General features: G+C 55.8%; 78 protein-coding genes and 1 non-coding gene across 79 annotated transcripts; 40 read left to right on the top strand and 39 right to left on the bottom strand.

The window, feature by feature from the left end:
* Positions 1-9,531: 9,531 nt before the first annotated feature.
* HRG_10960 (G1/S-specific cyclin CCN1) lies at positions 9,532-10,792 on the top strand (the record flags this gene model as incomplete). Its single annotated transcript, XM_044869430.1, has 2 exons — positions 9,532-9,717; positions 9,779-10,792. 2 exons carry the CDS (start codon positions 9,532-9,534, stop codon positions 10,790-10,792), a joined length of 1,200 nt encoding a protein of 399 aa, XP_044715381.1.
* Positions 10,793-13,500: 2,708 nt separating this feature from the next.
* On the top strand, positions 13,501-15,341 carry HRG_10961 (uncharacterized protein; the record flags this gene model as incomplete). The annotated part of the gene is made up of 3 exons (XM_044869431.1): positions 13,501-13,552; positions 13,608-14,597; positions 14,686-15,341. 3 exons carry the CDS (start codon positions 13,501-13,503, stop codon positions 15,339-15,341), a joined length of 1,698 nt encoding a protein of 565 aa, XP_044715382.1.
* Positions 15,342-16,016: 675 nt separating this feature from the next.
* HRG_10962 (40S ribosomal protein S2) lies at positions 16,017-17,138 on the bottom strand (the record flags this gene model as incomplete). The annotated part of the gene is made up of 3 exons (XM_044869432.1): positions 16,017-16,274; positions 16,418-16,675; positions 16,875-17,138. The coding sequence occupies 3 exons, from the start codon at positions 17,136-17,138 to the stop codon at positions 16,017-16,019; spliced, it is 780 nt and encodes a 259-aa protein (XP_044715383.1).
* Positions 17,139-17,858: 720 nt separating this feature from the next.
* HRG_10963 (rhodanese-like domain-containing protein) lies at positions 17,859-18,856 on the bottom strand (the record flags this gene model as incomplete). Its single annotated transcript, XM_044869433.1, has 2 exons — positions 17,859-17,913; positions 17,976-18,856. 2 exons carry the CDS (start codon positions 18,854-18,856, stop codon positions 17,859-17,861), a joined length of 936 nt encoding a protein of 311 aa, XP_044715384.1.
* Positions 18,857-19,565: 709 nt separating this feature from the next.
* On the top strand, positions 19,566-20,097 carry HRG_10964 (anaphase-promoting complex subunit 11 RING-H2 finger domain-containing protein; the record flags this gene model as incomplete). Its single annotated transcript, XM_044869434.1, has 4 exons — positions 19,566-19,707; positions 19,821-19,852; positions 19,919-19,982; positions 20,045-20,097. The coding sequence occupies 4 exons, from the start codon at positions 19,566-19,568 to the stop codon at positions 20,095-20,097; spliced, it is 291 nt and encodes a 96-aa protein (XP_044715385.1).
* A 596-nt stretch (positions 20,098-20,693) lies between these two features.
* Positions 20,694-22,416, bottom strand: HRG_10965 (kinase; the record flags this gene model as incomplete). The annotated part of the gene is made up of 2 exons (XM_044869435.1): positions 20,694-22,200; positions 22,259-22,416. The coding sequence occupies 2 exons, from the start codon at positions 22,414-22,416 to the stop codon at positions 20,694-20,696; spliced, it is 1,665 nt and encodes a 554-aa protein (XP_044715386.1).
* A 1,311-nt stretch (positions 22,417-23,727) lies between these two features.
* On the top strand, positions 23,728-24,369 carry HRG_10966 (ubiquitin-conjugating enzyme domain-containing protein; the record flags this gene model as incomplete). The annotated part of the gene is made up of 3 exons (XM_044869436.1): positions 23,728-23,822; positions 23,884-24,216; positions 24,267-24,369. 3 exons carry the CDS (start codon positions 23,728-23,730, stop codon positions 24,367-24,369), a joined length of 531 nt encoding a protein of 176 aa, XP_044715387.1.
* Positions 24,370-24,851: 482 nt separating this feature from the next.
* HRG_10967 (ribosomal protein l31e domain-containing protein) lies at positions 24,852-25,429 on the bottom strand (the record flags this gene model as incomplete). Its single annotated transcript, XM_044869437.1, has 3 exons — positions 24,852-25,055; positions 25,173-25,247; positions 25,331-25,429. The coding sequence occupies 3 exons, from the start codon at positions 25,427-25,429 to the stop codon at positions 24,852-24,854; spliced, it is 378 nt and encodes a 125-aa protein (XP_044715388.1).
* A 780-nt stretch (positions 25,430-26,209) lies between these two features.
* HRG_10968 (regulator of G protein signaling domain-containing protein) lies at positions 26,210-27,415 on the top strand (the record flags this gene model as incomplete). The annotated part of the gene is made up of 4 exons (XM_044869438.1): positions 26,210-26,382; positions 26,439-26,495; positions 26,544-27,117; positions 27,179-27,415. The coding sequence occupies 4 exons, from the start codon at positions 26,210-26,212 to the stop codon at positions 27,413-27,415; spliced, it is 1,041 nt and encodes a 346-aa protein (XP_044715389.1).
* Positions 27,416-27,948: 533 nt separating this feature from the next.
* On the bottom strand, positions 27,949-28,870 carry HRG_10969 (PCI domain-containing protein; the record flags this gene model as incomplete). The annotated part of the gene is made up of 2 exons (XM_044869439.1): positions 27,949-28,749; positions 28,838-28,870. The coding sequence occupies 2 exons, from the start codon at positions 28,868-28,870 to the stop codon at positions 27,949-27,951; spliced, it is 834 nt and encodes a 277-aa protein (XP_044715390.1).
* A 2,214-nt stretch (positions 28,871-31,084) lies between these two features.
* HRG_10970 (e1-E2 ATPase domain-containing protein) lies at positions 31,085-34,703 on the top strand (the record flags this gene model as incomplete). The annotated part of the gene is made up of 2 exons (XM_044869440.1): positions 31,085-31,188; positions 31,253-34,703. 2 exons carry the CDS (start codon positions 31,085-31,087, stop codon positions 34,701-34,703), a joined length of 3,555 nt encoding a protein of 1,184 aa, XP_044715391.1.
* Positions 34,704-36,014: 1,311 nt separating this feature from the next.
* On the bottom strand, positions 36,015-37,163 carry HRG_10971 (uncharacterized protein; the record flags this gene model as incomplete). Its single annotated transcript, XM_044869441.1, has 1 exon — positions 36,015-37,163. One exon carries the CDS (start codon positions 37,161-37,163, stop codon positions 36,015-36,017), a length of 1,149 nt encoding a protein of 382 aa, XP_044715392.1.
* A 4,673-nt stretch (positions 37,164-41,836) lies between these two features.
* Positions 41,837-43,048, top strand: HRG_10972 (triose-phosphate transporter family domain-containing protein; the record flags this gene model as incomplete). Its single annotated transcript, XM_044869442.1, has 3 exons — positions 41,837-42,070; positions 42,136-42,534; positions 42,587-43,048. 3 exons carry the CDS (start codon positions 41,837-41,839, stop codon positions 43,046-43,048), a joined length of 1,095 nt encoding a protein of 364 aa, XP_044715393.1.
* A 2,001-nt stretch (positions 43,049-45,049) lies between these two features.
* Positions 45,050-47,122, bottom strand: HRG_10973 (ACR, yagE family protein; the record flags this gene model as incomplete). Its single annotated transcript, XM_044869443.1, has 4 exons — positions 45,050-45,591; positions 45,686-46,778; positions 46,851-47,036; positions 47,090-47,122. The coding sequence occupies 4 exons, from the start codon at positions 47,120-47,122 to the stop codon at positions 45,050-45,052; spliced, it is 1,854 nt and encodes a 617-aa protein (XP_044715394.1).
* Positions 47,123-48,943: 1,821 nt separating this feature from the next.
* Positions 48,944-54,034, top strand: HRG_10974 (GTPase-activator protein for ras-like GTPase domain-containing protein; the record flags this gene model as incomplete). Its single annotated transcript, XM_044869444.1, has 4 exons — positions 48,944-49,446; positions 49,498-49,903; positions 49,958-53,571; positions 53,641-54,034. The coding sequence occupies 4 exons, from the start codon at positions 48,944-48,946 to the stop codon at positions 54,032-54,034; spliced, it is 4,917 nt and encodes a 1,638-aa protein (XP_044715395.1).
* A 1,687-nt stretch (positions 54,035-55,721) lies between these two features.
* On the top strand, positions 55,722-57,565 carry HRG_10975 (sulfatase domain-containing protein; the record flags this gene model as incomplete). The annotated part of the gene is made up of 3 exons (XM_044869445.1): positions 55,722-56,354; positions 56,464-57,371; positions 57,454-57,565. The coding sequence occupies 3 exons, from the start codon at positions 55,722-55,724 to the stop codon at positions 57,563-57,565; spliced, it is 1,653 nt and encodes a 550-aa protein (XP_044715396.1).
* A 739-nt stretch (positions 57,566-58,304) lies between these two features.
* Positions 58,305-59,195, top strand: HRG_10976 (mediator of RNA polymerase II transcription complex subunit 8 domain-containing protein; the record flags this gene model as incomplete). Its single annotated transcript, XM_044869446.1, has 2 exons — positions 58,305-58,435; positions 58,526-59,195. 2 exons carry the CDS (start codon positions 58,305-58,307, stop codon positions 59,193-59,195), a joined length of 801 nt encoding a protein of 266 aa, XP_044715397.1.
* Positions 59,196-60,763: 1,568 nt separating this feature from the next.
* HRG_10977 (3-oxo-5-alpha-steroid 4-dehydrogenase) lies at positions 60,764-61,926 on the bottom strand (the record flags this gene model as incomplete). Its single annotated transcript, XM_044869447.1, has 3 exons — positions 60,764-61,161; positions 61,252-61,734; positions 61,809-61,926. 3 exons carry the CDS (start codon positions 61,924-61,926, stop codon positions 60,764-60,766), a joined length of 999 nt encoding a protein of 332 aa, XP_044715398.1.
* Positions 61,927-63,511: 1,585 nt separating this feature from the next.
* Positions 63,512-64,846, top strand: HRG_10978 (uncharacterized protein; the record flags this gene model as incomplete). The annotated part of the gene is made up of 5 exons (XM_044869448.1): positions 63,512-63,559; positions 63,623-63,635; positions 63,795-64,141; positions 64,197-64,286; positions 64,346-64,846. The coding sequence occupies 5 exons, from the start codon at positions 63,512-63,514 to the stop codon at positions 64,844-64,846; spliced, it is 999 nt and encodes a 332-aa protein (XP_044715399.1).
* Positions 64,847-65,171: 325 nt separating this feature from the next.
* HRG_10979 (RNase P subunit p30 domain-containing protein) lies at positions 65,172-66,110 on the bottom strand (the record flags this gene model as incomplete). The annotated part of the gene is made up of 1 exon (XM_044869449.1): positions 65,172-66,110. The coding sequence occupies one exon, from the start codon at positions 66,108-66,110 to the stop codon at positions 65,172-65,174; it is 939 nt and encodes a 312-aa protein (XP_044715400.1).
* A 796-nt stretch (positions 66,111-66,906) lies between these two features.
* HRG_10980 (uncharacterized protein) lies at positions 66,907-67,343 on the top strand (the record flags this gene model as incomplete). The annotated part of the gene is made up of 2 exons (XM_044869450.1): positions 66,907-67,050; positions 67,173-67,343. The coding sequence occupies 2 exons, from the start codon at positions 66,907-66,909 to the stop codon at positions 67,341-67,343; spliced, it is 315 nt and encodes a 104-aa protein (XP_044715401.1).
* A 1,084-nt stretch (positions 67,344-68,427) lies between these two features.
* Positions 68,428-69,328, top strand: HRG_10981 (uncharacterized protein; the record flags this gene model as incomplete). The annotated part of the gene is made up of 2 exons (XM_044869451.1): positions 68,428-68,958; positions 69,083-69,328. 2 exons carry the CDS (start codon positions 68,428-68,430, stop codon positions 69,326-69,328), a joined length of 777 nt encoding a protein of 258 aa, XP_044715402.1.
* A 233-nt stretch (positions 69,329-69,561) lies between these two features.
* Positions 69,562-73,747, bottom strand: HRG_10982 (sterol 3-beta-glucosyltransferase UGT80A2; the record flags this gene model as incomplete). The annotated part of the gene is made up of 10 exons (XM_044869452.1): positions 69,562-70,784; positions 70,840-71,190; positions 71,275-71,354; positions 71,427-71,663; positions 71,717-71,822; positions 71,880-72,600; positions 72,652-72,721; positions 72,782-72,890; positions 72,966-73,448; positions 73,504-73,747. 10 exons carry the CDS (start codon positions 73,745-73,747, stop codon positions 69,562-69,564), a joined length of 3,624 nt encoding a protein of 1,207 aa, XP_044715403.1.
* Positions 73,748-76,909: 3,162 nt separating this feature from the next.
* On the bottom strand, positions 76,910-77,351 carry HRG_10983 (sec61beta family domain-containing protein; the record flags this gene model as incomplete). Its single annotated transcript, XM_044869453.1, has 3 exons — positions 76,910-76,944; positions 77,000-77,095; positions 77,183-77,351. The coding sequence occupies 3 exons, from the start codon at positions 77,349-77,351 to the stop codon at positions 76,910-76,912; spliced, it is 300 nt and encodes a 99-aa protein (XP_044715404.1).
* Positions 77,352-78,614: 1,263 nt separating this feature from the next.
* HRG_10984 (NLI interacting factor-like phosphatase domain-containing protein) lies at positions 78,615-80,264 on the bottom strand (the record flags this gene model as incomplete). The annotated part of the gene is made up of 4 exons (XM_044869454.1): positions 78,615-78,926; positions 79,000-79,149; positions 79,200-79,267; positions 79,316-80,264. The coding sequence occupies 4 exons, from the start codon at positions 80,262-80,264 to the stop codon at positions 78,615-78,617; spliced, it is 1,479 nt and encodes a 492-aa protein (XP_044715405.1).
* A 3,278-nt stretch (positions 80,265-83,542) lies between these two features.
* On the top strand, positions 83,543-86,224 carry HRG_10985 (ABC transporter transmembrane domain-containing protein; the record flags this gene model as incomplete). The annotated part of the gene is made up of 4 exons (XM_044869455.1): positions 83,543-84,172; positions 84,243-85,298; positions 85,367-85,820; positions 85,878-86,224. 4 exons carry the CDS (start codon positions 83,543-83,545, stop codon positions 86,222-86,224), a joined length of 2,487 nt encoding a protein of 828 aa, XP_044715406.1.
* A 1,574-nt stretch (positions 86,225-87,798) lies between these two features.
* HRG_10986 (tat pathway signal sequence) lies at positions 87,799-88,914 on the top strand (the record flags this gene model as incomplete). The annotated part of the gene is made up of 2 exons (XM_044869456.1): positions 87,799-88,244; positions 88,320-88,914. The coding sequence occupies 2 exons, from the start codon at positions 87,799-87,801 to the stop codon at positions 88,912-88,914; spliced, it is 1,041 nt and encodes a 346-aa protein (XP_044715407.1).
* Positions 88,915-89,990: 1,076 nt separating this feature from the next.
* Positions 89,991-91,249, bottom strand: HRG_10987 (leucine rich repeats (2 copies) domain-containing protein; the record flags this gene model as incomplete). The annotated part of the gene is made up of 3 exons (XM_044869457.1): positions 89,991-90,007; positions 90,069-90,947; positions 91,009-91,249. The coding sequence occupies 3 exons, from the start codon at positions 91,247-91,249 to the stop codon at positions 89,991-89,993; spliced, it is 1,137 nt and encodes a 378-aa protein (XP_044715408.1).
* A 747-nt stretch (positions 91,250-91,996) lies between these two features.
* On the top strand, positions 91,997-93,077 carry HRG_10988 (alpha/beta superfamily hydrolase; the record flags this gene model as incomplete). The annotated part of the gene is made up of 2 exons (XM_044869458.1): positions 91,997-92,291; positions 92,353-93,077. The coding sequence occupies 2 exons, from the start codon at positions 91,997-91,999 to the stop codon at positions 93,075-93,077; spliced, it is 1,020 nt and encodes a 339-aa protein (XP_044715409.1).
* Positions 93,078-94,164: 1,087 nt separating this feature from the next.
* On the top strand, positions 94,165-95,265 carry HRG_10989 (BTB/POZ domain-containing protein; the record flags this gene model as incomplete). The annotated part of the gene is made up of 4 exons (XM_044869459.1): positions 94,165-94,346; positions 94,438-94,868; positions 94,922-95,153; positions 95,232-95,265. 4 exons carry the CDS (start codon positions 94,165-94,167, stop codon positions 95,263-95,265), a joined length of 879 nt encoding a protein of 292 aa, XP_044715410.1.
* A 1,087-nt stretch (positions 95,266-96,352) lies between these two features.
* HRG_10990 (PCI domain-containing protein) lies at positions 96,353-98,003 on the bottom strand (the record flags this gene model as incomplete). The annotated part of the gene is made up of 6 exons (XM_044869460.1): positions 96,353-96,436; positions 96,501-96,915; positions 96,967-97,028; positions 97,081-97,312; positions 97,368-97,660; positions 97,719-98,003. 6 exons carry the CDS (start codon positions 98,001-98,003, stop codon positions 96,353-96,355), a joined length of 1,371 nt encoding a protein of 456 aa, XP_044715411.1.
* A 612-nt stretch (positions 98,004-98,615) lies between these two features.
* Positions 98,616-99,608, top strand: HRG_10991 (ribosomal proteins 50S-L18Ae/60S-L20/60S-L18A domain-containing protein; the record flags this gene model as incomplete). Its single annotated transcript, XM_044869461.1, has 4 exons — positions 98,616-98,619; positions 98,969-99,153; positions 99,217-99,393; positions 99,450-99,608. The coding sequence occupies 4 exons, from the start codon at positions 98,616-98,618 to the stop codon at positions 99,606-99,608; spliced, it is 525 nt and encodes a 174-aa protein (XP_044715412.1).
* Positions 99,609-100,387: 779 nt separating this feature from the next.
* On the top strand, positions 100,388-101,080 carry HRG_10992 (acetyltransferase (GNAT) domain-containing protein; the record flags this gene model as incomplete). Its single annotated transcript, XM_044869462.1, has 1 exon — positions 100,388-101,080. One exon carries the CDS (start codon positions 100,388-100,390, stop codon positions 101,078-101,080), a length of 693 nt encoding a protein of 230 aa, XP_044715413.1.
* A 513-nt stretch (positions 101,081-101,593) lies between these two features.
* Positions 101,594-102,157, bottom strand: HRG_10993 (uncharacterized protein; the record flags this gene model as incomplete). Its single annotated transcript, XM_044869463.1, has 1 exon — positions 101,594-102,157. The coding sequence occupies one exon, from the start codon at positions 102,155-102,157 to the stop codon at positions 101,594-101,596; it is 564 nt and encodes a 187-aa protein (XP_044715414.1).
* Positions 102,158-103,811: 1,654 nt separating this feature from the next.
* Positions 103,812-104,400, top strand: HRG_10994 (uncharacterized protein; the record flags this gene model as incomplete). Its single annotated transcript, XM_044869464.1, has 2 exons — positions 103,812-103,878; positions 103,988-104,400. The coding sequence occupies 2 exons, from the start codon at positions 103,812-103,814 to the stop codon at positions 104,398-104,400; spliced, it is 480 nt and encodes a 159-aa protein (XP_044715415.1).
* A 407-nt stretch (positions 104,401-104,807) lies between these two features.
* On the bottom strand, positions 104,808-105,516 carry HRG_10995 (chromo (CHRromatin organization MOdifier) domain-containing protein; the record flags this gene model as incomplete). The annotated part of the gene is made up of 2 exons (XM_044869465.1): positions 104,808-105,369; positions 105,440-105,516. 2 exons carry the CDS (start codon positions 105,514-105,516, stop codon positions 104,808-104,810), a joined length of 639 nt encoding a protein of 212 aa, XP_044715416.1.
* Positions 105,517-106,264: 748 nt separating this feature from the next.
* Positions 106,265-107,902, bottom strand: HRG_10996 (guanine nucleotide exchange factor synembryn domain-containing protein; the record flags this gene model as incomplete). Its single annotated transcript, XM_044869466.1, has 5 exons — positions 106,265-106,370; positions 106,430-107,550; positions 107,602-107,678; positions 107,739-107,813; positions 107,866-107,902. The coding sequence occupies 5 exons, from the start codon at positions 107,900-107,902 to the stop codon at positions 106,265-106,267; spliced, it is 1,416 nt and encodes a 471-aa protein (XP_044715417.1).
* Positions 107,903-114,551: 6,649 nt separating this feature from the next.
* HRG_10997 (cryptococcal mannosyltransferase 1 domain-containing protein) lies at positions 114,552-115,238 on the top strand (the record flags this gene model as incomplete). Its single annotated transcript, XM_044869467.1, has 1 exon — positions 114,552-115,238. The coding sequence occupies one exon, from the start codon at positions 114,552-114,554 to the stop codon at positions 115,236-115,238; it is 687 nt and encodes a 228-aa protein (XP_044715418.1).
* An 876-nt stretch (positions 115,239-116,114) lies between these two features.
* Positions 116,115-119,614, top strand: HRG_10998 (telomere length regulator protein (Rif1); the record flags this gene model as incomplete). Its single annotated transcript, XM_044869468.1, has 3 exons — positions 116,115-119,177; positions 119,229-119,425; positions 119,512-119,614. 3 exons carry the CDS (start codon positions 116,115-116,117, stop codon positions 119,612-119,614), a joined length of 3,363 nt encoding a protein of 1,120 aa, XP_044715419.1.
* A 3,514-nt stretch (positions 119,615-123,128) lies between these two features.
* HRG_12145 lies at positions 123,129-123,224 on the bottom strand. The gene has a single exon. It is a non-coding gene; the product is annotated as a tRNA-Cys (tRNA).
* An 888-nt stretch (positions 123,225-124,112) lies between these two features.
* On the top strand, positions 124,113-125,879 carry HRG_10999 (sugar transporter domain-containing protein; the record flags this gene model as incomplete). Its single annotated transcript, XM_044869469.1, has 3 exons — positions 124,113-124,200; positions 124,262-125,445; positions 125,517-125,879. The coding sequence occupies 3 exons, from the start codon at positions 124,113-124,115 to the stop codon at positions 125,877-125,879; spliced, it is 1,635 nt and encodes a 544-aa protein (XP_044715420.1).
* Positions 125,880-126,881: 1,002 nt separating this feature from the next.
* On the top strand, positions 126,882-127,984 carry HRG_11000 (aldose 1-epimerase domain-containing protein; the record flags this gene model as incomplete). The annotated part of the gene is made up of 3 exons (XM_044869470.1): positions 126,882-127,139; positions 127,208-127,519; positions 127,604-127,984. 3 exons carry the CDS (start codon positions 126,882-126,884, stop codon positions 127,982-127,984), a joined length of 951 nt encoding a protein of 316 aa, XP_044715421.1.
* A 535-nt stretch (positions 127,985-128,519) lies between these two features.
* Positions 128,520-130,124, bottom strand: HRG_11001 (class-II DAHP synthetase family domain-containing protein; the record flags this gene model as incomplete). Its single annotated transcript, XM_044869471.1, has 3 exons — positions 128,520-129,147; positions 129,238-129,534; positions 129,601-130,124. 3 exons carry the CDS (start codon positions 130,122-130,124, stop codon positions 128,520-128,522), a joined length of 1,449 nt encoding a protein of 482 aa, XP_044715422.1.
* Positions 130,125-130,815: 691 nt separating this feature from the next.
* On the top strand, positions 130,816-131,223 carry HRG_11002 (uncharacterized protein; the record flags this gene model as incomplete). The annotated part of the gene is made up of 1 exon (XM_044869472.1): positions 130,816-131,223. The coding sequence occupies one exon, from the start codon at positions 130,816-130,818 to the stop codon at positions 131,221-131,223; it is 408 nt and encodes a 135-aa protein (XP_044715423.1).
* A 623-nt stretch (positions 131,224-131,846) lies between these two features.
* Positions 131,847-135,531, bottom strand: HRG_11003 (Breast cancer suppressor protein BRCT; the record flags this gene model as incomplete). Its single annotated transcript, XM_044869473.1, has 4 exons — positions 131,847-132,426; positions 132,488-133,409; positions 133,464-135,243; positions 135,304-135,531. The coding sequence occupies 4 exons, from the start codon at positions 135,529-135,531 to the stop codon at positions 131,847-131,849; spliced, it is 3,510 nt and encodes a 1,169-aa protein (XP_044715424.1).
* A 726-nt stretch (positions 135,532-136,257) lies between these two features.
* Positions 136,258-138,177, bottom strand: HRG_11004 (uncharacterized protein; the record flags this gene model as incomplete). The annotated part of the gene is made up of 3 exons (XM_044869474.1): positions 136,258-136,849; positions 136,924-137,576; positions 137,662-138,177. 3 exons carry the CDS (start codon positions 138,175-138,177, stop codon positions 136,258-136,260), a joined length of 1,761 nt encoding a protein of 586 aa, XP_044715425.1.
* Positions 138,178-140,290: 2,113 nt separating this feature from the next.
* On the bottom strand, positions 140,291-140,827 carry HRG_11005 (glycosyl transferase family 90 domain-containing protein; the record flags this gene model as incomplete). The annotated part of the gene is made up of 2 exons (XM_044869475.1): positions 140,291-140,521; positions 140,585-140,827. The coding sequence occupies 2 exons, from the start codon at positions 140,825-140,827 to the stop codon at positions 140,291-140,293; spliced, it is 474 nt and encodes a 157-aa protein (XP_044715426.1).
* A 355-nt stretch (positions 140,828-141,182) lies between these two features.
* HRG_11006 (capsular associated protein) lies at positions 141,183-143,393 on the bottom strand (the record flags this gene model as incomplete). The annotated part of the gene is made up of 7 exons (XM_044869476.1): positions 141,183-141,234; positions 141,295-141,367; positions 141,436-141,484; positions 141,539-142,822; positions 142,882-143,186; positions 143,248-143,303; positions 143,359-143,393. 7 exons carry the CDS (start codon positions 143,391-143,393, stop codon positions 141,183-141,185), a joined length of 1,854 nt encoding a protein of 617 aa, XP_044715427.1.
* A 378-nt stretch (positions 143,394-143,771) lies between these two features.
* HRG_11007 (DHHC palmitoyltransferase domain-containing protein) lies at positions 143,772-145,076 on the top strand (the record flags this gene model as incomplete). The annotated part of the gene is made up of 1 exon (XM_044869477.1): positions 143,772-145,076. The coding sequence occupies one exon, from the start codon at positions 143,772-143,774 to the stop codon at positions 145,074-145,076; it is 1,305 nt and encodes a 434-aa protein (XP_044715428.1).
* Positions 145,077-145,448: 372 nt separating this feature from the next.
* HRG_11008 (myosin head (motor domain) domain-containing protein) lies at positions 145,449-149,235 on the bottom strand (the record flags this gene model as incomplete). Its single annotated transcript, XM_044869478.1, has 5 exons — positions 145,449-145,783; positions 145,846-145,968; positions 146,014-146,139; positions 146,197-149,167; positions 149,233-149,235. The coding sequence occupies 5 exons, from the start codon at positions 149,233-149,235 to the stop codon at positions 145,449-145,451; spliced, it is 3,558 nt and encodes a 1,185-aa protein (XP_044715429.1).
* Positions 149,236-150,840: 1,605 nt separating this feature from the next.
* HRG_11009 (RPEL repeat domain-containing protein) lies at positions 150,841-151,537 on the top strand (the record flags this gene model as incomplete). The annotated part of the gene is made up of 3 exons (XM_044869479.1): positions 150,841-150,976; positions 151,202-151,257; positions 151,370-151,537. The coding sequence occupies 3 exons, from the start codon at positions 150,841-150,843 to the stop codon at positions 151,535-151,537; spliced, it is 360 nt and encodes a 119-aa protein (XP_044715430.1).
* An 839-nt stretch (positions 151,538-152,376) lies between these two features.
* Positions 152,377-152,727, bottom strand: HRG_11010 (uncharacterized protein; the record flags this gene model as incomplete). The annotated part of the gene is made up of 2 exons (XM_044869480.1): positions 152,377-152,498; positions 152,562-152,727. 2 exons carry the CDS (start codon positions 152,725-152,727, stop codon positions 152,377-152,379), a joined length of 288 nt encoding a protein of 95 aa, XP_044715431.1.
* A 3,394-nt stretch (positions 152,728-156,121) lies between these two features.
* Positions 156,122-156,929, top strand: HRG_11011 (FKBP-type peptidyl-prolyl cis-trans isomerase domain-containing protein; the record flags this gene model as incomplete). Its single annotated transcript, XM_044869481.1, has 5 exons — positions 156,122-156,308; positions 156,377-156,434; positions 156,494-156,544; positions 156,622-156,695; positions 156,754-156,929. The coding sequence occupies 5 exons, from the start codon at positions 156,122-156,124 to the stop codon at positions 156,927-156,929; spliced, it is 546 nt and encodes a 181-aa protein (XP_044715432.1).
* Positions 156,930-158,209: 1,280 nt separating this feature from the next.
* On the bottom strand, positions 158,210-160,150 carry HRG_11012 (impB/mucB/samB family domain-containing protein; the record flags this gene model as incomplete). The annotated part of the gene is made up of 3 exons (XM_044869482.1): positions 158,210-158,445; positions 158,503-159,949; positions 160,013-160,150. 3 exons carry the CDS (start codon positions 160,148-160,150, stop codon positions 158,210-158,212), a joined length of 1,821 nt encoding a protein of 606 aa, XP_044715433.1.
* Positions 160,151-161,150: 1,000 nt separating this feature from the next.
* Positions 161,151-162,568, top strand: HRG_11013 (uncharacterized protein; the record flags this gene model as incomplete). Its single annotated transcript, XM_044869483.1, has 3 exons — positions 161,151-161,188; positions 161,264-161,430; positions 161,514-162,568. The coding sequence occupies 3 exons, from the start codon at positions 161,151-161,153 to the stop codon at positions 162,566-162,568; spliced, it is 1,260 nt and encodes a 419-aa protein (XP_044715434.1).
* A 1,483-nt stretch (positions 162,569-164,051) lies between these two features.
* On the top strand, positions 164,052-165,693 carry HRG_11014 (uncharacterized protein; the record flags this gene model as incomplete). The annotated part of the gene is made up of 3 exons (XM_044869484.1): positions 164,052-164,162; positions 164,317-165,249; positions 165,331-165,693. 3 exons carry the CDS (start codon positions 164,052-164,054, stop codon positions 165,691-165,693), a joined length of 1,407 nt encoding a protein of 468 aa, XP_044715435.1.
* Positions 165,694-167,304: 1,611 nt separating this feature from the next.
* HRG_11015 (NADPH-dependent FMN reductase domain-containing protein) lies at positions 167,305-168,308 on the top strand (the record flags this gene model as incomplete). The annotated part of the gene is made up of 3 exons (XM_044869485.1): positions 167,305-167,331; positions 167,599-167,844; positions 167,967-168,308. 3 exons carry the CDS (start codon positions 167,305-167,307, stop codon positions 168,306-168,308), a joined length of 615 nt encoding a protein of 204 aa, XP_044715436.1.
* A 350-nt stretch (positions 168,309-168,658) lies between these two features.
* Positions 168,659-169,580, bottom strand: HRG_11016 (methyltransferase domain-containing protein; the record flags this gene model as incomplete). Its single annotated transcript, XM_044869486.1, has 2 exons — positions 168,659-169,156; positions 169,209-169,580. The coding sequence occupies 2 exons, from the start codon at positions 169,578-169,580 to the stop codon at positions 168,659-168,661; spliced, it is 870 nt and encodes a 289-aa protein (XP_044715437.1).
* Positions 169,581-170,082: 502 nt separating this feature from the next.
* HRG_11017 (uncharacterized protein) lies at positions 170,083-171,191 on the bottom strand (the record flags this gene model as incomplete). Its single annotated transcript, XM_044869487.1, has 3 exons — positions 170,083-170,834; positions 170,897-171,050; positions 171,114-171,191. 3 exons carry the CDS (start codon positions 171,189-171,191, stop codon positions 170,083-170,085), a joined length of 984 nt encoding a protein of 327 aa, XP_044715438.1.
* A 4,182-nt stretch (positions 171,192-175,373) lies between these two features.
* Positions 175,374-176,102, top strand: HRG_11018 (uncharacterized protein; the record flags this gene model as incomplete). The annotated part of the gene is made up of 1 exon (XM_044869488.1): positions 175,374-176,102. One exon carries the CDS (start codon positions 175,374-175,376, stop codon positions 176,100-176,102), a length of 729 nt encoding a protein of 242 aa, XP_044715439.1.
* A 2,158-nt stretch (positions 176,103-178,260) lies between these two features.
* On the top strand, positions 178,261-178,758 carry HRG_11019 (uncharacterized protein; the record flags this gene model as incomplete). Its single annotated transcript, XM_044869489.1, has 2 exons — positions 178,261-178,400; positions 178,473-178,758. 2 exons carry the CDS (start codon positions 178,261-178,263, stop codon positions 178,756-178,758), a joined length of 426 nt encoding a protein of 141 aa, XP_044715440.1.
* Positions 178,759-179,077: 319 nt separating this feature from the next.
* Positions 179,078-181,118, bottom strand: HRG_11020 (arginase family protein; the record flags this gene model as incomplete). The annotated part of the gene is made up of 3 exons (XM_044869490.1): positions 179,078-180,182; positions 180,380-180,475; positions 180,553-181,118. 3 exons carry the CDS (start codon positions 181,116-181,118, stop codon positions 179,078-179,080), a joined length of 1,767 nt encoding a protein of 588 aa, XP_044715441.1.
* A 1,196-nt stretch (positions 181,119-182,314) lies between these two features.
* HRG_11021 (WD domain, g-beta repeat domain-containing protein) lies at positions 182,315-183,904 on the bottom strand (the record flags this gene model as incomplete). Its single annotated transcript, XM_044869491.1, has 3 exons — positions 182,315-183,369; positions 183,415-183,578; positions 183,633-183,904. The coding sequence occupies 3 exons, from the start codon at positions 183,902-183,904 to the stop codon at positions 182,315-182,317; spliced, it is 1,491 nt and encodes a 496-aa protein (XP_044715442.1).
* Positions 183,905-184,604: 700 nt separating this feature from the next.
* On the bottom strand, positions 184,605-185,231 carry HRG_11022 (cornichon protein; the record flags this gene model as incomplete). The annotated part of the gene is made up of 4 exons (XM_044869492.1): positions 184,605-184,697; positions 184,751-184,817; positions 184,880-185,035; positions 185,131-185,231. The coding sequence occupies 4 exons, from the start codon at positions 185,229-185,231 to the stop codon at positions 184,605-184,607; spliced, it is 417 nt and encodes a 138-aa protein (XP_044715443.1).
* A 1,088-nt stretch (positions 185,232-186,319) lies between these two features.
* HRG_11023 (metallopeptidase family m24 domain-containing protein) lies at positions 186,320-187,842 on the bottom strand (the record flags this gene model as incomplete). The annotated part of the gene is made up of 5 exons (XM_044869493.1): positions 186,320-186,444; positions 186,512-187,058; positions 187,228-187,550; positions 187,596-187,626; positions 187,699-187,842. 5 exons carry the CDS (start codon positions 187,840-187,842, stop codon positions 186,320-186,322), a joined length of 1,170 nt encoding a protein of 389 aa, XP_044715444.1.
* Positions 187,843-188,534: 692 nt separating this feature from the next.
* On the top strand, positions 188,535-190,292 carry HRG_11024 (FAD binding domain-containing protein; the record flags this gene model as incomplete). The annotated part of the gene is made up of 5 exons (XM_044869494.1): positions 188,535-188,646; positions 188,767-188,984; positions 189,035-189,457; positions 189,522-189,847; positions 189,905-190,292. The coding sequence occupies 5 exons, from the start codon at positions 188,535-188,537 to the stop codon at positions 190,290-190,292; spliced, it is 1,467 nt and encodes a 488-aa protein (XP_044715445.1).
* An 813-nt stretch (positions 190,293-191,105) lies between these two features.
* On the top strand, positions 191,106-191,606 carry HRG_11025 (ribosomal protein s8 domain-containing protein; the record flags this gene model as incomplete). The annotated part of the gene is made up of 1 exon (XM_044869495.1): positions 191,106-191,606. One exon carries the CDS (start codon positions 191,106-191,108, stop codon positions 191,604-191,606), a length of 501 nt encoding a protein of 166 aa, XP_044715446.1.
* Positions 191,607-195,454: 3,848 nt separating this feature from the next.
* Positions 195,455-197,872, bottom strand: HRG_11026 (elongation factor tu GTP binding domain-containing protein; the record flags this gene model as incomplete). Its single annotated transcript, XM_044869496.1, has 4 exons — positions 195,455-195,509; positions 195,570-197,596; positions 197,667-197,778; positions 197,844-197,872. The coding sequence occupies 4 exons, from the start codon at positions 197,870-197,872 to the stop codon at positions 195,455-195,457; spliced, it is 2,223 nt and encodes a 740-aa protein (XP_044715447.1).
* A 456-nt stretch (positions 197,873-198,328) lies between these two features.
* Positions 198,329-200,731, top strand: HRG_11027 (centromere DNA-binding protein complex CBF3 subunit; the record flags this gene model as incomplete). The annotated part of the gene is made up of 4 exons (XM_044869497.1): positions 198,329-198,500; positions 198,570-198,693; positions 198,873-199,309; positions 199,404-200,731. The coding sequence occupies 4 exons, from the start codon at positions 198,329-198,331 to the stop codon at positions 200,729-200,731; spliced, it is 2,061 nt and encodes a 686-aa protein (XP_044715448.1).
* Positions 200,732-201,799: 1,068 nt separating this feature from the next.
* On the top strand, positions 201,800-205,286 carry HRG_11028 (ABC-2 type transporter domain-containing protein; the record flags this gene model as incomplete). Its single annotated transcript, XM_044869498.1, has 5 exons — positions 201,800-201,957; positions 202,028-202,140; positions 202,233-202,523; positions 202,591-204,170; positions 204,225-205,286. The coding sequence occupies 5 exons, from the start codon at positions 201,800-201,802 to the stop codon at positions 205,284-205,286; spliced, it is 3,204 nt and encodes a 1,067-aa protein (XP_044715449.1).
* Positions 205,287-205,566: 280 nt separating this feature from the next.
* Positions 205,567-206,487, bottom strand: HRG_11029 (uncharacterized protein; the record flags this gene model as incomplete). The annotated part of the gene is made up of 2 exons (XM_044869499.1): positions 205,567-206,247; positions 206,305-206,487. 2 exons carry the CDS (start codon positions 206,485-206,487, stop codon positions 205,567-205,569), a joined length of 864 nt encoding a protein of 287 aa, XP_044715450.1.
* Positions 206,488-206,800: 313 nt separating this feature from the next.
* Positions 206,801-208,827, top strand: HRG_11030 (50S ribosome-binding GTPase; the record flags this gene model as incomplete). The annotated part of the gene is made up of 3 exons (XM_044869500.1): positions 206,801-206,898; positions 206,963-207,686; positions 208,033-208,827. The coding sequence occupies 3 exons, from the start codon at positions 206,801-206,803 to the stop codon at positions 208,825-208,827; spliced, it is 1,617 nt and encodes a 538-aa protein (XP_044715451.1).
* A 1,909-nt stretch (positions 208,828-210,736) lies between these two features.
* Positions 210,737-211,780, top strand: HRG_11031 (GPI anchored cell wall protein; the record flags this gene model as incomplete). Its single annotated transcript, XM_044869501.1, has 2 exons — positions 210,737-210,962; positions 211,038-211,780. 2 exons carry the CDS (start codon positions 210,737-210,739, stop codon positions 211,778-211,780), a joined length of 969 nt encoding a protein of 322 aa, XP_044715452.1.
* A 749-nt stretch (positions 211,781-212,529) lies between these two features.
* HRG_11032 (uncharacterized protein) lies at positions 212,530-212,955 on the top strand (the record flags this gene model as incomplete). Its single annotated transcript, XM_044869502.1, has 1 exon — positions 212,530-212,955. One exon carries the CDS (start codon positions 212,530-212,532, stop codon positions 212,953-212,955), a length of 426 nt encoding a protein of 141 aa, XP_044715453.1.
* A 286-nt stretch (positions 212,956-213,241) lies between these two features.
* Positions 213,242-214,429, bottom strand: HRG_11033 (enoyl-(Acyl carrier protein) reductase domain-containing protein; the record flags this gene model as incomplete). Its single annotated transcript, XM_044869503.1, has 3 exons — positions 213,242-213,539; positions 213,601-213,994; positions 214,129-214,429. 3 exons carry the CDS (start codon positions 214,427-214,429, stop codon positions 213,242-213,244), a joined length of 993 nt encoding a protein of 330 aa, XP_044715454.1.
* Positions 214,430-217,859: 3,430 nt separating this feature from the next.
* HRG_11034 (transmembrane amino acid transporter protein) lies at positions 217,860-219,671 on the bottom strand (the record flags this gene model as incomplete). The annotated part of the gene is made up of 2 exons (XM_044869504.1): positions 217,860-219,524; positions 219,573-219,671. 2 exons carry the CDS (start codon positions 219,669-219,671, stop codon positions 217,860-217,862), a joined length of 1,764 nt encoding a protein of 587 aa, XP_044715455.1.
* Positions 219,672-220,270: 599 nt separating this feature from the next.
* Positions 220,271-221,427, bottom strand: HRG_11035 (isocitrate/isopropylmalate dehydrogenase domain-containing protein; the record flags this gene model as incomplete). Its single annotated transcript, XM_044869505.1, has 2 exons — positions 220,271-221,316; positions 221,403-221,427. 2 exons carry the CDS (start codon positions 221,425-221,427, stop codon positions 220,271-220,273), a joined length of 1,071 nt encoding a protein of 356 aa, XP_044715456.1.
* Positions 221,428-222,227: 800 nt separating this feature from the next.
* HRG_11036 (fungal hydrophobin domain-containing protein) lies at positions 222,228-222,893 on the bottom strand (the record flags this gene model as incomplete). Its single annotated transcript, XM_044869506.1, has 3 exons — positions 222,228-222,260; positions 222,319-222,404; positions 222,461-222,893. The coding sequence occupies 3 exons, from the start codon at positions 222,891-222,893 to the stop codon at positions 222,228-222,230; spliced, it is 552 nt and encodes a 183-aa protein (XP_044715457.1).
* A 1,630-nt stretch (positions 222,894-224,523) lies between these two features.
* HRG_11037 (phosphoribosylglycinamide synthetase, ATP-grasp (A) domain-containing protein) lies at positions 224,524-226,878 on the bottom strand (the record flags this gene model as incomplete). The annotated part of the gene is made up of 1 exon (XM_044869507.1): positions 224,524-226,878. One exon carries the CDS (start codon positions 226,876-226,878, stop codon positions 224,524-224,526), a length of 2,355 nt encoding a protein of 784 aa, XP_044715458.1.
* Positions 226,879-265,573: the final 38,695 nt, after the last annotated feature.

The raw sequence follows: 265,573 nt of genomic DNA on the forward strand, positions 1-265,573 counted from the left end.
AGGCTCTCTCCTGTACAGAGAGAGGAGCTTTCGAGCCCTCCTCCCCAGGGGACCCATTTGAGACAGAAGCATGTCTTGCCCTGTTGTGCGAAATGCGAGTCTGCAGCAGGCTAAAAGGAGAGAGCAGCTAAAAAAAAAAAAAAACGTCCCTCTGCCTTTGCTTTTCCCGTGGCCAGAGTAGACTCTCTAGACAGCTTCTGCGGGCTTTTGCACCGCGTCCCAACGCAGCGGATACCTGACTGGGGCAGAAAGGGGGCGGCATCCCGTTTGGACCGCGGGCCGGATGAAAAAGTAGCAGCAAAAAAAAAAAAAAAGAGCTGACCCCGTTCCCCTGCATCCATCCGCGGATCCCTCATTAGCAATCCCATGTCCGCCAGGTGACGAGAAGGTCCATTGGTCTCTTTCCCACCAAGGGCCCCCCGCCGCCCCCCAACAGGAGGACAGTTGCCGTGCCCACCGCCGCCCCGGGACCGACCCCGGGGTACCGACACGGATGCCATGCGCTCTTTTCTCTCGCCCCGGCCTTCGGGGTGAGCAGCCACCGGGCGGGCGGGCGGACGGGCGGGTCTTGTCCCCACCGGCGTGCGAGTGGACGGACGCTGCTACCGTGCAGGATGCCTTGACTACGTGCATGCAGCCCCTTGTATGTAGCAGGGGAACATGGACGAGCGAAAAAAAAATTGGTGTTCGATTCGCTTTTCCTCTGCCTCGATCCATTAGACTTTATCGTCTGTTATCCGCACCCCGGCAAGAGGGCCCGCGTTGGCTGGCCTCTTGCCCACGAGGTCTGTCTCTTTCGGCGACGACGATTCGCCACCAACCATCCAGCCAGTCGGTCAGAGGCGCCGTCTCATGACCCGTGCCTCGGAGGGCGTGGAGTTGGGCCAAGACGAGAGAAGAAGACGAGACTCGTTGGCGTCAGCAAGCAAACGTACGTCACTTGGCAGAGTTCAATAAAGCGATGGATGCCCCATGGCAGGCAGATGGATGGACGGCTTATACCTTGTATACATATAACATGCACATGGCTTGCTTACGGTGACAGTCGAATAGTGGCACACCAACCTTAAGCACCCTTCTCCCAGGGGCTTCCCGGCTCGCTCTCCACCCGGCCGCCTGTCGCGTGTTGGCGCTCCACGGCCTCTCGACAGGGGACCTCTCGACAGGGGAGCCAGAGGAGGAGTGGCGAATTAAGCTCTGGATACGGAGTAGAAATAGCACTATCCGTAGGTATAGCATATACGGGGTCCAAGAGATTTATGTATGTGCCTGGCAGCCGAGGTTTGGTGCATTTGCAGCACGAGCTTGCACAAACGAGCCCCATCTCCCCGAGGACCAAGGACAGGGACATGGAGAGACGATTGGCTGCTGTTTGCCGCGGTCCAACCTGAGTGAGGCCTTGGCGCCGGCGAGCGACGAACCAAGCAGAGGCCACAGATTCGCTTTTTTCGCAACGACGAGCGCCTCCCGTGGCTGGAGGCGCTTGCGCGCCTAACAAGGGGGCACGAGGACATGAGACGGGGCTCCCATACCGTATGACCAACGGCGGGAGAGCCGCAAACATGCGGTGGGCAAGTGGGCAAGTCGTCGTCGTCGTTGTGTTGGGCCTCGTTTCGCTGCGCGGCGCACCAACGCCGCAGACGCTTCCGACCGACTTGGCTTGGTGCCTAACGAAACGACGGGCGGTGGAGGAGAAGGCTGTTTCTTTTCCACGCCCGGAAAGCGGCGGTCGAGAGCCAACGGCTCATCAGTCATCGGGCTGGCGGTAGACGAGGCCCGCCGCCTCCGGGTGGTGGGTGTCTGTCCATGTACGACGATGTACTGTGTGAGAGCCTGCGTAACGGAGAGACCAGCTGCTGGCCGCCCGGCGCCTATGCAAGTTACACAGTGTCGCGAATGGGAGAGGTCGGTCGGTCGGTGGTGGTGGCCCGGCCGCCGACAACGGGACCGACAGACCAGGCCGGCCGGCCGGCGCACGCGACGAGAGTCTTCAGGCTGCGTGCGTCCCCGTCGTTGGACCGTCCCCTTTCCCCCCTCCTCGTTTCAGGCTAGCCCGCGTCGACAAACCAGCGAGGAGCATTCGTGCTGGTTGGCCTCGCCACGACTAATAAAAGAACCTACAGCGCTGGACGTGCAGACTGCGGGCGGGCCCCCAGGCCGGGCGACACGAAACGGATGCACGCTTGGCCGTCCGTCCCTCATTCGGACTCTGCCTGGCATGGGCAATCCGGACGGGCCAACGCCGAGTCCCCGGTTGGCTCCTGGCGCCTCCCGGCTCGCCCTTGGCCTGATTGGCAAGACGTCACGAGCACGTCTCGGTCTGTCGATCGGCCGGGACCGACAGACGATTGGATGCGACGATTTGGATGCGGCAACGAGCGGCAAGAGGCCAAACCTGCAAGCTCCGCGCATTGTTGGCCCGCCTGGGGATCCCCGTCGGTCCATTTTCGCGAAGCCCGCCCAGAAGCGGTGCTGCACGCACGCCAAAGTTTTTGATCCCCAGGCCGCCCGACGCGTGGGCCGTCGGACGGCCGGCCATTGAATGTCGACAAAACACGCGTGGTGTGGATGCGGTGCCATCGACGACAGCCGGATGGGGACGCCGAAAAGGCCCGCGGATGCGTCACCGAGGCTTCCTCTGGCCCTACAGTACTCAGTACTACGCATCATTAGTGCCGGCCGGACGGCTGGCTCACGGGGGGGGTGAGCCCCGGGGCGCGCACGCGTCGCGGTTTGAGACATGTGAGGATTCCTTGGTCACCAGCTCCGAATACTAGTAGTGGTAAATAAATGGTTTGTTTTCTTTTACCTGTTTGAAGCCCGTTCTTTGTTCAGGACTCATCATCTGCTGCTCCACCGATGCGCGTCCGACCAGGGTGTCTGTCTGTCTGTTTGGAAACGACACAAGTGGGAAGCGAGACGTCGAGCGTCTTGTTTGGCATTTTCTCACCCCCGCGGCATCTTCTTTTTCTCTCCAGCACAGCCAGCATGTTGATTAATGAATATGTGTACGGAGTATCTACAGTTACTGTACGTACGTCCTGGGCCAGCCGCGGCTGACGACGAGCCGCTGCTCTGCTCCGGCCGGTGCGAAATGTGTGTCGTCTACGGCGTACGGCTTACACAAAAGTGCACTCACTGCATGGCGTGGACCGTCAGCAACCGCGGGCGGCGCCTGCAAGGCAAAGTTGACTGACGTCGGCCTAATAGTAGGTGAGCATGGATGGTGGGTGATTGTATATAAGTCCAACAAGTCGCCGCCAATGCGCGCGATGCTTGCAGCGGGCTGAGGGGCAGTCTGGTGGCCAATTCGACGCAGCCAGGGCCCGTCACGGGAATGCCTCTTTTTCCATTCTCAGCACACCTACATAGACATGTATGTACACACTGTACCGTGAGCATCTTGCGGTGCGTTTCAAAGTACTGCAAGGGCTGTCGTGTACATACAGCATGTACGATACGCATGCTTGTCGTGTGTGTGTGTGTGCGCGTGTGCGCGTGTGCGTGTGTTGTGAGGACGAACGAGGTAGGGCCCTGATTCACGACGCACTGGTTAGGCGAAAGCCGTTGCATCCGTGCAGCCGCGAGGCGAGAGGCGTTTGTTTGCATGTCTGAGGCATTGACGGCGCAATTATTACCTGTCGACGTGCTCCACGGGCTGAGAAACAAAATACGGAGACCATCATCATGGCATGCACGCAGCAAATGCACCGCCGAGCCGGAGCAAAGGCTGAGGAGGGAGCGGGCCCGGAACGGCACGAGGCCTTTCTTTGGACGGTGATGATGATGATGGCCTTTTGCCGAGTTGCTGAGCCGCAGACGCGTCACCTGCCGCCTCGTCGACTGCCTCCCCGCATGGACAGGAGGACATGATGGGCTCGGTCGCGAGTCTTGCTTGGCCTGTTGAACTGCATCCGGGGCCACCCTCTCAAACAAAGACCAACAACGAGCGAGGCCGGGCAGAGATTGTCCTATTCAGTTAGTTGGTCATGTCACAAACGGCAGGCCAGGCAGGCACCTGGAATCAGTTCTTGCACTGGCACCGGCGTAACGGGGAGGCATATTACTGTACTTACATACATAGGTAGGCAAGTTACATGCGGCACGCGCCTTGCGTGTAAAAACGCACCTGCTTGGGGTGTCGGCTGCTGAGGTCAGGGGGAGATGAGGCCGACTTGCCACTGTGTGACTACTAAGTAGGTACCTCTAATTAGTACCTAACCCAAATTACACCTACTCCAGACGTACAGAACCGGACTCGGTACCTACCTAGGTACTAAGGTATGCGGTAATAAATAGCTCCGAGGTGCCATCACGTACTGTACCATACATACATAGGTAGGTACATACATACATACATACATACATACAGTACTTACATATGCCACGCAATGGCCAATCGCCTGCGGCCTGCCTTTGGAGCTTCTCCCCGACAGGACAAGCAAGCTGCGCCGTCCGCTCAGGCTCAGCCCTCGAGACACATGGGAGCTTGGCTGGTGGCGACCAAGAGGGCTCGATTCGACACGCATGATAAATTGCCTCTTGGTCGATGCGTGCCGAAGCGCGTCCCGGCCATGTGATTGGCTCAGCCCGCGCGGGCCGGCGCCCATGGTCCTGGGCGGTCGACTGCAACCCACCCAAAGAGCACCAGGGGGGAGGGGAGGGGAGGGGAGGGGGACTTGCTCTCTCGTAGTCTGATACCTGGCCATGGAGCTGTTTGCACGGCACATCCGCTCGTACCCTGTTATCTTCGTCATGGCCCCCAAGGGTTCCCCGCCGTGGCGGGATGCCGGGGGTTGTCGCAGCGGCCTTGGATGCTGTCATAGGCCGGCGCAACGGCCCTGGTCCTTGGTCCTCTCTCTCTTCTCTTTCCCTCTCTCTCATGAACGAGCGCGCGAGAGAGAGAGACAGAGAGACAAGCGTTATGCAAGCCTTTGGGTACAGTGTGCGCGCACACGCCCCAAGTCTGGGGCGACTCGCGACGCGAGGCCCTTGAGCTCTGCGCTGAGCTCTGCACTGCACTGCACTGCACTGCACTACACTGCACTACACTGCAGCTCTGCTCCTCCCTCGCGTGCTCTTTGTTTGGCCCTGCGAGCAAGCAAGGAGCAGCGCCCGACGGGAGCGACCTTGCTTCGACGGCTGCTCCTACATGGCGCTACGGTACGCCTTGACAACCCGTCGAGCACTCCGTGCGGTAGTATGGGTAGGTACTCTGTACGGTAGGTAGGTAATATACAGGCCATTGCTGTGCAGGCACCAGCTCCTGTCGCAGGCACGGATGGGGGATTCATCACTGCCGCTGGGCACGGCCGGGACGTCTTACCAACAACAGGTGCATCGCGCCGCTGCCTGTCTCCTCCTCTCGGTACAGATGCCCTCGGTACTGTATCTGGCAGCTGCTGCTGCACACATGGCTCGTCGTGCAAACCAATGACCGATCCGGCCGTGGGCAAGCCAACGTCACACCCGCTGTGCTCAGGCCAGTGCTGCTCCGTCCGTGATGGGCGCAACGCCATGATTCCCACGTCGCCCAAACTGCCTCGGCGAAACGCATCCGTACTGCTCTGCCATGACGGCTGCTCTGCTTGGCACGGCTCGTCTCCTGGGACCAACACTCGCCCGACAGCGGCCCGCCGACAAGAGGCCCTTCCTCCAGCCCCTTGCTGCTGCTCCGGCTGCACAGAGGAAGACGGTCGTGGCGTTTAGCCGACATGAACGAACGTGCAGTGCAGGCCCGTACCACGTCAGGCCAATGTCCCAGCCACAAATACCACCTACGGAGCAAGACGGAACCGGACATGCGGTGTTGGAGCGATGGGGGGATATATATATATACATACATATATATATATATATGTACAGTAGTATATACAGTAGTAGGCTTTGAACGACCTGCCTGCCTGCCTGCCTGCCTGCCTGGCCTACCAACGTCGCTTGGCGCTGAATCTCGGTGGCAGCTTTCACGGCACGGCACGGTACTGTACGGGGACGTACGGATCGGATACACTCGCTCGTGCTGACTGGAAGCAAGCCTTGGTTCGACGGCATCCAATCGAATTGACAAAAGAGGACGAATGTGAGACGGACCCTGCGCTGGCTCCCCGACTGTGGTGGCCGAGAGGTAACTTGTTACATAGAGTACCTCTACAGTATAACAGATGCGTATAACAGATGCCATGACATGTCATTGCGCCCGGCCATGTGCCGCATCACGGCCTTTCAGTTCGTACCAGCGCTTGCGGCAGCAGCAGCACCACCAGCGGCAAGGCAGATAGATAATTTACTTACTACCTGTAGTAGATACTACTTCGTACTAGAAAAAGGCGGATTCACCCATCTTGGCCTGGCCGGACAACATGGGACGAGCACATAAACATGCATAGTGCACGCATTTCCACTGTATGTGCAAGGCCCACGCACCCTGCCTCATCGGTCGCGGCGAATCGGTACCGACACTGTAGTGGATGAGGTACAGTACCACAGTGCCGCCTCTCCCCTTGCGGAGCACACGCGGCGAAGCCTCAGCGGCGCGGTACAGTGGGGGCTCCAAGAGGATACCTCGCGCGTGACGATGCTCCGGCCAGCGCGCGTGTATCGCAGCCAAGGTACCTACCTAATGAACAATTTAAAGTACCTGCCGGCACAAAACGCGGGCACAGGCACCACCACCAAACACGCGCTCGCGCATCTGGCATGTACTGTATGTATGCTCTATGTACACACACATGCACACTCACTCGCACTCACACACTCACACACACACCAAGCACGCGCAAGAGAACCACAACCTTGGGGCAGGAAATAAAAAGTAGCCTGGCCGGCAAGACAGAGGCCGCATCTCTGCCAATAATAAAAACAAATAACATTTCGAGGGCGACGATGGCCTCGCGATGCAGCCAGAGAGACTGGATGGAGACCAACGACGGCGAGGATAACACCCACGGGCTTTGCATGCACAGCCGTACGGTAGTACTGTAGAGGCCCTACCTACCTAGTTACCTACCTTACCTACCTACCTGCCTTACTCCGTACATGCAAAATTGTACACGCCTGGTCCCCGAGCAACGTCATGACCGCAAACTTTGTCTCCCGTCCCTCCTTGTCCTGAACCCCGAGAGAAAGAAAAAAAAATTAACAGCCTGAGACAGGCACAGAAAGGGAAAAGGCATCGCGAAGACAGCAATCGTGCAAAGGCACATCTCGACATCCGGTTTTCCTTCGTCGCGCGCGCCACCCCCCCCCATCTGCAGTTACCCATCTTCCTCCGCCCCAAGTCGTACCACGGTATGGGCCCCTGCTGCCTCGAAAATTGCAGCCGAGAGGAACAAAGCAAAAAAGCTAACCTCTGCAGGTCACCATCATCATCCCCAGGTCCAATTCACCGGCCTCGATCCACGCCGCCTCCGCTTCGTCTCTCGAGCATCCAAGGGCCTCGCTCGACGAGCCAAACCGCTACGCCAGTTCGTGGCCCCGTCGTCAAGAGTCGTCGCCGACCAACGACTGCCAAAGCTTCGACGCTGGCCATTTGCATACTGGTGGGTTCCCTGGCTAGCCCTGGTACCTGTCATGCGTGCATCACCACGACGAACCCCCGTCCTTGCACAACAGCGTAGACACCGCTCTCCACCACCTTCATTCTCACGCCCCCCCACTGTGGGCACGCACGCGGCGGCCGTCGTCGTGGCTCGCTCGTCTGGGGGCCACCAACCACTGTCCTCGCACCCCTCCCCCGGTCTACCTCTCTCTCTGGTTCGACCTTTACCCCCCCCCCCCTCCTCCCCAGCACGAGTAGCGCAGCCCACAGTAAGGCGACGCGGTACGGATGCACAAGTCACTGGCTGGTGCTGGTGCAAAGCAAGGCAAATGGCCGCCGCCCAGGCCAAAGCAAGGCTCCTCCCGACCAGCAGCAGCAGCAGCCAGCCAGCGTCCCGACCAGGGACGGGTACCTCTCACACACATGCTCAATGCATGGTCGTCGGCTGGTTAAAACTACCATGCATCTCCTCGCCTCTCTCAGCTCGCCTTTTTATCCCACCGCCCTCCTCCTCCTTCTCATCCGCTCTCCCTTTCTCTCTCTCTTTCTCCCCCTTCCTCTCCTTCCATCCACTCATTCCCTCAGTCATTCCGTCTCGTCCTGACCCACGTTGGCTGTAGGTCGGATTGGCAATTAGACTGGGGAGAATCCCGTCCGTCACTCGACGGCTCCCGGACCGAAGCCACGCCTCCCTTACCGCTCCCGAGGACCATAGGCCACCAAGAAGCCCCGAGACCGAGGACTGAGAAAAGGTGCGAATCAAAAGTAAAATCGGGAGGTGCTCGGTGCTATTTCACCTTTTCCACTCCCGTCTCGTCGTGTCTTGTCGATTCCCCCCCTTGCCGAGTTGGAGCTCCAAATTCCTCGGCGCCGAACCGAGGAATTCCAATTCAATCCTCCACGAGCCCACCCGCTCCCCCCTCGTCAACGCGGCGAGACCACCACGCGGCTCCCCGCTTCCCAAGGCCGGCGGCTCAATCGGTGTCGAGGTGGCGCTAACCATCCCGCTGGATAGACTCAGGCACCGACTGCAGAATCTCGACGGATCCTGCACCAGCCCGCCCAGTAAAATCCGACTTTTCGACTCCCGTCCACCAATCCGCCTTGTCTGCCGCAATAGACGAGGCAGTCGATGCCATCTTGATTGGCCAGCGTCTCCAGCGTCGCGTCTCGACGGCACTTTGCATTCTCCATCGCGCCAAGTTGCGGCATACGGCAATTCGCAACGCTCAGTAGATAGGTATGTTTCGTGCACCTCATCCCGAGATTAGGCTTCGGCGGCATCTAATCTTTCTCGCTGCTCCCTCTTCAGCTGCATGCCGAGCTACTCGCTGCATATCTCAGCCTTCTCCACAGTCGCGTTCGACTTCGATCCTCTTACTCTGCCGGAGACGTTAACTCGTTGATCCGGCCAATCAGAGGGCCCCTCTCGTCCCTTTTCCGCCCCGTGTCGAGGTAAGCCTTTTTCTCCCCTTGCCCTCGCCAATCCACCGCATTCCTCGTGCCAAAGCCAATCCCCTACTCTCCAAGGGCGCCGCCGCACTACTCGCAACGTCCCCCGGCCGGCTGCTGACGGTGGTGTGAGACTCGATCTGCAACGGGTCCCCCATGCTAACGGGTCGCTTTTTATTGCATTTAGATATCCAATAGTGGTCGACGACGTCTTTAAACAGGCCCCTTTCCGATCCCTTTCTCTGCCAACTTCGAGTCCATGGTTCTGGCTCCGTTCCCAGCCACATTCACTCTTTTCCATTAGTTCTTCGTCGCGCTCTTTAATTTCCTAATACCCTTAATTCCTTTTTGGGTACGGCACACTCCTTGCACCGCGCCCGAGTCCATTCACTATCGAAACCGTCTCCGACTACAAGATTCCTGGGGAACTTAGCATTCACTCCTTGACCTCGACGACGCCACTCACCCGAGTCTATAAACTCGACGCCTTTCCGCCGAACCTTGACTCAGCCCCCGTCGTCATCCGTCCGGCTCACTTAACCATGGAGTTTTCCCACGCCGACGAGACCTTCCTCGAGTCCGACGACCCTTATCAGCCCGGCCTCGACGTTCGCACCGCCGCCAAGATGGTGGCTCGCCAGAGACAAGACGTCATTGCCGGCGAGCTCTCGCGCTTGGCTGCCGAAGAATATCTTGAAGACGTATTGAAGCACATGCAGACCATGGAGGTATGTTTCGAGGCTCTGCTCCTCATTGGGGACTCCGCTGACCGAGCTCCTTTGGCTACAGGACGAGACTCTTGCCGACGCCGCCCTCATCGACATGCAGCGCGAGATTCAGTGGTACATGAGGCCCTATCTCATCGACTTCCTCGTCGAGGCACACGCCGCCTTTGTCCTCCTTCCCGAAACGCTCTTCCTCACCGTCAACCTGCTGGACCGGTACTGCTCTAGAAGAGTGGTTTACAAGCACCACTACCAACTGGTCGGCTGCGCCGCCCTGTTAATAGCAGCCAAGTACGGCGACAAGAAGGACCGGGTTCCTCAAATCTCCGAGCTCAGTAACATGTGCTGCGGCCTGTACGACGCCGGCATGTTCACGCAGATGGAGATGCACGTCCTCAACACGCTCGAGTGGACCATCGGCCACCCAACCGTCGACTTCTTCTCGCAACTGCTGGTGGCGTACGAGCGTGACGACAAAGAGGTGGACTGCATGTCGTCGTACCTGTGCGAGATGGCCCTCTACCACCGGGATTTCGTCTCGACCAAGCCTTCGACCCTCGCACGCGCCTCCCTGGCCGTGGCTCGAGCCGTCCTGGGCCGACCCGACGTCGCCGACCGAGAGCTTGATCAGGAGGAGAGCGCCGTGGCCGAGGCCCTGTCGCATCACCTTGACCAACCGTCGCCGACGCTGGCCCGGAAGTACTCGTCGCCAGGCACATACCGAGTCTCACACCGGCTCGCCGAGTTTGCCGCAGCACGGGCCGCCGCCATGGCCCAGGCTCAGCAGCGCTGCGCCATTCCGCCTTCGCCGCCCGCCGAGATGACGACGAAGCACGGTGACATCTACAGCACGCCTCAAAAGGGACACATGGCCCCAGGCAACTTTGACGGCTACCTCACCCCTCCCATCACTCCCGACGGCGCCTGCTTTGCCGGCAACATGCCCAGAGACTCGTATCCTCTACCACCTCGGTGCCCCGTCACACCCACGCCGCAACAGCAGCAGCACGCCTCGAGCTATACACAGCACGGCCGCACCGTCGGTGTGCCGAACCAGCAGGGGGTCTACCAGCAATAGGGTAGCTGGTGGCAGCCTCAGCAGTCTTCGGCCCCGGGCTGGCGGCCGGCTCAGATGGTTCCTGACGCCAGCCTCATCACCGTCTGGGGGTGGGCACAGCGCCATTCGTGGCAGCCGATCAACGACGAGGTATCAGGCGTGCGATTGCTGGACGCCGCCCGCCAACGCAGGGCCCAGGCACTCGAGGTTGATCGCGCCATTGGCGCCATGCAAAACGCTTGCATTTCTCTACGTTTCAGCATTTAGCGAATTGCTCTTGTTTCTTTTGCCAGTTGCGAATCCGAAACCCATTCCCAGCAAGTCTTGCGGCACCAAAAAAAAGGGCACCCCGATGATCATACCCGACTCGATTCTTCTCTTCTAGTTTTCAAATTTTTTCTTTACATGTTTTTTTGCATTCACCGCTTGGGGATACCACCGGGCCTTGGCCCGATGCGCCGTTGGCGTCGACAGGACGAGGCTAGGGATGACGCACCTCGATAGTGTGCTGTCAACTCGACAAAGGGATGTCAGCCCGATGGAAGGGAAGCTTGGTTTGTCACAAAAAAAATCAGGGAAGCTCGAGAATGCACAGTGGTCATTATCCGACAGGAAATGGATCCAAGAAGGGGGGCGGTAGAGTGCAAGGTAGCCTCGGGCGCCCGTGCGTGTCCGACAGGGCGGCGTGGTGTCGAGGGTCCGGCATAGACGGGTGGACTCTACAGAGGCATGTGTCGATGGAAAGAGGCACAAATCGTCGAGAGCCGTGACGGGCAACATCTGGGCCTCGCATAGCACAAAGATAGCACAGCGCAGCTGTAGCATGAATCAAGGAAACACAAGAAACCTCGCATCCGTGTCCCTATTGAGTGATTGATGAACGAACACGGGACTATTGTCGATTATTGTCCTGACTGCCGAGGAAAAGGAGAGGGACCAAGTCCCCGCAAGAGGCCGGGGGGGGTGGACAATTGCCCAAGTGGGCATTTGCGCCTACGTCTATAATGTTTGATTGGCCTTGAGAGTGCGAAACAATAAATTACACTCCTACCTACAATACGTATGTATGTACAGAGAAGTGCATTGCGCATGGTATGTGCATTCGTCTTGGACGCATGACGTAGGGCGCAGTGTACCAAACTAATTACGGTACCTCCTCACCTGAGTAGCAAGGCCCCCGCCCGGCCTGTATCCGTTCCTCGGGTCGGCATGTAAGGTTATCGGCGGTTAAAGTCACATGAGTCGAGCAGGCGGTGGTGGATATGTGACGGGGCATGGAGAGTAGTTTAAATTGATTGCTTGATGAGATGCTATTGAGTCAATGCATATTATTAATTAACGTAGTTGCAGCTTCGGGCAGGTTGCGCGCAAGGGGCCATCATTGGCCGGTCTTCCTAGGGGCTCATTGGCGGGCAAGGGGAAAAGGGGCCCCTTGCCGGTGGACGCACGACTGGTATGCCGACGTAGTGTGCAGCAAGGGGATGGTTTCTTCTTTGTATCCGTATTTGTCTGTCGATTGTGTGGGCAGAGAATGGCAGATGCTAGTACGGAGTATTACGTACTGTAATTACGGAGCAGCTAATTAATTAATTAGAGCAGGACCGATTGGTGTGTCGTGCCGAGCTGCTGACGCAAGTACCGAGTACGGGGCGCCGGGCCGGTCTCGGGGGAACTCCACACGTGACTAGTGCATTCCTTCCCCCTCTTTCTCGCTTTGTCTTCGTCTTCTTGTCACCACATCCATATCCACCTCCACATCCCACTCGATCCACGAGCGCCGAGGAAGACGGGATGAAAGAAAAAGGGGAGGCGGTGGAGAAAAGGCAAAGCGAACTCTGCGTGGCATGATGGGCCTGGCGTGGCAGGTATGTGCGTGTGAGTCTCTTTGGCCGACACGAGATGCTTTGGCTTGGCTTGCATCTATCGCATCGTCAGGTATGCTCAGGCGACGAGCGACACTGTCAGGAGGAGGACTATGCTTCGCCCTTGGACACAGGTAACCAACCCCTCGGACGATTGGCGACAATGGCCTGCCAAACCACCATCGCACTCAAGCGAGGGAGGGACCTTCTCTATGTCGAGGGAGAAGGAAGGGTCTCCTAGACACGATGACCTACCCTGTACCAGCGCTATTGAAAGATGGCCAACGTCATCCGTCGTCGTCGCTGCCCAACAAACGTGCGGTCCCGAGACACGTCTCCTCTTTTGATCTGTCTCTTCGCCCTGTCGAGATCGCCGGCTTTGTTTCTCTATGCCTCTCCCCCCTGCACGCCCCTGTACGGCTGCCGAGAGCTGGAATGCCGGGGCCCGGAACAAGGCCTTCGTATGCATAATGGGTGAATGACGCCTTCACCGGTTTTGCTCGCTCGCTTGCTGGCACGGGCTTCGTCTTCTTCGGCAACGCATACAAAGGTCTCGTCTTTGTGCAACCGCGCCGTTCCCGTCCCGCTATTGAATCAGCTCGCGAGCCCCTGTCCCACGTGCGTCACAGCTGTGTCTGCTGCACCAGGAACAAACGACAATTTCCTTGACATTCGAGCTCTAAATCGACATCTTCTGCCCTACCACGACGGCGATGATCCCTTTCCCTCTCTCCATATTTCCCTCGTCCCATGGCAAACGACGTCGCCGAGCGCAAACACCCAAACGACTCGTCCCCGGACATGCCAACCCAGCACATGGCCACGCATCCCTCGAGTCCGGCGTCATCCTCGTCCCGCAGCGCCACGATGCTCTGCCCGCCGCCAAAGGGCTTGATCGCCAGCGCAGGGCTATGGCTCTGTGAGTGCTCTCGAACCCAGCCAAGGCGCACCTCTAACCTCTCCTCCCTGAAAAGCCAACGTACGGGACCACTTTGAGGTGCACTGCGCAGACTTGCCACCCGAGGCGCGCCGCACCCGCTTCCTCGGCGGCGGCTGGCCTCTGTTCCGCACCCTCGAGGCTCATGTGCGTGACCGCGTCCTCGACGACTACTTGCGCAAGCACTGCAAGTGCCGCCGATGGCTCTACCTCGTCTTTGCTTCCCGCCACCCATACCTCGCAGACATGGGACGCCTTGTCCGTCAACTGTCCAGACCTAGATCTGCATCGCGACCCCTGGGTCATGTGCCAGGCCCGTCCACGAAACCCCAGGCTTTACACCCCAGCGGAACCTTGAGCACCTCGAACATTCAGAATCCTTCCCGGGCACACGACCTGGACGACAAGACTAGCGTCAACCCATCATCCCCTGCCCAGGTACGAGCCCGGATGGCACGAATCAGCATGGAGTCGATCCGCAGGTACTTGCTCGCCCCGGACGTCCGCGAGCGCCCCCGCTCCGACCCAATGGGCCCGCTGAGCGGGCAAGACCTCTCGACGTTGGAGGATCTGCTGAAGATTGCGGACGCGTTGGCCATGTCCGACCGCAGCAACAGGGATGCCGTTACCGCCTCCTTGGCGGGGCGGGACTGGATCGAGCTCGAGCTGGAGATGGACGACGTGTGGTCTGTGGACGACGGAACGGGAGGGGGGCGAGCAGGGGAGGAGTCGACGGTGAGGCCGGTTTTGCAGGAGCTGTACCCGGGGCCGAGCATGCGCCGGGACATGCCCGAGGACCAGCAGCAGCCAAGCGCCGGCTCATGCGAAAAGGACCACCCCAAGTCTCTGCACGAGTGTGACCCGCAAGTTTGGCGAGCTGAAGCCGAGAACCGCGCTTTGCATGCACATCATCAACTTGCCGCACCGCACCGGCACAGCGCACCGCCAAGCACCACCCGGACCCCCGAGTCCCGGCTCATGGACAGGCCGCAGGCCAAGACCACGGGCAAGCGGCGCCGTGGAAGTGGTAGGTGCCCTCCTCCTCCCCATTGTCTCTCGGGCAGCGCAAAAGCTCCCAGCCAAGTCCCCCTCCCATCGCTGACCATACGCGGCAGATCAGACATCGGACCGGCCCGGCAAACGGCGCCGAACGACAGAACGCCACTCCTGGATAAAATGGCTGTCGTCGGCCATCTTTGGCGGCAAGCAAGAAGAGCAGGTCGAGGCAGCCGATGAGCTGCGTTCCTCGGATGCCGAGACGGAGAACGCGCTGGGCAGCCCGCGACGGCCGCTCTGGGCCGGTACGCCGGTGGGCGATGTGCTGCGCCTGCGGGACCTGCGGGACCGTGATGATGATGGCTTTTATGATGACTCCCTGGTGTCGCGCTGTGCCACGACACCGGCCGAGCTGGCTCGGGAGAGGGCGAGCGGGGAGCGTCCTCGCGCCGATCTCCCTTTGCCCAGCGCACGTGTCCAAGCCGCCGAGGGCGAAAGCCAAACCTCGACGCCGCAAGCCCTCGACTCAAAGGCACAGGAACCGGCAGGCTCCCTGCCACCAAGCAGCGGCAGTGACGATAAATCCAGCTCCTACGATCCAGTCGCCTCATTCATAGCCCGTAAAGTCCGAAGCCCCGCGCCGTCGCTCGAGCGCTCATCTCCATCCGATCTTTCGAGAATCGATGCCCCCGCCCTCATCTCCAAGCCTGAGCGCGAGCCTGTCGTCGATCTCAACACCATCGCCATCGTCATCGCCCTTCCTACCCGCCCCTGAGTTGCCCCGCGACCTTGCGCACGTGGTAGGCGAGGAGGCTGCGGAGGAGATGGACTCGTCACCGTGCGAAGGGCGGAGGACCGTGTAGGCGGTGCCGACGAGACTGTCGTCGATGCGGAGGCGAGCCTGGCTCTTGCGTCGCGCGGCGAGCCTGGGTCCCGAATCTCAGGATCTGAGAGTACGGACTCCGACGAAGAAATTTGACGGGAATGGGAGAGGAGTGAGGATAGAGGAGAGAGACGGTAGAGAGGAAGAGAGGAAGAGAGCTTGGCCGTGCTGAGTTGTTGACCCTTGAACTGGATTGTCCCAGGTGGCGTCTTCGCGCTTCTCCTTCTCCGCTCGAAGCACCAAAGCAGAGAGGAAAGAAGGGGAACAAGGAAGAAGCCGGGTTGGATGGACCCTTAACACAGGTCAAGTTCCATAACCGCCAAAGGATAACCAAGACGGCCCCCCCTTGGTATTCAAGTCAAGAGAACATCACAGCCAAGAACCAGTGTAGAAGAAATTGTGGCAAATATCATTTAGACCATGGCCATGACATCTGATGGCACTGCAAACCCGCGGGTCGGATGCCCTGAACCGGCCAACCATGCAATCAAACACCATGGATCGTGACTCCGCGCACCGCGTTCCCAGGCCCTCGTCCATGCTCTTTCCCCATCATCCCGCGATTCTCTAGTACCGCTTGCCCTCCCGCAGGGTATCGGCAAACTCCTCGAGCGGACTCCGGAGCAGCTTGGTCTCCTTCCACAGGTTGGGCGTCAGGAAGCCGTACGTGTTGGAGACGGCGACAAAGGTGGCCTTGAGCGTGTTCTCGAGCGTCTTGGTCGAGCCGGCCGACGACGTGTACGAGTCCTCGACACCGGCCAGCTGGAGGAAGCGCTTGACGGCGGGCGAGGCAACGAGGCCCGTACCGCGGGGGGCAGGGATGAGCTGTGGCAGAGGAGGCCCGCGCGTTAGCGTTTCCGTCGACGACAGCTTGTCCCGTTGACGAAAGATTGGAGCGCGCTGGCACAGACAGAGACACAGGGCCGGCCGGACCAGCGCGCGAGGGGAGGAAATGGGAATGGACATACTCGGACGGTGACGGAACCGCACTTGCCGCTCTGCTTGCAGGGCAGAGAGTGAGGCTGGCCGAGGTTGGTGCCCCAGTAGCCTCGTCGGACGGGGATGACGCTGAGCTTGGCGATGATGATGGCGGCGCGGATGGCCGTCGCAACCTCCTTGGACGTCTTGATGCCGAGGCCGACGTGGCCCTCCGAGTCGCCAATGATGACGACGGCCTTGAACCGCGTCCGCTGACCGGCACGCGTCTGCTTCTGGACGGGCTTGATCTGTTGGTCCGAGACATGTCAGCGACCGCGCAACAGAGACGATTCGACCGAGAGCTTTCCGCCTCCTCAGCGTTCCGTCCAGCGTCTCGCCGCCGCCGCCCCTCCAGCCTCCAACGAGTTCCCTCTCCGAGGCCCTCTGCTTCGTTGAAGCGACACGAAAGCGTGGCAGCAAGAAAATCAGGGGCAGAGTCGTTCGCACCTTCATGACCTCGTCCTTGAGCTTGGGCAGAAAGGTGTCGACAATCTGAAACTCCTTGATGGGCAGGGAGTGCAGGTAAATCTCCTCCATGCTGTTGATCTTGCCGGCCTTGACCAGACGGCCCAGCTTGGTGACGGGCTGCCACTCCTTCTCCTCGCTCTTGCCGCCGCGTCGGCCACGGCCACGACCACGGCCACGGCCACGACCGCGGTCGCCGCCTCGGGCACCGAAACCACCGCCTCCGCGTCCGCCACGGTCAGCCATTGTGAATCAAAAGTCGGGAGTCGTCGAGTCCTGTCCTCGTGGGGAGTCGGTCGCGGCGTTGGGCGGGCGTGGGATGTTGAGGGCGGGCGTGAAGCGGCTTGCTCGAATGGCCTATTTTCTTGAGGTACGCTGGTGGGGTGCTCGCGATCCAACCCTGAGCCGGTGGATTTTTTTCTCGAGAGGCGGTGCGATTGGGTTAGGCGAGCCCTAATGGCTTATCCTGTGGCTGGTGACTTGCTTAGGCATCCAGTACGAGGACCGTGTGGGGCCCATCTCGGTGAGCCTGGTCGGTGAGGCGTGTACATTGTAACGGCACCTCAGCATCATCCACTGCGCCGCCCATGACAAGCGGTATCGCTCGCCACTTTGACGACGGACTTGAGCTCAAGACATTGTAACAAGTAAGAGTAGGGGAGCAGCCTAAAACTTGCACTGACGCGCGCACCTTATGAATGGCCTGACGGATCAGGCGGTCCGGCGAGTTCTCCGGTATCGTCCCGAGTCTTCGCGAGTCGTGAGCCTTGGGTGTCAGTCCCGCCGGCCGGCCGTCTTCCGTCACGCGGGACATTCGTATGTACATGAAATCGACAGCAAAAAGACAATGCCAGGCCAGCGATGATGAACAAGGGTATTGTAACTCCGAATTCCAACTGCAATGTCCGCCTTGCAAACGCGAGCCGACAAGTCCAGACGACGCCGCCACTCGCTTTCCGCCAGCCATTACTCCGCCTTCAGAATCAAGTTGTCAGAGGGCCGCACTCGCTGGGCCCATTCCCTGTTGTCGATTGTCAGTGACTGCATTAAGTTGGTCCGGCCCGACAGTAGGGGCTCACTCACGTCCAGCTTCCGTCGTAGACTTTGCGCGCCTCGGCGGAGCCGTATCCTGCCACGTCGAGAGCCGTCTCGATTACGCAGGCGGTCACGCCGGTACCGCAAGTCGAAATGATGGGCTTCGTCGCATCGACGCCCTTTTCTTCAAAGATGGCCCTCAGCTTGTCGGGTGAGGGATAGGCCCTGGTCTCAGGATCCAAGACCGCGCTAACGGGAATGCTCAGCGACCCGGGCATGTGTCCCGACGACAGGCCCTCCCGGGGCTCAGGGTCCTTGCCGCTGAATCGGCCGTTGGGCCGGGCATCCAGAATCTGCACGCCCTCTGCGCCCTCCTTGTTGTGGTCCTGGGCAGCCTCCCTGACCTTGTCGAAGCTGGCCACTTTGCTCGCGTCCAGTTCTGGAATGGGATATGGGCAGCATTCGACGTTGTAGAACTCGCCCGATTCGGTGGGCAGGTCTTGCTCAACCCATAGCTTGAAGTTGTTGAGGATGTGCACGTTGCGGTGGCCAAAGATCTTCAAGGTCCAGGCGACGCGGGGAGCGCTGAAGATGCCGAGTTCCTTGGTGTCGTAGACGACGACCGTGTCGTCCTTTCTGATGCCCAGCTCACTCATGGCGCCGGCGAAGCGCTTTGCGTCGGGCAGCATATGGGGGTACGGGCTGCGCTTGTCAATGACCTTGTCCAGGTCGAAGAAGCGCGCTTTGGGGATGCGCTGATCCCGGAACACTTGGATTCCCGTCCGTCCATCATTGGGAAGGAACCAGGCGGCGCAGAGAGGGACCACGCGAGGATCAGGGCTGATGGGCGATGGCGGGGCCGCGCCGAGAGCTTCGTGTAGCTCCTTGGGGGAGACGAGATAGGACGAGAGGGTGCGGCGCGAGGCCATGACTGCCCGTGGCGTCTGCCTCGACCTCCAGCGAGGGAGGCCAAGAGCTCGCGTCGTCCGGCACAGCCCAAGCGACGCCATGGAGAAGACGTGTGGCTCGGACAAAAGGGGTCCGAGACCGATGTGAGTGTCGACTATTCCAGCTCCAACCCGGATCCGAAGGAGGGACGAGGCCGGCAAGCGATCGATTCACGAGAGGGGAGTTGTCGAGGCCCTGAGGGCGGTGGGCGGGGCTACGCTCAACAGCGCGACGTGCGAGAGGACGTCGATTTGAGCTGGCACTAGTGAATGGTCGCAGTTGATGGCGGTTGCTTGCTGCTGCAGCTGGGTCATGAAAGTGTCGGCGTCGTCTGCAGAAAAGCAAGCACAAAGGTTGGTTGAAGTTGGACTAGTACGAAGTACTGTGAGGTAGGGAAGTTGTTACTATCCGTACTCTGTAGTTGGTGTGGAGAAGCTCGCCAGGGCCAATCCTGAGGGCGGCTGGGGACACCAGCAGCGCCTGCCGAGGTCTGCAGTGCGGGGGGTCGGGGTTCGGGTGCTACAGGCTGCCAGAGGTACAAAGTCCAAAGTATCCGTACCCTGCCAAAACACCAACACAAACATCCAGACGCACAGCCTGTTTGCCTCCCTCGCCCTTCCCGCCCGCCAAAGAGACCGAGGAGAGAAAGAAAGCGAGGGATAGACACAGTAGAGTCCAGGTCCATGCGCCATGAAGGTCACCATCAAGGAATGGAACTCGGTCGCTACCTGGCGATGGGATATCCCCGAGGACGACGTCTGCGGCATCTGCCAGGTCCACTTTGACGGGACGTGTCCAACTTGCAAATACCCGGGCGACGACTGCAGTCTGCGTGAGTGTCCCGAGCCTCTCCCGTCTTCTTCACATGTCTCCAGGTCCGGTGGGAGGGGGCGGCGGACGGCGAGCATCGCGTCGCTGACGACAAGAGGGGCCTCCTCTCCTTAGTTTCGGGCAAATGCGGCCACAACTTTCACATGGTGCGTGACCTTCTCTCCCCGCCGCCCCTGGACCGGGTTCCGTTGACAAGGTCCCCTGCGCCACAGCATTGCATCATGGAATGGATCAAGCAAGACTCGGCTCGCGGTCAATGTCCCATGTGTCGCCAGCGTACGGATGCCCTCCCCCTATCAGCGGCGCAAAAGTTACCTGGCTAATCCGCCTTGACACAGCTTTTGAATGGGTTGATCAGGCCAACGAAGCTTCTGCATCTGCTGTGGAGTGAGAGCATGATGGCAGATGGCTGATCGATATGAACGTCACTCTTCGGCGTCCCATCATCTATTGCCTAGGTGCCGGACTAGCTGTCGTCGTGGGCATAGGGGAGCGCCTTTCGTACTGATTGCACGAGTCGCCATCCCAGCAACACAGCCACGCAGGGTGCGGTCAAGACCTGCATTGCATCTCTTGGCGAAGTTTGCGGGGAAATCTGCCTGCACCGCAGCCGTCTCGCCGTGGTGCGGTGTATCACATCACATCACAACCCGGGACGGGGCTCCTCCTCGCGCCACGGATCTCTACAATTGCCCTATCAGCCGAGCCGTGGCTCCCCGTCCGTCACAGGAGCATCGCGCCTCCGGGCATTACATGTGTGGTGGTTGGCGACGGGAGAGCAATGAACAAGGCGGGGTGAGGCCCAATCATCTCGGGGTGATGCAGTAGCACGGGTGATGAAGCAGGCGCAGATTGTCAAAGCACTTTTCATTACGCCATTTTGCTATGCTAAGCTACCCAGATTACATGCACCTAATCTTGCTGTATGCTCATGACCAATGCCACGTCGCTCGTCTTGTGCGTCAGACCGGCCGGTGCCGCGCTCCTCTAGGCGTCCGGGACGTAGACGCCGTCCTTGCATAAGACGACGACGTTCTTGAAGAAACGCCGCCACTCGAGTGGGTCGCCCTTGATCTTGATGAAACGCACGTCGAGGACCTCGCTGCCGTCGGGCAGCGGCTGCCTATCAACCTTGATCTCGCCGTGAAGGTTCTGCTGCCTCCCATCGAGGGCCTTGACCTTGATGTTGGCCACGGGGTTGCCGCCTGACAGACTGGGCGAGACGGGGACCAGGGGCACGTTGAGCTGATGCAGCGCGTCGCTGAGCATCTGCACAAGATGGGCGGCGGGCACGTGGGAGAAGAAGCGGGTGAGGGACTCGGGCGGGCAAATGTCGCGGAAGCGGCGGGCCTGCTGCGTCAGGGTCATGGACGGGCCCGGGGTGTGGGAGAACTGCGACATGGAGGGCTCGTCGGCCAGGGTGCCGCCGAGCACGGCGCGCGGGGGGAGCGAGGCGGCGGGCGCCACCATGGAGCGCAGCACGGGCTGCTCCCAGTCCCACGCCTTGTCGCTGATGGGCGTCTCGGGCTGCGTCGACGAGAAGTTGCCGGGGCCCGGGTCCATGTCCATGTGGTCGGGCGCGGTGGCCTGCCGCTGCGAGGCCGAGGGCGGCTGGCTCAGGTCGATGCGGAGATTCTCGAGCATCCGGGTGGCGAGGTTGATGGGGTCCGAGACCTTGCCATCGGCGGTGAGGAGCGGATTGCGGCGCGTATACCACGGGTGTTGGCGGATCTGGGGGAACCCGAAGCGGCGGGCAGGATCGACGGACATGATGCCGCGCAAGAGGGAGAGGGCCTCGGGCGGGACCCTCTCCCAGAGGGCGTCGGTGCTGTGGCCCGAGGTGCGGATGTACTCGCCAAACTCCCAGCTGCCGGGCGACGGTTCGTCCCAGGGGGTGTTGCCGACGAGGAGGACGAAGAGGATGACGCCACAGGACCACAGGTCGGCCAGGTCGGACGAGTACTTTGCGGCAGCGGACGTCTTCTTGTCGGCGCGGCCGCAGACGAGGATCTCGGGGGCAATGTAGGGGGGGCTGCCGCACAGGGTGGAGCTCGTCTTGCGCTGGCCCTTGTACTCGAACATGGTGGCCATGCCAAAGTCGGCGAGCTTGAGGGCGCCGTCGTGGGAGAGGAGGATGTTTTCAGGCTTGAGGTCGCGGTGGGCGACGCCCTTTGAGTGCATGAAGCTGACGCCCGAGACGAGCTGGAGGAAGTAGAGCTGGGCAATGTCCTGGCGGACGCCGACGTCGGCCTCGATCTTGTCAAAGAGGTCGCCGCCCTCCGCAAACTCCATGGCGATCCAGCGCCAGACGGGGTCCTCGCCCGAGGCAAACCACTCGATGATGTTGGGGTGCTGGCCGACGTGCGAGTGCAGCGACACCTCCATGGCCAGCTGCTTGGTGGAGATGCGGCCATGCTTGGTGGCGTAGCCCTTGTGGATGAGCTTGACGGCGAAGACGGGCGTCGGGGAGTCGAGGGGGATGGCTTTCTTGATGCTGGGCGTAGAGAGGGCGGTCAGGAGAGGCTTGTTCTGTTGGCGCGAGGCATACGTACGAGGCGTAGGCGCCGCGGCCGACCGTCTTGGAGACGATGCGAAAGGGCAGGTCCCGCGGGAGGGGGTCTAGTTGGGACTGCCGCATCTTAGTGTCAGTCGGAGCGCGATGACGGGGGGAGTCCATGACCGTCGGACGAGCTGGCGTCATCAATGGCATGGTGTTGCGCCCTCGGTTCGAGAATGTCACCACAGACGCTGAACTTTAGGGTGCCGTGGGAGACGCACGTGCGCAAGAAGAATCTTGGGTAGAGAGAAAGAGAAGGAAGTATTGGTTGGACTCACCATGTTCGATCAAGCGAGTTGGAGCGCAAGCCTCTGGCCCTACCGAGCTTGAGGTTCCTTGCCAGCACATCAGCCGTCTGTCAGCTTCGTCAAGTCGGGCAACGAACAGGAGCGGACAGCCCCCGCCAGCCCGCCCGGGCGTAAACAACAGGCCAGATACTCCGTAGAGGCGGAAAGGAGGAGCGTGTGGCTTGGCGCGTCCCGGCGCGTCTGACCGCGTAAAGAGAAAGCATCATCAGCATCATCACACAGAGCCCGGCGGTTTGGAATGCGCTTGGTTGGTTGGTTGGCCGGCGTCTCTGCCATGCTCCCGGACCCACTCCCACCGCGCCACGGAGGACTGTGTTTTCTACCCGTCAACGCACTGTATAGCACCCCTCCCCCCCGTGCATGTCTAGACGGCTACGGAGTAGTTGCAGCGGCTTCATTGGTCGTGCTCGCTTCACCTCTCTTAGTCCAAGGACGCGCAACGAACGGGCCCTGCCTCGGGCCTCCAAATGGCTGGATCGTGACTGTTACGCCCACGAGGCTCAAGGCCTCGCCCGCGACCATGCGTGCTTGTTTGTTGTTTACTTTGGCCGGGCCCGAGGGGCACCAACACGGGCCCCGTACACACAGTGCGCATACAGCCGCGTGGGACGCCGTTGCTGCGGCAAAAATAGGACAAAACATGGCCCAAAACGAGCTGGCCGGTGCAAGCTGGCATCGCTTGTCTTTGGCGACAGCCTCCTCCCGTTGCTACTCCACAGTAAAACACTGCCTGCCAGTTCAGAGAGAATTGCCAGCACATATACAAGCCCGGCTGTTGTCACCTGCCGCGAGCCAATCGTTCCCACGTTATCCTATTCCTTTCTGGCCTTGCCTCTGTTTCTCCTCATCAACAACCCACCGCCTCTCCCTCCTTCATTCTTTCTCTCTCGCTTGCACACATATCCCCCCCCCCTCCTTCGCCAAACCATCCTCGCGCCCTCAAACCTCGAGTCGGGCCGCGTCTTCCCTCTGGTCACATCTCCCTTGTTGTCCGTGTCTCGCCGCTTTCAGTCCTGCTCTGCTTATCTGGACCAACTGCTCGCGACCGTACGCACGCGACCTCACGCCAACAGACACGCACACCAGCGAAACCACACCCGGTCTCGCGACACCGAAGAAGGGAGAGAGATCGCAGGGTCCGACGATGAACTACGCCATGGAGGACAACCAAAACTCTGCTCCCGGCAGCGTCCAAGCCGCCAAGCTCAACGGCGCCCGCAAGGGCCCAGACTCGCACAGCGTCACCAAGAGGTCAGTCACCCGTCTCTCCTTTGGTCCTGCCGTCCCGGCCAGCGGCGCTGACCTGATCCAGGCTGCAAACCGAGCTGATGCAGCTCATGACCTCGCCCACGCCCGGCATCTCGGCGTTCCCTTCGGCCGACGGCAACCTGCTCTCCTGGACCGCCACCATCGACGGTCCCCAAGACACCCCCTACGCCGGCCTATCCTTTAAGCTGAGCTTCGCCTTTCCCTCAAACTACCCCTACGCCGCCCCGACCGTCCTCTTCAAGACGCCCATCTACCACCCAAACGTCGACTTCTCGGGCCGCATCTGCCTCGACATTCTCAAGGACAAGTGGACCGCCGCCTACAACATCCAGACGGTGCTGTTGAGCTTGCAAAGCTTGCTCGGCGAGCCCAACAAGTGCGACCCCCCTTTTCTGGCTTCGTGAGTTCTAACTGACTGTGGCGCAGCGCCTCTCCTCTAAACGGCGAGGCCGCCGAGCTCTGGGACAAGGATGCCGCCGAGTTCAAGAACAAGGTCGTGGCACGACATCGGGATGTCGAGGACGAGTGACGACAGCCTCTCGCTAGTCTGGGGGGCATTTGTTTCGCTCGGGAGGCATGGCATGTTTGGCCACTAGGAGAACCGGAGTCTTTGGCTGTTAACCGCGGTAACTTGCCACGGGAGTTTGGATTGCATTTTTGGCGCGCCGCGTCCTGGACCTTGGACTTGCATAGGTACTGTCCGCTAGGACATACGAGAGCAATGTTATCGATGCTGGCATAGCCTCACGACGCGTTCGAGAGACATGGGCCATGAACACCTTGTCCTTTTGTTCCTCTTCTCTTCTCCTCTCTCATCGAAAGCGCAGCTATTTCTTCGTCCGCAGGCCCGCAGAGTCGCTTCTTGATTGCCGCGCCAATACACGTGAAGCGGCATTGAGCGTGATTCACATTTTCCTCTGTATTTTCCGCGTGAAAAGCTAGAACAGCCGATTGCAACTCCGAAATGCCATGCCACCCTAAGAACCAGTCCCGACAGAAAGACGTCCTCATTTACTCCTCGACGATGACCGTGGGGAGGCCCTTGGGGTTCTTGACGTTCACCGCCTGCACGTAGCTGTACAGCTTTTCCTTGGCGTCCTCCTCGTCGTTTCGTCGTCGGGAAATTCGGACGCGAAGTCTGTAGGGAACGCCCTTGATGCCGCACTCCCAGACTTTCTTATTGAGCTGGGGGTCCAGACGGACGTCGGAGGTGCCCTAGGGAACATGATCAGTCGGGGCGTCACGTCTTGAAATCACGGTCAGCAGCACCCAGCCTATTCGAGCCGGGTGCAGATTAGGTGGCTGGATGAGCTTGCGAGAGGGTAGTCGTACCATGGCCTGGGTGGCGAAAGCCTTGATCTCCTTGATGGCGCGAGGGGCCCTCTTCTTGAAGGAAACACCGTGTAACTTTTCAACGTCCGTTAGTCGTGCCGAGTCCTGGCGCCCGTGTACCGGAATTCTCCCCATCGCGTCGGGCGGAGAAGACGTACTCTCTTGTGCATGTGAATGGTGTACTCGCGGGCGACAACGTCCGCAATGGCGGAGCGCTGAGGCTTGCCGGCAGGATTCTTTCCCTTCGTCGTCGACATTTCTGGTTCGGTCTCGTCAGCTTTGCGGCCTGCAGGGCGACGGAGGGGAGCGCGTGAGGCGAGGAAAAGTGACAGGCTGCAACGACGTGCGTATGGAAGAGGCGGAGGGGAATCCTGGTGGGCGCGGCTCGTACCTGCGGATCGGCTTTCACGGTCTGGCGAGGAGGAGTTGTGATGTCGAAGAGCCAAAATCCGCAAATTCTTTGTGCGTAGGGCAGGCTCCAAGTGCGAGTGAATGGGGGGGTAGCGAGCCAATCAGAGGCACGGCACCTGAGCGACTTGGCGGCTCACGTGATGGAAAATAAGATACTTAGCATTCCACGGCCACGGACCAGTCCACGCGAGTACGTACAGTACGTACCCTGCGGACATTACCGCAGCAGGTGCCGGGTGTTGACCGACGAACCACTTTCGCCCTTCCCCAACTCTGTTTGTTGCTCTCAAAGTCCCCCCCCAACCAACAAACCTCTGCCACCGACAACGAGGTGCCACCCCCCCCGTGCTCTTGCGCAGCAGCGCTGCTCTCCTTTCCCTCTCGCCCACCGACGGCTGCTTCGAATCGAGCAAGGGGATCTCTGACTGCAGACAGCGGGAAATGGGAAGGCTGCTTGCGACATAGCCGTCATTAAGGAGGCCTGTGAAACCTCGTGTCGCGAGTCTGCCAGCCAGCCACTGCAATTTTCTCAACCGCCGACCGATCAATCGAAACTTCACTTCCTTTTTTTCGCACAACTCACGCCAGCAGTTGTCGCCAGCGGGCAGCAGCCCAGCGAAATCATCATGGAGAGCACTCCCGCAAGGGCGACTCCGTCGCCGCAGCCCGATTTGTCGAGGAACCGGCTTCCCACCCTCTTCGAGGTGCTGAGCCGCCGTACCCTTCCGCCCGTTGACCTCTTCTCCTTCTACATCTACATGCGAGACCAGCAGCGCTCGGTAGATTATCTGGATTTTTGGTTTGTCGCCTGCAATCGCTCGAGGAAACCCACATTGTTGCTGACACGCTTTTCAGGCTCGACGTGGCCCAACACATGTCGCTATGCCGTCATTATGTGCGCGAGCTTCGGCGGTCTGTACTTGTGGCCACGCCCGATGTCGACAAGGCTGGCTCTAAGAGGTCGTCTGGGATATTGGAGAGCATGGGCGACCTAGATCACCGTGCTGCGGGCCCATCGATGTACGCAACGGAAAAGGAGAGGGACCAAGACGCTCAAATGTCGGCCTTTTTGCGTGAGGACCAAACGCACGAATCGCCCCAGAGCGGCTCCGGCGCCGTTCGACCGAGCCCGCAGTTCAGCGCGTCGCGCGATGTGACCGACTCCAACTCCCCGTCGCACACCGTCGCCCGTCAAGACATCCGAGCTTCTGCAGAGAAAATCCTGTACACGTTCCTGCTCCCGGGAGCTGAACGAGAGATCACTCTGCCCGGATCCATCACGCAGGACGTCACTGCCGCGATCGAGGACTACGGCCGCGACGACCCCGAGGTCTTTGATGTAGCTAAAGACTACGTATTTCAGGCCATGGAGAGGGACGCGTTCCCGGGTTTCCTGCGGATGAAGGCGCTGGGGAACCTGATTCCTCCCACGCTCGTGATGCGGCTCATTGTTGGCCTCATCTCCATGTTTGGCGCCTTCTGGGCCGGCTTCATTCTCATCTTCCTCGACAGGTCGCGAGCCACGAAATGCTGGGTGAGTCGGCGAATCCCCTGCTTCACGCACACGCGGTGCGGTTGCTAACACGTGTCCCCAGCTCATTCTGCCCTTCACCGTCGGCGTCTACTTCCTGGCCTCGTACCAATACTCGCTCGACCCCATCATGGCCATGATTGGCTTCAGCGAATATACGCCTTTCAACTTTTCGCGGATACGAGAGCCCTATGTCCGACAACTCCTGGCCAAGCGAGCCGCCATGGTCCTGGCAGTCACGTTCCTCATCGACGCCGCTCTCTGCGTCCTCTTCATCCTCGTGCCCGGCAAAAGGCTATGAAAGCGGCTATGGCACTCGCCGGCACCTGCTCGGCCGCGGGACGTAGAGTATCGCGCCGGCTGTCCTCCCGCATTGCCGCCTCTGGCAGATGCCGAGGGACTGAGCTCTCACGACTGTCACGACATTTGATAAGGACTACTCTTGTGTACATATACCAATTAGCGCTGGATTTTCGCATTGGGGACCAGTACCAGCCCAACATTGGGTGTTTCATTCTTCTTTTCATTTGTGTCTCCTCTGTTTTACTATTCTACTCATGTCTGCTTGCCCCGCTTAATATCGTTTGCGGGCTCCGATCATCTCTGTCTGTTTCGGAGTCCAGGGTCAACCTCGCCCATGGAAGAGCGACGACCGAGGTCTGGAAAGAGGTATAATTTTCATCTCCTTTTAGAGAAGTCTAAAACACCAAGCATTGGGCATATCCGTCGTCCACCGTGTCGTCTGCGTCGTGACCGGGCATGGCGATGATATGCCGAGAAAAGCAAGAAAAGAGTTGGCCAAGAAGAGCAGGGCTTGTGACGGTCGCTCGGGCACTACATCTTCCGTTTACTGGCCCGCTTGGTCTGCTCCTCTGGCAGGTACGGCTCGTCGAGCTCCATGGTCTCGTCGACGGCAGAGCTTCCCGTTTCCAGCATTGCCCGCTTGTTGATCCCTCTCCGTGGCAGGCCGTCGCGGCTTGGCAAGTCCTGGGAATTGTCCGTGTCTCGCAGCTCACCCATCAGGCGGCGGAGCTTCTCGTCTGCCGTCTTGGTCTCCATGGCACGAACGGCGGCGGCGTAGCGTATGTCTCTGATCTGTGCCTCGAGGTCGGCAAGGGTGGTGGTACATCGATCGGACCAGGCATTGAGGGCGGCGGTCATATTGGGAATGGAGCCAGGCTGGAGATCGCGAAGAGGGGCCACGCTCGTGACCTGGACGGCCTGGCGGGCGGGGTCGAGGGTGGCATGGAGGAGGCCCTGATACACAGCCTTGATGACGAGGTCTTCGAGCTGGCGGGCCGACGAGAGGTCCAGAGCTCCCTGGAGTGAGTCGTAGGAAAGATTGGCGCGGTCGCGCGCGAGGGTCAAGAGGGACAGCTGGCGGAGCTTCAGGGCCTGGGCTTCGACGAGGGCGGGCAGGTCGGACGCGGCGCGGTAGGTCTGGTAGGTGCCGTAGGAAAAGACGTGGAGGAGGTCGAGGTGGGGGGCGAATTCGGGGCTCTGGGCGAGGGCCTGTATCTGAGGCGTCTGGAGGAGCTCGGCGAAGACGAAGGTGTTTGGGGCCGAGGTTGCGCGGGTGATGAGGTCGGCGGCGGCGCGGGGAGAGGTGGCCGACTTGGAGAGGGCGAGGAAAGGCTGTTTAGAAAGAGGATGTCAGCCAAGCTGGCGACACACAGAGGGGGGGTTGTCAATGTGAGTCGGGTCAGAGGGTAGTTAGCTGTACCGCGAGGGCATCCAGAGCCTTGGTCTGTTCCATGGTCGTGGGGAAGAGGCGGCCGGGTGTGTGGGCTCTCGCTCGGAAGAGGAGGGGGGGGTGAGCAGAACGGCTGCAGCCTCACCGGCTCGCGGTCTGTCGGCCGGTGATGCTTCGCCGCTCGATGGATCTCTGGTGGAGGGTCGGAAGGCAAACGCGGGGCCGGGGGCGGCGGCTACGGGGACACGAGGCTGCGGGTAGAAGATGTATTGGGGGTTGAGAGGCCGAAACGGGACTGGTTTTGGGAGGAAAGGCTGGCAGGGGACGGTCTGAGCGGCTGGGCAAATGCGTTGTTGTGTCAGGTACGTCGGAGGTTGGTGATGATGAGGCTGCTGCCCGCCGGAGAAGGGAAGGCAAGTACCTTTGCTGGTGGCATTCATAGGTACGATAGTAAGTACTGTATTAGCATGTAATCGATACTTTGGTGCCCGTCTCAGCTAAGGCTGGTGGCGGTGGTGGTGGTGGAGGCGAGGACAAGGACAAGGACAAGGAATCGGTTAGAGGAGGTACTCAGGACCTAGGCAGGCAGGCAAAGCACCCATAAGCTGGGCCGGGTGCTTGGCTGCCAGAGGTTCCGGGTACATGGTGTTGAGCCGGGAGGCGGGGTGGGTTCCGGGCGGCTCTGCCGGGCTGCTGATGCACATCGCAGACGGTGCAGTAGGCACACACAGGTACGGATACATCAGTCAGTAGGCGACAAAGGGGGCTGCAGGGGGGGTGAAGGCCAGCAAAGGCAGCCAGTGCATGATAGCGCGCAACTCTCTCTAGCTCGCCCTTCTTGAGCTGCCACCCAGTCGTTTCATACGCGCGGAGCGCCGACGGCTGGACAGGAGAAACATGATGGACGGGCCCAGCATCTGTCGAACAGCACGTGTCCGGGCAACCGCCGGCGCAAAAGACGACTTGACTCCCACTCGCGCACCATCCGCCAATACGAGCTGAGGCTGTTGGCTGGCTGCACGAGGCGGGCCGCTGACGGCCGATGCTTACGGCGTCGGACGGCCGAGGAACGCCGCGAGACAAGCATTTTACGACGCAGTGGAAAAAAAGGAGCCTCCGAAGACACGTGGAAGCTCAGGTCCGCTAATAAACTCTACCTTGGTCTGTTCGGGTCAGAAAAGCACGCTTTGGGCGTGCCGGCGCGTGTGGTGGCGCGAGAGAGCCGAAACGGACGGGGGAGGGGCGTGCGACCAAGATGGCCGTTTTTCTGCCGTCCTGGTGCCGCATCCTGGTGCCGCATCCTCGTGCCGCATCCTCGTGCCATTCTCAAGCGTTGCCGCCGGCGAGAGGGCTGCTCCGATGGTTGATGATGGGACGGGGCCATGATGGCGGCATGGCCTCAAGCGGCGTGAGCGTCCTCGCACATGCGTGCGAAGGGCAGGGAGGAGACGAGCCGCCCGTGTCAGAAAGACAAGCGCGTTGGTCAGCACGCAGACGAGAGAGAGCGAGGTATGCACAAAAGGTCCTGTCTCGACATGGGTCTAAGCCATTGGCCTGTCTGCCCATACCTTCGGGTACATGGTGCACAGCCGACGTTGCCGATGGAATTCCGCCCCGGAGGAGGGAGGCCACGGTGCTCGGGCCCGCCATCACACACACAGCGCACATGCAGCGGCAACCCCTGTACGTAGCAGACCCGAAAGAGGCAGCTTCAACGCCCGCGCAGGGTCCCCCACTAACTTACTCACCTCCTGTCCAGGTGCGTGTACTGTATGTACAGTACCTTCCTTACCTTGGTTGGCCTGCCTCTCTCTTACTCTTCTCCGTCTCACCCTCATCCACCCGTCCTCGCTCTCTTTCTTACTCTCCTCTGTTTCTTACTCTGCTCTCTCTCTTACTCCCTCCCCCTCCTCCCTTTCCCCGTCCCCTCTCTCTCCCCCCTCGGCAGCCCTTATACAAACGAGACCCGTTGCTTTGCCATCCTCGCCTTTCTTCTGCTTCTGCCTCGCCTTTGCGCGCCCTTTCTTTGTGTCTGTCCTAAGCAAGCAACTCTTTTTTCCTCATTTGTACCTCGACCCCCTTGGAAGCTGGGCTTCCGATTGATAATCCTCACCACCGCTTCCGAGATGCCCGCGCGACGCCGGTGACGAATCCTCCTCTCCTTTTCTGCTGCTCCCAGTGAACCTCGTCCGCCGACGAGCGCCACCAGCCACCAGCGCCTCCAAAGAGTGCGACAAAGCACAGGCACCGCCCAATACCGCGCAACATCGAATCGCCATGGCTCCGTCGCCCATCGCCATTCCTCCGCGAGGCCCTGCCGCCTTGCTCTCCGCAAGGGGGACGCACATGGCCACCACCGCCCTCCGCGTCGGCGGCATGACGTGAGCCTCTCCTGATCCTTTCCAGCTCCGCCACCCCCCGTCTCTGGCTGACCAGGTCCAACAGCTGCGGCGCGTGCACGTCGGCCGTTGAAGCAGGCTTCAAGGGCGTCAACGGCGTCGGCAACGTCTCGGTCAGCCTCGTCATGGAGCGCGCCGTCGTCATGCACAACCCCGACATCATCTCCGCCGAGCAGGTCTGCGAGATCATCGAAGACCGTGGCTTTGAGGCTCAGGTCCTCGCCACCGACCTCCTGAGCCCCGCCGTCATCCGATTCCAGCCCGCCGAAGACGAGGGCCCGGCTCTCGCGACCACCACCGTCGCCATCGAAGGTATGACCTGCGGCGCCTGCACCTCGGCCGTCGAAGGTGGCTTCAAAGATGTGCCGGGCCTCAAGCACTTCAGCATCTCGCTACTCTCCGAGCGCGCCGTCATCGAGCACGATCCGGCCCTTCTGACGCCAGAGCGAATTGCCGAAATCATAGAGGACAGGGGCTTCGGCGCCGAGATTGTCGACACGGCCAGATCATTAGCCATTGCACGCGATGTCAAGAGCCCGGCGCCTCCCAGCAATGTCGCCACGACTACGGTGGCCATTGAGGGCATGACATGTGGAGCGTGCACGTCGGCCGTTGAAGGTGGCTTCAAGGGCGTCGACGGCGTGCTTAAATTCAACATAAGCTTGCTGGCGGAGCGCGCCGTCATCACCCACGACGTCACCAAACTCTCGGCCGACCAAATCGCCCAGACAATCGAGGACCGAGGCTTCGACGCCTCCGTCCTGTCGACTATCATTGACGCCGGCGACCACAACGCATCCTCGTCGACGGCGCAGCTCAAGATCTACGGCAGCCCGGACGCCGCTAGCGCCAAGGCCCTCGAGGAGACGCTCAGGGCTCTGCCTGGTGTCACGTCTGTCTCCCTGAGCCTGGCGACGGACCGCCTCACCGTCTCCCACCAGCCCTCCGTCATCGGCCTACGCGCCATCGTTGAGGCCGTCGAGGCCCGGGGCCTCGATGCCCTCGTCGCCGACAGCCAGGATAACAACGCGCAGCTCGAGTCGCTGGCCAAGACCCGCGAGATCACCGAGTGGCGCACCGCCTTTAAGACGTCGCTCTCGTTTGCCCTGCCCGTCTTCATCATCGGCATGATCTTGCCCATGGCCATTCCGGCGCTCGACTTTGGCAATGTCGCCCTGATTCCTGGCCTGTACCTCGGCGACGTCATATGCCTGATGCTCACCGTGCCCGTCCAGTTTGGCATCGGCCGCCGCTTCTACGTTTCGGCATACAAGTCGGTCAAGCACGGCTCTCCGACCATGGACGTCCTCGTCATCCTCGGTACCTCGTGCGCCTTCTTCTTCAGCGTCTTCGCCATGCTCGTCTCGCTGCTCGTGCCCCCCCACACCAGGCCCAGCACCATATTCGACACGAGCACGATGCTCATCACCTTTATCACGCTTGGTCGGTACATGGAAAATCGGGCCAAGGGCCAGACCTCCAAGGCGCTGTCTCGTCTCATGTCGCTCGCCCCGTCCATGGCAACCATCTACACGGACCCTATCGCCGTCGAAAAGGCCGCCGAGGACTGGGTCAGGTCTCCACAGATCCCCAAGACGCCGCTGACGCCGTTGCGGGCACCCGAGTCCGCGGGAGCGGCCTACGAAGAAAGGCTCGTCCCCACCGAGCTGCTGCAGGTCGGCGACATCGTCATCATCCGGCCTGGCGATAAGATTCCCGCCGACGGCAACCTAGTCCGGGGCGAGACGTACGTGGATGAGAGCATGGTCACTGGAGAGGCCATGCCGGCGCAGAAGCGTGTCGGCGACAGCATGATTGGCGGCACCGTCAACGGAACCGGCCGCGTCGACTTTCGCGTCACTCGCGCCGGCAGGGACACGCAGCTCAGCCAGATTGTCAAGCTGGTCCAGGACGCCCAGACCACCCGGGCGCCGATCCAGCAGCTCGCCGATACCCTGGCCGGCTACTTTGTCCCCACCATCATCGTCCTCGGTCTCATCACCTTTGTTGCATGGATCGTCCTTAGCCACGTGCTGCCGAACCCGCCCAAGATCTTCCTTCAGGACGCTAGCGGCGGCAAGATCATGGTGTGCGTCAAGCTCTGCGTCTCCGTTATCGTCTTCGCCTGTCCCTGCGCCCTCGGCCTCGCCACGCCCACTGCCGTCATGGTGGGGACGGGCATCGGAGCCGAAAACGGCATCCTGATCAAGGGAGGCGGCGCTCTCGAGAGGACGACCAAGGTCACCAAGGTGGTCCTGGACAAGACGGGCACCATCACGCACGGCAAGATGAGCGTGGCCAAGATGACAGTCGTGCCTCTGTGGAAAGACAACGAGTGGCGACGACGTCTGTGGTGGTCCATTGTGGGCCTGGCCGAGATGGGCAGCGAGCATCCCGTGGGCAAGGCCATCCTGGCGGCGGCCAAGGAAGAGCTGGGCGTCGAGTCGGAGGGCGCCATCGCGGGGAGCGTGGGTGAGTTCAAGGCGACGGTCGGCAAGGGCGTCAAGGTGCTCGTGGAGCCGCACTCGGCAGCGGAGATTGTGCGTTACAGGGTGCTGGCCGGCAACGTGCGCCACTTGCAGGAGAACGGAGTCGAGATACCCGACGACGCCATCGAGGCGTCGGAGGAGCTCAACGCGGCGACGCGCAAGGACCTGTCCAAGACATCGACGATGGCTGGGACGACAAACATCTTTGTCGCCATCGACGGCAAGTACACGGGGCACCTGTGTCTCGCCGATACCATCAAGGACGGCGCGGCGGGCGCCATCTCGGTGCTGCACCACATGGGCGTCAAGACGGCCATGGTGACGGGCGACCAACGCTCGACAGCGCTCGCGGTGGCGGCGGCGGTGGGCATAGCGGCCGACGACGTGTTTGCCGGCGTCAGCCCCGACCAGAAGCAGAGCATCATCAAGAAGGTGCAGTCGCAAGGCGAGGTGGTGGCCATGGTGGGCGACGGCATCAACGACTCGCCCGCGCTGGCGACGGCCGACGTGGGCATCGCCATGTCGAGCGGCACCGACGTGGCCATGGAGGCGGCCGACGTGGTGCTGATGCGGCCGACGGACCTCATGAGCATCCCCGCGACGCTGCACCTGACGCGCACCATCTTCCGGCGCATCAAGATGAACCTGGCGTGGGCGTGCATGTACAACGTGGTGGGGCTGCCCGTGGCCATGGGCTTCTTCTTGCCGCTCGGCTTCCACATGCACCCGATGATGGCCGGCTTCGCCATGGCCTGCAGCAGCGTCAGCGTCGTGGTGAGCAGCCTGCTGCTCAAGTTCTGGAAGCGGCCACGCTGGATGGATGAGGCCGCGGCGGCCGACGGCGTGTTCCGGGACGGCCGCCCGGCGTGGGCGAGCGGCGGCGGCGGCGGCGGCGGCGGCATCGTCGGCAACGTGGTGGCGTGGGCGAGGACCGTGGTGCCGCGCCAGGCGAGGCACAAGACGGACGAGGGATACGTGCCGCTGCAGAACCTAGATGCCGAGCCGTAACGGCGACGCCTCAAGTTCGTAGATGCCGCGTCCCCCCCTTCTCGGCCCCTGTTTCGACGGTGTTTTCCCCCATGTCCCCCCCATGTCCCCCCATCCGTATATACCCTCCGTCGACCTCCTCTCTCAAGAGAGCCGAGTAAAGGCCAACGTCACCCAGCGACCTTTTTTTCTAGACATCTTGCGAGCGGGATTCATCGACGCGTCTCTTGCGAGATGTGCCCGGCCTGTAGGGGAGTTCTTCATGAAGTAGTTTTAGCATGAGCGAGGAAGAGGCGTGTCCTCGCCGGGCGGTGCCTTTTACACGATTAAATTTCCGCTCACGTCTTTTAAACCTCGTCTTTTGTCTTCGCGTGCATCTCTCGTCTGATCTACCGGACTTCACAGGACCCTCGGACACGGAGCGAAACGGCCAGCCAGTCCTGCGTCGCCACCGTCGTCAGCGGAGATTGAGAGAAGTCGTCATCACGGCCCGCGAGCCGTGTCATCATGCCCACATGCTCGGCCGTGCCTACGTAAACAGCAGACGGCGCAAGAGTCGCCTATTTGATTGCACTTCTTTCATTGTGCCTTCGCGATGCTAACCTTGCAGTCCAGCAAACTCTTCCGCACTCGGGCTGGGCACGTCACGGCCCCAGTCTCCTCATGCCCGCCATCCGTCCGCGGCTTCCGGGCCCCGTGCAAAGATGCCCCGAGGCGCGTTCTAGGTCGGGCCGGCGCCCAGGTGACTTGAGCACATGGGCGGAATCGGTCAACCTCGCGGCCAATATGGGGATGGATGGTGTCTCGTCTTGGTTCCCCTTCTCATTCGTCCTCACCCGGCGTTCCTCCTTGGCGGGATCGAGGCAAGGTCCCAGCATATCTCTGCCTCTTCGTCTTGTTCTACTTGCAGCCCCCGTTCATCATCATCCCTATGCCTCCTCTTCCCCTGCTTTTCCCACGCTCCTCCTCTTCGTCTCGCGTCGCTTCGATGCTCGTCTATTCGCAATATTAAAAGGAAGGAAAAGGGCGTGCAAACAGCCAAGGAAACATCAGACACATGGGCGCAGCATCGCTCGCGCAATGGTGGTACAACAAAATCAGACCAACAGTCTCGTCGTCTCCGAAAAGAAAAAGAAAAAAAGAAAAACGCCGTGCCGATGCTGGTGAGCAATGTCTTGCTCGCTCAGAGACGCCTTGTGGCATGGACTGCCCTGCCCCAGGCTAGAGCTCCTCTTTGGGGCCCATGCACACGCATGGTTAGCGATACCTTGGGCACATACGCCCACCGGTAGCAAGAGAGGCTAGGCTGTCTCCAGCAGCCGGGCCCCGACTTTACCATTGCCGTCTCGTTTCGACCCGCCTACTCAGCGGCGCCGGGGACGCGGCGCTGCTCCGCTCGCCTTGGAAGAGAGCCTCTTCGTGCGGGCCGCAGAGCTCGGCCCAGGGTATGAAGCTACCGCCGTGGGCGTCGGACCAGGCCCCTCCGTAGGTGTTGCCCGCGAGCTTCTTGCTGCTGGGGAAGACGGCCTTGGCCGCCCACCTGCGCCCGTCGATGAGACGCGACGAGATGAGATCCCCCGCCTGCGACGACTGGACGGCGGCCTTGAGCAGAGACTCGGCAAAGGGGTACCACCAATACACCCGGTACTCGGCATCGAACCCGTCCTTAGGCCCCGTGCAGTGCCACAGGGCATATATGTGCTTCGTCACCAAGTTGACGCCAAGACTGACGGTGCGAATCCAGTCGCTGGCCGCCGTGCCCCGGTGGGCATGGGGAATGGCGTCGTACAACCTCGTGAGCGCCGCGCGCACATTGAAGGGCATTTCAATGGGATACGGCTGAAACTTGTCGCCCGCCTCGAGCACGTCGGCCTTGACGGTGGCCGTCAAATTACTTTGGTCAAAGGGCAGGCGGGTCAGAAAGGATTCGTATCCAGCCTTGGTCTGGAAGAGGGCCGACTCGTATTCGATGGCAACGTGCAGCTCCGTTTGCTGGCCCCCGGTTCTCTTGTCGGGGATGATGCGGTCGGCAGGTCCGCCGTGGACCTCGCCGCCGTGGGCGGCTTCTTTGGACCTCCAATACTCCTGGCGGGCCCATACGTTGGAGACGTAGTACTGGTCCGAATCGCGGAACTCAAAGGACTCATCGTACGTGGCCTTGATCTCGTCCATGGTGGCATCGATAAGCCTCCTCACGTCACCGACGGGGCCCATGACGGTTCCCGAATTCAGCCAACGCGGCTCGTTGAAGACAATGTCCCCGTTGCCCGAGTGAGGACCAAAGGCATTCGGTCCCATGCTCGACGGGGGCACCGCCCAGCAGCGCGGGGCCCTGGGGTCGAAGGGCCAGCAGACCTTGTCGGGGCCCCAGAAGATGGTCTGTCGGAGGTTGCGCATGCGGGCGCCGGCGACCGAGGTATTGAAGCGCTCGGCAAGGTGGGCGTCGGCTCGGTCGGCGACGTCAAAGTAGCGCTCGATCATGACTTCGGCCGGCAGCTGATGGATGATGTCGTAGGCGTCGACGATGAGGACCAGGTCGTCGTCCTCTCGAGATTTGAGCGAGTCAAGATAGCGCTTCACGGCGCGTAGCTTGGCTAGATGGGTAACGGCGGCATTGAATTCGCCCGTCGCGTTCCAGCCGAGGATGGTGGGGACGGGGTAGCGGTTGACGGCCGACGAGACCAAGTTCTGGCACAGCTGAAGGTTCGTGTGGCTGGCAGGGATCAGGTAGTGTAGACGCGAGGTCTTGACGCCATGGCCACCGTAGAGGGAGCTTGGTTTCCGCCATACCGAGGTCCAGCTGAGCTCGGACTGGGTGGCGGACTGGGAGAAGGACTGAGGAGCCGATTAGCTTGGTCTTCTGCAAGGACATTGACAAAGTTGAAAAGAGAGGAGACGGTTTTTGCCGAAAGGGGCGACCATACAGAATATGACGGATGGGCGCCGAGGAGCATAAAGACGACCAAGATGGCGCAAGCAGTAGGAAGCAGGACACGCCGCAATAGGGGAACGGACGCCATGGTGGTGACTTGATGTGGTGGACGTCTTCACATGAGGGCAGAGAAGGCACAAGGAAGAAGGAAGCCGGAGCGGCAGAGGATGGGAGGGGAGAGGGGAGAGCAAAAGAGAAAAACTGCTACGAGGGCCAGCGAGAGAATGCCAGAGAGAGAGAGAGAAAGAGAGAGAGGCGTGCGCCGAGTATAGTGGACAGTCAGGGGGGTTGATTATGTATGTATTATGGGAAGGAGGACGGCGAGCCTGAGGACCAACATAAGAGCACGGCAGGAGCGATGATGCACGGTAGTTGGGGCAAGGGCAAGTACGTAGTCGGTTCTTGCGTAACGGAGTATGTACATACATGCAAGACTTGGCCAACGTCGGGTCCCGAAAGAGACGGAGACGCATGCGCGTGCGTGTGCGTACATGCTGTACGCACCGCATGGGCAAATACGACGAGGAAGACGCGCGGATAGGTGGACAGGGGAAAGGGGGGGACGATTGAGTGCGAAGCGGGAGCGATGCACAGGTGACAACTCTATTTCTGGCTCCGCGGATTGCCTCTAAAAGCCGGTTTTTCCTTCTTATTCTGCTTCAGTCCACCAGTAGCAAACAATTCCCCCCCCCTCTCCCTCTCTCCCTCTGTCCCTCTCTCGTGGAGAGGTGGAGAGGAAACCCTAGTGTGTGCGGAAGAGTCGGCTGCTCGGCATGGCCACAGCATGTGTAGGAAAAAGAAAGGAAGGTCGGTGGGATGCGAGCTGCAGCCGCAGTGGCGTCGGGCGCGCAGCACCAAACATGTCTCCCATGTCGTGCGCCGGCGTCCGGGGTAAACAATGCCTGACCGTGGGAGGCGGGTGATGACCATGGTGATAGGCCCGTCGAACCCCTGCCTCTCGCTGCGCTAGCCTCTCACCATCTCACACTTGGGCCGCCATCCAACTGATCCCTATAATAGAATCAAGATAAAGTAACAGTACCACTACCGGGGTCGGTTTCCACGAGCCCGCTAGTGCTCTTGGCCGAGCGTACAGAGAAAAGGGTAGAATAGGGCCTTCGATTGGTAAAATGACACTGCCAAGGCGCATCCCGTAACGACGACGGCCCGGACATGGCAGCCATCACGCGGTGTACCAAGATCGAGTGCAAGATGGCCGGGAGACGAATAGGGGCCTGTCTTACTGTACGCAGACTTGCTTCTGGCTCACCTTACTATTAATTAGCCTGACACATACAGTATACGGCAGTACTGCACAGGCCTGATTGTTGGTAGGAGAGGAGCCAAGGACGTAGTGAGCCGCGGTTCTCCTCGTATCGTGCTTCAATGGATCCACGGGCGGCATATCGCACTGCGTCGTCCAGAAGTAGGAGAGGCCATCCTTTTGGCTGCCCGGTTTGGACAAGGACGCGAGGCGGTGGCTTGGTACTCTTCCGAGGGAAGAAGAAGCTCGCGTGTCTCAAGCACAGGTTTGCCGATTCTTCAACAAGAGTCGAGGGCCGTCTCGGCCCTCGTTGACGGCCCTCGTCGACGGCTGACAACAGCACAGTCCAGGGGGGATTGGACGACGTGAAACACGGTGAAGTCAGACAGCCAGGAGCTTGGCGCTGCTCTTGGCGAGAGGCTCAGCCGGGGACCCGGTCTCAGGTCTCGTCTCGTCGACGCATGGAATGCATGGAACGTGTGCCCTCGACCGAGTTTGGCTCGCGAGTTTGTCTGCTCGAGTTGACCATGGACATGGAATGGGAGGATAAGGAAGAAGTGGACAGAGTGTACATGGAATACGTAACTTGATCCCAGTCGATGAGGTAATCGGTGCGAGGACGGATCGTGCTGTGGGTACAGAGTACTCCGTACAGTACAGTGGTATTGGTAGGTATTGAGCAGCCAAGTTGGGGCAGTAGGGTAATTACCTCCCTCCGGAGGGCTGGAAATGACGACTTAAATAGCATCATTTGGCTCCAACAGTCAATTAAACCCAACAACGACAACACACGATCCCTTCGGCATCTACAGTAGGTATCCGATTCCGTATTGTTACGCCTTGCTCCAGGCATAGATAGCAACCTACAAATGTTCTTTTGCGGTACCTGATGGGGTAAGCAAGCACTCGAGCAGGATCCGCAGCCTGCAGGCACCATCCGCCATGACCGGCATGACAGCTGGATGTGACGTCCCGGATAAGCAAGTACTGTAGAGCGCGGAAATGTCACGGATGTATGGATAACGTGCTTTTTTTTCTATATAAAAACCCCATCTTCTTTATTCGACCGTCGTCGAGCTGCTCGTACGACCGACAGACTAACGAGACACGCTACTCGCTTGGTGTCTTGGCGTGGCGGCTCGTGCTCGGCAATTATTCGTGGTGCTGTGGTATGTACTGTAATAAGGTACCTACTGTATGTGTATCTTGGAATACCTACCTACCTAGGTAGGTAAGTAGGTACTGTACAGTAAATCATATTGTTGCCTTGGGCGCCGTAGGGCGGAGCAGCCCGGACCAAGGAGCTCGTGGGGGACAGCCGGGGCTCACGTCTCCACCTGGGCCCGAGCCGGGCTGCGTAGATCGAGCCTGCCAAGTGCCAAGGGCCCCGTTGGCCGACCGCGAATCACATTGACGACGGCTCGAGGTCCCAGGCGTTATTCCCCCGAGGCTGATTAGTTCTGTTGTTCGGCCCTTCATCTCGGTTTTCTCATCCCCACGGCATCCGATCGAGGCAGCCAACGACGGGACTTTTCCAGCAACCCGTGCTGATCTTCACCTTCATGCGCCCCTTGTGTGCTTAGATGATGGTGCGAACAGGGCATGTTGAAGATCAGGTAATCAATCGTGCGTGGCCTTTGTTCTTGCGTGCAGACAGGCATGAATAAATTTTTGGTAGATGCTTTAGGTAGGTAGGTCGGTACGGATACTGTACTGTACTATACTGTACTGTACTGTACCGTGCCGTAGGTATGTTATGTAGGCAGGTAGGTAGGCAGGTAGCTAAGGTAGGCGGCAGCAATAATAGTAAGAGAGCCGATTGCCATCTTGGACAGAATTATGCACACGCAGACGGCGGCTTCTGCATCCTCCGAAGAGCTTGTGCACGCCAAGCCCGCGCTGAGTAACGGCCCAATGGTTGGCCTTGGATTTAGAGCCCGGCAAGACAAACACCCCTTTTTTATGCCTCTGGCCAACCTTGCTGCTGCTCTTTCCCTCTGGGGTTAGCACCTCTAGGGCGCATGGGAGGGCCCTGGGCGATTCAAATTACACCCTTGCTGGCGCCAGAGCCGGCCGGCTTCCTTCAGCCGTCGTGACCAGCAGCAGAGGAGCTTTGACGAGGACACGACGGCGGGAAACTCTGCATCGGGTGAATGAATGAATGCTCTCTCTCTCTCTCCGGCACTTCTTCCGATGGATGGATGCTGCCTATAACTCAAAAAGCACCAGTACCACGCAAGACTGACGCGTAGCTCCCCCAGAGCCAAGCGCCTCACGGGGCCCCCGTCCAAGCATCATCGTACCGGTACTTTGTCCCACGCAGCTCCCCACCCTCGCTGCCAAGCCTAAGCCGCTACACGTCAGCCACAGCCAATATGCCAAGACTCGGGTCGGTACACCCCACGTATCCCACCACGTATCCCACCCCCGTCCACCCCACTCCTGGATACTCCCGCGCTACTCCTCCAGAGTCCGGTCGCGCGAACTCGTCCCCCGTAATTCTGACCCCCTGCCCACCTCAAGTACCTCTACCATCCGTCGTCCTCGCACACACGGTCCTACTTGAGCTCGCGCGCCCAATCCCTTCTTCTCCTCTTCGCTCGTCCTCTTCGCTCGTCCTCTGCCCTCCATCCTCGCGGCCTCGCCTTATTCAGCCGCCTCCCCTCCATCTCCATTCTCTCCCTCTCCCTCTTCCGCTCTTTTGCCTCGCCCGACTCTTTATTCTTGGCCCGCCCCTCCACCGAGCAGCACCGAGCAGCACCGTTACTCCGCATCCATCCGTCCATCTACTGCCGATTCCTTGCCTCGTCGGCCACGTCAATCGCCATCGCTCGTCTGCCGTCTCGCTGGAGCATGCCGCCGTCCCTGTCGATTTAATATCCAACGATTCCGTCCTCTTCATATCGGAACGCAGCGCTCTGCCACCCTCCAAAATCCTTCGCCGTGCTCCGAAGCGCAATGGCTCGCCGTAGTGGCGAGGAGCCCGTGGCCCTGCTGACGCCCGAGGAGCAAGAGCGTGAATACAAGCCCGATCACGACATCGAGAGCGATGCCGGCTCCCCAGAGCCTCTTCCCACGCAAAACCTCGACCACGAGTACTCGATCCCCAGCACCGTCAAGTTCACCTGGCTTGGCACATATTTTTTTTTCTCCTTGCTCCTGACCCTCTACAACAAGCTCGTCTTGGGCATGGTGAGTCCATCTCGTCTGTCTCGCCTCCATGCCGTTTGCTGACGTTTGCTCTCCTCCCGTGCCAGTTCTCCTTTCCCTGGCTGCTCACCTTTCTGCATGCCGCTTTCGCCAGCCTCGGCACCTGCTCCATGATGCACATGGGCTATTTCAAAATGTCGCGCTTGGGGCGCCGGGAGAACCTGGCCCTCGTCGCCTTTAGCGCCCTCTTCACCGCAAACATTGCCCTGTCCAACCTGTCTCTGGCCATGGTTTCCGTGCCTTTTTACCAGACCATGCGCATGCTGTGCCCCATCTTCACCATCCTCATCTACCGCGTCTGGTACGGTCGCTCCTACAGCACCATGACCTATCTGTCCCTGGTCCCCCTCATCATCGGCGCCGCCATGACAACTGCCGGCGAGATGACCTTTACCGACGCCGGCTTCCTCCTTACTATCCTCGGCGTCATTCTCGCCGCAGTCAAGGTATGTCGAATCCCCCAGCACAAGACGCACGGCCTCATCTGACCACTTCCAGACCGTCGTAACCAACCGGTTCATGACGGGATCGCTGGCGCTGCCACCCCTTGAATTCGTCATGCGCATGTCTCCCATGGCCGCCCTGCAAGCCTTGGCATGTGCCACCGTTACTGGCGAGGTCGCCGGCTTCCGAAATCTCATATCCTCGGGCAACATCTCGCTCAGTCCCGCGATCGCCTCGCTCGCTGGCAACGGGTTCCTCGCCTTTCTCCTGAACGTTGCCTCGTTTCAGACGAACAAGCTGGCCGGTGCTTTGACGATGACGGTGTGTGGCAACCTAAAGCAGTGCCTGACCGTCCTGATTGGAATCTTCTTGTTCAAAATCTCGGTCGACGCGCTCAATGGGGCAGGAATGGCCGTCACCATGCTGGGCGCCGGTGTCTACAGCAAAGCCGAACTGGATAACAAGAAGAGGAGACGGCAATCCGCCTACCAGGCTGTGGAACAGAAACCCCGGTAGCAGCGACGGCTCCGTTCGATACCCCCTCTTCTTTTTAATTTTCTTGTCGATAGATCAACGACGACGATAGATGCGATCCGGGACAGCTTGGGCCCAGTTGCCGGGCTGCGGCGCTATTGGTGACCCTGCGATGCATTTGACTCCCCCTGGTGCGGGAGATTCTCGACAAGAGCATGGCGCTTTGATTTTATACACTCTTGGCTGCAATTTTTCGACCGCACGCCGGGTTCGGGGCCAGGGAGCATTCGCATTGGGGCATGGGTTTTACACGGCGTTTGGACATTGCTGTCGGCTCAAGATGCGGCTCGACGAGGAAGCCAGCAAATAGTGATATACCTCTAGGATAAGGTGGTGGTGTCCTTGTACGCTACGAGCCCGCCTCTTTCGGGGAGGGAGGGGGAGGAAGGCATGGGGTGTAGGTGCTTGTTACTCGGCGTGCCCAACCGAGCAGTTTCTGGCACTGGGATATCATAGCCGTCAAGACACTGCGTCGCTACAATAGATGTAATGCATTACGTCTATTACTGCCTGATATTGATGCGCTGCCAATGTTGAATGTCGCTGGATGGAGGCGCTGTCTGCGGCGGACTTTTGGTGCGGACTTTTGGATACGGCCTCCGGGGTCGGTCGGCGCCTCCTGCCCACGGCGGTCCGGCAATACGGCACGGCCAACCTCGGCGCCGTCCGAGGCCCCCGGAAAGGCAAAAGAGGGGCGGCGGGAGGGTGGAGAACGGGGCGCGTGGGAAAAGGCAATGTCATCAGCCCGGTGGCTTTGGGGCGCCATGCGAGATGTGGCGCACCGGCAAGCAGGGAACTGGGGAAAGGTACATGCGAGGTACGAGGTAGGCAAAAGAAGAAATGACGAAGGAACGGAAATAAACGCCAAGCAAGCGCACGTATGTGGAAAGCTTACGGAGCAAGAAGAGATCAGAAGGGGAAAGTCGAGGAAAAAGACCGTGTGTTGTGGCCTCTTGCCCACCGGGCATCTTCATCACCAGGCCTGGCCTGGCTCCCGTGCGCAGTGGACGCCGCGTCACCGTTGCCCTCAAGTCTTGCCGCGAGACACAAAAGCCCGGCCCGGCAGAGGACGCCAGATGACGCCACAAACCAGTACGTAGATACTTTTTTTCCGTACACACGCTTGCCAAGACTTCCGGGTGCCGGCTTTGCCGCACCGGGTCCTCCCCTTCCCCGCCCCGCCCCCCCTTTTTTTTGCGTCTGCGGGGGCTGCTGCGGGCTCACCGGGGGAGGTCACCAGCTGGTTGCTGGGCGGGGGATCCTTTCGCCTTGCCCGGGGAATTTCTTATGGCATGGGGCCAAGGGGAAGGGGTGGGGGGATGCTGAAGCTGAGGCTGAACGTGGGGAGCGAGGCATACGCTGAAGCGCACGGAGCAATGTTGACCTGATGCCGCATACAGCTAGCTACCCATGCCCATCTACCTATTAACGGCCTTATGATATTTTTAGCAGCACCCTGAATTTGAACCCATGTCTCGCAAAAGCTGGCTGGCTAGGTATAACAGGCGGGATATAACCAAGGATGGACCCCTTTCGAGATTAAGATACGATGACGCAAGGAAGCACATGAGACGAGAAGGTGAGGTTGTTAGGGGTTTGGGGGGTGGTTTGCCAATTCCGACGGCTTGTGCTCATCGCCAAAAAGCCTACCAATAGAACTCGGTAGGATGAATGAGAGATGAATAAATACAAATGATTGGTGATGAGTGCTGGCAAGGGGCGCGAGAGCGAACCCGGAGGAGAGAGATGGGGATGGAATGGCGGGGATAACCGGCAAAGTCGGCTAGCTCGGACGCGCAAGCACGGGCTGACGGTTCGGTAGACGGACGGGGCTCGACGACGTCGTCAGTCGAGCGTCGTCAGCAGCCATGGCGTTTTTCGCGAGCACACCCGCTGGTGAAAGGAGGGAGGGTAATCATGTGCGCTCGTGGCCCTTTTCGGTCGAGTAAGGCCATGACACCGTCCCAGAGCTCCGGGGGCCACCTACGAGGCCTCCCGCCTCAAGTTGACGATGCCCTGTCTGATGTCCTCGACGCTCGAGTTGGGCTGTAGCCCGAGCGCCAGTGCCAGCACCTCGACATCGCCGGGCTCCGCCGCCGCCGGCCCATACCGGCCGACCGAGACCTGGCCCAGGGGCGGGGCCGGCGGCGGCAGGACGACGAGTTGGGGCGCCGCCGCGGGACTGACCCCGCCGGCCCACGTCATGGCCGCCACGCCGCCCTTGCCCTTGCCCTTGCCCTTGTCCGAGTTCTTGCTGAGCATGCCGAACCGCAGGCCCACCTCGGTGGCGGTGACGAGGATGCTGAGGACGATGAGGAGGATAATGATCCAGGTGATGGCGCTCATCTTGGCGTCGGCCACCGAGTCTGAGAGAATCTCGGCAAGGTCGAGGAAGACGCGGCACCGCTCGTTGAGCACCTTGATGCGCGGGTCGATCTCGAGGTACTCGCGAACGGCCTCGTAGAGCGGGTGGAGTGTCGGCTCCGAATCCCAGAAGAAGTTGGGCACGTCGAGGATGTTGGAAGCTAAGCAGGCCCAGTGTCAGTGTCTCTTGGGCCTCGACCGCAAAGTAGCTCCAGGCCTGTCGAATGGGCTGGAGGGGGTGAAGGGGGTGCTTACAGAGGTTGATGTCGACGCGGCTTTTGAAGAGCCTGCCCAGAATCTTGACAATCTCCGTCCTCGTCATGTTGAGCTCTCCCGTCAGGGCCAGCGTCTTGGGCACGTGCTGCGCGTCCAGCATCGTCTCGCTCATCCTCTCCTCGAAAAAGCACAGCTTGGTGCTCTGCGCAATGGCGTGGCTAATGGTCAGCTTGATCATGTGGTCCGACCGCGGCAGCAGCGTGATCATGTCGTTGAAGACGCGCGGCCGCTTGATGTCGGCACTGTACTCAAAGTGAAACTCCTCCGTCTCAAAGTCGTCTTGCTCAAAGGGCCTGGTCAGGAGGCTGATGCCGTCTTCGGCGTCTGCAAAGGTCAGGTCGGCCAGAATGTCCTTTTCTTGGTGCTCCGTAAAGTTCCAAAACACCACTACGCCGTACGAGAAGACGAATATCTCGGCAAAGTTCTTGGCGTCGGGGGCCAGGCGGTTCATGTGCGAGGGTATGCCGTCGTCGCTGTATCTGTGAGCCTCGTCGTCGGGGGACGGGTCGCCGAACGCTGCCGCCCCGTGGATCCCTCTCTCCGGGCTCTCCGGGGTGGTATACGCGTCGTCCTCGAAATAGCCCTCGTGGTGATCCCGCCGCCCGCTTCGCTCAATCTCCAGATCCAGCATCGTCTTTCCCGTGCCCGGGGTCTTGAGCATTGGCCGGCCGCGGACCCGGTAGCCCTCGGTGCCGTTAAGCAGGGGCAGGGCGTAGATGACGTAGAGACAGTCATCGTAGAGCTTCGTCTTGGCCTCGTGCTTTGTTCTCAGGAACTCGGACGCGGCGCGAACCTTGAAGGCCTGGGCCGTGCAATAGGCCGTGAGCCGGCTGACCTTGTCCTTTCTCTGCACCTTGGGCAATCTCTCGGCATAACTTTTGCCTCGGATTCCGCCTCTCTTCCTGAGCACGTCCAGTTCCTCGTCTCTCAGCGGCCGGTTCTCCTCCTCTTGCAGCCTTCTGGCCAGGACCGCCTCGCTCTCCACTTCCTCCTCGGCGTCTTCGTCTTGTTGGTCCGTCTCTGGCAGTAGGACCAGCTTTTCGCTAATCTTGGTCGTCCTCGAGGGCATGGGCTGTCCGGTCCGGGAGTGGACATTTGGGAGCCCGCCAGCAGAGATACGTCGACTGAGCTGCGGGCCACCTACTGAGGGGTGCGGCCTCTGGGCGGGGACGGGCGGCCCTCGCGGCTGGCCGGACGGGATCTGCGAGTTGTACTGAAGGACATTATCGACAGTCATGAATCGCATCGGCGTCCGACTGGAGGCTCCGGTCGACGAATCTTGGCGCCGCGGGAGTCTTCTCTGATTCGACCTCTCCCTCGAGTCCGTGACCTGTATCGTCGTCAGCGAATGGGCATGCAGCAGGGGAACTGGACGAGCCACACCAGCACCGAGGGCCGCTGTTTTCCTGACGACATGATGGTCCGCTCTGGCGGCCGGCCAGATGGAGGGCGACGTCTATCTCGCGATGTCGATGGCGGGCCGGGTGTGCAGGAAGGGCGGCGAGTTGGAGGACTCGAAATCGGCGCGCAGACGGACGAGCTGTCAGCGGATGCTCGCCGTTGTATTGCCTGCTTTGGTGAAGCGCCCGGAGCGTGCACTATCGGCCCTTTTGTGTGAATTGCAGCTAAGGAGCTCTGGATGTCAAGGGCGCAAGTTGAGCTGCATCTAGCCTGATGGATGTTGGTCAATGTGACCTCATCCCGAGTGCGCCGCATTTTCTGCGCGGTGCCGAAGAACAGCCGCGACGTCCTGCGTCTTATGTAAGCGGACATCTGATCGTCAGGGAACAGTAATTAGCTTTTCAATGCCTTTAGTTCCCGCCCCGCCCTAGACTTATGGAGCTGTTTCTCTCATTGGCGAGGTTTTGGATGATCGGCGCATCTGCTGCCCGCGGAGCGCCACTTCCCGAGAGTGCTGGGCTACCCTATACTCAATCCCAGTGCCCTGTGTTTGCCCAGCACTTTTGCGGCGCCGTGGAGCAAGTACGTCATGGGTCTCTCGATGTTTGAGCGTGCACTGTACGTGTTCATCGGAATCAGAGACTGAAAACTCCGAATGTCACGGCATGGCGTTATGCGACCCACGTGCACGCTTCGAGATGCGCATAATAGGTTGGGAGGGGTAAACATGGCCGGCGTACGAACTCGCCAAAAGTCAGCTCCCAACAGAATAACGGCGTGGCGGACGGATCAGACGTAAACAAAACAACACGGCAGGAAAAAGGAACGGGAACATTGAGAGATGGGGGGACACCTCCCAGAACCAGAGCATCACACGGTAGTACAATTTCCCCACACCGCACTCTGCAAAGGCATTTCCCATGGTACTTTTCCTTGGCTCACCTCAACGCTCACAACGGCTGCACGTTTTCATGCACTACAAGCTTGGATCAATGCGTGCAGCTTGCCAACAACTTCGTCGTAGAAGCAAGGGGGCGGCGGCTTGGAAGAAGAGGCACGGAGAGAAAGAGGACGCGAGTGAGCATCGCGTGCTTGTTGCATGCGTGGGCCACTCGCTGTTGGGCCTCGGCAGCCAGCCGGACAAACCACTACGGTATTTACAGTAGTTATTGTTCTGCGATAAGCATCTGTCAGATGGCGGAGAGCGAGTCGGTGGGCCGTCGGTTTGGCGAGGGTCGGCAGCCAATCAGCGGGCTCAGGCAGCTTCATTCGGGCAGGTAGCGCCTAGCGTCGAGTGGCTGTTGCTAGGCGGTTGTCCCGTTGTTTGTTTACCTTGTTTTGCCCGAGGCTCGACACCGCTGCACCACAGGGGGCACGCCTGGACGAGGGAGCCCAGGGGGGCCAAATAAGGAAAACGAACCCCGCCACAGGCGACAACTTCTACCCCAACTTCAACTGTGACGGCGCTGGCATTCCCACGGCGATCCGAAACTGGCCCACGACATACTGTCATTCTGCCATTGTCATCTCTCCACCGCTCGGCTGATTGATGTCTTGACTCTCGACGACATACACACATACATACAGCGCAGCTCGTACCTCGAGTCCTCCCTCGCACACGGTGGACCCTCGCCCATTCCAGTGACCGGCCCGATACAATGCGCTGATGGGCGCCAATTCCAACCCCGTTGACCTTTTCCTGCTGTCGCCAAGAGAGCATCGACAGCGTGTGTGAGCCAGAGAGAGGGAGGGAAAGGCGGCCCGGGAAATAGAGAGGAGACAGAGGCGTGCCAATCAGGTGACTTCGCCCTCCGCAAGGGGACAAGACGCTCTGCCATGTCCTTCCAACCTCACCCTCTTCGCCAGTCGCAAACCGTCGACCTCCCGCCCACCAGCGACATTCTCGACCGGTATCCCTCCACCACATCCTCATCGGCCTCGTCAGCCTTGTCCCACGCCTCGGACCACAGCATCGTCACCCCCTTCACTTCCGCATCCACATCCCCGACCAGTGGCCACGCGCCAAAACCCCCCAAGCTCCACAGACGCGGCCAGAGCGATGTCCTAGCCAGAGCACGAACCTTCGAAGCAGGGGCAATGAACGCCTCCGACGGCACGCACGCGAACCTCTACGGCACCGCTCGCAAGTCTCTTCGCCCCCTCCAGCAGGCGCCTGCCTCGTCCCCGCCTCGCGCGTTGGCAACCCCGCCAACCAATCGTTCCTTGAGACACGAGCGCGGAAAGAGTTTCGATGTCGCCAAACTCGCCCTCGCCCAGAGCGATGGGCCTGCATCGCCCATTTCGCCCCCTCGCCCCGTCTCTTTGCGGCCCAACTCGATGTTGCTGACGAGATCCGATTCTGTTCTCCGGAGTAGCGCTCTGCCTCCCAGCGGCCAATCTCCACAACCTGTCCACACGGCTCACATCGGACGTCCCGACCTCGAGCTGCTCGGCCGATCCTCCACGAGAGAGCTGCGCACATTGTCGCGCCTGGCCCGGTCCGAGTCTGCGGATGACTTTGCCATTACCTCGCCCGCCCAGGAGGTCGTGGGTCTACGCGGCCGACGCCGACTGCAGCGCGTCGACAAGCCCAATGGCGGCCGTGACCCTAGGACGGCTGGCTACGGCTGGGAGGGCCGCAATTGGATGGACAAGCAGCGCCAATTCCTTCAGGCGTATGAATATCTCTGCCACATAGGAGAAGCCAAGGAATGGATCGAGGACATCATCAGCAAGTCTCTTCCCCCGATTGTCGAGCTGGAAGAGGCCCTCCGCGACGGCGTGACGCTTGCAGAGGTCGTCGAGGCCCTCAATCCCGACAAACGCTGTCGAATATTCCACCACCCGAAGCTTCAGTACCGACACTCGGACAACATTGCCATCTTCTTCCGATATCTCGACGAGGTGGAACTGCCCGATCTCTTCCGATTCGAGCTCATCGACCTTTACGAGAAGAAAAACATACCCAAAGTCATACACTGCATACACGCGCTTAGTTGGTTGCTGTTCCGCAAGGGCATCGTCGATTTCCGTATAGGCAATCTCGTCGGTCAGCTGGAGTTTGAGGACCATGAGCTGGAAGCCATGCAGAAGGGCCTGGATAAACTGGGGGCCAACATGCCAACCTTCGGCAACATGAGTGCTGATTTTGGGGTCCCCGAGCCGGAGCCGGAGCCGGAGCCGCAAGAGACGGAGCAGGAGAGGATCGATCGCGAGTTGGCCGAGAATGAGGAGTCTATCCTCGAATTGCAGGCCCAGGCCCGCGGTGCATTGCGGAGAATGCGCCTCGGCGACACGATGCAGCGCTTCTGGGACGGCGAGAGGCAGGTAATCGACCTGCAGGCACGCATCCGTGGCGACTTTACGCGGCAGATTATGAGCTATCGGCTCCAGATGCGACGGTCTGCGATTCTCGTCCAAAGCGCTGTGCGCGGATTCCTCGTCCGGAAAGGACTGGAGAAGAGCGACGAGTTCTGGAAGAGCCTGGAGCCAGACATTCTGGATCTACAGAGCATGATCCGAGCAAGAAGGGTCCGGGACGAGCTCCAGGATAAGAGATCGCTCCTGGAGGCGTGCAAGGGGCCCGTCCGGGAGATTCAGGCGATCTCTCGGGGCTTCTTGGTCCGTCAAAACCGGACCACCCAGCAGCACGAGACTAGGGAGACGTCTGGGTCTGTCCTGAAGCTCCAGGCCCTGACTCGAGGAATGTTACTGCGGAATCGCGTCGCCGACGACCTCCGTCTCCTGGAGGACCAGGCTGGTGCCATTGCTGGCGTGCAGGCTGCCGCGAGGGCTCTGCTGACTAGGACCCAGCTCGGCCGCGAACAGGAGCGGCTGCGCGCATTTGATCTGCAATGGACGGCCTTGCAAGGCTTCGTCCGAGGAAACGCCTCCAGGACCTGCCACGACGCACTGAAGGCGGAGCTACAGCAGCATGCAGATGGTGTCGCCCAGCTTCAGGCTTGGCTACGAGCTGCAGCAGTGCGGAGAGAAGTAGCGATTCAACTGGACGCATTGAAGGAGAGCACGCAAGAAATCCTAGCTATACAGTCTCACGGTCGGGGCCTCCTCGAAAGGCGCAGCGTTTCGGTACTTCGGCAGCAACTGAGCCTCCATGACGCTCAGATCATCGACCTGCAAGGACACGCCCGAGGCTCTCTTCAACGGCAACATTACCAAAGCCTGGTGGAGGAGCTACACTCTCACGACGACGCAACCGCCGCCTTCCAGGCCATACTCAAGGCCATGATTGTTCGTGCAAGGATCGAGGATCTGATTGCCGAGTTCACGGAAGAAGAGGAGTCAATCGTCGCTCTCCAGGCCATCGCTCAGGGGTTCCTCGTCCGCGCCCGCTTCGAAGCAAAGAAGCGATACTTTGACGAGAACATGCAGAAAGTGGTCAAGATTCAGAGTTTTGTGCGCGCCAAGGTCCAAGGCGAGGCGTACAAGAGCCTCACCACCGGCAAGAACCCACCCGTCAACGCAGTCAAGAACTTTGTCCACCTACTCAACGACAGCGACTTTGACTTCAACGAGGAAATCGAGTTCGAGCGGATGCGGAAAACAGTGGTTCAACAAGTGCGGCAGAACGAGATGCTGGAGCAGTACATCGATCAGCTCGACATCAAGATTGCTCTCTTGGTCAAGAACAAGATCACCCTCGACGAGGTCGTCCGCCACCAGCACAACTACGGAGGGAACTCGATGGGTCTCCTGGCCAACTCTAGCATGTCTTCGGCGAATCAGTTCGATCTCAAGGCCCTCAACAAGAGCTCGAGGAAGAAGCTCGAGTCCTACCAGCAGCTCTTCTTTAGCCTGCAGACGCAGCCGCAGTACTTGGCCCGGCTCTTCAAGCGGGTACGCGAGCAGGGAACAGCCGAGAAGGAGTGCAAGAGGATCGAGCTTCTCATGATGAGTCTGTTTGGCTATGCGCAGAAGCGACGTGAAGAGTACTACTTGCTCAAGTTGATTGCGAGATCGATCCGCGAGGAGATTGAGGGCGCCGCCATCCTTCAAGAATACGTGCGGGGCAACTACTTTTGGACGAAACTGCTGGCCAACTACACACGCTCGCCGCGGGATCGCAAGTACCTGCGCAGCCTCTTCGGCCCGCTGATACGAGACAACTTCATCGAAGATCCGGACCTGGACCTCGAGAGTGACCCGATGCAGATTTACCGATCTGCAATCAACAACGAGGAACTACGCACTGGACGACCCGATCCCCGACCGCTTGACGTGCCTCGCGATATCGCCATCCGAGACCCCGAAACCAGGCGCCTCTTCATCGACCATCTGAGGGACCTCCGTGAGATTTGCGACCAGTTTTTCCTGGCGCTCGAGGATCTGCTGCATAAGATGCCATACGGTCTTCGGGTCTTGTGCCGGGGAATGTTCCAGGCCCTGTGCCAGCACTTCAGCAGGGACCCGCAGGAGCACTTGCTGCAGGTGGTGTGCAACTGGCTGTGGAAGTTCTATCTCCAGCCTGCGCTGTTATCCCCGGAGCAGGTTGGCGTCATCGAGAAGACACTGAGCCCCCTGCAGAGGAGGAACCTGAGCGAGGTGGCCAAGGTGATTGGACAGATTACCTCGGGACGGCCGTTTGGGGGAGAGAATATCTATCTGCAGCCACTAAACGGCTTCGTGGCTGATTCGGTTAACCGGATGCAGCATATCACGAGCGAGCTGATTACGGTGCCAGACGCCGAGAGGACATTTGACATTGACGAGTTCAACGACCTTTACGCCAAGAACAAGCCGACGCTGTACATCAAGATGACCGACGTCTTCGCCATCCACAATCTCGTGGCCGCAGAGCTGCCAGCCATGTGCCCGAGCCGAGACGATGTGCTTCGCGAGATTTTGCATGACCTAGGCAGCGCCAAGAACAACGAGAACGAGATGAACGCGGCAGGGTCGTCGGACATTCACATGTTCCTGACGCCAAAGCTTCACGACGTCGAAGACCCCGAGGCCGAGGTGAAGGCGCTGTTCATGGAAACCAAACGATGCGTCCTGTACATCATCCGGGTCCAGACGGGCGCCAACCTTCTCGAGATCCTGGTGAAGCCCATCACGGCCGAGGACGAGCAGCGGTGGGAGACGCTGCTGGAAGGCGACTTTGCCGCCGGTAGCCAGACCAAGGGAGCATACTCGGATGCCAACATGGCGGATATGACGAGAATGACATTCTACGAGCTCAAGCGTACGGCGCTGGAGAACGTGATGCACCTGGAGCAGATGGGGCGCATATCCAAGCAAAACTTTTACCAGGACGTCCTCAACGCCATTGCGAGCGACATTCGGAGCAAGAGCCGGCGGCGGGTGCAGAGGCAAAGGGAGCTCGAGGGCGTACGCCTGACGCTAGGGAACCTGCACGAGAAGGCCAAGTACCTGGAGCAGCAGCGGAAGAGCTATGACGACTACATAGAGCAGGCCATGGCCACGCTGCAGAACAAGAAGGGGTAAGTCAAGCTCGTGCGGAGAGGGCAGCTGGGAGAACAAGTTGACTAACCGGACTTGACTGTATTTAGGAAGAAGCGCTTTCTCCTGCCGTTCACGAAACAGTACAACCACGAGCGCGAGCTGGAGCGAAGCGGCCGGGTGCCCAAGTTTGGCAGCTTCAAGTACAGCGCGCGCGCGCTGTCGGAGAAGGGGGTGCTCGTGTCGTGGAGCGGGCTCAGCAGCGAGCGCGACCTGGACAAGATCAACCTGACCATTTCGTGCGACGAGGTGGGCATCTTCGCGCTCGAGGGCTCTCGAGGCCACATCCAGATACCGGGGGCGAGCGCGCTGGTGCCCATCGAGGACCTGCTGCAGGCACAGTTCGAGTCGCACCAGTTCATGAATGTGTTTGAGGGCAACCTCAAGCTCAACGTCAACTTGCTGCTGCACCTGATTTACAAGAAGTTTTACCGGACGGCTTGATCCCCACACTTGCTTGGTCCATCAACTCACACATACAGGCACGCGGGTGAACACACCGACCCACATGTACGCAAGCATCTCTCCGCCTGGGTCCACAACTGTATACATTTCAACTGCTCTCAGACGCCCCTCGGCCATTTTGCATCACAACCTTTTGCTCACCTTTCTTCTCTTTTTTTCTTCTGTTCTTTCAACCCCCTACTTTCCCGGCTCCTCTTCCTCGGGATATTGTGTCTTTGTTGCTCCGGCACGGCGTTCCGGGAGAGCCGGAGCGAGTTACGGTGCAAGCATGTCTGATTATACGCGAAGGAAGGGCGAGGAAGCGGGGAGGGGCCTGAGCATGGGCCGGGAGTCTGCACGGAGTGTCTTTTCTTCCAGCAAGCGGGTTTGCTTCATGTGGCATATGACAGGAACGAGCGAGCATGGACGTGGGAGGGGCTACGAGATGGGCGTCATGCAAGCCGCGGAGGCATTCGACTAGGTAGGCAGTCGACAAGACAAGGGCGATTTCCTCAAAGCTTGGCGTGCATCTGTCCCCGGTTGTGAGCAAAGGAGAGCACAGCGGCAGATTGAGGCGTTTGCTTGGCGTTGATGCAGAGGTTGATTGGCAGTTGGATGGAAAACAGTTTCGCCGGTCGTAGTTGGTGGCGAGGGAGAGAAAGGGAGAGAAAGGGAGAGGTGGTGATCAAGTTGAGTTGGGCAGGAGAGGCAAGCGCCTGAGGCGGGTTACGTAAGAGGAGGAGCGAGCGAGGTTGGGCATTAATAATGAAGAATGACAGTACGAAGAATGACAGTACGGATATGCAAGTGTCTGTCTGTACAGTAATGAATGAGGCGAGTCCCCTGAGGTCGAGGACCTCAGACCTCCTCGTCTCGGTCGGGGGACGTTTTTCCGAGACAGAACTAGGAGCGATATGGAATTGTCACGGCCAGGCGGTGGAGCTGCGCGAGGCAGGAAGCGACTTGGATTACGAATTTGCAACAAGGAGAGGGCAATTGCGCCATCGCCGACTCGGGCTTGGTGGGCGAGACGGGGCCCATGTGACCGTTTGCGATGCCGCGATTTCTTCTCTTCTCGTCTGAGCATCCAAACTCCGCGCCCCGCACCCTGTCCCACCGCCTCTCGCTCGCTCGCCGTTCTGAATCATCAGATTGACCGTCATACAACAGGGGCCGTCGAGCAGCCATAAATGATTCGCCTTCCTTTGGCTCTTATCCGCCATTCCTCTCCTTGTCCTACCCACGCGCGCACGCCATCGTCGCCCGTCTCGCTCGCCTCTGCTCCTCTGCTGCCCGCTGACCCTCGCTGCCTTACTCTTATCAAACACGCTTCCGACCCCTTCTTGGCCGTCACTTGACCGACCCCCAGCTGTTTCGGGTCGAGCCGAGCACCTCTCGTCGTCGAGACGGACCCTGGAGGGAGACAAGGGAAAAAAGCCACTTGTAACTCAGAGTCTCAGACCGTCTGCGGGGGAAACGGGCTGGAGGCCTTGTTCTCGACGCCGAGCTGTTTTCTCCTCCAACTATCTCTCTGCCTTGTATCTCATTCCAGACTCTGCGTGCCTTGTCTCCCAGACTCTTTCTGCCTAGACATCCAACTCTCTAGACTGCCCACCATATTCCACGGAAACCCTTCTGCTTACTGCTGCATATTGGCACAGTCTTGACAGACAGACAGACAGACAGCATGTCTCCCGACATCAACTCTCTCCCGCCCTCGTCGGCCACAGCCCACGTCGCAAAGGCCTCCGATGGATCCAAGCCCAACATCCTCTACGTCATGGCCGACCAGCTTGCCGCTCCTCAGCTCCGAATGTACAACCCCGAGTCGCAGATCAGGACGCCCAACCTGGACCGCCTCGCCGCCGGTTCCGTCCAGTTCGACTCGGCCTACTGCCCGTCCCCCCTCTGCGCCCCCTCGCGCATGAGCATGATCACGGGGCTGCTGCCCGCCAAGATTGGCGCCTGGGACAACGCCTCTCAGGTCAACTCGGAGGTGCCCACATACGCCCATTACCTCCGCTCCAGGGGCTACGATACCGCCCTCGCCGGCAAGATGCACTTTGTCGGTGACCAGCTCCACGGCTACGAGCGGCGCCTGACCAGCGACATCTACCCGGGCGACTTCGGCTGGGCCGTCAACTGGGACGAGCCTGACACACGCCTCGAGTGGTACCACAACGCCAGCTCCATCCTTCAGGCCGGGCCCTGCGGCCGCAGCAACCAGCTCGACTACGACGAGGAGGTCATGTTCAAGAGCACCCAGTACCTATGGGACCACGTCCGTCAAGGCCCCAACAAGCGGCCTTTTGCCCTGACGGTGAGTCGAGATGAAACCCCCTTCAGAGCCGCCTTGATGCGGCCCAGCGTACCGACACGGCTCGGAACACATCATGATATCTGGACTGACAAATCTCGTCTTCTCCTAGGTCTCCCTCACTCACCCACACGATCCGTACACCATCACCAAGAAATACTGGGACCTATACGAGGATGTTGACATCGCCCTGCCCAAGGTCCGCATTCCCAAGGAGAAGCTCGACACGCACAGCCAGCGCCTGATGCGCGTCAGTGATCTCTGGGACCACGACTTGACCGACGACCAGATCAAGCGAGCCAAGCGGGCCTACTATGGCTCCGTCAGCTACGTTGACGACTGCATCGGCAGGCTCCTCGAGACGCTCGCCGATGCCGGCCTGGCCGACAACACCATTATCATCTTCAGCGGTGACCATGGCGATATGCTCGGCGAGCGAGGGCTCTGGTACAAGATGAGCTACTTTGAATCCTCGGTCCGTGTTCCGCTCCTCGTCCACTACCCCAAGTGGTTCGAGCCTCACCGTGTCTCCCGCAACGTCTCGACCCTCGACCTGCTGCCCACCATCTGCGACCTGATCGGCACCAAGCCCGCGTCATACCTCCCCATGGACGGTATAAGCATGATGCCGCATCTGCAGGGAAAGGACGGGCACGACACCGTCTTTGCCGAGTATGCCGGCGAGGGTACCGTCCGACCCATGATGATGATTCGGCGCGGGCCCTGGAAGTACATCACCTGCCCGGCAGACGAACCCCAGTTCTACAACTTGGAGAGAGATCCTCTCGAGTTGGACAACCTGGCTCGCCTGGTCAAAGTACCCCCCCAGACCCCCGAGCAAGAGGAGGCCAAGGCCATGTTCGAGCAGTACGACGCCGAGGCCAAGGCCAAGTGGGACTTTGACGCCATCACGGCACAGGTGCTCCAGTCGCAGCGCAGCCGTCGCCTGGTCTGGGACGCTCTCAGGCAGGGCACCTTTACCAGCTGGGACTATGACCCCATTGACGATGGTCGGACCAAGTACGTTGACCTGCCCAATCATCTTGCCCGTGAAGGCAACGACCGCCAGGCCATGGAATTTGAGGACTGACGTTGCAAAAAGATACATACGCTCCACAATCCCCCTTGACGAGCTCGAACGTCGTGCTCGTTATCCGTTTGTCGATTCCCACGGCTACACGATCAACAAGGCCGTCAGCTCAACTCGCGGGTGAAGGTTCGATGGGCATCCGGAGTAGAGCAGAGAAGGGAAGAGAAGAGAAAGACCGCCAAAGATCACGCTCAGGTATCATCGACTGGAGCCAGGCATCCCAGCTTCGCTCGTGGGGACCGGAGTCGAGGAGACCCAGGCACATTCTCGGGCTTTATGCGCCGTGGAGGCAGGGGCCCTCTAGGTAGCCCTCCTTTGCCGTTTGCACCCGCTGCTGCCACTGGGGCAACATAACTGACAACCCAGGGTAAGCTTGCGACTTTTCAAAGCAAATTGGCGCTTGACGACGGGGGCCGAGAGGGAGGCATTTGGTGTAGTGATGTTGGAACAAGGCTGCAGGAACGAAACATGGATGAGCCGAAGCGTGAAGGACTCCATCGATTCGGTGTTGCATTTAGGTTGGATTTGGAATTGAAATCGTTTGCAGAGAAAAGACACATGCTGCGAGTCGACGTGAGCCGCTTCTGCGGGCAGAAGAAGGATGCACGTCTGAATGAACTCTGGAATGGGCGATCGTGACGATGATTGTGAGCGTACGTTGGCTGTATTAATCAGCCGTATTGCATTTGCGAGCTTCGGCCGGTAAAAAGAGTTGATCCGCCCGAGCGATGTCACGACGCGCCAACCTTGGTCCAAAACTTCCTTTGCCGCCTTAACCTGCCACCACACTCCTGTCGGTCAAATCGACCATCACTGCGCGCGCGCAACATCCCCATCAAGCACGACAGGCGGAACGAGGCAACATGGCGACACTAAGTCTCGACGAAGACGAGCTCAAGTCGGTTGAGCAGACGCTCGCCAGGCTGGCGCAGCTGTCGAGCAGCATCCAGAGTCTCAAGATGGACATTCTTAAAAGCAATCCACTCCCTCACCCGTCGGTCCGCCCTCACCCTGGTTCGCAGGCCGGTGACAGCCATTCAAACCATCACCTGGGCGCAGTAAGAGCTGACCTGGGAAATCGCAGATCATCCCTGCAGGCGTCGGCACAGATTCTGCAGCGAAACCTCCAAACCGTCCTCGACAACCTAAGTGAGAACTCAGACCTGTTTGCGCGCATGGCGATCCACCCTTCGACGAACTACCCCGGGCGCACGCAGGAGAACCTCCTGACGCAACTGCTGCGCAAGAAGCTCGAGCCCGACGTCGAGGAGCTGGTGGCCGACGGCCGGGAGACGGCCAGGTTGGCAACGCCCGAGGGCGTGGTGGAGCTGCAGGCCATATGGGACGAGCTGCGCCAGTGGACGCACGAGCGCATTGCCGCCTATGTGCGCGACGAGGCTGGCGACGTATACACCAAGGACGAGCGGGCGACGGGCACAGATAAGGTCCGTACGGGGCTGCGGCGGGGGCTGGACGAGGAGAGCGACGATGACGACGACGACGACGACGACGACGAAGAGGCTGACGAAGCCGAGGACGGGATTGACGATGATGGTGATGGCGGCGATGAGGGCAAAAAGGGCAAGACAAGGCTGGTCCGAGGCCCGGAACCGGAGACGTTGTTGTGGTTTGCGGCGCGGGGCGACTTTGAGGTGCCGCGCAACGTCGAGTACGAGAGGAAGGTGGGCCTCAGGAAGGGTCTCGAGGGAGTGAATATCCCGCCCGCCAGGCCCGAGGGAGCTGAGCCGGCCTAGAGCGGGTTCGGTCGTTCGGAAGTCAGCCCTACGCCTTGGCGGATGGTACGACATACCAAGAAAGCGGCGGCACGGAGAGCCGTGTCCGGGGTCACACGTCAAGTCGCGGCGACTGGTATTGTGTCCGGTCCCTGATACTTCAGCACGCAGCCAGATTGCACACCAAACGGAAGCCCCCAGTGCCTCCGGGTCGAAAAAAGTGTCTCGAACAAAAGCATGGAATTTTATGCCTTGCAATATTGCCTACCGTCGGCAGACCACGACGTCTTGGGCGCATATCATATCGACCTCGCTGTCAAGGTAGTGCCGGTCCCGAAGACCAGCGGAAATGGGGCCCCGGCTGGCGCCTACAGCAGCATTATCTTCGTGGAGCAACTTGAGCCCAACTCATGCCGGAGGCGAGGCGTTCCTTGCGGTGGCCCAGCGAATGGCTGTGGGCCGGGCGAGTGCGATATATGCGTTCTTCAAACAACTTCAGAAACGCGATCATAAGTTGCTCTACCGGTTGCTTTCATGGGAACATGCGCTTAGTTTCGGGCTTCCCTTTTGTTGATCACGCGAACCGGCATTGCCGGGCAGGAATGAGGCACAAGAAAAGACGTGCGCAACCAGGTCTTCTCAGTCTTGCGACGCACCGGAGACACAATATATGAGACTGAAGCACCCGTGCGATGCTGCGGACCTGAAGAGGCCGAAGGCAAAGTACCTTCGCGACGCTCGGGTCAGTTGGCAGACAAGGGGAAACCGCGCTCGAGCAGCCGACGTTGGCGGGCGTCCGTGGGCAACGTCTGGGCAGATAAATGTCCTTCAGGGCCGCATTCGCAATCATCTCCCTCACCCCCACCATCACCTCTTCCCCCCCCGCACGCGCTTTGGCCCTGCTAGCGGGCTGTGATGGGCCGGGAGGGGACGGCGGGCTACTTGTAGAGGTGATGTCGAGGGGAGGGATGAGCGCGGGAAGGTCGAGCGCGGAAAAAGAGGAGACGGCCGGGAAGAGAACCCGACGATGAACTTGCTTGCGAGGCGGAGAGGGGGGGAGGGGGGAGCGGCTGAAATGCTTAACATGGCTGCGTTTTGTGGCTTGACGGGATTGGAGTCGATCCGGGTCCACGGGAATCGACGTTCCTGGGATAGAGGGCATGCCATCCATTCGAGGAGGTGTGTCGGCGCGAAGACATGGCTGGCCTTGCTCTCATCATGCTTGGCCTCCAGCGCTTGGGCTCACAGGCCTCGTTGCCCGATAGACGGTTTTTCCTGGTAAGGTCGGATCTGCGAGACGTGCTGACCAAGGGAGGGATGGGGGATGTTTCTGTTTCAGTTTTCTACAGTCGCATTGGCTGTCAAAGTCGCTTTCAAGTGTCGGACAAATACGAATTATAAATACACCCCTTTTTGTGCCATTGAACCACACGCGTCGGGGTATCGAACTCAACGCCATGACCGTTACATAGCGTACAGTACATGTTGCAATTAGATCTACAACCGCTGTCTCCCCCCCGCCTCCCCGCATCTTCTCGTCTGGCCCTCCCTCTATATTCGGTTACGCCCGGTGCCTCCTATGAGGCATCCTACACCAGCCTCTCCTGGCCGCTCTGGCCGTCGGCCTCGGCACCGTCGGGGCCGCCCCCGGGCTGCGGCTTGTCCGAGTGCTTGGCCGGGTCGAAGACGTACATGGGGAACTCGAGGAAGAGGGTGCGCTTGAGGAAGACGGGCATCTTGGCGTACAGCTGCGGCGGAAAGGGGATGAGGATGCTGGTGCGGTCGAGCCAGCGCTTATACCCTGGCCAGTTGTTGCCCTTTTCGTACCGTGCCTGGGCCTTGGGCCGCTCCGAGAGTGGCAGCCCGGAGACGAACATGAGAAGGAGGGTGAGGAACACGGGGCCCAGGATGCTGGCGTAGAGGGCCTTGAACGCCTGTCCGCCGACGTAGCCATCGGCGGCGGAGGAGACGGCAATCATGTAAATGGCTGGCTCGCCGCATTAGTCACATTGGGCCGGGTAGGGACGCAGGGGCATGGGGGAGACCGGGAGACTAGGGTAAAAGCGGGGAGCCTTACAGAATTGGATGATTATTTCGCCAAAGTAGTTTGGGTGCCGGGAGACGGCAAAGAGGCCCTTGTCGCACACGGCCTTGGCGTCGTGGGCCTGGCGGAAGCGGTACTTTTGCACGTCGCTCACGGCCTCCATGGCGAAGCCAATTGCGAAGAGGAGGACGCCGGCAATGTCCCTGCCGGTGCCAAAGTCGTGCTGCGGGTAGCGCGTGACGTTGGGGGAGTTGAGCAGGGTGATTGGGAGGGAGACGAGCCAGACCCAGAGCATCTGGAAGACCCAGAAGCCGAGGAAGGGGACGAACTTGTCGCGCTTGTCATTGAAGCGGTCGTCGGAGCCGGTGCGCAGGATGCGGAAGAAGAGGAAGCCCGAGAGGCGGACGGCCCAGACGATGAGGAAGAGGGAGGCGACGAGCTGGCGAGCGTGGTGGTGTCCGGACAGGGCGAGGGTGAGGATGGCCAGGACGACAAAGTTGGAACCGCCGGCGAGATCTGGTTGCTTCCATTATTATGACATGATGACTCGGGTTTGACTCGGGTCATGAGGATGAGAAAGCGGGGCGTACCGGTGAGCTTGTCAAACTTCAAGGTAAAGGCAATGGCAAAGAAGAAGAGCTGGTAGGCGACGGTGACAATGGCGGTGATGGCCAGGTAGTAGTCGTCGAGGACATGAGCCGTGGCCATGGTGAGGCGGCTTGATTCGATTGGTCAATGGCCAATCCTGGCTGCAATGCTGGAGAGCTGATGGAGAGCTGCGGGCGAACAAAGGGATTGTAATTGTGTGTCGGGCAATGAGTGACGGGCAGCCTCATCCACCATGCCACTCGCCTTGGCCCGAAGCTGGTTGCATCCAAAGGCGAGAAAAAGTCTCTGACGGCGCGGCCGTTGGTGGATGAGTGGATGGATGGATCATGGATGTCATCATGGCTTGAGGAGGATTGACGTCGGTGATTGGTGAAACGACACTGTCCGATTGCGGGCCAGAGACGGAGTATATTGTTAGTCAGGCCTCTACACGGTGTACGTACCCAGTAGGGCTGATACGCGAGCACGTGCTGGATGCACCGAGACAGCTGGAGTCTGCAGCCTTTTCCAGCGAGAGACCATTTGCCGGCATTGCATCCACCCACATGCTCTGGCATGCCCGTGGGCTCTGCCCAATCGACCGACTGTGGCGCCGCCTCGAGCAGCCTCGAGTCAACCCGACGTTGGCCGTTGGCAGGGCCAGGAGGCGGTACAGAACGGGGATTTCGGCCCTACCATCCATCCACACCCTCTCCACCTCTCCTGGCCCTGGCCAAGACGCCCGTCGACATCGTCCATACATCCACGCATGGCCCATACCGGGTACGCCAAGTCTATTTCTTTTTCTCCGACGGGGAAGAAAGAAAAAGTGGAAGATATTCGAGGGGGGGGGGGGCGGGGACAAGGCAGCCTGACTTGACGACGAGCGACCACGAATACCCACTCATTGAATGCTGCCAGCATCAACAAACGCCATCATCAGCGCTCGCCTCTCGGCATGGCCAAACGAGATGGATCAGCCTTGATGTGCTTTTCACATCGTCTTGATGGATGAATCTTCCTCACGCGCGGGCCCCGTCTTCGTCCTCGGACCCACCTCTGGCCCTCCACACGCTGTCGATGCTCTTCGGCTCCGATTCCAAAACAGATCCTGTCTGGGTCTCGTCTCGCGACGCTGCACGAAACAAACTCCTGACAGACCGACTTGTCAGGCGGCTGCCGACAGTATGCGGCTCCCGACACCATGGCCTCGATCGACCGCCAGCTGGCCATCCGCCTCCCTCTGCATTTCACTACGACTGAACGGCCATCTGGCATCTCAACCTCCTTCGCTTCTTTACGCTGCCTGTATCAGATTCCCGGGCCTGGACGCCTCTGCAAACATCTCTTCCGCCGCCCTGACCTGCACTCGCATCTTCACTCGGCCGCCTCTTTTTGACTGCTGATTTATTAACCCGTTCGCCGCTTGATTCCTGCTTTCGTCTTCTGCCGTGCAGACTACGCATCTCTACTTCTCACGACGCTGCGCAAGGGCCCGACTTGATCGCCTAGTCCGGCTTCTTGCCACCGCCTGCTCGCACCCGCCGATTACATGGCCCGACACTAAACTTCTTGCCTGTCATTTCGGAACCGCTTTCACTTCTGAGCTCGTTTTCGGCTCTCTCCGTCCACCTCCACTCAACAGCTGGACTGTTGTTACAACCTTACTTAATATCACCAGGTGCTGCCGTGCAACGTCTCCAAGATGAAGGTCGCGGCCGTCCAGCTTCTCATAACCTCGGCTGCAGTGCTGGTAATGATCCCTTCCCATCCATCATCCCCAAGACGCGTTAACTCGGCTGACTCTGTCGTCCAGACTACTGCACTCGGTAATGAAGCGCAAGACAGTCACCGCCAGTGGAAGAAATCTATCTTAAACTTGAAACAAGCGCTGCCTGTAGGAGTCGGAGGAGCCGGAGGAGCCGGAGGAGCCGGACTGGCAGGAGGACTAGGACTCGCAAGCCTCGGAAAACCAGCGGTACTGGTAGGCTCAAACCAAGTTCCACAAAAACAGCAGCAGCAGCAGCAAAATGAGAATGTGCAAGGACAGGGACAACAACAATACGAGAAGGGGCAGGACAAGGGAAAGAAACAGCAAGATGGACAGCAGCGGCAGCAGCAGCAGCAAGGGGCCTGCAACATCGGCGCCCTCGTCACCACCGTCACCGTCGGTTGCGGACAATGTGCGACAGATAATGGAACCACTGTCACCCACACCGTCACCCAGGCCGCCGCGAAGATGAAGGTCACCCAGGCTCCTATGAAAGGTGCCAAAAAGCCCCAAGGGCAAGGAAAGGAGTCCCGAGTGAAGGGAGAGCAGTCCCAAGAAAGATCTGTGAGCAGGGCGAGCATTCTTCCTCTTCGTGCAACGTGCTGACCATACAAACCAGGGTGCGAACAAAAACCAGCAGGCCGAGATCCTAATCATCACACGCACCGTCGTCAAGACCAAGACCGTTAATGGTCAATGTGCAGGGGCCGTACGTGCTCTTTTCCCTGATTTCGCCTGCTTGTTGAGATAAAGCTGACTCCCCCCTAGCAGCAAGCCCCGGCCCCTACCATCATCATCAACGAGGGCTGCAACAGTGGAGAGCGAGGCGGCAAAAGTGTAGAGCAGGCTGGCCAAAAGGAGTCGCCGCAGGTCCCAGCCACGCCCAACTTGGACGGCAACGGAGTCGGGGTCAAATTGGTGCCTTTGCCCAAGCCTGCGCAGTCTCAGGTGTCTGAATCTAAGCCGTCGGAGCAGCCCAAGCCTGCGCAGTCTCAGGTGTCTGAGTCTAAGCCATCGGAGCAGCCCAAGCCTGCGCAGTCTCAGGTGTCTGAGTCTAAGCCGTCGGAGCAGCCCAAGCCCGAGCAGCCCAGTGCGGACCCGGCCAAGGCAGCCCCGGCCAAGGCAGCCCCGGCCATGGCAGCGCCAGCCATGGACGGTGCGAAGGCCCCCGAACCCGAACAGTCCAATCCTGCGGCACCTGCCATCGACGTCTCGGGCCTGAGGCTGAGTAGCGCGGTGAACCTGGGCAGTCTGCAACCTGGGCAGTAGGCAACACCTCGGCAGCCTTAGCTTGAGCCATGATGTAATGAGACAACTGAAGGGCCATTTCGTAGGGACGGCAGTTCCAGAATGCCACCAGCTGTTAATATACTGTGACAAGGGCGGGAAATGGAACAAGAAAATCCATGTACAGATTTTATTTTTGCTTGGGTATGTTCACAAGTGCTATATATAGGTTTTTAATAGTATCTCGAAGATGAGGCGATTCTATGCGGTCACGTCCCCGGGAAGCAGGCTGTATCTGTCTATTCGTGCTGTGGAGCGGGTATCATTCTTTGCGAGAGAATTACACAACTTCGGGGCGACGTGCCCCTTAGTGCTGGGGCTTCTCGGTACTGGCCGAGTGCGTCGCCAGCTTCATCTTCTTTGCCTGCCGCTTGCTCGTGGGCTGGCCACCGTCGTCGCCGCCAGGTTTGCGCTTCTGAATCTTGGTGCGGCTTGCTGAGCCGTCGGCAGTGGTGCCGGGACCCGCGGCGTGGCTCGCTGATTTGGCGACCGGTCCGTTGGCGTCCTTGGAGGCAACTTGGACGACATCGATGACGCCGCGGAAGCCGTTTCTCTTAATGCCCTCGTTGACAACGACGCTTCTCGGGATGGAGCGGAAGCCCTCGAGTCCCCTTTCACTGGCGAGGCCCCAAACGCTCAAGAGGTTGACGACATCGGCGGGTGCGCGGAGGGACAGGGCTGTCTTTGCCTCGCTGCTGATGAGGAAGCCGCGGCCGCGGGTGGCGCGAACGAGGCTGGACATATTTGCGATGAAGTTTGCACGGCCGCGCGAGTCAGCGGCGAGGAGCTGAGCGTAGCAAATCTCGAAGCGGATGCCGCGGGCGACGGCGGCCATGCAGGGCTTGGGGCGGAAGTGGAAGGGGAAGTGGACGGTTAGGTCAAGGGAGATGATGGGGACGTCGAGGGTCAGGCAGGCGTTCTGGAAGGCCTTTTCGGTCAGGGGCCGGATGGCGAGGACGTCGTAGACGGTGGCGAGGGCGGGGAGGCGGTAGTTTGAGGCGGCCGGGTCGGCGAGGAGGAGGGTGGCGCGGTGGAGGACATGGGGCAGCTTGCTTGCGGGCGAGGTGGTGCCGGCGGCGTCGAGGTGATTGGGGAAAGGCGAGACGGGCTTGGCGGGGAGGGGGAGCTCGAGGGTGTGGTTGAGGGCGACGGTGGCGTAGCCGAGCGAGGCAGAGAGGGAGAGGGCCTGGAGGAGGCGGTCGGGGGGGGCGGCGGGCGACCAGGCGAGGTTGAGGTCGTAGAGCATGACGGGTGACAATGATGGGTGACAATGGTGGTGACGATGATGGTGACGATGTTGGTGGTTGATAAGTTAGTTGTACATGTTGGCCGGGCGGGCTATAACGGGATGCGGGGCGTCATGATGCGAGATGAAGGACTCTGTTGTGATTGTTGATGGAGCTTTGGATCGAAGCTTTCACTCATTCATTCTCGCCTCGACTCTCGCTCGACTCAGCTTCTCACTTGACATTTTTGCTCGGGCCAATCAAGGCTGAGGTAGCCATGCGGGAGGTGTGGCGTGTTCTCGCGGGGAAAGAGAGGGAGACTCCACTGTGGCGCAGCGCATTCGTCAAACCGCAAGCAAAGGAAAGGCGGCATGGCGTCACTTTGTCTTCTTCATCCATTCACTCACCACCTCAATCCTTTTGGCCCCCTACAGTTTGTCTTGTCTCTGCACTCTGCACTCTGCCGCCGGCGCCCCATTCTCGCTTCCCCCATCGTACCTCCAGCCACCCACCCAAATCCGTGTCTCATTCGTTGCAGGCAATCCCAACAGAGTCAGCCAGCACGCTACTTTTCGCAACCACAGCAGGCCCCGGAGCTCGCTCTCGCGCCCTCGCCCTCACCCTCATCTGCGATCCCCTCTCCATCTCGCCCCTCGTCGCCTCGGTCGTCGCTCATCGCCCTGCCGCGCCCGACGATACGCCCACATCCAGCCACGACAAGGAAGAGACCAGTCCCACGCCCAAGGGCCACATCGGGCTCGCTCTCCACGACGGCCACCGCGAGCTAGCCCTTGGACCCCGGACCGCCGAGGAGCCATGTTCTTCTTCTTCTTCTGCGGGGAGCATACCTTCCGCAAGGAGGTGCCCGGCTATGAGGGCATCGTCTGCCAGTGCCACCACTGCGGCAACATGGCCGGCCATGTAATCAAGAGCCACCCCTGGTTCACCGTCTGCTTCGTCGTAAGTATCCCTTGGCCACGCCTCACTTCCTTGCCGCCTTCTCGCGCTCGCTCGCGTCGCGATGCATGGCTGGCCCTCTCGTCCATTCTTGTCGAGCCAGGCTAAGCTTTTGACGCCAACAGCCCTTGATTCCCTTCTCAATCAAAGGATACAAGGATGTGTCCTGTCACATCTGCAGCTTCAACCAGCCACTCGAGAACCGTCCCGACGTCATGGCCATGGCCAATGGCGGCCAGCCTCCGCAGCAACAACAGCAACAGCCACCTCCCGGGCAGCGCCCGCAATACAGTTAGGCCGCACCGCCTCTCAAGACGCCGTGTTGCCCGCTCTTTGCCTGTCCTCGCTCTCGTGATGCGCCGCCTACGGCGTTACACTTGCATACGCGAATGCTCACCTGCGTGTACGCTTGGTATAGTACATGCACACTTACCCTCGACCATCAGTGTAACATATTCATCCTCTTCCGCTCCCTGTTCTACTTCTTCCGGGACCTTCTCAATCGTGGCTCCTTTTGGATATCGGGAGACAAGGGGGACCTCGTCGGGACGACTAGGCCGTCGCTCGGCTGCATGTCTGATCCAAAAAGGGACAACAAACTGTCCGCATATCTTGGGCGGGATGCCAGTCTGGGGCCGCGTGGAGAGCGCTTTGCTTATCAATGGATATTGCTTTGTTTCAATTCGTCGTGAGCCTCCTCCCCTTGACCGTCTTTTCCCCCGTACGACGGAACTCGTCAGTATCGTTTGGGCCATGAACGCGGCACTCTTCCTCGCCGCAAACCGGCATCGATCTACGCTCTCTCGGACCAACGGAAGCTCGGCTGTCCCACCCCTTCCTGCTGGCAGTCAAGTGCCGTCGGCCACTCCCGCACCGCATGGGGGCAGGCAAGGGGGGGCACTGTAGACGTCATGTGGCCCGTCTCAAGGCGGTGACGATGAATGCGCGGATGCGGCTGTCGACGTTGGAGGCGCTGGATCCTGCTACGGGAGCTGGCCGTGGGCGACAAAGACACGTCTTCTTCTTCTTCTGCTAATGCTGCTGCTGCTGCTTCATCGCCATGGCCATCACGGGCACTGCCGCTGTGGCGCCGTCGACCGAGGGAGAGGAGAAGAAGAAATGACGAGCCCCGAGAATGGAGGACGAGGGTGAGGCCGTCTGACGACCCGGGAGCAGGACGAGGATGAAGCATGGGTGCTGTGCAGCATAGGCACAGTGAGTAGCTCCCCTTTACTTAATCCGCATCGTCCTCGCGCCTACTCCCCCCGTTGTGTGGACATGTTCCCACGACACACATCCTGCACCCATATAGACCCAGAAAGGGGACATGAACGTGCCGCGTCCTATCAAGACGGACTGGAACAGTTTGCCGGCGCGCAGATGTGCGACTTGAACAGCTCCTCCCACTGGCGGCCGCCGTCGCCGACTCGGGAGCAGACGACAGCGGCACGTCGTCACCTCACCACCACTCCGGCCATCAACCACGCCTCCGAGCCGGCACCGTTGCCATCGCCATCGCCGCACGGCGCCCCCCCCCCCTCCTCCTTCTTCTTCACCCCCGAGGACCGTGCCTACCTCCGCGGCCGCCTCCCCATACACCAGCCCGCCTCGGCGCGCACCGCGGCGCAACACTTTGCCCGGCTGCCGCGCGTCTACCAGGCGCTGGCCGACGGGTGCCGCGCCCACCTCGTCCTCCTCGCCGCCGCGCCGGGCGATGGCTGCTGCTGCTGCTGCTGCCGCTGTTGCCGTCGCCGCGCGCGCGTGGCCGTGCTCGCCCAACGCCTCGCCGACAGGTATCGCCGCTTTCGCCTCGTCCTGCCCCCCTCGTACATTGACGAGGCCGTGGCTCGCTGGCGCCGCCGGGGGCTGCGCGCCAGCCGCTTCTGGGACGGCTTGCTCGACGAGGTTGAGGTGTGTCTTTGTCTCTTGCCTCTCCGCCCCTTTGCCCCCCCCCCTTCTGTTCTTTTCCGCCCTCGCGACAACACATCACGAAATGTCGAATAGACACAAAGCCTGATGGCCGAATCCTCCCCAGCGCGCCAACACGGCCTGGTCCATCCTCCGCCTGTTCATCCTCGCCTCCGTCGTCCAGTCAACCCTCGTTGCCTGCGCCTTCGCCCTGCTCACCGCCGCGCCCGCCCGCCTCGCCCTGCTGGCCGCGAGCGCCCTCGCCTGTGTCTGGTCCGCCACCGTCGCGGGCGAGCGCCTGCACGCTTGCTGCGTCGCCGCCGACGACGATGAGCAGGAACTGCACGACCTGCTTGGTGGGCTGCGAGCCTGAGAGACGCACAGAGGCTTGCTCGTGGCTCGTGGCGTGTCTTCTTGTGGAGTCTCTCACTTTTGGTGGGTATGATGCATCTATTTTCACTCAAGCTCGAAAGTATCTCAATCATTCATCATGAAACGGCGCCCGCCGGCTGCTTATGTTATGCATGTCATGAGAGAAAAACAGCATCAGCCATTGCATTGGGTATCCTGTCTGTTCATCCGTGCACGAGCAGGCCGACTGCTCATCTATCCATGATTCGTTTCATCGTGTCCCTGGGGCGCCCTCGAGCCCGATGGCCCCCCGTTGCCATCCTCTGGCGCCCTCGAGCTCGCCGCGCCCTCTTGCATCTTCAGGCTCTCCTCCAGTGCTCTCCTGAGCTCCTCATCCTCTTCGTCATCCTTCCCCGCCGCCTCGGGCGCCTTTCCTTTGCCCTTGCCCATCTGCTGCCGGTATTCCTCCTCGGCCAAGCTCTGCTTCTTCACAAAGTCTAGCACAATATCCTCCTCCGTGCGCTGCGTCGCTTCCCGCTCCATCTCCTCCTTCGATGCTGCAATGGCGCGTTGGAGCTCTTCCTCATCGCCCTCGTCGCCACTCCGGGGCGGCGGAGTTGAATGCTTTTTCGATTCCTCAATCGCTCGCTGCAGCTCGGCGTCGGCATCGGCCTCGTGAGTTGAGTAGTGCGTAGGCGCCGATGCACTGTCGGCTGATCGCCTGGTCGACACCGCATCGAGCTCCACGAATCCATCCTCGTGCCCAAGGGATGCGTGGGCCATGTGATTGGCCATGCTCTGCTGGATAGCTTGCTCGATAAGCGCCTGGTACTCCTCGTCGGTGATCTGGAACTCCTCGCTCTCAAAGATGGTGGTGTTCTTCTCTGGATCCTCCGGAATTGGCTCCGGCAGGCCACCATGCTGCCGCATCGCACAGACACTCTCACGGATGGCCGCCTCAATCATGGCATCCTCCTCGGCATTGCCACGCGAAGTCTCCCGAACCGAAGCTTGGATGGCCTGCTCGTACTCGGCGTCCTCGGACAGGCTCGGCCGCGTGCTTGAGCCGCTGCTCGACGTTAGCGGTACCGGCACGTCGACATAGCCCTTCTTTAGGAGCTCCTTCTGAGCCTGGAGCTTCTTCCTCTCTTCCGAAGCAAGGTGACGAGTGTGAATCCAGCTCGTCTTGGGGCGCGAAAACGGTGACTCCGGTGCTCCGTTTTGTCCCTCCTGTGCTGCGACCACCTTGCCCGCCACCTTTTCCTTGCGTTTCATCATGTAAAAGTTCTTGAGGTCAAATTTCAAGTCATCCCAGCGTCTAATCATGTCGCCCTTCTCTGCGATGGATACCCTGCCGAGGTCTTGTTGCCCCTGAATGGCCCTTGAGGTCATGATGTAGTTCTGGACGCTCCTAGTAAACAGCTTGGAGACTTGTGCATGGACGCCCTGCATCATGTACGCCGGAACGCCCCAAATTCCTAAGCAGATGTTAGCTTGTTCGCGCCTGAGAAGTCTCGCTACCGGTCAGCTTACCAGCGGCAGGCTTCGTGATCAAGCCCCCGATACCCTTGCCGAACCCCTTGACGAAGCCTCCGGCACCCTCCTTCCCAGCACCCCGAATCGGCTGTGTCACGAGTCCCGCGATGCCATCGAAGAAGCCGTATCCAAGTTCCTTGCCGGCAATTCTTATGCCGCTGCTCAGGTCCGTGACCTTTTCGACGGGCCGGATGGTGTCGTCGTTGTAAAGCCTCGGCACGTTCCTGAATCCTTTGGCCAGTCCCAGGCAAAAGTTCATGGGTGACTTGACGCCAGTGGATACGGCACGCCCAACGTTTCTCCCAGCTCCAACTGCAGCCCCCACGCTGACACCCAGTGGGCTCGAGTCTCGGCGCGAGAATGCCTGCCGCAGTTGTATGCTCGAAGCTCGGGGGCGGGAGCGGGAGCGATCCCCCGAGTTTTGTCTCTCACCCTCACTGCCCGACGTCACCGTGGCCGACAGATCTACCAATGGCAATTGCGACGTGCCAGGGGGGGAGGGGGGATCATGACTACAGATGGCGACGTCTCGATTCGCTTCCGGGGGAGCAGGCGACGCGATGCTGGAAACATCAGTGCTTGACTCTACCTTTGAGACCTTATCCGCGGAGACAAGGCTCTGCTTGCTGGTGCTTCCGAGTAGTAGGGGTGGGGGTTTGTTCTGGCTCTCCTTGCCCACCCGCTGGCCTGACCTGACCATTTGACGCGGCATATCGGCAATGGCCATTCCGATGCTGCTGAGATCCCCGACAAGTGAGCAGGCACCTGCCGAGATTGGATCGGGAGGCTGATCCTCTGTGTTATACTCGTATGGCCGGTATCTGACACTCGATTAGCAAATGATGCAGGCCCGGGATCATGGAAATCTTCATACAGCTTGACGTCTGTGTACTCGAGCAGCCCCTCGCTCACGAGCACCGCCACCGCGAGGGGGGAGAGCCGGACCATGGACCTCCGGACTCGCCACGCTGCCGCCTTGTCTGGGGCCACAAAGCATCTGAGGGATTCGATGTCGAGGTGCTTGTGGAAGCTGTTGCCTCCGGCTTGGGTGCCGTGCTCTTGGCGGATCTTTCGGCCGAGCTCCTTGGCTTGTTCCTGCGTGCCAGGCTGAAGGCAGATCCGGAGAGCCTCGGCCAGCTTCTCGGCTGTTAGGTCCTTGTAACGTATCGGCTCCGGACCGGCCTTGGCTCTCGCTATCATGGCACCCCAAAATGGTTGATCGCCAAAGAAGGGAACCACAAACGTGGGCTTGCCCGCCTTGATCCCGGCAGCGGTGGTGCCCGCTCCGCCATGATGGACGACACACGAAACACGTTCGAACAGCCAGTCATGCGGGACGTTGCCGAGCATGTGAACACCCTCGGGCAAGCCAACGTCATCGGCTCCCAGGCCGCCCCAACCCTTGGAAACGAGAGCCCTGACGCCAGACAGGTGTATAGCGTCGAAAATCATGCGAGTCATTGCGTTGGGGTCGTCGACCACTATGGAGCCGAAGCCGATGTAGACGGGTGGCGGACCAGCCTCCAGAAAGGCTGCCAGCGCGGGGTCAGGCGTGAAGGAAGAGGCCAGGTTGAGAAAGTAGAAGCCCGAGATGTCGATGTTCTTGCCCCAGTCGTTTGGCTTGGGGATCAGGGTTGGGGACCAGCAATAGGTGTAAGGCACTTTGAGCCGGGTGAGCAGGCCTGGCGCCCAGATGAAGGAGAGGGGAGGAAGGTCGAGTGCCTTTTCTCGGAACCGATTGATAACATCGCCCAGGCCCTGCCAAGTCATCATCTCGACAAGCGTATAGGTCAAGTTATTTGTCATGACATCATCGGCGTTGGACGACTGGACGTTGGCAAGGGGGTGAGGGAAGGCTCTCGTGGGAGACCACGGCATGCTGTGTACGTTGACCTTTAGCAGATGGCATTAGCTTGGAGCCGTTGGGGCGCGAACTCACGTGAACATCATGTGCAGCGGAATGCCCAGCTTCTCGGCGATGTGGATGTGCGCAAAGCTCGGAGGATTGGCAATGATGGCATCGGCGATAAAGGGCTCCTGAGTCTCGTCTCCCGGCAGACCCGCGGATAGGTCCAGGGGCTCGTTGCGGCCATGGGGCTTGAGGGGTGGGCCGGAGCCATTGCCGGGCTCGATGCAGGACCTCCAGCAGCCGAGCAGCATCTCCTGGATACCCCTGCGCCGCTTGCTGATCTCGCCGCTCTTGAGAGCGTCGATTCCGGGCATGAGGCCGGGGTGCTTGACCATGAAGGCCATGAGCTCGGCAGGGTCGCCGCCAATGTTGAAGAACTCGAGTTCATTCTCGAGGACGAAGTCCTGAAAGGTTGCATGGGTTGCGATGCGGACGCGATGGCCGTAGTCGTTCTTGAGCACCTTGCCGAGAGCGACAAAGGGCTGGATGTCGCCGCGGGAGCCGACAATCTGGATGACGACGTTGAGGGGCGGCGGAATATGCTCCGTGCCAGACTCGGGCCCGAGCCCGGGAGGCAGGTACGGAAGAGCGGACGAGGGCTGGGGCTCGACCGAGAGTTGGCTGTCCAGAGTGGGCGTGAGGAGATCAGCCAGCCTCCTGTTCTTGGTGTTGATATTGATGTTGACACGGCCATCGGCTGCAGGACAGGAGCTGTTAGCAAGCGGGCCGCGGCCGGCCGGTTGGGGACATACTGGTGACGGCGGCGCCAGCCTCGAATCCAGGCTGGGAGAACTGGACATGGTCGTGGTGGGCACCGTAGGCAGGAGGCGTGTCGGCGGGCGAGCCAAGGTGCGGCATGATGAAGCCGTCGGTCACGAGAGCGTCCGAGCCATCCTCGCCGATGCGAAGCTGGGCGGGTAGTGACATTGTCGGGGCGCCTCGAGCGGCATCTTGGTGGTGGCTCGCCGGCCTCTGCCGGTCGTCGACGGGCTCCATTGTGTCAAGCAAAGACGAGAAATGCCGCGGCTGCTCGGGCGATGACGAGGAGAGATGATGGAGCTGTTGGGCCGTGGAGCAGACGACTGCCAAGCCAAGTGCGTGCGTGCTTGCACAAGGGCGCTCGCACCGAACATGTGAAGGCACGCACCGGAGTTGAGCCCGGTTCCTGTTGTTGTTTTGTTTGGTCCTCTTCGCCGCGGCGTTTGGTCCCCGGGCGAGAGAGGTCTAATCGTCTTGTCCACCAACCAAGAATGGACGTCGTGAACAAGAATTGAACAACCTTCCCGCCCCTCCAACTCCCCCCCTCCCTCTAAAAAATGTCCCGCATAGGGACGGGGCGTAGCTGTCAGGCCGCTATATTGTTGGTCTACATGCGCTCACTACCAACTCCAAGTACCCAGCACATCAACCCACTTGCACTTACAGTACATGGATGACTGCCCAACTCGTCGAAAAGACTTCAGCCATCTTACTGAGTAACCGTACTGTCCTGCAAGAATTAGACGTCAGCGTGGCTTGGGATCGATCGTGTTTCAGGGTACAGATACAGTACCTTCCTGGGCGCCAACATCTTATCGTCATCATCCATCCTTTCCTCCTCCCCCCTTGCCGCCGTGATTCAAGGAATTCAAGGAACCACGGCGGCACACAGCCACTGCCCGGGTTTATTTTTGGCTTGTGGCTCATCGCGCCTATCTCTGCCTCGTGCATGTGCATCGAACCATCCACACATGCTGTGCACGCCTTCTGCGCATGGTCCAAAGTCCGTCTTCTCCTTGTCCTCACGAATCGGGGCACTGTAAGTCAGCCCACCTAAAGTCCGGCACACCCCAACACCGGCACTCTCCACAACACCATCGCGTCGTCAAATACATTACATTGCAACCGCGTTTTCTCGTGCATCTCTTGCCCTATAATTATAAAATAAATACTATTTATATCAGCGATGCCTCGGCTTTCTAAGTATACCGAAAACCAGCTCCAAGAAGCACTCGAAGCTATTAAAAACGGGATGCCTCAGCTTCATGCTAGTCGAAAGTAGGGTATTCCAAGAGGGACCCTCTACACACGTCTTAAAGGGGCTCTGCCCATCAAGGAGGCAAAAGAGGCATATTAGAGGCTTAGCCAAGAGCAGGAAAAACACCTTGCCGACTGGGTTCTTGCCCAGGCCGCCCTTGGGCTGCCTCCAACGCATTATCAGGTCAAGGAATTTGCCGGCCGCATCGTTAAGGCCGGCGGCGATACCCGTCCGCTTAGGAAGCAGTGGATTTCGGGCTTTTTAGCCCGGAACCCAGAGATTAGTACCATTAAAGGTAGATCTCTCGATTCTGCTCGCGTTAACGGCGCCTCTGTGGCCCGTATCGAGGAATGGTTCCAATTGCTTAAGCTGCCGGCTATACAGGCAATCCCACCGGAGTCCCGCTTCAATATAGACGAAACGGGCATCCTCGAGGGCCTCGGCTCTAATAGTCTAGTACTAGGGAGCTCAGAGAAGCGAGAGACTCTCAAAAAGCGGCTAGGATCGCGTTGTTGGACTACAATAGTCGAATGCGTCTCTGCTATAGGCCAGGCCTTGACTCCCCTTGTGATTTTTAAGGGTCAAGACCTTCAACACCAATAGTTCCCTGACGAACTTGATTTTCTACGAGATTGGGACTTCATTGCCTCCCTAAAGGGCTAGACAAGTAATGCTATCGCTATTTAGTGGCTAAAGTAGGTTTTTATCCCTTAAACAAGGCACCATAAGTAGGGCAACACTCTTCTTATTATTAACGGCCACGGGAGTTATTAGACTAATGATTTTATGTACGAATACTTTTAGAATGGTATATATCTCCTTTTCCTACCATCACACTCCTCACATATCCTCTAACTACTTAATATCTCGGTTTTCTCGCCTATTAAGGCCGCATACCGACGTTAACTCGAGAAAATCGCATCTTTCGACGATATAGCGCCAATTAGCAAGGCTACCTTCCTTCGTATCTACTACGAAGCCCGGCAGGCTGGCCTAACCGAAAAGAACATTAAGGGAGGTTAGCGCGGGTCTAGTTTATGGCCAATTAATATAGTAAAGCCCTTATTAAGCCGCTTCGTCTTGCCGCAGCCGTTAACGCCGTCAACGCTATTAAAAAGGAAGAATATTAGCTCCTTAGCTAATAACGATGCCCTTAAAACGCCTAAACGATCGCAAGAAGTTCGCCGCCTCGTTGTGGGGCTAGAAAATCGCGGTCAAGTTGACCGTACAATCCGACTACTCTTTAGCAAAGTTGGCCGCGCCCTTGACAATCAAAATTGGTAGCTTGCAGCTGCCTAGCTTCGAATACAACAGCTTAAGCATCAATTGCATCGTCTACGGCCTCGAAAACAGAAAAAGGTTCTATAGGATCCTAATGGCCGGTTCGTACGGATTGATCAAGTTATTAAGACGAGGCAGCGGCTCGAGCGCATCCTCGAGCCGGCTGCTATTGCCGCAGCCAATCAAGGCGCAGATTTTGAAGCTCTATGTGGTAGCTGGCAGCTTAAATAGCTAGAAAACACTATAATTGACTATCGTAACGTTGAAATGCGGCTTCAATTACTGTTGGAATGTGCCTACCTTGGTGTTGTGGAGAGTGCCGGTGTTGGGGTGTGCCGGACTTTAGGTGGGCTGACTTAGGGGCTCGTCCACTCATCGGCAGCCTCGTCTACCAATCCAAAGGCACGAGCCTACATGTACTGTACAAAGTACACAAGCACATCAGAGGCCAGCACCAAACGGCGTCGTCATCTGCCGCGCGGGTGCATCAGGACCCAGGAGGAACAGGCCCCCAAATCTCAGAGGCATCCATCCATCCACTAGCTCTCCCACGGCCGGTGGCGCGCGGAAGCCATGGGTCGGACAACAGCACAGCGACCAAGAAATATCATCGCATTGAAGTATTGATACAAGGCGCTACGTTCGACATGCTCTCTGCTTTGAGCCTGCCGCTTGATCGTCCGTCTCCGTCAGGACCGCTGTCCAGTGTATGCCCAGTCCTGCCCACCCTCGTACACCGCCCAACCCTGGACTGCCTGTCCTCAAACCCAGGCTATCTCTGCCAAAGGTTTGGCCAAAGGTTTGGTTCCGACATCGTCCAGTCCGTTACAAAGACTTCGCCCGTCCACGTAGTTGACAACTTAGCTCGAGAACCGTCGCGTCATCTTGGCGATGACTGAAGGCCATGTTAGGTACCTGCTGCAAAACTATTATATTCAAGGGAAGCTCACTATGCAAAGCGACAACGCTGAAGATGAAGACGAGCGACAGAACCAGAACAATGACGGGGTCAACCTTGAGACCTGGCGATTCATCCGTGTAGAGCCCTGCAAAAAAGATACATTAGTTCAGCCTTTCAGCGATCATGTTGCCTATTGTTAAGTTCGGCGAGTGTGTCCAAGGGGCAGCCATACTCAGCATGGTACTGCTGGAGCCGCCGGCGCCGGCGGCCCTCGTGCTGGTCGGCCGGGCATTGGCGATCTTCTCCTTCTGGTCGGCAGCGGCGCGTCGCCGAATTGCCGTCCGCGCACCGCCGGGAGGCGTCGGGGACGAGGGCCGGCCGCCGCTGACGCCGCTGGCCATCGCCGGCGAGTTCGTGGGGGAGTCGGAGCGAGGGGAAGACTAGGTAGGACAGCCTCCAGTTAGCACACGATAGTCCACAGCCAGCAAGTTGCTATCCAAAGATCCGACTCCGGCTGGACGTCGACCGGCAATTGGAATCGATGGGCGCATACCATTGTCACGGTGATGAGTCGCTTGTCGAGAACCGGCCGATCAAGAACCTCTGCAGGATTCCTGAATCGTTAAATGATGGCGGGTTGGATGCGACACGGATGACAGACGACGGGCGACGGTATCTCAAAAGGAGCCCGAAGAGGCGCCAAGTTGAGGCCACATGCACCAGAAAGATGTCGGTAAAACAATGATCCGAGTCAGACAGTATATGATATATACCCACACTGTACGGAGTACGGCACAATTGGTAGGCCCCGGCCCTGGCAGCTACACGGATATCCCTTCTGCACTATTATTAATCTGAAGTCTCACTTTGTCACCAGTTCGAGCAGCAGTCATTTTGTGTCGGGGGAGAAATCCCACAGGACTCTGTATGTTGCGCTGCTCTGTGCCGCGTCTACTTCAGCACTCGAGTGGCAACCCAATCGCTTTGCCTGAATCTGCTGGCAGACTCGCCTGTATATGTACAATTCAAGAAAAGCGGCGTAGAAGAAAGGCGCGAGTGATGAGACAAAGGGAACCACAGGACAACAAACTCCACCGAGGCAGACTGGGCGGACTCTATGGCCAGCCGCCAGGCCCGAGAGACGAATATAAGAGGGCGCGGCCCTGTCTGGGCAACCTGGCACCCGTCCGATGCAACCTCCGCGCGGGGCCTCGGGGTAGCAATCCCAATTTCGCGGAGGAGAATGGCCGGCTCTTCCTCCCGCATCCCCGTTCCGTGCTTTCTGCTTCTTCTCCCTGGGGTTTCCTGCTCCATCTTTTCAACTTTCGTGCCCTTTGGATGCGATGACTTTGCCTGTTTCAAGAAATCTCCGTCAAGGACTGGGCCGTCTGGCCTTTGGCCTCCAACGCTTGCGATCAAAGAGGACATCTAGCTGGCGTAGAGGACCTTTTCCCTCGCTTCACCGAGGCCGATCATGTATGATTAGACAGTAATACATCTACATCAGGAAACGAAAGATCTCAACCAACGCCTTCCGCTATGATGGCAATACTGCGAATGGGGGCTGTGCGCTTGCAAGAGTGGCACAGGTTAAAGAGAATGGGGAGGGAATGGAAAAGGAGTTGGTCAAGGTGATGAATGACAAAAGGGGCGTGGGTGGTATCTTAGAGAGTGACATCGAGCACCAGGCTAACGTCGGCCACGTTGGGGCCGGCCAAGTCCTCGAGGACGGGGATTAGATCGAGCAGCTCGTTGTCGTGGGCATCCGAGAACCAACTGCTGATGGGGACGGCGTGCTGCGGGTGAAAGATATACGACGTCGGCGAGTTGTCGATGATGATGGTGTCTTTGAGGTCCCGGCCGACTTGCGAAAGATCTTTGACATAGTTGCCTTGATGGTTGTAGCAACTCTCGCGGAAAAGCCGATGATGGACAACATTGTGGATATCCAACTGATCCAACAAGGGGTCGCCGTACTAAATTTCGGGTCAGCAGTCTGGAGCGACGCGCAGCCATCTCGCAGCAGGGCCGGGAAGAGCAGGGTCTGACCTTGGAGACGGACGCCGTAAAGACGACGACTTCGTAGAGCTCGCCGACTCTCTTCATGAACTCGTCAACACCGGGTCTTTTGATGACGTAGACGTTATGGTAGTTGCCCTCGATCTCGACCGGTATTGTGAAATCCGCCTGGTGCAGAATCTGGGCTGCTGTTAGCCTCGGACCGACGTCTTGGGGCGACAGAAACGAACCTTGAATGAGCTGTGGACGAGGGTTTCGTCGAGGTCCAGGACTAGACATTTCCTCCCCTTGTGTTCCACTGCCACAGGGGGAAGCAACCACTTCTGAGCCTCATGGGCAGCTGGACCCGGCTCGGACACAGGTAGGGGGGCGACGGCGGCAGGTCCTGGGCCCGGCGGGGGCGGGGGCGGAGGTATCGTCCTCTGCTGAGGCTCGTCGGTTTGCGCAGCAGCGGGAACAGCTTGGGGGTCTTGGGGAGGGGCGTCTGGCATGCTGACATCTTCGTCGCCGCTGTCCGACTTGTCGCTCTCTCGGGGCTCGTTGCTGATTTCCTCAAGGTCGGGCTTGGGTGGGTCAACCGTGACGGCTGGAGGGGTAGATTGCTTCGGTTCCTCATCTTGGTGCTCAGGGACCGGCACCTGATTTTCACCACTCCCAGACGCTTCATTATCGTCATTGTTGGCGGGCGTGGCTACGTTTTGGTGCAACTCTTTCTCGTCAAGCAGCTTCGCGGGCGCCGGGTCCTGGGCAGCCTGCGGTCGAGACTTGGCCGTGGCTGGTCGCGCAGGCAGCTTTTCCACCTTTTGGACATTCTCGGGTTCCCCATCGTCGACAGCGTTGGCCGCATCAGGCACGACGCAGCAACCGAAGAGCATTAGCAGGCCACCGCCGCGTTTCTTCCGTTTCTTTTGCTCACTGGTTGACGGTGAGCTCGGCTGGGAATTTCGAAAGGTATTGCCCTGTTCGCTGTCGCGGCCGGATCGGCGGCTCGAGGCGCTGCCGTTGCGTTGCCTGCCTGCAAAACTACCCTTGGACTCCTTTGAACGCCCGCTGATGCTGTTTCGATGATCCGTGACTGTTGCCCCGCTGAGACCGGTGGAAGCCGCCGACGATTGATTCCTCTGCTGCGAAGAGGACCGCGAAGGCACTTTGAGAAGCTTCCGGTCGCCCTTTGACGTCCCCGCGTCCTCCGAAAGCGGCTGGTTATCGTTCTTTCCACCCATGACAGAACGTCCTGGGCCTTGGTCAGGCTTGATCTCGGCGGGGGGGTTCGGCGTCACGACAGTCTCCGACATGGCGTCTGCTACAACGAGGATAAATCAGCTGAGGGTGAGGGCAGAAGCAACGACGAAGCGCTGATCAGAAAGGAGAGGGAGAAAAGGGGGCCTGGAATAGGGGTAGGATTTGCTTGATGCAGCAAACAGCTCTCGATGCAGGATGCAATTAGATGCCGCCGTGGAGAATGAGACGCGCCGCGCCGAGGCCGTTGCAACTTGGGAGAATCGAGACGCGGACGAATGGGTATGGGCAGCCTGGCTGGGGCAGGGAGTTGCGCGAGGCAAAGCAGCAGTTCAGACTCACCTTGAGGCGCCGTCGGGCCAATCCAATGGACCAGCCGCGGGAGGAGAAAAAAACCTGCCCCGAGTCGCTGCGAAGGTCGGCTCCTTCAGAGCGACGGCTTCAGGCAAGGGGATCCGGGTCTCGTGTTGAAGGGTGTTGGGAGGGGAAGAGGAAGAAAAAAAAAGCACCCGGAAATGGGAACTTGGCGAGGCGCGAGAAACGCGAAATTAGGGATCTGTGCCGCGGTGCCCAAGATCGGGCACTTGGCAAGGCGGCTAGGGCGCTGCGAGGATGAGCCAAGCCAAGCCAAACCGTCGCCGTTTGCGACAAGCGGCCGAGTCTTGAAGTCGCTGAGGTCGACCGTAGGGGGCGAAGAGAATCACGGTGAGCTGGAGGAGAAATGGCGACGGTGAACGAGGCGCTGGACAGAGCACACGGGGTGGAGGAGAGAACGGCGTATCAGAGGCTGAAGAACCTGGTACTGCAAGCGAGATGATGACCGTAATAAAACGTGATGGTTCGGGTCTGGAAGAGCCAGCCAGGTTGCCAGGCTCCCCGGGGGGGGGGGGGAGGAAGACAGAGGTGATGGGGCTTGTGCAGCACCTACCCGCCTACTGCCAACTCTTCCATGTTAGCGGTGCCACCAGTAGTAGTAGTACTTGTAAGCAGCAGCCGCCGCCGCCGCGGGGGCCCAAAGTCAGAAAATGGATTTGATGTACTGCAAAGTACTAGCGCACTAAGTTTTTGTATCAGAATACTAGAGAGTACTTCTGAGGCAGAGCGGGTCGGGCCTGGGCCAGCAAATGAGGCTGCGGTATATCGAGGTACCCGCCAGGTAGCGCTGGCTGGGTTCGGCGGCTCGGTTGGTGGGCGAAAGGTGTGGGGTGGGGTTGGCCAAGAGGTCACCCCTGGAGTGACATGATAGGGCAGCATCGCGTCTCCGTGCAGGAAATCCGACTTTGCACTCAGCAAACCGGCGCTTGCGAGGCGGTAAACTGTGCGCACAGAGATACTATCAGCACTGTAGAAAGATAGCCCGTGACCTGCTGTCGGGTCTCAATTTCTTTTTGAATGGCACCCGCCAAGCCCATGGCCCTACAGGTATTCGTACCGTGCCCATGTATTATGTATTCATCCCTCCACTACGGAGTACGCTCACCCGCCGAGGAGCAGCAAACGTTGCAGTTCCAGCTGTTGGCTGTGAATTGGGCAGGCGCTGTCGCCGCAGCGCCCGTGCCCGCGTGCTCTACAGTATGGGCTGCGCTATGGATGTAGAGTCAAGGCAGGTTTCTTTTTCCCCTTCGTCTTGGAGAGGGTGGAGAGCGAGTGTCCGCGAGTGAGGGGAGGGACAGGTGGGGCGGAATAGAGGGGGCAGGGCTCTTGTCGGGATATCTTTCGGATCTCGGGCGGAGGAAACAAATGGGAGGAGATGCCCAGTTTGAATGGGAAACAAAGATGCCGTGGGGCCAGTGCTCGCTCCATGGGGGCTGTTTGGCCTCGCAGACGAGTCGTCAGCAACAAAGGCCAGCTTGATGGCAGACCCGGAGCTGGCTGTAGATTAACAGCGGGTTATTAGTACCTACTTGTAGTGGCAAGTCGAAGGAACCCGGAGCTGCTAGTCAATCGACTTGTACCCACGTGCAAGAGGACACACTCGGCGGCAGCAAATCGCTGTCGGCATCGCATCGCAGCATCCCCCGTGCAGGGCCAGCAGGGCATCGGGCCATGGATGCAGCCGGTCGCGGTGCTCCTCGACATCCAAAAGCTCTCACGACCTAGAACATGGTCCGGCCCGGCGCCACCATTGGCCTCGCAGGCGCCTGGCTGCCAAGCTGCCCACCCTCCAAAATGCCAGGTGTGGGCCAAGGTCTTGTCCACTCAGCTCCAGCCCGAGTCTTGGTACAGAGCACCGCTGCCCTGTTCCGTCAAGGCACCCCGGCTCGCGGCAATGAGGACGTTAGATGGGCATACCCCAGGCACTGGGGGAACTCGACAAGTCTCCCACTTGGCCCGGGGTAAAGTATCGGTACTTGACCTGCTGGTGGCTTGTTTCCCCCGAGCGGGTTGGCTGTGACGGCACGGTAGATCACTTTGCTTCTCTCTGCTCTCCATGCCTGGCTCCAGCTTGGTCAGCCAACCGTCGCCCACCCATTCCCGTCGGCCTGTCGACACGCGGATGGCCGGAAGAGGCCAGAAGAGGTCGTAACATGAACTGTACAGTACATGAGCAGAAGGCAGGCATCAGAGACAGCATCAGGGGGTGGCCGAGGTTGCATCATGTTGCGAATCCACGACACCCACACTCGAGCGTGAATGGATGGCTGCCAGAGGATCCTCGGCGCAGCAGACCGTCTGGTTTACACTCCTGCCCGCACTGCATCGTCGTGGGATGGATCCAAGGCGACTCCTTCAACCCAGGGGAAGAGGCTCCCTCCCCCATGCCCGTTGTGAAAACTGACATCGGCGCCGAGTGTGTTGATAATTACCGTAGTTGGGCGGTCCGCTCAGGCTGCGTCATGTGAACCCCGAGCGAGCAGTGGCAGGGGCACGTGCTCTGCTCGCAACGCACATGGCAATTGCCCGGCGAAATAACGCAGCCCTCTCCGAAGGACTGAGGCTCATCTCATGTTTCCCTACGGAGTACTCCTTGCTGAGAAAGGAATGGAGGGTTCAGGGTGTTGAAATGGACCGCCACCAGGCAAACCAAGTTGCAAGGTGTAGAGCGCTGTAGCTGTCATTACATAATCTGGTAGCGAAGTGCTTCCCTTGTCGGCGCCGGCACTAACAGGCCCTCGTAGCCTCGGAACTTCACATGCCATTCGCGGCGTGCCGGATTCCCCGATGCGCCCCCGACGTCTCCCACCCCTTCTCCAACGACCGTCTTCCCTGGCCTCATCCGAGCTCCGTCTCCCCTCATGCTCCATTGCCTCGACAAGACCCCTCGTCGCCGTTGCTCATGAGCAACCACCCAGACCGCCTGATTCGGGCCCTCGGTCCTTGAGCCCCCCTCATCATGGCAGCGCAATCCAACCTGCGCACCACGGCGGCCGAAGATGCACTGGCGGCCTTTGTGGAGAGATGGACCACCGTCATACGCACCAGGCTGCGCGGCACCTCGCGGAGAACTCGGATCCTGGGGACTCTCGCCCTCACCCTCTCCATTGTCCTGGGTGTCGAGGGCACCCGGCGTCGCTGGAAGAGACAGCGCCTCGAGCGGGAGCAAGGCCGCAAGCTTGTCCGCACCAACTCGTGGCTGCACAACAAGGATGGATCGCGCACCATTTATGTCCCCTACAAGGAGGGCACGTCCAAGGTCACCATCAACACGACCAAGCCCCTCACCTTTGAGGCGCACCGTCGCCTGTTTCTCAACCCGCCCCGCGTCTCCGGCCTGGGCGACGGGACCGTTCCCGCCGCGCACACTAAGCCGGGCCTGAACCTGGCCTTTCTGCACCAGTTTCTCAGCCTCATGAGCATCATGATTCCCCGATGGTCGAGCAAGGAGGCCGGGCTGCTCTTGAGTCACGGCCTCTTCCTCATGCTCCGGACATATCTGTCATTGGTGGTTGCCCGGCTGGACGGCGAGCTCGTCCGGGATCTCGTCGCCGGCAACGGAAAGGCTTTCCTTTGGGGCATCCTCAAGGTGCGCCGTTCTTCTTGCTCCTTTTTCCCACTTGAATTGCGACCTGCGCTAACACGCCTGTCCGCCACAGTGGTGTGGCCTCGGAGGTTTCGCCTCCTACACCAATGCCATGATCAAGTTCCTCGAGTCCAAGGTGTCCATCGCCTTCCGCACCCGGCTGACGAGATACGTGCATGATCTGTACCTCAATGAAAACTTGAATTACTACAAGCTGTCCAACCTCGACGGCGGAGTGGGACAAGGGGCCGACCAGTTCATCACCCAAGACCTGACTCTCTTCTGCGCAGCCGCCGCCAATCTATACTCGTCACTCGGGAAGCCCTTTGTCGACTTGTGTGTCTTTAGCTTCCAGCTCTATCGATCTCTCGGGCCCCTGGCCCTGTCGGGGCTCATGAGCAACTACTTCCTCACCGCGAGCATCCTGCGTCGGCTCTCCCCTCCCTTTGGAAAGCTCAAGGCTGTCGAGGGACGCAAGGAAGGCGACTTCCGAAGTCTTCACGCTAGGTTGATTGCCAACGCTGAGGAAGTGGCCTTTTACGGCGGCGCAGACATGGAAAAGACATTTCTGAACAAGGAGTACAAGTCGCTGAAGAGCTGGATGGAGGGCATCTACATGCTCAAGATTCGATACAACATCCTCGAGGACTTTATTCTCAAGTACAGCTGGAGCGCGTACGGTTACCTGCTCGCTTCCCTACCCGTCTTCTTCCCGGCCTGGGGCGGCGTCGGCGGCGCGGCTGAGATGGTGGAGAGCAAGGAAAGGGGGGGTCGCGAACGCAACCGGATGAAGGATTTCATCACCAACAAGCGACTGATGCTCTCCCTCGCGGACGCCGGGGGCCGAATGATGTATTCCATCAAGGACCTGGCTGAGCTGGCAGGGTACACGAGCAGAGTGTACACGCTGATATCGACCCTGCACCGGGTCCACGCCAACGCGTACTATCTGCGAGGTGGCCAGAGCGAGCTGTACTCGCTTTCCGACGTGCAGGGGACGATCCAGAAAGGCTTCGACGGTGTTCGGTTTGAGCATGTGCCAGTGGTGGCGCCGGGATTATGGCCGCAGGGCGGCGAGGAGCTGCTAGACTCCCTGTCCATGATTGTTCGGAGAGGCGAGCACCTCCTGGTAGGTGGCGTATCCCAAGGCGGGGCTTCCTGCGGCTGCGCACTCGCTGACACGGGATATGATGGTAGATATCCGGCCCCAACGGCGTGGGCAAGAGCGCCATAGGTCGAGTGCTCGCCGGTCTCTGGCCCGTGTACCGCGGGCTGGTGAGCCGGCCCAAGTGCATCGGGCAGGACGGCATCATGTTTCTGCCGCAGAGACCCTATCTCAGCCCCGGCACGCTGCGTGATCAGGTCATTTACCCCGACGGCCACGTGGACATGCGGGAGAAGCGCAAGTCGGAGGATGACCTCAAGAGGATTCTCGAAGAGGCCCGGCTCGGCTACCTGCCCGATCGCGAGGGGGGCTGGGACACTCGAAAGGAGTGGAAGGACGTGCTGAGCGGAGGCGAGAAGCAGAGGATGGGGTTTGCGCGGCTGCTGTACCACGAGCCGCAATACGCCGTCATCGACGAGGGCACGAGCGCCGTATCGAGCGACGTCGAGGGGCTGCTCTACGAGACGTGCAAGGAAAAGGGCATCAGTGAGTACCAGCGCGTCCATGGCCAAAGTAAGAGGATCGCTAATGACACGCTCGCAGCGCTCATCACGATATCGACGCGGGCGTCTCTCAAAAAGTACCACACGTTTAATCTCATCCTCGGCACGGGCGACCACGGCGATGGGTGGGAGTTTGAGCGGATCGGGACGGAGCGGGAGAAGCTGCAGGTGGAGAAGGAGCTTCAGGAGCTCCGGGAGCGGCTGGCGCAGGTGGACGAGTGGAAGAAGAGGCGGGACGACATTGAGCGCGAGCTGGCGGCCGTGTGGACCGACAAGGGGGAGGTGCTGGACGGGCCGGAGCTGGGTGAGGAGGCGGAGGAGATCCGGGAGCAGGAGGCGGCCGAGCTTGATGAGCCGGCGACGCAAGGGCGCGAGAAGCTCGCTTGAGTTGGGTGCGAGAAGCGCGTGCACGTTGATGGATATATCCCAAGTATGTATTCGTACGTGTAGATAGAGGTGTGTATGTGTATGTGTGTAGGTGTGTGTATTGCGAATCATCAGCCAGTGTCAACTGCGACTCTTGCATCATCAAAGTCGCAGGAAAGGTTGACGCATGCTCCGGCTCGTGAAAAGCCTCATGTCACGACATGAATTTTCCCACGGGCAGTAGCTGTCTAATCAGAGGAAGCCCGCACACCCTCTTCTTTCGAATGATTGCTCCGTAATTGACTTGGCGCGTGGTTCGGCTGTTCTTGTCCTGCCGGCTTTCGGTAGGAGTTTTTTCTTTCTTTTTACTCGTTCTCTGAGCGGCGTAATTTTCCTCATGAAGCTTGGGAGAGTCATGGTACGCACTTTGATTTGTAGAAAGTCTGGTGGAGGATTAAAAGCTCCCCACAACTTCCCGCTCCCTCGGGAAGAGTCGCCGAGCAGAGACAACGACACATGTCAAAATAAATACTATATCCCTATAGCTCAGCATTACTTGTCTATATTCCCCTGGCCTTCTGCTTTGTTAATCCCCCACCGACGGCGAGTGTTGGTGAGTCGATGAGGGCAGTCGGCGCCGCGTGCGGGAGTAAGGGGGCTCGTGCCTGCTGTCCACCCCCTTTTACCTTTGGCTAGGGTCCAACCCCCAGATGAGATGTGTCGTGGAGATGGGAAAATGAAGAATCGTTCAGGAGATGAAATGTGATTCATTCGGAAAGAGAGCTGGGAAGATCTGAGGGGGCACGTGCGTGGATGCGCCGGCGGAACCTTTTTTTTCCTTTTCCCTTTGTGGCCGCATGCGAGGCTTGGGAAGGAAGCTTGTAAAAGGGGACCTGCCCGGGTATGGAATTCATGTAATTAATTAGTTCATCAGGGGAGAAGGAAGGAGCCAAGGCAGGCGGAAAGGAACGAAGAGGGGTGCTGATTGCTTTGCACCCATCTCCTGCCTCTTCTTTTCTTCTGCACATGCGCAAGCGCTTCGTCCTCTCGCCATCCCCAGACGCCTCCACGTTGCACGACAACCGTTCGGAGACCAAGATGCGCGGCATGGCCGAGCCCCAAGAAATAGGCCACGGCTTTCAGGCCCGGTCCGCATAACAAGAAGTGCAATGTCTCGCACCGACGTCTTTGCTCTCGCCGAGAGCTCGCGTTTCTCTCTCCCTGTCTTGCGCTGTCTCACTCGCATCCGCTGGCCGCCCCTCATCATGAAAACTGTACGGCTCTGCACTGCAGCGGGGCGCGCTGCGTCAAGGGCATGTTGGGAATGGACGACAGAACTAGGCAGAGCGACTATCTGTCGGCTATCTTGACCTCCTTTCCTTACAGCTCGAGGCAATCCGTCTCCTGTCTCCGACTCTCTCTCTCATCCGTCCTCTCCCACCCTCTACACTCTTTATCGACGGCATCACCAGAGGAAGTCGCTCGCCGTTGGCAGACTTCGGAAGCGTCTTGGACCTCTTTCCTCTTCTCCCCGCTGCTGTTGCTCGCTGTCGTCCTCGGAGCTCGGGATGAGCCCAAAGCCCCCGTCCGCCACCATGGCGGGGCCCTTCTACAACCAGCGTTCGTCCAACTCTTCGAGGTCGTCGCTGCGGACCATGCAAACCATGTCCATCATCACCCAGTACAGCGACGCCTACAACCCCGGAGCCCTGCCCAAAGGTCCCCTCCGCGTACCGCAGAAGCATCCCCGGCGGAGCGCGGGGCCCGGCTATGGTCCTTCTCCCTATGTCAACCCCGAGCCCACCGCCGAGGTCGACGTCTTGCCCAGCAAAGAGGTCGAGGTTTTGCCGACCAAAGAGGGCGGGTCTGACGGGACTGAGGCGCCGCCGGCTCCCCGGGTCGAGGAAAGCACCAGCGAGGACGAGGAGAGGGGGTGGTTTGCACATAGGAAACGATCATCTCGCTTCCTCATCATCGTCGGCGTCGCCGCCGTCGTCATTGTGGGATTGGCCGTCGGGCTCTCCGTCGGTTTACGAAGGAGGTGAGTTTGCGTCAACTTCCTGGTGCTTGGCAGGGGGCAAACTAGCTGCTGATGGACGGCGGCTCCTCCTATCAGCGGCACCACGGCGAGCCCATCGGATGGTCCCAGGTCGATATTTCCAGCCGGCTCTTACGCTGTCAAGACGAGCCTTCACAAGACGTCGACGAAATGCACATCTCGGTCCTCCACCTGGAACTGCGAGCCCTTTGACGATGACGACTCGACAACCTTGTACTGGGACATTGCATCCCACGGCCCCTCAGCTTTTACCATCTCGTCCAAGCAGAACCCCCTGACTCCGCCCTTCTCCGACGTCAGCCTCGAGCTCGTCGACGGCAACCGGCCCACGGAGCGGCTCGTCTTTTCCCTGCCCACGACTAAAGTTGTTGTGCCTTCGGACGGTGCCACGCCGGCCAACCGCGCCGCCAAGTGCCAGTATCGAGGCGTGGTCTTGCAGGGGACGCTCTACACCCGGCGGCGAGACGGTCGCGCTATCTCGGCACCCGGGCAGCAAGAACAGCACGCCGCCTGGCCCGGGGACATTGAGATTTCCCAGGTCCTGAACTCGACCATTGGTCAGCCGACGTGCTTGGACGATTCCGGTACCCAGATCGCCGACGTGCAGGCTGCCCAGGGGAGCTGCGAGTGCTCCTACTCCAACGAGGACTAGGCGAGGGGGGTGGCTCGACGTGTATGAGTAGGTGTGGTTTTGGGACCCTTTTGTTGAGGGAGCCAGAGACGGTTCGGCATCAGCGGCTTCGGCGCATGTTTTACGCTCCTCTTTTCTTGAGCATATTGTTCCTGGATCCCGGGAAGGGATCTTTGCGATGCATTGGACTTGGCGGGCCACTTTACCCGAGAGCTGTTTCGGATTGATGATACCAAGACTATAATGTTTCTCATTCTTGTCGATAGATGACTAGCCTAGTAGTAAAGTTTAATGATCAAAAAGACGATATGCCTCTTGGATCACAAAGCAACGTACGCCCGACAGGAAAGAGTTGGCCTTTTTTCTCTTGAACGCCCCTCTCCCCTCGGTTGATGATGCTACGGAGGACCCAGACGATTGGTCGATGGACACAGCACCTACAGATAAATTCCTTTTGGCCAGGAACAGAGAGCGACGAGATGTCGGACCGGTCCCGAGTAAGAAGCAAATCGTCGCCGGTGTCGCTGCACCCCAGAGTCCATGGGCGATGGGCGGCGTGGGGGAGACGACAGCCGCTGCCATGCGTGTGACGTGTTCCTTCTGCCAATTTTTCTCCTTTTTATTCTTTTTCTCTCCTTTCCTTTTCCTTTCCCTATTCTTTCTCGTCGCCTTTTCTTCTTGCTCGTCGTCTCTCGTTGCTTTCTCTTCCTCGGTGTACGGGATCGGGCCGGCCCAGAGTCATTTGTCCGCTACCCTAGACAGAAGGGCTTGATATCCGGGGTCACCTGGTCTAATTTCACGCCGTTACTTACTCGGCAAAAAGTTGGCACTTGAGGTTCGGGGTCCCGCGTTTTGCTGGCTCATCTACTCATTACCGATGAGACCGGGAGCCATGCCGGCTCAAGAGGGGTACAAGAGATTTTCCGTGCAATCCATCTATCACTCCGACCATTTCTTGACCTCGAGCCCGTCGCCCCCCTCCGCGGAACGAGACCCAGGCTCTCCAGGCTGCTTGCATGCAAACGCCGTTAAACACCGTGCTCACAGGTAAAGGAAAAAAAAGGTTCATTCATCCACGTCCCTCAAGCTCACCCGCGTCAGACCCTCACAAACGCTAGTCGAGCCATCAGTTGCGCTGCTTATCCTCGCGAGGCAGGGAGAGAGTCAACACTTACTGGCATCGATTTGGCTGACCTGCGGCAGAGCCAGCCGGACCTTGTTCCTATACAGCGCCGGGCCGCGGAGCTGAAGGGGGTTACCCTCAAAGTAGACCGTCGTCAGGTGCTGCTTGTCCTTGAGCACGCCCTCGACCTCGCCAAAGTCTCCCAGCTGGTTGTAGCTGGCCCACAGCTCCTCCAGCTTGCTCAGCCCGGCCAGGCCCTTAAGGCTGGCCACTTGGTTGTTGGAGATGTCGACAATCTTGAGCTTATCGTTCCCCTCAAGCCCCTCGAGCGTCTCCAGCATGTTGTGCGAGATGTAGAGCTCTTCCAGCCCGGGAACTTCCTTCAGCGGGGACAAGTCCTTGATCCGGTTGGACTGTATGCTGAGTAGCCGCAGGTTGGGCAGTCCGCCCAGTCCCGTCAGCTCCGTTATCTTATTTTTGGCCACCCACAGCTCCTCGAGCTTGTCGAGGCCATCGAGATTCTGCAGCTCCCGGATGCGATTGGAACCCAGCTCCAGGGACGTGAGGTTGCCCAGCCTTTGGAGCCCCTCGATTTTGCTGATCTTGTTTGCGACTAGAAAGAGCTCCTTGAGCTGTGTCATATGGCCGATGTTCTTGATATGCTTGATCTTGTTGAAGCTCAGATCTAGGCTCGTCAAGTTGACTAGGTCGTCCAGCCCGCGCATGTGGGAGATCAAGTTGTCGTAGAGATCGAGGTCTTTGAGCGTCTCTGCGAGGGGGTCGAGCCCGTCAATCCTTTGAATGCTGTTCTGACGAAGGCAGACGCGAGCCGCGTGTTTGAAGCGTTGCAGCCGCAGCGAGGAAATGGCAGCGACCCGAGAGTGAGAGCACATGATCTCCTCGGCATCGGAATCTTCGCTATCGAGCAGGTCTGTGACAGCGCCTCTTTAGCAACCTGTTCTGGATGTACAGCCAGGCGGATGGGCGCTCACCTTCGTCGGCACTGATCTCCTCGCCGGGAAAGACGTTGCCATCGTCCGAGTATTCGGGGTCGGACAGGGCCTCTGGGTTAGTGACGAGAGCCGACTTGGGAACGCGAAGCTTGCCGTCCCATCCCCTGCTGTTCCTCATGCCCGGGCTGGCAGCCTCGCTGTCCTCGCGCGGGGCGACGCGGTCATCGTGGATGTCGATGTGCGCCGGCGTGTCGTTTTCCTTGTTGACGGGAGCAGGCATGGTGGGTTGACGGGCCGGTGGCGAGAAGGGGAGGTTGCCGAAGGAGAGGTTGACGAAGGAGAGAGGAGGCTCCGAGGAGAGCGAGAGAATAGACCAAGCGGGCTGAGACAGGGCGGCGGCGCAAGGGAATCGGGGGGCATTTGCTGATGATGCTGGAATCGTCTGATGTTTGTTCGGCGGCTGCTGAAATGGAGGGGCGGATGGATGGGATCGATGCGTTCCGTGACGTCGAGTCGCCGGCAAATGCAGCCGGGCGCGCCTAAAGGGACCGCGGCGACGGGCGCCATGGAGCCACTGAAAAAGTGACATCAACGGCCAGAAAAGCGGGGAGCGGACTTGGGTGCAGCACTGGACTGCACTGGACTGCACTGGACTGCACTGTATTTTAGCAGCGGCTGCCCAACATCGCCGTCGACCTCACCCCATTTCTGCAGGGCTTCGCTGGCACAAATCGCTGCCCGCATGCACGTGCGCCAGCGATGCGGCCGCGAAGTTCAGTCCAGTCGCCAGCGAACATGCCGTGACGGGCTCGCAGCAGCCCGCGATCCAACTCTGCAGGTTCTGCTGCAGCCCGCCTCGCGGCTCCAGTCCTCGGCCATGCGCTGGCTGCGGCCTCCCTCTGGGCTTCGCTCTGGGCCTCGCTCTGGGCCTCGCCTGGCTCTGCTGACGAAGGCCCACCCGCAGTCGGCGAATTGGCCAAGCAGAGCGTCCCTGCCCAGGCGGCGGCTTCATCTGCCGTCCGTCGCGATGCCCCCGCTCATCTTCACCGGGCTCTTTGTGACTCTCTGGTGCTGGAAGTGCACGATGCTGGTTCTCTTCCAGAATGCCATCATCTACAACCCCTTCATACCTCCCAATGCGAGGAGCATGCGCATCTCCGACTTTGCTCGCCACTGTGGGGGCATCCAGTGGCGCGAGGAGCGCATCCGGTCCCTGGACGGGACGAGCATCGCCCTGTGCATAAATGAGATGGCATCCCTGGAAGCCAACGACCCAGGCGGCGCCAAGGCAAAACCTCCTGTTTACATTCTCTACTTCCAAGGTGTGCCTCTTACCGAGCCGCAGCCCCGTCTATTCTTCCCTGCGACTTACAGTCCACGCAGGCAATGCTTCTTCGCTTCCGCCACGACTACCCGATATCTCGTGGGTTCTTCGCCGGCTGAGAGACGGCGATCAACACATGGACTGCACGACGATATGCCTCAGCTATCGCGGATACTGGACATCCCACGATCGTCCCTCGGAGCGTGGCATCAACATGGATGCCCAAGCCGCATTGCAGTGGATATCCCAGCGGCATCGAGACAGGGCCGCGGGCAATCAACTCTTGAAGCCCGTGGTCGTGCTATGGGGCCAGAGCATCGGCTGTGGCTTTGCAACGAACCTGGCGGCGATGCCCCGAGCAGACTCTGACTTGAGCATCGACGCGATGATACTGGAAACACCATTCACAAACACCCGCGCCATGTTGGCGGCGCTGTATCCCCAACGATGGCTCCCTTACCGACACCTGTGGCCCTTTCTCCGCAACCACCTCGATAGCTGGAAAAACCTGGGCGTGATAGCTGGTATGCAGCAAGTTCGTCCGCCACAAGTCTGCATCGTGGAGGCGGCAAAGGACGAGTTGGTGCCGCGGGAACACGGCGCGATGCTCCAGCGACGTTGCCAGGATCTCGGGCTCATCGCGGAGCGCGTCACGATACGCGGAGCCCTGCACAACGATGTCACGGGGCGCACGGCGGGCAAGCAGGCGATCGCGCAAGCCATTGGCACGGCTGTGGAAAGGGCCAGCGGACTGTCCGCACCGCCGAAAGCAACCGCGAAATAGTAGCGAGACGCAGTGACAGGGATGGAGGTGAGCCGGCCCCCAAAGCCCAGCAACCCCGAGGACCGCTAGGTGGCCGACATTGGCAGGCGGAGGATGCGTCCGACCGCGCTCTGCATTCACTCGCCGTACCTGCGCAACGTGCAGCATTTGCTTCCTTTTCCCAGTCGACCCTCGCCGAAAGGTTGTGGAGAGGGCTGATGTGCGCGGCGAGCAACAAGAGAGTGAGGCTCGGCATGCGTCTGGCGATTTGAAGAGTCATGTGGCGGGCCAAGCCATGTCAGGCGTCACCCAGAAGGCCTCGCCGTCAAAGCCAATTGATGCTTTTCGAACATGGCAAGCCGTCAAGCTCGAGCTGACGTGCCGTCCAGCTGTGAACAGTCACAGAACGGCCTCAGCCACCACCACCAACAGAGAACCCTGCCAGGTAGTACATGGCACGGCTGCCTTGTCCTCTTTTGCCACCCTCGCTCCGCTCTTGGCTCGAATGACTGGTTTGCCCCGTCTGATCCCTGCAAGCTCTGCAGCCCGCGTCGACTTGTGCTGTGCTGTACAGAGCACGGAGTACAGTACTGCGGTACGGAGCTTGTGTAGATCGTATCACGTGGCCACGCGTGTACCCTCTCGCACCCAACGCGCTCCAGGTGTACATGCGACGCGTCTCACTACGAGGTTCTCGACAGCCACGGACCAGCGTGGGCGTGCCCCTACCGTCCATCTCCTCCAGGCGGCCGGATGCCTTGGTCAACCCCCCCTGGATTAAATCCATGGATACTTTACTTGATACCTCGGGTATAAAAAGGATGCTCTTCGCCTTGCCGTCGTGCACGCACAGTTTTTCGGCTACGTCTCGCTGCTGGAGCCTGCCCGAGGCGTCGAGGTAGATATTTTCACGCTCTCTCATCGACAGCTGAGTGACAAAAAGAAGAAGGAAAAAATCGTTTCCGCCTATTTAAAAGCTGCGCCGTTCGCCCATCATTTGTTCTTGGTCCCATGATCCCATCACTGCACTGCTGCTACCTGCTCCAAGCCTCGCACTCGCCTCGATACGTGCAGCTCCTTCTACAGAGCTCCCCATCTCGCACCCACCATGTTTGGCAGACGGCTTGACTCGTCGAGCAAGAGCTTCTCCAAGGGCCACGGCAAGGCGTCCAAGTCTAGCTCCTCCTTCAGCAGAGACAGCGGCGTGTCGAAGCGCCGCCATGAGCCTCGCCACCGCAGACCGACGACGGCCTCGACGGCCGCCGCCACCGAAGACACCCTCATGAGCAAGTCAGTGGTCGTGTCTGACTTCACCGCTTCATCTCGAGGCGTGCGCGACCAGAGGCAAGATAGTTTGGCTGACTGGATGCATCAGTGACAGCAACCCGACGTCGGCCATCGTCACGCTCGTCGTCGGCGCCGAGCAGCGCCTCTTTGCCGCCCACGAGGACGTCCTCTGCTCTAGCTCGGCCTTCTTCCTCAACGCCCTCCGGAGCTCGTACCCCGAGTCAGCCACGAAGCGCATCTCCCTCGCCGACGAGGAGCCCGTCATCTTCAGCTCGGTGCTCGAGTACCTCTACAAGGGCGACTACTTCCCTCGCCTCAAGTACAACAAGAGGCGCAACTCGTGGGAGCTCGAGTCCACCACGGATGAGGAGGGAGGAGCAGCAGCAGCAGCGGGAAGAGTCGAGAGCACCGTCTACCATCGCGGCGTGGACGGCGATCTCCTCAAGGACACCGTTATCTATTGCGCCGCTCAGAGATATGGCCTAGAGGAACTGAAGAAGCTCGCGCTGCGGAAGCAGGGTCTTCGTGCGTTACCACCCCCATCCTACCCCTGCACTGGTCCTAACCGAGGAAGCCAGAGTCCGGTATTCAGTGCAGCACCATCCTGGCCTCGGCCAGGTACGCGTACGCCAACACGCCCGACAACGACTCCAAGCTGCGCGCCCACTACCTGGCCCTCATCATTCGCTCTCGCGGCACCTTTAAGCGTAGCGGGACGATGCAACTCGAGATGTACAACGGCGGCACGCAGCTCTTCTTCGATCTCTTTGTCGCTCTGTGCAACCACGTCGACGACATTTCGTCTGCACAGTGAGTCTACAACATCCCCCAAGCATGCACCGAGAAGGAAGACCTGTCTGACTCCCTCGTCACCCTTCTCTCATACAGGAGCACTCCCCGATCCAACCGTCATCTCTGGTAAAACAAACACAGATTTTTACGATTCCGTCCTTGAGGTTCCTAATGACTGCGTGCATTTCAACCTTTTCATCCATTACAACGTGCGATTGACCTGCAGAGATCTTCTGCCAAGCAGTTTGGAAGCAAGGGAGAACGTGGGAACACCTCTACCCCGGCGGGCGACCGGGAACTACCTCTCCTTGTCTCTTGTATTCGTGTATTTGGAATGTTGTTGATTTCGCAGCTACGCTTGTACCATTACTCTTCTCAACCCGCGCTTCGAGGAAAAGAGACGGGACTGCTTTTGGGTGAAAACTTGGACTTCTCGGCAGAGGCCTTGAAGCATATAGAAATATACGTGAGCAGTGGGAGTTGGGAGGCATTCAAGAGCGAACCCAACGCCGTGCAATGGATATTTAGTGCAACGTGCTGCACGCATCTTGACATGTCGCCCTCCGATCCTCCACAAAGGAAGAAAAAGGGATCAGAGGAAAAGAAAAACCAGTGGAGAGCAAATCCTGTGAAGTTGAATTGAGCGTGAACCTTGACGTGAACCGTGACCCACGCGGCCAGCCAAACAGCGCAGCAGGGGTGAGTAACTCGCGCACATTGCACCATTCGCCGTCCCGCTGAAGGGAACCCCTGTCTTCCTCCGGTCCGGAACCAAGGCGATCTGATGCGATATTACTTCTTTTCCCCCTTCCGCCTTGTTCTCCTCCCAAAAGGACTCTCTTTCCAAAAGGAAGAGCCTGCCCGAAAAAGTGAGTCACTAAGCCGAGGTGTGGGTGGATTGACAAATACCAGGGGCAACAGTAGCAAGAAGATGGTTGGATGCAGATAAAAAGCAAGCATCGCACCGTGTGCACATGATGTCGGACGAGGCGGACTGGTGTCATGGTCGCCAAAGGGGAGGCGTGAGAAAGTGCGGGAGGGTAGCGGCTCCTCATCGTGCAGCGAAACAGGTTGTCACTGGAGCCATTTCACCAAGACTCAAGCCAAGGTTAGGCCCGTGCAGTTTTGTCCTGCCGGCCCATCGTTAGCCACCGATGGCCCCAAGTGGTGCTGCTGCTCTGCATCATCTCCCATCTCGTACCTGGCACGGCCTGGGCTCACACGCCGGTTCCTGGGAAGGCACCCTTCTTGGAGAGCACAACGATGCCGCGCTCTCGTGCGACGTAGCCTTTCATGAGGTCCTAAATACGACGACCTGCGTTAGTGACTCATTGTCCTGTGTGCATCTTGTTACACTGTACCGACCTTGTAGATCATATTGGCCAGCAGACACTCAACCTCGTCCGGGTCTACCAGCTCTCCGCCGCTGCCCATGCAGATGGCAGCCCGGAATTCCGCCACGGGCACGCGGGTGCGCCGAACCGGCGCCGTGTTCGGTTCCTTAGGTTCGTCGAATCCTCCTGCGATGAAGACTTTGCGTAAAAGGTTACGGAGAGCAATGTCACGCCCACGCTCGAGGGTCAGGTAAATGCGTCGTTTGACCAACTCATCCTCGCGCTCTTGCAGGGCCACGTCGAATGTCCTCAATTCGCCCCGTCTGATGCATTGTGCCAGAGGGAGGAACAGCTGCTGGAGACGAGGGTACGGCTCCAAAAGACTCTTGGTCGGAAGCACGTGGCTCGTCAGCAGCCTGCAGGGAATGAGATATGTCAAAATGCGCCTGACAAGCGTCAGCATCACCACACGCCGTAGTTGCCTTGGCCGCACATACTCCAGGTTGGCCTTGCCACCCTTGTGACAAAGCCGCCACGCCTCGACGAGGTGCTTCTCGGCCTAGAGCCATGCGTCAGCCACTTGTCGACAGTCGATCGAAGCAAGAAGCTACCTGTACGTAGTTCTCCTCAAGAAAGAAAAGCACGCCCTCGTAGTATTTGAACGTCACTCTTTGGGCTTTGGGGAAGCTTTCCAGAGGAGGCATGTCTCCCTTGTCGTTGTAGACTGCTAGAGTCTTGAGAATTGTCCTGGACAGCGAGGCCGAGTTGAGCTTGAAGTACGTTTTGAAGAGCAGGTTGATGACGAAGTAGATTCCCCATTTCCGCGACTCCTCTAGGGGCGCTCTATCGTCACTGTCAGTTAGCTGGCTCTTGCAGGAGTGTCCTGCGCAGCCCTTACCTGTCGTTGAGGCACAGCGTGAAGATGCGCTTTAGATGCTGTTCACAGTCTCTCAACTGCGCCTGTTTCTCCGCTTCTGGGTCAAAGTCATCTTGCATAATCGCGGCGCCGCCGGAAGGGTCTGCGTTGGTACGGCTGCGTTCGTCGTCGGACTTGATGGCGAAGAGTCTGAGGTACTTTCCCACCATGTACAAGGTCGGGATGGTCCAGGCCTCAAAGCCGTGGTTGTTGTATCCTCGAATCAGCATCGAGGTGAGGTCTCTCCAAGACTCGTACACCCTGGTCCATGATGACTGAGCTTTTGAGTTAGGAGCTGGCTCTTCATCGTCCTGTAGGCTGGCGGTGACTAACTTTTCCATTCTCGCCTGCAAGAATCTCGCCGACAGCTTTCCAATACACCACGTACACCTCCACCCACCCGTTGATCTCGTCGTGTTCCAGGCCTCTGCGGTACGATGTTTGTGTCTTGATGAAGTGCCTAATGTCGCTCTTGGCGCTGTGAGAGTTTGAGCTTTGCCAGATTCCCCTCAGCCTGTGAGGATCATCAGGCGGTGGAACTGGGGACAGTGTCTGCGCAAGCACATAGCCATTTTGCATGGCATACGCCTTGGCGAAGTCGTCGAAGAGCTCGTTCATCGTGTCTGACTGGCAAAGGCCTCACTGCGGCCTGCCGCGGACAATGGCCCAGGCACAGCGCTCACCGGCTCAGCGCTGCAGTCGTGAAACTGTGGCGAGCAGAATTATTGACGAGCAGTCGGCGTCGATTTACTGACTGAGTTGCACTGTCTTGTCTAGATTATTCGACGAGTCCCTTTCGGAGCAGGCGAGGCGGGTTGATGAACATGTCGAGGTGAAATGTACGTACCGCGTGCCTTCGTGATGAGCGCTCAAATTGGGCGCCGGTAGCTTGCTTAGGTAGGTAGGTACTTACAGAAAGTACTGTCGGGCTCGGCGAGCTAAGATAAAGTGTGATAACGCACGTGATTGTGCCTTGTCAGCGGGTGGGGCTCTCCCCGTTCCTCCTCAGCCAATCGCTGCTGGGGCCCAAGCCCTGCGACCAGCGAGTACCTTCTTTCGTACCGACCGACCAACCCTCCCCACCCTGCGCGCACAAAAATTATCGTTGCGTCTCTGGCTGCAACTTGGACAACTCCTCAACCTTCGCCAGCCGTCGAAGACACTGACCACCGTCACCGTAAGTTGCCAAAGGGAAATACTCAGCGGGACAGACACTGACAGAGGGAACAGATGGGTAAGTCTGTTTTTCTTGCTTCTCGCTGCCGTCCGCTTCGACAATCCCGCCCTCGCTTTCGGAACGAATCGTCGATGCCTTCTCCATTCGATCAGCGCGTTACGAAACTATGCAATGGCCAGCCTCGAATCAGCGTACGGCCAAGATCTATACTCGCAGACAGCGCTCAAGCGGATCTTTGCACGCATTGCCCTTACAGCCCCCAGACTATGATTGAAAACTCGTCGCTTGAACCTCGCAAGGGCACACATCTTCCAGGGGCTCTCGATCGCGACATACGTGGACTTGGCCTCCGCGCTCGTCTCATCTCTCGCTCTGCTTCAGACGTCTAACACGGTTCTTATCATAGGTCGTCTTCAGGAATATGAGGTCATTGGGCGCCATCTGCCCACCGAGGCCAACCCTACTCCGGACATGTACCGGATGACCATCTTCGCGCCCAACACGACGGTCGCCAAGTCCAGATTCTGGTACTTCTTGCGAGGTCTGCGGAAGGTCAAGAAGGCCACTGGCGAGATTGTCAGCGTCAAGACGGTATGCAGCACCCGAGCCGGCGCTAAAGCACGTTGATCGACGGACGGCTCACTATGGACATAGCTGCACGAGAAGCACCCCCAGAAGGTCAAGAACTTTGGCGTCTGGCTTCGCTACGATTCACGCTCCGGTACCCACAACATGTACAAGGAGTACCGTGAGATGTCGCGAGTCGACGCCGTCGAGTCTCTGTACGCCGACATGGCTGCCCGCCACCGTGCTCGCTTCAGGTCGATCCACGTAAGTGCAAGACCAGGTGACGCTCTCGGAAGCAGCTGTTGACTGACGTGAGACAGATCCTCCGCGTTGTCGAGCTCGAGAAGACCGAGGACATCAAGCGACCTTATATCAAGCAGCTCGTCACCAAGAACCTGAAATTCCCTCTTCCCCACCGCATCAGCAAAGGCTCCAACCAGAAACTGTTCAGCGCGCAGCGGCCATCCACCTTCGCTTAGAATGTTTCGGGTTTCGAGAACGGTTGGGCAAGGTTCTGCGGGTGTTTACTACGGATCATGGAAATATCAACTGCATTGGCCTGATGCAACGGGCAGCGAATGAAGAAAAAAACCTCGAGCGTCTGGAACTGCGTGATGGTAAAGCAGCCCGTGTGATTCTTCCTCCCGTGCGGTCTTGACAGCCTGCGCGTGTGCTAGACTTGGTCGACGGAAAGGATCTCGGTAGAGATGAGCAACTTGGTCTGACCTGAGCCTACGACCCGGGTAATGCTGGAAGGCGTGCCAATGTGAAGAAAGGGCCTGCTTTGAACGCGCTGGTCCCCATAGCTGCGGGAGGGTGTGTGCTACCGAGATGAATACTATTGTCACGATGAAGCTGGCAACAGCGCAATGTTGATGCCTTGATGCGCCGAGAGGTGAGAGTAAAAGCTTAAATAGGAGCTGGACGCCCCATACGAGATGGCACCCTGAGGATATCAGTAGCTGGTAGCGCATTTGTGTAATAAAGGTATTTGACGGGGCCTCGGTTCACCCGCACATGCCTCGAGAACACTCCATGTGACTCACTCCTCGTCGGTGAGATTGGGGGCGGTGGGTTGACTGTCGACACTCGCTGAACATGTGGGCTAAAGTGAATCCAGCTCTAGCAATCGCATTCGTGCCGCGTGGCTTACAAAGGTTGCTCTCGTCTACTTGGTGGTCATCTCGAGGCACTTATCCGTCCGTCTTCTCCACCAGAGCCGAGCTGTCCAAGACAAACGACGACGACAAAGGACCTGATGCATCCCCCTCATCCGCCCGCGCCTTTGGAATGGACCACGGTGTCGACGACGCTGCCGGCATCCCCGCTGCCGCCGCTCGCCAGCCGACCCGAGATACGGACGGCGCGGCTGGTGCTGCGGCGGACGCTGGCGAGCGACCTGGCGGCGTGGCACGCGATGCGGTCGCAGCCCGAGGTGATGACCTGGACGTCGCAGGGCGCGCCGGACCGCGACGAAGCGTGGTCGCGGGAGCGGCTGGCGCGGCGGCTGGCCCCCGAGGCCGACGCCCAGTACGACTTTGCCATCTGCCTGGCCGACACGGGCGAGATGGTGGGCGTCGGCGGCTGCCACAGGACGTGCGGGGGGGGGCTCGGCTGGCCCGTCCTCGGGTACATGCTGCGGCGCGAGTTCTGGGGCCATGGCTACGCGACCGAGTTCCTCGCCGCCCTCCTGGATGCCTGGTGGGCGCTGCCGCGGGTCCCCGTCCCTGAGCTGCGGGTGGAGCGGAGCACCGTCGATGCCGTCGGCGGTGGGGACGGCTCGGCACGCGAGTGCATCGTCGCCGTCACGCTCGATGCCAACAGTGGTAGCCAGAGGGTCCTCGACAAGTGCAAGCTGGAGCTCGTCAAGGTCTGGGAGGAGCCCGACTTGCGGGATCCGGACACGACGGCCACGCTGTACGCCTACGTGGCCCGTCGGCCCGGCCACTGAGGCTATCTATCCAGGAGAACGAGGCAGAGGGGGGATGCAAGATGGCCAGGAGGACCCGTTAAAGGTCTGGCCACCAGACACATAACGACAGTGGTGAGATTTCCTCGACGCAGCGGCGAGTGAGCCGGGTTTCCTTCGCATAGATCTCGACTGCATGGCAGAGAGGGCTTGCGATGTGGACTGTACATTTGATTGAGTAGGATACATGGATTTCTTCCGGCTTAGATAACTGAGAGTTCTCATTCATTCAGCCCCAGCGGGCCCTTTGACCAGAACAAGTGACTGCTCTCCATCCACCACCGACGAAGTATTTGGGCTCCATCACAGGGAAACAGACTCGCCAGTGCCGATGTCTTCTCCGTCCTTGCCTCTCGCACACAACACACACACGTCTCGGAACCGAAAAGGGGGCTCTTCAAACACACAAATACCAGGTTCATCTTGCCAACTTAAAAATGGAGGGCAAAGTGGGTGAATTGGGAGGTAAGAAAAAAGGCGGAGTGGCGAGGCGCCTTACAGGTCGAATTTGCGAACGTTGGAGACAATCTTGATGACAATACCCTCGGTGGTATAGCCCGGCTTCTCATACTCGTGCGAGTGGTAGGCGGGGTCCGTCTCGTTGACCAGAACACCGAGGGAGCCGCCGCTGGACAAGCAGCCGACAATGGCCCCCTTCTTGTCCTCGTCAGAGGCCGACGGACCGCCGTCGATTGTCCGCGCAATGTCCTCGAAGAGCACCGACGAGTTCTTCTTGGAGTCGATGTGCTTGGCAAGAGCCAGGACGGTCTGGTGGTTGAAAATGTCCCACTCGGCGCAGTCGGGGGCATTCTCGGCCGTCATGGTGAAAAGGCGGCCGCCCTCGACCTCGCGGCCGTAGTCTCGGAGGGCCTTGGCGACGGTTGTGATGTCGTTGATGTCTACGTCTTGCGGGGTATCGTCTTGGCCGCTGTAGCAGTGGAGGGAAGACGATTCGCCCTCATAGCAGGTCTCGATATGTGCTCCGGGCTTCGGGCCGCGCGCCACGGCTTCCGTAGCCCAGAGCAGGGCCGCGGGCAAAACCAGTCGCGAGATGTACATGACGGGCGTCGGGAGTGAATTTCTTCGTCTTTGACTCGCACGAGGGCAAGTTTGTAAGAGGCTCTGGAGGTGGTTTCGGTCACAGGGGCTGCTTGGTTGAATGTTGAATGGTGAACTCTCTGATAGACAGTCAGTACGTAAGGACTTCTCTTATACCCTAGTCATCGAGCATCACCTCCAAGCTCAGGGGGGAAGTGAACAAGTAGGTACAGTACATGGAGGAGGAAGAGGAGGGGGAAGAGGAGGAGGAGGAGCGGGGGAAGTGAATGGTCTGAGTCTCTATGCAAATCTCCTTGCTTTGTCTCGGGATGCCATGGAAACAGGGCTGGAGTACGAACGCATGTTGACGTTGGGGCTGAAAACCGTGTCACACCGCATCTCTGGGATCAGACGAGTTGTCCAACCCGCACCCCAGTCTGCATATCGAGACTTCTGCAGGACGGAAATCTTTGTGCTCCTCTATCCACGGCGCTGCAACCTGTTGGTTGAAACGTGGCTGCAGGCAGGAGACGGCGTTTGCTGACACCGTCGGCTGCTTCTGCAGCCGCGATCGACGTCCTGTCTCAACCGGGAGGGAAACAGACGAAGTAGGTTCGGATAGCCCTATTGGGCTCGATTCAGTGCACTTAAATGGAGAGACATGAGCCGGTGTTTCGGTGGAATCGGCACTGTACGTCATGATTGCGTCGGTCCAGTATGGAGCTCTTTACAGCCGCAAGTTCATACTGTACCTAGGCAGTCACGAACAAGTTCTTTGCCATGTCGGGCGTGCAGACCGAGCAAGCCAGCACGGCCCTCGCAGGCCAATGAGCCTCCAGCAGCACACGACTCAGAAATCTCCGAGACCCGGGTTGGCTGTGTGAGGTTGAGAGGGGGCTTGGGTTTCAACTACCGAGAGGGCGCAGAATGGCCATGAACGTTCAGCCGGGCGGAGGCGACCATCGATGCCGACCGTGAACGGCCGGTCGCTGCTTGCTTGCCTGCTCCGGACGGCTGGCCCACCGTCATCCGATTGGCACTGCCATGTCGGGCAACAGAGCTCGATGGCGCTCGCTTCCGAGGGTCTGTTGGCTTCAATTGACGAGTTGGAGAGGCTGAGGGTGCTTGCATTGTCGCCATTCGAAAGAAGAAAGCTTCAGCTCGGGCAGCTGAGGAGGTTGGCCTGAAATCGATCACGTGGCCCTCGGTATTTGGTGGCCAGGCTCCTTGGCACTGCCAAAGGAAGAGATGTCGGAAGCCCACAGCAAAGTTAAGTAACGGCGATTATTACCACGGAGCGATAAGTACCACTACTAGTACCTACCTAGGTACTATCGACATGGCTGGCGAGACTTATTATATACCAGGTAGGTAGTGAGCGTCACTACCTAGGTAGGTAGGTACCTTACGTACTAAGATAGTATATATACCTAGTGAGCTCAAGTACCGCTAAAAGCACGGCATTTAGTAGTTATTGGACAACTTCCCTGTAAGCGCCCTACGGGTTCCCTCCGCACTGCCAAAGGGGTCCGTCTCAAGAAACGGCCTCGGAACATACAAACCCTTCCGGATCATATAACCAATCATCAGCTCTCAACTCTCTTTGCCCTCTACTCCAGCAGAAGAATTGACACAGCAGAAGACACAGCAAAAGGGAACCAGAAAAGAAGCAAAGATGCAGTTCTCAGGACCGCCACTCATCGCCGTCGCGACCGGCATCGTCGGCTCTGCGTGGGCTTCGGGTACGTCTTGACTGTCCACTCACCCTGTTGCACAAAACACACGGCCAGTCGTGGACGAGCTCATCAAATCACGCCCCTCCTTTGTTCTCCCTTTTACCCCCAATCGCAGGTGCCATCGTTTCCTTCTCTGTCGCGGCCCCTGCCGCCAAGGCCGTCCCGCAGACGACCGCCAAGGTCTGGTCCGAGCTCTACGCCCGCGGCTCGAGCATCATGCCCAAGGTCGCCTCCGTCGTCGCCCTGTCGTACGCCTACGCCGCCTACGACGTCTCTGCTCGCGGCGGTCGCTGGGCCGGTTTCGCCGCCGCCGCCGCCGCCGTCCTCTCCATCGTGCCATTTACCCTGACCTGTATGAGCAACACCAACGCCGCGCTTCACAAGGCCGCCGCCGATGCGCCCGATGGCCCCGCCGCCGCCGCGGTGCCCGACCTGATCGATACCTGGTCTCTCATGAACCTTGCGCGGGGACTCTTTCCCCTGGTCGGGACGGTGCTGGGCCTCTCGACCTTTCTCGCCAATGCGTGATGGCATGGATGGCTGGGGCACATATAATCCATGCGAGGACGAGACCCTTCTTTGTATGGAAAAGCTAATCAATATGGAAGGGGAAAGCATAGGCGACAGGCGACGCTTATGTCTGTCACTGACCAATTGAATGCAACCCGGGGGCTGAAAGCTTCATGTTGCGATCGTGTAAACTATGGGAAATCTCTTCTCCGTCGTCTCTTATTAGTCCCATCAAGTCGGCCATCCTGATGTGTGCTGGCACCGAGCCCTTGTTCACGAGCAAACATCGTCTTTGAGAGTCCCCCGTACAGGCCCTTTAGCCCCTTCTCCCCATGAGCAAGTCAACTTTGCAGCCTCGAACACGCAAGGCCCGACGCAGTTCATCCCTCAATGCTCAGGTGCAGAAAGGTATCTCGCCGGCAAGCCTAGCTGCCCGTCCTCATGGACCGCTCGTACGCGACAATGGCGTCGGAGCACCCGTCCAAGTTCTTCTTGGACTCCCACGTGTTGTGCTTTGCATCGAACCCCCTCCACTTAACCAGGTAAAAGTGCTTCAGGGTTTCGGCCTCGATGCGCGAGTCGACGATGCGCTCAATCTCCCATTCCTTGCCGGCAGTGGCGGCCGCTGCCGCAGGTGCCTTCTTCTTGGTCTCGCGGGGCCTCAGCTTGGGTGTTGCGGGCGACGACGCGGGCGGTGCAGCGACCGAACGGATCCTGCTCGAGCGCCGGCGACCACGAGTCTCCCCCTTGACTCGTGGCGTCTCTGTGCGGCGCGGCCTGCCTCGCGGCCTGCCTCGCGGCCTCTTTGGGGCGGGAGACGCTGGCTCTTGAGGGTTGCTGCTGCCTCGCCCCGAGCCTTGCTGCTCCAGCTCGGCGCCTTCGATCGCCGGGCTGCCTATTGCCTCGCCATCGCTGCTCGAGCCGTCCCAGTCTCGGAGGGTTGCTGCCGCGAGAGCATCCGCTTCGAGCTCAATGCTGTGACGAATCCTAGGTACCCCGTTCATCAGAAATCAAGAGCTCTGTCACCATGGGAGAGGAAACGCAGTCAAGGGCTCACTTGTCGACTTCATCACGGTCCATCAGGGTCTCGCGACCGAGGAAGACGGAAGTCTTCCCGGGTGATGGCGGTGCCATGGCGGTTCAGCTTGGTCGGTGAAACGATTCCGCTGGTGCGCAACGGTGCGCAGACTTGACGGAAAAGCTTGCAGCCGAGCAGCAGGCGACCAGCAGCGACCTGGAATAAAGCGTTGGCGTGAAACGGTTGGAGCGTGCACGCGCTGTCAGGGTCACGATGGGTGTTGCTGCAAGGCCTTTGGAGTTGTGCGAGAAGGGGTCAAAGTTGGCCTAGCGTCGAGAAGGAACCGAGAACAGAGTCGATAGGGTTTTCAAGTGGCATCAACCACTGAGCAAGGTTGGCATGTAAAGCCACATTCTCGACTCTAGTTGATCCGGTGCCGAGTCCCAGTCATTTCACCCTTGCCATGTCCACCAGCCAGAACATTTGGCCTTGCCAGCTGCAACGGGCTGGCACGCCAGCTGCATGAGAGAACCGTGTCTCGGCCATCGTGCTCGGTGAATGGTAACCCGGCTGTGACAAATTCATCTTTGATCTATTCTTCGTGCTCGCAGTTCTTCATAGAAGCGCTCGCTTTTTTTCTGGGTATCAGGCACCCTCGTCGTCGTCGGATCCGATCCATCCTGCTTTCCCATTCCTTCCTTGACGAATTTGATCAGAAGACTCCTGCGCTATCGTAGATGAACCCTTCCCCTTCAATAGTATCAAGAGTCCCTTGCATATAACCCGACATATGCGTCCGCAGCTCGATATCGTCGTGGGCCACCCAGGCGAGAGTCCATGGCTACGCAGCGCAACGCTCGGTGCTCAATCGACCTCTTCAACCTCATCGTCGTCCAGCTCGCGGAACTTCCCCTCTTGAACTGCCTGTTCCACCGGATTTTGTATGTCCATGATGCCAAGCTGCTTTAGCCTGAGGACACGTACGTTAGCATTGTCACGCTCGGGACGTAAGACTCGATGACTGTGCACCTCTCAAAAAGCACGAACAATCGCTCGGCCTCTCGCTCCTTTTCCTCTTGGGACATTTCTGGCCCCTCGGCGGGGTTTTCTTTATCGAGGAACTGTCCAGTGATTGGATTGACCAGCTTCTGAGCCCCAGCGTCGTCACCCGTGCTGAACGCTTCCGACGCAGATGCCGGAACAGGAACGTTGTTCTGGAAGAGGAAGCCCGATGCAAACCCGTACCCAACGTTCTCCACAAACTTTGACGCATCCCTGCCCGAAAGGTCAAAGAAGAGATGCGAAATACCATCCCTCAGTGCAGGAGTCAGTGGATTCGTCGAGTTCTTGAGAAGCCTGGCGGACAGCGTTTCTCCACGCCCCAGGACAGCCTGCCGATCTTCGGCGGACGGAAGTATCGCTTCTTCCAAGAACTGCCGCACCGCCGGCGGGGCGTTTTCGTAAACCCTGCCAATTAAGCCCACCAGGGGCGTCACGTTGTTTTCAAGCTCGTTGTCGCCGTACGCCTTCATCGACAAGTCCAAAAGAGACACGAGCCTGGAAGAGACCTTGGTAGGTTCGCTCTTGGGAAAAAGAGAAGCCCGGCTTTTGTCAGCCTCGAAATCGAGGTTGTAGAGCGCGTTGACAAGCGGGCCAAACGGAGGATCAAGAGGGTTTTCGTCGGAGACATCCTGTTTCCAAAGCAGCGCAACCACATGAGGAACGGTGGCAGTAAAGCAGGAAACTTTGTCTTTGCAAAAGTGAGACACGTTGAACATGAGCTTCAATGTCTCTCCGAGCGCCATTCCCTCCATGGGGTCATCCTTGGCCTTGGCCTTGTTGGACAAGGTCTTTGCGTGGCGGCTCACATTCTCAACAATATGGTCAGCCAGCCGGTGGTTCTCAATGAGATCGGGCAGATCGAGACTGGTGCCGTAGGTGGAGATGAAGAGAATGCGGGAAACCAGAAACTCGTTGTCCCAGCTGTCAACCTTGAGCTCGCTACAAGCCCTTGGGGCAAATCCCAGGTCGACGAACGTCTGACGAGTCTCGGGCTTGAGCAGCATGGCGTTTGCCAAGACCCTCAGAGCCGCCCGCGCAGTTTCACTAGACGGACTGTAGAAGCCATGACGGAGTAACATGGAGATGCCCTGAGCTTGGTTTAGTATGAGAGAAGACGGTGGCCGACCGGGCCGACTTACATCCTTGGTGAAGATGGGGTCGGCGTCGTTTGGGTCTCTGCCGTAAATCTTGAGCTCTTCTAGGGCACTGATGCGGTCTGGACAGGCTGTGAGCATGCTGATTGGTCCATGGCTGAGCCTGCGAGGATGGGACCAACCGTCGGGAAGAAGGGTGACGTTGTCAAGATCGTTGGTGAGCTTCTCAACCAGATCCGTTACAGCTTTGAGCTTGGCTGGAGATGGTTAGCGACGAGCGCCCGTGAGTCGTGGCGTCGATGGACTGACCGGGGCCAGTAGCAGTGCCTATTTCTGACGAGGCCATGGCGGAGCTGTCCTGAAGGCCAGTGCAGGCGGCGTGGAGCACAGCTGAGAAGTCGGCAAGGGAGACGAGAGTCGGGGCATGAAGTGCGCGCCGAGCAGTTGCGGGTACTCCCGGCCGAGATGCCCGAGCAAGACAGATGCGAGGAGCCGCGGAAAGATATCTCTTCGAGAAGGAAGCCGAGAGATGTGTCGAGTCTGTTGCCATGGGCTCGAGTCGAGCTGGGGGGCGGGGAGAACGCGGTGAAGGTGGCCATTGTTTGGTCCCTCTTCCAAGGTTGAGACTTAGACATGGGACGGGACGCCTCTACCGCTAGTTGGGTACCGTATCTCGGTACCTACATGCTAGTGAGGGGGGCGGTTGGTCATCGGTCGTGCCGTGTCAGGGAGGACTAAGGCCAGGTACCTAAGGTAGGTGGGTATTAGGTAGCCGATACAAATTAAGGTACTCCGTACTCCGTAATACTACCACGTCCCTCTCCATACTTTTCAGCTCTCTCAAAAGCCAGGGCCAACAATACGAGGCCTTGCTTGGTAGGGCTTTAGTATTGATCGGGTCCCCTCATGAAAAGGCGTGACGAGTATCACTTCAATCGAGCTTGTAAAATTCGGGATGTACTGTGAGAATTACCCTGCTGACTCGGTATTCGTAAACCCCCAAGAAAATCCGAGGAATCCCCGCCAGCTGTACGAAGTGCGAAGTACCAGGTACTCCCAGGACGGGAGGGGGAACCTGGCACGTCAGAATCTGCCCAAAACAAACCCCTACGAACCTCATCTACGAATCTCGAGCACGACGGATGAGACCTTTCAGGATCCTACATTGGGCGAGAAAATGTTTGTATCGATGAATCGGAAGAGCAGGCCCTGCCTACGATGATAAGACTCCGATTGGGAGCAGCCAGGCCTGCCATGGCGTTGCCGTCTCCGGGGGATGAGGAACAAAGGGCGGCGTTACCAACCCTCGGAACACATTCTGTTTGTTGCGCTGTCGGAGCCGGGCAACCTTTATAACACGCACAGGCATCTCTTTTGCCCCTCGAATATGGCGGTGCTATTGACACCACGGATCTCGGAGCAAGATTCAATCTCTCGGAGCCACAGAAACAGGACCTCCGACGTGTTCATATTTGGAGATTTTGGGCATCCTCATTGACAAGAACCACGTGGAAGCCAGCCTAGCTGAAGCAGCCCGGGGTATCTTTTGCACGGCCCCCCTCGTGGAGCGAGTGAACGGGTCTGGTGTTCGTCCAACGCCAACGACAGTATCATCACCGAGAATCATGCTTCTGTTCTGGCGACGCTCAGTTGTCCATTCAACACCAACGACGGTATCATCACCGAGAATCATCCTCCCGCCCTTGCCGACGTCCTAGTATTCACCCAGCAACGAAGGTATCATCACCAAGAATCATCCTCCCGCCTTGCCGACGTCACCCACGGGGCTTATCAAAAAGAGGTAAATCCACTATTGCCTTCCCGACCAAGGCCACCGCGAAGAGCATTGAAGCTCAGCGAACTCGACCAGACCAAAATGCGTCAAACTATCCGCAGCGACGGAGCGGCTCATCATCTTCACCTGCGCCTTTGGGGCACATGTTGGTTGTCTGCTCCCCGTGAGCGTGTTGGTCTGCGTCCTATGGGCATCTATGAGATTGTCGTCAGTGGAAATCTCGCAAAAAGGGAAGCAGACATTTGTAACACGCACCAGTCATGCAATCGCCGAAGCTCGCTCCACTATGGCCTGGTATAATGGTTTGAGAGAAACCCGATTCGACTTCTGCGGGCTCGAAAGCGCGCTTTCGAAAGCAAACATGGCATTTCATGACTGCGGACCACCTCGGGTACAGTCTTTTGAGCACTGGCCAGAAAGATGTCTTCTCAAGGTAGACTGACAGGAATCACGCTTCGCTCATTTCTCAGCCATCGAGAAACCGCATTTCGAAAGGCCCGGTTGTCGTACTGCGTTCGCGCTCATTGACGGACGTCCCTTGAGCTCGTGTCGGAAACAATTCATAGACACCGTCTGTATATGGTATAGTTTATAGATATACAGTTTGCTGCTCAGCCAGGCAACTCTGCTGTGTATGCTGGCTGACCCGCACAGGAGAGCCAGCCCGCCTAGAGCTCCTCCGATTATGGCCCCAATGTTATTTGGCTGGTTGCCGGAACCACCGTCCTTGGCCGCGGCTGACTGTATAGTCTGTCGTGTAGCAGAAGTGGTAGTTACACTTGGGAGACTGGTTTTCAGTCTGCTTGTCGCGGGGTTCCGGGTAGTGACAGGAGCCGGAGAGTCACCGGCCGTCTTGGGAGAAGGAGAGTCGGCCGTACCCGTGGCCTGCTTTGAGCTTCTTGTTGACGCCTCGACTGTGGGTGACGGGAAATACAGATCTATGCGAGGACTCTGTCCACAGGCGATATACGAGTACGTCTGGTCGACGCCGACATTCAAGAGCGCGGTTGAGCAGAACTGTTTTGAGCTACTACACCCGGCTCCATCTCGTTAGCGACCGTTTTGTACTCGAGGGTTTTTTTTTTCAAACAAAACGCACCATGTGAAGGTCGTCAAGTCGGTGCTTTGGGTCATGCCGCATCCGTCGGTGCATCGGAAGCCGTCCACGCAACTCCCCGCCAAGCCACAGTCGCGGGCGGCAAACACCGAGGTAGGACAAAAGCCCCAAAGGCCGTTCTGAGGATCCACGCGGCATTTGTATCCGGGTTCGGCCGTCCGGGGATTTGACGGGCTGCCGTCGAGGTAACCGCATGTCGAAAGCTCTGTCAGGGCTCGACCTTGGAGTCGAATTTGGCCTCGCGTCGCCGGGACGGAGGCGAGTGTCGGCTCCGAGCTGCCATGGACAACAAGCCCGAAGCTGGAAGTCAAATTGGCGGCAGCGTAAAACAGAGGCAACAGACGGCGTCTGAGGACGACCATGACGGCCGAGTCCATATATATATATATATATATAAATAGGTATATGTATGGACTCGGGTGCAAAGCAAACTTGCGTGGGAAGCGGCGGTTTGCGGGCCAAAGTGATTCACGTTTACGAATACTCGCAGCAATTATCAGTGCTGCCTTTTTAATGCGCTCCCCCTTTGTTTAGGCCCAAGTTATCTATCCACCCACTTTCATTAACTGTACACCCAAAAAGTGGATTAACTGTGGCTGACGGCCGAAGAGGGCCGATACCGCCAATTTGTATGCACACATTCTCTACGATAAGTAGAGCCAGGTAGTAACAGTTCTCCTTCAACGATAAGGCACCCAAAATTGAAGCTATTCGTACTGCGCTTTCTATGCTGATGAGACTATTCTTTGGTGTTTACAACAGGCCTCCTTCTTCGAGTGCACTACGTGCCTGATCCGCTTCATCTAACTGTGATTCCAATTGATCCCATACATCCTCAAGGGCGGCATCGTCCGTGAGGCCGGCGACGAAGATGCAGTCTTGGGTCTCCCGCCGTACCGGCTGATCGTCATCATCAGAGACTGGCGTTTGACGCCCGGCTTGTTGATACGCCCGTTGCATCCGTGTGCCTGCCTCGTACGTATCGCCGTTTTCCTCGATGTGCCGCAGCCCTCGTTCCGTTGAAGTCATCGCGGCCGTTACCGTACCCGTCATCGCCGCTGGTGCCGTTGAGGAGGAGGCAGTCGTATAGCCTCAGCCCGCTCATGCCGTTCAGCGATCTCGTGATGTGACGGATCCCGCCGCGTTGATCTTGACCGCCGTGACTCTTCGAGGTTGAGTGAGCCCTTGGGGCGGCCCTTAGCCCTGATAACTTGTGGCTCGTATGGTGCCCGAGTAGGGCTTGTGCCCTGAGCGCTTGTATCGATCGGAATATACCAAAATGGGTCGAAGTCGTCGAGTGTAAGGGAGGTATTGGTGTTGATAGACTCGAAGATTCGATGGCAGCACGGTAGCCCTCGACTAGTAGCCCAATTACAAGGACATTGACCTGGCGGCGGTTTGGCCCGTTGACTTCGGGGTCTAGAGGATCTTGCGATGCTCATCTATTAGTAGCTTTAACGCATATGACGATACTCGCTCGCGGATCGGCATATACGGCGCCTGTAGGAGAACGTTGATATCTTGTGGAGGTTTCGATTCTCTATCGCTGTGATCTGAGCAGCCTGATGGCCCCAGAAGCGTTCGAATCGTTGGAAAACGGTCGTCAAATCGCCCGTACAGGACCAAAGGAACTTCTTCATATGAGAGTGAAGTCCTCGACGATCGAGGTCGTTGTACGCCCGAAGTGGCGATATTGATTAACGAAACAAGATACAAACTTCTCCTTCCAAGGCGTTAGCCACGTATTGCAACAGTATTGTATAGCTGCAAGCGGGTGGCGGCCTGGTGTCTCAAATTGGCGTAAACGTTCGTTGAAGCTATTCACATCTTGTGACTTGACGATCTCGTTCCACTCTTGTAGAAACGCTTGGAATGCCGGGGCCCGTACGACTCGATTGCCGATTTTGATGCCTTAGGAAAAATTGCTTGCATTTCGCAACGACATTCTGGTTAATATGCCACGTGCAGAGAAGGTTAGTACTGTTTTGAAGCTCGCGAAAGCTATCTAACGCCTTAAGCAACGCAGTATCTCGGTCCGTGACAGTGACCCTTGAAATGGGATCGACTCCTTCTCGCAAAGGACTAGCAGCAACGAGATAGCCCAATAGTAATGGGACTCGGTCTCGCCGTTCAAGAAGATAGAGGCAATAGAGAACGTTTTGTTATCTCGAGTGGCCGCGCAGATATTCAATAACGGCATATTGAATCGGTTCGTCTTGTAGGTACAGTCGAGGACGAGGACATCGTGATGCTGACGCCATCGATGGAAGGTAGCACGAGGCGCGAGAAATAGCCCAGTTAGCCGGCCCTGGGGATCACGACTATCTCGATGAAAGAAGTCGGACTTATCTAGCCGGTCGTAGAGAAACTGAAGAGGCGTACGGCCAGCTAGTTCTTCCTGACGGTGCCTAGCCAAGGCGTTACTCACGTCTTGAGCCGTGATACCGGCTAAACGAGGATCGTCGTGAACCAGGTCACGAAGCTCGCCAGCAATATCGGTCGGCCGGGTATTGTTATTAAACTTCCGGATAATGTCGTCGCGATACTTCTGGATAACAAGCGCCCGGTACTTCGGAAAGACCATCGGGTCATCAACAAGGCGATGATTGTGAACATCGTGAAGATAAGAGATAGTCCAGTAACCGCGTTTTTCCTTCAACGAGAGGCGAAATTCACAGTCTGTTTTCTGGGTTGCTGTATTGAGGCGACGACGAGAGATATGAGCAGCTTTATCCTTCCGATTTTCGTAGGGGCCGGCCTTGATACAACGAACAAGTGCAGACTTGCGTTGGCCAGCGTTATCCCGCTTCGATGTTCGAATGTGTAGGGCGTAGCCCTCAGCCTCAGCAACGGTATCGGCGGCTTCCATCGCGGCCTGGAAGGTCGGGAATAGTGTCTTCGTAAGCGACTCCATGATTCGGGCTCGTAAGGGCAGAAACGCGGTGCGAATAGCTTCAGTTTTGATGGTATTGCTGATAGTTACGGTTACAGGATGTTGTTACGCAAGCATCACGAACTGGCCAGCTGGCCGGCCGGGAATGGGCGCACCAAAATTAGCGGCATCGGCACTGCGCCTGACCCAGCCACAGTTGATCCACTTTTTGGTGTACAGTTAATAAAAGGAGGTGTATAGATAATTGGGCCCTTTGTTTAGTAGATATACAGAGTCCGGCATATTCAAAGGTCCCGACTGCGCTCTCTACTCATCCATGTCATATGCAGTTGGCTGTAGCGTTTCATTTTCCCACCAGTGACGCCCAATTTCATCACCTGCTGTACGTGTAATTACTTGCAGGTTACTCAACGGGGACGCATGTAAGATGTATAAAGTAGTGCACCGTCAGGGGTGGCTCTGGCCGGGGGCGGGCGCTTCCTCATACTTCACGCTCATACCGCTGGGGATTTGCCGAGTTGATGTAACCCACAGTATCGCCACGTCGACCAATGCGCTGATGAGCACCTGAAAAGAAAATAGATACATAGGTCGTCTTTGTTCGTCGGCTGACCTCGAGGCCCGAGTCATCGCCATGACCGGCTCAGGGGACCATGGCCATTTTCGGAGCCGACCAAGGCTCACCCCGTGACGCCTCCAGCAGAGGGTATGAGATCCCACGGCGCTCGGGAGCACGATGCTGACTTTCAGGCTCAGGCTCAGGCTCAGGCTCACATGCAGACAACCGGGACGCCTCCACGATCGCTGCCCACCTCGGTGCCATCTTGGACGGGAATTCAACAAGCTCTCCGAGCATGAAGTGTCCGGCGCTGAATTCGGCCAGATACGAGCCTTTGAAAGCCACAGGCTCCGACAGCGCCCATCTCCGATATTTCTTTGCGCTCAACCTTCGAGACTGTCGGCCCTTGCTGCCCCGTCTCCTTGGCAGTATCATCGAGGCTATTCGCTTCCTCGGTCCACATCATTGCGCCCTCTCCATCGTCGAGTGAAACTCGCCTGACGGAACCGGCAATATCTTGGCAGCGCTTCGGCCTGACCTGGAAGCCCTGGGTATTGCATACCTTTTTGAGTCCTCGTCGATTGATCCCCGCGCTGGGCATCGTATCGTCAAGCTCGCCGAGCTGCGGAACATGGCCCTGCGGCCCCTTTTCAGCAACCCAGACCGCGCTGACAGGAACACGACGATTGTGTTCCTCAACGACGTGGCCATCTGTCCCGAGGACATCCTTGAGCTGGCCCTTCAGCGGAGGAACCTGGGCGCCGACATGACTTGTGCCATGGACTGGACATATGCCGGCCGTGATCCTACCTTTTACGATGTGTGGGTCGCCCGCGGAATCAACGGGGACTCTTTCTTCGATATTCCCCCGGATGGGAACTGGAACTCGGCGTGGAACCTGTTTTGGAACGCGGAGCATACAGGCTCGCGGTTCCACTCGCGCCGACCTTTTCAGGTTTTCTCATGCTGGAACGGCGCGACAGCCTTTACGGCTCAACCTCTCCTCGACAACCTCATCAGATTCAGGGCGGCCAACGAGACGGCCGGCGAGTGTAACCAGGGCGAGCCGCAGTTGTTTTGCAAGGACATGTGGTTCCGCGGATACCGCAAAATCGCCGTGATACCCACCATAAACCTTGAATACTCGGTCGAGAGGGGGGAGCAAATCAAGACGGCAAAGGGGTTTGTGTCGGAGCACGTGTCCAAGCAGGACTTGGCAGGCGATGAGATTGGCTGGAAGCTGGAGCCCCCAGAAAAGGTCAAGTGTATGCCGACCTGGGAGAAGCAGTTTTGGCAGCTGTGGAACGAGACGCTATAAAGAAGGGATCCCGTGTGCCCAAAGGCATAGCAGTGCCGTCTCAGGTCGACATTGAGATATCTTGGGCCGACAGCTCCATTTTGATTCGTATGTAATTACACTCGTTGAGGAAAGAAACCCAGACTCGTACAAGCAAAAGGAATATACACTTGGAAGAATCGAGAGTAGCATTGCAGTACCTACAGTAGACCAAGCCCCTCCAGGGGGCCGGGACGGAGCCCGATCGATCATCGGAGGCCGGAGGCGGGAGAGGCCACTGTCTCGGTGAGTGATGGATACCTAAGTACCTAGGTAGGTAGGTACCTAGGTAGGTAAGGTAGGTACCTAGTACTCTCCAAGTTCTTTTACAGCTTTCCCGTAGAGTACGTACGTGCTGGTCTTAGAAGGATCGTTATCCTAGAGGTACTTGATCAAGTGCCTTCGCACCCTTGCGGCCACCATCGGCCTACATCAAAGCTACTTGCAAGATACTTGTTGAGTGAGGAGTGAGCGGTGGGCTGCAACTCTGCCTGCAGGGCGCGCCCCGTACTCTTCAGGTACCTTGGGGTAGATGCCTTTTTGGTGCCGCGAACCTGCTAAATGGAGCCCCTACCAGCGCGCCTGCCAGCCAAAAACGCGTTAGACGTGACCCGGGGACGCGTTCATTGGAAAGCGTCGGGGCGGGAAAAAAAAGCCCCCGTCTTTTGAACGTAGCTGCTTCTACTCACCAGGGATGGGTTGGACCGTCTCGGCTTCCACCTCATTTCTTGACGCTCAAATTTTCCTCGCCTGGCTGTCGTCCTGCCTCTCCAACAGACAGATGCCCGTTCATGGTGTCGCCTGAACTCGCCGGCCGCCCCTCTGCTGCTAGATCGCCTGCGCTGCCTGGCAGCAGCCATGGCATCTTCAGCAGCCCCGGCCCCATCCACTCGCATCCTCACCAACCTTGCCGCCCGTCCACCGACTCCTCCGCGAGAAGCCAACCACGACGCCGACGTCTCCCTCAGATCCGTCGTCCTGGGGATATCGCAGTCCTTCGATCCCTGCCGCAGCCTGCAAACGCCCCCGGGCGCTCACTCGCCCTCGTCCTTGGTCGCGACCGGCTCCGACTCGAGCTCCGACCGCGTGCGCAAGAAGGTCGAGTGGTCGAGCCACACCGACTACAAAGACCCTCCCGACTATCGTGACGGGGCCCGACTCGACAAGTCCCACCTGCTATCCACCCCCTCTTCCGCCTCGTCCAAGCCCATCAAGGGCATCCTCAAACCATCGCCCGCGCCGAACTTGCTTGCCTCCTCTCTGGCCACGCAACTCGATGGCACTGTCACCCAGCTCAATCTCATAGAAATGCTCGACTCGTCCATCAAGCAGCTCGCCGGTCCCGACCGGGACTCGAAGCTCGATGCCTATATGATGCTCGCCCGGGCTCTCAAGACGTCCAACAACCTGCCGGATCGCGTGGCGCTGCAGAACAAAATGAGCCTCTTCATGCAGTTCATTCAGCGTGACATTACGTCCAAGAACGATAACGGCTCCCTCGACAACTCTCTTGTCAACCACGCCCTTACTCTGCTCGCCACCTTTCTTCACTTCCAAGCCATCGCCTCGACCATTACCTCCGACTTCGGCGTCTTCATCATCGACCATGCCATCCGCTCCTTCGAGGATCCCGCTATCCCCAAAGACATAGTCCGTCACTTGATGCAGGTTGTCGCCTTTCAAAACTTCTCGCCAAAGGTCATGGCGCCTGACCGCGTTGGCCGACTGGTTGCCGCCCTTCATAAAATCGAAGACCATGTGCAGGGCAAGAGCATCGTCATGAGTCGCCTGCACATTTACAAGCGGCTGGTGAAGCAGGCTCGCAACTCCATGCTCGCTCACGCCGACTGGCTCAAGGACATGTTCACCGACATGCTTAGCACGGTCAAGGACATTCGAGCTCAAGCCATCAGTCTGGGCAGCGAGGCGGGCTTCGGCCTTCGACCTGACAAGCTGCTGTTCCGCAAAGTCGCCGACATTTTCACCGCCACGGATGACGACGAGTCGTACATTGAATTTTACATCAGACGACTGCAGCGCATGGTCAAGGACAAGCAGACCTCCTTCGCCGTGCCGCAGATCTGGAGTGTTGTGATCCTCTTCTTGCGATGCCCCTTCGACCGCTGGGAATACTATGCCCCGTGGCTGAGGCTCGTCCAAGATGCCTTCAACATGACGGATGGCCCGACCAAGCAGGAGGCCAACTACGCCTGGAACCGCTATGTTTGCCTGTCCATCCTCGATAGCAAGATGGGCCCCAAGGCCGTCAACACATTATGCAAGCCTCTCCTCAGCCAGCTGCGGAGAAAGGCCAGCCCGAAGCAGCAAGATGAGGCCATAAAGCTACGGCGAATTGTCCTTGGAGGCGTGTGCAGCCTGTACTACTATGCTTTTGCTCAGGGCGATGAGAAGTGCCCTACCGAGGTGACTTGGGATGTGGCCGTTCAGCCTGTCATGACGCAACTCATCGATCTCGACGGCAAACCAGATGTACCCGGAGATTGCATGATGCAAGCGGCTCGCATGTTGGCCGGCCTCTTGGATGTCTCGACACCTCGTCCGCCTCGAAACCCCGACCGCATCATGGATACGACGCCACTCAAGCCCGAGGAACTCTTGCCGATAGATTCCAAATGGGTCCGCCGGAACTGCGAGAAGGTCTTCGAAGCCATCGAGCCCATTTTGGAGAAGAAGCTCGTGGATTTGGCCAACAAGGACAGCCTGGTCTACAGACTATGGCAGGCCCTCGTCGGGTCCGTTGCTGCAGCGTCGGCCAAGGACATCAAAGTCTCCGAGGACACCGTCAAGTTCCTGGCCTGTAGCCTGAGTCTGCTAGCCAGGGCTTGGTCCAAAGGATCCAACGAGGACGACGACTCGGCCAACGCCAAGTTCTTACCAAGTGTCCATCACTTTGTCCAAGTGCTAGTCGATGGACTGGGTGTTCTCCCATTCATGGAGAAGAAGCTATCCCAGAGCACGCCCAACACGTTTGAGGCGGTTGCCGCGCCCTTGCAACGTTCGGAGAAGAGTGAAAGGCCTTGGGGAGGTCATCGAACACCATTGCAACACCTCGTCTCGATGCTCTCTTCAATCCCTCCCAGCTTCGCCGATGACGAGGAACTCGCCGACTTTTTTCAGTCCGTCTTCGGGCCGTTCTTCAAGGGACGAAACACCAAGGCTCGCTCCGAACTCGCTCGAGAGCTGATTCAGTTGCTTCCTCGAAACACCTTCTCACCCTACGGTCCGTGGCTCTTGGCCGCAGAGCACATGAAGTCTTGCCTCGAGAAAAGCCCGGCCGGATCTGGAGCCGGTACATCTGGCAGTGAGAAGCTTCTGGGGCCTCAGTATCGAGAATTGGTTTCGCTTCTCGAGCGTGGCCTTGCGAGCCACCCCAAACTGCCTGCTGATAAGTGGAAGTGTCTGTTTGATCTTGTTTCTTCGGGCGTGTTTGAGGAATTCGGCGACGCTGGCCGTGCTCTTGTCGTCATCGAGCCCCTCGCCAAGGCGATGCTCGACAACCGGCTCAGCAACGCTGCTCTACCCTCGGCCACATCCGTTCAAGCAATGACGATGCTCTTCGACGCCGCCAACTTGCCCCGTGACCGAAAGGCCCTCGATGCCGCCCGCCTGCGCCTGTGGGGGGCGCCGCCTGCGACGACCAAAGCCGGGCCATCTGACCCGTTCGACAATCTGTACAAGCTTGCCAACCACCAGATGGAAGCGCTCTACAATACCTACCCTGCTGTCCACTGCCTATCAGAGTGGAACGCATTCGCTGAATCTGTTTGCATGTTTTTTGAGAAATGCTCGGCCGTGGCTGTGGTCAAGACCATGTGGAAAATGCAGCATGGCCTGTCTCCGTGGATTGAGGATGAGAAAAACCAGCTTCAACTGCCTGATCTGGCCCCCGTTTCCCGCACCGTGAGTCGACCGTGGTCCCTTTGAGACTGGAGCTATTACTAACAATTGCAGTTACAACAACTTTGGGACCATGTCTGCATCAAACTTGCTGCACACGAGCGATTTGAAAAGAAAGATTTCGACCAAGTTGAGCCACTTCTAATCGCCGCGCTCAGGAGCAGACAGGCCTTCGTCGTCAACAAGGCCGCAGGAGCCTGGAACACGCTTGTCAAAGATGTGGAGAAGGTTGAGTGCTCAGACAACTTCAGGTCCATCATCTCGTCTTTGCGGTCGAAGCTAGACCTTGTTGTACCTGGACATGGACCTTCCCCAAATACTGACTTTGATGCTCAAGTATCTGCCATTGGTCATCAGGACATGGAGAGCCTCGTCCTGTCGTCCGCAACGTCGCACCAGGACTCCAAGCAAGTTACTGCCTCTGCTTCGTCAGCGCCTAGACAACCCATCATCAGGAAGCGTCAGATAGAGGCAACTCCCGAGGCCGCCCGGAAGTCATCTAAGAGGCCAGGCACCTCGCGGCTTCGCCATGAGGACTCGCAAATCCAGTTTGCAGTAATCGCGCCTTGCCCTTTACCGCTGGACGAGTCCCAGCATCTCACGGATCGCCAGAAGGAAATTCGAGAGAGGCAGCTGGAGAATGCTGCTCTGTACTCGGATATCCACTCCGATGGCCCTGCGCGCTCAGGCGAAGCCGCATCCAAGGCCAGCAATGCTGCCGAAAGGACTGACAATGGAGAAAGAGAAAGTCTGCCAAGGGACACAACTCCAACGCGCAATACTTCGTTCAACGATTTGGTCCGCTCAACGCCCACACCTCGGCGCGGACAAGTCTTGCCGGTCGACGATGCGAACGATCCACCATCCTCCCCTCCAGTCCCCCGGCCTTACCCTCTGTTGTCCGAGATTCAGTCCCGCTCGAGAGCCAGCAGCTCTTTAGACAACTGGGAGTTTTCTTCGCCAACTGGGTCTCCCGTGGCAAGGGCTCAGGAAGCTGCCCAGAATGCCATGCCAGCCTCTCCCGCTGCGAAGGCTGAAGCGTCCCCTACGAGGTCACGCACAAGGACGAAGAAGAAGAGGCGATCTGCTGCCAAGGGGCGGGAAACAAAGGTCATACCCTCCAGCGTCCCTGGCGACCAGAGTACCACGAGTGATCGAGCAAAGGGCAGCACAGCAGGCCCTGCAGTCGCGGATCCGCCAGCTACTCCACCCCGGAGCAACCGAGTGCCTGCTGGTGGGAAGACGTGGGAAACACCCAAGTCTGGTGAGGATGAGTTTGTGGATGCCAGAAGCAGCCCCGAGCGACAATCACTCAAACCCCTCAAAACACGTGCTGTAGAGGCCCATGACGAAGAAGACGCGACGAATACGTCTTTTGCGTTTAGCGAAGGCGCGGAGAACGCTGCGGTAGAATTGGTCATCGAACTGGAATCGCGACGTTACGAACTGTCCGCGTCCGAAGGGGGGGAGAGCCCGAGGAATGATAGCACATCGGGTAGAGCGCAGAAGGATGAGTCTATCTTGCCACTGCCCGAGTCGTCACGAGGCCCGACAACGCGGAGGGAGTCGAGGAGACTAGTTTCCCTAGTTGTACCGTCCATGCCAGCCAAGGCTACTGACAAAGAGGTCGAAGGCGGAGCGAGACGGAAGAGGAAGAGGAGTGGCGTCAAATACCCCGAAAACCGCGGCAAGAGAAGGCGCTCAGAAGAGATAGAGGTAGCCCGGCCTGCGCACGAGCTGCCCAAATCTGTCTCGCCGGCGCCGTCTCCGCGACCCTCCCCTCAGCAAAAGGCCGAGACGGGCACGAGACGAAGCTCACGGAGACGGAGGTCACGTGCGGGCGCTACATCTGTTCCGGAGGCGGCGGTGTCATCAGAGGCTGAAGAGGCGGACCAAGAAAAAGCAGAGGCGGGCGTCGATGGCGGAGATACGGATGAAGAGCTCATGTCACAGCTGGTAACGGAGTCGTTTGCAGCGTCACGACAGAACGAGTCTCAAGAATCGACCAAGAGAGTGACGCGCCATGCGGCGAAGCAGAGGTCACTCAAGCTTGGGGAGGCAATGGATGCAACGACGGCGAGCCCAGCCAAGTCGGAGCGACGTGGCGGGCACGCAGATGAAGGCGAGGAAACGCCGACGATCCTGGGTACGCTACGAAGTGGGCTCGAGCAGCTGCGCAAGGCAGCGCTCGGGCGGGAGGTGGTGTACGAGTTGGAGGATGTGTTGATGGACCTGAAGCGAGAACTGTACGATGCGGAGAAGCGCGGCAGAGGAGGAAAGCGGAAGAGATCAGGGAGAGCTGCTCCCTGATGGCGCATGTATCATGGGCGTCTACTTTCAGGGCGACGAGCAGCTTTGGAGTTTGGGCGGGCCATGTTTGCCTTTTCTGTACTTGGCATGGGAAGATGAAGTGTACATGGATAGAAGAACAAGAAAGTACCGTAAGTTGACAGACATGAATGAGCACGACGCTTCCATGGCGAGGTTGAGGATTAGTCGAGGGAATGATTAGGGCGACAGGTTGTGGACTGACCAGTGGCGAGGACCCTAGCGGAGGCAAGACGGGAATAGGCAAGGACCCTGCGGACGTGGACGTGATCCAGGGCCGGGCAGATGAAGGAGGGTTGGTTGGTGGTCGAGACGAGGGGACGGTGGTGTCTACTGTAGGCCCGGCGTTTCCTATTAGGGCAAGCCGAGGGATGGATGAGCCCTCGTCGGAACAAGGTAGGTACCTACCTACCTCGGTACCTGGAGGCTCAAGTACATAACTACTTAGGTACCTAGGTAAGTACCTACCTGGGTAAGTATAGGTACATGCATGCAGTACCCAAGATGGTGTTTGTGGCCGCCATGACCGAGGAGTGGTTGGAGGAGGGTGAGCTTGCGCTTGAGGCCTTTGAGGTGCGCACAAGCCAACGCTTTGCACGGGCGTCCATCAAATCTCGTGTCCACGATGCTGGATCAAGGGGATCAAGGCGTCCATCAGGCCATGATTCGTCTTACTGTCTCGGCCGGCATGTCATGTCGGCGCGGCGGCCCGGCTTACATGCAAGGGTACCAACCAAGCAAGTACAGTATGTATGGAGGGGAGGTATGTTATGTTACTGTAAGAGCCAACAGAGAAAAACGGCCTCGTCAGCATAGAGCACCTGCTCTCTCTCTCTCTCTCTCTCTCTCTTGGTGCCCCGTCTCTTGGCCCCTCCCCGGCTTGTTCGAGGTTCGGCGAGTGACGTGTGCCGCGCCCTTTGTGCAGGGCACGACGACGTCGTCTTTGGGAGCCCGGGGATCCATGTTGCTGCATGCGAGTAAAAGGTGCATTTTTTTCGTTTCTCGGCTGCTGGTCATGTTTGGCCGAGAGGCGAGGGGGCGGGGGAGGGGGCGCCTAGTTTAAGCCCCTCAGCCCCCCACCCGGGTCCGCAGACAGGCCCCCCCCCCATGTCCGAAGAAACTTGCGTCCTTAATCCCCGGCATGACGTCGGTATTCCCCACGTTTGGTCGGCGGGTCCGTCGCATCTGGATTTTGCGCGACGTACTGTATGTACTCCGTATGTGAGTTACCGTTGCAGTACAGATCAAGCACGGAAAATGGCCCGTTCCACATGGCTTCAAGAGCAAGAGACAGACGGGCTGCAGCCTGGGGTGCAGCAGCAGCGGTCGCAGGGCTGACTTGGCACCTACTACAGGCAGGTACAGTGGCTACAGCGGATGGGGGAGAGGGAAATAGTGGCGCTCTGCCGCTGGAGATGGATCGGTGATGGCTGGCGGGTCCTGCAGCAGCGCCTAAAGCAGCCTCCGGGAGCTGCGCACAGTACGCGGTACCTGTACTATTGCTCTATTGCTGCCATGGCGCGGTACCTGATTGGTCAAAATCACGTGCGGGCAACCAACCGGTTGCTCAGTCAAAGAGATGAACAGCGAGCAGACTGAACAGACTGAATAGCATAAAAAAAGAAGTGCCCCAGGCCAGAGTTGAACTGGCGACCTTTCCAAGACACTTGCCGATTTCTGCAACTTTGCAGTTGAACTGCTCTACCGTTGAGCTACCGGGGCTTGGTGTCTGTTGTTGAAGATATTCGCGCCGCACCGCATTATAAGGATGCGCCCTGGCCCTGCACATGTACTCGATACCTGCCACAGGGCCCGCAAGCACTGTGTGCAGCCCCCCAGTGAGGCACGTTTTTTCCCCACTGCTTCTTAAGCCGAGGCACAGCAACAGCAACACATTGTGCCGTGCCGTCTTTTTCAAGCAATTGCCTGTCGGTGTTTCTACATCACGTCGACTGCGAATACTGTCGTATGGACGCATTCATGCTCGGTCCGCCATGCCGTGCGACGCTAAGCTGACGGAAATGCCTCTGCCCCCCAACCCATGGCCGAGGGAAGTTTGGCGGTGGATTCGCACTTTTTAGGTGCTTCTTGGCAGCGGAGACAGTTTCAAAACATCCATCCACCCGTGATCCGCCGAGACTCTCAAGGCAAAGGTTAATATCCCCCGCTCATCTTGGTCCCTGCGCCCTAGCCGGCTAGGCCGGCTTCCAGGTACCCCGGACGCCTCGAGAGCGAGGCGGTGGTGCCTGTTGCACGGCAGAGTCTTGGAAGCCTTCACGCACGCGGTGCGACTGGGTGGAGGCGTGGAGTAGTGTCTGTCCCGGGCTCTAAGACCTCGACATCTTATCCAGTAGAGTAGGCTTGCTTTGCTGTCTGTCATCCACATGGCAACGGGGGGGATAAATAGCCCCGGGTACCTTTTCCTCGGCAGCCGCATCCAAGCAAGACCAAACTTATAACCACTACCTTTTCCTCCTCCTCCTCCTTCTCCTCCTCCTCCTCCTCCTCCTCCCCGCCCTCCCTCTCCTCTTCGTCCCTCGCTGCTTGGACATCTGGCAGCCCTTTCTTTACAAGGCATCGGCTTCGACATCGGCCCCGACACCAACAACCATGGGCAACTACTTTGGCCTTCGCGGCCAAGCCCTCAACTGGGCCATTGGCGCCGTTGCCGGCTGCGACTTTCTCCTCTTCGGTTACGGTACATCCCCAAACAGGCCTGCCCTTTCTCAAAGCCTTCGTCGCGACTGACAGCTATCTAGACCAAGGTGTCATGGGCGGCCTCTTGACCCTGCCCGTCTTCCTCGAACAGTTCCCCGACATCAACGACAAGGATCCCGCCATCGCAAACGACCACGCCATGCAGTCCAACCGCTCCACCTATCAAGGCATTGCCATCGCCTCGTACAACCTGGGCTGCTTCATCGGCGCCGTCATCGCCATCTTCATCGGGAACCCCCTCGGCCGCCGGCGCATGATTTTCCTCGGCACCGCCATCATGGTCGTCGGCGCCGCCCTCCAGGCCTCGGCCTTTAAGCTCGAGCACTTCATCATCGGCCGCATCATCACCGGCCTCGGCAACGGCGGCAACACCTCCACCGTTCCTATGTGGCAGTCGGAGACGTGCTCGGCCCACAAGCGCGGCAAGCTCGTCATGATTGAAGGCGCCCTCATCACCGGCGGCATCACCATTTCCTACTGGGTCGACCTCGGCCTCTCCTTTGCCCCCGGCTCCGTCGCCTGGCGCTTCCCTCTCGCCTTCCAGATCGTCTTTTGCCTCTTCATCCTCGCCTTTGTCCTCGACCTGCCCGAGTCCCCCCGCTGGCTCATCCTCAAGGGTCGCGACGACGAGGCCCGCCGCGTCATTGCAGCCGTCGCCAATGTCAGCGACGACGACAAGTACGTCGACAACGAGCTGCTCGCCATCAAGGAGACGGTGGCAGAGATGAGCAAGGGCTCCTACTCCGATCTCTTCGCTTGCGACAGGAACCGCACCCTGCACCGAACCCTCATCGCCTACTTTAACCAGATGTTCCAGCAGATTTCCGGCATCAACCTCATCACCTACTACGCCGCCAAGATCTACTCGGATCTCGGCATGTCGCCCTTCATGTCCCGCCTGCTCGCCGCCCTCAATGGAACCGAGTACTTCATCGCTTCCTGGCCCGCCGTCTTCCTCGTCGAGCGTGTCGGCCGTCGCAAGCTCATGCTCTTCGGCGCCGCCGGTCAAGCCATTACCATGGCCATCCTGGCCGGCGTCAACTCGAGGCCCACCGAGAAACCCTATCAGATCGCCGGCATCGTCTTCCTCTTTGTCTTCAACACCTTCTTCGCCATCGGCTGGCTCGGCATGACTTGGCTGTACCCGGCCGAGATCACGCCCCTGCGCACCCGCGCTCCTGCAAACGCCCTTTCGACGTCGTCCAACTGGATTTTCAACTTCTTGGTAAGCCCCTGTCCCCTCTCTTCTCCTCTCTTCTTCTTCGTGGACAAGGTCTGATGGCTTGAAACAAACAGGTCGTCATGATTACACCCGTGGCCTTCCAGAATATCCAGTACAAGACATATCTTGTGTTTGCCGTCATCAACGCCTTTATGGTCCCGTCGGTCTACTTCTTCTTCCCTGAAACGGCGTACCGGTCGCTGGAGGAGATGGACACCATCTTCCAAAAGGTTTCGGGCTGGAAGGGCGCATTTACTGTCATCCGTCAAGCCGAGATTGAGCCGCGCCGTTACGGCAAGAACGGCGAGCTGCTTCTTGCCATTGATGAGAAGGCCGGGACGGAGCATCACAATGCCAGCACGAGCGACACAAACGCCGTCGCCAACACGGGCATGTTTACCAAGGCCGATGAAGAGACGCAGCGGCCGCACCACTGAGCTGGCGGCCGCTTTATTTTCTTTTTTCTTGTCCATTTTCTCTGCCTATATAAAAGCCACCTGGGATGCCTCGAGTTCAAGGATTCTACAGCGTGGCGAGGTGGATGTATATACGAATATGTCGCGACGAGTGTTGGATGAGGACCATGTTCATATACCCTATTTTTTCTCTCTTTTCAATTTTGGACCTGATGCTTTGTTGGACTGGTCCGCATTCCACCCGGAGAAGGAGACGCACGAAACAGTCGTCTTGGCGAAGACCGAGACATTTGCCCTATGCCACTCGCTCCTCTATGCCGTTGTCTCAACCATGACAAGTGTCGTCTCGGCAACGCTGCCACTGCCGAAGTCAAAAGGACACGGGCGTGGAGGGGAAGGAGAGGCATGGGCGCTCTGGAGATGGGCGGGGCTTCTGTTGAGCGAGTAAGCAGACATGTACTTGGTACACGGGAGTCTCTGGTCGAGTGGACGGGTAGATGTGAAGCTGCACAGCATCGTCGCCTCGTCAAAGTGACCAAGTTAGAGCTTAATTCGCTGAAGCGCATGACAGAATTACCCAAGGGGCCGGAAGAAGGATCAAAAAGGCCCCGGAAGCAACGATAGCTCTGCTCTCCCTCGTGCCTGTCAGTCATGGCGATACGGTGAGGGGTAATTAACTACGTAACTGCCTGTACTGTACTCCGTACGTACGAGTGGATTCGATGAGGCCTAATTACCGGTACTCCCTAATTACTCCCTACTCCCTACTCCGTAGAGCTACCCCGCCATTGTCTCGTCCGCTCTGGGCAACCCCCGTCTCTTTCATCATCCCCACTCCCATCATTCACACAAACGTCCTCCATCGCCTTTTGCCACCCCTGCGTCCCGCTCCTTGTCTGCCCCGACGCCCCTCGCCCGGCATCGCCTGTCCGGCCCCCGTCTCCGGGAAACACCTTGGAGGCTTTCCGAAACGACACTGCACCCCGACGACAGAGCGAGCATCCACGCGCAAATCCAGCCATCATGGTGGATAGGCCAAACAAGCCCACGGCCCTCGCCGCAACCCCTGGCCTTCCCCCGCAGGCCCAGGTCACCATCTCCGACGACAACGCCCGTGTTGCCGCCCTGCTGCCCACGGGTGAGAGCGTCGAGGTTCTACTCTTTGGCGCCACTGTCCTGAGTTGGAAGGATGCCGCCGGCGACGAGAAGCTGTGGCTGAGCGAGGCTTCCAAGCTAGATGGCTCCAAGGGTGTGAGGGGAGGCATCCCCATAGTCTTTCCGGTAAGACGCTGCCACGGATATGCCAGCCCAGCGATTATCGACTAATGGACTTCACCCCCTTCTTGCAGTTGTTTGGTCCTCCCAACGCCGACCACCCAGCCACCTCCAAGTTGCCCCAGCACGGCTTCGCCCGCACCGCGAGGTGGGAGTACCTGGGCAAGTCCACCAGCGAGGGGTCCAGCTCGAGCGTCAAGCTCGACTTTGGCCTCTCGTCCGAGAATCTTGATGATGCTACCCGCGCCGCTTGGCCCTACAAATTTGGCCTGCTGTACAGCGTCACCCTGGACCGCGAGAGCCTCAACACGACGCTCGTCATCTCCAACCAAGGCGACGAGTCGTTTGACCTCCAGACCCTCTTGCACACGTACTTTAGAGTCAAGGTAAGGCACTATGCCCCCAGTTCCCCACCGCCCGGGCCCAGAACGGTGCGTCGTATGCCAAGCATGTCACTGATGGCATGACAGGACATAACGTCGGTACGAATCAGCGGTTTCGAGGATTCTTCGTACGTCGACAAGGTTGACGGCGCCAAAGCCAAGACAGAGGCGTCCGCACCTGTCACCTTCTCCGGCGAGGCCGACCGCGTCTACACCCCCGCCAAGGGACCCGGGCACCCCGTCATTGTCTCCGATGACGGACAGCCGCGCTTCCGCATCGTACGAGATAACCTCGACCAAGTGGTTATATGGAACCCTTGGGCGGACAAGGCCGAGGGCATGTCCGACTTCGTGCCCAAGAGCGGCTACAAGAACATGGTGTGCGTCGAGGCCGGCAGCGTCAAGGGATGGCAGAAGCTGGACAAGAGCGACACGTTTGAGGCTGCGCAGACGATTTTTCTGTCCTGAGAAGGCCGGCGACACTCTGGCCAGCCGGATTTAAAGCCGTCGGCAAGGGAGACGCGGCGACGCGCATCACCGAACATACGTAGGGGAGGCAGGATTGAAGCAATGGGTGTGGGCGATGGGCGGCGGGCAAGTAAGTGGGCATCACAGAGGGGGCTGTGAAAAAGAGAAGGCGACTCAGATATTCGCCCCGCGGGCACTGAAATCTGGCCCGGATGAGATGCATCTTCACGTTATGTTCCTACTGTATTTGACTTATACATGCAGAGAATTTCTTTCATTTTTCCAATCTGCACGTGCGACACGTACCAAAAACACCGTGTACTACTCTTCGTCGCCAACAACGTCGATTGAATGCCGCGCGTGACTTGGCAGAGCCTTGGATGGCTGACTGGGCAGAGGAGGAGTGGGCCGGTGCCGAGACCCCTTTTCCCCTTTCACCCCCCGTCTTTTCTTGCCCTCACGCGGACCAGCATTCTCTCTAGTCGTCGGCGTGACTTGATGACGCCCAAGCCCTTTCCCTCGTCGTGCCGCCTCCTCACGTCGACGACAGCTTCTGCTCCTGAGAATAGTGGTCGGCAATGAGAAAGGCGAGCTCGAGGGCTTGCTTCTCGTTGAGGCGGGGGTCGCAGAAGGAGGTGTAGTTTGTCGACAGGTCATCCTCTGCCAGCCCCTCGCTGCCGCCCAGGCACTCGGTCACGGCGTCGCCGGTGAGCTCGAGGTGGACGCCGCCGAGGTAGCTGCCCTGCTCCTTGTGGATGCGCAGCGACTCCTGCAGCTCACGGTAAATGTCGTTGAAGCGGCGCGTCTTGATGCCCGCGGGGGTGGACAGGGTGTTGCCGTGCATGGGGTCGCACTGCCAGACGACGCAGCGGGCGTACTCGGAGTCCTCGACGGCGCGGATGTGCTGCGGGAGGAGCTCGGCGACGCGGCCGGCGCCGTAGCGCGTGATGAGCGTGATCTTGCCGGGCTCGCGGCTCGGGTTTAGGGTGCGCAGGAGGGCGAGGAGGTCGGCCGTCGGCGTGGTGGGCCCAACCTTGATGCCGATGGGATTGGCAATGCCGCGGAAGAACTCGACGTGGGCGTGGTCCAGCTGGCGCGTGCGGTCGCCGATCCAGACAAAGTGCGCCGACGTGTCGTAGTACTCGCTCTTGCCGGCCTCGGGCCTGCCCCCGTCATGATGCAGCGGCAGCTGCGCGGGGCTGGACATGGTGCTGCTGCTGTTACTGCCGCCGCTGCCGCCGCCAAAGCCGAACCCACCGGGGGGCGGAGGCTGCTCGAGAAGACGCGTCAGGGGCTGCTCGTACTCGAGGAGAAGGCCCTCGTGGCTGGTGAAGAGGTCGACGGTGTCGAGCTCGCCGGGGCGGGCGTTGATGACCTGCAGGAAGCGGAGCGTCTGCTGGATGCTGTTGGCGATGGCCGAGTACTTTTGCTTGAGGACGGGGTCCTTGACGTGGCCGAGGCCCCAGTCGAGAGGGCGGTGGAGGTCGGCGATGCCCGAGGCGATGGCGGCGCGGATGTAGTTGAGGGTGGCGGCCGAGTGGTGGTAGGCCCTGGGGGGTTGGGTTGGGTTGGCATCGACCGTCTGCAGGTCTTCACGCGGCGGGACGACGACTTACTTGAGCAGACGAGAGGGGTCAATGTCGCGCTCGTCGACGCGGTAGCCGTTGAGAATGTCGCCGCGGAAGCTAGGGATCTCGTTGCCCTGAACCACCTCGGTCGGGCTGGAGCGAGGCTTGGCGTACTGGCCAGCCATGCGGCCGATGCGGACGACGCGCTTGTTGGTGCCCCAGATAAGGACGACGCTCATCTGCAGCAGCAGCTTGATCTTGGACTCGATGGCGCCCTGCTCGCAGTAGTCGAAGAGCTCGGCGCAGTCGCCGCCCTGGAGGAGAAAGGCCTTGCCGTGGGCGACGTCGCGCAGCTGGGCCTTGAGGGTGAGGATCTCGTTGGGGTGGACGAGGGGCGGCATGCGCGCGAGCTCGCCGGCGGCGCGCGAGAGCTTGTCGGCGTCAGGATACTGGGGCGCCTGCCGGATGGGCTTGGAGCGCCACGACGAGGGGCTCCATGGCTCGTCTTGGTGCTGTTGCGCTGGGCCTCCTGCCTGTCCCCGTTGCTGCGGGGGCTGAGCATCGGGGGCCATGGCTGACGAGGGAGGCTCGGCTGGGCTCGGCTGTGTGAGAAGAGGCGAAGCGCCGGCAGCGACAGAGGCGGAAAAGGGGGTTGATGATGGTGGTGGTGGTGGTCGTCGTCGTCGTCGGTGGGCGTGAAAAGATGTGCCGAGTTTGTATGTACAGCCAGTCACCGCCGTGGCAAGATGGTCAGAGAGGTGCCGATGGTCAATTGCGCATCCTGCTCTCTCCTGCTCTCAGCAAAAGAGGATCGAAACACACACAAAGGAGAGGATTGTGACGCTGACTCTGGGGAAAAGGTGGGCCGATATTATGTTGACAGCTCTTTAGGGAAGTGAGTCAGAGCAGCCTCGGTGGTGAGCCCGAATTGGCCAATCAGTAACGGCAATTTTCGAGGATCAAGCTAAGTCGTGAGAGCGGTCTGTATCGGAGCTTCACCGCAGTCTAGATACCCGTCAAAACAAATAGATATAACACCTGCAAGCCCAAGTCCTACTGTGCAAGATGATACAGGACACGGGCGAGGCAAGTCAAGCCGGTGCAGCGGCTGGGCGTCTTGGCCGCCCCGCCAGGCGCATAAACCCCGCCTTGTCATAAGTTGATAAGGCTCGGCTTGCATCATTTCTCTTCTTCATCCGCGACAGCGAAATCAACACAGCCAGCTCCCGCACAGCCAGCTCCCGCACCAACCACTTCGCCATCATGGCAGACAACCGCCCCCCCGCCGACGTCGACGACGAGCTCCCCGCCTCTTCGACCGCCAAGTCGGCCGAGGACCGCAAGGCCGCCTCGGCCCTCGCCAGCCTCGACGCCAGCCACGACGATGCCGCCGCCACCGCCAGCAAGCACGTCGACCGCCGCGCCGTCGATGAGGCCATGAAGCGCCTCGGCGGCGTCGTGCCCTCCTCCTCCTCCTCCGCTGCCGCTGCCGCCTCCTCCAAGGCCAAGGCCGCCGCCGCCGCATCTCCCGTCAAGAACGTAAAGGTGGATGCTGCCGACGTTGCCCTCGTCGTCGACCAGCTCGAGCTGCCCCGCCCCAAGGCGACGGAGCTCCTCAAGGCACACGACGGTGACGCCGTAAAGGCCATGCGGGCCTACATCAGCGCATAGGACTCGAGGGCCGGGCCGCTTCACGTCCCTTGCGAGACGACAGACTCGGCCGCCCAGCACGATGCGCGGCATTCTCTTTCAGAATCACACACGTCCGGAGCCGACGAGCCAGCACCTCCCGAGAATAGTTATACTCGGCCAACATTTTCTCCTCTCGAAATGGAATGGACCGCCCTCGACGATAACACGAAACAGTATCATGGTGCACTTTTCGGTCAGGGTTGGACCCGTCCTGCTGAGTGGGTGCCCCGTCACCGACGCACAATTTTCTTGCACGACGATGGTATCCCGCCGATGCAATCCCTGGCAAGATTCAATATATACAGGCTCTGTGTTTGCGGTGCAAACCTCGCTGCACTTGGTGTGACCATAGCAATTGATGGACTTGGGGCGCCACGCACGCTGGCACTGGGCGAGGCACCGGCTTCCGCGATATCAAGTCGAGCATATAGAGTGGGATAATCAGTTCTTGCTTCTCCTGTAGCATACCTACAACAAATGCAACCGATGCCTTGGGATTCCAGTCTTCAAGGCCGGTTCCAACACGCCCAAACACGCCGTGAGAATTCAGTCGTCAATAAATCCCTTTGCCCGAGCCTCATTTGCTCCCCGCCACCGCTGCCTCAACCCCATGTCCTGGACAGCGGGCTGCCAATCTTGGGGGCAAACTGCAAGCTCTTGCGCCGCGCCGCCATAAGCCGCATCAGCACCTGCTCGTCCTTGTCCCTGGCGAGGATGCCCTCGCCCATGTCGCGATACTGGTTCCGCTTGGGCGGGCAGGTCCGCGTCACGAGGGCCTGCCCTGCCGGCGACGAGTCGACGTAATCGTCGTCATGCTCGTCGTCGTCGCCGTACGGCGTCTCCGGCAGCTCGGCCGCGTACCGCGCCACGGCCTCGGGGGCAGGCGTCTTGGGCACGGGGGTCAACAAGACACACGACCATTCCAGGTCGTCGTCGTCCGCGTCGCCCTGCTCGTCCTGGTCCGAGGGAGTACGCATCCATATGGTGCTGTCTCGGCGGTTCGCTGGCGAGTTGGGCGTCCGCGACGACGCCCCCTTGGCTGGGCTGCTGACGACGGTGCCGTTCAGGTTGGCCAGGGCTTTTGGCTCCATGCTCTTACGCCGGCGAGCGCCTCCGCGCGGCATGTTGCTCGTGTCAATGTAAAAGGGCGCTTCGTCGAGCCACTCGTTCTCTCGCTCGCAACTGTAGCCCCTTGTCAGTTATGCATGCCTGGCTTGCCCTCCTCCCGTGGGTCAACACTTACTCGAGAACCCAGCTGACGCCTACGCAGTGGACCAGACCGTTGGCCCATCGCACCTTTTCCAGCGTGCGCTTGCCGCCGTCCTTGTAGACGACGTGCGTGATGCCCACCTTGTTGGACGACGCCTCGCCGTCGGTAGGGCTCGTGGGGTTCCAGTGCCATGTCTTGACGCAGCGGGCGCCCATCTGGCCGAGCAGCTCGACAAAGATGCCGCTCGCATCCGCGCCCTCGGTCGTGTGCACGTCGACAAAGACGACGGCGCCCCGGAGCAGGGCCGGGTTCAGGTCCCGGCGAGGCGTCCTTGCGGGCGTTCCCATGGTGGACCACATGTCCGTCTTTGATGGCGTGACCGGGGCGCATGGCGGCGTGATACGCTCCTCCTCCGCCAAGGCGCTCCCAGCATTCTTATCTTTGGATGGCGAATACGAAATGACAGTCGCGCTTCGGGACAGGCTGCCGGGGCGTCTGTGAGAGACGCGCGAGGCGCTCAAGCTGCGCTTCTTCAGCGGACTCGGCGTCGAGTCGTCGGCGGGCTTCAGAGGCACCTTTGTTGTCGTGAAAAACGTCTTGAGCGGCCTCTGGGGTCGAGCGGGCGTCACGGGTGCAGTAGTCCGGCTGTGCACGGCCGGCAGCTCCATGGGCGTTTCGTTCTCGTCGCCGTATTCTTGGCTGGCCTCGGACAGGCTGTCGTCAAACGACTGACCGTTGACGACGGCATCGATCTGTTCCGGCTCCATGGCTGACATGTCGTTGGCCTCTTGGGCCAGAGCAACATCCTCTTCGGTAATCATGATCTCGTCCAGGGGCGTCTCCAGTGCTTCATCGTCGCCGGCAGCCTCTCCCTCGATGATGTCCTCGACGTCCAAGACATTGTCAGTGTGGACCAGCATCTCGTCGTCAAAGAAGCTGCCCTTGAAAGGCGAGTCTTCGAATGCAAGTTGTTCCCCCGAAGCCGCCTGTGGCTCATTGACGGTCTCGCCCGTCTCATTCGGGGTCTCGAGGGCCTCAACCGCTCCGCCAGCGATGGGCTTGACGGGGCTGACCGTCGACCAGGAGCCGAACTGCTCGGCCAGAGAAGTCAGCCCAATGGTCGATCTGCGAGAGTCGTTTGGCCTCCAGAGGTTTCCTTTGGGCGTCTGCGTGGGCCGAGCAGGCGTCGGGGCCATATATTCGACACGAGCGGATGGCTCGTCCTCGTCCTCGGACTCCGACTGGAGATCGTGGCAGGGATCCATGTCCTTTTCCCGAAGCTGGAACATGGGGTTTCCCTGTGTTGGGGCCTCCTCGGCTTGTGGTAGTAGCTCTGCCGATTCTTCCATCTCGGCAACAATCTCGTCCAGAGCCATGGGGTCAACGTCGTCATCTTCCGGGGCGTAGACTGACTCCACGCCCGACGGCTCAGGGAAGAGGAATGCCGCTTCTTCAGTCCGATTCGCCGGCTCTGTCGGATCGGCAATTTCCGCCGCTTCGTGCACGAGCTGGATTACCTCTTCCTCCGGCTCCTCCTCCTCCTCCTCCTCGACGATCGCTTCCGCCTCCTCGCGCAGGGCAGGATCGATGTGGCGAGGCAAAACAGAAGAGAGACGGCCGGAGAAAGGCGGTTTCTCAGTCGAATCGCTGTACAAGTTCCCATTGTCCACGTCTTCAGTGACACAATTCTCCGCCATGAGCTTCTGCGATGGGCGGGTCCCCGCTGGGCGGGAGGGCGTGGCCATGACCAGCGGTTGCATTTCAGGCGACTCGCCCAGGCAAGAAGCACCGCGAGGCCGTGGTTCGGTCAAGGGCCTCCAGCCTGGCATGGCTCGTTTTGCCGGTGACTGGAACAGGGAATTTCTAAAGGCCGATTGAGAATGAAGAGGTTTGCCGCTGGCAGCGGTCGATGGCAAGTTGAGGCCCTTGATGGGAGACTGCAGTCGCTTGGCAGCAGACTGGAGAAGGGGCGTTCTCAGCCCAGGCGCCTGACCCGGGAGCTCGATGTGGTGGTCTGAGGTCTTGACCGCGGATCCCGGTACTGGTGCCAGGCCCATACGCTTCGCCGGAGATTTCAACGAATCCTTGACCGGCGACGAGGGTAGCCGCCTGGGTGGTGACCCCAGCGAGGAAGAAGCGGCGGCGGCGACGGCATCCTGCGACGGCGCTGTCTTGGCCTCAATTGACTCCGACTTGGCCTGAGCGGACTCGCGTTTTCTGGTGCTGACAATGACGCCCGCCGGCGGCTTGATGGGGCTCACCATCATGGCCTTGACAGGCGTCTTGGTCTTTTCCGCGGCGAGCTCGTCCTCGGAGCTATCGCCGTCGCGCGTGATGGGCATTTGAGTCACCTTCTTGGGGCTCAGTGGTTTCTTTTGGCCGTCGTCACCAGTCGTCGTCGATGCGGCTGCTCTCGTGCTAGAACGAGCTGCCGTCATCGCGGCCCCTCCGCGGCGGGCGGGTCGACCGCGGAGGCCCGTCGCGACTGGTTCCTTGGGCTTCGGTTTGGGGCCCACGTTTTCCTTGTCAGGTTCCTGGAACTTGACCGTCTTTTTTGCTGCCGCCGGCTTGGCTGCTGTTCCGCCGTTTGTCCTTGCAACGGCCGCCGGCCGGCCTCGGGCCGTCTTCTTGGCCGCGTCCGCGGCCGGCTCTTTTGTTTCGGGTGCAGGCGTCTTCCTGGGTCGGCCACGAGCCCTTGCTGGCCCAGCGGCTTCTGGTTGCTCCGCCTCCTCTCTTCTGGGCGCTTCATCAGCCGTCTTCCTCGCTAGTGCTCCTCGGGCCCGCGTGGCCTTGGCCGGAGCGGGCGCCGGGGTCTCCTCTTGGGCTTCGACGCCCCTTCTCGGCCGTGCCCTGAGGGCTCTCGTGGCCGTTGCGCGTTGCTGGCTGCTGTCCTCGTTTTCGTTCTCATCCGCTCTCGTCTTTCGCTTGGCGGCTGTGCTCTTGGTGCCCGCCGTCGCCATTCCTGCCGTCCTTGCCTTGGCGGCCGACGTGACAATCTTGGTTGGCTGTTTGGTCGTTGCTTCGCCGGCTTTTGCAGCCGCCCGTGCACGGGTGATTCGCTTCGGAGGCGACTCCATGGTGAATGCGGCCGCGTATGTGTGTGTTTGCTGTGAATGGGGGTTGGTTAGTATGTAGGGGGGGGGAGAAAAGGGAAGAAGAGAAGATGGACGAGTAAAGACAAGAAATGCGGTGTTTTTACGTGTTGAATGCGGTGAATGCTGAGCCGGGGTATGGGGTATTTTGTTGTGTATTTACCCGCGAAGCGTGTTTAGGGCGTGTTGCTCGGCAACCAAGGGTGGGTCTGCGATGAGTTGTGTTGACAGGTGCCCACCCTGTACTCCGTACATGTACATACGTCAGTTCCCCCACACCGTTCGTCCGTTTCCCTCCTCGATCAACGCAGAGTCGAGCTTACAACAGATGGATTGCAGCTCGTCGTCGGCGGTTGACAGGCAGCTATATACAGAATTCCAACCCCGGCTGAGGATCTGCGGAGCAGGGCAGCTCCCCACTCCGTTGCACGTGCGAGCTTCCACCATGGGAACAGGCTTCCATGCCCTGCCTCTAAGTGCCCTCCGAACAATCCCTTCAGCCTCTCATCAAGGCCGTTTCTCTGTACTTCTTGTTTCACGTGCATTCATTCATGTTCTCATCGCCACAGGGGCCGCAGACTACCAAGATGCAGATAGAGCCTGCCCCAACCCCCCAAAGTCGTAAAAGCGTCACAAATATCAAACAGAGAATCGAACAACCATCTGTCGTACACCGGGGCCGTATGTACGTCGGGGCCGCGCCGTCGAAGGCTACCTGAAAGATGTTCGAAACGGACCGTCCACCTTGATGTCCTTGATGCCTTCGGGCATCAGGCGCAGCCACTCGTTCCAGCTGTCAATGTCGACATTGTCGTCGTGCAGCTTGATGGAAAGATGCAGTTGGGGGCTGTTTTCGTACGAAAAGTTGTTCCGCAGAGGGCTATGCTGATACATGGGGCAGAGGAATATGGACGGGAGCCTCGAGTTTCCCGACATCATGGCGTGCAGCGGAGCGGGGAAGCTCGTGATGGTCTCCTTTTCGGGGTTCTTGTCGTGTATCAGCTTGGGATAGGTTGCGAGGAGGACCGAGTGAAGCTCGACGGCCGAGAGGGGGTTCGAGCGCGTCGCCCGAGTGCGCAAGTGCTCTGCCAAGGCCCGCGTGAAAGCGCATCGGTCGAGAGCCGTGGCGTGTTCCTCGGACACGGAGGCGGCAATGAGCTCCAGGACGCCCTTCTGTCGAACCATCCTCGAGGAAGGGTAGTAGGCCGCGTCCATGAGGATGAGGGTGTCGGAGCAGGCTTCCTCGAGGATCTGCTGAATGCCGTTCCACCTGATGATGGATGCTTTGCTGCCGTCTTTCGAGCTAGCGCGCCCTCGTCAGCACGTCACGGTTCGCCGCAGTCGTCGCCCAGAACAGGGGCTGGTGGGCTCATCTACCTGGCCAATACCATCTCCCGGTTCCCATCAAGGTAGGTGTGCCCGGCATAGTAGACAATCTTCAAAACGTCGCGCTGGTCACGGTCTTCGGCAAACTCGTTGAGCTGGCGCGACAGCCATCTCCAGGAGCTCTTGGAGCCGTCCGAGGAGGAGGGAATGGTCTGGATGTGAAACGTATAGTGGTAGTATTTTTCGAGGACATCGGCCAGTTCCTCGACTGCGCCGCGCACAAGAGCCACGTCGTCGTCGTCATGCCAGAAGAGCAAGAGAGCCTGGACGGCGCTGTATCGACCGCGGTTCGGGGTTGACAGGGTTCTCGGGACGTTGCTCTGCAGCTCATTCTTGAGGCTCTCGATGCCGGGCAGAGACAGCGATTTCTCGAGTCGCGGCCCGGACGGAAGGGGGGTGCGGATACGAGCCTCGCTGAGGGGGGGCCTGCCTGGCTGGTGAGGGGCGTGTGCGGCCATGTCGACGTCCATGTCCTGGGGATCGTGGGTAAAGGCCGGCGGAGCAGCGTTGAGAGAGGCGGCCGGGCTCAAGGCTCGGCCGGCGGCGGCGAGGGAGGGGGCAATGTCCTGGATGCCGGGGCTGTGGGACCTGTGAAACTTGTTGACCAGGTCCTCCCACGTCAGGTTGTGGTGGCTCGGGTGGCACTAGAGGGCAGCGATCTCGTCAGTGCCTCTCACATGGAGGAGGATGAATAGGCCGAGAGAGGCAGAGAAACTCGGGCCGACGTACGGCAACTCTCCTGCGGCGACAGTCGGTGCATGCGCCCAGCTTCCGTATGAGAGCAGCGCGCTCTCTGGACTGCTGGGATAGGGGCCCGGTACGTCTCCTACTGGTGCGGCGGGTGTTAGAGACGTCGGACCCATCCGTGATGGAGAAAATGGACTGGTGCAGGCTGGGGGAGGTGTCGGCACTGTACGATGAGTTGCTGGTCTCGGTCGAGGCCAGAGTGGCCGTCGTGGCCTGGGTCGAGATGGACGAGGTAGTGTCCTTGCGAGGCGGGGGAGAGCCCGGGTGAGGGAGATGAGCAACGGACGAAGCAGGAGAGTACAGCGGGGGCCGGGGCGGCATTTCGTCTGGCCTGGGCAGCGAGCCGGGAGACAGGGCCGGGGAGAAGGCCGACGGCAGGCCGGGAGGGGCTTGGGCGGCGCGGACCGCTGCCGGGACGTCTATCGACGCTGGAGCCTGATGGCGGGCCGGAGCTGGGTCGGAGGCGGCGGCATTGGTCAAATTGTGGACGGGGTCCATGGCGGCAGCTGCAAGAGTGTGTCTATGCGGGAGGGGACGATATATGGGAGCGAGGAGGAAGGATGGGGAGAAGAGAGAGCGTGCGTGAGAGCGAGGCGTCGGAGAGTCAGAAGCGCATCATCGGCAGAGTGGCAAGAGACAGAGACCGGGAGGAGAGGCAGGGCGGGTTGCCAGCCGCAGCGGTCCCAGAGCGGAAGGCCGCCTGTAGGGCTGGGCGAGGGCGAGGGCAGCCGAGCGTGGCGGCAGCAAGGCAAGGATGTGGGTAGATGGAGAGCGAGTGAGGGCTGAAGCGCGGCCAAGAAGGCCGAAAGGTCGTGTGTGCCACAGGGCCGAATTGGGTTTCGCGATGGCGTGAGAGGATGCAGATGCAGATGCAGATGAAGATGCCGAGGGCCACAGTCGGGGCAAGGCCAGATGCGAGGCGAGGCGACGTCGAGGTTCGGTGACGATGGGGATTCTTTGGCGCGCCCGAGGGGAAAGGGAACGGGCGGGAAGCTGAAAGGAGCGCCCGGTACGGAGGCAAAGGCAGGTGAAGAAAACGAACCCCTCCAAGCGCGCGCGTGCGACAGGCGAGGGGCAGGCAGCCAAGGTGTGCAAGTACGTACCTGTACAGCCAGTAGCCGAGGGAGTGGGGAGGGGTAAGCATTCAATTGCCCGTCCAAGGTACCGGGTAGGACCTCAGAACCTGGTCAACCATGCCGTGTCTCGACGAAAGGGGGTTTATTTCATCCAAGAGGCCGACGAGGATGAACACAAGTGCAGAAAGTGAGTGAAGAGTGTGCCGAGGGGGTGAGGAGGGTGAGGAAGGTGAGGAGGGTGGACAACCCCATGAGTTGCGCCCCCGCGAGAAACGGGGGGGGCCCATGGAGCGCCCGGCTCGCCAACACGTCTAAAAACAGTGCTCCGGAATCGATGCCCTGGCCGTTGGCGTGACACGGCAGCCAGGCCTTTGAAGCCACTGTAACTCACCGGGTACCAACCACTTGCAGGTACTCCCGGAGCAGGGCACGGGGCAAGAGCACTCCAACTACAGTACGCCAAAGCCCACCACCAGACAGCAATCTACAGGGACCTCGGCCACGCTAAAAACATACAGCGCTGTAATTACACCCAGCAGGCCGCGGTAAAGGTAGCCGAGACATGCAATCGCAATCATCTCATGTACAATGATGTCAACCCTCAAGCATCGCAAAACTTCGCGACCTCGACGACACATGGCTCAGGGCCGAAGCCGGCAACGCACACCCTGTACGCCTACTGTCCACTGCATCCACGACGCGCCGCGAGTTGATGGAGACGACGTCGAGTCGCCAAGCACAAGCTTGAGTCGATGCCCGCCCGTATCGGAACCTACCCAGGCCACCTCCTGCTGTACCACCCAGCCATCTTGCCCTATTCGTACATGTATGCGAAATCTATTCCCTCTTCAACACTCCTTGCTCATTTTCCAGAGCAGCCGCATAGCCCGGCGCGGCTCATCAAATACCTCCCAGCCGGCCTCACGCATTTACTGTATGGTACACGGCCTTTCGCGGCGCAAGCAGACCCCTGCTTCATGTCTCGCTCAACTCCATGCAAGTCAGACCAGCCACATCATCCCCCCCTCGCTCTCGGCAGGGCCCGCTAGTTGGACCATGAGTCTGGTTAGTCTTTGTCTTGTATTGGGCACTTGGCGTCACGAGACGCCCACTCGCCCTCCTCTAGAGTCTATACCTTGTCATCTTCCATGGCCTATATACACTCAATCACACCCAAGCTACTCCAATACGAGAACCCAGTCTTCACTCCATGCTAGGCTCGCGACACGCGCACCTCCACAAACCATCCCAGCCCTCACCGAGCTTCTGCCCCGATCGAGGCCTCTCCGCCGCAGCGTGGCACAACCTTCCCCGTCATCGCCACACCTTATCCTCGCCTCCGGCTAGTCTCGTAGGAGCCGAGACGGGAAGAGCTATTGCCTGCCGTATTCTTTTCAGCTGTACAATCTACTCCGTGTTCAAGATACTGCTTCACGTCACGGGGCCAGTCTCCAAAGTCTCCGCGTCTTGCCCTCGGACTGCTCCATCGTGCGTACAAGGACCTGGTCGCATCCATTGTCGCTGAACATGCATGTCTATTGTCGGCGAGTCCATTCGTCGTTTTGAAACCCTCCGTCCTGGCTCCGACGATATCCAATCTCGTCTCTCCGGTCGTCAATTAGCCTCCCCCACTCTAGTAGCAGTCGGAAGAGATAAATCTCCATGTCCTTCTTCCTAAGAACCTGCTTTGCCCACTTCTGCCCTCGGCGGCTGATCCACGTGGCGTCTTTTGGACGGCCCCGCAGTGCCGTATCCCTGCCATTCAGCTTCGGTCGGTTCTCCGTGCCGGTAAAGTACGCAAAGGTCGAATGCAAGGATTGGTACCGCACATCGACGGGCACGAAATGAAGCCAAGGAACGAGCCTCTCCGTGTACCACGTCCGGAATATCGTCGAGATGAACGGGACACTACCCGATCGGATCGTGCGCAGCATCTCGCTCGGCGGCCCGTCGTCCTCGTCCGTCAGCAGCACATGGCGATATTCCAGGGCCTCTTCCGTATCTGCTTCCGTGCCAAAGGCATGCTTGATGAGCTCGCAATTGGTCCCCAAGCATGCCGAGTAGTCAATCATTCCGATGGACAGAGGCAGCGCTCGATTGGCTTCTGCTGCCGGGACCCTTTCAATTCTATAGTGGCCATCTTCCCCCGGCGTGGGAAGCACCATGGGTACCTCATCGTGCTCGTCAGGGCGATTCAGAAGATGCAACAGCCTGAACTTGTGGCTTCCGCGCAGCGCTTGTCCGTTGATTTCGTTGTTTCCGACCGAGCCTCTCCAAAATAGGTTGTCATATCTTCGCGAAAATTGCCATGGCATATCGGGCTTCTCCAGCCTAGATCTTGGCAGCGGAATGAGAATATCGCTAAAATCGTTTGTCTTTGATGCGCTGAACAAGGGAGCGAGTTTCCTGACTGGCGTTGATCGACGATCAGTCAGGAAAAACCCGTGTAGGTGCTTCAAATCTGGCTGGCCACAGACGTCTAGCGAGCGGGAAAAGTCGGTCATGAGCACTCCCAGGCCCCATGAGTGCCCATCCACACACTCGGAGCAGAATTGGCCAATGTTCCAATCCGGGCTCGTTCTTGCGCGGGATGTAGGCGGGCATGCTTCCACCTGCATCTGGCGCAAGTCACTTGCTCTTGTCGGTAACTCATCCACGGACTTGGGACTATCCTGCCCACTTCTCGTCTCCAGAGAACCCAGGCTCGAATTCGATGCTTCTGGCCATCTCTTTGAGAAAGTATTGGTCAAGGTGCTCAAGTCAGCTCGGCCCTGCAACTCAACATCATCCCACGACGGGAGGATACGTGGCGCTGGGCCGAGATTGATGGGCAAGACCATGTCGGGAAGATGTCTGGAGAATAGCTTGATCATCTCCTCCAGCTCTTCGAGATCCGCGTTCTCAGCATCCTCGCCCGAATCCCTCTTTGCAACCTCGCCGTTTTGCACCTTGATGACAGCTACGCCAGTATCAGCCGCCATGGCATCCGCTCTGCTTCGGAGTTCTGCGGGCGCAAGATCCCAAAACGGGGCGATATCCCGGTCCATTTGCTCGAAATCGTCGACGATGAGAGATTCAGAGGCATATCGGTACCACTCGTCAAAGTTGGGAGGGGGCGCTCTGTCGGCGTGGCGTTTTTGGTATACGTCGACTGCCACCGGAAGGCTCTGGCTTGTTCCCGCCTCAAGCAGCCAGCGACTGTGCTTTGTTTGGGCCTGATACATGAGCTCAGAGATCGGGTGACGGTCGTCAAAAGTCGGCATCTGCGTGGTGAAGGTGAAAATGGTTGCCACGCAGAGAAGCGCCATGAACAAAAAGGTCAACAGGAGGCGCGGGACGAAGATGACGGATCGGATGTCATGAGAAAAAGTAAACAAAACAGCCCCAAACGCCAAGAACCAGACGGGCAGCAAAGCGTCTACCCGCGATAGGTGCATCCAGTCACCCATTCTAAGCACGTTGAGGCTGGAACACCACGTGCCAGCGAGGAACGTGAGGACGCTTATTGGGGTGATTGGGGATGTTTCGCACATCCAAAATGTCGCTGACGACATAAACGTGGCGAGAGCAGCGCTGTCCATCAAGAAGTCAAGTCCGTGTAGCGAGCCAAAGGCGACGTTGAACCTGCGAAACCCCCCGAAGATGACGCTGCCGAGCCACAGGCCCCCGAAGACGAGCGAGGAAGAGGCGAAGACGCTGGCCAAAACCCGCAGCCGCAGCCTCACAGTCCTCGCCCACGCAAGAATTCGCCAGAGGAGAATGATGATGGCAGTATCGAGAGCAAGGCCAACCATTTGGAGGAAAAGCGTCAGAGGTCGACTGTCGACTGGAGAAAAGCAAGTAAAGGTTGATTCCGTTATCTGGCTGGCAGCGAGATAGGCGCCAGTAGCGAAAACGAAGGCGCTCGAGAGCACCAAGACCATGGTCACCCGAGGCCCAGTAAACCAATCGTGCAGATCGTCAAAGACACTGCGCCAGGGGTCATCCACGTACTCGGACGGCGGAACGCCCCATCGCCGTCGATTCGACAAGACTTCATAGCAAATGAGAATTACGCAGAGAAAGGACTGTCGCCAGCGTGTCAAACATGCGCGCAGAGCTCGAAACGGACCTTGGAAGCGCCTACCTCAATCCCGGGACTAGCACACCGCGGCTGGTAGTTGACACGGTGGAAAATCTCCAGCCGCAGTACAATAAAGAGTATGAGAGCCGGCAGAGAATAGCGCCTTGGGTGCCCGGGTAGATGGCTGCTGGAACCGTTCAGCACGGCCTCATCTGAAGGGCAGCCCGCTGAGTGTCCATCCCGGACTTGATGCCGCTTGGCAGAGGACCGCCCGTCTCCAAAGGCGATCCATTTGGAGTGATGACTAGCGGCGTAGCACCACCCTCCAGACAGCAGTAGCACCACGAAGGACGAGAATCGTGGCTGCTCTGCCGGGCTGGTCAGTGTCTTACGGGCAGGGGGGAGTCACCAGGCGCCAGAAACTCTTACCAGTCAGAGAGTGGCGCTTGAGAGATTGAGATATAAAATTGAGGGACAAAAGGCAGCTAAACAGATGTCAGTACAACAGAGTGGAGATGAGAAAGGGGGGCTTCGTGCCACAAGGCCAGGACTTGCACCACCATAGAACGGGCCATGGCTTAGGCGTCTAGTCCAGTCGGCTCTCGCTATCATCGAAGCCGGGATTCGCAGGATGCATCCCAATTCCGATTCCAGGTCGTAAAGGTTGCATCCGAGGCGGACCGGGCATCGCGGTGACATGCAGAAATGGGGAGCTGACGGGAGTTTCCAGTTTGACATGCTGGAAGACGCGTCAGGGGGTGGCTTTCGCGCTTTTGGCAGCCTCGACGTCAGGTGATTACATCATCAGGCCCCTTGCCCTGGTGCTAAGTACCGACGCACTCCACGTGCCTGCGCGTCACGTCATCTTCGCGTCTCGGCCCGCCGCGTTTAATTGATTGACCGGCGGCCAAACATCACTGCATCTCTCGTCGTGCCCCCCGGCGACCATCGCCATGGCCGGATTCAACGACGTGCCGCTCATCCAGAACCTCGCCGTCCCCACCGTATGCCTGCTGATTGCCTTCCTGAGCTACTTCTCCCAGTATATCTTCCACCGCTCGACCCTCGACCCCGGCCCGCCCTCGCGGACCGAATCCGTCGTCTTCAACGCCCTGCTGCTGTGCCTGTGGCTCGCCTACTTTAGGTCAGTCACCATCGATCCGGGTCGATATGTCTTCCCCGGCAAGGTCATCGAATCCGACAGCCGCTGGTGCAGAAAGTGCGAGGCCCCGAAGCCCCCGAGGGCCCATCACTGCCGCCACTGTGGGCAATGCATCCCCAAGATGGATCACCACTGTCCGTGGACTCGCAACTGCGTGTCCATGACGACGTTTCCGCACTTCCTGCGATTCCTCGTATACTCCAACCTGTCGCTCTGGGCATTGGGAAGACTTCTCTGGCAGCGCTTCTACGCACTCTGGGAGGCTCGGCATCTACCCGCCTATCTCGGACCCAGTCTGCAGGCGCTCATTGCGTTGGCATTGACATCGCTCATATGCCTCTTCACGACGCTCGCTCTTGGCGTCATGCTGGTCACTACCCTGAGGGCCTGGCTGTTTAATTGCACCATGATTGAAGGCTGGGAGCTGGAGCGCCACGAGGCAGTCGTCGATCGAGACGGGCGAGACTGGTGGGACATAACCCAGCCTGACGGTGAAAAGGTTCGATTCGAAAGGATCGAGTTTCCGTACGACATTGGCTTATTTGCCAACATGTCCCAGGCCATGGGGACTTCCAACCCCCTGCTCTGGTTCTTCCCCTTTGCTGGTAACCCCCACGTCGGTACTGATGGGCGGGGTGTTGGCTGGAACTGGGAGGAGAATGGTTTCAACCGCAAAGAAGGCATGTGGCCGCCCCTTGACCCAGAGAAGATTCGGCGAGCCGCTCGACCGTGGCCGGCGTCACACGGGCACGATCGGGCCAGATTACCTTACGAGGACCTGAGTCTAGAGGAGCAGAAACGAGCGTTCAAGCAACGCCAGGAAGAGGACGCGAGGAGGAGGAAGTCGCTCCTCGCGGAGCTGGAAGAGGTGGACGACTACGACTTTGTAGATGATGTGAACGACTCGAACGACGCACGGGGCCGAGATTCGGGCGGAGCGCCGGGGTGGATGAACTCGGACGGCGAGCGGCTGCAAGACTACGGCGTCGACGAGGAAGCCGAAGACGCCGAGGCTGAAGATCTGCACGACGAGGACATGCCTCTCGGAGAACTGCTGCGCCGGAGAAGGGTCGTTTCACGGGACGACGCAGCCTAGCCCGAACCGAATCGGTGCGTCGATGCCGGCGCAGGAAAGGCCTACGGTGCAAATTTACGTCGTGAGATGCTGCATCGGCCAAAACATCAAGGCAAGCGTGGAGTTTAAGTATTCGATCTTGACGTTGAAGGCTCATTCAAGAAACACACGTCTAATAGTCCACTACACCCTGCTTGCCAGTTAACCAGACACTGCTTCCCCCTCCGAGGACTCCGATTGTAGTCGAATGGCGAGCTACTCGTCGACTTCTCATGTAGTCACAACAAGAACGAGCACTCCTCCGCATTGCAACGAGAGAAAGAAAAAAAAGGCTCCGCAAGGCTTGCAACCCCATCGCCCAGGTCGTGAAAGCGTAACTTGAATCGCCGACTCTTACCAGTCATCATCCTCCCGACCCTTTTGCATGGCATTTTTACGTGCCAGGAGAGCGTCTGCTAAACTGCCAGCCAGACTGGGCGTTGGCGTTGTGCTGCGGCTACCCTCGGAGCCGCTGGCGCCGTTCAGGCTCATGCCCGAGTCTCGCTGTCCCAAGTCGACCGGCTTGCGTCCGGCCGCCGGTCGCTTCGCAGGCGGGGCCGGCGGCTTTGCCTTGGCCGACGGCGGAGGCGGGGGTGGTCGAGGAGCGGGGACCGGAGCTGCTGCCTGTTCCTCCACGTACGCCGCTGGAACCCAGGCCTGTTTTTGAGCGTTTTTCGCCAGCCACCATCCTGCGAGGCGAGTTAGTTTGGCCAAAATTCAACTTGCCGACCAGCAAGGGTGGGGGGCATACCGTTGTTTTCTTTTTGCACAATTTCAAGTATCTCCCCCGCACGGATGGACAGCTCGTTCTCCCTTTGGCCGGCAAAATCATAGAGCACCTTGGCCGTGACCTTTGCCGGGGTAGAAGGCGGAGCTGGTGGGGGCGGAGGAGGGGCACGAGCTCCCCCCCCGCCCGTACTGTTCTGGTTTCTCGTGTGGTTTGCAAGGGGTCGCTGAGCTGCGGCGGCGCTCGCTGCGGCAGGGGCACCCGCTGCGGCGCTGAGCACGGCGGGGGGCTGAGGCACGGCTCGGGCTGCGCCAGCTCCTGGCCTCGGCTGCGCTGTTCGGTTCCCCGTGATCCTGGATGGTCGGCCGCCCGGACCGCCCGGCTTGATGAGTTTGCCCCGTGTAATCGGCCTCGGGGGTACTGGCTTGGTTTTTGGCATTGGCCTCGATCCCGAGTTGGGGGGTTCTCCTTGGTGGGTGTGGACAGCGCCGCTCTTGTAAAAGTCGGCTCGCTGCTGCGAGTCTTTCAAGACTTTGACCTGCTGCATCTTATTCGGCTTCTTGGCGTACTCAATCACGTCGCCAACCTTGAGGTTGAATCCGCCGGGCATCACACGCTGCATCTGGGTGAACATTTCAGTCTTGAAGACGCAGCTCAGTAGGGGATCGGGCTCCTGTGCCGATCCGACTCCGAGCGAGAACCAGTCATCCTGGCACGTAGAAGTCCCGATGAATTTGATGGAGCCAAGGGGAACGGCCCTCTCGACGGAGATCTGCGGCTGGCCGTTGACAAGCAGCTGGGCGATGATGTAAAATTTGCTGCTGGTGATGATGATGGTGCGGGGACTCGGCTTGCTGGACCGGCCGAACTTGGCCTCGAGCATCTCGCCACGGCAAGAGAAGATGGCCCGCTCGTTGGATCCTATGCCCGCAGCGTTGCGAATCTGCGCGCCGTGGCCAGTGGTGGCGTTGGCGCCCAGGTAGTCGCCGAGGAACCTGCGAGAGCCCAACAGACTCATGCGCCTCCTTTCCTTGCGTCCCTGGAGGATCCGGTGGCCCTTGTCACGAAGCTGCAGGAACTCGGCCCCGGTTCGCTTCTTCCTCCACATACGCTGTATCCGTGTCGCGGACTCTGCTCGATACGCGAGATAGGCTCGCCACATTCTTTGGATGCGGGTTGCCATGTTGTGCCAGTATCGGTCTCTCATGTGCTCCAGGGCAAACAGGGTCTCGGGTGCCTTGACGAAAGCCTTTGTAACGCCAAGCTGCCACTCTTCTTTGGGGATGCTCGTATCTTTGAGGATCTGCCTGACGGCATCCTCGTACGAACCTTGCCAGGTGTACTCGCCTGCATACGACGTGGCGGGCGACAGAAGAAAGAAGCGGTCGACAAACTTGTCAAAGGCTTGCCGGTAGGCGAACCCGGCTCGTCGAATCCGGACGTTTTCTTGGAGACCCAGGTACTTGATTTGGTGAAGCACGTTGGGGCTGTTGTATTCAGTGGGCGACTTGTTCTCATTAGGCTTGATGGTCCGGATGTATGATGGCTGGCACTTCATGAGCGTCTCCACCAGGGCGTTGGCCGAAGCGCGGATCCGATCTCCGGCCGAGGGCGGCTGTTTACGGTTGTCCTGGTCGACCTGGTGAGGGAAGATTGTATGTACAAATTGGACTCCGCTGTGCTGGAAAAGATTGAGAAGCCCTTTGAGGAGCTGGTCCTTGTTCTTGTCGGTAATTCCCTCGACGGTGTAGGAAACTTCTCCAGCGTAGTGCTTGATGATGAAGTTGCCCTGACGGGGGGTCAGGTGAGCGTGAGACATGCCATTAATGCTCTGCATAAAGGTCCGGTCGCATGCGGCGGGATCAGCATGTGCCGTCTTGGTGGCATCCTTCATGGCCGAAAAGACGCCGGGGGGCCTGATTTGCTCAATGAGGTCGCACACGACCTTGTTGTCGAAGTACTTGATGGGAGTCCACTGGATTTTCTCCCTGGCATATTCCTCCTGTTCTGTCTTGAGGGTAAGCTGGATGAAGATTTGCTGCAACTTTTCGTTGACGTAGTTGATGCACAGCTGCTCGAAGCTGTTCTTCTCGAAGATTTCGAAGCCGTATATGTCCAGTATCCCGACCGAATTGGCCGTCGCCTGTCGAGACTTGAGAGACTTGTTTATGCGCTCCACGATCCAGTCAAAAAGATTGTTGTAGATGGCCTTGGCCAGGGCATCGCGCGAGGCAGAGGCCTGGGCGGGGTTAGCAGGGGACTCGATTACTTCGCCGCTGCGAGGGGTCAGGATGCGGATCGTGATGGCGTGGATTAGCTGTTCGGGCGTCACTTCGAGGAGGTATGCGGCAAAATCCACCACCGACTGGTCAGCGACAGCGGCGTAGCCATTGTCGTCTTCCTGGAATTGGATGTTGCCGATCCACAGGATAGTAGCGAGCATGCGAAAGATGTCGTCCTGCTCGGACTGGCTCAGACCAATAACGCTCATGGCGTTGAGGGTGTCCTGGAAGTCGGCTACATCGTCGATGCCGTCGACGTCGAAGCATTTGGAGCGGCTGGTATAGACGTAGGTCTCGGGACGTTGGATGCCAAAACGCTCCTGGTACTGCCGCGAAGCCCCCTTGGTGAACTGGTAGAAGATGTGGAAGTTCCTCTCGTTGGTTATTTGGCCGACGACGCGCGTCTTCTCGAGCAGATAGTTTGTGATGTCGGCCCCGACCGGTTCGCCTGCCGAGTTGAAGTGGATCTGGAGGTACTTTCCGAACCGCGACGAGTTATTGTTCCGCAGCGTCTTTGCGTTGCCGAACGACTCGAGCAAGGGGTTTGTGGCCAGCACCATTTCCTTGATTTTCTTGATGTCACCCGACTGCTCGCCAGAGACACTGGCAATGTATTGCATGATGCGCTTGGCAGCCTCAGTCTTGCCGGCGCCAGACTCGCCCGATATGATGACGCACTGGTTGTCCTTGTAAGCCTTCATGTTGTAGTAGGCGGACTCGGCGATGGCAAAGACGTGAGGGGGCATCTCGAGACGGTTCTTTCCCTTGTAGCTGTCGAGGACGTGGTCGGTGTAGATGCCCAGGTCGCGGAAGGGGTTGACGGATACCAGGACATGGCCGATGTACGTGTAGATTTCGGCGCCTTCGAAGCGCTTCTTGAGGTTGTCGTTGATGGCTTCGTTGGAGACCTTGCTGAGGAGGGTCAAGTCGGAAACGCCAATTTCCTTCTTCTTGGCCACCTCAAAGGTGGCCTTTTTGGGCTTCGCACTGCCGCCGCCCTGGACGCCCGATGCTCCCGATTGGGCATGCTGGGCAGCTTTGTTCTTGGGACGCCGTGATATACCCTGAGAGATGTGAGCATTTGTTCGGCCGGAAGGGAGCCGGCAGCAGCGTCTCGATTGCTTCGTACCATGGCGGGCGGGCGAGAGAGCGGTGGGATGGAGGATTCGCCGCAGACGGGTGTCGATTTACTCGGGCATCAGAAAGGAGAAACGGGCAGTCGACTAGGCGGGAGGCGGAGGCGGAGGCGGAGGCAGGCGTCGAGAGGAAATAAGCTGGCGAAGAGAGAAGAGCTGCGTTTAGGATGCGAGAATCGGGGCGTTGAGAAGGTGGTTGGATCTGGGGGCGATTGATGGCACGCTCATCGCGATGCACGAATGGTGGTTTGGCGGTGCCTGACGGCGACGAAACGCCGACAATTTGCCGGCTTGCACAGCCCTCGCAGCACACGAATCAGTGGGACGCAAGCTGACGAGTCGCCACGCCTCCCTCCACATGCATTCCGAACTGCGTACGGAGCTAATGAAACCAGTAACAGGGCGGACATGCATCGGTCTGGTTTTCTCGCCAGCCAGCTCTCCGGTTGGCAAGGTGCCTTGTTGTGTGCTACGGCGATGGCTTAGGTCTTCGGATATTTTGACCCAGCCCGTGCGTGAGTGGCTCGAGGGGGTTGTCGTCATCGTGCTTCCCAGCGGCGTCTTGACCCTTATTCTACTAGTACTGTACGGTAGAGGATAAGAAATTGGGGATGATCCTTGAATCAAGGAAATGGGGCGCACCAATGGCGAGGAGAGAAAATAAAACGAGAGGATGAGCTCATGTAATTAGCTGAGCTACCAGTTGCCATAGACTACGTACCAGGTAGTAGGTAGTATCCGCAGGTACCTACCTTACCTATATGAAATAGGTACAGTATAGTTACAGTGCAAATCAAAGCCCATCATCGGACGGCCAAACGAGCGCTCTCTCCCGCACCTCGCAGACTTGTCTACTGTACTGTACTTCACCTACTGTAGCACCTAAGGAGGTAAGGTTAAGTATCTTACCTAGGTAGGTACGTAGTAGGTTCACCTCAGCTGTCACCTCGTCTGTCACACCTGGCAACGCGCCATCTGCGGGGTTCTCAAAGCAGAGCCCATGGCATGCATGCCGCCTCTGGTTGCGGGGTAATGCAACAACCATCTCCAACAAGTCTTGCCTCTTATACGCCAGTCATGCCGCGGCAACGAGACGCACCACAGGGCCGCCGCCCGGCGACCACCTGCGGCAAGCCAACGGGACAGGCTTGCATGCAGGGTACCAGTACGGTTCATGCTGGAATGAAGGCCATCATCGTCCATGGATGGACAATATCAACCTGACGACATAAGTAGGCGGTCAGGGAGCATGCGCGATACCTTGCCCCTGCTGCGCTCTGCCTTACATACAGGTATAATAAGTTGGCACCTGCCACAGCTATAACAAAGCACGACTCTCCCTCCCCCCTATCCAGCCAAGCCAGCGTCCCGCTTTGATACCTTTCTCCATCATCCTCCTGACTCCCAACCGGCGTGAACCCTCCTCCATCAATCAAGCCCTGCTGTACCACTAGTCAGTCTAGCTTTCCATCGATTACTGTGCGAGTGACGTCGCCGACGACCCCTCCTGGTACTCGCGCCCACTTAAAACACCCACATCATCGCCATCATCATCGCCATCATCATCGGCAGCCTCACATCTCGCTGCACCACCGCCCCCCATGACCGAGTCGACCGAGACGCACCCCCCCGCCGTCGACGAGACGCCCATCTCGCCCATCCGCCCCGACCATGGCAGGAAGAACTCGCTCGAAAACCACTTGATGCACCGCCCGAACCGCTCTGAGCTGGTAGACAGTACGTCGTGCCTTGCGTTAGCCCCAGGTTTTGCTTTATCCATCGGCCATCCGTTCGCCCCATCCCGCCTCACTTTGTCGTCGCCCATCTCCATCGCCTCTTTTGCCACCCCGTCGCCCCATGTTCCCGGTCCTGCCATGCCCCGGCCCCGGGTCGGAATCTGCCCCTGTTTGCCTCGTCACCAAGTCTTGCGGCGGCTGACATTGCTGGCTTTGGCCACCCCAGAAAACATTCTGCCTGAATCCTCGGCCGCCCCGAGTATCCAGGCTCATCAGAGGGAGGTAAACAAGAGTCCAATCCTCTACCCCCTCCCCTTCCCTCCCCTGCCCCTTGTCCGGCGAGGCGAACGGGTGGCGCTGACGCACGGCCGGCATACCGCCTTGGCCTCGACAGCTCCAACGGAACATGCTCGAAGATAAGCTCAACGACAAGATTTCCCATCGGCCAGACCCGGAGAAGCTTGTCAAGGAAGGCGTCCTGCGTAACGACCCCCGCACGGCCGAGGAAAAGTACGAGGAGGCTATTGAGGAAGAGTACGCCAAGCGCGAGGGCGGTGCTTGACGGGCCCCCCACGAGTGCGCAGCGGCAGCCTAGTGCGGTTCACTGCATTGCATCGAGGGACGGCCGGGGCGTGGGGCAAGAATATCCCCGGCCTGGGCCTGGTGCTACGGTTGATGAATTCTCTGCTCGTCTTTCTCGGTAGTGGGCAACTCGTGGCTCGATTGTGATGAGTCTTTGCGGGGGTTTCACGTCGTTCATACAAACGGAACAATGGCCACGTACAGAACCGCGTCCCTTTGGTTTGCGCACTTGTTTGACGGTAAAGCTTCCTTTCAACGTGTCGACGTCGACGAGAAAGCAACTCCTGCGACCAGGCCACGCGGTACACGTCAAGTTTGCAGATCCCCACCGCGCCAGGTGCCGAGGTACAACCCATTGTACCCGTGGTAAGTTGCTTGGGCACCAACTTGCCAAAGACGCCACTGGTAGAGGTGGGAATGGTCTGCTTCTAGTTCCTGCAGCGGCATCATGCATGCAGGGCACCGATTTGCCGGCCATTCGTCTGGGATGAATCGTGACGTGCTGAGGAGTCAAGTCGGAGGCCGAATGTGGTTTTTGATGCATTTCTTCGCTATAAATGGAGACGACCAGAGCTCGTCCATCGATTTCACCAGCTCCCGAATAAAAAAAAGTACAAGTCATTCATTGCATTTCCCGCCCGCGCCATATCGCCTTGTAGTATCCAAAGGCCGTGAGACCCTCTAGTATAGGTTTTCTATGTATGCCCTTTTCGCCAAGGTCTAGTCGGATCAACAACGCCGCCCCATGTTATAAGTCAGGCGCCGACGCCGTGCTCGCGGCTCACATATCACTGCGCGCGAGACGGCGCCGCGTACCTGTTATTTCGCAGCATAGGCACCACTGTAGCCGGGGGTCGGGGAGCCCGACTGATAACCGGTCCTGTTGTGGTTGATGACCGTGGTGCCATTCGACGACCGGGCGACTTGAGCCGTGTGCTCAGCTGTGTTAAGAATCCGGGTTAGAGAGTGGGGACATGACGGAACATCCATGCAGGGCTTCTTACTGGCACCGTACACACGTCGGATTCCGGACGACGCGGAGCGAGGAACAGACGAGGCCGCTGACGAAGGCGCATACGATGCGCTGCTTCGTGAGTAGGTTCCGTAGGAGCTCCCAACCGAGGCCTCCCTGGGGGCCTGATGGACCTGGGCGTCGTATGGGCCGGGCATTGTAGCGGCTGGTTGCTTGCGGGTTGAGCTGAGGTGGGCTGTAGCGGGCTGTAGAGGCTTGCGTAAAGGGGAAGCGATGAGCCAGAGGTGAGATTGTATGGGCCTGTATCTGAAGCGAGATAGGACCGGTATGTAGTAAGTAGCCGTAGTGATTGCGTCTGTCTGTAGTAGAGCAAAGCAGGTATGAACAGGCAGAGAGAGAGAGGGAGAGGGAGGGAGAGGGAGTCGGTATTTATACCAGGGACGGGAGTGCTCGAAGCTGCCAGGCCGCGCCAGTACGTACCGTACCTACGGAGCAGGGCGTGAGCATGAAGAGGTGCAAGAACATTTGGTAAAGTAAACGGGTCAAGGCAGGCAAGATGGACATGGAGTGCGTGAAGCCATGCGTTGACGCAACGACTACCGGGGGGGGGGGCATCACGACATACAAAGCCCGGAGTGAGTCAAAAGGCGCACGCCCCGATGTACGGCAGTCAAGCCATGATGGAGCCGGCTGGGCCCCAGGTCCGGCAAGGGGATAAAGGGGGTGAAACGGGGCGCAAGGGCCTGGTTGGGCGCCGAGGCTTTCTTGGGTTGTCGGTGACGGTCCACGTTGGGATTTCTGAGGCGAGGAAGCACAGAAGACCGACGTGACTTTGCGAACAAAGACAGGGCAGACCAGGGCGGGTGTGGCAAAGCCTGGGCTCGACACTGACACGCCCCGGGACATGGACGGGGTGGTGGCTTCGAGGCAGGGCCGATATCCATGCTCCTCTGCCTGCTGGGTAGGTACAGAGTGCTGCCGTCCAAGGCAAGCCAAGTCCTTCAGATGCCTAGATACGAGTGCGAGGCAAGGCAAGGCACGTCTTCACTCAGGCATTCCGGATGGGGCATGGCGGGCCGGCGGGCAGACGACGAGGATATGGCCGTGCCTGGCATGAACGTGACGCAGGTCCTCGATGGCCGGATAGGACAGACGTCGTCAGCGTGGGCCACGAAGATGCGTCGTCGCTGCCTGCCAGGGGGAGGGGGGCGGAGGGGGGCGGAGAGGGGCGGGCGAATAGCAGAGTCGAATCAGGGGCGTGGCGGGCGCGCGAGAGAGGGTGAGTGAGAATGAATGGACGTCGTTGCTGGATGTAGTCAAGGTGCCTAATATCGTCCTTGGTGAGTAACGCACGTGAGACACGTGAATAGATACCAAGGTGGGTAGAAGGTAGGTAAGGTAGGTAGGTAAGGTAGGTAGGTACCTAGGTAGGTAAGGTAGGTAGGTACTGCTAGTAAGGTACCTTAGGTAGGTAGGCAGGCAGACGGGCACAGCCTCGCGTCCAGGTCCTTGCCATCTAACTATCATCTGCTGTGCTCGCCCGCCCTCAGCACTCGGCGAGGCAGCAGGTACAGTACGGTAATCGGTCCCCGTCGCCTTGGGAGGGCATGGCAACTTGCACCGCCATTGGTTGGGCACCGGCAACTTGGAGCAATGCCCGGGTACTCTGTACGTGCCGGCTTGACTTCCAACTGCGAGGCACAAGGTAAATGTACCGGCGATGCTGTGCGTATACATGCTGTAGTTTGTAAATAAGGCTGGAAACACAGCGGCGTTGGCAAGCGGCGCCAGTGGCCTATTGGCTGGCCCATGGCCCCCTCTTCCACATTTGGCCGTCAGCTGCAGCCTTCATCCATCCGTCGTGATCTGTCGGCCGGCCAATCCGCCCCTTGGAAATCGCAAAGGGCAGCGAGGGGAGCATCACGGCCACCATGCATGTACTGTACATGACGTGCCTGGCCCGGTCGGTACCTTGCGTCAGAATGCGGTGGGACGGCTGCATGCGCCTTTTTTGGGCATCTGTCTCGCTCCACTGGTGCTTGGCGGCTGATGGGAAGCTGAAGCCTCATCCATCGGGAGGGAGGGGAGCTTCTTCCACCATCTTCTTTTCTCCGAGGCCTCCGGAGCGGCCTCTCACTCCACGTACCGTGGGTTGGCTGAGTCCACGGAGGAGGATACGAGGTTGTGTGCGCCTTCGGAAAAAGAAAACAAAGGGGTGAAAGAGCATCTACGTGCCGCCTGTACACGGGCCTCGGACTCGCGAGACAGCATCGCCGTCATACAGTCTTGGCCAACAGCCAGGTGTATCTGCATGGGAGAGCTTGGCTGCCTAAATTTGCCTGACGAAGCACAGCCGCCGTGGCAGTCGAAGACGGCAAAAGCCCACTCTCTCTAGCTCCTCGTCGGCCCTCGCCCCCTTTCATCGTCCTTGACGGCGACGAATGGGCTGATGATGCAGCGAGGTGCTGGGAGATGGTGGCCATGATGAAGGCCTACGGGTAGCCTCGAGTCGGTGAAGCCGTACAGCCAGCTGCTACGCCCCACGGCTCTCGAATCGACCGCCCACGCCCACGCCCACGCCCACGCCCACGCACCTCTGCTGGCCGGGCACCACGGCTGTTGCGGTCTAGCACAGCCTGATGGTGAAGAGGTGAGTTGTCGGGACGCTGTGTATTTTGGTGGGGTAATGATGAAGCTCCGGCCGGACAGGCGATGCTGGAAGCCAAATGGTGGTGTGCGCAAGCACGCCTGGATGATAGGTATAAAGAGCCTGACGTCATTACTTTGTCGCCCAGTTGCCCAGTTGCCCAGTTGCCCAGTTGCCCATTCAGACTGCCAGCCAAGCCATGCTCAGCCACCGCCCGTGGGCGAATGGCCGGCTCGGCGGCAAAGGAGAGGAACTCGTCCGAAGCTTGGGCGTCTCAACCCGAGGCCTATCCTGATAACCGACTTGTGGCTTGCAATGGGCATGGCTCCATCTCCGTCGGTTCGGTGAATGGAGCTACAGAGGTGTGACGTTGGGCATCCAACCACTGTCAGGAGATGGATGGAGGAGAAGACGGCAATGCAATTAATCGATCCCCGGGCGCAGACCACCACCACTTAATGCTCCTCCACGAGTCCCTGTATGCAGCATGAGCCCACGTGCCACCACGCCAGCGTGTCGCATGCACCATCCGCGCTCTTGTCTCCAGACTTGAGCGTGGATGATTCAAGCCGTTGTTCGAATAAGTATTTTAGTACCTATCGAAATGGTGGAATATTAGTGCTAAACCCTAGCGATTAACAGGCAGAAACCTCGGGAGGAGGGCCACTAACTTGGTACCTAGCACCGAGAGCTTAGCATCTGTCCCGCCCCCCCTTTCTGCCGTGCATGTACGGAGTACGATGTACAATGGATGAGAGCACGGCGAGTACCTGCCAGGTACCACCCCTACCTGCAGCCCCCCCTTGCCTGGCGCAAGGTGGTACCTGTTCTCTCGGCCATCGCCTACACCTTGGCAGACCTCCATCCATCATCACCACGCCTTTCCTGTCCTCACTCCTGGCACAAAGGACCTCCTCCAGACAGACCCCCGAAACAGCACAATCATGAAGCCTGCAGTCGTCTTTGCCGCGGTGGTCTCGGCTTGTGCCAGCCTCGTGGCCGCCGCCGCCCAAGAGCTCAAGATCGACGTCACGCTGCCCGTCGAATGCGACCGGAAAACGAAACGCGGCGACAACGTGTCAATGCACTACAAAGGCACCCTCGCTGACTCGGGCAAGAAATTCGATGCCAGTGAGCCACTCTCGTCTCCTAGCTTGCCCGAGGAACAAGGCTCAATGCTGATTACTTCCCTCCCCCAGGCTATGACAGGGACCAGCCTCTCTCCTTCGTCCTGGGCAATGGCCATGTCATTAAGGGGTGTGTCGCCCTTCTCTCCGGCCTGCGTACGGGCATGGCCCTCGTCCACCGACTAACAGTGGCATCAGATGGGACCAGGGCCTCTTGAACATGTGCATTGGCGAGAAGCGGTGAGTTTCGCCGTGGCCATGGACCAATCCCGTCAAACACCCGTCGGGCGTGTGTCTGGCTGACTTGAAGCTTGTAGGACTTTGACAATACCCCCAGAGCTCGGCTACGGCCAGCGTGCCATGGGCCCGATCCCTGCTGGTTCGACCCTCAGTACGTCTTCCCCGCAGGTCCATCTTAACTACACGTCGATGGCTAACGGCCGCTACAGTTTTCGAGACCGAGCTGGTAGCCATTGCCGGAGTCCCCAAACCCGACAAGATCAAGACCAAGTCTGTCCAAGACAAGGTGTCGGACAAGGTCGCCAGCGCCGCCGCCGAGGCCGCCAGTGCCGCCAAGACCATGCTCACCGATTCCGACGACGTGCAGGGGCACGAGGAGCTATAGTCAAGGTTCTGAGCAACCACAAATAGCCAGCATATGCACGAGACTTGCGCGACGAGGTCACTTCTGGCAATTGATTACCTGGCGTGATTCAGCTCCCTGAGGCGTCCATAGCCGATGGCCCAGCCCGTTGTTCAACGTGTTGCCATGCGACGTGAATGACACATGTAGCGAGCCGCGATCCTCCTCAAGTCTCTGCTCTAGCGTCCTTGTTTCGTCAAACCGGAGCGCCGGACCGTGTGGGTATACAGCAGGTTGCCAGGTCAGAGGACTGCCGCGGGCTGTAAGCGGGACACGAGCGATGCACAGACCAAGTTGAGGTTGAAATATCAGTGAAATCCAACGCCCGGCCAGCGCACAAGGCGTCCATGTTCAGCCGTCTGCCCGAAACGAACCCGGGCGAATCGCTGGGAACCGAGCTAGGGTTCAGGCGGAGGCGGATGAGCCGATGGATGATGGCTTGGATACGTGCACTGTAGATGACTCTGAGGTGGTCCTGCTCTGGCCATGCTCGAGCCAGGCTTTGGCATCAAGGTGCCCTCATCGCCGCTGCGGACTGGGTCGAGAACGTGCCCGAGTAGCCCGTAGAGAGGGAGAGAACTGGCGTTGCTGCACGCCAGACAACACTCAACAAAGGTGAAGCACATATATCCTCAGGGAGGAAAAAGGTAAGTGAACCGCTATATTGAAGAAGTGAAGAAAATGTGCGGGGAAGAAATCCTCGCCCTCTTCCACCTCACAGTGGGCACTTCAAAAGCCGTTACAATGGAAACAAAAGTGGTGGTGCCCAGGCGGCGGAGCAGCTACTCCTGAGCACGCCGGCCCGGTCTATCGGAGAACAGCTGGTGACACTTGCAGCAGACACGGCGAGTTTTTGTGCACATACAGCTGCAATTCGTGGCTGAGCTTAGCAATGTGCTGGCGTCCTGACGACATGCTCGCTCCGCGTGTCCTCTGGAGCAACACGTTTGCCGAGTGGGACGCAGGAGCGACAGCCCATCAGGAGGCTGGTGTTCCAGACAATGGCCAATCGAGAAGTGCTGAAAAAGAGCTAGCCGTGTCGGTCAGGTCGGCGATGAAAAGTAGAATGCACTTCTAGAGTCGGGGCGGCGTTGTATGGTCCTCTGAGGGGAGAGCTAACCGACCTACAATTTCAAGCTTCATGCCTTACCCGCGCTGCTCATGAGTCGTTGCCCAGAATCATCCAACTAGGGATGGGCAATTGACGCGATCGTGAGAAAGAGGCGTCGAGTCATGATTCGTCACAGTCGTAACTGGCCGGCCTATCCAAAGAACAGCTTCTTCTGCTTGGGATCCGAGGCAGATGCCCTCCCTCGCTTTCTCTCCGCAGTCTTGGGTCTTTTGCTCCCAGGCGGGCTGTCCCGCGCCCGTTCCGGTTCGTCACCCTGAACCGCATCGCGTATCGTTTGACGAGATAGGCAGAGGTCAATGTGCTCGTTGAACTGTCGCTCATTTGCAGACTGCGGCCTGAGGCAGATGGGACAGTCCCACCATTCCTCTTCGCGTTCGGTCATGGGCTTTACCGGATTCGAGACGATCTCTTTGCCATGCCTACCATATGCCAGCGCACTGGCGTCGTCCATGTCGTTTATGAAGTTCGAGTCCGTCGTCCTGTCGGCCTCCTTGGGACGTGGCTCCTCCGTAAGCAGCGTTTCCCAACCGGCCTCGTCTTCCAAGGCTCCGGCTGCCTTTCTTTTACCAGCTTCCGACTCCAGCTCGTCTTCGGCCGCGAGTCTCCGTTGCTTGAACCCAAAAAAGGCCATTGTATCAGGTTTCTTGGTGCTGACGAGATGCGTGCAGCGTAAGCCCATGAGCCGCAGCTTCATGCCTGGCATTTCTTGCTCTAGCTTGGCAAGCATAGGCAACGCAAAGCTGTAGAGGTCGTCTGCGAGGCCGATTGCCCTCGGCATGACCTGTTGACGTGTCAAAACTTCAAAGGTATGCAATTTGACCTTGAGGCACAACGTGCGACCTTTGCATTCGGCTCGCTTCATGTCCTGCTCGAGCTCCTCCGCCGTCGAGCGCAGCTTTTGTCGCAGTTTTGCGCCATCGGACATTTCCCCAAACGTGCTCTCTGTCCCGACGCTCTTCCGTTCATAGTCCTCGGCAGGCTGAATTCGGGTGCGGCCCAGCCCCAAATGGCAGGTCAACAGAAATTCAAAAGTCTTTTCTCCAAAGAGCTGGTTCAAGTATTTCCTCTGCTCGTAAATGTCCCCGCATGTTCTCACTCCAACCTCGAGAAGCTCTCGTTCCAGGACTCGGCCAATGCCGTTGACCTTCCTGGTCGGCAAGTCTCGCATAAATGCCATGATGGTACTTCTGTCATTGGGCAAGACAAACTGGCCATTGGGCTTGTTCATGTTCGAGCAAATCTTGGCAAGTTTTGTGTTTGCGGCAATTCCGGCCGAGACGGTAATGTTTGTCTTTTGGTGAATCTCGCTTCTCATCTCCTCAATTGCTTCTGCGGGACCAACGTCGCGCTCTGCGCAGTATTCAGTAATGTTCAAGTATGCTTCGTCAATGCTGGCACTCTCGAATCGCGGGTCGTACTCGGCAAGAATTTCTCTTATTTCTTGGGCTTTGGCGGTATATTTTTGGAAATTGGGTTTGATAAAGATGAGGTCAGGGCAGAGCTTCTTTGCGACGAAGCCGGCCATGCCAGAGCGGCAGCCGAACTGTCGGGCGACGTAGTTGCAAGTTGTGAGAACGCCGCCGCCGACCGCAAACGGCAGGGTCTTGAGCTCAGGCCTCTCCAATTGCTCCACCGCTGCATAAAAGGCATCACAATCGATATGAACAACGTGTTGTGTAAGATCCCGGGACACCTCGAGCTCGGCAATCGTGCGGTCGGCGTTTCGTAGGTCGCGGGATAGGTCACGCTCCTCGAGCTTCCGCTTCCGTTGCAGGATCTGCTCTATTTTCTTGGTGAGAATCTTGTCGCGGGCCTCTTCCCGATTGAAGAACTTGGAGCCTTTAGACGCATTGTAGATGATTTCGGAAACCTAGACATGGCCACGTTGAGCTGACCATACTTTCCGTTTCCAGGGACAGAGCGAGTAGCGTACCTTGCCTTGATCGACCTTGTCCTGGCCAGCCTTGGTCAAGGACGGGCCCAGCAAGTGATACTTGAGGGTCCTGAGGCTATCCTCCTCCGCCTCCTCCATTTGCTGTCCGTCGTCATGCGTACGCTCGGTCGCAGCCATGTCGGACGGGTCGGAGCAGGTCGGTCAGCACATTGATTTCAAGTGACGAAGGGTCGTCCTTTGATAATAATTCCCGGGCAAGTCGAACATTTGTAAACTAGGCGGTCGCGTCGACTGCTGACAATAAACGCGGTTGTTTGGCAAATGACGTCTCAGCTCAGCCACGGTCGCGTCGGAGGCCCGCACGCTGTCATGTGACTTTGAGTGCATCCACTAAGTCTATTTCGGGGCCAAAGCTTGACACGATTGAATCTTGGTTCCTCCGCTTCGCAGCCGAGGTCGAGCGCATCTCGATCTTGGGGCGAACAGAATTCTTCCTTTCGAGATAGCGGGTCTACCGTCTTTCAATATATCGATAGCGCCAAGCCCAGAGGTCGACGTGCTGCGTGCCCAGGGCGTTGACGGTATCCTCCTCGTCGCCTCCGGTAGTCTCAGACGCTGCTGCATGACAAACCTGTCGTCTGACCGCCCCTGTCGCAGATGTATTGGCGCGGGCGGGGGTGAGATGGCGATGGTGGTGCCGTGGAGAAGGGGGTAGAGGAGCAGGCGCGGGACGGCGCGATCCATGAAAACGGATCAACAACGCACATCTCCAGTTCAGGGTTAAGGTTTACAAGGGACCGGCCGACAAAACGGCTTATGGAAACGCCCGCGTGGGTGATGAACCGGGCACAGACAAGCTCCCGGTTTCTCAACCACCTCGATTGGTCAGATGCGATGCTCCTCTAAGCGCCCGGGACAACGCCGATCAGCCCAGGTGGTGGGTGCTGAGGGCTGCGGTACAAATACTGACCGGGAGCTGAGCTCTAAATGTCTCCTTTTCCCCCTCTTCTCTACTGTATCTCATCAGCCGTCATCCCCCGCCCAAGTGCGTCTCCTCTGCAAAAAGACGTGTGGAAGGAGCAAAGCAAATCATTCGAGGCGACCCTCGCTCGACTCGGCCCTCGGGCTGCCAAAAGGATAAACGATCGCCGCTGCGCAGTTTTTTCCGAACCCAGCCATGGCAGCGCGGCCAGGCGAAGAGAACGTGGCAACCCTGTAAGCGAGGCACTCCCTCACGCGCTCGACCGGAGACGAAGCAGTATCGCTCACGCTCTGGCCTGGCCTGGGTAGGTTCGGTGACATCCACTACTTGTACGGACCGCCCGATACAAAGCCCCGGCATCACCGGTTCGACAAGGGCTCCTATGTCTATCTATTCGAGAATGCGGGCGAGAGGAGATGCCGCATCGAGATAGCAAATTACCCTGGCACAGAGGACCAGGACGCCTTTTTCGGATGTGAGTTGTGCGCCACCCGAGTGCGCTGTCACGGCCAATGTCGGCTAAAGAAGTCGACCCATGGCTGTGTCGCATCGGCGCAGTCCTCGACCAGACTCATGTGCGATACTCGTACAAGCACCACTGCATGGTGTCGTTGACCGTCGCCGACGCGGTTGACCAGAGCGAGTGGCATCTACCGACGTACGACCCTCGCAACGAGAACAAGTACCACTACAAGCTCCATTCGCTCGACGCCTATTTCTGGACGCAGCAAGACGCGCTGCAGTTCGTCAACGGCGTCAGGCGCGTCCTGCCGCCGTCCCAGGTAGAGGTCATGGACGAGCCCGCGCCGCCGCCACAGGCCGCGGGCATGAGCTCTGTCGTGCAACAGTTGGAGAGGGCAGCCATCTCAGACCCCCAGTACGGAGCCGGCGCCTCGACGACGTCGCAACACCCGCCTCTCCCCCAAGGTGCCGCCATGACAGCGTCTCCGGAGGCGCCGGGGGCCGTTCCGCCGCCGCCTCCGCCGCAGGGCAACTTCGTGCCCATGGCATACAACCCCGCCGCGCCGGCCGCGCCGGAGACGATACGACATCGTGAGAAAACGCCGCCGCTGGATGACGATCCCCTCAACCCTCTGGCCGTGGCCGTGGCGCACGATTACCACAAGCAGCCCTTTACCCCGGGGCTCCCTCCGGCGTCGCAGCCCGGGGGAGGTCCCGGAGTTGCCAGCCCCGGCATGCCGCCTCCGCAGCAGCCGGCTATGCAGAGGGCGATGACGATGCCCAGGCAGGCGGGGTTGGCGAGCCCATTCGGGCCCAGTCCGAACAGTTTCCCAGCATCACCCCGGTTTGCCCCCGCGGGCCTAACCCAGACAACCTCGCAGCCTACGCCGCCGATAACGGGCTCCGGCATGCCGCCCCCGCCGGGGGGCTACTCGGGCTATCCGCACGGACCGCAGACGCCATCAGGGGCGCCGGGCCAGGACTACTCGATCCACCAGCAGGTGTATCGGCCGAGCGAGGCTGACTCGGGGCCGACTCCGCACCAGTATCAGCCCAAACAAGAGCCGAGGGGGAAGCTGGAGGAGAACGCCGGAAGGCTGGAGCGCGGTGTGACGGGCATGTTGAAGAAGTTTGAAAAGAAGTTTGGGTAAGGCGTAAGGGGGGACATGTCTTTTGTCTTGGCTGCCTCTTAACGCCCGTACCTAACCCTATGATGCCTGGGGTTGGATAAGGTCAGACACGACCGGAACAGCGCGCAGACCTGATTGGGCGGTACGGAATGGCGGTCGGCCCCGTTGGAACTGAAAGACGATGGCTGCTGGGCTGAATGTCTGCGCGGTGCGGTGACGCACTATTGACTGGCATGGCGCTACGCCTCCGCCACGAGCACATGCGTGCCTTTGCATCTGCAGGCCCATGACGAGGCAGACTTGAGACATGTCTGGAGTTGCGCGGCGACAGGATGGCATGTAGGGCACAGAAGGTACGTGCCTAGGTAGGTACTATCCATCTGAGGATTGGTACTTGTAGAGAGAGTTTTGCTGTGCAAGTGTCTGGACTCTGGAGCTGCTACATGGGAATGATAGCGCCGGACCGTGTCCAAGTACCTACTTTACTGACATGCTGGTACCGATGCACTGCTCCCCGGCCGACCAGGCTAGCACGCCTCGGCGACCTGGGGAAGCCGCTTTGGTCCACGTATTCCGACTGTCGAATGTGATGCACTTTTTCTTCTTTTCCTTCTTCGCCTTGCCTTTTCCCCCTCTGGTGGTGTGTTGGTGGTGGATCATGGGATGGGCTGCTACCGAACAAGGGCCGGGCTGTGCGGTGGCCCGATTTGTCCAGCCACCGTGGCGTTGCGTTGCCCTCCCGGGAAAGTGAACGCCAAAGAAAAGTGGGGGAGGCGGAAAAAAGGCCATCAAAGAATCCAACTGCTTCGTCGACGGAAGTGCACAAGACGGGACAGTCTGTTCAGCTTCGACGCGTCCAATGTCTCTATACCATGCTTCGACGAATAAGGTGTGCGCCGAGGCAACGAATTTGGGGGCACGGCTTCCCTTCAGACCCTGCAGGCGACGCAGGCAGGCTGGTACCCTTTGTCCAGGACTCCAGCGCCAGGATGGCTCGGACTGCCTGTTGGGCTGCACAAGTCTTGTACCACCTACAGGAACTCGGCCTGTCTGACATGGAAGGCAAGCGACAGGCCGCCCGCTCAGGCAAGCAGGGTGTGCCGAAATAGGAGGGGGGGCTCACAGTGTGGTAGGTTATCGTGCCCAGATCTGACACACCCTCGCTCACCGTCCCTTTCGAGCCCAGCCCCCTTGTTCCTCCCCGTCAGCCCAAGCCCGTGTTCGTCTTCCTTTCATCTTCCCATCTCTGGCCGTGCTCGTCTTGACTCGATTTCCGGCATCCAGCAGTGCGCCATCCATGCGGTGACCCCGAAAGGGGGTCCTTTGTGTGCTGTCGCAGCTACAGCTTCGCTTGGCAGTCGTTGAACGCCTCCCAGCTCCGACGTCGACTCGCCCATACGCTCGCCACGCACTTTCATGCTCAGCTCTGCTGCTGAACCCCTTCTGTGTCCCGCTTGTGTTATTCGTCTTCTTCCGGAGCGCGGCCCGGGCAACGGCAGAGAGAATGCACCTTCAGGGTCACTCGGCGTCTGTCGCTGGTGGCGCCGCTCGCGGCCGGAGATACGCTGCTGCGCTGATGCGGAGAAATCTTAGCGACAAAAACGTCGCCTTCATTGTAAGTTGGTTGATGAATTGGACTTGTTCTTCCCCTACATTCCTCATCAAATCCCCTCTTCTTCCACACGGCCCTTTCTCTGCGCTCCCTGGCAGAATCTACATTGTTTGCCCCGGAGCCAGAGTCCGTATCTAACCCGGGACGTTTTTTCAAGGTCATTGTCGCCATCTTCGTCTTCCTCACTTCAATCGCCTTACTGGGCGTAATACTCGCCAAGCGCCGTCGCCGCCGCCAACGCCAAGGGAAAAAGACGGGCGATCCTCGGCGCGATGTGGTGGACAACATGCTGAGTGCCTGGCAGCCGGACGGCAGCCGGTACGAACGAGCTTGGGAGGACGACGCTACAGACAGGCGGCAATCGCCACACCGGCTTTCTCGGCCGTCGCCGAGATTGAGCGGCGGTGATGAGCGGCGGCGCACTTCGGAAGTAAACGTCTCGAGAGCAAACATCAACGGCGCCGGCGCCGGCTTGAGCAGCCGCCACGGCAGCAGGAACACCGTTGCTGTCGAGGCGGCCGCCGAGGCCGACGTTGACCGCAGCGCCTCGATCCGCTCCGTCATGACGCTCCCTCCCTACAGCTTCATGGCGTCCACCAATGAACAGGTTCTGGGGCGCGAAGGCGAAAGAGACGGCATTGACGTGGTCATCGCCTTGCCGACCGACGAGGATCGCGAGGCTCTTCGCGAGGAGGAAATGGACACGCTCTATCAGATCAGGCTGGCAAGGCGGCGGCAGATTGTCGAGAGAGACGAGCTGAGGAGACAACAGAACGAGGCGAGGCGACGAAACGATGGCGAAGCTCTGGCCGAGATTCGCGCACACTCGAGAACCACCACCAGCACTGGCGAGTTGGACGAGCTCCGGCGAGAGGTGAGCCGGATCCAGGAGACCAGGCAACGCTCCGTGTCTAGAGTCTCGTACGCAGACCTCGGCGTGGCCAGGCCTGATGGAACGCGGATCCGCGCAAACAGCAACGAGAGCGAGCGCATGGGGCTGCTTTCCGATGCCGCGAGCATTGCCCTCTCGAGCCAGTCATGCGCTCCGTCTCTCGCGCGGCACCGGCGCGGACGAAGCGCAAGCTCCCTGGTGAGTGTCGATAGCGACCTCTTGCCACCCAACTCGGCCCGTGCTGGAGGTGGATCCCACTCGGAAGCGCCGCCGCCACAGGGTGGACATGCCCGGGCGAGATCGAATCCCGAGCTTGCCGAGGCAGACTTAGGAGACGTGGCCATGCCGCCTCCTGACTATCACGACGTCCCCTTGGACGATGATGCAGAGCTCACGCAGTCCACCACGCCACTTGATGAGCCACCGCCAGACTACCCGGGGCCTGTCCGATCGGCAGCCGAGTGGAGCGAGCACGGCGCCCGGCCGTCGGCATCAGGTGGTCCGGAGGCGGCGGCGACGGGATCGGGAAAGACACAAACAGGTCGACGAATCGGCGGGATCCCTCAGTTGCCGAGCCTGAGAATTTCGGGCCTCCCCGCGATCGTGATTGAGCCGTCGAGTGCGCAGCCGGTGAGCCGCTGACGGGGTGAGCAGCTGGACTCTCGCATCGATGCTGCTGTGTCGCCGGCGGGCTGTCGGAGTGGCTTTAGGGGGTTGCAGATACCACATGAGCGCTGTTTTTTTTTTGGGAGCGATGCATGATGTCGGCTACCATTGGAGCTATATAATGGGTTTCTGATGATATTTCGTCTTTTTTCTTCTCTTCCCAGCTTCACTGCCGCAGATACAAATGTGCTCGGGGTGGTGGCTTTGGTTGATGGCTAGGTAGTTTAAATCATGGCGTTGGCCGGCGACATTTATGCCGCGATCCTCTTTGACCCCAGCTGCCCCTTCTTTATGATTGCTTGGACCAAGCCTGTCTCTCTCGCGGCCTGTGTGGGACACGATGAGCGACGCGCTGCCGAGTCACACAGCGACGAGGAGATGACGGAGGAGCGGCCGGGCAGCTACAAAGACCAGTGAGAGGCAGCAAGCGGGACACGCTCGTGTTACTGGAAGCCTCACTCATCACCCCGAGGCGGCACGGAGCAATGCGCGTATAGTCCTCGGAGCCGGTATCCCGCAGCAACGGGTAGCAGCTGGAGAGCTATCCGCGACAGATAGCGCAGGGGGGCCAAGCGGCTCGCCATTGGCGACGCCAGGAAGCCGCTTATCCAAGCTTTAGCAAGCTTTAGCAAGCTTTAGCAAGCTTTAGCTAATCGCCGGGAGCCCCGCAGATGCGACGAGCGGATCGTCCCATGCGGAGGGGGAGAGCATTAATCAGCATTTGACTTAGGTACAGAGTACACAGTGCTCCATACCTCGCGCTCAACAGCTGCCTCGACACACCCACCACACCGGCCTCGTAAGCCACCTCCGTCTCGGATCACGGCTTCTCTCCAGACTGGTACGTACGCACGAGGCAGACGGGAGACGAGTTGAGCCGGCCAGCTGAGGTTCAGTAACGGAGTGGCGAACTCGGGGTCGGGATTGGCCCGCCCGTTTCCTTCCTCCCCCCCCACCCCCGGCTGCATCCATGTACTTGGTACATATCGGCTTTCTTCCTTTTGGGACGAGCGGGGTGGTGGGGGAAGGGGAAGGAGGGGCACCCGGTAGAGCTCGCCCGCCGCGTCACCAATTCGCTCATGTCACGATGCGAGCTCGATGCTGCTCGCCGTCTGCCTCTGCGCCAGGAACTGAGCATTGCGTAGCTCTGCCTGGTCCCGCCGAGTCCAAAACAAGAACGACTAAAGAGTGAGGGAGCCAGAGAGTGGCGGCGTCGTCGCCATGGCCGACGAGGAAACCGGGAAGCTTATCAATGCTGTCCCGGTTGACTGACGCATCTGCCCGCAAACTTACTTGGGGGCTAAGTCGACGACGGCTGTGGCCCGCCACAGTTCCCGAATCGCCGTGCCGGGCCTCCCATTCTCATATAAAACCCCCCCTCCCTTTCGGCCGGGACCTTTGCTCTGTTGTTGCTGCTGCAGTGTGCTACCAACAGCTGACTTACCATCACCTCATCTTGTACTGTGCCTGTAGTACACGCACAATTCTCTTCCCCTCCCTCTTCCATCGTGCAGACATCAACCGATCTGATTTCGTCAAGATCTCTCCTCGAGCCAGGCCATCCATTATCCCTCCAGCAACTTCGCCATGGCTCCCAAGATTGCCATTGTCTTTGTTAGTCCTTTCCTGCGCTCTTGTTCCTCTTTTACAACAGCTTTCCCCGCCAGCCGTCTTGCCTGTTGCTGTGCCCCCTCTCGCCCCGAAGCCAGCAGACACGGGTGACACGACTGCCTGGCGACGCACTCACCGTCCCTCCGTTACACTTCCTTGCGTTTCCATGTCGTACATCGATTGCCGTGCTCTGAATTTTGCCCCCCCTCCCTCTGGCTTGTCGCCCCCCTCCCAGACCAACGCTGACGGAGTGCCCTCGGCCTCGTACAGTATTCCATGTACGGCCACATTCGGCAGCTGGCCGAGGCCGAGAAGAAGGGCATCGAAAAGGCCGGCGGCCAAGTCGACTTGTATCAGCTCCCCGAGACGCTCCCCGACGAAGTCCTGGCCAAAATGCACGCCCCGGCCAAGCCCACTGATATCCGCGTCTTGGAAGATCCCACAGTCTTGACTAAGTACGATGCCTTCCTCCTTGGTATTCCCACCCGATACGGCAACTTTCCCGCTCAGTGGAAGGTATGTACATGTGGCCCCACGCAGCCTGGATCCGGGGACCCGAGCCCGTCCAGCACTGCTGTCAAGGCTAGGGTGGTGGCTAGATTGCTGCTAACCATGCGTCTTTTCTCCTCCCCCCTTAGACCTTCTGGGACAAGACGGGCGGTGTCTGGGCCTCGGGTGGCTTCTACGGCAAGTATGCCGGCCTCTTCGTCTCCACGGGCGGCCACGGTGGCGGCCAGGAGTCGACGTGCATCGCAGCCATGTCGACTCTCGCCCACCACGGAATCAACTACGTCCCGCTCGGCTACGCAAAATCCTTCGCCCAGTTGACCAACCTGTCCGAGGTTCACGGCGGCAGCCCTTGGGGTGCCGGCACCTTCGCCGGCGGTGATGGCTCCCGACAGCCCAGCGCTCTCGAGCTCGAGATTGCCACCATCCAGGGCGAGACCTTTTACCAGACCGTTGCCAAGGCCTTTGGCTAGTTGCGGGCCACCGGACCCGGTGATCAGTAGGCCGAGACGGACGCGGCAAAGGTCGACGGCGCGGCAAATGTCGGCGCCCGGCCGCTCGGCCCACTAGCGGGGACTGCTTCATTGACGGGAAAGGCGAGACAGCGAATTGGCACAGGCAGCTTTCCTGTTCAATGTTTCACCATGTGCAAAGCAAGTATCTAGGAAGATTCCGTAGCTTCGATGGAATGTAGCCCATCCAGCCCTGACAAGAAGCATCCGCCGCTGCGCGAGAACGGAATGGAAGATAACCCGGGTCCATTCCCAGGCCCTGAACAAGCACTTCCCTGCCCTTACATGTTGTCAGTGAGGAGAAAGTCTCTTCACTCGCCATGCTTTTGCAATGTGCAAATCTCCGCCATGCACTCTACTGACAGCAAGTCATGGCTGATGGTGTTGGATCCGCTCTTGGCCATCAACTCGTCCAAGATCCCGTACAGGTACTTCATGGTTGTGTGCTTGGCCGGGTCTCGAGTCGAAGGGTCACCGCCGTAGTCCACCCAATAGCTTGTTTGAAGATCCTCAATCACGTACAGCCCCCCGGGCTTGACGATTGGCCATAGACGTTCCAGCGATGTCATTTGCTGCTCCATCGTGTGCCCGCCGTCGTCAACCACGATGTCGAACAGGCCGTGGGCCGTCGTGTCGGCGGCGAAACGCTCGAGAAAATCAGCATCCGCCTGATCGCCAACAAAGACGTGGGCATTGGCCGTCTTGTCTTGATACTTGTTTGCACACAGTGCGTCAAATTCGATAAAGTACAGTTCAACGTTGGGCAAATACTCGAGCCAGGTATAGTAAGATGCACCAGGGCCATAGTCCTTTGAGGGTGAGTGGCACGTCGATAACGGTCTGACAAGATGAGTACAATACCATGTTGCAGCCAAGCCCGATTTCCAGCATCTTTAAGGGCAGGCTTCGGAGAGGCAAAAGATATTTTTCATACATGTGCTGATAGCTGTGGGTGGTGACTTTGTCGGTGCCGTGCTTGAGCGCGACTTGCTCGAAAGAAGCGCTTTGCTGGTTCGTGTCTCGGGAGGCATTGCTGTGCACAGGGCGAGGAAGCGGGCGGACACGAGTCAGCTTTGAATTCCTCGGTGACGGTCCGCTGACTTGCAGGTAAGTGCCCGGCTTGATGTGCTGCTGCAACAGCTCTGTCTCGCGGCCCAGCTGGTGAACAAGGGCCAGGGTGAAGAAGGCGGCGGCCGCGCAGAAGAGAGGAATTAGGATCCGGTTTTGCTTCATCCTGACGGCGAGGGACCTCTATCCTTGTGCAGAGGGACGAATCCTGGGCGCGGTGTTTGATGGAGACGGGACTGGAAGAGAAAAGACAGCGTTGGCGCGAGAAACTGGGCCTCGGGGCGTGAGAGCCCAAGGTGTTGCGAGCCGGGTTGGCTCCCGCGAATTCCCAGCACCCTGTGCCGAGACGGCAGGCACGACGAAGGGGGCCGAGGCAGGCACCTTGGAGAGGCGAATTTGGAAGGACTGACCTATCCGGGCTTGATGCGCGAGAACCGTTCAGAAGCAGGGCAGCCTCGGAATTGCATTTTCCCACGCCAATACAGCGAAGCAGGCTTAACTCACTCCTTCATCCTCCCACGAGTGGCTGTAGGGACATGTCGCACATCTGCTGACGCCTTGGCTCCAAACAGTTGGCGTACGTCGTCCACGGGTGACTGCGTGCAAGTTCTGGCGCTGAGAACGCAATGGGCTGCCAACTGTCGGCCCTCTCGTTGCCTAGTGCTGCTCAGATCCTGTTGCCAGACCGGCCATCCCTTTGCTTGAAGAGATTCGTTTGCGACCCGAAAAACGGGTTGGGCTGGAATGGGTGGGGGTTCGACTGCAGCTCTCCATCGTACGGCCGTTGGGGCTTATCCTCGACAGGCCTGGCTACCTCGATCTCGCCCCTGTAGATCTCAACGACGGACACGAGCGGGAACAGCAACAGCAGCATGGACAGAAGCTGCCCGAAGCCCCACGTCTTTTCTCCCTCTTCGTTAAGCTTCACCGACGGATGGCCAAAGGCCTGCGACAGGAGGCCGATGCGCACGGCGGCGCCCACGGCAATGACCGTCATTAGAAACAGCCCGGCGACCTGGACGACCTTGTAAAACTTCTGGTCTCGACTGTGCAGATACCAGGTCGCCAAACCAAAAATGATGCCGTTGCCTCCGATGACGACGATAGTTCCCACGTATGATAGCCCGATGCTGGACGGTGCCCCGTTGCCGTCAACCTGCCAGACGCAAGCGATGGGCAAGGTATCGTTCTCGAGTCCTTTCGACACCGCCTTGAGCACGAACACGCCAGAGACGCTGGACAATGCCAGGTTGACAAACATGAGGAACTGCCTCATCCACCGAATGACCCAATCGCGGCGGTAGTCGTGGACTAGAGCCAGCAAGGTGGCGTTGTGCGTCGCCATGGAGAGCAGAGACAGCATCCATATCAGAAAGAAGTGGTACGGCACCAGCGTGTTCATCTTGGCCAATCCTACACCTGCAAGCCTCGAGTCAGCTAAGGGTGATGATGGATGGCCTTTGGCAGGCAGCGCGCCTCACTTTGAATGCCGATGCCTTGCAGAATCTGGGAATCGCTGTATCCATTGAGCAGCTTGCGCCGGATGGTCGAGTCCTTGGCTCGAAAGTCGGCCCAGATGACGGTGGCGGACAAGACGATGGCCAGACATGCAGTGACCATGAAGGACAACAGGATCTGCGAGGCCATGTCAGCCGCCGGCTGCCTTTGCTCGTCAGCTCGCCCGGCGCGTGTCCTTACCCCAGCTCCCGCGACGCCAGCATCGCTAGGGGCAGACTCTGGCGCGCCCGTGCATCTGGGAGACTCCAAAAAAGCCATGATGTGGTGGCGCGGATGCAGGGCACGGCTCTCGATAGTGTGTGAATGAGGGATGGAGTCTTCACGATGCCGGGTTTCGCACTGGGTCCCTGGGATATGAAATGGACCCGACAGGCTTGCTGTTGCCATGACGTCGTGGTTCAGGGGGATGTGGTCCCCTCTCCTCCCTTGAGACACGAAACGGGGCCTTTATCGGAAAACATAATTACTGCACGAAGGAGTGATCAAATTACAGTACTGCCAGCGGCTCTGAGACAGGCAGCGATCCCCGGCGCTTCTTTTCTTGCCAGGGCTGTGTGCTCTTGGCACCCTGGGCAAGCGCCGGCGAATCCACCCAATCAAGTCGCCCTCGGCCATTTTTGCTACGTACCTTAAAGGTAGGTACTGTACGTATCTACAGTAGTAGGTGCCTAGGTACCTACCTAGGTAGCTCATTGGCCCCCGAGCTGTCACTGGACATGCAGACCCGCCCGCCTCGTGGGGGCAACGGTTGTGGCAACGGTTAAGTTAACTATCCCGGTGCTGCATCAAGCAAGCCATGCCCCCTTTTACTGAGCCAGCGAGCGAGCATCCGCAGGCCCAACGTCTCTGCCCTGGGACCGCCGCGGCTGTGGCTATCGATGGGGGCCTGGGCGCTGCCCGACGAGGGCAGTTCGCCCACGGAATTTGGTTGGCTCGTCACTAATCAACCTCAACGGGCTGCAGGGGACCCAACGCCCGTCGCCAGGCTGGCAAATTTGCGACAGCAAGGCCGGGAACGCGGAAGAGCCGTCCGCATTCCGGGGGGACAAGGTGCCAAATACCAATTCAAGATTGTACTGTACTCTACTACGCAAACCCCGAGCGTATACGCCGCGGATGAAAGTGGAATGGCTCTAGAATCAACGCTTTTGCCTGATGATGCCTACATTACAGTATCATGACCCCGGCACGAACGCCCACTGACCCAACGTCGGCCATTGCTCAGGGCGTGACGGCTCTCCAAGTGGCAATGCAAATTGCCGCTTACACACATACACTCAAAGGCCCTGGCAGATTATTCACCAGGGCGAGGCGAGCAACTCGATTGATTCTATCTCACGCTTTTCCATGGTCATTCGTCGCGACGCCTGGCCGTGTTTGACCCTTGCTCGTCAGTTGTCCGTGGACAGAGATCAGCTCTCAACGTGACTTCGTTGATTTGACAGTTCGCGTCGAGTGTGCCTTTCAACCGACACTCAACTCCTTCAGTCTCCACGCGGCAAGCCGCGGGAATAAGCCTCTAGTTCCTCACTTCGCCACTCTTGCAATGCAACCCAAACATGGCCGTTGCCCGGCCTGGTCACATTTTCGTGCTCGGATGTCTCAGATGGTGGAAGAGAGTCCAAGTAAAGGAAGACTGGCTACCGCTCGTGCCGTTTTGTGTGTACCATCTGGTTTCTAAGGAGCCATGAAGCGTACCTCGAGGTATTGCCTCGCCCTTGTTATTTGATGTAATTAATCCATCACATGGATTGGGAATCTGTCAGCTGCCACCAGCACCTCCATGGCATATAGAGTCCACTTCCAGGTCCTTTGTAGGAGTGTCACTTCACTTTTGCCTGCACAACACAGTGGTTTCCTCACAGAATCCATCAAAGTCGATCGGGTTGACATCACTGCAGACAAAATGTGCCACGACTTTCGACAAGCCTGGATGGGAACCCTTGGGTCATTCAAGCTCAACCTTGGCACATCGGTTGACTATCGAAGTATGGATGTAGTTGCTGGACCCTGGACCCTTGGCAGGCCAGCCGCCGAGAGACCGCTCATGCTCTCGAATGAGTCGGTCGGTTCACGTTCTAAGCACGTGCTTCAACTCTCCTCACAATCACATGCTATTTATCTCGAAAAAGCCTTCATGGTTCTTGCCACCAGCGCCTGCCATGCACCCTGAGCTCTGACCTGAACACGCTAGGAGTAGACTTGTCCCCGTCGTACTACTTCGTACACGACACCGAATCTCCATTTCAGGTGTAGCAGTTTGATCGCTGCTCCCTGCTCTGATGTATTGTTGAATACCTTTTATGGTAAATACCCCATTGGTAACTTATGACACTTCTGAGGTTTACATGGTATAAGAATTATCTAATATCGATCTGCACATTACTTTTCGTAAGCGAGGCGATTCTTTTCTGTTAGAATGATAAAAGCTATTATTCCTGTACGGAGTACCGGTACCGTGGAAAACATGGCCTTATCGATTACTGTGCCATGCAGCCAGCGAGGCGGGCCGACGCTGCAACCTGGAAACTACTGGCCAGCTTCATCCAGTAAAATTGCTAAGTTAGGGCCAGCCGTGTCTGCGAATAGCCGAGCCTGGGAACATCACCAACAAGGTACTGTACGCATGCCTCCATGAGACAGATCAGACACTGCAGCTTGCTGACGCAGGCAATGCAGCGGCCGTTGGGGGCCGAACGTTTGGCAGGCGACGAGGCCATGGGCCCTTGACGGCGATCGCCGCATTGACAGCTTCGACTTGGATTCGGCACTTGGGATAATTATTGCGACTGCAAAAGCACGCCAAATTGCTTTTTCTGCCAAGGGCAAAAGCAAGGCTTCTCAGACTGGCTTGCTGTTCATCTCGTTGCCGTCGACGCTCATGACCGAGCTCGCCCAAGCCATCTCGAGCCGTCAAGGGCCTGCCTTTTCAGGTCGAGCGAGGCAGCGTGCGCCCTCGGTAGCGGACCAACTATGCTGTGCAACTGACCACGACTCTTGTTTTCGACGAGACGCTTGTTGCCTCTTTTCTCGCGACGGGCTCGCCTCCCTGCGCGTGCGTGCCCGACTGGGCTTGATGATGGGACCCGGGGCGCCACGACGAGGACGACATGAATCCCAGGCACGGTCGTAAGCCCGAGGCGCACATGGCTGTGTTTCACCTTTCTTGTCTATCCCGTCAGGTACCGCCAGAAGAAAGCGTCAGCTAGAACATTTGGGGCTATGGATCTGCATCAGACACCCCCCCCCCCTTCCTCTCCCTCTCCCTCCCGAGGGAGCGCGGCTAAGAGGCCACATCAGCCATACAGTACCTAGTGCAAGGCACTCGTTGTGCATCCCCCGTCGACACCCATGGCCCAGGTCGGTCAACATGGGGCTCACCATCGATTCATCCCGCACGGCGCAGCACTTCCACTGTACATACATACAGTACATGCCGGGAACATCGTACCGGCTGGTTGGTTCGCAGCGCGAGATGGCATGGCTGCAGGCATATGGACGTACAACCCTTGTCCAGCTCGTCTGTTCTTGGGCCATGAGTGGCTCGCGGCAGCGGAAGTCATCCGGTTCTGCGGAGCAGCGTACAGTTATCTTCATAGTCGAACATGCACCTCACACACGCCCCCTAGACATACAGTACGGAATCTTGGGCCCGCTGATGCAGCTGTTGGCCCTGCTCTCTCTCACTTCTCTCCTCTCTCTTCCCCTGGGATGGACCCTTTTTTACCAGGGGGGGGGGATGAAGCTAACAGTGCTGTCCCAATGCACAACGCTTGCTCGCTCGTACGCGGTGCACACAGCCCAAGTTGAACCCCCTCTTCACCATCCGAGTCGTGGTCGGCACGGGATTGACATGAGTCAGGGAAGCTCGCCATTGCCCTCGCCAACAGGTCCCTTGCGGCGGATTCGCACGCGGGGCGCCCAACTAACGGCACACGATGATGGCGCACCCGGCTGCTGCCTGAGGGGATGGGACACACTGCACGTACCGTACAGTATGTACGGATACATGTGCATTGATGGCTGGCTGGCAGGCAGCATACATACATGCTTCGTACATACTATACAGCGTTGGCAAGCCCGGTTTTGTCGATTGCTCGTGGTCCAGGGCCCACCACGAGGCGAGCCTGTCTCAGCCCTGGATGAAACACAGCCAACGACGACTACCAGGAACATGCCAGCGCTTCCCTTGCTCCTCGTCTTCATGTAACTTACATATTCCCGCGCGTGCCCTGCATCAAGGCGTCTCCGTCCGTCTCTTCCCTTTTGGTGGCTGCCCGTTGGTTCTGTTCTGTTTGTTCTCATGGTTGCTCCCCTACCTGGCTGTGCAACAACCCAGCGGCCCGTCGTTCGTTGTTGTCGTCGTCGTCGTACGATTTGCATGTCTACTCTCCCGGCCCTGTTTACACTTTCTCGACGGAGCACCACATCATCATCGCCATGACGGTGCCCCTCTCCCTGAGACAAGGCGGCGGCGGCGACGACATGATGGTCCTTGCAAGAATGGCCACGACGGCTCCGAGAATAAGAGGCCGAGATGTCTACGACTGCTCGGCCGCCCGCAGCAGTCCTTCCAAGCAGCCCGTTGCAGCGTGGCGTCGGCCTGCCATGCCCTCCCTCATCGAGCGGCTGCCCAACGAGCTCCAGCGCATCGTCTTCTCCCAGCTCGACTACCAATCCCTCATCCACCTCTCCACCATGAATCGATACTTTCACCGGGCCATTGACCCGCAGACCATGGCCGACGGGATCGACAAGGTCCAGTTCGTCATGCGAGCGGCGAAGGACTTCCCCCAGCACCGTCCCAGCGAAAAAGGCCACGACTACCGGCCGGGCAACTTTGAGTGCTACGTCTGCTTCCGGGTCCGCTCGCCCGACCACTTCGACATGTTGCAGCCCCAGTCCGCCTACGTTGACGCCCACGGCTGCCTCGTCCGGAACCGCGAGCCCGACATGCGCACAGATAGACAGGTCATGCTGCGGCGCTTCTGCGTCGACTGTGGCGTCGCCGAGGGTCTCCACGCGCCCTTCGACTGCCTGACAACGAGGACCGGCAAAGACCTCTGGGTGTGCAGCTGTCGGCAGGTCTGGTCCAAGCCCGCTTGTCTGCGGTGCCCTGACTGTCGCGGGGACTGCCCTTTGCGGCCGAGGAGAAAGCTGTTGATGTGATGAGGTCCGAGTGTTGGGCTTATATACGTATGCGAACGCCGCTTCCATGGACGAGTCAAACGCGGGCCAGCAAATGACATTGATTGACCTGGGGCGTCGAAAACTCGACCCGGCTGCCTTGCCACCTACATCGACGTTGAGACCTGCACACCACATACAAATACATACATGCTCGCAAGTAATGTATAATGGAGGATCCCATGGAGACTGCCGTAGGGGGAAAGAGAGGAGCGGACAAAGCCGGACATGTACAGGACCAGATGGGAGCCGACGGTGTTACAAAGGTGAGGAGGAGCAGTTCGAAGCGTCCATCATGACGTGACGGCCACGCTCGAAGGGGTGGCGAAAGGGGGGCGAGGGCGAAGAGGAGGACGGCAAAGGACCAGAGAGCTCTCGGTGAGCTGCACACGATGATCGTCAACTGGAGAATTCGGCTTTGCGGTTTTTTTTGGGGGCCTGGAGTCTTGTTGACCCCGAGCCGAGGGACGTGTTTTGAACCCGGTTTGGTGTCGTGAAGGGCTGGCGGGGCCGCGTACGACGGTTTACAATAATAAGCTACAGAAGAACAATGGGAATCAGTGGCGCTCGCCAACCTTGCAACCCCCCTGTCTCTCCGAGGGCTTGGCTCTCTGTTTGGCCGTGACAACGTGAAGCCTCTTATCCTGCTTCTTCCGAGAATTGGTCAGGTGTCGTCGCGTGGCTGTCTGCCAGGTTCCACTTGAAGGAAGCCATGGTGATCATCTGGCTTACAGGGACTCCGTTTGCACTGCTTGCTCGGGAGACGGCACCAGTCAAGACAACACGGCTTCATCTTTTTTGTTCGTCCTTTTCACGGCATTCAAGTGACAATACAAAAGGCGTCTCGCGGAGGGGGGCAACGGTCTGGGCGCTGCTCCTTCCATCCAGTCGAGATCTCTCCCGATACTGCCGCCCTCGCTCTGTCCACCTCTTGCAGGAAATAGAGAGAGTGTCCTCGGGGAACCACAGCGTAAAGCCCGGATGAAGGGGGTGGTGGTGGGGGGGGCTTTCAAGGTTCTCGTGAGCTTCCTTGCCGCCAAACCTCGATCCCATCCTTTGATACCGACGACCAAACGGCGAATCTGAAACCTTCATCCCGTCTCTCTCGTCGATTTTAATTCAAGCCCAACGTCTCCGACGATGGCGGAGAGGGTTCGTCGCGAGTTTCATCGCGCCCGCCGCACGGCTATTTAGGCGCCTCGCCCGTCCCTGTCCACGGCTCTTCCGCCTTCCCCCGTCCTTCTTCACACCCACTCCTCACCGTCTCTCCTCGCTGCCAGGCAGTCCTCGAAACCGGCCCTTTTCATGTTGCCCTCTCCGACGGTGGAGGCGTTGCTCCATCCCTTTTCTTTCCCCCAGGGCCAGGTCTTTCAAGGTGGACGAGAGCCTCTCATGTCCTCTTCGACATCAGCCCTGGCGGCGGCACTAGGCGAGCGCAAGGTATGAAGGATACGAGCTGCCTCTCTCCCTTTGCGCAGAGACATTGCAGCCCGGCTGATGCTTTTCTTCATGGTTTCGGATGGTTCGAGCAGCTGATCTCGTCCCAGCAGAAGCATTCCCTCATGTTCGCCCGGACGGCCCAGAACTCTGCACAAGGTAGTAAATCAATTACACCATGCCGGTCGTGACGACTTTATCAATTCGACCTCGTCCGCTGACCACCAAAAAAGACTTGCTCCGTGGCCTTCTCCGAGAACTCGGCTCTGATGGGCTTGTCAATGTCGTACAGGACGGCGACGCCACAAGCAAGTCCGTTATAGCGTCTTCTCTCTCAACGCCCTTCCATGACACAATGTAAGGACACCAGAACAAAGAAGCGATAGGATCGATGCAAATGCGGGTGCTGTAAAGGGCTGACGATCCCCCAAGCCTAGATGGCGGCCCGTCAGGGGAAACCGCGAGTGCCCTCGTCTCCTCGTCTGTCGAGTCCTGCAACCTCGCTACCACGGTCGAGATAAGCCTCCCGTCGAGACCCGCCTCCGACGAGCCGTTTGCGCAACCGCCCGTGGTCAAGACCTCCGCGGGTCCCCATTTCCGCAATGACTTCTTCGCCGTTGCTCGCTCCGATACGGCCGGCTGGGGCGCATTCGCGGCCAGAACCCTTGGACGCGGCGACGTGATACTGAGGGAAAGGCCTTTGATGGTGGCGGATCGGTCAAGCCTATTCAGTGAATTCGACAAGCTGGGTCCAACAGCCAGGCAACTTGCCCTGAGCCTCCATGCCAACGAGCACTCCAAGCCGGGCACGCCTCTGATCCAAGCCGTCTGGGCCACCAACTGGTATGTCGAGTCCCAAGGCGTCGTCGCTCTCACCCGAGGCCTGTGAGAAAAGGGGGCTAACATTCGCCAAAGTTTCACCGTCGGAGGGCGGCAGGCTGGCCTCTTCCCCGTCGCAGCACGCTTCAACCACGCGTGCTGCCCGGCGCACAACGTCGACTTTCGGTTTGATCACGAATCCGACTGTCTTGAGCTGATCGTGAAGGCCGATCAAGTCGCCGCGGGGGAGGAGCTGCGGATAAGCTATGGGAGAGACCGCACCGCTGCCGAGCTCTATATGACGTACGGGTTTCGATGCCGATGTGGAGCGTGTAGGGGTCTCAGCGATAGGGAGGTTTGGAGGCTGACCTCCCAATGGTAGGGCGTTGGTGATAGCACCTTGGACACTGCGTATGGTCTGGATACCAATGATTGGATCAGAGGGCCAAGCGCTGCTTGGTCAACGGTAGCGTCCACAGTCCGCATGGAAGCGCAAGCGTGTGCTGGGCCTTGGCCACTCTGGACGCGTTCTTGCAAACTCCAACACAGGATGATACCGAACGAAGGCAAAGAAAATAAAGCGAAGGGAAAAGAAATACAAAACAGGGCTCGGAAGTCAAGTCGTTACTCTCGTCCAATCTCGCGTACTGTCAACCCCAGTCTCATTCTTGCGTATCGGCTGCGTCGAGGCTTCCCGGCCCCTAGAGATAATTCAGCATCCTAATAACTGCATCCTCTTCATCCTCGTCCTGCTCTTCCTTCGAGCCGTGCGGCTCAAAGGTCCAATAGCCGTCCTTGTCCTTGGTTAGAGCCACCCTCGACTTGCCTAAATCATCCAAGCCCTTGGGCACGTCCATCTTCTCTGAGCCCAAGGCGAGGATTCGAAGGTCGATACGACTGAAAAGCATGGGCAAGGAGTCTCCCTTCCAAGCCGACACGTCGTCTCGAGCCCCGGCCTTGATGGTGCTGACAAGATAGAATAGGCTGATGACGAGGAACAGCGCCGGGTACATCATCCAATACCATTGCACGTGGACGTAATTGGCCATTTTGGAGGCATTGCCCTCATAATTCGTCCTGTATGGATCGCGAATCGTCCCATGCTCGCGTATCTCGTTGGTCAAACTCAGGCTGAACTTGTCAATCCAAGTGCCCAGGTCAACCGTTGCTTGCCACATGGCCTCGACCCAGTCGGAGGAGAAATTGATAACGTCCGAGGCATGCTCGAACTTGCCGTTGGTCAGAGAATCGATGAAGCTTCGCAAAGCTTTTAGAGAACGGTCCGAGACGCTGAATCGAGACATTTGCTGCGTATTCATGCCTTCGGGAATGCTCACAAACACATGCTCGTCGGAGTGGGCGCTTGTTGCTGCTTCAAAGCGGCTCTCGTCCCATGTGGCCACGACCATCTGCCGCGCCCTGCCATCAGCCACCGACACATTGTATGCCTTGAGACAGAACCATAGCGCGCACTCGGCTCCGGTCGTGCGTGTTGCTGCTGCCCGCTGTGATATCGTCATGATCTCGAACATGGAGACAAAGGCTTTCTTCTGGTCGGTGGCGTTGCTCAGACTTCCATTCACAGGATTTACCTGGAACAGGTCCACCTCGGCGCCCTCCAAGAGCGTGGCATTCGTGTTGGCTGAGATGCCGAAAGAGCAGGACCGCGTCTCTTCTGTGCAATGAACCTTGACCTGGGCGGGAGCGCACCGACCGCAGACTGCAAGGGTCGGGAAGACGGGCCAGGTGCAATTGGCCGTGTAGCATCGAGGTTCGAGATCGCGAACTTGGGCGGCCAGGATGCCGCTGTAGACGGCCGACTTGGTCGACAGCGCAAGTGAGGAGCCTGGGCGCCCTGAATCAGCATTCGCCCCTTGCACGCCTGGCGGGGGGTGGTGGTGGTGGTGGTGGCTGTACCATCCTGAATTCCCCTTCGGACAACACTGTCCTAGTAGTCGCTTCGGAATGGGGCAGGGGCAGGGCGAAAAGTATCGTTGGTGTACTTGGTCGGATTCTGGACGTAGACGAACATTTGCTGGGAAAACGTCTCGAAGCCATGCGTTACTACAATGATCAGGGCCCCGAGACAGGACAAATGTCTGCGAGGCTGACGGTCAGCTGCCAGGGAAACAGGAGCATCACAGAACATGGAGCACCGGGAAACGAGGGAACCAACAGTCCCTTGAGGCGCCAGAGCAAGGCCAGACTGCCCAGGAATCCTCGCGATGCCTCGTCAAACAACTTGAAGTCCTCGAGCCGTGCTCGGTTGTGCGTCCGAGCCTGATGCGATTTGGAAACCCAGATCCAGGCTCCCTGGCAGATGCAGGACTCGACGATGCTTCCAAGAGTAACGCGAACCAGCGTCATGATGGCGATGACAATCATGTCGAGCTCGATGCCGGGCTCGAAGTGAGGAGCAAGTTTGCCGTCGAAATGCCACAGCACCAAAGCAAGGGTGACGATTCCGCCGATGCAGAGGGCGGCACATCTGTACTCGTCGGCCCACCACCTGAACGAGGACTTGTGGTGCCGCTTCTGGTGAGTCCGGGGCACATTGTGTCCGAGGTTGGTTTCTCCCTCTACATCGTTTTCGTCTGCCGCGCCGTCATGAACAGAAGGAAGCCCGCGATCTCCGACGTCCAAAACGCCGTTTCCGTCTTTGTTGCTGTTTATGTTGCTGTTACTGTTGCTGGTGTTTAGTCTCCGGAGACGCAGATAGGGTGAGCCGTTCACTGTGGCCATGCTGGCTGCTGTCGGTGCTTGGGTCTTCTCCGATGGTCCAGTGTCGCCGCTCTTGGCGGTGCAAGGCTGAGGATGACAATTTGAAGATAAGACATGCTCTCGATACCCTTTCGTCCCCGACTTTGTTGCAGGCATCCCGCCTTCTCCTGCCTTTCCCGATAAAGCGAGCAGGTAAGGACAAAGTCCACAAGCTCATGCCTCTCCATGGATAGGTAGGTAAGTGGGTGGGTGGATATCTCCTGTCGATATCTCCTGTCTACACTTACTTCGAGGAAGATAGCCAGGTAGGCACCAACTACTGCCTGCTATCCGAGGCAGGCGAAGCAGAGAAGAATGAAGGTGCTCCAGGGCTGACCAAGACGTGGCTCCCCGGGAATCCGGCTGCCCTGCCTCGCATTGGCTAGTTAGTGGCTGGTTGGCGTGAGCGAGAGACGCTCTATCGAGTAGACATCCGGCCGGTTATGGCTCTGAGGCGTAAGAGGACACTAGCACGACTCGGAACTGACAAGATGCAGAAGTGGCCCGGAGGGGGCTTGTCAGTCAGTTTGAACTCCTAGAATTAATGTCTTGCGGACGAAGTAGCTTGATAGATACCAGGGGTTGTGATAGATGCTGTGCCAGTCCAATACCAAAGCCCGGCGAATCGTCCGCGAGCCGGCAGACGAGAGAGTTTCCCTCGGCCGCTGCAGTCATTGCGCACACATTCGCTTGTAAGGCTCATGGCGGCCAGGCCCGTCTCCCGAGTCCCTCCACTCATGCTGTTTCTCCCCCGTCTTGTGTCGTAACACTCAGCACGCCGTTGACGAGTTAGAGGATCACTTGCTCTTGTGCACATGCCAATCCAAATGGACGGCGAGCCCGCTGGCTTGCACCAGCTGGCCCGTATCAGGTCAGAGCCAAGTACGACAGCCGCCCTCCACCGGCTTCCAAAAGCCAGTCCCAGATTCCACCACAATCAAGTTGCTCCAACTCCTATCGCTCTGGGCCCATGCCAAGTCAGCCCCAGTGGCGGTGGCATGCGTCGGCCATCGCAGTTTGATGCGCGATTTTCCGGGCCGGCGCCAGGCGGGATTGGGTGCCTAGACGTGTCTGCGAATATGACCAAAAAACGGGATTTCCTTTCAACCCCTTTATGGCGGGAAACTCAGCTGATGAGCCCTTTACGACGCGCGCCAGGCTAGCTCGAGCTGTCCATTTTAATCCCAGTACCGGATCTCTCCCTCCAGGCCCGCCGTGGCCACCTTGCTGGTTTCCTGCGGATGCCACCTCACGCACGTCACGGCCTGGCTCCCCGCCTTTAGTTTGTGATACATCTTGCACGTCTTCCAGTCCCAGAAGCACACGTAGCCCCCCGAGTCTCCAGAGGCCAAGAACTGGCCGTCTGGGCTGCAGTCGAGGTCAATGGCCAGGCCAGCATTGTTGTGTCCGCGATAGCTCTTCTTCCGGTTCTGTCGAAACTTGTCATTGGCGCCGTAAACCAGTATTTGGTTGTCCGAGCTCTGGTACGCCACGTATTTGCCGCTGGAGTGAAGCGTCGAATTCGTCATGGGGTACATGTCGGGCTCGGCAATGTATTTGATTGGGACGGGGATGTTGTAGTCCCACGCGCGAAGCGACTTGTCGTCAGACGTGGTCATGAAGCGGCGGTTTTGATCCACAAAGGTAATAGTGTTGATGGCGGCGAGGTGATGGTCGTATTCTTGCACCATCTCGTTTGGCGTCCGCGTGTCGAATTGAACAATCTTCTTGTCTGACATGCCGGCCAGAAACTCATTGGCATGTTCGGGGTCGGGGTTGAACTTGATGACATGAGGCGTTTTCCCAGTCGTGAATTTGCTTATGCAAGTACCGGTTTCCGTGTCCCACAGCTTAATCATCCTGTCATAGGACGAAGACAGGAACTGTGTGCCCGAGAAGTTGAAGCATATGTCCGAAATTGCTTTGGAGTGCCCAGAGTACGTGCGCAGAAGCTGCCTTTCGTGATAAACGTCGCGGATCTTGACAGTGGAGTCGGCGCTGGATGAAAGAAGTAAGTGGCCGGAGCTGGGGAAGAAGCGCAGCGCCGTGACCGCCATGGAATGGTCTTTCCAGGCGTGGATCTGCTTCTTCGGGATGTAATTCGTGGTACTCCCCACGTCCTTGCGCAAGTCGATGTCGAGGTCTTGCGGAACGTGCATGTACGTTCTGCCCTGGTAGTCGTGCTCTTCCACACCATGTAGCGTCGTCGTCTCGTCCCCCAGCTCCTCGACCTCTTTCCGCCGCGCAATCGCTGCAGCCGGAGCCCGCACGACGGTACCGCTCTCCACGACGTCCTCGTCCTCGTCAATAACTTCAAACTCTTCGTCGCTTTGCAGAACCTCGCCCTTTCCAACCACCTCGTACTCGTCTCTTGAGTACTTGGCCCAAGGTCCGACGTAGGATCCGGGGCCTTCAGTGATGGTAGCATCGCCCTTGTTTTGCCTGCCAGCACGTATCCGTGCTGCTTCGTCTTTCAGTACCGCGCCGCTCTGGTACTCTCTCTCCGGCCCCCCCTTCCTCTCCACCGCCCTATGCTTGCTCCGAAATGTATGCTCGCTCAAAAATGTCTCCTCGGCATGGCCTGTCAAGACATTCTTTCGTTTCTGGGCACTCGGGTCGTCCTTGAACGGGTTTGCGGGGCCGAGGACGGGCTTTGCTAAGTTCTCCGCGGAGTAGGGCACAACCGCATGATCTGCTTCAGCTTGTTGACGAACAATGAGTGCGTCCTGCGGCGGCAGATTTGGCGGATACTCTCCAAAGTCTGCCATTCCGAATTGCTTTGGGGATGGTAGAGATCCCGCTTAGATCAGAAAAGGCAGAAAGACGGCATCGACTTTGGGTTTATTCGCTTTCGAAAGCAAAGTGCTCTGATACTGGGTTCGGAGGGATTCTGTTCGTGAGAGTCTGCGCTGGGGGAGCCAAAACAGGCGTAGGTGACGGGGGACGAAATCTACTGGGCGCTGGTCGCGCGATGCATTTTTGGGTTCCGCGATGGGAGAGCCAAGGGTACATATCGTCACGTGATTGGCTGGCCACATGGATGTCGTGATGTCCTCTGATTTGTATCACCAACCGTTTCACTGCAGCGCAACGGCATTTGAAAGAGACTCCACAAGGCATCATTCAGGATTTATCATTATTCTGTCATGTCGAGGGGGGAAACCACAGCGAGTATGGCACCACGAAGCCGTGAGATAGTTCCCTCAAGAGTGAAGTTGCTCTACGTGTAACCTCCAAAAACGCCACAGGGACTGTGCCCAAGACTCTCCAATGTTGTGCGATTTTCCAGCCGTCAACTCGTCATGTACTGAGCCAAAGGTCTCATCCGGGGACCGTCCTCCATCCGTTTCAAGCCAACGTGAGCATCTTGTCTCGACGGCTCTGGCGTCAAAGCGAACACCATGAGGTCAAGCTTGTCAAAACGTGTTGTGATTCACGCGTAAACAGCTTGCCGGCCGATAAATATCTTTAGGAGGACTCGTCTCGGATGAGTGCCACAATCATGCTGTAGAGATAGAAGAAGAACATGATTAGGTGGAAGGCGAGTTTGGCAAAGGACTCCTGTTGGCTATTATTAGTCGCAGAACAATCTTCGGGAGGCTCCAGGCACATACCTTCTTATGGACGTTCAATTTTCGGAATATTTCGGTGGCATCCAGCAAATGGGTATTGTCCACGATCCTGCCAACCGATTAGCCATGCTCCGGGACTCGGGACGTGTGCCACAAGGGTGGAAGCCTCACTTCTTGGCATTCCAGGCGAGAAGGGGTAGATTGAGGACGAGGGCCAGCCAGTAGCCGTTTATCAGGAACAAGAAGGTTAGGAAGCCATGTACAGCCGCCTCGGGAACGATATAAGCGTTTAGGCGATTGCAGAGCTCAATAGGGTTGATGTAGTCACTGCAGCAATACCAGTTAGCCAGGGACTCCATGGGAACCTCGAGGATACGCCGGCTGGCCGACAGAGTCAGCGAGCAACAGGTATGTCGTCTTACCATTCCAAGTCGCTGTACATGATGGTGAAGAAAACCTGGAGGAAGAGGTTGACGGCGTTGATCAACACCGCCAACAGGTAGAGCCACGCTTCTCCAGACATCATGATAGTCGGTTGTTGTCGCAAGCGGACGAGAGTCGGTCAAATGTTTGTGAGGCTGTAAGGGAGGAGGTGGCGACCAAGATAGCTGTCGTCCAGCTCGTTCGGCTATTGCACGAAGCTCCGGATGCGGCGCAAAATAAGATGAGTGGGTCGGTCGAGCCGGGCAGACCCGAGAAGCGCGTCAGATGCTTGGTATAGGCGAGAGGGGTCGATAACCGTAAGGTCAGGACGCGAGAGCGGCTCAGAGGCTGGCGACCTGAGAGGTGGTGAGAGGCAGGACAATGTTTGTGTGGGGGATGGGGGTTGGTCACCTCTGCTAGGTCGTCTGCTATCAGGTACGAAGTACGATAATGGAGGGAGCTCGTGGTGGGCGGGACGGCCTCAGGTGGAAATTTTCTGGCAGCCGCGGGTGGCCCGTGCTCGGGCGTAGCTTTTGCTGCACAGTACCTCAGTAAGCTTGGTATCTCACCTCGCCTCACCTGGAGGGAGGTACCTGAGCTACCTCCAGGGCCTGCCAAACAGCCGCCATTTCGTGCAGTAAACAAGCGCCTCAATGTACCAGGACCTCGGGTCAGGTAAAACACCTCCCTGCACACAATCGCGCCCTTTGTGCTACGCCTCTGGCTTCGGGTGTTGGGCTCCAAGTACCCGAGTTAGACGGTACCGCAGCTCGGCGGGCTAACATTCTGTCGCAGACCATCTCAGGGCACCAGTGACGCGAGATACCAAGCGGCAATCTCGGAATCACCCACGTTGATGTGGAGGGGGCCACCGTGGAGAAGTCAAGTCATTGGGTTGACCAAATAGACTACATCTGCCTGCATCACGGCGTCTGCTCTCTAGCCTCGTCTACAAAGTGCGCAACACGCCCGGCTCTCCAGGTAGTTTAGCAGGAATTATGCTAAGCATCGCTTTCCAGATGACGGCGGCTCACCGCGCCAAAGGTCTTTCGAACAGCCGCAGAATGGGTGCGTACAATCATTCAAAGCGAAGCCACCCCCTGGCGCGGCGCTGGCTCTACCTCTTCTGAACACGTGTATTGCTTGTACCGGGATTCTTTCTCAGCTTTCGTCCAAGTCGGCCATCCATCACTGTCCTACTCCAGACGTCGCGGCCGTCTCGCCAACCGGCATTGTTGCAGGACCACCAGGTGAGTCCTCCTTCCTCGCCGTCAGAATCTCCACTCCATCTTCCGTGACGAGAAGGGTATGCTCTGTCTAGCCTGTCAGAATGCGATTCCCCGCGGGGGTAGTGATATGTTTTCGTGGCGTCCGTCTCACCAAATTGGGCCGTTCGCTTCCCGTCTATCGTGGTACTAGTCCAGTTGTCCGGCCAAGTAATGTCTCGGTACTTGCCCAAAGCAATCATGGGCTCGATGGTAAACGTCATGCCGGGCTTGCACTCGCCGACAGCCTTGTTCTTGGAGTAGTGCGGCACGTTCGGGGCGCAGTGGAAGAGTGAGTTGATTCCATGCCCGCAATATGTTCGGATGACGCTGCAATTCTTCTTTTTGGCGTGCTTCTCAATAATGTTGCCAAATTCGCGGATCAGTATGCCCGGTTTGACGGCTTCGATGGCCTCTGCGAGGCACTCCCGTGCTGCCTCTACAACGCGCACGTTCTCCGGGTCGGCCAAGGCCTTGTCGCCAATGTAGTACGTTTCGTTAAGGTCGGCGTGATAGCCCTCGTGGTAGAGAGAAATGTCAATGTTGAGTATGTCGCCGTCAAGTAGGACGCGCTGGTCAGGAATCCCGTGGCAGATGACCTCGTTGACTGAGGTGCAGCAAGACTTGGGGAAGTGATTGTAGTTGAGAGGCGACGGATAGGACTGGGACGGGGGCGTTAGAATCTCAGCTATCGCTCCGGCGCGTCCCGGGCCTTGCTCTCGTATTTCTCTCCTCGTGTTGTGCGTCCGCACGTTGGAATCGACCACCTTCTCTCTCCTGTGTACTCCCGGTCACCCTCAACAAGAGCGCTCCCCGCCGACGGTCACTCACATTTCTCTCTATGCACGCCTTGTGGACGACGTCGTCGATGTAGTCGGTCGTGACACCGGGTTTTGCGGCGGCGGCGGCAATATCGAGCACCTCGCGGGCCAGCCGGCAGCTCTTGCGCATGGCGTCCTGGCCCTTGGCGTCAAGAATATCGATCTTGTTCCGGTTGACCAGAGAGCGGCTGTACTTTGGGTTTCCATCCTGCCACCAGACGGGATGGGGAATCGACTTGGGCAGGGTTCGATGCTCCGACAGAGGATAGACGGGGCGCAGTGGGCCGGAGAAGGGGAAGCTCGGAAACGGATTATAGAAGCCGGTAGCTGGATCTGGTGAGATTGCTTTCGGCGGGATGAGATGGTGGAGGATATTACTTTGCTTCTTGTGGGCGCTCTTGTGGTTGCTCTTGTGGGGGGGGAAATGGTCAGACGAGAAAACGGTTGCAGCTACGGGGGTGAGCTTATCATGAGAACATACCCAGTTCTTCTTGAAGCAGTCTTGGGAGCAGAAATAGCTGTCCTTGATGCCGAGCTTCAAGCATGTCGGGCACTGCAACGACCCAGCCTCGTTGTCGCAGTCTACTCCCAGGCACTTCTTCTTGGCCGGCGGCTCAGACGTCATGATAGCTGCTGGCGAGTGAGAGGAAGGGGGAATCGGTTCGAAACGGCGCGGCACGACGCGAATCGACAAAGGCGAGGAGGCAGACGGGCACCGACGAGGAGCTCGTAGAACGAAGTTGACGATGTGAAAAAGGGCCTAGGCGCGAAAATAACTCTACCCTGGAAAGTACGGAACATCCCGTTCCTGAGTACCAGGTACCTAGGTCGGTGCGAAGTAATTACAGTAGACGGCATTTTGGGCATGTGCATTTTTATGTAAGGAGGATTCGTGGCTCATCCCTTACATAAGGCGTCTGACGCACCATTCTGCATCCCTAGCAACTTTCTAAAAGACTTATTAAAAGTAATGACACCATTCCTGGCAACCTGAGAGCCTTGATATGCCGCACTTGATTTGTCTTGCTTCGGGATGGAACATTCGGGATCCGAACCATGGTCCAAATCACAGATACTGTACGAAAGCACGTATCCTCTACATCTACATGGAGGCGGTAGGATATCCGTGGCGGGTTCCACTTTTCCGGCGACGCGAGAGAATCAGCTCCCAAACGGACTCAGGATCCCTTGCGTCTTGCCATGGCCCAAGACGCCGTAGGGGCACGAGAGAGATGGACGAATAGTACATAAACCCCCGCGTTCTCCACTCTTGCTGAGGTCTCTCCCGCAACTCGCCAGTACGTACGGCCCTCTGCCATGGAAGCGCCCCAAAAGACGGTCATTGTCGGCGCCGGGCCGGTCGGCTCCCTGGCGGCCCTGTACGCAGCCCAGAGAGGCCACCAGGTCGAGGTGTACGAGCTGCGTCCAGGTATGCTTGCGGAGTGGCAATGTGTCCCTTGATCCAGCCGCCTCCTCGCCGCCATGGCCATTCTTCAACGCCAAGACGCAAGCCGCTTGTGTTCACGAGACTCTTCCTAATCGACTTCAGATCTGCGAAACCCAGGCATCGTGCCTCTCAACTTCACAAAGTCCATCAACTTGGCCGTGTCCGAGCGTGGGATACACGCCCTGCGACTGGCTGGCCACCCGACCCTCTTGAAATCCATCATGGACGCCACGATTCCCATGCGCGGCCGCATGATACACGGCAGGAGCCCCACGCGGGCTTTGTACGAGCATTCCCAAGACTACGACGCCAAAGGCCGGGTGAGAGTCATCTTTGTTACACGGTAGGCATTTGCTGAATTCGGCACCAGGCAATCTACGCAATTGACCGTTCGGGTCTCAACTCGCGCCTCCTCGATGTCCTCGACTCGATGCCCAACGTCAAGCTCTTCTTCAATCACAAGCTGACCGGAGCCGACTTCAATGCTTGCCGTGCCTGGTTTGAGGCACGAGACCAGGTCGCCTCGCCCAATGACCGTTTCAGAGAGATTGAAATTGGCTTCGACCTCATGATCGGGGCCGACGGGGCGCATTCAGCCGTGCGCTACCACATCATGAAGTTTTCCCGTATGGACTATCAACAAGAGTACATCGACACCCTCTGGTGCGAGTTCCAACTGGGCCCCCGAGAGACTGCCTCCCAGGACGACCCGTGGGCCAAATTCCAGATATCGCCAAATCACTTGCATATTTGGCCAGGCAAGGACTTTATGTTCATTGCCATACCAAGCGAGGTATTCCCCTTCTGCAGAACCAGATCTCGAATGCCTTGAGGCTGCTGACCCCGGCTCACCCTAGGACGGTTCTTTTACGTGCACCCTGTTCCTCCCAAGCAGGCAATTTGCCGAGCTGGAGAATGATCCGTGCACTCTACCCGCCTTCTTTAACCAACACTTCCCCGGCGTCACCGACTTGATACCCAGCGAAAGCCTCATCTCGTCTTTCCAGGAAAACCCCCATCTCCCGCTAATCAGCCTCAGGTGCCGCCCATACCACCATGGCTCATCCGGCATCATCATCGGCGACGCTGCCCACGCCATGGTTCCTTTCTACGGGCAAGGCATGAACGCCGGAATGGAGGATGTGCGCATTCTCTTTTCCGTGCTCGACAAGCATGTCGATGTGTCCGAGAATCATCTCAATGACAAGGGCAACGCCGCGGTCATGCTCCCTATTAGCAGGGCCAAGGCGTTGGCCGAGTACTCGGCGGTGCGAGAACCCGACGCCCATGCCATCAACGAGTTGGCGCTGCAAAACTACGTCGAGATGAGATCATCCGTCCTCTCCAAGCGGTACCGGCTTCGCAAGTTCCTCGAAGAATATATGAGCACCAATCTTCCCAGCCTCGGCTGGCATACCAAGTATTCACGGGTTAGCTTTAGCAACGAGCCCTACGCCGACATCGTCCGGCAGAGCGACCACCAGGGGAGGGTTCTATTGTGGAGTTTCGTGGGATTACTGGCCAGCCCTTTTGCCGTCACCGGACTGGCCCTCGCATGCAGACATCGCCGAACCCTCATGTCCGGCCTCTACAGCCTCCTGGGAATGAACGCAGCCCGTTCGGGCTAAGTGACGGACCTTTGGCTTCTTGGAGCAACCTGTACATTTATTTCCGGCCGCCACTGCTTCAACCATATACTCGCCGACATGGGCAACCGACCTCACAAGCTTGGGAACCCGCAAGTCGCGCTGCGGCGCGAAATTTGGAACCATGGCGCGCCTGCGGATAGAAGCATTGAGTCGGGTCGGACTGTGCAAAGTAGTAGTATGAGACCAGGGAGCATTACCGCGAGTCTGCTGTGTAAAAGATTTGATGCGTTCTGGCTGTACCCGGGGAATGTCTTATGCCTCTTCGTTGAAGTTCTGAAAAACCGCTGTAGTGTTTGGCCCGGATGGGTGCAATGGACAGAAGGGAATGCTTAGTCAGCTCAGGTCACATCCTTCTGGTAGTCTAGGAATTATCATCAGCTCGCTCCGTAGTCTGCATCACGCCAAGTTCCTTTGCGCCTCCAACTCGCAGCACTGCCTGGTTAACTGGCGGGTCAATTTCGAGTGGTCTGCTGCTGAGTGAGCCCTCGGCTCGGGGGTTCGCGTCGTCTTTCAAACGCAAGAAAGTCCCCCATCGCCACTTCAAGAGATAAGCTGGCCGGCTATCGGTGGGCTCGCTGAAATATTTGTATGTGTCCCGTCGCCACTCAATCTGCGACGCACTGCCGTACTGACTGGCTCTCGTCCTTTGTAACAAGAGCTTCCCATCACGGCGTCGAGCGTAAGGATCCTCGGGCTTAGGCCGTCGTCGCACCTGGGCACGAACCCCGAACCCGAATTCACGTTTCTCCACCTCAAACTCCTCGGCCGCTCTCGCGTGCACACTTGCCCACCATGCCTTCGATTCTCAACGTTGCAAACATGTGCTCGCACCTGCAGAATGTCTCCAAGGCACGGCTGGGCATTACTTCGGTCAAGAACACAAAGTACAACCTACGGCTTGCTCTTGCTATGCACCGCTCCGGCTTCTTCTCCGCCGTCTACCGTGGAGGCAAGTCACCACCTACGATGGAACAGATGGTCTCCGAGCCCCCCGAGGTCCTCACTACTGCAAACGTCGCTCAGTCGAGGCTATGGCTTTGCATGAAGTATTGGGACGGTCGACCCGTCCTGTCCAAGGCCACGACGGTCAGCACCCCTAGCCGCATTATGACAGCTACCATCAAGGAGCTTGACAAGCTGGCACGGGGAAGACAAACCAAGGTCAGCGGCGGCGTCGTTCGGGGATTGAACATGGGCGAGTGCATGTTCTTGGGCACATCGAACGGGGTCCTCGAGGTGAGAGAGGCACTGGATCGAAAAGTTGGAGGGATCCTTATCTGTCGCGTGTTATGAGCCGGGGGCGACGGTTCTAGAGTGTATAGTAGGCTGTTTACACCAGTAGTGTTCCCTGGTTTTCATCTCGCCACGCAATCTTGGGCCTTGCAGGAAGACCCAGAAGCAGCATCTTTTGTGACGCAGTGCAGCGAGTAAGGAAGGGGGCACGTCACGGGGGCATTCCAGACCTTTTACTGCCCAAACAGCGAGCAACCCTCTGGATTGTACAATTTACTCTACACAGCGAGCGCGATCCACCGGCTACCTAATTGTCAATGCTGTCCGTGTCAGGTATCCTAGGTATCTTGGAGAACTAAATGCGCCTCAACAAGATTGCGCCAATGAAGAAAATCATAGGAGGGACCATCAGAGCCCGGAGAGTCTGAAGTCTCGTAACCAGAGCTGCGTAATAACTGGTCTTCGATCAACTCGCCCTTTCACGCGACCCGGTGAACTGAACTGTCTCCGCTCCACCGCGGCCATGGCAGGCTATTGAAGGTTCTGCTCGGATTCAACGTTCTTTGTTTCCTGCTCTATTGGCAGCGGTGGGTGAAGGCTTGAGCCTTGCGACTCACATTGACTCTCGGCGTCCCGGGGAGAGCCATGTACCACGTCGTCCTCAATCTTTTCGTCCTTCATCGTATCTGGAGCCGTGGACTTTGATGCATTGTCAAAGATTTCTGCGACAAGCTCCTTTGCCTCAACCTCCTCATCATTAACAATGTCTGCAGTGGGCTTTGACGGGTCTGAAGAGTCCGACAATATGGCTGGCCGCTCTCCAAGTATAGCACTCTCTCGAATGTCTGCTTGCGATTTTGCCTCCGTCACATGGGCACCGGTCAATCCAGGAGCAGGCTTGTCGACTGGAGAGGCACAAGGTAGTGGCTCCACGTTGGCCGGCTGCACAGGCTGTTGACCCAGATCGAATTCCTGTGCGACGTCAATGACCTCCTCGGCTGTCTCGACACATGCAGTTTCGGGAACCGTGGCCTTTTCCGCAATTGGGTCTAAGGGGCTTGTCGCGTTTAGCAGCTCGACCTGCGATTCTGTCGGGCCGGCTTCTGGGGGGCTTGCAGCCTCCTTTTCGCCTGATTCGACACGCAGGTTGTCTTCTGGTGAATCTGGCTTTTCGGAATCTCGCGCCCGAGGCGTCGGGATCTCGCTTGCGTCCTTGGAGACGCTAATTACTCGGTGTATGGGCTCCGGCTGGGATAGCTCATGCTCGACGTCCGCAGATGTCCTGCCAGATTCCGCCTGCTGCGAGCTATTTGATTCAGACTTTATGCTCGCTTGGTCCTTGGCAAGGACCGGTCTGCGTACATTGGCCGCTTGTCGTGGATGACGCTCAGCCGCTGCTGTTGACGGGCGAGGGGCTGTCTTCTTTGGAGGTGTTGAGGGAACTTTCTCCGCTGTCTTTGACGATGAAGCCTGGGTCGGCCTCATCATTCTCGCCAGAAAACCCTCGTCAACGTGGCTGCTACGCTTCGTAGCGTTCGTGTCCGGTTCGAAAGACCTGCTGGGCGGAAGGCCAACGCTAGGCTTTGGACGGCTTATCGCAGATTTGGGCCGATTTGCCGGTTGGGCCGAGGCGGATGCTCTTGACGGGTTCGCGCGAGTAGTCGCGTGTGCGGGCGCATCCAGACTCTGTAAGCTTTCAGACTGCCGCGAGTAAGACTGCCTCGCCACGTTGCCTTTGGAAACAGACGAGGCAGTTGGAGCCGTGAGAGTGGAGGGAATGTTGACAGGCTTGGTGGTGGATTTTGGCTTCGGCTTTGAAAGAGCAGTGTCCCCGTGGCCTATTCCTTTTGAGGGTTGGGGCTTTTGAGTCGTGATCGAAGGATTGGACCTGGGCTTGGGTCCTGTGGTCGTGATTCTCGTACTGGCAGTTGTGTCCCCCCGTCTGGTGCTCAACTTCTCAACTGTTTTCTTTACGGGCTTGTTGGCGTCACTTTTCGACGCCACAACGGAAGTTTTGGCCGTTTGTGATCCGTTCGCGACCGTCTTCTTCTGAGACCCGACAGGAGCCTGGCTGCTCGCACCGGGCTTTTTCGTCACTGCTCCGGATGTCTTTGATGGCGTGGCGGAGGTGTCAGCCTGAGACTCGTCTGGTTGACGTCCTTCGATTGACGATGAGGGTGTCATGGCTCCGCTCCTGGGGGGGCTCAAGGACGAACCAGCAACCATGTCGGCCGGCTTAGGATCGGTGGATGACTGCTCCTGATCTAGTTGCTTGTCGGGATCCGTGCTCGGCTTGTCACCAACAGCGCCGGCAGGTTTGGGGGGGAGCGGTGCGTCGGAGGACGGCCGTAGGTGTTCGCTGATGGGTTCGCTGACGAACAGCCTGCGCATGGGCTTGGAGACGTCGTCTGAAGATGTCGCGGCAGGTTTATCTGGGAATGTCGAAGTAGACTCTGCGTCGGTCTCGATGCTCAAACGACGTCTAGACAAACTGGACTCTCCACTGTGATCTCGCCGGAGGCCCATGCGGCCGTCTTTTTCGATGGCGACAAAGTTTGTGCGAACCTTGGAGAGCGGTCTAGGAGACCCGGTACCATTTGCGCCTGCGAGGAGAACTTTTGATCAGCCACGCAGCCAGTGGCGTTGCATCTTGGCCGGCCAGGATAGGTGTTGGACCTGCACCAACGATGATGTGATGCGCAGATACGAGGCAGGAGAAGGGGGGAGAGAGGCATCCCGCCGATGACAAGGCAGAGACGGAGTAAGGGATTCGAGGTGAAGAGAAGGTATGGGCAGACCTCCCGTACCTACCTACGGGGTTTGCGGATGAGGTTGAGACACCAGGCGATCTCCCTCTGTCAGGTGGACTCTTGTCCCCTTTATTTTCGAACATGGCCCTCAGGTTCCTAACCTGGCTCATGGTGCCGGGCGTCGCCACGACCAGAGACGTCGATAAGAGATTGTTGGCGGTGTACGCGATGCTCCGAGAAGATGCAGGCACGGATGACGCATGGATATCTGGATGCAGCGCAGGATGCAGGCCTGGGGGAGACAAAGGGAAAACGGCCACGAAAGGGAGACGTGGTCAACAGGGGCAATTTACAGCTGCGGTCAGGGTTACTGCCGGGGTCGGCAAGGCAGGTGTTACTCTTGGCTACCGACAAGGTACCTCTGTGCAGCCAACGGCCGAGAGGGATACCTTGCCAGAGTTAAGAAATACCCGCCCGAGACTAAGCCGCGATTGCTTCTCCATACCTATAGAGTACCGTTAGACTTAATATGACTCCAGCTCCAAAGTACTTATCCAAGGGGGAATTCCATATAAAGTATTATACTAGATACTAATATCCCAAGGGGGCTCTAGTAATTATTATTTTTATATAAGGAACAACCCTCTACAACCCTCTAGAATATCTTGCAGTCTGCTATTCTACCCGGCGGTCCATATTTTTCAACATACAACAATGACGAGGACGTGTGCCTCAGCTCATTTCTCCAAGTGTTGTACAAGTCAAGAAAATAAGCGCCAACTCTCCCTCTTTTCCCTTCTTTGCATTTGCGTTACCCATGTTGCTCCTCAAAGCACGCATATACCTCCGCGTGATGTCATGCCCCTTTCAGTCAGTTCCCCTCTAGATCGCTCTCTTTTCCACCTGCCAGTCCAGAAACCTACCCAGAAAATGTCCCGTGAAAATTGTTCTGACATCTGTTCTCCTTGGAATAGAAGAAGGCGACGGGACCGCCGAGTGTCGTAGGATGCTAAAGCGCAACCGTAAAAGATAGGTTGAATCTTCGTATAGTACAAGAAACTGTAGTACAAGAAACTGGGGTGCAAGCACGATGTGCAGAACAGCTTGCCTAGCACACACAAACCAAATCTGCTCGCAAGAAGTGCTCGGCCGAACTGCTCATTTGGTTCTCTTCGCCTCGAGTTCGGCCTGATATTTGGCAATCAATTCTTTCCTGTGGCGGAACTCTTGTCAGAAAAGCTGCTTTACGAGACGTTCGGACATTGGAACCCACTGGAGATGAGGGGGTGCGGCGGCGTAGTGGCTGAACTCCATGCTGAACTCCCCCTTCCCTTGGGTCGCCGCCCGTAGCTGTGAGCTGAACCCAAACATGGCATTGAGACTGCAGTCGCAAATTAGTGTAAAGTCCTCGCTTCCAATGTCGGTGTCGTGAATAGTAGCGTTTCTCTTGTTCATGAGCATCAGAATATTGCCCTGAAATTCGTTGGGAGCCGTAATGGTCGTCTTCATCAGCGGCTCTAAGACCTGACCACCAGCATCAGGGAAGGCTTTGCGAAACGCCATTTGTGTGGCGAGATTGAAAGCATAGTCCGAGGAGTCGGTAACATGAGTGGCTCCGTCATTGACAATCATCTTCGCTCCGATGACGCGGTGGCCAAGGAGGGGACCCTTTTCGCAGGAAAGGTCGAACCCTTTGGCACAGGCCGTCAGAAACTTGTCTGGAATGTGGCCGCCCACGACCTGGCTCTCGTAGTAGTTCTCATCCGGCTTGTCGTTGGGCTCAATCCAGCCAGCCACGCGTGCAAAATCGCCGGGGCCACCGCTCTGGCGTTTCAGCAGGTAGTCGAAATCGGCACGTCGGGAAATCGTCTCTCGGTAGGCCACACGGGGCTGGCCCGTGATACAGTCCGTCTTATACTCTCGACGCAGGCGCTCGACATAAACCTCGAGATGCAGCTCGCCCATGCCTGAGATGATCGTCTCTTCACTCTCGGCGTCCACGTGTACTCGAAATGTCGGGTCCTCGCGCTGGAATCGGTTCATCGCTTTGCTGAAACTGTCCGCTTCGGTAGTGCGCTTCGGCCTGATGGACAGCGACATGACAGCGTCCGGCACGTACATGGATGACATGATGTAGGGGAGCCCCCCATCCGTGAAGGTGTCTCCCGATGCGCAGTCAACGCCGAAGACGGCACAAATCTCGCCGGCGCCAACCTCAGACACATCCTCCATCTCGTTCGAGTGCATGCGAACTATGCGTGGGATTCTGACCTTCTTGTCTGTCCTCGAGTTGTACAGGTACGATCCCTTGGTGAGCATGCCCTGGTAGACGCGGATGTATGTAAGCTGTCCAAAGTTGTTCTCCTCCAGCTTGAAGGCCAGCCCGACAAAGGGCAGCGAGTTGTATGGTACAAGCTTGACCGCCCGTTCGCCTTGGGTCTTGTCCAGGGCAGTATTCTCCACCTCGGATGGATTCGGGAGATAGTCGCAAACAGCATCGAGCATAGGTTGGACTCCCTTATCGGCCAGAGCAGATCCCATTAGGACTGGGGAGAAGGCACGTGCGGTGGTTGCTCGTCGGATGGCGGCTTTGATCTGCGACTTTGATGGTTCTTTTTCATCGAGGTAAAGTTCGGCGATCTCGTCGTCGACGTCGGCCAGCTTCTCAATCAAGACTTGGCGCTTCTCGGCAGCCAGTTCTAGTAGAGCGCCAGGTATTTGGTCGGAGACCCGAACCTTGGTTCCGCGTGGTCCTTCGAAATACAAGGCTTTCATCTCAACCAGGTCGACGACGCCCTCGAATTCGTCCTCGGCCCCAATGGGGATCTGGATAGCTGCGGCGGGCATCTTGAGCTTCGAATTGATCTGTTCCACGGCTTTCCAGGGATTGGCGCCCATGCGATCCATTTTATTGATGAAGGAGAGCCTCGGGACATTGTATCGCTTCATCTGGCGGTCGACGGTGGTGGTCTGGGACTGCACGCCGCTGACAGCGCAAAGAATCATGACGGCACCGTCCAGGACTCGAAGGGCTCGCTCGACTTCGATGGTGAAGTCAATATGGCCAGGCGTGTCAATCAAGTTGAAATGGTATGTCTTCTCCTCGCCGTCCTCTGTCTTTTTCCAGTCGCAAAACGTGGCTGCAGACTGAATCGTGATTCCCTTTTCCCGTTCCAGCTCCATGGAATCCATCTTGGCGCCCACTGAATCTTTTCCCCTAACTTCGTGGATTGCCTTGATCCGGCCAGTGTAGAAGAGAACCCTTTCCGTTGCTGTCGTCTTCCCGCTGTCGATATGGGCCTGCACTCGCGACATGTCAGCCAGAGACAGCCCTCGAAGGCGCATCGGAAGTGGAGATCTGGTTTCGTACGGCAATGCCAATGTTGCGAACTCGCGACAGCCGTTGGGCTTCTTCGGGCGCCATGTTTGCGGCAACGTACTCGGGAGTCAGGCCCGCAGCGTCTTCTTGTGCTTTTTTGAGGCTAGAGCGACGACATCAACCAACCATTCATTCCCTGTGACTCGGAGCTATCAGAGGAGCTCTTACGCCGCCTGTGCAGCGCTTGCTACGCGCATCGAGGTGTGGCCAAAGGCCCGGACAGCCTGACGGCTCGAGATAGGTGCAGCTGCCCATGATTCCCCGGTTCCCAAAACTAGTCGCTTGGTCTCCGAGAACAGAAGGCAGCTGGGCCATCGGGCGGCCCTTATCGCACTCATGATGTGTGCGATATGACTTCACGGCAAAAGGCGCGCGTCTGTCGCGAGCTTGAAATCTCGTCGACGAACATAACCTTGAAAGAAAAAAATGGAGAGCTGTCGCAGCTATCAGCCAGCCAGCTTATCGGTGGTGCCCGCAATTGCGTCGTAATTCACTTAGGCCACGTGACCACTTATCGCCCGCAAAACGCCGCCCGTGAAATCGTGTGCAGGACGCCTGATAAGTGCATTTGATAAGTTCCCACCCGACTTATCGGGTTTCCGGCCAACCAGCCCAGACATTCGCCCCGTAGGAAGGTTGCCCGATCGACCGAGATGGCCGCGGACGACTCGTACACGGCAGCTGACGAGCGCGCCCGTGCCGCCCGGAGGCGGGCATCCAGGCGAAGAAGGACGAACAGCCGGCGAACACGACGCGGAGTTACGCGGCGAAGCAGCGGAGTGGAAGGCGCGTCCCCGGCCGGTCCTCCACTTCGATCCCTGTCACGTACGGCCCCTAGGCGGCTAACAGACAAATGCGTATAGGCCTGGTGCCATACGCCTCGGGCTGCAGCAGACGGCTCGCTCTATAGCTGGCCCGACGGCGAGCTCGTAACGCCGGACAAGCTGGCGGCGTGGCTCAAAGAGGATATCCTGTTACGACGCGTTGTGCCGCCGCAGAAGAAGAAGCCGCGCGCGCGGTAAGATTAGGGCAACGGCAACGGCGAGGCCGTACAGGTACGGCAACAGCGCGAACAGGAGCAGCTCGAGGCCGCGGCCATGGCAGAGGCCGAAAGCCTGGCCGAAGCTTTGGAGGTCCCCCTGGCCGAGGCCGCCGAGCTGCTCGCTGACGACCGCGAGGGCTACGTGCCACCCACAGGCCTCGCGACGGCTGCAGTAGACCTTACCGAAGGGTCTTTGCTTACGAGGGCACTATCGACGCCTATATCGCGGCCGTTATCGAGCTATGGAGGCTCCAGGTGGCTCACGGCAACGCGAATACGGAGAATCCCGGGGCGCCGCCGTACGAGGATTCCTTGAGCAACGGGGCCGGCAGCGGGGAGCACGACCGCGCCTCCTTTAAAGACCGCGGAAGCGACGGGATCCAGGCCGGCTACCTCCCCGATGAATGGCTTCGGATCCAGGATCTCCTTCTCACTGGCGCCGCGTATACGCCGCAAAACCTCCGTACGCGAGTCGACCTCCTCTTCGGCCACTACTACCTCTTACGGGGGGAGAACCGGCGCAAGATGGAGCTTGCAGACCTATCCCTACTCGACTATCCGCCTTCGGAGGCCCGACCCCTGTGGTTGCCTGGTAAGCCTTTTACGGGACGGCAAGCTAAATAAGACGGCGAGGAAGGAGTTTATGGGCGCGCTCCGGCACAAGGACCCCTTATTCTGTACGCAAGGGGCCCTAGCACAGCTCTTCTTTTGGCGCTGGCACGTCGCCGGCGAACCGCCCCCGTCCTTCCGGCGCCGTCAGGACTGGTATCGGATCAAGGTCCTCGTCGGGCGGGACCGCGAGCAGGAGCTCTCGTACCCGACGCAGCTACAAGAGACCTGGCGTATCTTCGGCGCTGCCGGCCTTATCGCGTCGAAGAAGACGCACCTCCCGCGCAGGGTGGGCGCCCAGGACGCGGAGACCCATGGCACGTCGCTCGCCCAGATCTCGCAGGCCGGCCGCTGGAACCAGAGCGTGCTCTGCCAGGCATATCTTACGCACCTACCGCGGCAGTTCATGCGTATCGTCGCCGGCTTCTCGGCCTCCCGGGGACTACTTCCTCGCGCGTGCGGCTCACGAACCCCGTACGTCTTACAAAAGCAGCTGTGGCCGTGGATCGAGGTGGGAACCCGCTTTGAGGCGCGGGCGCGCCGGCAATGCTGGGCAGAAGGCGGTCTCGACGACGACGACCTAGCCGCTGACGGCTTCCTTAAGCTTATGCGGCGCCTGCGTATAGTACTTCTGCAGGACCTGGCCGTCCTACAGCTCCGCTACCCGTCGCTACCGTTCTTCGCCTACGCCCCTTTTGGCGGGCCCGAGTGGGACGAGTTCGCCGTCGCCGTGCGGTCCACCGCGGTAGGGGCTATGGAGCCGGTAAGCCTGCTCGTACGACGCGCGCTGCCGGAACTAAGCGGCGTCATAGAGAGCACGCGGGAGGCCCTGTTACAGAATAGTCAGCGGCTCGCCATCCGGCAGGCCCGGCTGGACGGGATTCAGGGCGGCCTCGATGCCCTCCTCCAAGGCAAGGTCCCTATCACCTTTACCGGCTACTTCGGAGCCGGGTCAGCAGAGGCGCTGGCCCCAGCCCCGGCCCCGGCCCCGTCAACAGTACCTACCTTGAATCTCAATACAGCTCCGGCCCCGGCCCCGGCCCCCGCCCCAGAGCCTCTGGTACCAGGCATGCCTATCGTCACAGCCCTGGCAAGGGTCTTTACGGTGGGGGACGTCTGGAAGGAATGGGGTGAAGGGTTTGCAGGTCAGAAGGCCGTACGGGAGCTGGAAGAGACGTGGGAAGCCGCTGGCGCCGGGAACGGGGTCAGAGTGCAGTTCTGTCGCCGGAAGGTGATCTGGGACGAGCTGTTGGCCCGTATGGCGTCCGGCAAAGGAGGCGGCCGTTGCAGAGCTAGAGCTGTTACGCGCCGGCCGAAGCGAACCGACTCGTCGACGAGCTCAAACAGCGCCGACGGCGGGGCCAGGATCGGGGCCAGGGCCAGGGCCAGATACGGGTACAGGTAGGGACCCCGTGCCCGATGACCCAGGTCCAGGCCCGGACCAGGTCCAACTCGAGGTCAGGGCCGTCGGGGCGGAGGACCCGGCTGGGAAAGCGGACCGCCCTCGTCGACGTAAGCCAGCCGCCTCGTAGAGTCTTTATACATATTTATATCCATGTAACTAGACATATTTTTGAGGATCAAAGGGCCGTAGGATCGGTGCATTACTATCTCGCAGTTCCTGTAGCCGAGCCTAGCCCCCCCATTACCCATTCGCGGCGCTGCAACGCAAATATCTCGACGGACAGTAGCCTATACGGAGTGCTCCTCGACCAAACGCGCCGCCGGTGGAGTAGTCCCCAGGCCCCGGAATGGCCTCGATTGGGCTGCTGGCCGTGGAGATATTCGCGTGCGCGGCGCCGGGCACTTATCAGATGGTAGATATGTAATCGCATACGATTTCCCGAAATTACTCCGCAAATCGACCCCACGATAAGTCCTGCTTATCATTATCAGCGTGCTGACCTAGCGGCTATCTAGGTACCTAAGGACTTGGGCTAGTAGGTAGTACCTGGACAAGCTTTAAGTGGCTGATGGTTTTAAGCTAGGTAGGCTAGGAGAAAGTTCTATACCGCCTTAAAAGATGAATAAAGCTTTCATCTTGAAGTTCAATATTATAAAACGCTTTTTGATTAATTAATTAAGTAAAAATCTCAGAAAATTCTCGCAAATAGTAGGTACTTTAGACAGGTAGGTACTTACGGAATCTCTACCTCTACCTACCTACCTACCTAGGTATCTACCTACCTACCCAAGGTACCTAGGTAAGTAAGGTACCTAAGGACCTAATCAAGCTGAATGGTAGGTACCTAGATAGGTAGGTAGGTACCTAGGTATCTCTGAAAGGGGTACGTACCTGTATGAGCTCAGCAGCCCACCCTGACGCTACGCTCCGTGGTGGTCGATGCCGTCAGCTCCCTTTGTTGAACTGACTTCCTCGATGTCACCAGAAGACCGGCCATCGCCCCTTTCGGTCCTCCAATAACCTCTCCTCCACGCGACAACGCCGTTGTTCTCGCATCCAGTCCGCGTCATGGCACCTTTTAGCCGCAGGAGCTTGGTCTCCGGGATCGCTGCTGCTTGCCTGCCCTTCGTCGTCGCGGCGTACGCGAACTCTACCTATAGCAATGCCGACATGCTACGGGCGCAACTGGCCCTCATGGGTGATCGCCCTGACGGCTGCCCACCATGGTAAGTGGACATCGGAAACCAAGCTGTATTTTGCCATCGATGCGTGTCTCTGATGCCACTCTCCCCACAGCTTCAACTGCCTCTTACCGGCGCATACGTGTGCTCAATACGCAGGATGCAACGAATATAATGGCAAATGCGACTGCCCGGATGGTTTTGGGGGCGACGATTGTCTCGAGCCGCGTATGTCCACGTCCAGGCGCACTCACTCTTCTCCCTTGCCCCACCAACATGCTGCCAAACGCCCTACTGACCTGACGCCCATACGCTCCCAGTCTGTGGCTCCCTGGGTCGAGGAAAGGATAGGCCCATGCGCTCTGACGAGACGTGCAACTGCGATGACGGCTGGACCGGTATCAACTGCAATGTGTGTACGCAGGATGAGGCCTGCAATGCCCTAACGGAGACGGGACACGGCGGTGTCTGCTACCAAAACGGCGAGGTTGTCAAGCACAATCATCAAATATGCAAGGTCACGAACAAGCAAATCACCACTCTCCTCGGCAAGCAAAAGCCTGAAGTGACATTCAGCTGCCAGAAGAGGCAAGGGAAGTGTGATTTTCAGTGTGAGCAAAGCCCTTGCCCAGTCCGCCGACCAGCACCTCGAAACTCGCGCTGACAACAAGCCTGCAGTCTGGGTCGACGCCGTTGAATCGTTCTACTGTCACTTGACTGGCTGCCAGTCTAGCGCGAACTTTGATGAGACCAAGAACAGCACTTCGTACAAGTGTGACCACATGAGCTGCAGTTGCATTCCGGGGCGCATGCTTTGCGGCAAAGATGGCTCGGTCGACCTTGGTGACTTCCTCAAGCAATCGATTCAGGGCCCGGGCGGATTCGAATGCGCCTCGAAAGCGGGCGGATCCCACGACTGTGCATTCAGGGAGCCCGAGATGGACAAGCTCATCCACCAATTGATCGGCGACTCGAGCATTCTCCTGGATTGCCGGGCGGGCGAGTGCCTGTATGAAACCGAGGTGCCGGGTTACAGGCGCCCAGTGAAGCAAATCAACACGCCGCTTATCGCCGGTGTGATTGCGGGCTGCGCTCTATTTGTCGTTGCCGTCATCATACTGACGTGGTTCCTTTCACGCCGCAAACTCAAGTACGGAGCTATTCGCCTCGACGATTCCGACGACGAAGGCACCAAGCTCATGACCGACCATAAACCAGCGGCATTGTACTTTGAGAATGTGTCCTACTCGCTCAACGGCAAGAAAATACTCTCTCGTGTTCAAGGCATCAGCCTCCCGGGCGAGGTGATGGCCATCATGGGTGCTTCTGGCGCCGGGAAAACGACGTTTCTCGATATTTTAGCCCGCAAGAACAAACGTGGTCAAGTCTCTGGCGACTTCTATGTCAACGGCGAAAAGGTCAGTGATAATGAATTCAGAAACGTCGTTGGATTTGTCGACCAGGAGGACACCATGCTCCCGACGCTCACAGTTCACGAAACGATTCTCAACAGTGCGCTGCTGCGACTGCCGCGAGACATGAGCCGTGCTTCCAAGGAGCAGAGAGTGTTTGAAGTGGAAAAAGAGTTGGGCATCTACCACATTCGCGACTCGCTCATAGGTTCTGAGGAAGGCAAGGGCCGCGGGATTTCCGGTGGTGAGAAGCGACGCGTTGGCATTGCCTGCGAGCTTGTCACGAGTCCTTCCATTCTGTTTCTGGATGAACCCACGAGCGGACTGGACTCTTTCAATGCCTACAACGTCGTCGAGTGCCTTGTCACACTGGCCAAGAGCTACAAGAGAACCGTTATCTTCACCATTCACCAACCGCGATCCAACATCGTGGCGCTTTTTGACAGGCTCTTACTCCTGGCCAAGGGGAAAACTGTCTACTCCGGGCCCTTTTCGCAATGCCAAGCATACTTCGATACTATCGGATACGAATGCCCGCCCGGGTTCAACATCGCCGATTACCTCGTCGACCTCACCATGCATGCTGGGAGCAGCGTAGCCTTTGACGACGGGGCTGTCGTAGCTGATGCTGCCAGCGTGGGCCCGAGCAGCACAAAGGCAGTCAAGTCGATAGCCAGCATCTCTGGGACAAGTACGGGGGAGGACAGCAACGCCGAGCCATACACGTCTCCACGGCCGAAAAACTGGCGTCGTGATTCGGTCAAGATGCGGCAGGAGCGAGAGTTATTCACGCGCAGGAAGCAAGCGATAGACACCGCCGCCTCGTCGGACGCCGGGGGCGAGGAGGTCGGCGTTTATCGTCTCCAAACGAACCCTGCTGCCAACCTCCTTCCGCCTCAGGCGCCGGAAGACCCCCACGATCTACCACCGTCGGCAGTCACTGGCACTGATTTAGACATTATGACGCAGTCCTTCGCCCGCTCCGACATTGCCAGCAGCACGCGCGAGGAGATCAGGCAGGCTGTTTCTACGGCCGAAGAAGCCAACAGGCCAAACTCCCGTTATGATCCCGAGGGTCCCCACGTCGACGTCAACACGAGCGCTGTAGGGAAGGGCTACGCTCGCATCGGCTACTTTCGCCAGTTCCTGATCCTCTCAGTGAGAACATGGAAGAACCTGTACCGGAACCCGATGCTCATGCTTACCCACTATGCCATCGCCATCATCTTGGCGGTCTTTTCCGGATATTTGTTCTACGGACTCACGGACGATATCCCTGGCTTTCAGAACCGCCTGGGCCTCTTCTTCTTCCTTCTAGCTCTGTTCGGCTTCAGCACGCTTACAAGTCTCAACGTCTTTGCGACTGAGCGCCTCCTCTTCGTGCGCGAGCGGGCCAACGGATACTACGCCCCTGCCACGTACTTCACGGCCAAGGTCCTCTTTGACATAATCCCGCTGAGAATCATTCCTCCGATTCTCATGGGATCCATTATATATCCCATGACCGGTTTGGTCCCCGATTCAGCCCACTTCTTCAAATTCATGCTGGTCCTGGTGCTGTTCAACTTGGCCGCCGCGGCCATATGTCTCTTCATCGGGATTGTGTGCAAAGACGGAAGTGTCGCCAACTTGATTGGAAGCTTGGTGATGTTGTTCAGTCTCCTCTTTGCCGGATTCCTGCTCAACCACGACGCCACACCTGCCGGAGCACTATGGCTGCAGACCCTGTCCATCTTTCACTATGGTTTCGAGTCTCTCATCGTCAACGAAGTGGTGGAGCTCACCCTTGTCGACAAGAAGTATGGACTGGACATCACCGTTCCGGGCGCCGCCATTCTCAGTTCTTTTGGATTCGACAATAGCGCACTTTGGGCCGACATTCGAAATCTCGGCATCTTTGCTCTCTCATTCATCATTCTAGCGTACGCAGCCATGCATGTTCTCCTTGTTGAGAAGCGATAGGACTGTGGCGCGATATGCGATATTAGCCCACGTCGGCCACTGAATGGAGCACATGGAAGGACTACCTGTAAACCTCGAAGGGTAAGTATTTTTCATACCAGTTACGATGTAAATCAAGGCAAGCGGGCTGCGCCCTCTGGACAGCGGCGTTGGAAAGGGTTAGAGTCTAAGAACATTGCTTGAAGAGGGGTACGAGTCCTTGGATTGATTGTGCGCTGGCTGTTGCTACCTGTACATTGACGTAGATCACGAACTCGCAGTTTCAGTGCGAGACAAGCCACTATACCATCTTCCCGCCTGTGAGATCCTCTGCAATCTTTTTGTGTCGGTTGACGGACCGGTCATACTCAGTCTCATAGTAAGCCATGAGTTTGGTCGAAGAGCCCGAGGTAGCCTCTAACATGTTGGCGATGGAGGGTGGCTTGCCATAGATGCCCCAGATATTCCCGGTGGTGCCGTACCGATTGTTGGCTCGACTCTGCATCGAGAAATAGTCCTCATGGAATATCCGGTCGATTTCGGCCTTGAGCTCGTTTTCCTGAACAATGAAGCCGGATGCGCTTATGTACAGCTCCATGAGTGCATCGCGGCGGGCCTCGCGCTTGGCGCTCTCCCGAGCCAACACCTTAGTGCGGCTCCGGTCAGCACGCGAGAAGCGCTCAGGGTCCGGGTATACTTTGGTGTCCAGCATCGCGTCAAGGACAGTGGTCCGAGTCAATCGCTCATCCTCCCGCTCCGGCGCCTCTGCAGCTCGTCTGTGTTCTTCGAATTTGCTGGTCACGCGATGGTGGCGAACATTGTCGCTCTTGGTTCGCCGCTTCCAGAGGGCTCGCAAGCCGGACTTGAGGTTGTTTCTTCTGGTTTCTGCCAATTCATATTTCCATTTCTGGGCTTCGTTTGACGGCTCGAGATGATTGGTCGGCTCCGGGGCGGTACGTTGAATGTACTCGGGGCGTATTTTCTTGTTACCTTCGAGCCGTGGAAATATTTCACGAGGAACAGGCAGATGGCCTCGAACGCGTGGTAGCCTTTTCTCTTCCGACTGAGGGGGACTCGAGAGGCGGATGTAAGAGGGAGATTCGGGGGGGATGGAATTTGAGCGGATGGGCTGCGTGGTCGAGAAGGCTCGAGATGCTCCGAAGAGATGGATAAGAGCAGGTCGAATGCACGGTCCAGTGGAGGGGAGAGACGGGAGAGACATCTTGGCGAGTCTCTTCAGGTCCCGTTGCGATGCTTCATTGGGCGGCGAAAGTAAGTAAAGGCTTTCTACCACCTGGGCGAAGTTGTAAATTGGAGCTGGCGGATTATCCACCCCCGACCTCCGATGCGCAGTAGGTGAAGGTCGGCAGCCACTGGTTTGCGAAAAGGGGGGGCCTCTTATCGATACTCAATTTTTTTCCCAGTCAATTTGGCGCGCACACACAGCCGTTTTAGCAACCCATCACAGCCTACTCACTCATTCACCGCACTTCATTTCCACTTCCTCGAGCGGTTGACGAGGTGAACGCATCGCCATGGGTACTGGAAAGAAGGAAGCCACTAGGCGTGTCCGCCAGGGCAAGACCGGCGATGGCCTCGGCAATGTTCGTGTCAAGGGCGAAAACTTTTATCGGTATGTACTTCCCAATGCTGTGCTGCCTGGCGCGGACGACAGCGGCCGGCTGACGAGACCGCAGCGATGCGAAAAAGGTCAAGACCCTGAGCATGTACAAGGATGGACAGGTGCAAAGAAATGCCGATGGACAGATCACCAAGGCTGCGTCGTACCAGTCGCGGGATGTGCCGAAGGCTCGAATCGAACCGAACCGCAGGTGGTTCACCAACACACGAGTCGTCTCGCAAGATACCTTAAAGGCGTTCCGCGAGGCCATGGCGGAAAAGGCAAACGACCCGTACCAGGTCCTTCTCAAGTCAAACAAGCTCCCTATGAGCCTCATTCGCGACGGCCAAGACTCCAATGGCATCAAGCAGCACAAAGCCAAGATGACCGTGGAGAGCTCTCCTTTTGCCGGGGTCTTTGGGCCCAAAGCTCAGCGCAAGCGCGTGAAATTAGGCGTCGGGAGCCTGGCTGACCTGGCCGACGACACGGAAAAAAGCATGGACTCGTATCAAGATCGAATGGAGCAGGCAAAACTGTTGAGCGGCACGTCCGGCCAAGATGGTGAAGGCTCAGTCTCAATGGCCATCGAGCCCGTTTTCGACAAGGGCCAGAGCAAAAGAATCTGGAACGAGCTGTACAAGGTCATCGACTCCTCCGACGTCGTCATACACGTGCTCGACGCGCGAGATCCCGTGGGAACTCGCTGCAGAAGCGTCGAGAAATATCTCAAGGAGGAAGCACCGCACAAGCATTTGATCTTCGTTCTGAACAAATGTGATCTGGTTCCGACTAGCGTTGCGGTAAGTTTTGTTCAGCGTTTATCATCCTGCTTCAACACCGAAGGCACCCAATGTTCTTTGTCAGGACTCCTTCGACAATATGTTGTCCAAGTGGAGGTTGTCTGTTATAACATTGGGAGATTGATAATTGCCATTCTCGAAGGCCCTAGCTTCTTGTTGGTGGCTGACGGAGGCCGTTCTGGTCGCCGTCATGAGATGGTACGCGGGTCAAATGAGTTGAAACTTGCGGATGTCTTTCACGTGAAAGACAACGACCGGGGGTTTCTTAGTGATGGCTTGCACATTTCTTGTTGAATTTGATCACTTCTCTTGCGTTAAGCTCTTGGGACTAACAAGACGTTCGCAGGCTGGATGGGTGCGCAGTCTCTCCAAGGAATATCCGACACTTGCTTTCCACGCTAGCATTACCAACTCGTTCGGCAAGGGTTCTCTGATTCAGCTTCTTCGACAATTCTCCAGTCTCCATTCGGACAGGAAGCAGATATCTGTGGGATTGATCGGGGGGCCCAATACCGGGAAGTCGTCCATCATTAACACCCTGCTGAAGAAAAAGGTGTGCACTGTTGCTCCCATTCCCGGGGAGACCAAGGTGTGGCAATACGTGAGCCTCATGAAGCGCATTTATCTCATCGACTGCCCCGGTGTCGTCCCCCCCTCAAGCACGGACACGCCTACGGATCTGGTACTACGAGGAGTTGTGCGCGTGGAAAAAGTGGAGCACCCGGAGCAGTACATATCTGCTCTCCTGAGCCGGGTGAAACGCCAGCACATGGAGAGGACTTATGAGCTCAAGGGCTGGGAGAATGCCACTGAGCTCCTGGAACTACTTGCGAGAAAGGGTGGTCGGTTGCTCCGTGGGGGAGAACCAGACTTGGACGGAGTGGCAAAGATGATGTTGAACGACTTCATGAGGGGCAAGATTCCATGGTTTACGCCCGCTCCCACGGCGGAAGGCGAGGAAACGGATTCCGTGGCGGGGCGCAACGGCAGGCTGGGGGAAATGCCCCGGAAGCGAAGTCGAGCCGAGTCTCTGGGTAAGCTGGACACACCATCGGCCATGGAGCCGGCAATCGGATCCGAGACGGGGAGCGACGAAGTATTCGGGGGATTCGGCTGTGATACCGAGGAGGCGCAGTCGTGAAGTCGTTGACTTGAGGCGATGGCAGCGTTTGCACAAAATGATGGAGGGTATTTTGTGATGCGCAGTGTCTTGTTCAGCCACAACTTTGTCGCCGACAAGAGGCGAAATGCTTTTTGGACACGATACGACCCGGCCGACCAGCAACGCACCTGCGGCGCTGACATACATGGATGGACGACGTGAGTCTCAGGTCGTTAAACGGGCTCCGCGTTGCTTCGGCCAGTCTGGGCCCAGGAGTGCCCTCAGATAGCACCCAGGCACTGGGGATCTATGGGCATCCTTTCTCGCGGCTATCCCAACGAACCAGCCATACGCAATCTCACGCGGCCGACAGGAACCGACCCAAAGCCCACGTGGAGCTTGCGAGGCCAAGGATGGCATGGGACAGACCATTACGCACGCACATGAACGAGGAGTGGGCACCGTTCGTTCCCGCGGTATCAGACTCGGCTCTTAACTGCCCCGCGACTGGAGCGACTTGGCGAGCCCAGAGCCGTGTTGCGGCAGCCAAGGCGGACGGCTAAATTGCTTGGCCGGTGGTCGTGGCGGGCCATCAACCGCCTCTCCCTCCTGCCGGCCGTTTTGAGATCAACGACGCTCATCTTGTCCCCAAGCCGCCTGCGTTGAACATGTCAATCATCCGGGCGGGTGGGCTGAGCAGCCGCTGTTCAGCCGATGCCGGGCAAAGTCGAGCTTAAATGGCCGCTCCCCGCGTCGGTCGTCGGCCGCCTCGCGGGGGAGAGCAGCAACTCTGACGGGTTGTGGTGGTTCAGCACGTAGGAGCGGCGACTTGACGCCGAGTGTCGGGAAACCATTATATGATTAACCCCAAAGAATCTCCGCCTTCATCGCTGCTCAACAATGTCGTATCCTTCACGTCCACGGTGCGACACGTTGTCCCGCATGGCTCCCAGGCTGCCGAGCCGCCAACCAGGAACTGAGTGATGGATAATTCGCTTCTGTTTCTGATCAAATTGCCCAATGCACCGCGTCATTCGGGGTGGTCAGGGTGATACGGGGGTCTCATCGGCAACATGGGAAGCTTGGCAGCTCTAGGCCCAACATAGCGTGCAAGCCCCAGCTGCGTTTGTGGGACGCGCGAGAAAAAGGGAGGAGGCTGCGTCTTGGGTGTACCGTTCCCCGTGTCCTGAAGGGGGTCTAAAAATCACAGGACAAAGAGCTCATTGTTCGGCGTCCAGGGGCTCCGGGGAGGATACAGCCGACTCTGACGGCCGGCCGGCCTGTCGGGGGCCCCTGCGACAGTCGAGGCAACGTCTCTCTGTTCTTCACTCGCCAGGTATTACTTCAATCAAAGGTCCGTCGCGTTGCGTACCAGACAACTCTGCCGGCCAACACGCCCGACGTCCTTGTTGCACGGCCTGGACGCGGTGCCCCGGTGGCCCCCATGCGGAGCTGAGCCGCCCCTTCGCCAAGCTGAACATTGTCTCGGCCCTGCTGCGTGTCTCTGGTGGTGCGGATATTTCACCCGCGGCCGGCAGATGCACGCGCTGTGTACTCTGTACGGCACCTCCAGCCTTTTACACGGCCTTTCGCCAGAAGCCGAACAGCCAGTTCGCGACAAGGAATCGGTCCGTTTTTCAGCGTGTGGCTTCATCCGACCTTTGACGTTCCTGTAGACAAATAAAGTCGTGTATTCTCGCCACTTTGCGGCAAGATCAACGCCCGTGGTATTTGCGGCGCCCTCGCGGTGGTCACTTCAGAGTCCAAGACGCAGAGGCCTGGCTCTCGCCGGCATATATACGCGTCGAGCCACCATTGCCTTCTTCTCTGGGAGCTTCAAATGCTCCATATAGTCTCTACCTTTTCTCGCGCAGTGGTTTCCAGGCGTGGAATCCCTAGAGCACTGTCACACTCTCTCGCTCTGTGGGCAGGCAAGCATCCAGGTACAATGATACCATTATTATTGTCTCTCGGCACGCATGTCGTGGCCAATGCTTTGGCCGTTGGCAAGTCGGGCTGTCCGCTACACTTGACTGTCGGCGGCGCCGTTTCTGGTCCCGTGGGCCAAATCGCCAGCGGTCAGGCCAGAGCAGGCACGGGCATCGAGGCGGCAACGTTTGAACTTCGTGGGAGCCATCTGGTTGATTCCCATGGCCGGGGCTGTTGGTGGACCCGTAAGTCCCGAGGGGCATCCATCTAGCCCGACTCAGTTGGCCTCTTGCCCCTGCTGACGATGCTCGGGATGCCAGCTCCCACAGGTATTCTGCAGTGCGACGACGGACAGAAGCCGGACAACGGATTCACGATTGGCTGCGACGGCACCGTCCACTACAACAACCAAACAGCCTTCCACGAATGCGGGACAGCGGACCGGGATCAGCACAACATCTACCTCGAACCCAAGGGCGTCAACTGTGCGCCAGCGGCGCTCAAGGCAGACTCGTGCGCCCAAGCCAACTGTTCCTCTTCGCCGCCAATGACGAAGCCGGCGCCGACGCCCCCAAAGACTTGCCCTGCAGACCTCGGCGGGCCCTTTGAGTTCCCCCACCTCATCGTGCCCGTGGACAGGGCTCAGCCCGACAGGGTTGCCGGCACGTCCTACTTTGGCGAGGCGTCGTCGACCGTTTCCTCCATCTTCAACTTCGACATCCCCTCTGGCGACCGTGGCAAGAGCTGCAGCCTTGTCTTCTTGTTTCCCCAGCAGAGTCATCTCGACACATCCTCGTCCACTGTCGCCGGCACCGGCCAGTTACAGTTCACAGCGCTCCGGTCTGCCGCCTCGAAGAATAGCACGTACAACACCAAGCCGGCCGAGGACCGGTCCTTGCTCAACGTGACCGCGGTCCCGGGAAACAACTACACCGTCGACTCGTTTGACTGCCCCGCGGGCCAGCAAGTCACCATTGAGATGTCGGCTGCCGAGCACACCAGTCTCAGGTACTTCCAGGACTCTAATTCATCGCCCATCGGGCTGTACATTACCAAGTGCTAGATGTCGTGGCAGGAGGCGTGTTGATGGGTCATTTGCAGCTCGCCTCGGCTCGCTTGTTGCTTACCACTTGAGGGCCGAACGTGGTTGTTTATTGGAATACGTCTTGCCTGCGGCAAATTGTACGATTAGTCCACATGCAGATTGTACGATACTCGAGGCTTTTAAACGCAAACGATTGCCAGTCGTTGGCCGCCCCGGACTGTCTGGACGCAGCCAATCAGGGGATTGCGGGAGCGCCCGAAGTTGCAAAGGGGAAAAACCACGGGAGCTTTATTATTTGCCCAGTCACGTGTCGACTCGCTGCCGCTGGAGACCTTTGATGAAAGAACTCGAGCGACGACTTTCGCCGCTTCTCCCAGTTCCGACGTTCATAAAGCTTCGCCCCTCTCTCCGTGGACCTACAAAGTGTCCACTCTACTTTTTTATTGACCATCCTTGCCCGTTGCGCATTGGCGTCACCCTCGTCGCGGCATCACATACAACTTGGCCTGCGCTGCCATGGGCTCGTCGTCGTCCAAAGCAGTCGCGGCTGCTGGCTGTGGAACTGCCCCGCGAAAATTCCCATCCAGAGCGCCGGGAGCTGCGATTCCTCCACGCAACGCACGACAAGCCAGGCCGCCGCCGCCTCAGAGCGACGACACCAAGGATCCAGGTGAGAAAAGAGCACTACTTACTCCCCTTTAACTTTGCCCCTCTGGCTACGGAGATGGCACGGGCCTCTCTCGGTCAAGGCAGCTCCCACTAACGCGATGGCTGCCATAGCAATCCGCACCGACGCCGACTTCGTGTCCGGCGACTTCTCTCGGCGCCTCCACAGCATGGGCATAGTCCAGCCCAACCCGACCTTTTCTCCCTCGTCTCAGGCTGCCTCGCCGCCGTCACCGTCCGCCGCAACAGCGCCCTTGTTCCCCGCGGCCTCCAACAATGCCACGCTCTCCGTCCTTGAAGCCAGGCGGCTTCTCGAGCAGCAGGCCGCCGAGGATTTGGAGAAGCTGGGCCGGCGCGATTCCCCAGGCCGGCGATTCCTCGACATGCGGACCATGGTAGACGCCGTGGAGATGCGGTATCGCGGTACCCCAAACTCGGTCATTGAAAGGAGGCTCGGGCTCGAGTGCGGCATCATGGACAAGCTGGGCCCGCTCAGCATACTTTCACACCTGTCGACCAGACAGTGACAGCGACTCGCACCCACGACAGTTATATGCGCTCACCATCCAGCAGCTGGTCTTTTGTATGTTGATTACGATTATTTACTCGGCGACGACGAGGTGAAAGAGAGACAAGGAAAGGCAAAGTGTCCATAATCTGTTGCTCGCGCGGCACAGACAATGTACCGCAAGGCCGGCCAGCAGCCAAAATTTTGCCGACAAACGCCGCTCCCATGCTCTCTGGTGGCCTGGTGTAAAGGGTGGTTGATGCATGCAAAGTCGTAAACGGGCATTCCGGGCGTCTCTGCTACCGCTACCACGCTGAATGGCCGCCATCGATTCGGAGATCCCCGCCCGTCATGAAGCTACTGGCTTCGCTCAGCAGGAACACGGCGGCGCCACGATACTCGCTGGGCAAGCTGAGGCGGTTGAGCATGTTTTCCGTGGGCCACACCTCCTTTCGCTCGGGGAAGTCGTCGAAGAGCGACTGGAGCATCTGCGTCATGATGTACCCGGGCGAGAGCGTGTTGACACGGATGCCGAACTCGCCCCACTCGGCAGCCAGACTGCGGCACAGTTGGATGACGGCGGCCTTGGAGGCGTTGTATGCCCTTTTGACGGTTGTCGTTAGCCATTTGCCCGTCACAGGTCCACGTGGGCGAGACGACTTACGGAGCATACATGCCGCGGTTGGCAATGGTGCCGCTCATGCTGGCGATCAAGCAGATGCTTCCCTTTTGCTTGAGGCGGACCATCTGACGGGCGGCAGCTTGGGCAGTCATGAAGGCGCCCGTGACGTTGATGCTCATCATCCTGTCCACCTCCTCCGGAGTGTACTCGAGAGCAGGCATCTCGTGGTTGATGCCGGCAGCGGCGATGAGGCCGTCCAAGTGCCCGGCCTCGTCGGCAATGTTCTCCATGATCTTGTTGAGCTCGGCGACATTGCGGACGTCGGACTGGTGGTAGGTGAGACTGGTGTCGAGCTCGCGTCGAGCCCGCTTGTAGATTTCGGAAAAGCCAGAGCTCGGGTCGTTGGCAGGCGAAGGAAGCCTGTCGATGCAGTGCACTGCAGGGAGGTGTTAGCCAGGATGAATCGATTCGCCTCGTGGGTGCGCCGCCAAAGCCGGGGTGGCTAGCTGGACTTGAAGTCGCAAAAAGCCGCCGCCCATGATATGATAGCAACGGCAAGCCAAGACTCACCGGTTGCGCCGGCCTCGAGCAGTGCCTCGGCCTGGACGAGGCCCAGGCCCCTGGCGCCGCCAGAGACGACAATGACCTTGTCCTTGAGGCTGAATTCGGGCAGCAGATGAGGCCGAGGGCCTGGGGCGAGGTTTTGTCGAGTGGGGCTGCTGTGCACGGCGCGGCGGGGGAGGGAGTGGAGCCGACCAAATGCCGGGGCGGCGACGGGGGAGGAGCACAGGGGCTGCAGGGGCACCGGCAGGGGCACCGGCAGGGGCTGCGGCCGGGCCAGCTGCCTCAGCGCGGGGGCGAGTCGCAACATGAGGGCGCGCCTTGTGTATGGCGACTAATAAGATAGGGCTGCGTGCGCCGTGGCGGTGGGAACACGAAGGAGGCGCGAGAGGGCGGACTTGGGGGAAGGACAGATGCAGAGGGCCGGCTGTATGGGGATGGGAAAGAAAAGAGAAAAAGGGTAGGGAAGGATGGGAATGCAGGACGAGGAGGAAGGGGGAGCGCCTATTTGTACGAAAGGATGGGCTACGGCAGGATGCTTACGGCAAGTGGCCGAACAAGGCACGGCATGGCGGAGTTTGGAATAGTCGGGTGCGGGCTGTCTGAGTGGCGTGGCAGCCAACGTTGGGACAGGGCGGAGGAAGCTCGGCGGCGATGATGCGAGTGCAAGTGAGACGATGACAGTTTGCGTGAACGAGGCGCAGGTTGGTTGTCACGAGGCCCAAGGCTGTGAGATGGAGGGCGGGGAAGTCTGTTGTTGTGGGGAAACCAGGAGGGGTGTTAACAAGGAGGGGCGGGGGGGCAGGGATCGAAAACGTGTTTTTGCGAGCGACTGCTTCTTTTGGCATTTATTATCGTCGGCATGCAACTGGAGAAGTGCGTGGGGGCCGAGGGAAAGAGGGAGTTGCGCGGAGGGGCAAGGCCGCGCGCGCCGAGGCTGCAGGCAGTCAGTCAGTCAGTCAGTCAGTCTGTCAGTCAGCCGTCAGAGAGGGGACGGAAGCGCTTCCATGGAAGCTTCTTCGGAGATGCATCGACGATGTAGTACCGAACTGGTCTGTCTGTCTGTCTGTCTGTCTGTCTGTCTGTCTGTCTGTCTGTCTGTCTGTCTGTCTGTCTGTCTGTCTGTCTGTCTGTCTGTCTGTCTGTCTGTCTGTCTGTCTGTCTGTCTGTCTGTCTGTCTGTCTGTCTGTCTGTCTGTCTCTCTGTCTGGCGCCGCAAGAGGCGCAACGCACGCAATAGCATCCATCATGCACAACAGAGGGCGCGCCAGTCATGGGCTCGCGCGAGAGCAGGAGCTCTCTCCGGCGGCTCGGGGCTCCTCCCGTGCAGGCTCCTCCCGTGTGTGTGCTGTAACTTACAGTACTGTACATTACTGTCGTACTTGCCGGCTTGGCTCTGGGGGGGGATTCGTTCCGTCGCAGGTGGTGCTCGCATGTACTGTAACCGTGCTAACAACTATAGTAGTATTACCTAGTAGAAGGCAAAAACTCAATCATCGGGTGCAGCGGCGTGGTAATTGCGGCGGGCGGGTGCTTACCTAATACATGCTGTGACTAGGTAACTAGTTAACTTATCCGTTAGGGCCTGCCTCTCGAGACGTCCTTCCCGTCTTTTCGTCTTTCCTCAGCAGCAGCAGCGGCAGCAGCAGCAGCAACTCGTCGTCAGCAAGCAGTCAGACGCTGGAAACCCTGAATCAACGTCGGGACGGCACCTGCTGTGCAACAATAACAACAACGACAACAACAACAACGTTGTCGATGCGGCCAACGGAGAAGGCGGTGGTGGCTGGCTGGCTGCGCGGCACCGCACACCGCACTGTAGTTCGACAATCGACAGTCGTGTCGGGTGCGTGCTTACGCTTACAGTTCGTCTGCCCGAACAGCCCACGGACGACAGTGGGGGCAAGGAGGGAGCGGCGCGTCTACAGTAGGCTCAATATGAACATGGGCCATTAATGACCCGTGGCAGTCTGGACTCTTGTTCTTCCTCATCGACGCGGCGGCCTAGACCGTCGCAAGTCAGCCCCCTCGGCTTACCAATGTAGGCTAGCCGTCCGAGGCGGCCTACCGTCGTGACGGACATCAAACACCTACTTCTTCACACCCTCGTTCTGCCCAACCGATAAACTCGCGGGGCTAACCATTGGTCGTCTTTGGCCCCTCTCCGTCTGACAAACATGTGCAATGTGCAGGAAGTGCAGAATTGCAGAAGTGCAGAATTGCAGAAGTGCAGAGGTGCAGAATTGTTCCCGAGGCCATGTGGAGGACAGAATGGAACATCAAACCTTGCAAGAGCCTTCCCTCAAGCTTCAGGCGTCGTCGACACCGGATAGGCCAGGGGCCGACTTCTCTGCGCGTTGCGTTGCAGTCTCTCAAGTCTCGGACTGGTGACAATTGTCCCCAGCAAACAACGTCGTACCACAGTCTCCCGCTTAGTACTACTCGAATCCCATCACCCCTCACCCCCCAATTCCTTTGCCTCCTCGCCTTTCAACTCTCCAGGAACGAGAGGGGCGTGCCCCGTATGCCCCCTCTTCCTGCGGCATCGGACGAGGCTCGGAGACGTATGTATGTAGCACTGAGGCTGATCCTTTTGCCTCGACGCGTGCGTGCGTCCATGGTTGGATCGTCCGTCGGCGCGCCGGCCGTCTCTTTGCAGGCAGACAGCCAATTTGCACCCCCGTTTGCCACGTCCTGCCTGCCCCTGTGCTGCATGCATCGTCCGTCCTCTTGCCCTTTCCTGCCCGTGCATCGCCGCCAGGGTTTTTGCTGCAGAGCGCATACAGCACATGACATACATGCGCGCACGCAATGGCCATCGTCGAGGTGCAAGTCAAGGACAGTTTTGCTGCCGAGGCACATGAGCCACCTTGTCACATGCCCATGGCCCCTGGCCGGCACTGTCCATGCCGTCGAATAATTGTCTGCCGGAAACGAACCCCTCCTGCCCAAGGAGAGACCCTGCCCGTCGCATGTTGATGCGCCAAATTGGAGATCCGCCTGCCACCGGCCAGCGGCTTCGGCCTCGCCGCCGAGGCTCCCTACTGACCTCGGCCCCGTATCAGCCGACCACTGTGGTGTTCCGTCTCCCGGCACCCAAAAATAGCTCCGCACCACCGCCGCTTCCACCACGGGTTTTCCCAATGCGGCAAATCTACTAGCTCACGATGGCGCCCCACGGCCTTGCCTCCCCTTTCTTCCTCGGCACCTTCCCATCCTCTCTCTCTCTCTCTCTCTCTCCCTCTCTCCCTCTCCCCCCCCCCCTCTTCTCTCCCTCTCCAAAACGGGCATAGAATCTCGACCTTGCCCCCTTCATCAATTGCCCGATATCTGTCCCAAGTTTAGAACCAGAATTCATCTTCATTTCTCTGTAACGGGGAAAGTGGACCAGAGAAATGCTCAGGCCTGCGTCAATAAATGGGTCGAACTCAAGCCAGACTTTGCCATCCCTTTTCCATTTCACCAGCCCGTCTGTATGTCCTTAACCAATCAATCAGCCGGGAGTCTGCCACGACGGGTTTTCCAGTCACCAACTCCCCGAGTCTCCGATTCCAGACTCACCCGCCTGCTGCTGTACACGCTCTCGTTTACCCCGCGGGCTCGCATCGGCCAATATACGACACCAGCAACCTCGGCTTTTCTTCATCTGGGGCGGGCGAGCGGGCGGTTCCGCTCCACAATGCTACTCGTCCCAGCTCCGCCATGCCGGCATTGTTGAGGTCCGGCTAATCAGAGCTGCAGCTAGGCTATCCAGTCAAACACTGTCACGGCCGTGGTGTAGACCATCGCGATGATACCCAGCACCATGAGACCGAGGTCCAGTGCCTTGATCCAGCCCGCGTCCGCGGCGCCCTTGTAATGCAGATACGCCGGGTATATGTACACGAGCGGAACGCACGCAAAGCTCCCAATCAAAGACACAAACTTGTCTAGGTCCGTGGCCCCGACCATGCTGATGCCGATGCATAGAGCCATGACCGCCGTCCTAATGGCGTTCTTCTTCCACTTGATAGCCGTACTCTTTTTGCCTGTGGCGCGCTCCCCAAACAATGACGTCTCCATGATGCGCACCGCAGGAAATAGTTGCACAGGCTCGCCCCCAAGCACCGCCAGAGAGTAGAGCAGCTGTACTGCATTAACGAGAGCCGAGTCTTGCGGGAAATTGGAAATGACCTGGATTTTGGTCTTCTCCCCAAAGGTGGCATAGCAGAGCGCGCCGACAGACGTGAAGATGACGGTGATGAGGAACATGACAATGTACAGGAGTCCACTGAAGTGCTCCGGCTTCTTCATGCTCGACTGGATGGGCAGAATGAGGCCTATGCCCTCGAACGTGAAAATGGCCGATCCAATGGTCAGGGTAAAGGCCGAGGAGTTGAACATGCGCACGCTGGGCTCAATACCGTTCCGGGCCAGCGTCCAAATATCGAAGTACCAGATGTAAACCAGCCCCACGAGGATAAAGATGTCTGCAAGCAGAGCCACGGGGCCCAGCTTGGAGATGTTCCGGATCAAGGCCAGGGGCACGAGGGGCACAAGCTGGAGGGCGATGAGGCTGGGCACTCCGAGGTCGAACCCACGCCCGTCGTGGCTCATGGCCTGGACGAAGGCCAACAGATTCTCCGCTGTAAAGATGAGGCCGGCACAGACGAATCCCAGCTGAGAGAGGGCGATGGATGCGAGGATGATACTGCGGAATCGCGGGCCCACTATGGCGGCACCCAGGTCTCCGTAACCCCCTCCGTACTTCTGGCGGCAATCGAGGAGTAAGCGAAAGCATAGACAATTGATAAGCGAAACCACAATCAGGGTCAGAGAAGAGAAGAGAATGCCGCCGTTGCGAAATGCTTTGGGCAGAAACATGATGCCAGTTCCAATGAAGGCCTTGAGCAGGGTAAAAAAGGTCTTGACGGTGCCGGCATCGCCCCCTCGTGCGAGACGTCTGGAACTTTTGCGGCGACCAAGCAGCGGACGCCGCTCCGCAGCCTCGTCTTCTGACTGGTCATCGATGGCCGACTCGTCTTCGGACGTGTCGGCATCCTCGAGGTCTTCGCCAGCGAAGCTGCCATATAGATCGAGAAAATCGACAAAGTTCCTGGCCACGACCAGAGGCCCGCTCAGGCGCCGCTGCCGAGCCCGACGTAGAAGATGCTGACGCCTAAAGCCGCCGGGCTCCCGTTGTTCTGGATACGACAGTTCGTCGGCCGGATGGAGACGGGGCGACGGCTGGTGGGAGAAGGTGGCTGCACGGCGGAGCGAATTGGCTCGAGCCTTGATCTTGAACATGTCGCGGTGGATGTCGCCGCCCTGCAGCTTGAGAGATGATTCGAGGGGCTCGGGAGCCGCGGATGCATCATCGTTGGGAGTGACGCCACAAGTGGACGAGGCCGAGTCGGAGGCGAGTGGCTGAACGGGCGACGCTGAGCCCTCCAAGGGCTCGGCGGACAGGCTCACTTCCGGCTCAGCCGAGTAGCCCTCGGGGAGGTATCGGTCCAGAATAGCTGCCTGGCGCTTGCTTTGGTGGCTGCTGGAGAGGTCGGCGGCGTCGGCCATGGCTGTCCAGGTTCGGGGTAAGAGGGAGGAGTGAAGCCGAGTCGGAGGCGAGTCGTCAATGGTATTTATCTTTGAACGCGTCGAGTTCGGCGCCTACCGCAATCCTAGACCGGCGATGAAGCGATACGAGCAGAAAAGAACACACCAGGGCCATCACAATAGACAAAGAGCAGTAGATCCGAGGTCGAGCGTGTCGCGACTTGGACTTGTCTCTTTGCGACTATGCGAGATGGGAAATCGATGAGGGTGCGAGTCAGCTATTGGGAAGGCCCATTCATTACAAGCTGACGTCAGGGCGAGGGTCAAGTGTTTCGGGATAGATGGAGCGGAGAAAGATTGGTGGGCCGGGGGCCTAGGGGATAGGGGCTAGCGGGCAAAACCTTGGCTGATTCGACCACATCGTGGCAAAAATCCGCCCACGTAGTTAAAGATAAACCCGGATTCCTGTCAGATCCAGTGAGAAGTGGTCACGTGAAGGATCTATAAGTGCGGTGCGCGCGGCGCCCGCACTCTCCTTCCATTTCTCTTTGTAGTTTATTAACCTTCTTACGGACCGGATCTGTGGCCCTAACCTCTGCCTATTACGTAACAAGATATCTTCATAGTCGTCTTAATATATCATCTACTACTTGAATTGTAGTAGCAGAACCTCCTAGATCTGGGCTTAAAAGTTTGCCCTCGCCAAGATTTGCGTCGACAGCGCAGTAGATCTTGGCAGCTGCGGCAGGCTCGTTTAGGAACTCGAGCATAAGGGCGGCGCTTCTCAAAGTGGCAATGGGGTTTGCAACTCCATGTCCCATGATATCCGGGGCGCTGCCGTGGCAAGGCTCCCCAATGGCAAATCCATCGCCTACATTCGCACTGGGAACGAGGCCGAGGCTGCCTACGAGGGCAGCAGCACCGTCAGAGAGGATATCGCCGTAAAGGTTGGGGGCAACTATGACGTCGTAGTCCTGGGGTTGCCGGAAGAGCTTGTAAAGCATGGAATCGACAATCTGTTCTTCGATTTTAACAGACACATATTTGGGGTCCGCGAGGGCCCTCTTGGATACCTCGCGGAAGAGCCCGTCGGTTTGTGAAAGAACGTTGGATTTGTGCGTTATGGTGACGGTAGGCTCGGGGTGAATACTCTCCGCGCCCGACTCACGGATGGTTTGACGGCGGACGGCAATGTCGCCTGCCATGGCGGCGATGCGAAAGGAAGCCCTTTCAGATATGCGCTTGATAGCCTCGGCGACCTTGCCGTCCGGCCCGTCGTACATCTTCTCCTGCTTCACGTAAAGGTCCTCGGTGTTCTCGCGAACAATGACCATGTCTATAGGCTTGGAGGCGCTCATGACGGACTTGACGGGGCGAACATTGGCGTAGAGGTCGAGGCGCTTGCGGAGGGCGACGATGGGGGATGAATAGCCCCTGACAGCATGTGTCGGAGAGCTGACGGCGCCGAAGAGGGCTCCGTCGCACTCATTGCGGAGAACATCGACGGTGGCTTCGGGCAAGGCAGTGCCTGTCTGCTCAAACGTCTCGAAGCCGGCCCCAAGGTTGACAAAGTCGAACCGGAGGTTGAGGTAGGAGGGCAGCGCCTCGAGGATCCGGCGACCTGCAGGGATGACTTCTTTGCCGATGCCATCGCCGGGGATAAGGCCTAGTGGGGAGCAGGGCAAGCACGGCATTAGCATACAGCGGAGCAGTCAAGGAGACGAGGGGCTTGGGAGAAAGCGCAAGGCATACCGATTCTTAATGTGCGAATCGACATGACGGGCGCCCAGTTGGTGCGAGAGGTTGTCAACTAATTCGATGCCTTGACCGTGCCGGCACGCGCACGAAGGGGCGATTGTGAGGTGCCTGTCTTTGGCAAGTTGGCAGAGGAAAAAAAAAAATTCGTGTGTTGCTTGCGGGAAGCTGCAGCAGGAGCATTGCGCCTTTCCAACGCCTCTGTTGGGCTCCTGATTCGCGACTCAACAAGAAAATACTCCCAGTAGTGTACCTGGGCGGGCATCTGACTAAGCCCTGTTAGTATGTACCGAATGCGTCACAGTTAAAGTGGGCCGAATGGCCAACGTCTTGCAGTCTTTCTGCTCTTTTGCTAGGTGGTGAAGTGATTCCTTCACCTTTCACCACGTTGCCCAAAATTCATGTGTCTGACACGGTGCTCTCCAACTGACAAAACTAGAACTCTTCAGCCGGTTCGGATTGCCGAGGCTGTTGCCAAGTCCATGTTTAAGGCAGGCTGACATTCAGGTCACTGTCCGTGAGCCTGCAAACATCGAGTCAGATGCAATGATGGCAGCAAAATTGATTAGAAACTCGGCTATATTTTACCATCCAGCGTATGCCTGGACGGGTACTTTACAGTTTATATATAACAAGATTTGTGCGAAGCAGAAAAATGAACCGACTGTTCCCTTCAGCAATCCACCGATTTATGAGCCTCTCGTTTATGAACATTGCCGCAGGCGTCCCAGTAAATCGCTTGTCGGGATGCATGAGTGGATAGCACCAGAGTCCCGTCGAATTGGGCCGCGTCGGGACGCAACCCAAGGCAGGGGAATCAACTTAACCGTCCTGGCAAAGCACACTTTGGCCGGCCTGCAACAAATCAAAGTCAACGACAGGGAGCTGAGCAGCGAAGGAGTCAATTACTTACCACCGGGATGACGCAGCACTTGGCAGACTTTCCCGACTTGCCGCAGATGCTCTTGAAGTCGTCGCCATCTGAAGGGCGGGAAGAAGCTGTGCGGTTATCAGCAAAGATCGTGCTAGGGACTTAGGCGTTGGCCTCCACTTACGGGTCGAGCAACCAAGGTCTAGAACACCGAGGACATCGGTGCCACAGCACTGAGGGTTGCTGTAAAGACCGCCAGGGCAAATTTTGCCACCGCCGTTATTGCCGTTGCCGCCCGGGTTGTTGCCGCCCGGGTTGTTGCCGCCCGGGTTGTTGCCACCAGGGTTGTTGCCGCCCGGGTTGTTGCCGCCCGGGTTGTTGCCGCCCGGGTTGTTGCCGCCCGGGTTGTTGCCACCAGGGTTGTTGCCGCCGTTCCAAGGGTTGCCGCCGTTCCAGGGGCTGCCGCCATAACCCGGGCTGCCGTAGCCAGGATAGCCGCCATGGCCAGCGGGAGGACCATAGGCGGGAGCGCGATGGTCGTCGCAGTCTCCACACTGGTTGGTGGGAGCAGCGAGCGCGCCTGCGAAGAACAGAGAAGCGACGGAGAAGAACTTCATGTTGGCTGGTCGGGGAAGGTGAGCGAGTCAGCTGAGAAGAAGATGGATGTGATATAAAAGAGTGGTAATAGGCGGTGATGTGGTTGAGGACTCGAGAGGGAAGAAAGCGGGTGATGGAATGATGACAGAGAAGTAATGAGAAGCGGCAGGAGCTGCCATTTTTATATCCGAATGCCTCTCGCTTTCAGGCGGCCAGCGTTGGGTGCCCCTTTTGCGGGATGGTGGCCATGATCGGTGGCTTCATGCCCGGAGCTTTCGAGATGTGCTCTCCAGCGCAACAGGGGCTCCGCCCGAGACAGGCTAGATTTCGATGGCGCCGCCGACAGATGGCTGTAAAGGATGAGGCCGCGGGTTGAGGGCGAACAAGCAAGGGAGTGGCGCATCGTGGACATTGGATTTATTGTGCGAACCGTTGCCCCGTGTCTGAGAGGATTTCTCCTTGTACTCTCACGGATGAGGCACGTTACTTCGGGGGTGAAGGTGGCTGCCGCGCCCCCTTGGAAAGGGGACAAAAGAAAGAAGGGGTGGAGATGAGGCCCGGCCGGTGTGGTCGAGGGCACGGTGAAACAAAAGAGGGCGCTCGATCCTCGTGTGTTGTTGAAATCTTTGATACATGTGTCTGGCGGATTCTTTCCCCCGGGCCTTGCTGCTGCTGTTCGCTGTAAGTCTGTTGTTGTTGGTCTGTGTCGTCGTCGTCGATCACGGGATGAGTTGTATCCGCCCGGTGTAGTACAACGGAGACATGGCAATAGCTCGGTCTTTGTAGGGCCCATGAAGGGCGCCGTGCCGTAATATCTTCTCTGCTAGCGAGGGCAGAGCTCGGGGCTGTTGCTAGAAGATCCGAAGTCGACGCAACGCAACCCCGAGAAGATGTCTCGTTACCAGAGCAGAACAATGGACTGCAAGGGACCAAAGTAAGGGCAGCGGCTGACTGGAAAAGGGCCAATTTCGCGGGAGATCCCGAGGGGGCGGCCGACTCTAGAGGCTGAGTGACGTGGAAAGATCCTCCGACACATTCTCGTGTGGGGGGAGGGTTGATGTCTGCCCACGGATCCTCTTCTCGGTCGGGGTTTTGCTTGGATTATATATCGACGCCCCATGCATGCACATGCACGATCAGGACCCTCTGGCTTGCAGCTGCAGGTAAGATTATGCCCGGCGCAGCTCCGCGGCACGGACGTGGCCCGATCGGATCGGATCGGATCTGCCATCAGGAGAAGAGGCCGCTCCAGCCAACCGGATTGGTCCGAGCGGCGTCATGATCCCTGCTAATATACCGTACAGCATTAGCGATTACGGACGGTACTTCGTGCTGCTCTGTCGTGCACATCTTCAACTCACCCGAGACCTAGAGGTAGGACAGGGAGGGAGGAGCGTGACCAAGTACTTCGTCGTAGCAGAGGCGTATAGAGGGCGCGTAGGGAAGGGTGATTTGTAGACATGGCTTTTCTACGATTAGACATAGCAATGCTCTACTTGAACAATCCCCGGTAGAGGCAATGCGATGCCTCCACAAGTTCGACCGCCTGCCTCTCGCTCCGTGCTCTTCACGCCACCCTTCTCTCTGTTGATGCGCACCTCGCTTTCCCGCGCTCGTGTCTGGGGGATGGCGGCATTGATCCGTGATTACTCACACCCAGCTCTCGAGATTCCGGATCACGCAAGCCGGCCGCCCCTGTTCGCGAGGCAGCAGGCGGCCGATACGGAATACCTTCTCGGATGCGGCGAGCGCCCGGGCAACGGCGTCGGCCTCTGAGGCGTCGACAGTGATGACCATGCCGAGACCGACGTTGAAGGTGCGACACATCTCGGCGGGGACAACACCGCCATTTGCCTTGAGCCAGCGGAAGACGGGCGGTATGTCCCACGAGCCAAAGTCGATGTCGGCAGCGAGGCGGGCCTCGGGCAGCATGCGCGGCACGTTCTCGACGAGACCGCCGCCGGTGATGTGCGCCAGGCCCTTGATCTGGGCGAGGACGGGGAGAAGGCTTTTGACGTAGATGCGCGTGGGCGTCAGCAGCGACTCGCCGACGGTCCGGGACGAGTCCCAAGGCGCCTCGGAGGTGTACTCGAGGCCGGCTCTCTGCACGATGCGTCTCACGAGGGAGAAGCCGTTGGAGTGTACTCCGTGCGATGCCAGGCCCAAGAGCACGTCCCCTTCAGCCATGGCGTCTTTGCGTGGGAGGCGGTTGGAGGCTGCGACGGCGCCAACCGCGCAGCCGGCCGCGTCGTAATCCTCACCCTGATACATGCCCGGCATCTCAGCCGTCTCGCCGCCCACCAGGGCGCATCCGGCCTGGCGGCAGCCGTCGGCGACGCCCTCAACAAACGAGGCGGCAGAGGCCAAGTCCAGTTTACTGCAGCCGTAGTAGTCGAGGAACATAAGCGGCGTCGCCCCCTGTACAATCAGGTCGTTGACATTCATGGCCACAAGATCAACGCCCACGGTGTCGTGCCGCTTCATCGACTGTGCAATCATGAGTTTCGTCCCGACGCCGTCGATGGCGCCGACCAGGATAGGCGCGTCTTGGTATCCGCACTGAGAGAGGTCCAACTCTCCACCGAAGCCACCAATCTCGGCGTCAGCGCCGGGTCGCTTAGTGCTGGCAACCGCCTTCTTGATGTTTTCCACAAAGTGGTTTCCTGCTTGGATGTCTACGCCAGCCTGGGCATAGGTCAGGGCCGCCTCGCTCGTTTCCCTAAAGGCTCGGTGGGCAATGTCTTTTCGGAAGAACATGCCATCAAACTCAATCACTCCAGAGGACAGGACGGCGTAACATGCGTCGACGGCCTCTCTCAGCGAATTGCCCACGGAGTTGACTGCAATGACACGGCCCCCGGATGTCGTCAGCTGGCTTTCGCTAAGCTTGGTCCCGGCGTGGAAGATCGTGCTACCGTTGGGAGGGTCCCGGACATATATCAGGGTGCCTTTGGCGTAAGGGCCAGGGTATCCTCCAGCGGCCAGGACGACGGTGGCGCTGAACTTGTTGTCGACCTTAAGTTGACAGTTGTCCAAGTATCCTTCGGCGCAGGCGAGCATGATGTCGGCCAGGTCGGTATCGGCAGAAAGAAGCGGCAACACGGTCTGGGTTTCGGGGTCACCGAATCGCACATTGTACTCGAGTACCTTGGGTCCCGCGCTCGTGATCATGAGGCCGGTAAACAAGACGCCTCGGAAGGGCTGCCTCTCTCGGCGCATGCCTGATATAGTGGGCTTGAGAATTTCCGTGTCGATTCTCTCCATCAACTCCCGTGTGGTAATGTTTGTTGGGGCATAGCAGCCCATGCCGCCCGTGTTTGGGCCCTGGTCTCCATCGAAGATCCTCTTGTGGTCTTGAGCGAGCGGCAGCGATTTGGTCGTATACCCGTCGCAAAAGGTGAGGACACTCAACTCGTCTCCGATCAAGAGTTCCTCGATGACGACCTCGTCGCCCGCGGCGCCAAAGACCTTGTCCACCATGATTTTCTTGAGAGCGTCCTTGGCCTCGTCTTTTGTCTGGGGAAGAATGACGCCCTTTCCGGCCGCTAGGCCTGTCGCCTTGATGACGACGTCATGGCCGACGCTGTCAAGGTAGCGGGTGGCCTTGTCGTGGTCGGAAAAGTTTTCATATGCAGCTGTGGGGATCTCGTATTTCCTCATGAAATCTTTCGAGTACGTCTTGCTGCCTTCCAGCCGCGCTGCCTCTTTGGACGGGCCGAAGCACGGTATGCCGGCCTTTCTGAAGAAGTCTTCTACGCCGTCGACCAGTGGTGCCTCGGGACCGGGGACGACCAGGTTGATGCCATTGGACTTTGAGAAATCGACGAGCCCTGTAAAGTTCTCGGCCGAGACGGAGCGGACGTTCGCGGTCTTAGGGCATGTCGCGGTACCTCCATTACCGGGCACCACCAAGATGCGTTCGACTCGCGGCGACTGGCTCAGTTTCCAGGCAAGCGCGTGTTCGCGGCCGCCGCTGCCAATGAGTAGAACGCGGAGGTCGGCCATGTTCGCTGGATCAGCGAGTCTATCGATCGTTCTGATTGGCACCGGCAGTCGTCTTGTCCTCGTCGTCTCACGAAGGGAATTTATCGTGCAGATTCACCCCTGCCCCCGCTAATATAAAAAATTTAGAGTATTACTATAAGTACTGCTATTTACACAATAGCATATTGCTGTTTGCACACTTACCCTATTTTTAAGATACGTATTAACGCTAGCCTGCCCCGCCTATTTATACCGCGCGCGCCTGGCAAGTACCCGTACCGCCTAAATGCCCGCGCCCGCGCATATAACGCACTTTTAGTTATATAATCCCGACCCAACGATCCCTCTAACGCCTAACGAAGCCGGCGGCGCGCCCCTCCTGCCGCGTCCTCCTCTTTCTTAATCTACTTCCCCGTATATTTCCTTAGGCTAACGATCTTTATTATAACGCTATAAGAGACCGCGGGCTATAGCTAAGTTTATCGATTATAGCGTTAGTAATAGCTTTAAATTTAGTATATATATTTATATAGGCGGGCGCGGGCGCGGTTATTTAGGTAGTATAGGTACTTACTAAGCGCGCGCGGTATAAATAAGTAAGGCGGGCTAGCGTTAGTATATATTTTAAAAAGAAAGTAAGTATATAAATAGTAATATACTATTATAAAAATAGTAATACTTATATTTAATACCTTAGCGAGAGCTTATTAAAGAGACTAAGGCTAGGTTAAAGCTATATTTAGGCTAGAAGCTATAATTACCCGCTATATATATATAGTAGTTACTAAGAATATTCTTTTAATAGTAGTAATAGTAAAAAGGGAGCGATTACTTTATAAGATTATAAAGGTAAATAAAGTTAAGGTCCTTTAAGCTTAAGCGCTATACCTTTAATCTAAGATATTAATAGTGATAACTATTCTTATTAAGGTTAATAGCTTAAAGGAGGCTAATAAGCTTTATAACTTAAGCTTCGTCCTTAAAGTATAAATATTTTAATATAAACCTTATAATAAGTCGGTTTAACTATAAAGGTACTATAATTACTATAAGTATAGCTATATCGCTAAGCGGTATATATTAATATAACTCTATTACTAATATAAGAGTATAGTATATAATAAAGGGGAGGATAAATATAAAGCTAAAAAAGGTAAAATCCCTTATAACTATATCTTATATTAAAGGGACTACTTATTATAGACCTAAACTTACTTTATAGTAAATAAAGCCTAGGAAAAGGTAAGGGAAAACTATATATAAAGACCTTAATAGTTTATAAATACCTAAGTATATACTAAGTAATAGGTATTACTTATTATTAAAACCTAGGGCGTTTTTAATTTAACCGCGGTTTAAAAGTAAGGACTAAGTAAACTACGCTAAGATAAGAGGTCGAGCTTAAGATACCTACTAGCTAGTAAGGCTAAGGAGGCCGAACTAAGTATAAACGATATTTATAAATATAGTAAATAAAAAAGTATTAAAAGATAAAGCGCCTCCTTCTTTATATAAATAACCTTTTTTACTTTAACCTTACTTATATATAACTAAAGTATTATTCTAAAATATATAAAAGAAATATAAGCTAGTATAGCTAGCGCTTTACTACTAAGCTAGCTTTAACTTAATAGTACTCTAGTAAGTAAAAGCTATATTAAGAGGCAGGGCCTTACCCTTTAAAGCGGCGCCTTATAGCTTAGTTTATAAGAAGGGGAGGTATACGCTATATATATATAATAAGCTTAGGCTATATATATAGTCGCCTTAGTTTAAACTAAACTAAAGTAAGGTAGTTTTTAAGGATATTATTAAGCTATAAGTAATATACTTATTACTAAGGGCCGTAAAGACTAAAGTATTATAATAAATAAGTATAATTAAACTAAAGTACCTTATAATAATAATAAGAGACTTTAATATTTATTACTTACTTAACTTAGTATAAGTAATACTAAAGACTAAGATATAGTATACTAAGCTTAACTTAGATCTAACTAAGTTAAACTATATCCCTTAAACTATTATAATATAAATTAATACTTAAGCCTAAGCGCCTAAACTAGCTTTAAAGTAAAAAGAGGTAGAAGCTAAGCTAGTTAAAGCTAAGACTATATCTTAGCTAAGACTATATTAGCTACCGCTTTAAATACTAAAAGATATTAACTATAACTTAAACTATATCTTTATATAATAACCGGTGTTATTCCTAAGAGATAAACCTATTAAGGGGTTTATATTAGTAGATATAATAGGGCATAGTCTAAGCAATAATAAGTATATTACGTTAGTAATAAGTTAGAGGTCGTAGACCGTAAACTATAACTAGGTAATTAAAATTAAAGATAGAATCATAATAAAGATCTATATTAAAAGCTAGAGAGCTATTTATCTAAAGGAGTAAAAGTAGGTAGCTATATATACCTATAGAGACTATCCTTAGATCACGGTCCTAGCCGTGATCCCCTTTATAGCTTATTATAGCTTACTCGTAAGCTATACTCCTAAGTAGTAATCTACCTATATAAGGCTTACTTAGCTTACGTACGCTTTAGGTAAGCTAAGCCTAAGTAACTTCTCGTCCTAACTATTATTCCGAGCCGCTTTATTACGTAAACGTAGCTAGCTCTCTTACGGCCCGCTAACCGTAGTTATAATATAATATCTCCCCTCCTTTTAGTCTTATCCGTAAGACCTACTACTACCTTAGCCGCTATATATAAATATACCCTTATTACGCGTATATATATTCCTAGTTTTATCCTTTCTATCCCTTAGGATATACTACTAATAGTATATCTAGTCGCGTGCTAAAGGATCGTTCTCGTAAGACCCTTAAGCGTATTCGTTTAGCTAAGTCTATTAATCGTCTTAGTTTCGACGTTATACTATATTCTTTCTATTCCTTATATAGCTTCCGCTATAAAATACTAGAGAAATCTTCTAAGTATGCCGAATATATACGGCGGGGTCGTTCCTATAATATATTAAGCGTAGCGATTAGCTCCTATAAGTAACTTCGTTATCCTACCTATTATTTAAAGCTAATATATTTCTTAGTATCCTAAATAAATCTAGAGTTTAATCGATTAAATAAAAAAGAAGAAATTACTAAGGAGCGAATATTAAAAGCTTAAGCTAACTTAAACGAAGCCTTAGCTCGTTTAGCGCGGCTTTACTATTAAAAGCGCTAGCTAAAGATAAAGGGTACTAAGATAGTCTATCGGGGCCTTTATTCCTTAGATAACCTTAATAAAGCTAAGCGCTAAGAATATAAAGCGGTAGTCGATATTTAGTCTATAGGTAGATTTAATATAATTAATTAAAATACTATTAGTTTATTAGGCGATTTTACGATACTTAGGGGGGATTTTACTAGTAGAACTATTAAAGTAAAGAACTATAGTAAGTTAAGTACTTAAATAGTTCCTAGGTATTTTCTTTTAGTCTATATCCCTTTTACTTAATAAGGTATTCTTATTACTAACCTTATTTTCTTATATTTAGTATTTATTTAGCTTTATATTCCTAATTATCGTTAACTTTAATTTTATTTTATAGTTTAGCGTTTTATAGTACTAGTTCTAATAATAAGATATAAAATATTAAGTATATCCTTATTATTATTAGTAGCGAAAGTTTATAGTTATTATTATTAAGATTACGCTAGGGACCTAGCTAGAGGTATCTAGAACTTTAATATTAAATAAGAGGGAAAAACTAAAGTGCCTAGGGGAAAACCCTCCCCTCTTTTAGTATAGGTCCGCCTTAAACGAGGTCGTAGTAGCAGTATATAGGAAATTTACGCCGGCTACCGCGGGCTCCTCCCGCGAAATCGCGTCTCGGCGCGGGCCCTCTCGGGCCGTAGCCGCTACTATCCTAAGCGGCCGCGGCCTAGGCTCGCTAGCCCGGGCCTAGGGTTATAGGCAGTAGTCTCTCTCCGGGGGCCCGACTCGCGGGCGCCTTTATTTACCCTAGCTCCCGCGTCGTAGCCGCGTAGCCGCGGTTGCGTTAGCTTATTGGTCCGTTAGTTAGTAGGGTAGGTAATATCCGGTTACCGGGCCGGGCGCTAGTATAGGTCGCTCCTAGGTAGGGCCGGCTAATTAAAATTCGGTCGGCCGGCTCCGTTAATCGTAAATCGGTTCCTATCTAGCTACGCGACTTTCCGATTAAGGGCGCGGCGGCCTATATTTACCCTCTATCTCGTAGTTACTAATTACGCGCGCCCGGCTCGCGCCTATATATACCTGCCCTCCCCCCTTAGTTCCGTATATACTTCCTCCTATCCCTCTATTATCTATCTCTTTCGTAGGCCTAACTACTACCTCGCCCGCCTCGTTTTTATAACTCTAGGTCTCCTTAATACCGTATCTAGTTCGCTTATCGTTGCGTCGCAATATCTAACTAAGAAGCTAACTTAGGTAGTAGCGGCTCGCCTCCTTTAAAACCCCCTCCTTATAAGAAAGTCGCTATAGTAGCGGGATCGGAGCGCTCTATCCTATATTTTACGTATATCGGGCGTCTTACTAGTAAGCTTACCTATAAGTCCTTCGCTAGCTATTAGAACTAGTCTTATACGTATTAATCCTAGCTTTATCTTAGGTCGGTCTTACCTTTAGTATTTTTACTAACTTTAATAGCTATAAAGGCTAAAGCGTATATCGCTTACGCCGACTTTAACTAGTCTTATTACCAAGTAAGTAACCCCTTCTTACTATAGTACTATCTAAGTTTAGTGCTAATCTAAGTTCTAGATTACCTCCGAAGGCGAGGAGGCCGCTAATACCCTTTACTAGGTATAGTCTAAGGTCGATAGCCCTTCCCTTATTAAGGGTTTAGTATAGGAGCGCCTTTATCGTACTACTCTAGAAACTCGTATTCGCGTTAGTTAGAAGGCCCCCGCCGCTAAGGGTAAGGGCGCGTTAGGCGAGTCTGCCCTTAGTCCGGCTATAGTCGCTAAGAATATAGAGACGCTCGCGTTAGCCTTTACCCGTTTTATAGATAATACCTACTATATATATAAGTCCCTAGAGAAGTACCTAAGTAAGTTTAGCGACGCTATTAAGACCTTAGCCTAGGTCGGGCCTAAGTCGCTCTTAGTCGCCTAAAAGACTCTTACGGCGGTTAACGATCTCGCTAACTATTTTTATCCTATTACTAGCGATAGCCTTAACGCGGAGGATAGCGGCTTTAATCTTACTAGTCTTACTAGGCCCGTTCTAGCCTTAATCCCCGTCGATAAGGGGAAGGGTAAAGGCAAGGGTAAGGCGGTAGCCGCGTCTAAGGCCCTATCTAAGGCTAAGGCTAAGGTATCTATACCCGCGGCCGTCGCGGAGCCGGCTTAGGAGCTAACCGCGTCTCCCTCTAACGCCGAGCCGTAGCCTAGTAGTTCTCCTAGCGCTAAGCCCGCCCTAAAGCGTCCCTGTCTTACGTCGCCTACCGATCCTATTAACGCTCTTAACTTCGTTTAGTAGCGTCTTTATAGCCGTCGCGGTTCGGTCTCGGCTAAGATTATTACTAGTCTTAACCTCGATTAGATCTATAGTTATAGTATAGGCTATAGCGAACGCCTCTATACCGCCGCCGGTATAGGTCTTGCCTTAGTAAAGACCCCGGTCGTTACTCTATCTCGTAAGCTAGCCGTCTAAGCTAGCTCTAGTTCGGGTTCGGGGTTAGGTCTATTCGGTCGTTATTAGGGTTCTCGTAGTAGTAGTAGTCCCTATACTCCTCGTAAGCCTTAGGTTACTCCCTCCTATACTCCGCGTACTACCTTAGGGGGGTCTCGTCGTTCCTACCGCGATAATAAGGCGGACGTTACTACCGATAAGCTAGGCTAGGGTTATAGTTTAGGGGGGGCTAGTTATTAGCTCTATCTTAATTTAGTTCTAGGTTAGGTCTTATTTAGTTATAGTCTTTTAATAATAGGTCTTATTTTATAGCTATTAAGGTCGGTTTAGTTAGGTTATATTAGTTTTATTCGGTCTATAGTTTAATCGGCGAGGTTTACGCCTAGTCTAGGTTTAGTTTAGTTAAAGCTATAGTCTTATAATCGTAAGTCCTCTCCCTTTCTAGGTCGCCTTAGTAGGGGAGGTAGTTAGCTAGGGTAGTCTTAGTTAGGGCCGCTCTATCCCTAGCGCGACCCTAGTTCTATTATCCGGTATATCCGCGTATAGCCTCTAAGCTAGGTCGAACTAGCGGAGCTTACCTAAGTAGAGGAACTATTACGCTAGCGGCGCTATAGTCCTTTTCCCTTAAAGGCCCGCTCTTACGTTACCTATATCCTAGGCCCGTATTAAAAAGGACTCCCTTGCCCTTACTATTAATAGATAGTCAATTATTATATAGTAGATAGTATCCTATCTTTATCTATAGGTATATATTAGCGAAACTACGCTAGGGACCTATCGGTTAAAGAGGAAGTCGTTAAGCCCGATCTTTCCTATATATATCTAGGTAATTGCTATACTAATATACTTAAGGAGGCCCTTATAATAGTCTAGCATTATCGCCTTATTAAACTAAGGCGGGAAGTTAGCGGGGTAAAGGGTAGTTTAGTATTATTAGATCGCGTCTTCCCTAGCGTTTTATTAGGCGGCCTATTCCTTATTTAGCCTTTCGAGCGACTTAGCTTTATCTAGGAGGTCGTCCGTTCCTATCTAGCTCTAGACTCCCCTTATCTCCTTCGCGAGGGGGGGTCTACCTAGAGGTAGTGCTACCGGGGGTCTACCCTCTCTTTAATATCGCCTCCTTTTAAGTATACCTATAACCGCGTTAAACGCGCGTTAGATTTAGCCTAGGAGCCCTAAGTCTTCTAGCCTTTAGAGGGTATTTATTATTCTTTAGTTTAAGTAGAGGTCGATTAAGGGCACCTATACCTCTGCTTTAACTTAGTAGACTAAGGTCGCGTAGTAGGCACCCGTTACTACTTAAAGGTAGGCTAACTAGTCTTAGGTAAGGTCCTACGTAATTCCGCGTAGTTTCCCCCCTATAAGCGTTATCTCGTAGAATATAACTATAGCGTAGGAGATTAAGGACCGGATTACCTTACTATAAACTTCCCTAGCGCGTAGTAGGGTATAGCCCTATATAGACGCCGCGAGCCTAGTTAGGGCTATAGTCTAGCGCTTTAACTTCGCTTAGAGTTATTTTAGGTGCGCCTTTTAGCGTAGTTTCCGGTATACCTAAACCCCTAGTAAGCGGGCCTCTTAGACCGGGGTTACTATATTAGCCCCGAGGCGTACCGGCGTCGTTATTGCTTATCTCCTTTATATAAAGTATATTAATTCGCTCTTCGACGGTTTAAAAGTAACCGCGAACTCGGTCGCCTATTCTACGTATACCCTCTAGGCTTCCTCTAGGCGTGCTACCGTAGTAGCCTTATTAGGTCTAATACTAACTATATTTATATTATCGGCGAAGCTAATAGTATAAATACTATATATCGTACTAAGCCTTTTATATAGGGGGGTTATATAGTATAGAAATAGGATCGGGGATAAGGGGGAGCCCTAAGGGACTCCCGTTAGTACTTAAGTTAGCTCTAAGGTCCTCCTATTAAAGTAAAGGGTCGATCTTTTATCGCTTACGAAGCTCTATATTAAGCTCGTAAGCTACCCGGGGTATCCCTTAAGCTCTAGTTCCCTTATAAGCTTATTATAGTTAACCATATTAAATACGCCCTTAATATCTAGCTATAGGAATAATATAATGCCCTTCTAGGCCTACGTCGCGCGTATTAGTTCCGTTACTAGTAAGATCGCCGCCTCTATAGAGCGTTCCCTCCTATTCCCTATTTATCTATTTAGTAAGATACTATTTACCTCCGCTACTCCCGCGATCCTCTAAGCTAGTATCTACTTAAGTACTTTTCCTACTATAGGTAGGAGGGAGATTAGTCTCTAACCTCTTACTATACGGTAAGCGTCTAGTCTCTTACCTAGCTTCCGGATAACTACTATATTCGCGCTATAGAACCGACCTAGGAAATATAAGAGTTAGGTATAGGCGTTAAAGATCGTAGCTAGTCGCTAGACTAAGGCTAGGCCGTACTTCTTAATAAACCTTAAGGGGACGCCGTCTAGACCCGCCGCTTTCTAGCTTACTATCTTACCTAGCGCCCCTACGATATTAGCTAGCCGGATCTATTAGTCGACTATAAGGGTCGCCTTAGCTATAGGCCGGGGTAGCCCTTAGGTCGTACCGGCCTCTAGTAGGAAGAACTTAGCGGCTAGTAGCTAGGCCTTCCCTTTAAAGGTTTCCGTTAGTTAGTCCTTACCTTCCTTAACTAGCGGTAGGATATAGGTTGGTTCCGGTAGTAGCCTACTATAGAGTCTTACCTACCTCTCTACGTTCTAGAGCTTAGTATTATCGGCGCTAAATTCCTCTAGGAACTCGCGCTAGTAGGCCCTCCTCGCTTCGCGGATAGTTTACTTCTAAGCTATAGACGCCTTATATAGGTCTTCCTAGTTCGCCTTATTCCTTTCCCGCTTATACTTCCTCCTCGCCCTCTTAGCCTCCCTCGTTGCCCTCCCTACCTCTAGGGTAAACTATACGTTGCCCTTAAATAATACTCGCCCTTAGCGCGGAACTATAGCTATCGCGATCTACGCTAAAGTAGCGAAGACGTAGTCTAGGTCCTTATCGATATCTTTAGGCGTTTAGAGTATTAGCTAGTATAGTCCTAGCTAGGACGTAGTCTCGGCTTCGACTAGCTTTACTTCCGCTTCTTTTTACCTTAGGGCTAGTTTAGGTGCCCGGGCCTAGGTATCGACCTATAGTATAATAGTTTAAGGGATATAGTCTAACCTAGTTAAGTTTAGGTTAGGCCCGGTATACTATATTCTAGTCTCCGGTATTGCCTAAGCTAGGTCGATAGTACTATCCTTTTAGCCGTAAAAGAATCTTATATACTCCCCTCTTAGGGTAGCGAGTTTAAGTTATAGCCTTATCGCCTCCTATATAAGTTATATCGCGCTATCTAAGGTTCTATTATATCTATCCTAGAGCGGGTAATAGATATTAAAGTCCCTTACTATTACTATAAGGTGCTTTAGTTCGATTACGCTTAGGTCGCGTAGCGCTCTTACCCTCGCGGCCCCTAGTAGTAAGTAAATCGCTCGTAGTCTAGTACTATCCTTAAAAATTACCTCGCTTTAGTCTAGTTTAGACCGGGGCGACTAAGTCCCTAGCCCGAGCCTTTTATATATATATAGCGCGTACCTCCCCTCCCTATAGACTAAGCTATAGGGCGCCGCTCTAAGGGGGGGGGGGCCGCCTCCTAGTATAGCTTCTACTTCCTATAGTACTATTAAGTTAAAGCCGGCCCGGTAGTAAAGCGCTAACTAAGCTAGCTTATATCTCTTCTATATATTCTAGAATAGTACTTTTAGTTATATATAGGTAGGGTTAAGGTAAAAGGGGTTATCTATATAGGGAGGGAGGCGCTCTATCTCCTAGCGCTTCTCTATCTACTATACCTATAAATATCGTTTATACTTAGTTCGGCCTCCCTAGCCCTACTAGCCGGTAGGTATCTTAAGCTCGACCTCTTATCCCGGCGCGGTCTACCTAGTCCCTACTTCCGGACTACGGTCGATTTAAGAACGCCCTAGGTTTCGACGGTAGGGAGCACCCGTTACTCGGCGTACGTCTAAGTATTCGTAAACTATTAGGGTTATCGTAGGTAGTTTTCCCTTACCTTTTCCTAGGCTTTATTCGCTATAGGGTAAGTCTAGGTCTATGATAGGTAGTCCCCTTAGTATAAGATATAGTTATAAGGGATTTCGCCCTTCTTAGCCCTATATTTATCCTCGCCTCTATTATATACCGTACTCCTATATTAGCTATAGAGTTATATTAATATATATCGCCTAGCGATATAGCTATATCTATAGTAGTTATAGCACCTCTATAGTCGGACTAACTTATTATAGGGTTTATATTAAAAGATCTATACTTTAAGGACTAGGCCTAGGTTATAGAGCCTATTAGCCTCCTTTAGGCTACCGACCTTAATAAGTATAGTTATCGCCGTCGATATCTTAGATTAAGGGCGTAGCGCCCGGGCTTAGAGGACCTCGACTTTATTTACCTCTATAATCTTATAGAGCAATCGCTCCCTATCTACTATCGCTACCCCTAAGGGGACGTTCTTTACGACTACCGTATACGCGCGGTAGGAGATCGTAGCCTCTAGTCCGAACACGGCCTTAACCTAGCCTTAGTCCCTTTAATAGGCTCTCGCCGCGGTATTAAATATAACCGCGATATCTCCGCTTTAGAGGCGCCTCGCCGCTATAGCGCTTATAGCTTTTAGGGCCGTGTTTACCGCCTTTACTATATCCTTCGGTTCGCGGCTTAGGATTTCGGGCGGTGCCTTAGTAGGGACTACGATAATCTCGCGTTTATAGCGCGGTAGGACCTATTTTACTATAGCTTTATATTAGGTCGGTCTCTTAATCTCGGCTATAACCGCGGCCTAGGTTCGCTTAGGGCCCCCCGGGCCTAAAGCGATACCTAGGCGGAGTTCTTCCTTAACTACCTCCTTAATTATATCCCGGATTATCGTCTTAAAGCTCTCGTCTACGCGGAGCACCGCCGACGACGCGCTACTAGCGCGGCTCTTCGCCCTAGAGAGCCGTTCGACTACTACCTATACCCTACTAAACTATACGCTTAGGATAAAGCCCGCGAGTTTATCGTATACTACTTTTTCTACGGGGTCGCTTAGCGCCTAAGCTAGTATTATATCGCTGCTTTAGGTTTATTAACTCGCTTTATTAGGGTATATAAATTCGGGTAGCGTCTCTTTACGCTACGCGCTCTAATCGAGCCTAGTACGTCGAGGGCCGCTACTACGTCTACCTACCCCTCGGCCTTAGCGTAGCATCGTTACTAAGGGTAATTAATACTACTAAATTAATTCCTAGTATTAGTTAGTATTTTAGTCGCGATGCGTACCCGCTACGGGCGTATATTAGTTTCGCGAGAAGTTTTTTTCGGTCTTTAAAAGTTTATAGTTAACTTTTAAAATAGTTTTCTTAACCTTAAACGGTCTAAGTTTCTTAAAATCTAATTTATTACTTAATCGTTTTATTTTAATATTTCGTCGTATAAGGTAGACTATATCTCCCTCTTAAAAGATTAGTCCCTATAATCTTTTCCGGTTATACTAAGTAGATATTTATTCTCTAATAAATTAAAGTTCTTATTATATTTCTTTATATAATTTTTATAGCTAATTTACTTATAGTATTACTCGTTCCGCTTATAGTCCTTATTAAGTAACCTTAAATACTTCTAGGTTATATCTATAATTAGCGTATACTAGTAAGAGCTTAGTTATTTCTATAACTAAGCTATTATAAAAGTTATACTATTAGTAGCTATTTAACTTAATCGTTTTATTTATAGCTAATATAGTATTATAAATATTATTTAAGCGTTTAGTTAAGTTATTCTATTTATCTATCTATTTATAGGTAATAAGCTATACTAAGCTTATATTTTATCCCTAATTATACTATAAGAGCTTACTAAAACTTAGCTATAAACATACTTCCTTTATTAAAGATAATCTTATTTAGTAGTCTATAATTACTAATAATAGTTTATAGGAATATATATACTAGCTCTTTTATATTACTTGCTTTTTTATATAGTAAAAAGTATCTATACTTCGTTAATCTATTAGTAATAATAAATATACTATTATACTTAACGTTAGTTATAGGTTCTTTTAATAGTAGTAGCTTTATAATATAGTTAAAAGCTATCGAATCCTATAGTTTCTTTAGTACTAGTAGCGGTTATAATTCTCCGTATAGTTTATATCGTTTAGCTTTACTTTATACGTAAAGTTTATATTCTTTAATAACTTATTATACTACTTCTTTAAGCTATAAGAAGTTATATTATTATTTAATCTATTTTATTATTCTTTAGATTCCTTAGTATCTATATATTAAATATTTATATATATCTTATATAACTTTATCTTATAATTCTAGTAATATTTAGATTTTATTTTTATATATTAAAACTTCTAAATATTCTATATTATATCTATTTAGTACTTTATATTCTTTTATCTATTTTAAGATCTTTTAGTATATTAAGTTATTAGGTTATACTTTAAATATTATATTTATCTATTATTATTAGTAGTTCCTATTTTTATTAATTTCTAAGAGCTATCCTTTCGCCATAGGTGCTCCTATATTATAGTTAATTTATTAACTAAGAGTATTAGCTCGACCGTTTTATATTCCTTTTCTATAGATTATTTTATAGTTAAATTCTAATAAGTATTCGGCCTATCGGATCTATTATCTATTTAACTATTATATTATTATAAAGTATAAGATGTTTTTATAATCTATATAAACCTTAACTTTATACTTACTTCTAAGAAGGTAGTATCGAAATTCCTTAAAAGCTTAAATAATCGTAAGGAATTCTTTATCGTAGATAAGGTAATTAAGTTCTACGCTATATAGCTTCTTCGAATAGAATATAATCGGTCGTAGTCTTCCTTTATTATCTTTTTATCCGATTTATACTCTTAAAGTAAAGTCTAATATATTAGTTTTAAGTTTAATTTATCGTTTTAAATTAAAGGTAGTTAAGACTAGTTCTTACGTAATTATAGTTTTAATATATTCGAAAGCTTCGTTAGCTTTATCGTCCTATATAAATTCTTTTTCCTTCTTTATTAAGTTATATAGTAGTACTATAATCTTTCTAAAATCTTTAATAAATCGTCGGTAGTAATTTATAAATCCTAGGAAACTTTATATATCCTTAACGTTCTTTAGCGTTAGCTATTCTTTAACTAAGTTAATCTTATCTTATTATATTTATATCTCTTTTAGTAAGATCGTATATCTAAGGAAGTTTACTTCTTATATATAGAACTTACTTTTCTTTAGTTTAACTAGTAACTTTATATTTTAAAGTACGTAGAGTACCTTATAAACGTATTCCTTATATTCTTATAAGGTATCTAAGAAGATTAAGATATTATCTAAGTATACTACTATAAAGATATCTAAGTATTTATATAGGATATTATTAATTATCTATTAAAAGGTAGCTAGTATATTTAAAAGTCTAAATAGTATTACTAGATATTTAAATAGTCTAAATTTCGTTTTAAAGGCTATTATCTATTTATATCCCTTTTTTATATATATTAAGTTATAGGCGCCTTTAAGATCGAGGGCTATAAACTATTTTTTACTATATAGTCGATCTTATAGTTCTAATATAAGCGGTAATAGTATTCGGTCCTTTATTATAATATCGTTTAAGCGTTTATAGTTAATAACTAATCGTAGCTTACTATTTTTCTTTAAAATAAATATAACTAAGTAGCTTACTTCGGATATTAACGTTTATATATATCCCTTTTATAGATTTTCGTTAAGGTAGTCGCGTAGCGTTTATAGTTACTTTTCGTTTAGGTTATAGATCTTATAAAACGTTAGCGTTATTCTATCCTTAAGATAAATTTCATAGTCTTATTAGCTATATTTAAGTAACCTTATCTTAAGTTCTTCCTTAAAGAGTTTATTATATTTCTAGTATTCTTAAGGGATATTCTTTATTCTATCTTATAGGCTTTATTCTTTCTTTTAATAGCTAGTTTCTCTTAACTTAAGCTCTTTATTAATTTATTTAAGGTCTTTCCTTAAAGTAGTAATAACTCTTTAGATCTTTATATTATATCCTTTATTCTATTTATATTAGATACTAGGTTATATAGCTATATTAGTTAGTATATAGGTCTTATTAATCGATTTTATTATATCCGTTAGTTTAGTTACTATTTTTATTTATATTACTAAAGCCTATAATAATTTACTTAAATAGTTATCCCTTTTATCCTATTTAATAACTAAATTATTATAAAATTTTACTTTCTTTTAAATCTACTAGTCCTAGAAACTTATATCTTCGTTCTAATATAGCTAGCTAGTTTTCTAGTTAATTAGTAGGTTACTTTCTTATAGCTATAGAAGCCCTAATATAAGGTTATATTCTTTAATATCTATAATATTAAAGTTAACTTATTTATCGTAGCTCTAGATATTAATATTAAGGTAATTAATCTTTATATTAATAATTTTATTATTATAGTTAAAGGCCTCTTCTTTAATATTTATAAGTTTATATAGATCTATCTTATATCTCTATATAAGTCGGTAATAATTAACGACTTTAGGTAAAATATAATTACTTATCGCGCTATAGTCTAAAAGTATATATATATAATATCCCGCGATTTAAATATCTAATACTATTTAGTCGCTATAGCTTACTATTACTATATATAAGGTCCTTAGATCTTATTATATCGTGCTAGTCTATAGCCCTTTTATAGATAGCGTACCTTATTTTTTACTTAGTCTTTATTTATTTTATTTAGGTATTCTTCTTTAATTTATTATTAATATCGTTTCTTTATATTTTCGTCGTATAGTATTATATTAAGGCTTAAGAGACTAATTTCTTATAGCTAATTAAAGATTTCTTATTTCTTAACGCTATATTATTTATATTATATTACTTTATAGTTAATTATATACTATACTTTATAATTCTATTTATTTTCGTACTAAAGGTTAAGTTTTTATTTAGTATCTTTCTATTTTTTATATAGTATTTCTATATTAATTCTTCCTTAGTCGAATACGGCTTATAGCCTTTATACGTATTACTAATAATCTTTTAGTATACTATTATATCGTTTATACTATACTTATACTTTTTTATATTTATAAATTCTATAGTTTTAATATATATATTTATTATAATATTCTTTATTATATTTAACTTATTATATAAGTCTTTAAAAGATTAAAGGTTTAAATACCTTAAAGTAAGTAGCGTTATACTATTTCTTTATTTTAGCGTATTTATAGATTTTATATATCTCTAAAAGATATCTTATTAATAAACTATAATTATCGCGGTATTTAAGTAGTATACTATAATTAGGTTCTAATAATATAACTTAGTCGTCTAAGTAGCGTTAATCGATTTTCTAGTAGTTTAGTTTTATACTTAGGTAGGGTTTTAAAAGTACTTATCCTTCGAACTTAACTAAGAAGGCGTTATATTATACCTTTATTTAAAAGTATATTATATAATCTAGGTAGATATATAATATCTATAAAATATACTTATAGTACTTATAAGTAAGTAGTATTTATAGATCGTTTCTAAATTCTCCTTATAGTTACTATTCTCGTTATAGAGCTATAAAGGTATCGACTATAATAATAGCTATAGTATAGTCTCTTCTATATAGTACTAGTTAATATCGAATTAATATAGCTTATTAGTTTTCTATAAGAATTTAAGGTATTTATTAAGTTTTAATTTTAAGTATTTCTTTAAATTCTTTAAAGTATAAAGCGTATTCTTTTTTTTATTTTTATTATTACTCGTATATAGCTTCTAGGGCCATAGCGAGGCTAATAAGGGCCTAGGCCCCTATTAGTAGTCCTAGCTAGCTATAGAGCCCGGGGGCTTATAACTAATTAGGGAAAGGGTAGCTATAAAGGTAAAGATAAAGGAAAGGTTAATCTAGTTCCTCCTACGCGGTGTTTTTCCCCCTTAAGGGCCCTAGGGCCCCTAGGTTACTCTTTTTCGAGCTACTTAGCCGTTCCTATCTTTATTTTAGCTAAGAAGGTTAGAAGGGCTTCCCTTCCTTCCTTAGTGCTATAGAGAAGAGGTAGGCTAAGGGCCTCCTTCCCTCCCTTCGAGGCCCGGTAAAGGACCTCTCTTTCCCTCCTATAGTTCGGGCACCTTAGGATAAGGTGCCTAGCCGTATGCCTTCCTTAGCTATAGCGGCAGTCGTCTCGGCCTACCTTATTAACCCTCTTTAAGAAGGATAATAGGAAGCCGGCCCTAAGGAGAAGTTAGTAGTAGGCCGAAAGGGCCGGCCTAGGCCTTCTTATAAGGTCCTTTTCCGGGCTAAAGGCTAAGCGGGGTATTACGACCACGGTCTAGCGAACCGCGGGACCAGCATATATCACGAGGACACGTAACGTAGGGAGCAAGGAACATTAGACGGACCGACGGGCCAATTAAGTTTAGAGCGACGGGTCACTCTAGCGCTCTAACGCTCTACGGCTAGGATCGTAGGATCGCCCTAGCGCCCTAGCGCTCCTAGGCGACGGGATCACCTAGTGCTCTCGGCGATCTAGGGAAGCTCGAGATATAAGGAAGGAACGGAACACTCCTTTAAATAGATAGCTCGATAGCTTTTAATATAATTATTACGATCTCTATTACGATCTTATCTCTAATTCCGATTACTTAATTACCTAGTTATAGTCTACGGTTTACGACCTCCGACTTATTACTAACGTAATATATTTATTATTGCTTAGACCACGCCCTATTATATCTACTAATATAAACCCCTCGATAGGTTTATCCCTTAAGAATAACACCGGTCGTTATACGTTAAAAGCTCTTATTTAGTGCAATACCGCGTTACTCTAAGCAATATCGCAACTATCAATATACCTATATAGCAAGCTAGATTAACTAACTCTAGAGCCACTATATCGCCTTAGGATATAATGCGCGAGATTATTACCCTTCGATATAAGGTATAGTTACTTAGGAACGGAGGAGGCAACGGATAAGTTAGGGACCTCGGAGAAGTAGTTAAACTAAAACAGCTAGGACTATTCGACGGTACTTATAGCACGCTTCGAGACTTTCTCACCTAACTTAAGGCCTACCACCGGTTTTACCCTACTAAACTCTCGGACCTAGTCGAAAAGGTACTCTACGTAAGAAATTATTTATCTAGAACGGCACTCGCCTAGTTTAGACCTATTATAAGGGATTTTCTCGATAACTAACTAGCGCGACGAGACAACGAGATAGACAAAGTCTTTGCTAGTTTCTAAGGATTCGAAGAAGCTATTACGAAGGTATTCGGAACAACCGACGAGGAACGAGAAGCTAAATAAAAACTTTAAGAACTCCGATAAAGGATCTTAGTATCGGATTATACTACGAAGTTCCGTTAAGTTACCTTAAAGCTTAATTAGGACGACGAACCTCTTATATCACGATTCTACGACGGGCTTAAAGAAGAAGTTAAGGACGAGCTCTATAAGGAAAATCGACCTAATAACCTCTCGGACTATATTGCTATAGTAGTACGAATCGACGATAGATAGTATACGCGACGCTAAGAAAAGAAATAAGGAAGAGGAAACTAGAACCCTTCCTACGGAAACAACTTTAGCCGACGCGCTAACTATAAGAAGAAGCGCGAAACTCCTATTACCTACGCCTATATAACTAACCTAGGCAGGATAGATCTAGATATAACATAGAAAAACAAAGGAAAGTATTTTAATTACGGGAAACTTAGACATTACTCTAAAGAATATAGACAACCTCGTAAGGAGAAGAAAACCTACTAGGCACTAGCCCTAGAAGGTAAGAAACACCTAAACGCTACTAATAGATAGGAACTAAAGCATAAACTCCTTAGTTAGACTATATACTACGACGACGAATATATAGTATACTTAAGCGATAAAAACGGTACCGGATAGTTCCTAAAGCAACTAAAGAAAACCCTTATAATAATATAACGAAGGGATCCTAAAATATAGAGATAAGTTAAATTCGCAGAACTAGAACACCCCTATCCTAAAGGAGTCTCCTAAGACTAAATTAGGAAGAATAGCAAACGATTCTAGGAAGATATACGAAATAAAAATCGATAACAACGACGGGCAGTCTATAAACAATATAATAAAAAAGATACGGACGTAGCCCTTATGCTTACGAAACTCGGACAATAACCTAAGGAGGAATAACGAAGTATCGACGATATAAGCTCTAAAGAACAAGAAATACCCGGAGAAACGGAAGATAAGAACGAACTCGTACCACCACCCTCGCTACTAAGGGAAAATGCCACGATTAGAGAACACGCTCTATACTTCGAAGAATTCGAAGAAATGCTTAAAATTAGAACCTAATAAACACCTTAAATTCTCACGGAAAACTAATAAGCTATATTAATTCGATATTAACCGGCACTACGCGGAGGAGACTACGCTATAGCTATCGCCGTAGTTAATACCTTTATAGCTCTATAACGAGAATAGCAACTACGAGGAGAATTTTTAGATAACCTAAGAATAGTGCTTAGTTATAAAGAGCATAAGTATATTTTATAGATCTTATGCGTCTACTTAGACTATATAATACACTTCTAGATAAAGGCACGACACGACGCCTTCCTAGTTAGGTTTAAAGGATAAGTACTTTCGAAACCCTACCTAAGCATAGAACTAGACTACTAGAAAATCGATTAACGCTACCCGGACGACTAAGTTATATTATTAGAACCCGATTACGGCACGCTACTCGAATACCGCGATAATTACGGTTTATTAACGAGATATCTTTCGGAGACATATAAAATCTATAAATACGCTAAAATAGAGGAATAGCATAACGCTACTCGCTCTAAAGCATCCGAACTATTAATCTTCTAAAGACTTACGTAACGAATTAAATACGATAAAGAAGATTATAACGAATACGTATACCCGAACTATAGAATCTATAAATATAAAAAAGCATAAGTATAGTATAAACGATATAACGGTATACTAAAAGATTATTAGCGACACGTATAAAGGCTATAAGCCGCATTCGACTAAGGAAAAATCAATACGAAAACGCTACGCGAAAAACAAAAAGACGCTAAACGAAAACTTAACCTTTAGTACGAAAACGAATAGAATTGCGAAGCATAGTACGCAATTAACTATAAAGCAGCATAATATAAACGATATAGCGTTAAGAAATAAGAAATCTTCGATTAGCTATAAGAAATTAGTCTCTTAAGCCCCGATATGATACTACGCGATAAAAACATAAAGAAACGATATTAATAATAAATCGAAGAAGAATACCTAAATAAAACGAATAAGGACTAAGCAAAAAACGAGGTACGCTATCTATAAAAGGGCTATAGACTAGCACGATACGATAAGATCTAAGGACCCTATATATAGCAACGGCAAGCTATAGCGACTAAATAGTATTAGACATCTAAATCGTAGGATATTACGCACGCATACTTTTAGACTACGGCGCGATAGGCAATTATATTTTACCTAGAGTCGTTAATCGTTACCGACTTATATAGAGATATAAGATAGATCTATATAAACTTACGAACATCGAAGGAGAGGCCTTTAACTATAACAACGGAATTATTAATATAGAGATTAATTACCTCGATATTAATATCTAGGGCCACGACGAACGAGTTAACTTTAATATTATAGATATTAAAGAACACGACCTTATATTAGGGCTTTTATAGCTATAGGAGAGCAACCTACTAATTAACTAGAAAACTAGCTAGCTACGTTAGAACGAAGACGTAAGTTTCTAGGACTAGTAGATTTAGGAGAAAGTAAAATTTTACGATAATTTAGCTACTAAATAGGATAAAAGGGATAACCGTTTAAGCAAATTATTACGGGCTTTAGCGATACGAATAAAGATAGTAACCGAACCGGCGGATATAATAAAATCGACTAATAAGACCTACGTACTAACTAACACGGCTATATAACCTAGCATCCGATATAAATAGAATAAAGGATATAACACAAAGATCCGAAGAGTTATTGCTACTTTAAGGAAAGACCTTAAACAAATTAATAAAGAGCTCGAGTTAAGGGAAACCAGCTCTTAAAAGAAAGAATAAAGCCTATAAGATAGAATAAAGAATATCCCCTAGGAATACCGGAAATACAATAAACTCTTTAAGGAAGAACTCGAGATAGGGTTACCCGAATATAGCTAATAGGACCACGAAATTTATCTTAAGGATAGAACAACGCCGACGTTCTATAAAATCTATAACCTAAACGAAAAGCAACTATAAACGCTACGCGACTACCTCGACGAGAATCTACGAAAGGGATATATACGAATATTAATATCCGAAGCAGGCTATCTAGTTATATTTATTCTAAAGAAAAACGGCAAGCTACGACTAGTTATCGACTATAGACGCTTAAACGATATTATAATAAAGGACCGAATACTATTACCGCTTATATCGGAACTACGAGATCGATTACACGGTAAAAAATAGTTTATAGCCCTCGATCTTAAAGGCGCCTATAACTTAATACGTATAAAGAAGGGACACGAATAGATAATAGCCTTTAGAACGAAATTCGGACTATTCGAATATCTAGTAATACTATTTAGACTTATAAATATACTAGCTACCTTCTAACGGATAATTAATAATATCCTACGCGAATACTTAGATATCTTTATAGTAGTATACCTAGATAATATCCTAATCTTCTCGGACACCCTAGAAGAATATAAGGAACACGTCTATAAGGTACTCCGCGTACTTTAGAATACGAAGTTACTAGTTAAACTAGAGAAAAGCAAGTTCTATATATAGGAAGTAGACTTCCTCGGATATACGATCTTACTAAGAGAGATATAAATATAATAAGATAAAATTAACTTAGTTAAAGAATAGCTAACGCTAAAGAACGTTAAGGACATATAAAGTTTCCTAGGATTTATAAATTACTACTAACGATTTATTAAAGATTTCGGAAAGATTATAGCACTACTATACGACTTAACGAAGAAGGAAAAAGAATTTATATAGGACGATAAAGCTAACGAAGCTTTCGAATATATTAAGACTACGATTACGTAAGAACTAGTCTTAACTACCTTCGATCTAAAATAATAAATCGAACTTAAAACCGATATATTAGACTTTACTCTAGGAGCATAAATCGGATAGAAAAACGATAAAGGAAGACTACGACTAATTGCATTCTACTCGAAAAAGCTATATAGCGTAGAACTTAATTACCCTATCTACGATAAAGAATTCCTCGCAATTATTTAAGCTTTTAAGGAATTTCGACACTACCTTCTCGGAAGCAAATATAAAGTCAAGGTCTATATAGATTATAAGAATATCTTATATTTTACAACGACGCAATAGTTAAACGGACGATAGATCTAATAGGCCGAATATTTATCGGAATTCGACTACGAAATAATCTATAGAAAAGGAATAAAAAACAGTCGAGCTAATACCCTTAGTCGACGAAGTAACTACGACATAGGAGCACCTATAGCGAAAGGACAGCTCCTAGAAATCAACGAAAACGGGAGTTACTAGCAACGATAGCTAAACACAATATTTAAAGTATAACCCGACGACTTAATATACTAGAAGATCCTAAAATAGATAAAAGAACATAAAGCACTAAAGGGATACGATATAGAATATTCGGAAGTTCTAATATATAAGAATAAAATCTAGATACTACTAGAATTACGAGACAAAGTTATATAAGATATATACGAACATCTAACATATAGATACTAAGGAATCCAAAGAATAATAGAACGGATTAGACGATAATATAACTTCCTATAGCTTAAAGAAGTAGTACGATAAGTCATTAAAGAATATGAACTTTGCGCACGAAGCAAAGCTAAACGACATAAACCATACGGAGAATTACAACCGCTACTAGTACTAGAGAAACTATAGGATTTAATAGCTTTCGACTATATTATAAAGCTACTACCGTTAAAAGAACCTATAACTAACGTTAAGTACGATAGTATATTCGTTATTACCGATAGATTAACGAAGTACGGATACTTCTTACTATATAAAGAAGTAAGTAATATGGAAGAGCTAGTATATATATTCCTACGAACAATTATTAGCAATCACGGACTACCGAACGAGATTATCTCTAATAGAGGAAGCACATTTATAGCTAAGTTTTAGCAAGCTCTTATAGCACAATTAAGGACGAAATATAAGCTTAGCATAGCTTACCACCTATAAACAGATAGATAAATAGAACGACTTAACTAAACGCTTAAATAATATTTACGATGCTATATTAGCTATAAATAAAACGATTAGGTTAAATAGCTACTAATAGCGCAACTAGCTTATAATAGCTTAGTTACGGAAATAACTAAGCTCTTACTAGCATACGCTAATTACGGATATAACCTAGAAGCATTTAAGGTTACTCGACAAGGACTATAAGCGGAACGAGCGATACTATAAGCAGATTAGCTACGAAAATTATATAAAGAAATATAATAAGAACTTTAATTCGTTAGAGAACGAATATCTACTTACTATAATCGGAAAAGATTGCAAGGACTAATCTTTTAAGAGGGAGATATAGTCTACCTCGTACGACGAAACATTAAAACAAAACGACTAAGTAATAAATTAGATTTTAAGAAACTTAGACCGTTTAAGGTTAAGAAAACCATTTTAAAAGTCAACTACGAACTTTCGCTACTAATAATAATGCGGATATACCCGATATTTTATATCTTATTATTAGAACTAGCACCACGAAACGCTAAACTATAGGAAAAAATCGAAGTCGACGACGATTAAGAATATAAAGTAGAATAAATACTAAACACAAGAAAATAAGGTTAGCAATAAGAATACCTTATTAAGTAGAAGGGATATAGACTAGAGGAAAATACCTAGGAACTACTTAAGCACTTAACCTACTACGGTTCTCTACTCCGATAGTTCTACTAGGCGAACCCTTACTTAGAAATATAGGGTTACTAAGAATAGCATCCTAGTCTAACACGTCTAAGGCACTAAACGATTAAACCTCGCTAATAGCAATAGTTTCCTTATTTAATAAACGAACTAATTCGTCTCGAGAAGAACGCGTTATACTATCTTCTTTATTAATAGCTTATATACCCCGCTAAAATAACTTACTACCTCGGTCCTTTAGGAAACGCTTCTATTTCCTAATCCGAGCTAGGCGAGCTATCGCTTCCTCTAACGCTTCTTCTACTTTCCGTTCGTCCGAATTAATCTTTTGCTATTAATTTATAATACGACGAACTAGAAAAAGAAGGAATATTAGCAAAAAGGAATAATAGGGAAGGAAAGGGATAAAACGAACGAGCGGACGCTATATTACACCTATTATAAGAACGGCCTATAGAGGCATATTCGGAACACCGATTAGAACGCTCGCCGACCTTATAAGTTAGGCCTAACCGAAAACAACGGGAGCAAGGCATAATTTTAACACCGTAGATCTCGGTCTAGGATGCTAGCTCCGATCGTTAACGCGATTTATCGGAATTGCGAGAACGGGATTTTTAAACACGACTAGACATACTATTAGTAGCACATCCCGAAAGGATAAAGGAATAAGGAACGGCACACTTACGCACGACGCGACAAGGGTATATTTATACACGGCGGCTAAGGCAGCAGGTCTTAAGGGCAAGACTAAAAGGAGGGGAGGCATCCTATTACGACCACGGTCCAGCGAACCGCGGGACTAGCATATGTTACGAGGATACGTAACGTGGGGAGCAAGGAACATTAGACGGACCGACGGGCCAATCAAGTTTAGAGCGACGGGTTACTCTAGCGCTCTAACGCTCTACGGCTAGGATCGTAGGATCGCCCTAGCGCCCTAGCGCTCCTAGGCGACGGGATCACCTAGTGCTCTCGGCGATCTAGGGAAGCTCTCGAGATATATAAGGAAGGAACGGAACACTCCTTTAGATAGATAGCTCGATAGCTTTTAATATAATTATTACGATCTCTATTACGATCTTATCTCTAATTCCGATTACTTAATTACCTAGTTATAGTCTACGGTTTACGACCTCCGACTTATTACTAACGTAATATACTTATTATTGCTTAGACTACGCCCTATTATATCTACTAACATAAACCCCTCGATAGGTTTATCCCTTAGGAATAACACCGGTCGTTATATAGGGGGTCTTTTAAATAGACGTATAGTACTTACTTAAGCCTTTAGCCTTAGGGCCTTTAGCTGCCTCGGCAGCCTAGAGGCCCTTTTAGTAGTCCTTAGCCGCTTATTAGACCTTTCTTTATAAGTAGCTAATAGAGACTATAGGGGTCCCTTATATAAGGGCCCCTAGGCCTCTCTTAGCTAGCTAGTTAGCTAGCTCGTTACCGAAGATCCCTAGGTAGCTAGGGCACTAGTATAGCTATATATTATAGAAGGCCTCTAGGCTAGTTAAGAGCCTTTTAATACGTATAGCGAGGTCTAAGTAGCCCTTAACCTTTCGTATAGTAGCTTAGCTATCTATAAAGATATAAGCCTTTATAGGGGGGTTAAGGGGGCTAGACCTTAGAGGCCGAGGCCTCTTAGCTAGGTCTTCTAGGACCCTTAGTATCGCGAATAGCTCTACGTCGGCTACTTCGATAGAGGGCCCTAGGTTCTCGTAGTACGCCTTACTAGGCCTATTTTCTAGGCCTATCTCGTAGAAGGAGTAGGCGTTAGTCTTTATAGGGACCCTTAGGGCACCCCAAAGCCGTCGGTATAAAAGACTAAGGGCCGTAGCCCGAAGTCTTCTAGGCTAGCTAGGTTAGCTAAGAGGCGTTAGTACTACTTCTTAGCTAGAGGCTTAGGGGCCTCTATTATCGTAATAAGGGCCTTAGGCTCTAGAGCCTATAGGGGCTCCTAGCTAGCTTTCCTTCTTTCTAAGCTATAGTTAGGCCCTATAATAGCTACTAGGCCTTTAAGGAGGCGGAAGAGTTATATATAGGGCCTAATATAGCTTAGGGCTCCTAGGTCGGAGCCTGAGTTAGCGAGGTCGTCCCGTACGGCTAGGTTATAAGCCTGCCTTATAAGGTGATTCGGTAGGAGCTATAGGGTTTAAAGGGTATAGGAGAGGCATGCCTTTTTAAACTATACCTTTAGTAGTAGGAGGGCTGCTTTAGCTTCTAGGGCCCTAATAGGGGATCCTTTAAAGGCCCCTAGGACTTTTAGAAGGGCCTAGTTCTAAAGCCTTTAAAAAGGCTTTATTAGGCTCTTAGGGGTCTTAGGCCCCCTATACTAAAGCTAGGCCCCGTAGTCTAAACGATAGGCCTCTTTATATAGAGACTAAGCGGGATAGCCCTTCGAAGGCAGCTTATATAGAGGCTACCTTCTTTTCGATATATTATTTAAATAGGAGCTTAGAGTTAAAGAAGACCCCTAGCTACCGTACTAAGGGCTTCGCTTTAAAAAATAGGCCTCCTACCTTTATACCCTCTAAATTAAGCTGCCTTTACCTACTAAAGTAGATAAGTTCCGTCTTAGAAGGGTCGAAATAGACCCCTTAGTCCTTAGCTTATTTAAATAGGTTAGTAGCTATAGCTTCTAGCTACCGGATGTTCTTCTTAGCCGAGGTCGACGTTATAGAGATACCAAAATCGTTTATATAAGATAGCTAGTACCCCTTAGCCGCTAGTATCCCCCTTATATATAAGAGGAATAGTATAGGGCTAATAGGGGACCCTTAGGGTACCCTTATTACTAGGTCCGTTAGGGGCTAGGTTTGCCCTTCGAAGGCTAGCTAGATCTTCCTTTCGGTAAGGAAGTAGTCTACCTAGCTTATAAGGGCCTTAGGGAGGTTTAATTCCCTTAGGACCCTTATAAGCTATTCCTTCGATATAAAGTCGAAGGCGCCTTTTATATCTAATAAGAGGGTGCTAGTAATAGCCTTCTTATTAGACTCCTGCTTCTTTTAGACGTGGTATAGAAGGAGGAAGGCCGTGTCGATAGCTAACCGCTATTTTCGTCCCCCTAGCTACGTAGGGTTTAGAAGCCCGGCTATATTAGCTAAGTAGCTTAGCTAGGTAGCGTATAGCTCGAGGACCTTCCCTAAGCAGTTAAGTAGACTTATAACCCTATAGGCTTTAGGGATAGTATAGTCTAGCTTATTTTACTTAGGGAGTATAATTCCTATAGCTTCCTTCTACGCCTTAGGGTGGTGGTATCCTTAGTTAAATAGGGCTTTATAGGCCCTATTAAAGACCGTGGGAATAACCTTATACGCGTGTTAGATAGGAAGGAAGCTAAGGGAGTCCGGGCTAGGGGCTTTCTTATTAAAAGAGCTAACGATAGCCCTTTTAATCTCGGGGTCTTTTAGCTCTTACTAGTCCTACTTAGCCGTGCCCTTACTACCTATAGGCCTAGGGCTCTTCTTTTCTAGGCTCTAAGGGGGCTAGGGGCTAGGGCTAGGGTCTAGGGTCGGAAAAAGGGTCGTTAGGAAGGCCTTATATTTTTCCGTAAAGGTATTAGCTTTTACCTCTATCCCTTCTTTTATATATAAGATACTCGGAAGGGTAGGGTTAGCTTTAGCCTTAGTATAGGAAAAGGCTATAAAGACGTCCTTTCCTACTACTTCTACTAGGAAGCTCTCTTAGTATTGCTTTTTAGTAGCCTTAATAGCGTACTTAAAGCTATTTCGGGCCTCTATAAAGCTCTTTTAGTTCTCCTCGTCCTAGGCTAGCCTATAAGCCTATTAGGCTAGGCTTAGGGCTTTCCGAAGGGAGGTTAGCTCGTCGGTCTACTAGGGTTTAGATCCTTTATAAGGCCTTTTTTTTAGTATCGCTACGTTAGAGGCCTCTATAAGGGTTCTTATTAAAAGGGAGGCTATCCCCTCTAAGTCGTCTTATTTTATAGCCCTCTTTATAGCTATAAGGAGGTCCTATTCCTTCTTAGCTAGGTATTCCGAGAAGGCCTTCTAGTTTGCTTTCCTATAGTTATAGGTAGTAGGCCTAGCTAATAGGGGTCTATTAAGGCCCTTTAAGCTAGCTTCGAAGGCTATAGGCTTATAGTCTAAGCCTATAGCCTTTAAGAAGCGGAAGTTAGCCTAGGTTAGTTACTTAAAAGGGCTATAAAAAGCAAGGTTTATAACCAAGGTCCCTTTTAAGCCTTCCCTTTAGTAGGTGCCTTTTATAGCTACCGTAAGGTCCGTTAGTAAGGAGGCCTTATAGCGGTCGAGCTAGCTAATAAGGGCTTCTACCTTACGGGCCTTAGAGGATTCTATAGACGGGTTCTACTAAGGGTAGTATAGGTTAAAGTCCCCTGCTAATAGAAAGGGCTGCTATAGGAGCTAGGCTATTAGTAGTAGCCTTTCTATCGTAAGGGGCCCTTACCGGCCTTAGCTAGCTAGGGCCCCTTTAGCCTCTTTTTCGTTATATAGGTTAATAAGGGTAAATAGCTCGGCGCCTTCTACCCTTATAGCCTATATATCGGGATCGTAAAAGAGGTCGAAGCTAGGGCTAGCTTCTATCTAGGCTTCCTTCCTCTTATAAGCTATAACCCTAGGCCTCCTATTAAGCTTAGGAAAGTCGGTAGAGGGGATAGGGGTTATAATATTATAGGCCGGATACTATATAGGGATATAGCTATTATCGATCTTATAGAGGTAAGGGCCTTTTCGAGCCCTTTTATAAGGGTCTTATAAAAGGGTTCGATTTTTTAGGCTTCCTTAAGGGCCTAGAGGGCCTATTAAAGGAAGCCCTAGGCCCGTTCCCTTAGGAAGGGGTGCTAGGGCTAGGGCTAGGGCTGCTATTACTATAAGCGTTAGAGTATAAGCTAGGTAAGCGTAGGGCTAATAAGGCTACTAAGAGCAGCCTTCTTTTATCCCTTTACCTACTTAAGGGGCTAGTTTAGCTAAAAGTAGCTAGCTTAAGGCAGGGATAGGCTAGGCTTAAAGATACTAGTCTTAGGCCCGCTAGGCCCGCTAGGCTAGATCGGGCTAGTAGCCTAGGTAGGTACTAGGCTTATTTCGTTATCTTTTATCTCGATATCCTCTTAGCCTTAGTCTTAGTCTCTAGCTTTAGGCTTCCCTTCTAGGGTGCTTATTTCGTCCCCTATATTAAAGGGGTCGAAGGCCTGCCTAGGCCTAGGCCGGGTCCTGGGTCGGGTCGGGGTTTAGTTGCTTTTACGGGGGGTACGTATTAGCTAGCGAGGGCGGGGAAGGGTTTTCTACCTATATAAGGGAAAACCTAGCCTAGCTCGCTATCTTCGGCAATATATTATATACCTGCTAGTAGCTACGTAAGGCTATACTTAGGGGGGCGTAATATACTATTCGTAAGGGTTCTATTACGGAGTAGGTAGAGGCGTAGGCTTAGGTACGGTCCGTTAAAAGAAGGTTAATAATCTATAAGGGGGAAAAGGAAGAGAAGTATAGGCCTAGCCTATATAGGCGCAGAGGCCGCTTATATATAGACTTAGCCTAGACCCTAGTCTAGGCCTATATAGGGCAAAAGCCCTTATATTATACCCCTACCCGGCTTTTAAAGAGGCGCGCCTCTAAATAATACCCGATGCCGCGCCTAGGGGGACGGAACCCTCGCGCGGACTACGCACGCCTAGTCGCGGAAAAAACGTTAGCAAATAACGTATAACACCCTCCTAAGCGAGCTTCTCGGATAGACTATATTATTAGTAGGGGCCGCGCCCTAGGAGTCGGGCTTTAGCACTTCTAGCTAAGGAGCGGAGGCACGTAGAACGGCGCGTAGCTAGCTTCGGTAAGCTTATAGTATCCCGCCCCCCTTATATCGGCGCACGGTAGTAGCTCCTAGTGCCGTAACGTAGGGGACGGTACTCCGGTATATAAGGCTCTGCTCCCTCCCGCACGGGGCTATACGGGCACTCCCTTTCGCTATGGTTATATTGCATTAGCGGCCTTCCTATATCTTAGCCGCCCTTTCGGTCGCTGCGGGTATACGTCCCGTCCGTATAGCAGCTACTACCGTACGCGAGGGGACGCCGACGAAGCCCGTAGAGGCGTTACTAAGATTACTCGTCGCTAGAGTCGCTATCGTCGAACCTAACCTCCTTTCCGTCCTAGCGCGTGCGCCCCTCTACTACTTAGAGTACGTTTACCCGCGCCTCCCGGCGCGGGCACTTTAAAAACTAGTAGGATTTACTGCCGTAGCCTATATAGCGACCCTCCTATCGCTACCTCTTTCTATCCTCGGTCCTTAAGGCGGAGATAGAGATATCTATAGTATTACTAGCGTTATCCTCTTCTTATGCTATAGAAGAAGATAAAAAAAGAAACGTATTGCTACTAAGCTCGCGAAGAAGGCGGACGAGATCGGTATACGTATCTAGTAGTGCGGACCTTTCGCTTAGACGGCTGCGCTAATCCGAATTTAAGCTCGTGATAAGGCAATTACACTTTACCGCGTCGGGCTAGCTATATACGTCTACTCGATAAAGTACCTCTTCGAACCGTACGAGGTAGGCCGGAATAGCTTTACTCCGCTTCTAACGGAGCGTTATAAGCTCTTAGCCTACCGACTTAGCTGCGTTAGGTTCGCCGTAATTAGTACGGAGCTTCGCGAGGAGGTCGGCTAGTCCGTTTATACTAGTACGTATAAACGGTAAGAGATGCCTTTATAGGCGTAGGGATAGGCTCGCGTAAAGATAGTTAAATTAGGCGCGGATATCCCTTATTGCGGCGCTATCGGTGCGGAGCTTCGCTTCTATATAAAGTAGCTATAGCTCGAGCTCTACGGAGGAGCCGTCGAACTTACTAAGGTGCGGCAGTACCGCTCTTAGTCGTACGGAGCCCTGCTATTATAAGAGGCTCTCGATTGCCCGGGCGAACTAAGTATTACGTTCGCCTTAATTTTACGATTATAAGAGTATAGATATTTCGCGTGCGTATATACCGGCGCGGGCGGTTTAACTAGACTAGGTGATTAAACGTCGGCTTTAAAGGCAGCTAAAAATAGCTATTCTATATATGGGGATACAGAGAGGGTAAAATAAAGGGTAGATTATACTATTACGGAGTAGGTAGAGGCGTAGGCTTAGGTACGGTCCGTTAGAAGAAGGTTAATAATCTACGGGGGGGAAAAGAAAGAGAAGTATAGGCCTAGCCTATATAGGCGCGGAGGCCGCTTATATATAGACTTAGCCTAGACCCTAGTCTAGGCCTATATAGGGCAAAAGCCCTTATAGGTTCTAGGCGTATACTTTTTTATATTTTAGGCTTAGTTTCGAAAAGTTAGCTAAAAAGATATAATAATGTTTTTTTTTCGTTTATCTTATTATCTCGTTATACTAGTTAGTTATCGAGAAAGTCCCTTATAATAGGTCTAAACTAAGCGAGTGCCGTTCTAGATAAATAATTTCCTATATAAAGTACCTTTTCGACTAAGTCTAAGAGTTTAGTTAGTAGGCCTTAAGTTAAGTAAGAAAGTCTTAAAGCGTGCTATAAGTACCGTTAAATAGTCTTAGCTATTTTAGTTTAACTACTTCTCTAAGGTCCCTAACTTATCTATTAACTCCTTTATTCCTAAGTAACTATACCTTATATCGAAGGGTAATAATCTCGCGTATTATAAAATTTTTTTTATTATTACTCGCATGCAGCCTCTAGGGCTATAGCGAGGCTAATAGGGGCCTAGGCCCCTATTAGTAGTCCTAGCTAGCTATAGAGCCCGGGGGCTTACAACTAATTAGGGAAAGGGTAGCTATAAAGGCAAAGACAAAGGAAAGGTCAATCTAGTTCCTCCCACGCAGTGTTTTTTCCCCCTAAGGGCCCTAGGGCCCCTAGGTTACTCTTTTTCGAGCCACTTAGCCGTTCCTATCTCTGTTTTAGCTAAGAAGGTTAGAAGGGCTTCCCTTCCTTCCTTCCTTAGTGCTATAGAGAAAAGGTAGGCTAAGGGCCTCCTTCCGTCCCTTCGAGGCCTGGTAAAGGACCTCTCTTTCCCTCCTATAGTTCGGGCACCTTAGGATAAGGTGCCTAGCCGTGTGCCTTCCTTAGCCGCAGCGGCAGTCGTCTCGGCCTACCTTATTAACCCTCTTTAAGAAGGATAATAGGAAGCCGGCCCCGAGGAGAAGTTAGTAGTAGGTCGAAAGGGTCGGCCTAGGCCTTCCTATAAGGTCCTTTTCCGGGCTAAAGGCTAAGCGGGGGGTCTTTCGAATAGACGTATAGTGCTTGCCTAAGCCTTTAGCCTTAGGGCTTTTAGCTGCCTCGGCAGCCCATAGGCCCTTCTAGTGGTCCTTAGCCGCTTGTCGGACCTTTCTTCGTAAGTAGCTAATAGAGACTATAGGGGTCCCTTGCGTAGGGGCCCCTAGGCCTCTCTTAGCTAGCTGGTCGGCTAGCTCGTTACCGAAGATCCCTAGGTGGCTAGGGCACCAGTATAGCCGTATATTATAGAAGGCCTCTAGGCTCGTTAAGAGCCTTCTAATACGTATAGCGAGGTCCGAGTAGCCCTTAACCTTTCGTATAGCGGCTTGGCTATCTATAAAGATATAAGCCTCTATAGGGGGGTTAAGGGGGCTAGACCTTAGAGGCCGAGGCCTCTTAGCTAGGTCCTCTAGGACCCTTAGTATCGCGAATAGCTCTGCGTCGGCTACTTCGATAGAGGGCCCTAGGTTCTCGTAGTACGCCTTACTAGGCCTATTTTCTAGGCCTATCTCGTAGAAGGAGTAGGCGTTAGTCTTTATAGGGGACCCCTTAGGGCACCCCTTAAAGCCGTCGGTATAAAAGACTAAGGGCCGTAGCCCGAAGTCTTCTAGGCTAGCTAGGTTAGCTAAGAGGCGTTAGTACTACTTCTTAGCTAGAGGCTTAGGGGCCTCTATTATCGTAATAGGGGCCTTAGGCTCTAGAGCCTACGGGGGCTCCTAGCTAGCTTTCCTTCTTTCTAAGCTATAGTTAGGCCCTATAATAGCTACTAGGCCTTTAAGGAGGCGGAAGAGTTACGTATAGGCCCTAATATAGCTTAGGGCTCCTAGGTCGGAGCCCGAGTCGGCGAGGTCGTCCCGTACGGCTAGGTTATAAGCCTGCCTTATAAGGTGATTCGGTAGGAGGTATAGGGTTCGAAGGGTATAGGAGAGGCATGCCTTTTTAAACCGTACCTCTAGTAGTAGGAGGGCTGCTTTAGCTTCTAGGGCCCTAATAGGGGATCCTTTAAAGGCCCCTAGGACTTTTAGAAGGGCCTAGTTCTAAAGCCTTTAGAAAGGCTTTATTAGGCTCTTAGGGGTCTTAGGCCCCCTATACTAAAGCTGGGCCCCGTAGTCTGCTATCGAGGTTACGTAGGCCTAGTAGAGCTGCCTTAAAGCTCTAAACGATAGGCCTCTTTATATAGAGAGGCTACCTTCTTTTCGATATATTATTTAAATAGGAGCTTAGAGTCGAAGAAGACCCCTAGCTACCGTACTAAGGGCTTTGCTTCGAAAAATAGGCCTCCTACCTTTATACCCTTTAAAATAGGATGCCTTTGCCTACTAAAGTAAATAAGTTCCGTCTTAGAGGGGTCGAAACAGACCCCTTAGTCCTTAGCTTATTTAAATAGGTTAGCAGCTATAGCTTCTAGCTGCCGGACGTTCTTCTTAGCCGAGGTCGACGTTATAGAGATGCTAAAATCGTCTATATAGGATAGCTAGTACCCCTTAGCCGCTAGTATCCCCCTTACGTATAAGAGGAATAGTATAGGGCTAATAGGGGACCCTTAGGGTACCCCTATTACTAGGTCCGTTAGGGGCTAGGTTTGCCCTTTAATGGCTAGCTAGATCTTCCTTTTAGTAAGGAAGTAGTCTACCTAGCTTATAAGGGCCTTAGGGAGGTTTAATTCCCTTAGGACCCTTATAAGCTATTCCTTCGATACGAAGTCGAAGGCGCCTTTTATCTAATAAGAGGGTGCTAGTAATAGCCTTCTTATTAGACTCCTACTTTTTTAGACGTAGTATAGAAGGAGGAAGGCCGTATCGATAGCTAACCGCTGTTTTCGTCCCCCTAGCTACGTAGGGTTTAGAAGCCCGGCTATATTAGCTAAGTAGCTTAGCCGGGTAGCGTATAGCTTTTTAAGGACCTTCCCTAAGTAGTTAAGTAGACTTATAACCTTATAGGCTTTAGGGATAGTATAGTCTAGCTTATTTTACTTAGGGAGTATAATTCCTATAGCTTCCTTCTACGCCTTAAGGTAGTATCCTTAGTTAAATAGGGCTTTATAGGCCCTATTAAAGACCGTGGGAATAACCTTATACGCGTGTTAGATAGGAAGGAAGCTAAGGGAGTCCGGGCTAGGGGCTTTCTTATTAAAAGAGCTAACGATAGCCCTTCTAATCTCGGGGTCTTTTAGCTCTTACTAGTCTTACTTAGCCGTGCCCTTACTACCTATAGGGCCTAGGGGCTCTTCTTTTTCTAGGCTCTAAGGGGGGCTAGGGGGGCTAGGGCTAGGGTCTAGGGTCGGAAAAAGGGTCGTTAGGAAGGCCTTATATTTTTCCGTAAAGGTATTAGCTTTTACCTCTATCCCTTCTTTTATATATAAGATACTCGGAAGGGTAGGGTTAGCTTTAGCCTTAGTATAGGAAAAGGCCGTAAAGACGTCCTTTCCTACTACTTTTACTAGGAAGCTCTCCTAGTATTGCTTTTTAGCAGCCTTAATAGCGTACTTAAAGCTATTTCGGGCCTCTATAAAGCTCTTTTAGTTCTCCTCGTCCTAGGCTAGCCTATAAGCCCGTTAGGCTAGGTTTAGGGCTTTTTAAAGGGAGGTTAGCTCGTCGGTCTACTAGGGTTTAGATCCCTTATAGGGCCTCTTTTTCGGTATCGCTGCGTTAGAGGCCTCTATAAGGGTTCTTATTAGAAGGGAGGCTATCCCCTCTAAGTCGTCTTGTTTTATAGCCCTCTCTATAGCTATAAGGAGGTCCTATTCCTTCTTAGCTAAGTGTTCCGAGAAGGCCTTCTAGTCTACTTTCCTATAGTTATAGGTAGTAGGCCTAGCTAATAAGGGTCTATTAGGGCCCTTTAAGCTAGCTTCGAAGGCTATAGGCTTATAGTCTAAGCCCGTAGCCTCTAAGAAGCGGAAGTTAGCCTAGGTTAGTTACTTAAAGGGGCTATAAAAAGCAAGGTTTATAACCAAGGTCCCTTTTAAGCCTTCCCTTTAATAGGTGCCTTCTATAGCTACCGTAAGGTCCGTTAGTAAGGAGGCCTTATAGTAGTCGAGCTAGCTAATAAGGGCTTCTACCTTACGGGCCTTAGAGGATTCTATAGACGGGTTCTACTAAGGGTAGTATAGGTTAAAGTCCCCTGCTAATAGAAAGGGCTGCTATAGGAGCTGGGCTGTTAGTAGCAGCCTTTCTATCGTAAGGGGCCTTTGCCGGCCTTAGCTAGCTAGGGCCCCTTTAGCCTCTTTTTCGTTATATAGGTTAATAAGGGTAAACGGCTCGGCGCCTTCTACCCTTATAGCCTATATATCGGGATCGTAAAGAGGTCGAAGCTAGCTAGCTTCTATCCGGGCTTCCTTCCTCTTATAAGCTATAACCCTAGGCCTCCTATCGAGCTTAGGAAAGTTAGTAGAGGGGATAGGGGTTATAACGTTATAGGCCGGATGCTATATAGGGATATAGCTATTATCGATCTTATAGAGGTAAGGCTCTTATAATAAGATAAGGTCCGCTCTTATTTCTAGGGCCTGCTCTAGGATCGATAGGTTCGCTGTTTCCTGCCTATTAGTATTATACTATATAATACTAATAGGGTCGTAGTTAGGCCTAGGGGCCTAGGGGCCCTATAGGCGTAAGGGGCTAAGGCTATTAAGTATTAGTTATTCCTTATAGACCTGTATTACACCTTATTAGTCGTAAGGTGTTCTCCCTTATAGTTATAGTATTAGGCCTTAAAGTAAGAGCACCCTTAGCTAGCCTTATAGCTAGGGCAGCTATAATCCTTAGTTAGGTGCTTTTCCGGGTAAAAGGTATACCTAATAAGCTACCGGTAGGTCCGGGGGTTATAGCTAAAGGAAAGGCATCTATAGCACTGCGTGCGTATAGTATATTCCTTATAGGCCTCGACTCGAAGCTATAGGCCTACTATATAAAGGCCTTTTTTCCGGCATTCGGCCCCTATAGCCTCCGAAGGGACTACGAAGACGACGGACCCCGTCTTTTACGTTAGGCCTAGGGTGCCTAGCCACCTAGGCTGCCCTAGGATATCGATCCCGCTAAAGGTCTTAGCCTCTACGGCGAAGATATCGAGGATAGGGGTCTCTAGGAGGTTAGGGACGCTCCGGGCTACTAGCTTAGTCTAGCTAGTAGGAAGGTCGGCCGATTCGATAAGCAGTCCCTTAAAGCATAGGGAATACTTATTCCGCTACTCTAGAAGTTTCTTCGCTATATAAGGGGCTTTTATTATTATAACTATATTACCTCTATTCGAAGTCGATAGAGCTAATATAGCTAGTTCCCCTATAGCCTTATTAAGCTCGTTATAAAGAGCAATAGGGTTAATAGTTAGCGTTAGCGATCCCTTCTTTAGCTTTAGGATAAGCTAGAAGTCCTCTTTTACGTTCCTCTTAGCAGGGGCCCTAGCTAGAGCCTTAGCCGGGGCCCTAGCCGGGGCCTTAGCCGGGGTCTTAGCCGGGGCCTTAGGCGCCTTTTTTACGGCGACCTTAGCCTACGAGCTAGCTTTAAGATTTCCTTTCGTGGCCTTAGGCTGCTAGGCGGCCTTAGGCTGGTGCGGGGGCTATTGCGGGGGCTGTTACGGGGGCTATTAGCGGTCCGGGGTCCCTATAGCTGCCTTTTCGAGCCCTTCTATAAGGGTCTTATAAAAGGGTTCGATTTTTTAGGCTTCCTTAAGGGCCTAGAGGGCCTATTAAAGGAAGCCCTAGGCCCGGTCCCTTAGGAAGGGGTGCTAGGGCTAGGGCTAGGGCTGCTATTGCTATAGGCGTTAGAGTATAAGCCGGGTAGGCGTAGGGCTAATAGGGCTACTAAGAGCAGCCCTCTTTCGTCCCTTTACCTACTTAAGGGGCTGGTTTAGCTAGAAGTAGCTAGCCTAAGGCAGGGATAGGCTAGGCCTAAAGATACTAATCTTAGGCCCGCTAGGCCCGCTAGGTTAGATCGGGCTAGTAACCTAGGTAGGTACTAGGCTTATTTTATTATCTTCTATCTCGATATCCTCTTAGCCTTAGTCTTAGTCTCGGGCTTTAGGCTTCCCTTCTAGGGTCCTTAAAGGGCGTTGGCCTTCTAAGGCTTCTTCTAAGCGGGCCCTAGCCTCTAGGGTGCTTATTTCGTCCCCTATATTAAGGGGTCGAAGGGGCCCGCCTAGGGCCTAGGCCGGGGTCCTAGGTCGGGTCCGGGCTTAGTTGCGTTTACGGGGGGTACGTATTAGTTAGCGAGGGCGGGGAAGGGTTTTCTACCTATACGGGGGAAAACCTAGCCTAGCTCGCTATCTTCGGCAGCATATTACGCACCCGCTAGTAGCTATGCGAGGCTGTACTTAGGGGGGCGTAATATGCTATTCGCGAGGGTTCTAGGCGTATGCTTTTTTCGTTTTTTAAGCTTAGTTTCGAAAAGTTAGCTAAAAAGACGTATAAGTACTATATTCGCCCCCTTACGCTTATAGGGCCCTTAAAGCCCCCTAGGCCCCCTAGGCCTAACTATAACCCTATTAGTATTATATAGTATAATACTAATAGGTAGGAAATAGCTAACCTATTAATCCTAAAGTAGGCCCTAAAAATAAGAGTAAACCTTATCTTATTATAAGAGCCTTACTTTTATAAGATCGATAATAGCTATATCCTTATATAGTATCTAGCCTATAACGTTATAACCCTTATCCCTTCTACTAACTTTCCTAAGCTTAATAGAAGGCCTAGGGTTATAGCTTATAAGAGGAAGGAAGCTTAGATAGAAGCTAGCCCTAGCTTTAACCTCTTTTACGATCTTAATATATACGCTATAAAGGTATAAGGCGCCGAGCTATTTACCCTTATTAACCTATATAACGAAAAAGAGGCTAAAGGGGCCCTAGCTAGCTAAGGCTAGTAAGGGCCCCTTATAATAAAAAGGCTGCTACTAATAGCCTAGCTCTTATAATAGCCCTTTTTATTAGTAGGGGACTTTAACTTATACTACCCTTAGTAGAACCTATTTATAGAATCCTTTAAGGCCTATAAGGTAAAAGCCCTTATTAGCTAGCTCGACTACTATAAGGCCTCCTTATTAACGGACCTTATAATAGCTATAGAAAGTACTTATTAAAGGGAAGGCTTAAAAGGGACCTTAGTTATAGACCTTACTTTTTATAGCCCTTTTAAGTAACTAACCTAGGCTAACTTCCGCTTCTTAGAGGCTATAGGCTTAGACTATAAGCCTATAGCCTTCGAAGCTAGCTTAAAGGGCCTTAATAAGCCCCTATTAGCTAAGCTTACTACCTATAACTATAGGAAAGTAAACTAAAAGGCCTTCTTAGAATACCTAGCTAAGAAGGAATAAGACCTTTTTATAGCTATAGAGAGGGCTATAAAACGAGACGACTTAAAAGGGATAGCCTCCCTATTAATAAGAACCCTTATAGAGGCCTTTAATATAGCGATACCGAAAAAGAGGCTCTATAAGGGATCTAAACCTTAGTAGACCGATAAGCTAACCTCCCTCTAAAAAGCCCTAAGCCTAGCCTAATAGGCTTATAAGCTAGCCTAGGATAAAGAGAGCTAAAAGAGCTTTATAAAGGCCCGAAATAACTTTAAGTACGCTATTAGGGCTACTAAAAAATAATACTAAGAGAGCTTCCTAGTAAAAGTAATAGGAAAAGACGTTTTTATAGCCTTTTCCTATACTAAGGCTAAAGCTAACCCTACCCTTCTAAGTATCTTATATATAAAAGAAGGGATAAAGGTAAAAGCTAATACTTTTATAGAAAAATATAAGGCCTTCTTAATAACCCTCTTTTTAACCCTAGACCTTAGCCTTAGCCCCCTTAGCCCCCCTTAGAGCCTAGAAAAAGAAGAGCCCTTAGGCCCTATAGGTAGTAAGGGCACGGCTAAGTAGGACTAGTAAGAGCTAAAGGACCCTAAGATTAAAAGGGCTATTATTAGCTCTTTAAATAAGAAAGCCCTTAGCCTAGACTCCCTTAGCTTCCTTCCTATCTAACACGCTTATAAGGCTATTCCTATAGTCCTTAATAGGGCCTATAAAGCCCTATTTAACTAAGGATACTACCTTAAGGCATAGAAAGAAGCTATAGGAATTATACTCCCTAAGTAAAATAAGCTAGACTATATTATCCCTAAAGCCTATAGGGTTATAAGTCTACTTAATTACTTAGGGAAGGTCCTCGAAAAGCTATACGCTACCTAGCTAAGCTACTTAGCTAATATAGCCGGGCTTCTAAACCCTATATAGCTAAGGGGACGAAAATAGTAGTTAGCTATTAATATAGCCTCCCTCCTTCTATACTATGTTTAAAAGAAGTAGGAGTCTAATAAGAAGGCTATTACTAGCACCTTCTTATTAAATATAAAAGGCGCCTTTAACTTTATATTAAAGGAATAGCTTATAAGGGTCCTAAGGGAATTAAACTTCCCTAAGGCCCTTATAAGCTAGGTTAACCGGGGGGATAGCGTAATAGTAAAAGCGCTTAAAAGACTTACTTCTTCTACGAGGTCGTAGGTTTAAATCCCGCTCCCCCCCTTAGCTTATCTAGCTACTTTATTACTAGCCCTAACCGGCTAGTACTAAAAGTCCTTACTTATAGTAGGGTAGAAACGGCCCCTAGGCTATATAACGGAATAGCCTTTAGGCTATATAACGATAAGCTACTATAGCTATAACGCTATAATACCTCTTAACCTTAGTAACTACTTCGATCTTTAATATAGGAAAAAAATAAAGGGGGCCTAGGAACCTAGTAATAAAGGGAAAAAAAATAGCGTAGGACTAACTAAACTAACCTTTCCTTTATTATCTTTATATTTATATAAAGAAAAAAAAATCCTCCTTAATTAGTTATAGGCTATAAGGTTATATAATTAGCTAGGACTATTAATAAAGGGGCTTCCCCTTACTAGCCT

Source organism: Hirsutella rhossiliensis (genome assembly GCF_020360975.1).
Source record: "Hirsutella rhossiliensis strain HR02 chromosome Unknown scaffold00018, whole genome shotgun sequence".
Taxonomy (NCBI): Eukaryota; Fungi; Ascomycota; class Sordariomycetes; order Hypocreales; family Ophiocordycipitaceae; genus Hirsutella; species Hirsutella rhossiliensis.